The sequence below is a fragment of the Artibeus jamaicensis genome, unplaced genomic scaffold (genome assembly GCF_021234435.1).
Source record: "Artibeus jamaicensis isolate MK-2021 breed Jamaican fruit bat unplaced genomic scaffold, CSHL_Jam_final scaffold_461, whole genome shotgun sequence".
Lineage (NCBI taxonomy): Eukaryota > Metazoa > Chordata > Mammalia > Chiroptera > Phyllostomidae > Artibeus > Artibeus jamaicensis.
Window position 1 is genome coordinate 14,630,103 of NW_026522045.1, and position 288,358 is coordinate 14,918,460.

General features: G+C 37.5%; 1 protein-coding gene, 1 non-coding gene and 1 pseudogene across 5 annotated transcripts; all 3 read right to left on the reverse strand.

Annotated features, from left to right (window-relative positions):
* Window positions 1-17,612: 17,612 nt before the first annotated feature.
* Window positions 17,613-166,129, reverse strand: LRCH2 (leucine rich repeats and calponin homology domain containing 2). Of its 4 annotated transcripts, XM_053657500.1 has the most exons (20): window positions 165,753-166,129; window positions 124,406-124,550; window positions 120,532-120,658; window positions 110,421-110,526; window positions 110,201-110,337; window positions 93,643-93,776; window positions 89,222-89,309; window positions 88,358-88,469; window positions 87,645-87,742; window positions 87,491-87,549; window positions 83,818-83,925; window positions 41,647-41,695; window positions 41,452-41,568; window positions 30,391-30,435; window positions 27,907-27,957; window positions 25,542-25,599; window positions 24,667-24,779; window positions 24,129-24,266; window positions 23,936-24,013; window positions 17,613-17,802 (listed from the first exon to the last, which is right to left on the reverse strand). In XM_053657500.1, exons 1-20 carry the CDS (start codon window positions 166,096-166,098, stop codon window positions 17,683-17,685), a joined length of 2,229 nt encoding a protein of 742 aa, XP_053513475.1. In that variant the 5' UTR covers window positions 166,099-166,129; the 3' UTR covers window positions 17,613-17,682. The 4 variants fall into 4 exon arrangements, with proteins under 4 accessions (XP_053513475.1, XP_053513477.1, XP_053513476.1 ...); XM_053657502.1 differs by lacking the exon at window positions 83,818-83,925; XM_053657501.1 differs by lacking the exon at window positions 27,907-27,957.
* On the reverse strand, window positions 27,449-27,577 carry LOC119034565 (small nucleolar RNA SNORA35). Its single transcript, XR_005079584.1, has one exon. It is a non-coding gene; the product is annotated as a small nucleolar RNA SNORA35 (small nucleolar RNA).
* Window positions 118,411-118,748, reverse strand: LOC119034705 (protein S100-A10-like; annotated as a pseudogene).
* Window positions 166,130-288,358: the final 122,229 nt, after the last annotated feature.

Below are 288,358 nucleotides of genomic sequence, written 5' to 3' on the forward strand. Positions count from 1 at the left end.
GAGAACCCCAAAGATTCCACCAAGATACTACTACAACTAATTAATCAATTCAGCAAAGTAGTAGGATAAAAAATTAATATCCAGCAATAAGTTGCATTTTTATTATGCCAATAATGAACTAACAGAAATGAAAATTAAGAAAGCAACCCTATTCACAATTTCTTCTAAAAAAATAACATACCTTGGAATAAACCTAACCAAGGACATAAAAGACATGTACTCAAAAAACTGTAAGACACTGAAGAAAGAAAGTGAAGAAAAGACAAATAAGTGGAAGCTCATAGGAAGAATTAACATCATTAAAATGGTCATTCTACCCAAAGCAATCTATACATTCAACACAATTCCTATCAAGATTCTAATGATATATTTCACAGAACTGGAACAAATATTTCAAAAATTTATATGGAACCACAAAATGCCCCACATAGCAACAGCATCCTGACAAAAAACAAAGTTGGAGGAATCATGCTACCTAATATCAAACTAATATAAGGTCATAGTAATCAAAACAACATGGTACTGACATAAAAACAGATATGTAGATCAGTGGAACAGAATAGAGAGCCCAGAAATAAGCCCACACCTTTGCACATAAACTCTTAGATATCACCTTTGCTCCACAGCTTTCCCTTCATTTCCTCCACAACCACCAAACCCAGTTAAGGCACACAGAAGTAATTGTTCCTTCATGTATATTCCTACAAGCACTTCTTATAGCTCTTATCAATTTGTCATACATGGATTATATGTGTATACTGGTAATGGTGCATTGCTTTTTTCTCACAACCTGATGAGTATGTATCACCATGGTCTATACCAAATGACCCTGTTCACCATTGAGATGTGACTGATTGCACCAAAAGAAAAATAGTGGCTTGCAATGGATAGCTCTGGTAGTCACCACATTAACCAGGTGGTTGAGTTTAACCCCAACAATAGTGAAAGAGCTTGACATCACGTGCCTCCTGATATGATGCTGTGGAATTTTACCCACAACTCATATGATCCTACTAGAAATGCTTCACCTTAAGCTAATCATTTGAAAACATTCAAATAAGTCCAATATATGGGTAATTCTGCAAAATTTCATGGCTGGACACTTTAAGACTCAATGAAATGAAAAAGAGGGAGGTAATGGGAACTTCGCATCTATTCTGTGTATCTTTAGAGCTATCAGCCAGACACCTTAGAATTCAAGCCAGATAGTAACTCCCTCCCTTGAATATAGCAAAGAGTCAAATCCCTTCAGAACTGTACTGGACCTACATGTTCACTGCCACCTACTAGGAGAAAGCCAGGATTTCTTGTAAGCGTCAAGCAGCTAAATCCATATAGCACTGCCATCATTGAACACCTCCTTGTAAATTCATTAACCTATATATGCTCTCCCTATTATTTCTTTTCCACTGACTGAATCTACCACTTAACAATTTTATTTCTTATCTCTCCACTATACCTTTCAAACTTCAATTACAGTTTTTGGATTTTATGCTTAATTTTTATTACATTTTAATAAACTGTGCTATAATTTAAGATCCTCACCACCTATAACTTTCTCCTCTGACCTTAAACAGGTTTATATCTGGATAACACTTCTCTTACCATGCCATCAGGTAGAAGTTGCTATTTCTTTCACATTCAGTTTAACTCTAGGTCAAGTGACAGGATCAGAGTCCTTCTCATTTTATAATACTTTTATTTTTATTATATTTGTTAAAATTTATTTATTTTTCTATTTCTCCAATCCCAGACAACCCCGACCCCTGCTCCCCACTTCCCTCCCATTTCCACCCCCCTTAGTTATTGTCCTTGTGTCCTTTTTACTTGTTCCTCTAAATCCCTCCCCTTTCTCCCCTTAAATTGTCTCCCCTCTGGGCACTGTCCCTGTTCTCTATTTCAGTGTCTTTGTTTTTATTTTGCTTGCTTGTTTGTTTTGTTGTTTAGCTTCCTGTTAAACGTGAGATCATATGGTATTTGTCTTTCAAAACTTGGCATATTTCACTCAGCATAATGCTTTCCAGTTCCATCCAGGTTCTTGCAAAGGGTAGTAGCTCCTTTTTTCTCTCTGCAGCATAGAATTCCATTGTGTATATGTACCACAATTTTTTGATCCATTCATTTACTGATAGGCACCTAGGTTGCTTCCAACTCTTGGCTATTGTAAATTGTGCTGCTATGAACATTGTGGTGCATAGGTTCTTTGATATTGATGTTTTAGGATTCTTAGGATATAATCCTAGCAGTGGAATTGCTGGGTCAAAACACAGATTTATTTTTAGTTTTCTTATAAAATTCCATACTGTTTTCCATAATGGTTGTACCAGTCTAAAATCCCACCAACAGTGAACCAGCGTTCCCTTTTCCCCATGACCTCTCCAACATTTGTTGTCTGTTGCTTTGTTTATGATGGCCATCCTGACTGGTGTAAAGTGGTATCTCATTGTGGTTTTAATTTGCATCTCTCTGATAGCTAACGATATTAAGCATCTTTTCATGTGTCTCTGGATATTCTGTATGTCCTCCTTGGAGAAATGTTTGTTCAAGTCCTTTTCCCATTTTTTAATTGGGTTGGTTGTCTTCTTAGAGTGGAGTTGTGTAAGTTCTTTGTATATTTTGGAGATTAAACCCTTGCCTGAGGTATCATTGGCAAATATGTTTTCCCATAGAGTTGGTTGTCTTGCTAATTTAATACTGTTTTCTTTAGCCATGCAGAAGCTTTTTATTTTGATGAGATCCCATTTGTTTATTCTTTCCTTTATATCCCTTGCTCTAGGGGACATATCAGTAAAAATGTTGCTGCGTGAAATATCTGAGATTTTCCTGCCAATGTTCTCCTCTAGGACTTTAATAGTTTCATGGCTTATATTTATGTCTTTTATCCACCTTGAATTTATTTTGTTGTACAGTGAAAGTCTGTGCTCAGGTTTCATTTTTTTTGCACGTAGCTGTCCAGTTCTCCCAACACCATTTGTTGAAGAGGCTATCTTTACTCCATTTTATGTTACTGCCCCCTTTGTCAAATATTAATTGACTGTAGAGTTGGGTTGACGTCTGGGCTCTCTGTTCTGCTCCATTGGTCTATGTGCCTGTTTTTATGCCAGTACCAGGCTGTTTTGATTACAGTGGCCTTGTAATATACTTTGATATCAGGTATTGTGATCCCTCCTACTTTGTTCTTCTTTCTCAAAAGTGCAGCTGCTATTCCGGGTTGTTTATGATTCCACATAAATTTTTGAAGTGCTTGTTCTATGTCTGTGAAATATGCCATTAGTACTATAATAGGTATTGCATTGAATCTGTAAATTGCTTTGGGTAGTATGGACATTTTGATGATGTTAATTCTTCCAATCCATGAACACGGTATATGTTTCCATTTGTTTGTGTCTTCCTTGATTCCTTTCCTCAGTGTTGTGTAATTTTCTACATACAGGTCTTTTACCTCCTTGGTTAAGTTTATTCCCAGATATTTTATTTTTCTTTTTGCTATATCAAATGGGATTTTTTTCCTTGATTTCTGCTTCTGCTGATTCATTGTTGGTATACAAAAATGCCTTTGATTTCTGGATATTGACTATGTATCCTGCTGTTTTGCCAAATTCGTTAATTAGTTCGAGTTTTGGGGTAGAGTCTATAGGATTTTCCATGTACACTATTATGTCATCTGCAAACAGTCACAGTTTTGTTTCCTCTTTTCCGATTTGGATGCCTTTTGTTTCTTTTTCTTGCCTGATTGCTGTGGCTAAAACTTCCAAAACTATATTGAATAGAAGTGGTGAAAATGGACATCCTTGTCTTGTTCCTGATCTTAGTGGAAAAGCTTTTAGTTTTTGCCCATTGAGTATGATATTGGCTGTAGGTCTCTCATATATGGCCTTTATTATATTGAGGAATGCTCCCTCTATTCCCACTTTGCTGAGTGTTTTTATCATAAATGGGTGTTGTACCTTATCAAAAGCTTTTCCCACGTCTATTGATATGATCACGTGGATTTTATCTTTCCTTTTGTTTATGTGATGAATTACATTTACTGATTTGCGAATGTTGAACCATCCTTGCATCCCTGGGATGAATCCCACTTGGTCATGGTGTATGATCTTTTTGATATATTGTTGGATGCGATCTGCCAATATTTTGTTGAGGATTTTAGCGTCTATGTTCATCAGTGATATTGGCCTGAAGTTTTCTTTCTTTGTTGTATCTCTATCTGGTTTTTAAATTATGATGATGATGGCTTCATAAAAGGAGTTTGGGAGTTTTCCATCCTTTTGGATTTTTTGGAATAGTCTGTGAAGAATAGGGGTTAGCTCTTCCTTAAATGCTTTGTAGAATTCTCCTGTGAAACCATCTGGTCCAGGGCTTTTGTATGATGGGAGATTTTTGATTACTGCTTCAGTTTCTTTTGCTGTTGTTGGTCTATTCAGGTTTTCTATTTCTTTTTCATTGAGTTTTGGGAGATTATATTTTACTAGGTTTTCAAATTTCTTGGCATACAGTTCTTCATAGTAATTTCTTACAATCCTTTCTATTTCTGTGGTATCAGTTGTAATCTCTCCTCTTTCATTTCTGATTGTGTTTATTTCTGTCCATTCCCTTCTTTTCTTGATGAGCCTCCTTAAAGGCTTGTCTATTTTGTTTATCTCTTCAAAGAATCAACTCCTGGATTCATTGATCCTTAGAATTGTGCTTCTGTCATTTACTTCTGCTCTGATCTTGGTTATTTCCTTCCTTCTACTTGCTTTGGGCTGTCTTTGTTGTTGTTCCTTGAGTTCTTGCGGGCATAGAGTAAGGTTGTTTGTTTGAAATGTTTCTTTCTTTTTTAGGTAGGCCTGTATTGCTATAAACTTCCCTCTCAGGACTGCCTTTGCTGTGTCCCATACGTTTTGGGTTGTTGTGAGATCGTTTTCATTTGGTTCCAGTAACTTTTTGATTTCTTCCCTAATTTCATTCTTGATCCATTTGTTGTTTAATAGCATAACATTCAGTCTCCATGACTTTGGGTGTTTTGGGTTTTTTCTTTGGTGTTGGTTTCCAGTTTCAGTCCCTTGTGGTCAGAGAAAATGTTTAGTATGATTTCAATATTCTTGAATTTTTTGAGGCTCGTTTTGTGTCCTATCATGTGGTCTATCTTTGAGAATGTTCCATGTGCATTTGAAAAGAACGTGTATTTAGCTTCTTTGGGATGAAGGGCTCTGTATATATCAGTTAGGTCCATTTCATCAAGGGTGTTGTTTAATGCCACAATATCTTTGTTGATATTTTGTTTGGAATATCTGTCCATTTTTGATAGCGGGGTGTTAAAATCCCCTACTGTAATTGTGTTGCTGTCTATATCTTTCTTGAATTCCTCTAAGATTTTCTTGATATATTTGGGTGCTTCTATGTTGGGTTCATATATATTTACGATGTTAATGTCTTCTTAGTGGATTCTTCCCTTGAGTATTATGAAGTGACTTTCTCGGTCTCTCTTTATGGACCTTTTTTTGAAGTTTATTTTGTCTGATATGAGAATTGCTATCCCAGCTTTTTTTCCTTGTCCATTTGCTTGGAAAATTTGTTTCCAGCCTTTCACTTTTAGTCTGTGGTGGTCTTTTGTCCTGAGATGGGTCTCTTGTAGGCAGCATATGTGTGGGTCATGATTTCTTATCCATGCAGCTATTCTGTGTCATTTGATTGGAGCATTTAATCCATTTACGTTTAAGGTTATTATTGATAGGTACTTATTCATTGCCATTTTTGTACCTGTGTTCCTCTCTGTCTCTCACTTTTCCTTCCTTTCCTTAAAGCAGTCCTTTTAGTATTTCTTGTAGAGCTCTCTTGGTGTTACCATATTGTTTTAGGCTTCTTTTGTCTTGGAAGCTCTTTATTTGACCTTCTAGCTTTATTGAGAGCCTTGCTGGGTAAAGTAGTCTTGGTTGTAGGCCTCTAGTTCTCATTACTTGGAATATTTCTTGCCATTCTCTTCTTCCTTGGAGTGTTTCCACTGAGATGTCAGTAGCTAAACTTATTGGGGCTCCCTTGTATGTTACTTCTTTTTTCTCCCTTGCTGCCTTTAAGATTCTCTCTTTGTCTTGGAATTTTGCTATTTTGATGATGATGTGTCTTGAAGCGGGCCTCCTTGGGTTCCTCTTGATTGGGACTCTCTGTGATTCCTGGATTTGTGTGACTTTTTCTCTCATCAAATTATTGAAATTTTCTCTCATTACTCGTTCAAATACATTTTCTATCCCTTGTTCTTCTTCTTCTCCTTCTGGTATTCCTATTATTCGGATATTATTACGTTTCATATTGTCTTGCATTTCTCTTAATCTCTCTTCATTCTTTCTGAGCCTCTTTTCCCTTTCCTGTTCTTTCTGGGAGATGCTTTCTACCTTGTCCTCCAACTCACTAATCCAATCTTCTGTCTCATCTACCCCATTTTTAATACTTTCTACTGTGTTTTTCAATTCAGAAATTATATTCTTCATTTCCTCTTGGCCCTTGCTGATAGTTTCCATTTCCTTTTTCATGTTGATATAGTTTGTAGTGAGATAATTATAGCTCCCCTGTAGTTTCTGGTAGCTCATTGTGAGCTCTTTAAACTTCCTGATAACCAGTTCTTTGAATTCAATATCTGATAGTTGAGTTGCCTCTATTTCATCTAATATTCTTTCTGAGGGTTCCTCCTTTTATTTTTGGGGGGGATTGTTTCTTTGTCTTCCTGTGGTTTGTGAGACTCTTCTTGTTAGCCTCAGCTTCTTAGATTGATCTGTTCTGACTCCCTGGGTTTATGTTGTGAACTTCTGTGGTGGAATGCCTGTGAACTTCAGTGGTGCAGTCTCTTTTGGTTATCCTGTGGTTCTCTGTTTCCACCTACTCAAATATGCAGCAACTTTTGGCTTCTCTCCTACTGCAAAATGCAATTTGTCTTTCTGACTCTACTATTGGGAGGCCTCTTCTATGGGTCCAGCTCTGGTCTTTTCATATTTTCAAATTGATTGTGACTCTTGTGGATAAAAGAAAAAAAGACAAGGAAAGAAATAAAAGGAAGATGAAAAAAAGGGTAGGGGAATAGAAGAAAGAGGAATGAGTTTAGAAAGAAAAGAAGGAATAAAACAGGAAACCTGAGAAAAGAGGACAAAAGTATCAAAAGATGAAACAGTAATAAAATTTAAAAGAAATAACAGATTACTTTAAAAAAGGAAAAAAGATTAAAAAAGAATGGAAAAAGAAAGAAAAGGGAAAAAAAGAATAAAAATAAAATAAAATAAAGAGAAAGAAAGAAAAAAAAAACCCCAAAACAACAAAAAAGGAAACGTCTCACTTGTTGGTTTCAAACTAGCGGAACCAGTTTTTCTGGCTGCAGTTGGCTGAGAGTCGATTGTTGTGATTTTTCTGCCAGCCCTCACTCAGGAGCCAGACCATTGGTGCCTCTCTCCAGCTCCCTACAATGGGGAAGTAGGACTTCCTCACAGCACTCCCCTCCCAGGGGTTACCTCCATGGGCTGGTTTGCAGTGCTTGCGGGCACCTGCGCGGGCCTAGTTGCCTGGTTCCCTCGGGATTGAGCACAGACCTGCCCCTGTTCTGTGGGGAAGCTCTAGGCCCTCTGCCCAATCTTGGGTTTGCTGCCAAGCTGGGTGTGGAGCAGACCAGGCTGTTGTGTCTATTAGATTCAGAGCCCCAGGCTGTACCTATCAGTTCTCCTGGGCTGGCAACCACAGAGTCCTTGGTTGGGGCCCTTTGTCCTCAGCACCCTCTCCACAAACTATCAAACAAGTCTCTCCTGGCATCCCACCTTGCTTGGCCAGAAAGGGAGGTGTTGGGTGGGTCTCAGCTCTTTCCCCAGGACCCCTCGGCGCCCAGGGCTTCCAGATAGTCCGAGGGGGATGGACTGGAAGCCGGGAGCCGATCTGAGGACTGGGCGCCAACCTAGAAACTCTGCGTGCATGTCATGGTACACTGCGTGGTGTGTACTGATCCCCCAAACTGTGGGCTGGCTGAAATCCCTTCTGCTCCTGTGTTTGTCTGGGCCCCCTGGCCAACCTCGGCTGAAAAATCCTAGGGATGTAGTAGCTCGGGGAACCCGTCTGGGCGCTGAACGCTGTCCCAGGCGCCGTGGGGCACTCACCCAGACACACTGCGCATTGGGCGCTTTGTCCCCCGAACTGTGCACAGGCTGAAATCCCTTCCACTCTTCTTTGCCTGGGCCACTTGGCTGGTCCCGGCTGAAAAATCCCAGGGAGGGAGCTGTCCGGGCACTGAACGTTGGCCCAGGCACTGTTGGGCACTCGCCGCCAGGCGCTAGTCCCCCAACCATGCACCAGCAGACATCCCTGCTGTTCCTCTTTGATCCATCCCCAAGACTACTATACCACTGCTGTCTCCTTACCGTCTGGTTCCTCTGTGACCGTTGTGGTTTCTGGTCCCTTATTTTCATATATGCTTGGCAACTGCTGGCTTGCTGGCTTCTCCTCCTCTGATCTGACAGGTTTCTCTCCCGTTTGTACTAGGAACTGGTATCTGCTGCGTCCTCCTCCATCGCCATCTTGAAAGGCCTCCGTCTTTGCTTTTCTTCCCTATCAAATTTAGATTTCATGGTCCATTACTTCAACCCTCTGTTGCCAGTATTCTATAATCCTATGTTTTGTGGCCAAACATTTGCTTGGTACCCTGTTCTATTAAAAAAAGTGTATTTAATCAGATCAATTAACTGTGCCATTAAAATCTTCTTTATCCTTATTTTTTTGTTTCTTGATAAATAAAACACTAAAAGAAATATGCTAAAATTGATATGATAAATTTATTATTTATTCCCTATCTATAGATTTTGCTTTATTTTTATTGAGATTAAGATATTAGGTACAAACAAGTTTAGACTTACTATCTTCACGATGAGTTGAAAATTTTATTAAATGGAAACTGTTTAGGGAAACATTTCATACTTATCATTTATTTTGCTTCATAATAATACATAAGTTCTTTTTTAATCCTCCTCTAAGGACATTTTATTTTTTTCATTGCTTTTAGAGAGAGAAGGAGGGAAAAGGGGGGGAGACAGGGAGAGAAAGAGAGATCAGTGTGACAGAGAAACATTAGTTGGTTGTCTTCTCCTATGGTCCTTGACTAGGGATCAAACCTGCAACCAGGGTATATGCCATGACCAAAAATTGAACCTGTGACCTTTTGGTCTACAGAACAACATTCCAACTGAGCCACATGAGCCAGGGCAACATATAATCTCTCTATTGTTAAAATTTGCCCAATACCTTTACAATAATTTTATGTCAGCTATTCAGTGAATTTGATAAGCAGCATATACTTATATATTTTTTGGTCTATTTTGATTCATACTGACAATTTTTGGCTCTAACTGGAAGTTTAGGTCTGTCTACATTTACTGTCTAAATTTATTTAACGTATTTTGCCTTGTCTTCTCTATATTTCTATTATCTTTTTAAATAACAACTTTATTGGGATAGAGTTCACATATAAAATTCAACATTTAGTTATATATATATTTAGGTCTTGCTTTTTTAAATTAAAAAAATTACAGACAGTATTACTTTCAGGTGTGCAATGTTGTGGTTACATACACATAAATTTTACAAAGTGTTCCCCTCAATATTTCCAATTGGCACCATACCCACTTATTACAATATTATTCACTATGTTTCATATGCTAGACTTTGTAACTCCATGATTATTTTGTAAGTACCACTCTGTACTTCTCAATCCGTTCACCTTTCTTACCTAGTTCCCCAACTCTTCACCTGTGGCAACCAACAGTCTATTCTTTGTGTTTATGAATCTGTTTCTCTTTTGTTTCTTCAATTATATTATTCTTCAGATTCCATTTATAGGTGAAATTATATGGTATTTGTCTTTCTCTGACTGACTTATTTCACTTAGCATAATACCCTCTAACTTCATCCATGTTGCAAATGGTAAAAATTTGTGCTTTATTATGGCTGAGTAACATTCCATTGTATACATGCACCAAGTTTTATCCACTCATCTACTGATGGGCACTTGGGTTGATTCCATAGCTTGGCTACTGTAAATAATGCTGCACTGAAAATAAGAATGCATATATTCTTTAGAATTAGTGTTTTGAGTTTCTTCAGATATATACCCAGAAGTGAAAAATCACTGGAAAAAATGGATAAATTCCTAGAAACATGAAATCTTGCAAAACCGAACCAAGAAGAAACAGAAAATCTGACCGGATTGATTCCAACTAGTGAAACTGAAGCAGTTATTAAATAATGTCAAGCAAAGAAAAGCTTTGGACTGCATAATTTCACAGGTGAGTTTTACCAAACATTAAAAGAAGAACTAACACTTCTCTCTCTCAAACTATTCCACAAATTTCAAGAGGAGGGAAGACTTCCAATTCATTTTATGAGACCAACTTCATCCTAATTCTAATACCAGTTAAAGACACTACAAAGAAAGAAAATTATAAGGCCAACATTCTGATGAACACAGATACTAAAATCCTCAACAAAATATTAGCAAAACAAATTCAGAAATACATTTAAAATATCACACACCAGTATCCAGTGGAATTTATTCCTGGAATGCAAAGTTGGTACACTATCTACAAATCAACTAATGTGATGTACCACATAAACAAAATGAAACATAAAAAAATATCATATCAGTAGATGTAGAAAAAACATTTGAAAATATCCAGCACTCATTTATCATTAAAAAACTCTCAGCAAAGTGGAAAGAGAAAATATATCTCAGCATTATAAAGGCCATATATGACAAAACAACAGATAGCATCATACTCAATAAAGAAAAACTAAAAGTGTTCTGGTTGGTGCAGCTCAGTAGACTGAGTGGTGGCCTGTGAACCAGAATGTCACCAATTCCATTCCCTGTCAGGGCACATGCCTGGATTGTGGGCTGGGTCCCCAGTTGGGGGTGTGCAAGAGGCAACCAGTTGATGTGTCTCTCAAACACTGATGTTTCTCTCCATCACTTTCTGCTTCCCTTCCCCTCTCTCTAAAAATAAATAAATAAAATCTTTAAAAAAGGAAAAACTTAAAGTGTTTCCTTTAAAAGTCAGGAATGAAACATGGCTATCCACTTTCAGCACTGTTATTCAACATAGCACTGGAGATCCTAGCCACAGCTATCAGACAAGAAGAAATAAAAAGTATCCAAATTGCTAAGGAAGAAGTAAAACTATCACTATTTGTAAATGACATGATATTGTATGTAGAGAATAATAAAGATTCCAGCAGAAACTATTAATTGAACTGTTGAATGAATTTAATAAAGTAGCAGGATATAACATAAATATTCCAAAATAAATTGCATTTTCAAATACTAATAATAATCTATCAGAAAGAAAAACCAAGAAAACAATCCCATTTACAATTGCATCAAAAACAAATAAAATAAGTAGGAAAAATGTAACAAAGGGGGTAAAATCCCTATACTTGGAAAATTATAAGACACTGATGAACAAATTTGAGGAAGATACAAATAAATGGAAGCATATACCATGTTCGTGGGTAGGAAGAATTAACATTGTTAAAATCTCCATACTACAAAAAGTAATCTGTATTTTCAGCACAATTCCTACCAACATATCAATGGCATATTTCACAGGACTAGAACAAATAATCCAAAAATTTACATGGAACCACAAAAGATCCTGAATAGCCTCAGCAATCTTGACAAAAAACAAACAAAGCTGGAGGTCTCATGCTACCTGATATCAAACATCATGATAGTAATAAAAACAGCATGGTACCTGCATATAAATAGACACATAGATCAATGACATAGAAAGTGAGCCCAGAAATAAACCCATGCCTATATGGTCAATTAATATTAGACAAAGGAGGCAACAACATACAATGGTGTAAAGACAGTCTAATCAATAAATGGTGTTGGGAAAATTGGACAGATACATGCAAAAAATGAAACTAGAAGCTTTCTTATACCAAATACAAGAATAAACTAAAATAATAGATTAAATAAATCTAACATTAAATCTTACATTAAATAAATATAAGACTCAAAACGGTAAAATTCCTAGAAGAAACCATGGGCAGTAAAATCACAATTATTTCTCTTAGCAATATTTTTTGATTTATTTCCTTGAACATAGAAAACAAACGAAAAAATGGGCAAAGGAAACAAGAGAAAAAATACACAAATGTGAATAAAGATACACACAAAAAATATATCAAACTAAAAATTTTTTTACGTAGCAAAGGAAACCATAAATAAAATGAAAAGACCACCTACTGAATGGGAGAATTCCTAAGTAAAATAAGTCAAAAAAAGACAAATACCAAATTATTTCACTTATTTGTGGAATCTAAAGAATAATATAAACGAACAAGTTGAACAGAATCAGGCTCATAAATATAAGAGAACAGGTTGGTGGTTGCCAGAGGGGAGGGAGGTTGGGGGGACTGGTGAAAAGGTTGAAGGGACTGAGAAGTGCAGTTTGGTAGTTACAGAATAGTCGTGGGGATGTAAAGTATACAGTATTGGGAATATAGTCAATAATATTATGATAGCTTTGTATGATGCTGGGGGGGTACTGGAAATATTGGGTAGTCCATTTTGTAAAATACATGATTCTCTAACCATTATACTATATATCTGAAATAAAAATAATAAAAATAATACTAAGTGCAAACTGTAATTGAAAAAAAGGTTTTAACAGTTAGCTGGTAAAATATGAGCATGATAATAAATTTCAGGTTAACTTGGATCTTAATTGTCTTGTTCATTTGTTTTACCTTACTAGATTTCAAATTTCTTATAAAAACAGATAACTCAGAAACTGCCAAATGGAAGAGATGCACAGGACAAGGTATGGGATAAGGGTAAGGAGCACCTCTATCCCAGCACCAACCGCAAAGTTCTTAATTTGCTTTTTAACTAAAAACTTACATGCTTTGGAAAACATCAAAATTAGTACAAATATTCAAATATTTTAAGTCAATACAATTTACTAAAACAAATAAAATGAAATACCTTTTCTTGTTTGTTGGGGGAATAATGTGTACTTGAAAGTTTGAGCTCAGATTAGAAATCATAAATACTTAGAATTAAATAAATATACTTGTTTTTAACTTAACTTTTATTGTTGACACTATTACAGATGTCCCCGTGCCCCCTTTGTCCACCTCCTTCCCCACCCATTCATATATATATAATCTCCCCATCTCTGGCTGCCCATCTCTGCCCCTCCTACCTGTCTGGACGAATGTTTCTTCTTTAATTTCTTGGTTGTTGGTCTTTCATGCAGTTTGATTTTCTGGCAGTTGTGGTTGTTTCATTTTTAAATTGGTTGCTAATCTTCTTTCAGTTGAGTGAGGAGGCAATATATATCTACTTACACCTCCATTTTGGCCAGAGTCCACATTGGTTCTGTATCCAACATACATTTTTATCCCTAGCATTTACTTTTGAACATATTATGGTACAAGAAATTTTACATAACAAATAATTACAAAACACAAGAACAGATACAAGGTTTTTCAGGTACTACCCATGTATAATGCATATCCTTGTTTTTCCCTAAAATATTTGGGTAAAATGTGCCATGGCAAAATATGGCATTTGCATATATAAATACTTAATACATATCTTACCTATATACGTAGGTACTTAATGCATATTAATGGAATAAAGTAAAAAATGTATTGTTCCTAATCTTAAATGGCCATGTAATCAAAATTATGTATTTTATAATCTAAGAATATAAAAAATTTAAATTTTAAAGAACCGTTTTACAAATTTTCATAACGTTTAAAGGACTCAATGTACAACTTTTCATCCTAAACTACTGAAGCCATTCTCATAACTCCTAAACTCTGGTTTTCCAATGCAGTAAGACTTACCTTAGCCAAAACAGCTGGAACCTTGTATTAAACACGTGCATGCACACACACCTATTTATGGAAAATCTAACCTATTTAGATACCATAAGCACATGAATTTTTTCATGTTTTAAAATTCAGAAATAGAAAAAAATCACATCTTAAGGAACAAAAGACATCTGGGCATTTTCAGATTAATCTAATATACAGTAATATATCGAAGGGAACCTAGTCCTGTGGATTGCTCTGCACACTAAGATAGGTTCCTGAGATTCTTAGGACCATTCCATGTAGAACATCAAAATTTATTAAAGCAAATCAAACAGAATACTTTTCAGAATAGAGACCTATTAAAAATATTAAATACCTGTTATAAAGGAGTTGAGACATCCATTATTTAAAATATCAAACTATTTTGTACAGTAAACTGATATTAATAAGAAGCTTGAAATACCACAGATCCTTATTACACAAACTGGTCACTGGGCCAGCAGGATCAGGATCTGAAGACAATTAAAAAATTTTGTGATAAAATTAGGATAGTTTTCAAACAACTTAATGCCAAATATTTGCTTACATAAAAAAATCATTTAAATCTGAGGTTTTAGGGTAAATATAAAACAGGGCAAAATTATTTTTGATAATATTTACCTGAATAACTGTCTTCTTTTAGGATGAGTAACCATTGTAAATAAATAATTTTAATAAAATATGTGGTTTTAAAAAATTAGAATAACTTGAAAATAGAAGATTATTTTTTTAATCAAAACCTTAAGGGTAATTCAATCATATACCTTGTACTAAAATCTATCAGGAACAATTATAAAGGACACATGGACAATACCAAAGGGGGTAGAATCGAGGGTGGGAGGTGGGGATGGCTGGGGTGGGGGGAGTATCGGGGAGAAAATGGAGACAACTATACTTGAACAACAATAAAAATGATCACAATTTGACCTATCTTATCTTTTGTTAAACTATGTTACATGAAGAGTCTATTTTATATAAAGGTGACATTATTTTATAAAGATATACTGGGGACTTACTTCTTTTTAAAGAAAACATTAGCAACTGAAAATGGTATAATATAAAAGAATCAAGACTCTAAAATGAATTACTTTGAATATCCTTTTGAAGCCTATTTTTCCATATTAGAGAACACAGATACAAACTATCAAACACCTATAAAAAAATGGATGCTGTGATGTTAAGAGAAGAGGTAAAGTGAGAAAGAGAAATTTCAGACTAATTTTTTTGTTCAACTTTATTTATCCACAGTTTGCATCCGTAATATACATTTAGGGTGCCATTCATTTTTAAATACATCAGAAAAATCAGTCATGATAGATCTGTGACCAATACAAACATTTCTGAATTCTTCAAAAAATTCCTTTAGAAAAGTCAATAAACTAGTATTCTGTAAAGATAATTATTAAACAAATGGCAATGCATTCATTCTTTACTTCAACTCTAACTTATCCAACATCACTTCTTTCTTGTGCCTTACAGTAATAAATTTAGCAGACAGATATATACTGCATTTTTAGGGCCTAATAAAATATTTCAGTTTGATTATTTAACCCTCTTCAAATCACATAGCTAAGTCAAATAATGATAATCATTCTTAATTCAATAACTGGTAAAGTAAATATATAATAACCATAAAATGTTTTATAGTTATTTAAAAACTACTAAAAGAAATACATCAGAGCCTTGATATAATGTGTCCTTGGGCACTATGCTGTGAAACTTCTCAGAAGTGGTATTGCCTTTTGGCACTATGGTAAATAAACTGCCAGGGTATGGCCTTCAGACGGACCCATGCTAAAAGGAATTTTGCTTTGTAGTAAAAAAATGCTACAGTGAGGTTCTGGTGCATTTTCTCTTGAAAGTAATAATTAGTTGACAAGTAAAATACAATAAGAAAATGACCTATAATTTCACTAATATTTCAATGGTACAAAACAAAGATACTTAGAAAATAATTAACACCTAGATTGATGAGTAAGAGAAATCCTATAGCATGTTATATAACAGCAGTATGAACGATTGCTTTAGCTTTTAACGATTACTTTATTTGTAACATTATCAAATTTCTACAATAAAAACTGATAGCTGAAGAATTTATTTGCCTTTTTTTTTTACCTTTACTACCTAAGTTTTTACTAGGGAGATTATGTCAGTGAAGCTTTTTTTTTTTTTTTTGATCCAACTGAAAAATAGTTACTAATTAGCTCAAATATTTAAAGTAATACATTACTAAAAATGTTTAGACTATATAGTCTTAAGAGCCTTTAATTCTTTATAAGCTCCAATTTGACCCTTGGGGAATGTAAAAAACACGTCTGTATTCTAAAGCTAAAATTTAATTATATGGCTTCATGCCAACTGATCCAAAAAAGTAGAGTTGTTTCTAAATCAGCCCTTATTAAACTATTTGGCACAATAGTTTTTGTCTTTTATATATACCCTTTGATACACCCAGGCCAACGTCTTTAATAAGTTGCATCCATTTTAAGAGGTAACAAGTGCAAATAATCACATATTTAAGATATGATACTTGATTGGCTACTACAAAAGTAATTATACTAAGGTTCTTCTATAGGAAACAATTATTCATTACAGTAATGTTTTTGAAACATACCTGTACTACTACCAATGTAAATTCCTCCACCTCTAAATTAAACGAGGACTTTTTGTAACATTATATTTATGAAAACATTTATATAACGGTCTGTGTTTAATTCAACATCATGTTAGTCAAGTATCATAAGATTTACAGGATCTACAAATGACCACATTTTGAATAAAAGCCTATTCCTCAATTGTTACTCTATGAATCTAACTAAAGGGAGCACATGGATGCAATGTTCCTGAAAATAAAAACATAAAGCAAACTTTGGCAGCTTTTTCAAAATATCCTTGATAATTAGTACTTTGCTAGTTCTCAAAAACCTTACTGCTTTGTGTAACATTTTCAATACAGAAATAAAATACTCTTCAAACAATACATTTTAAAAGATGATTAAGTTTTGCAAAATTAAATAGCATAAATTAAGCATATTAATATTGTTTTTTGACAACATGAAATAACCAATTTAAGGAAAATTGCAATGGACTAAGTAAAAAAACCACAAATATCACAATGTGAGTCACATTTAAATCCTCACATATTACTGACATAACATAACCTACTAAAATATTTTAAAGTTTCACTGATTCCATAACACATTAAAACAAATTGCAAAAATGTTTAAGACTAAATTAGTCATCAATTACACAGGCACTTCACATGTAAACAATCTACAGTACAACTGAAAATATTTTGGCAACAACCTATAATACTAAAACAATTCAATATAAAGTCATACTCCTATATTTTCTACTCATTTTTTTCTAGAAACTAAGACCAAAGATTAAAGAAATTCTGTATAAACTAGAAGAGAACTGAATAACTCAAATATAGAATTGTTTAAATAGGTAAACAAAGATTATCTTATCTAGATATTACTGGTATGCTATATTAAAAATTAAACCTAAAGTAATTATTAAATTGAAATCGTATTTTAAATTTAGTATCAATTTGAATTTCAAAAATAAGGTTACCAACTGACTAAGTAAAAAAAGAATTTGAATTCTCTTTTTTAGTTTTAGTCCAGTTTTCTCTCAAAGTAGGTTTGGGCTATTTATATAACACAAAATTTAATATAACACAAATTTTTTTAAAACTAAAACTTAATCTAATAAAATTATTTTTATCAGATAATCTTATTCATGAATTTGAGTAACTTGAAATCACTTCAAATAAATGAAACTATACACTTATGATTTTTAAATGTTATATTAAGCTGTAGAAAGCTGAGATGCCTTGGCCATAGGTAATTCAAGAAGAGCCTGAACTGTGACACCGACTTTCACAAGACCTCTTTCTTCCAAAATATGATGAGGCAAACAGAGTCTTTCCTGGAAAAAAAAAAAAAAGATATCTGAACATTTGTTTTTCAATAATGCAGTAAAGCCTAAATTAGTCAAAACTGGATTTTTTAAACATGCTTTTTATAAAATTTCATGTGAAGAACACACAAATACTAATTGATTTTAATCTAAAATGTCTGTTGTTTAAAGTAGACTTTTATGTTATAAGATTATTATTTATGAGCTGTGTTTGATCTGATGTTGATCTGCTTGCTCTACCTAAACAAATATTTCTAAGTGAACAGTCATGCTAAATGTTTCCTAAGCTCTTGTGCTGGAACAGACAAAGCACTACAATTCCAGCCAGGAGATCTAAGGGCTATGTAATATGAAGTATTCAACTTTCCTGAGACTCAGTTTCTTCATCCTGAAGATGGAACTATGTGAAAAACAAACAAAACAGCCTGTACATGGAAGCACTTTGTACTGTGCTTCTTTCTATAAGTTCCAAGGTTCCATGATCTCTGATATATATGTACCACTTCAGTAATTTTCTTATCTTAAGGGTGCTTCCCTCCAGCTTCTAGTACTGTTGTGTTGCTTCTTATTTCGAATAATCTAGAATTTGAACAATAGCAACTGTCTCCTCTTCTAAGCACATCACATGTGTCATTTGATCTTCACAACTCCATGAGAAAGAAGTTTAGAGACAACTTTGCATTAGGTTTCATTAGCTTTCATCATTCTCTTCTAACATCCTAAGGTTTTCAAAGGGTTCTATCTTCACTCTCTCCTCACTTTACACCAGGGGTGTGAAACTCATTTTCACTGGGGGCTACATCAGCTTCACAGTTGCCTTCAAAGGTCTGAATGTAATTTCTACTCCTTAACAGTTAAGGAGTAGTTACATTTATAAAGTCCTAAAATTATTTTGGCTCTTTGAAGGCAACCATGAGGTTGATGTGGCCCTCTGTGAAAATGAGTTTGAGATCCCTGCTTTATACTATATCCTCTCCTTGTTATTCCCAAAGCTTTATCAAAACAGCAAGGGTTAACTGAAGTTTTGCATGCATGCATACAACATCAAATAAAGCTATTTGATAGCTATTTTTAAAGAAACAATGCAGTCCATTGCTTCAGTTGGGACACTGTTCACCTCAGGAAAATAAGCTAGTAGTGGATACAGGAATGGCAAACAGACCACTTACAGGCCCCGTATGGCTGATAACTGTATTTTAGTTGGTTAGCACAGTGTTTAAAAACCTATAAACATTATTTGTTTTAAATCTACTGTTTCTTGAAGCACTGGGAGCGTTGGCAAGACTGGACCCCTATTTCTGAATTATAACAACTATTTCCTCCATCTGATGACTTTCAAAAATATATTTCCTGCCCAGATTTCGCTATTAGGCTCCGGATACAAATGTCAACTTCATACAGCCAAATGGAGGTCCAACAGACATATCAAAATCAATGTGTCCACAACAGAACTACTTCCTCACTTAATTAACTGGTCCTTCTTTATTCTATACCTAAGCAAGTAGTACACAGTTTAATCTCTCTCAACAAAAACCTGAGAATCATAATACCCTTTTCTTTCTTCCTCACCCCAATAACCCATTCGCCAAATACTACTGTAATATCACATTTATTAAGAGTTCTCAAAAACCATCTTTTTATATCTATTTTCAATGCAACATTAGTTGCCCTCCTAATATTTTGCTTATGTATTCAAATAACCACTGAGGTACATATCAGAATAGAAAAAGGTTTCAAATCAATGACTTAGTTCCCACCTCACAAAGTAGAAAAGAGCACATTAAACTAATGACAAGCAGAAAGAAGAAAATAATGAAGATGAAAGAGGAAAACAATACAATAAAACAAAATGATAGGGGAAAAGCAATGAAACCACATTAGTTCATTGAGAAGATTTAAAAAATTAATAAACCTCTAGCTACATTAATCAAGAAAAAGAAAAAATGCATAAATTACCAATATCAGAAATAAGAGAAGTAACATCAGAAGAGATTCTTCAAATGTTAAAAAGATAAATAACTTTATAACAATAAGTCTGGTTAAGTAGATAAAATAGACAAATCCTTTGAAAGACAGAATACCAAAGCTCACACAAGAAGAAATTTTAAAAAAACAGAATAGCTTTAACATTTGTTGAAGAAATTTAAATTTTATAATAGACCTAAATGTAAAACCTAAGATTATAAAACTTCTAAAAATAAACATAGAAAATTTTTCTGACCTGGATTTATGCAAAAATATTTTTGGTCTGACACCATGATCAATTTTACCTCAAACAACTGTGGGAATAGGGTGGGGGATGGGGCATGGGAGAGCAATGGGGGGAAGGCGGGACAACTATAACTGAACATAATTTAAAAAATAAAATAAAACAAAATTGCAGGCAAAAACAAAAATAAATCAAAACTGCTCTAAGAAAGATACTACAATAAGAATGAAAGGACAAATCAAAGACTGGGAGACAATGTTTGTAAATCATACATCTGATAAAAGACTTTCTACATATTTTATAAAGAAATCTCAAACTCAATGATAAGAAAACAACCCAATTAGAAATTGACAAAAGATTCAAATGGACACTTCATAACAGAATTCATATAAATGGCAAATAAACCTTGAAAAGTTGATCGACATCATTAGTCTTTAGGCAAATGCAAAGTAAAACCATATTGGCAAACCAGTACATAACTATTATAATGGCTAAAACTGAAAAAAGAACAAAACAACAAAAAAACCCACTGACCATATTACATGTTGTTGAGGAAATGAAGGAGATGTTTTCTTATACACCGCTGATAGAAGTGTTTAATGGTGTGGCCACTTTAGAAAACAGTCTAGTACTTTCTTTTTTTGTTTATTTTTATTTTAATTTTTAAATTAAATTTATCAAGGTGACATTGGTTAATAAAATTATACAGGTTTCAAGTGCGCAATTCTATGTACATAATCTGTATACTGCATTGTGTGTCCACCTTCCAAAGTCAAATCTTCTTCCATCACCATATATTTGGCCCCCACACCCTTTACCCCCACTTCTGCCCCTTCCCTCTGGTAACCACCATACCATTGTCTGCATCTATAAATTTTTTATTGTTTTTCTTCTTAACTAGTTGCATTCAGTTTTATAACCCACATGTGAGTAAATTTATGAGATTGTTGAATTTTTCTGTCTGACTTATTTCACTTAGCATGACATTCTCAAGATCCATTCATGTTATCCCAAATGGCAGTATATCATCTTTTCTTATGCTTGAGTAGTATTTGATTTCAGGAGTGTCCAATCTTTTGGCATCTCTGGGCCACACTTAAAACAAGAGTTGTCTTGGGCCACATTAAATATATTGTGACATGTAATCATTAAAAAACCTCATAATGTTTTAAGTAAACTTATGATTTTGTGTTGGGTTGCATTCATAGCCATCCTGGGCCACAGGTTGGACACCCCTGGATATGTATCACATCTTTATCCAATCATCTATTGAAGGACACGTTGGTTGTTTTCATGTCTTGGCCACCATGAATAATGTTGCAATGAACACAGGGGTGCATATATCTTTGCAAATAAATGTTTTCAAATATTTCAGGTAGATACCCAGAATAGGAGTTGCTGGGTCATATGGCAATTCTATCCTTAATTTTTTGAGGAAGTGCCATATTGTTTTCCATAGTGGCTGTACCAGTTTACATTCCCACCAACAGTGAATGAGGGTTCCTTCTTCTCCAAAACTTTTCCAATGCCTGTTATTGCCTATCTTGTTGATAATAGCCTTTCTAAGAGCTGTGAGATAATATGTCATTGTAGTTTTGATTTGCATTTCCCTAATAGCTAGTGAAGTTGAGCAGTTTTTCATGTATCTGTTGGCCACTGGCTGGCAATTGGTACTTGGGGGAAGTATCTGTTCAGATATTCTGCCCATTTTTAACTGGATTGTTTGTTTGGTGTAAAATTGTATGAGTTTTTTATATATATTGTACTTTGTTATAAGCATATACCTACCATATATTCCAGTCATTTCAATCCTAAGCTCTTAGATATTTACCCAAAAGTAAAGAATTCATACAGCCAAAGAACATAAATGCTCATAGATGCCTTATTTGTAGTAATCCCTAAAGTTGGGAATAACTGAAATGGCCATCAACAAGTCAACAGACCAACAAACTGTGGTATATTCATACTACTCAGCAATAAAAAGAACGACCTATTTACACACGCAACAACATGGAGTCTTAATATAATTATACTGAGTGGAAAAAGCCAGAAAAATTCATATATATTGTATCATTCCATTTATGGACAACATTGGATAGAAAATGCCAACTACACGATTTTAATAGCAGATAAATGGTTTCCTGGTAGAAGGATGGATTGCAAAGGGCCACAAGGAAACTTTTGAGGATAATGTACATGTTCACTACTTTGACTTTGATGAAGTTTTCATGGTGTATATACTTGTCAAAACTTATCAAATTGTACATGTTATTTATATGTACTTTATTTTATGTCAATTGTAGCTAATAAAACTGTTAAAAACACAAAATATCCTAAAATACAAAAAAACAAATGAAAAAAGTGACTAAAGATTACCATTTCTAAGTCATGAAATAACAACTTGAAGCTAAAAATAAAACTTTTCCTTCACTGCCAGTAGCTATAAAGTTTAGAAAATGGGAGTTGTTGACTGTTTCCTCCATAGCACCCCCTCTTATGTTGAGGAAAGGTGGGGCACAAACACTGCCCTACAACAAGTCAGAGAAGACAAGAGTATGCTAAGGAGAATAGTTTTTGTAAGAACTTCCCATTTACCCTCCTTGCTTAATGTATCATGAAGGTGTTTGTAGTATGTTGGACTGTCTTTTTTTCACATAAGAAGATAGAGTATCCAAGTTAAGAGGGTGGGTTCTGGAGTTAGATCACTGGAGCTCATGGCATGGTTCCATTATTTACTAAAAGTGTGACCTTGGATAAGTTTCCTAACCTCTCTCTGTGCCTCAGTGTCCTCATCTATAAAAACATGATTCATTAAAAAATATGTTTACTGAGAACTCTCCTTAAAACATTCTGAAAACAAAAATGGGAAAAATGTATATAATGCATTATTAGGAAAAAACTTTCCTAATTTTTCTATTTTCTCAGTAAAAGATTAAGAGTACAAAAAAGAAAGAACATAAAATGGTTAAGAATTGAAATTTTAAAACATCATGTCAAGCATAGAGAAAATTAGAAGAGAACAGCAAATAGTTTCCATATACACAGCAATTCAACTGGTTCTCTCTGTATAAATTATATTTACTCACTTGAGAAAAGAAGTTAAAGCGGAATCTACAGACTAAATTATTATGACACTTGAAAAGAGAGCTTAACCACCCAACTCATTATATAAGTGTATCAAATCAACACATCATACACCTTAAACTTATGCAATGTTATATGTCAATTACGTCTCAATAAAAATAATTTTTAAAAATTAAACTAAAATTTAAAAAGCACAACTAGATTGCAACCTGCTAACAGTGTCACATCTGCTCAAAAGTGAGTCACATTGACATTAAGCTTACCATGTTTTAAAAAAAACCACATTTTGGTTATTTTCATTACAAATTTATAATATAACTTTAATTGTTAATTTTATAATTGCAACTATTACATAAAATATAAGCTAATTCCTACAAATTTCAGAGTTTTTCCAGTGAGAAATTATCAGAATATGTTACTAAGATTTCCAATTAGACATTTTAAATAAAGTTTAAAACACTGTTCACCTTGAATGTAAATCTTCTAAGAATCTGTCCATGGAGTTATTTTACAAAGGAGTCCAAATGTCCTCCAGCAGAAAAAAGATAGCAGCAATGATCAAAACCAAGTTGTAATATGATTGCTTATTTATGTTTATTCAATGATGTGTACAATGAGTACAATTTTACATATATGTAGCTGTTTCCTAAATGACTTTCAAAATAGCTTAAAAACATTCATTACAGTGCTACCATAGTAAAAGTTGGAACTCTGTACAAGGTATCCATGGAAGGTAATCATTTTCATGTTCAAAAAGCATTATTCATTCCAATTGTAAAGAATAAAAGAAATGCAGTACATATGTAATAAATATTTAAATTATTATTATGTTAGAGAAATTACAATTACCTGTGAGACACCCAACTTTTTACAAGCATCAAGAAAGTTTTCTACATTTCTTCGACATTTTGCCATGCTCAGTTTAGGCTATAAAGTAAGAAGAAAGGGTATATTTACAGGTATATTTATACAGAAATTAATCAAAATTGATATTCTTTAAAAACAGTTTCAATAGAACTTACAATTTGTTGACAAAACTTACCACCGCTGGTGATGGCACATGAATACTAGCTACAGAGCGTGGCCTTATATGATTGGCTAAATGACAAAGAACAACCCCATCCATGAGTGCAGCTCCAATGTCATCAGGCAAAATTACTTTTAACTTGGATTCAAGATTCTATAAAAAACAAGTATAAATCACAGATATTCTACCTAAATATGTTATATATTTATATTACAAAGTATTATATAACCCAAAATTTTAAAGAGTATTGAAAATAAAATCCATATACATTTTTTAAAGATTTTGCTTATTTACTTTTAGACAGAGGGGAAGAGAGGGAGAAAGAGAGGGACAGAAACATCAATGTGTGGCTGCCTGCCATGCACCCCCCTACTGGGGACTTTGCCTGCAACCCAGGCATGTGCCCTGACTGGGAATCAAACCAGCGACCCTTTGGTTTGCAGGCCAGTGCTCAATACACTGAGCCACACCAGCTAGGGCTCCATATATATTGTTAATTTTCCAAGTTAAACCCATTCATACAAAGCAGATCTGAAAGGTCAATCAGACTTACATTGCGAAGTTGTCGTATTTGCTCTCGTTCTTCCCGTAAATGTTCCATCTTTCTTCTCATTGTAAATCCAGGATCCGCTGCCCCATATTCCTGGCGAGATGAGCGGCTAAAAGCTATAAAAACAGAAATTTCCTAATTTATAACAAAGCTAATAAGAAGGATCAACCATCGGTAGGGAAAGAGGCATGATAAAAAGAATCAATACAAAATTTCACTGAACACTATTACTTTATAATACATTCTAAATATTTTTATAGAATATAATCGAAATCTACTTATCTGCATAATTGAAAGCAACAGGGAAGACAAGTGTAACCATTTCTACCACCTATATATGTTCTTATATAAATATACATTTTTAGAAATTTATGATCCAGCTTAAAAATTATTAAACATAAATCAGCCTTTATTATTATCTTTAAAGAAAAATGAAATTATTCTTGAAGGTCAATAGTTATTCAGGAATAAAAACTGTAATTCAATACCTTGCCAAGTAACATGGATCCATTTTCTTTTGGGCTTGCCAAATGCGAAAAGATCCCTTTTTAAAACCACAATATAATGGAGTGCTATAATTTCAAACAGTGTTTGGTTTGCTGGCAGAGTGGTCATTCTAATAGCAGTCACAGTAGTGTAGAAATAAGACTGCAGTATATCTAAGGCAAAAAGCTGAGGTTTCAGGAGCTTGAAGGTAAAGAGGAAGAAAGAAATGGGGAATGGGAATTGGAAAGACAAATAAGGTTAAGAGAAAATTACTTTTGGAGAGGGGAAAGAATCTGCGTGTACTTAAAACTATGGAATCAAATCCCACTTAAGCTTGGAAACTCTAGTTTCATATATAACCAATAAATTTTATTTGCAGAATATATATTTACCTGATCTAGGCTTCAAGCCAAAAGGACCATGTGAAAAACCATCAGTTTTATCATATTCCTAAAAACAGAAAATAAAACCTGTTTTCTTTCAAAATAATTACGGTAGTTATTCATATCCATTCCAATTTTGAGAAGTATTTATTTTTTCTATTAGTGAAGTAAAAAAAGCCAAACTGCATTTCCATTTAAATTGATAATTTCACTTTTAAAAGGTATATAAATATTTGCTAATTGACCTGATTATATAAGCCTTTAAATATTTTTCTCCCATAGTATAAGTAAAATCAAAAGTCAAATTATTGAAGTATATAAATTTAATAGATATTATTTTTAAGTAAACAACAAAGTCTGAAATGAAGTAAACTTCAGTGAAAAGATAAGTGAAATTAACAACATTTACTTAGCATATACCATGGAGCTGACACTTAGGGGACACTATGAGGCAAAAATATACATGCATACTAACAGGAACTCCAGAATGAGAGACAATAAATTATTATGTCTTCTTTTTGAATGCACATTGCTTCAAAGTGCTTTCACACAGTTACATGCTGTGGAAAGAACTGTGGCATATTTTAAAAATCTGAACTTCAAAAAAGGCAAATGAACTCATCATAAAGCTTAGGTTAAGTCTTAGGCAGAACATTTAATTTCTCTGTGATTTTCTTCATCTTTAAAATGGGATATTGTGAAGATTAACTGAGATAACTACAACACTTTGTAAAGTGGTAAGATAATGTAATGTTAGCAGCATCTTATTTAATCTGTGCAACAATTGTGAAGTATATACAGTCTGGGTTTCAGTCACTTCTCCACCACTTATTCACTGGGGTCTTTCGGCAAAGTTTATCAGTCTCTTCAGCTGTAAAATAATGAGGCTAATACCCAGTTCATAGGACTTCTCTTAGATTCAAATTTACAGGCAAGCCTTTGTTAGTAGTAAAGTTCTATACCATTTTTTAAAGATTTTATTTACTTATCTTTAGAGGGGAAGGGAAGGAGAGAAAGAGAGAAATATCAGTGTATGGTTGCCTCTCACGCGTCCCCTTCTGGGAACTGACCTGCAACCCAGGCATGTGCCCTGACTGGGAATCGAACCTTGATCCTCTGGTTCGCAGGCCCTTGCTCTAGCCACTGAGCTACACCAGCCAGGGCTATACCATTTTTTTCATCCTTTTCCTTTCACAGATGAAATGGAAGCAATCAGAATTTTGTTGATTCTCCGAATTTTCTGATTAACATGTGATATATAGTTCAAGTTGAATGTTAATTGAGCTACCAAAACACACGCTCACCAATCTAAGCATCCGCAAGCCTCACAGTTTGTCTTCATTATTTTGCTAAAATGTTATGAATTCACAGACAAAATTTTTACTTATCCAAATGCAAGCAAAATGTATTATATAAGCAATGTAATTTACTTGAGAAAACTGGCACCAATACTTTCCCCATGACCAATGATCATAAAAATCACAAAGCAATTAGGCAAATAAGTAGTCACTTATATGCTTACATTTGTTATAATTGAAAGTAAAAGACTTACAAAAGCATATGACAAAGACTAATTTTAAGATATCCTAATTTAAACTATTTTCCAAAAGAATGTAAACCATTTTACCTGCCATACAAGTAATTTAGAAACATGTTTATAAAACTAACATCCAATTTTATTTAAAAGTTTTAATCACTTACTAATGTCAACACTTTTGTAGAATACTAAATAAGGTAATTTTAAATAGAAAAAGATACTGTTTAAAAATTTAAAAATTTATCTCTTGTTGTAAAGCAATAGGTTTAATCAAATTAGAATAATCAATTATTCAAAACACTGGAGTATTTGACTGAGATCTCACAAACTTTCATCTAGCCCTTCTCCCTTCCCCCACTCCAGTGTAAGATGCTAAGAAATGTGTACCCTCCTGTCGATAGGAACAACCCACAGCAGGGATGTTTCCCGTGGAAAAAGGAAGTTTCTCTTGCATTGCTTTCAGACCTAATTGGTTATGAGAAAAACCAAAGGCCACTGCACAATGCTGAAGTAGTTTGTTTTTAAAATTAAAATTTTAAAGCTGTTTCTATCACTTATTTCAAAATATGGATTATACAACATAAAAATCATATAAATTGAATGCTTTTCTGTGATCTAGATGCATCTGTCAATGAGTGAATATGTTATATTTATTATGAATATGTGTACAAAAAGATGGTAGTGTTCTTAAGATTCTTTATAGGCTATGTATGTACAAATTAACCTATGTGGCTTTCTAAATATGGGTGAATAAATTACATTGGAAAAAAAAAGATGAGGTTAGAGAAAAGAGACAAGAAAGAAACTTATACAAACATATAAAAACAGAATTTGTACCTCAGATGATATTGAAGATTGTGGTAAGACATTAGCATTATCACTGTCTTGCTAAAACATAAAAATAAAAAGATGAAAGATGAAATTAAAACATGAATGATGATATAGACATATAAATAGAAACTGAAAATTGTTTTGATCAACTGCTAAAGAAAGAATCTAGAAAATACCATCTACCACCTTGTTGCTTAAAGTGTTGTCTGTGAATCAGCAGCATCAGCATCCTCTGGGAACTTGTTAGAAAGGCAAAGTCTCAGGCCTCACCCAAGACCTAATCTGTATTTTAATAGGATCTCCAGGTGACTAATAAGCCCTTAAAAGTTTTAGAAGTACTATCTACTCACACAAAGTATTTTCCTATAAATGTATTTCCTTTAAATATCACAAAGGAAAAACTCTTATTTCTTAGAAAAGATCCATGTGTTAAGGTTCATTTCTGGTGGGAAATGGCAATAACACATTACAATCTGGGCATGGAAAAATTCTATCACTCCAAATAAAAACATTTATCTAGAAAATTATGTACAGCACAGGTGGCAAACACAAGGCCCAAGGGCGGAATCTAGCCCTCCACCTTGTTTTATCTGCCCCGGCACCTTGTTTCTACCCGGTGGCAGTGCAGAGCTCCTTGCCCCTACTTAAGAAGCAGTTACATTTATACAGTCCTAAAATTATATTTGGCCCTTTGAAGGCAACCATGAGGCTGATGTGTCCCCCAGTGAAAATGAGTTTGACACCCCTGAGAGCTTAGAAATAATTCCAAATAATTTAATTGCATAAAATAATATTAAGCAGTCTATGTTTTTTGAATGACTACTACCAACCAAATACAAAAATCTAAACATTTAATCTTGAATCTGCATACCACACAGGACATTTACTCACCATTCAACAAATGATTACCAACTACCCAGTATATGTTAGACACTGCACTAAGTATTGGGAATACTGAAATTTAGTAAAATGTTATCCACTGAAGGATCTCCAATCTGAGGGAAAAAAGATTAATTGATAGAGGTAATACAACCTTCTTAAGTAAAAGGACAGAGCTTTGAATGTCATATCATGAGGCACAGATAATGGCGCTTGGAAAGATGGTGCTGGAGATTGAGAAGGGCAAGTTTCCTGAGAAACAAAAAACAAAACAAAACAAAACAAAAAACTGAGTGGGTGTTTACCAGAAAAAGAAGGGAACAGCATTGCAAGATGAGAGGACAAAAACAAAGGCACAGAAGCAATGAAAGAAGAGTGCGGAAAACCTTGGAGCAGTTCCCTGTTGCTGGAGACTTCAGTGAAAGGAGAGCAAATTGGGAGTTGAGGCTAATATGGTAAGCAGAGAATTGACTAAGGAATTAGAATTTATCCTCTAGGTGATGAGGAGACATTGTGAAGCTTTCTAAGCAAGGGAATAGCCTGGTCATATCTGTGTTCTTTAAAACAGTCATTGTGGTTGCAGAGAGAATGGACTAGACAAAGGAAGACATGAGTAAGGTTGCTACTACAGTCAAGAAATGGTGAGGGCCTGTGACGGGGCAAAAAGAGCAGATATGCAGGTATGGAATATATTGAAAATGTTTCAGTATCAAATAAAAATAGGCCCTGCCGTGGCTGGTGTAGCTCAGTGGATTGAGCATGGGCCTGTGAAGCAAAGGGTCGCCAGTTCAATTCCTAGTCAGGGCACATGAGAGGTAACCATACAGATGTTTCTCTCCCACTCTTTCTCCTCCCCTTCCATCTCTCGATAAGCAAACAAACAAACAAACAAATAAATAAATAGGCCTTGGTAACTGATTGGATATAGAGGCAGGTAGGACCAAAGTAGGTATAAAATAAAAAGGGCCAGGAAGAACAGCCAAGATGAATCACGACACTAGCTCTGTTTTCAGCAAATGTTTTCTGTGTGATTCTATTTCATAAAATTAGAGTTCTCAGAAGCCCTGCCAAGAGCCAACATCAAATTAACTATGAACACCTCCAAACAAAATACACAAAGCTGAAGTATTCATGGTAATGAGACTATCATTTCAAAAATTCTAGGCTGCTGCAGTTTAAAATGGTGAGGTAAAAAAATGTACAGTAATGCAAAAACTGTAGTAATCTAATTTTAAACATTAAAATAGTACAAAGAATTTGTGAAAATATATTAATAAATCCCAAACAAATCTCAATAGACCGCCAGATTGATTTAGGAAGAAGATGGTAAAAATGTAAAAAATTTAAATTTATGAGTTAAAGTTTCATGATGAATGTTAAAATTCTAAAATTGAACTATCAGAAATTCCATTATAAACAAAGAGCACATAGCAATTACATGATTAAATTAATAATTATATGATAACACTTACTTTTTATTATTGCAGAAAACCCAGGCATTAAATCAATAATGAAGACACTGAAACATGGATTACAATTTACTCTAATTTAGTCAACTACATATGAGAAGTAAATATTTTAAGTAATTGATAATATTACCCTCTTTCTCACCTCATCATTTTCATTGCCACTTGAACTCTTCCTTGATGATTTATACTGAAAAATATTTCAAACACATATTTTTCCTTGAACATATGAGTTCTCTACTAGTAACTTATATATGAGGTTTATTCATATTTCAGTATTTTGTTAAATTATCTAATACTAAGTTTAATTACATAAGCAGTTTAAAGAGTCCTACCACTTACTAATAGCTAATACATACAGGGTCCAGTACAACTAATGCCCATTTTTTACTACAAAAAATCTTTTACTACAAAATCATAAGCATGTAACTCTGTAACATAACAATATCACATTCAAGCACACCATACGACATTTTAGGTGAAATGTTCAAATTAAAACTATAAATTACCACCGTATATTGTTACCCTACCAATGACACTCACTCAAGCAGGCCTTACTTTTGCTGGACTGTGTACAGTATGTGCAAGGCACTGTTTTACATACTTTACATATATCAAGTAACAATTCTTCCTTAAACAAATCCATTTTCCATTCATTCCATTTTGCAATCTGAAGGTTGTCTTAAATGTTCCTTTTTCTTAATCCAGTACATCGCATGTGTCATCAAGTTACTTTTTTTGTTATCTCAAACTTACGTCTGAATTCTCGTAACTATCACCTTATCCTGGGCCCTATCTCATACTTAGTCTATAATCTCATCATTCAAAATGTCATTATGAAGAAACCTACTTATTTTAAGTTAAAAAAACCCACTACATTAAATGTATATATTGACTATACAATAATAGTAATAGTGATAATAGCTAACACTATGCTAGCACTTTATACCAGGTACTGATTGAAATGTCTTACATGTATTAACCCACATAATCATCATAACACCTCTGAAGTAAATACTATTATCTTCATTTTATACTTAGGCACAGAGGCAATATAGTCAATATAAAAAATGCTACTATATGAAAATGTGCTTCTTACAATGAAGAAAATACAGTATGACAACCACTAGAGTTCTCACTTTTGATTCTTCTTTACCACAAATAATCTTGCAAATCAGTGGCAGATTAATCTTCTCCAAATACTACTTGCAACTCAGGACTCTCCTGTTAAAAAAAAACTATTAACTTCTAGATTATGTCTAAATTACTTTGCCTGGCATTCAAGGTGCTCTTTAATAGCCCCATTTACTTTTGTAGCTTTATCTTCCATAAGTCTTGGAAAAAGAGATAACCTATTTCCTCGCTCAACCACAAACTGGGGGCTGAGCAGAATTAGGGATTACAAATACAAAGCCTAAATTCCTCCACTGTCTCTCCTGTGACTTAAGACAATTCTCATTAATCTATCAGGGTGCTCTTTTCAGCTGATCCCAGATATAGTTTCAATGTTTTCAATCCAGTGTTCCAGACTGCCAAAGAATCAAGTTTGCTTGTGTAAATAAAACTATTTGCTATTGATCCTTGCTTATGTCATTCTTGGTTCTCTATTCTACTTCAACAAAGTATGTCATTAAGACAGCAGACAACCGGACTCCAAGATGCCATCAGTCATACCAGCAAAGAAGAAACTCATGGATATCAAAATAAGGGAGCTGCCAAGCTGGAAACTGATGCGGGATTCTACCCCTAAAGGCACTGTTGAAACATTTCTAAGACATTACTATATGTTGGTATTACCAGAAGTATGTCAGCCCTGGCTCAGTGGTTTGAGTGCTGGCCTGCAACCAAAGGGTCACCAGTTCAATTACCAGTCAGGGCACAGGCCAGGGTTACAGGCCAGGTGCCCAGTAGGGGGTATACAAGAGGCAACCACACATTGATGTTTCTCTCCCTCTCTCTCTTCCCCTCCCCTCCCTTCCCTAAAAATAAATAAATAAAACCTTTAAAACAAAGAGGTACGTCAATGTGAAGAAAGAAAGTATTGTTGGGGTTTCTATCCTGCTGGCAGGTTAAGTACTTTTCCACTACTGCCAAAGAACTCAACAGTGAGCATCTAGGCAAGTACCACTGAAAAGAGCCCAGAATAAAGGGAACAGTCTGCATTCCTGACCATGACCTTCTTTGTCAGGCATCTCAATCTTTGCTAAATGCTTTCATATTCTAATTGAGAATTAACACCCAATAACAGATGACTGTCACAAAAACATACACCCAAAACAAAACAAAATGACATTTGAGTGAATAATAAGCTAGTATTTATAAAGTGCATACTCTGTGGCAAGTGCTATTCTAAGAAATTTACATTACATTATTCAATAGTTATAATAATCTTTTTTTAAAGATACTATTAGGGCCATTTGATCTTTAAAAATTGAGTTCAGCAAGGTTAGGTAATTCACCAATGACAAACGATAAGTAGATATTTCAAGTAATGACTGGAACCCAAGTAATTTGATTCTAGATGCTCAGGTTCTTAATCACTATAATATACTCCCATCTCTAAATCCTGAATAATTAGTAGGAATGTACCAGGAATAAAAGGGCTAATGGGGATTCCCAGAAAAAGAAAGCACAACAGAATAAAAAAGCTCAGCCTCTGCAAAAACAAACAAACAAACAAAAGCAAAAACCAGTCATGTGGCTAGTGAGAGGAGTGAATTGAGGCAGGAAATAAAACTTAAGAGAAGTATGGTCCATGAAGTTTTGAATATGTCCAAACTTTATGTTATTAATAATGGGGAGTTAGTACAGAAATTTAAGTCAAGGATCTCTCCCAAAGTTGTGAAAGTAGAGAAAGGGGACCATTAAGAAGTTATTACAGCCCACTACACTTTAATTCTTTTTTAACAAAAAAAGTTACTGCAATTGCCCAGACAAGAAAAATGAAGATTACAAGGAAAGCCAAATAGCTGAGATGGAAAGTATGTGATAAATTGAAAAAAGGATGTTTAATTAACATCCTGGTGACCAATTAGGTGAGGGGAATGAGAGGTGAAAACACAAGAAGGATATGAGTTATAAAGCTTAGACAATAGACCAGATACCAGAACTACCATTAACAAAAATAAAGAATAAAAAGAAGCCCTGGCTGGTGTAGCTCAGTGGATTAAGCATGGGCTGGGAACCAAAAGATCGCAGTTTGATTCCCAGTCAGAGCATATGCCTGGGTTGCAGGCCAGATTCCCAGTAGGGGATGCATGAGAGGCAACCACACATTGATATTTCTCTCCCTTTCTCCCTCCCTTCCCTTCTCTCTAAAAATAAATAAATAAAATGGTTTTAAAATTTTTAAAAAAAGAATAAAAAGGAGAAGCAAATTCTATGGTGGGGGGGCCAAGAAGGGAAGAAATTGAATGTGACATAAATGTAGGGCATCCTGACAATTAGAAATATAGGTCTGGAGACTAGAAAAAGTTTATGGAATATAAATTCAGATCCAGATGAATATAAAAGACATATGAAGTCATAAAAGTTTCAGAGACAGTTTTTAGACTAATAAAAAGATGAATCCCTAAAGATCAAGCAGAAGAAAAGTTAGAAAAAAAATTAGACAAAAACATCAAAAAGAAAACAAACATTTAGAAGAAAAATGAGTTTCGAGAAGTACGTGGCCCTGGCTGATGTGGTTCAGTGGACTGAGTGCCGACCTGTAAACCAAAGGGTAACTGGTTCAATTCTCAGTCAGGGCACATGCCTGGGTTGTGGGCCAGGTCCCCAGTGGGGGGGGGGGGGGGTGATAGGCAACTACACACTGATGTTTCCCTGTCTTTCTCCCTCTCTTCCCCTCTCTCTAAAAATAAAGGAGGATGTGGTCATCATTGTCAAATGCTACAGTACATTTTACCTTTTGTAGGTTTATGTGAAGCTCTAGTGAGGGGCTATTTCAATGGAGGAATAGAGGTGAAAGCCAGACTGCAGTGGGTTAGGAGTGATCAGAAAATGGAGACTGAAAAATGGCAAGTGTTGTTCTAAAAAAAAACAAAGAGAGAAGGCAGCAGCTGAAAGGGGAATCTGGAATAACAGTAGAGATCTGAGCTTATTTATAAGATGGAAAGTATAGAGATTTTAAAAAGGATATAGAAAAGTAAGTGAATAATTGATAAAGGAAAGAAGTAGAGGATGATGTAGTCAAGAACTTACATAATAAGACTAGTATTACTGTTACTCAATTACTATTCTAATTAAAAGTATTCATTATATATGAAAACTTAGAAAACCATTATTTAGTTTGCATTACTGCACATTGCAATATGTATATATTAAGGTTTTACTAAATAAATATTAAATCTTAATATATACATAGATTTTAAAATACTGGGTAAATCCAAATTTTTTACTAACTCAACTGAGCTGTCCTCAGTTAATATTATTCTGAATAACTGAAGTTTTATCATATCTAAATTTAAATACCACAATAAAGGCCTGTTCTGAAACAGGTCAGTTCATCTCTGAAGCCTAGATTAAGTTTACAGGCAAGACAGTTAACTACGAACAAATTCTGACTCAGAACAAATCAGGTTATTTCAGAAGCCCAGCTGGTTTCCTTTTTCTAGTATAAAATTAAGCATGATCATATATATATATATATATATATATATATATATATATATATATATATATATTTATCTTGGAGGTTAGCTTTTAAATTAAAATATTGTACTGTACTCACAGATATGTATTTTGTGAGTCGTTATGTTGTATCACAGTAGTAATGAGATACATTTGAAGACATATATGTATGACATTTCAGTAAATCAAATAATCCTTAAAAGTAACTAGGTACAGTAATTCTAATGTTTCCTAACATTTTAGTTTAAAAATCAATCATCAAATGCATTCAGAAATTCATGTGTTACTGTGCTTACAAGAAACTAAAGCTACTAAATTACATTAAAATAATTTATCAACAAGAGGTTAGATTTTCATATTTTATTGTGTATCTTAGTAAAATAATATTAATACATTTTTATAAAAGATTTTAATAAGGTAATCTATTTCCTACGATAGCTTTACTTTGAGAAATGCAGTGATTTTATTTTGGCAACAAGGACATTCAATTTTATTTACCAGAGTAGTATGTGATAATGGCCAAGGAGTCTGAAAGAGTTAATGTACCTCCCCTAAAGTAATTTATTTACTCATATAATCTGACCCAATTTATATTCTTGCTCATATAACCTGGGCAATATGTTGAAACATTTTTTTACTTAGTTTCAGGGTCTTTCCTGAAAAACATACCACCCAAAATTAGTTTGACAACTAAGAAGCAATACTATAGTAACATACACAACAAACACACAGAATAACACACATACACAAATACACATACACTTTCAATAAATACACTGAATAACAGCACCAGAAATAATTTACCATGTAACATAAAGAAAATCTATAGCTCAGTCCTTTCATGTGTTAGGATAAAGTTTCACAAAAGCTCTCTATGTTTCAGAACACAGCAAAGCAAAAGAAGCTGTTGTTGAGCGAACTCGGATAATTTGATAGAAATCTCTAGGGCAGTATATTTTAATATTTAATGAACTATAAATTCATATTTAGTTCACTAATTTATCTTATGAAAAACCCTTTTGATTCTCAGGAGATAGGTAATTAAGAGAAATTTTTCTTTTGAAAGAAAGACACTTCACAAAATTGATGTTTTAATCATAAACATACTGGAAATTGTAAGTAATGGTTTGTATTTGTACTTAATTTACAGAGCAGTATCTCAACTATATATATATATACACACACATATATATACATATATATGTATATATATGTATATGTGTATATATATGTGTATATGTATATATACATATATATGTGTGTATATATATATTTTACATTTTAGGAGAAAATTGCTGACATTTTATTTTTGTTAACTGTCCTAACACTGACATCTTCTGACAGCTGAGGAGAACTACATTATCTTCTTAAAATATTACCCAGTGACTGAAACTTATCTTTGCACCTATTTAAGTATGGATGAAATTAACATTTGTTGAATAATGATTATGCAATGGACACTTCAAAGATTATTTCATTTGATGTCTTAGCAACTTATAAAAGAACAATATTATAGAAGGTACGTTTGTGCGACAAAAATAAAATATTTATCAACAAAAGATACTATTAAATCAAACTCTTTATTTATTTAGGATTTTTTTTGCATTTCTTATTTTATTTTATTTTATTGATTATGCCATTACAGTTGTTCTATTTCCCCCATTCATTCCCCTCCACCCTGCACACCCCTCCCCCACCATTCCCTCCCTTTACTTTATGACCATGTGTCCCAAGTTCTTTAGATTCGGTATTTCCCATACTATTCTTGCCCTCCCCCTATCTATTTTCTACCTACTGTCTATGCTACTTATTTTCTGTACCTTCTTCCCCCTTCTCCCCCTCCCACTCCCCAGTTGCTAACCTTCTATGTTATCTCCATTTCTATGGTTCCTCTGCTGATATCGCTGTCTGCTTAGTTTGCTTTTGTTTTAGATGTGGTTGTTAATAACTGTGAGTTTGCTGTCCTTTCCCTGTTCATATTTTTTATCTTCTCCCTCCTAGATAAATCCCTTTAATATTTCACATAATAAGGGCTTGGTGATGATGAACTCTTTGAATTTGATCTTATCTGAGAAGCACTTTATCTGCCCTTCCATTTTAAATGAAAGCTTTGCTGGATAGATCAACCTTGGATGTAGGTCCTTGCCTTTCATGACTTGAAATACTTCTTTCCAGAACCTTCTTGCCTGTAAGGTCTCTTTTGAGAAATCAGCTGACAATCTGATGGGAACTCCTTTGTAGGTGACTGTCCTCTTATCTCTTGCTGCTTCTAGGATTCTCTCTTTCATTTTAATCTTGGCTAATGTAATTATGATGTCTTTGGGACAATGAGAGTCTTTGGGACTCTCTGAGCTTCCTGGATTTCCTGGAAGTCTATTTCCTTTGCCAGAATGGGGAAGTTCTCTTTTATTATTTGTTCAAATAAGGTTTCCACTTGTGACTGTTCCTTTTCCCCTTCTGGTACCCCTATAATTTGGATGTTGGAACGTTTAAAGATGTCCTGGAGTTTCCTAAGCCTCTCCTCATTTTTTTGAATTCTTGTTTCTTCATATTTTCCTGTTTGACCATTTTTTTTCTTCCTTCTGGTTCACTCCCTTGATTTGAGTCCAGTTTCCTTTTCATCACTATTGGTTTCCTGTGCCTTTCCCTTCATTTCAATTAGTTTAGCCTTCATATTTTCCTCTAATTTGTGACCAACATCGACCAGTTCTGTGAGCATCCTGATCACCAGTGTTTTGAACTGTGCATCTTAAAGTTTGGCTACTTCTTGGTCGCTTAGAGTTATGGGTTCTGGGGCTTTGAGTTCTTCTTGAGCCATGTTTTGGTCTGTTTGTGCCTGTTATGTATGAGGAGCAGAACCTTAGGTGTTTACCAGGTTGGGGCCGCCCAGGTCGCTGGTTTGTGATGCTGTATGTGGGGGCAGGGTCCGAGCGGGGCAATAACGATCCCCTCTGCTGCTTCCCGCCACTGGGGCCTTCGTGGTCTGTCTCAATGCTCGCCCCTTTGCTGGTTTACCTGCACGCGAATGTGTGACCTCGGTCAGCCTGCCGCCTTGTGCCCTCACTGGGTCCACCCGTCACAACCCCACACCTGGGATCCGCCAACCACCAACTGGGCGCCTGGGTTGGTCTGACTGAGTCTTCCTTCGCAACCTCACTCAGAGTCACTGGCTCCACCCCGCTTACTGGTCTGGCTGAAGGGTTCATTGTTGCTGGAAGTTATAGTTCAATTTTCTATGTTTTGGTTGCGTTTTTTGGTACTAAAATTTTGTTGTCTTTAAACTTGGTTGTGTGAGAAAGCACGGTATTTCCACTTTTGCCTCCATCTTGGCAGAAGTCCTATTTTTAGGAAATTTTTATTTTATTTTTTCCATTACCATTTATCCCCCTCATACCCTCTTCCACCTCTATCCACCCCTCCCCACACCTGAGGTCACGGAAGCCTCTATTAAGACTTTATTGAGAAGTTTACCTAAGTTACTGTAAAATATTTAGAAAACAACAAAACTGTATTGATTTGAAACTGTTCATTTGACAGTAGGCTATCCACGGTAAGTAAACAGGCAGCGTAGTATACGCTCTTGGTTCAAATCATGCTTAAATGCTTCTTAGCTACGTGACCTCAAGCATATTACTTCGCCTCTCTGTGCCTTAATTTCCCCATCTATAAAATAAAAATGGTAATTATTGTAGTTACTTCATAAGGTTGTTACAAAGATTACATGTGTTGATATTTTTAAAGTATTTAGAACACTTCCTGGCACTTACTAGGAGCTATGTGTTTTGATAAATAGATTTTGTATTCTTTTACTATACCAATAGATTAAATAAATATTAAAAAGTGGGAAGTTTTCAGGAACTACTATAAGGGACACATGGACAAAACCAAAGGGGGGTAGGATCAAGGGTGTGAGGTGGGGATGGCTGGGCTGGGAGGCATGGTAGGGGGAAAATGGAAACAACTGTACTTGAACAACAGTAAAAAAAAGTTTAAAAAATTTCTTTTATTGGTTTGAAATACTAAAATTTCTCCATGTCATTAGTCATTCATTAACTTTTACCTATTAACAAATTTTATGGAGCACCTTTGTTCAAGCCTCCATAAACTAAAAGAAGAGGCTCTAAAATAAGTACCAGAATGTTAATCTAACTACAGATCTGTAAAAAGTTGGGATAAATAGACTTTCATCATTACTGACCAGGGTTCTGCTTAGAATGCCCTTCTCTTTTTCCCTATGTGTTTTATTTCTTCATTATCTCTCCCATTGAACAGGTAACATGAAGCTCATTAAAAAGATTCAGTAATTATTTGTTGAAGGATGAAACTTATCACATACTTCTCACATTTAAATATTTTTGTTTTGGTAATATGATGCTATTTCCAAATGTATGTTAATAATCCCATATAAGGAACAGATCAATGTGCATGAAGACCCACTGCTAGCAAACAGAGAAAAACATGAAATGTTCTCCTATTTATTAGTGATATAAACTTCAAATTACTACCTATAATTTAGCTTAGAACTACGCATTCTGACAAAATTATTATATTATTAAATGAAAATTAGGCTTTGGTAAACAACAAAGGTACAGTAAGACAAGAGAATTTGCTACTCATGGACAAGGAGCTTGTTTGTACTATTCATTTGAATTGGAAATTCCAATAGTGGATTCTGACTAGTACTAAAGATTATTCCAATTCCAATAACTGGCATCTGAAAATCAGCAGACCTAAACTGATACAGGGTGCAGCCAAGGGGGAGCCCCCCAAAAAGATTTGAAATGTTGTCCAGAACTCAAAGTGTATAGGAATATTGGAGAGACATATAAGATGTCTTCACCCCTTCCCCCGACAGATGTGAGTTGGAGGAAGGGACACATGGAGCAGGAACATGCAGGGCTGTTTTGTACAGTCACAGCCTTGCAGCTAATCCATGGCATGGTCATTTAACATATCTATAGCCTTTGGCGGGTCACTTGGATATGTTAAATGGCTGTGGCCAGGCTTAGAGCTAGGGGGATGAAGTCACTTCCCCCAAGATGTAACTGGGGGCAGGTCCCCCAAGTTACAACACTTGCATGGGAGCTTGGAGAAGATTGGCTCTAGGACATGGGACCATACCTGCCCAGACTAACAATGGCAGCCCAGTAAACTTGTAATAATAAAGAAATACTGGCAGGTGTAACTGTTGGTGGGAGGAGTCAGAAATAGGGGTACAGAGGAAGATTGGTGCAGGGATTTAAACCCAGACATGGCAGCCATTCAGAAAAAGCCATGCGGTTTGGGCCAGAGTGAGGACCCCCTCTTGGCGACATGAAAGAAGGAGCTACGTGGTTTTGGCAGAGTGCAGACCCCCTCTTTCCCAGGTGAAAGGGAAAACCATGCAGCTTTGCCAGAATGGAGATCCCTGGCAGCCAGGTGAAGAAGAAAGCCACATGCTTTTGGTGGAGTGCAGACCCCTGCAGCTTTGGTAGAAGAGACGCATGCAGCTTTGGGGTGCCCCCTTTGGCCACATGGCGTGGAAAGCAGGAGAGACTTTGCCTGGAAAAATGGGTACAAAGAACTCTTGCCAGTGGACCGTGAAAGGGTGCCACATGACTTTGGATTAACTGGAGATCCTGCCTGGACAGTCAACACACCAGACGATACCAGCAGCCTGGAAAAACGGACGTGTGCTCTTTTCCTGATTTACGGTACTGAGATGGGACAGTGGGAGAAGGGACCTCTGTGTGTGTGTGTGTGTGTGTGTGTGTGCAGGCGTATACCCTAAAGGACTTTGATATTTTAATGGAGGCGTTAGGCCTGAATAGCATTAAATAAACATTTTATTTCCTTTTCACAAAGGAAAAGGCATCTCTGGCATTGAGAGATGTCTTTCCAATTGGCAGCGGACAGATGAGCCCAGTAGGTATTAGTATACCGTCCTTAAGAGGGGCCCCTGTTGTTCTGTAGCAGTTTTTTTGGCATCCCTGGGTGAGCCAAATATTGCCCCCCCGGACCTCTGTTCGGTAACAAGACCACAAATAAATAATATTTACAAAGGTCTGCACAGTAAAATTTCATTAAAACTATGCTAACTAGAAATGTGGGATAATTCAGATGCTTTCAGTTTTTAATTTAGTTAAAAGACCACCTTATGAAATCTACTAATAAGAAGATAATAAAATGGCAGGGAAAACACTTTTAATCTTTTGTAAAACTATATAAATAACATTTATTTACATAAAAACAATTATATGCTAATTGTCAACTATTTATTGAAATCCAATGAAGACCTTTTGGGGGTAATTCTTTTAAAACATTACCACATATTGTTACAACTAGCAGTGTAGAAAACATTACATCTTTCTTGTAAAGAATTTGGTAAACCACAATTCAGACTGACCTACTCATTATTAATTATTCTGCATTAGTGAAATATAGATATAACTGGGTCACATTATCTGTACCACATACATGTAGGAAATAAAGATAACACATTTACTATATGTAATGAGTTATACTCTACCTTATTAACATAAAATAAAACTGATAAAATGAAAACTCATTTCAAAGTAAATTTTATGATTTAAAGTACCTTGAAATATTCTTTTCTAATCTGTTTGCTCCGCCTCCTTTCTTCACTATGCCAAATTATAGGTTGAGATTCTGGCCACCGTTGTTCATCTGTTTGATCCTTCTGATTTTCTAAGGGCTGTAATAGGACAATTTCTTTTAAGTAAATAAATGAAGACAAAATATTAGGTATAATAGTAATTTAATACCCTCTTACCTTCCATGAGAAAGGTGATAATGGTGAATTAACTTCATCTGCTAAGACACTAAAAAAAAAAAATCAAAGATGCCTTAATATATTAAAATATTTAGAGTTACCCTTAGATATATATTATAAATATAATAAAATATTATAAAATTTTTAAACCAAAATCTAAAGAATGTATTCATGCCTATGTTTTGAACTAATAGCATAAAACTTAAAGTTTACAAAAGCATATTGAAGTCTCCAATCAATTATAATCATTACAAAAACAAAATGGGCTTATTTAATATCACCTTATGCATAGGACTACTTTAAGGATTTTTTAGAGGCCAAAAGAAATACATAGAGACATAAAAAGAACACACAGGATATTTATTATATCAAAATCATCATTCAAATGAAAACAATTCCTTTTGCCTATTGAATTACTGATTATGAGCCTGTAACCTTTCATTCCAACATACAGGGGCTATAGTAGAAATTCTTTTTATCCAGTTTTTTTGGGAGTGAGGTAAACTGCATGCCATTGTTATACAGCAGATTTGAACAAGTTCCTTTACAAAAAACATACAAAATGCCCACTAGAGATGGTATTATTCAACACTGTTATAAAACTTCTGTTCTTTTGAATAAAAGAACATTCAAAAATTAGAAAGGAACAAATTTCCAAAATTTATAGAGAACATAATTGCCCAAGAGAAAAACATTTTAAATGTCTATTCTTATTAAGAAAAGGTTAGCAGTTATAGAAAATATGTTAATATCTTATATATATATATATATATCGATTATAACAAGTTATAAAATATATTAGAAAAATATCTCATAAAAGAAAGGAAAAGTTACACCTAAGGAAAAAAGAGTTGACTGGACATGCATAATACCTATATGAAAAAACTACATACAACTGTCTAGTAAGGAACTTAAATGACTAGAAAGTTCTTTAAAAAACTAAATATTATAGGTAGCTGATCACTGAAATAAATTCCAATAATTTAAAAAACTGTAGACCATTCTGCATGATGTGAGCCCAGCCCCCAGTGGCAAACATTTACTGCAAAATAACTTCCTAAGATCCATGCTAAACCTTCCAAGGACAAGTGAAACCAGTTCAACTACTTTTGCCCTTTTCATTTGCAAATATCCCTCTTCTGTGATGTGATTAGCAGCATTGGCTCCTTTGTTTTCTGTAAAAGGTAATCACCTAAAGCAACCTGTGCATAGTAAATAAGAACCATCAGGTAATGTGCCAAGAAACCCAGTAAAGGCCAGTCACCACAAGGGCTGCATGCAGCTTTTGCTCCCCTTGAGAGAAAAAACCATGCTTGCCCTTTTCCTCCATAGGACTCGGTAGTCCCTGTAAATGTCTCATTTCATCCATAATGACGTGGACACCGCAGGCTGGTGTCCAAGTCAAAAAACCAAGTATTTTTAGGCTTGTTTTGGAAATTTAATAAGAGTTAGAAAGTTAATTTGGAAGAATAGATAACCAAGAAAAGTTAAGTTATATAATAAAGAGGACTTATCTACTAGGAAATTACATATTTACATTCTATTAAATTACAGAAATAAATTAGTACTAGTTCCAGAATCTATAGGTTTTTCAGTGGAAGAGGTGTACAGGACTGCAAGTTGAATAACTTACGATAAAAATGCAAGCAAAATGTAACCAAAGACACTGAAATAGATAACAGGCTGACAGGGACCAGAGGAGAGAGAGGAGGGAATTTCAGGGGAAAAGGGGAAGAAGGGTTTACAAGAACAAGAATAAAGGACACATGGACAACAACTAAGAGGGGTGAGAATGGGAGGTAGCTGGGGAGCACTGGGGGGTGGGCTGGGATGGGAGTAAAAGACAGAAAACTCTACTTGAACAACAATTAAAATAAATACATTTAAAAAAATGAAATGTAACATCATTGTGGAAATGATGGATTATGTAACAAATATTGTTCAGACAACTAGTTAAGCAATCATAAAATACACACAAAAAAGAAAAGGGAAGAGGAGAGGAAGTGAGACAAAGGAGAAGAAGGGAGAGAGGGAGAAAGGGAAAAAAACTAGATTTCTTACTCTATATCAAATATCAACATTAATGGACTGAAAGGTTTGAATATAAATAAAGATGAAATTACATAAATATCTGAAAATATGGACAGTAAAAATTTAAATGTTTGGGTGAAGAGGGCATGTGTGGAAAACAATCAAAATTAAATATTGACAAATTACAAAAAATGTAAAAATTAGTCTTTGCATCTGGCTAAGATAAGAATTAACAGTAACCAGGTCTATACTCTAACTGAAAACAATAAAATAGAAAAAATATATGAAATTATAATTTCCAAGACATTAAATATCAGGGAAAAAAGACAGTTATCCCTTAGACATTGGTAACAAACAAGGCAAGCCTCACAATTGAGTCAGATTGCTATAGAAAGAGAATTTCCAGGCCAGAGGCCAGAGAGGGGGAACCAAAGTGGGGCCTGTGGAGCTTCCTAAATTGAGGAAAGAAAGCTGGGAACCAGGGGAAAAAAAGGTGGATGGACTTAACAGCATAAAGCAACAGAAAAAAGAGTAATGCACAGAGAAAGAACTTAAGAGCTCTACAGAAGCATCCTTCAAATGTCAGCTGAGTAATGACTGATTACTGATCATACAAGTGAAGAAACTACCCTAGGCAAAAGAATCAGCAGAAAAATTAAAGCATTTCTCAGACTCGCAGAGGGCTAGAAGTAGTACCAATTTCCATCAGCCAGAGTGGAAAACCTTATAGTTAACGGGATATCAGGTAGAGTATTATGCAAGGTCTTACCTCATTAATGGGGCAAATTTGATCCTAGATGAAATGTCTCACTGTAATCACTTGTTATGTCATCACACAAATGTTAATTCTCTCTACACATCTGTACCCACCACCCCAACACCAGCCTTGGACCTTTGCACTCCCAGAGGAATGACTCAGGATTTGAGTGTAATGCCAATTTTCAAAGCGCCAAAATGAACAAATAGAAACTTTCAAGGTGTTCTAGTTCTCTGGAATTAATACGTGTGGCTTAGACCACGTATTCACATAAACGAACTTAGTAAAACCCAATTGAGCCCTGGCTGGCATAGCTCAGTGGATTGAGCACGGTCCTCAGAAAAATTCCCAGTTCAATTCCCAGGGCACATGCCTGGGATGCGAGCCAAGTCCCCAGTAGGAGGCATGCAAGAGGCAACCACATATTGATGTTTCTTTCCCTCTCTTTCTCCTTCCCTTCCCCTCTCTAAAACTAAATAAATAAAATCTTTCTTAAAACCCAATTGAAAAGGAAATGAAAAAGTAAACAATAACAGAGAATAAACATAATCAATGATAAAGAAACACATTATTCCTGGCAGTAATAGTAATACAATAAATGTTTACTGAATTAATAAATGAATAAATGATTCCATCAAGATGAATTGCAGGTATGAGTGCAAAAAGAGATCAAAACACCATTTTTAAAATTATTTTATTGTTGTTCAAGTATAGTTGTCTACATTTGCCCACCACCACTTCCCCCAACCCCAGCCATCCTTACCTCCCTCTCCTGATTCCACCCCTGCTTGGTTTTGTCCGTGTATCCTTTACAGTTGTTCCTGAAAACCCTTTCCCCCTTTCCCCTCACTCCCTCCCCCACCCCTCTGATTACTGTTAGTTTGTCCTTAATTTCAATGTTTCTGATTATCAATTTTTTGAAGTAACTCCATACTGCTTCCCACAGTGGCTGCACCAATCTGCTACCCATCAAAATGCCTAACGAAGTAAATATAAATTTGTAATTACAGAAAAATGCTTAACATAAAGAAACCAATTTCCATTATCCCAGTGTCCTCAATAGCCTGAGTCTAGTAAAGCCTCACTAGGAAGGAGTCACAGTAAGGAGCAAAGGACATGCATCATAGGCAAAGCAGTACAGTTTTATACCAAACAATTTTCAGATTTAATGACAACTTTATTCTTCCTCTTTGTAATGAGCATACACTAAATTGTTCTGGATCCCCAAATGCAGAAGAATTGAGCTAATAAAATATCTAAGACTACTAGGAAAAAGTACATCTTTAGCGTGACTTTTAAAAAGGAGATGTAGCAATGTGTACTGTGTCAGGTGGGGATGTCAGAATTATTCCGGGGGGGGGGGAGTAGTCATGAATTACAATGCCCTTCACAACAGTAAATTCTGAATTCTGCCCCAACACACTCACTAGTATTGTGATTACTGATGCATATGGATCATATAGGAGCAGAAAAGAAAAACAAGTTAAAATCCATTTACCTGTAAAACATATTTTATGTACTTGAGAATGTTCCTATGTAAATAAAATTTTGCTGTGTATGTTGATATTTAATATTTTAATCTGTGATACACAAAATAAAAACAAGCATCATTCTACCTATTCTAAATTAACACACTTCCCTAATCCAGTTACTGATACTGTGTTTTAAGTATGACTCTATAATTCAGTTGCATTAACTTGGTAGTTTAGTACTTAAGGCTTCCACAAACTCTATATACCCTGATGCATAGCCTGCTATTCTCCACTGGAAGATGCTCTACAACATAAATGTCTCCATCTGTATTCACATTTTATGTACACTGACCAAACCAAAAGATGTTTTGGGAAAGTACAGGAAAGTCATTCACAAAGCAAACAGAAAAGAACGAATGGCTAGATTTCAAGGACTGAGAAAACTACTTAATTAGTTATAACAAACTAAAGGTTAACATGATGTTCCTCAAACTGGAATATACATGAAACAGACAATGTACATATTTTTTGTAATTCTAAACCAAAGTAATAAACTCCTCAAAATCTGATTTTGCTTTCCATGATTGTTAATTATACTTTAATATAACTTCTCATAATTACTTTTTTATTTATCCATAGTACATAGTACTAAAAAGTGCCTCTTTCCAAAACAATAAAAAATTATCAGGATACACCCAAAAGCAAATAAAATAATTACTAAAAACAAAGACAAGTAGAAAATACCATAGAAAAAGTTACCAAAAATGAGCATGCAAAGGGAACCAGTCAACTCAAGCCATTCATTGCAAAAGGTCACATATATTAGAATACTTTCTTTAAGGATATAACCAAATAACTTTTTTAAAATTTTCATATGTTTTATAATTTTTATTGTTGTTCTAATACAATTATCTCCATTTTCCTACCACCACTTTTCCCCTCCCCACTCACCCCCAACTCGCACCTTCAATCCTAACCCCCTTTGACTCTGTTCCTGGATCCTTTAAAACACGTTCCTTGATGACTCCTTCCCTTCTCTCCTATTATCTCCTTCCCCCTTCCCCTCTGGTTACTGTCAGTTTGTTATTTCATTGTTTCTGGTTATATTTTGTTTCCTTGTTTGTTTGGTTGATTAGGTTTCACTTGTAGGTGAGATCATGATCACCATACCTGACATCAAACCATATTACAAGGTCATAGCCTCGTACTGGCATAGGAACAGACACATAGACCAATGGGACAGAATAGAGACCCCCAAAATAAACCCAAATCTCTATGGTCAATTAATATTCAACAAAGGAAACAAGAACATAAAATGGAGTAAAAAGAGCCTTTCCAACAAATGGTGTTGGGAGAGCTGGTAAGCTACATGCAAAAAAATGAATCTCTGCCACCAGTTTACACCATACACAAAAATAAACTCAAGATGGATGAAAGATTAAAATATAAATTGTGACACCATAAAATTCCTAGAGAAGGACATAGGCAGGATAATTTCTGATATTCCATGCAACAATATTTTTACTGATATGTTCCCTAGGGCAAGGGATATAAAAAAAGAATAAACAAGTGGGACTTCATCAAATTAAAAAGCTTCTGCACCACTAAAGAAATCATCAGCAAAGTGAGAAGGGAACTAACTGTATGGGAAAACATATTTGTCAGTGATACCTCAGACAAGGGTTTGATCTCTAAAATATATAAAGAACTCACACAACACCACACTAGGAAGACAAAAAAATCCAATTAAAAATGGGCAAAAGACCTGAACAGACACTTCTCCAAGGATGACACATAGAGGGCCCAGAGACATATGCAAATGATGGTCAGCATCACTAGCCTTTAGAGTGATGCAAATTAAAACCACAATGAGATACTAGTTCACAGTAGTGAGAATGGCCATCGAAAACAAATCAACAAACAACAAGTGCTGGTGAGGTTGAGGTGAAAAGGGAACCCTAGTACACTGTCAGTGGAAATGCAGACTGGTGTAGTCACTATGGAAAACAGTAGGGAATTTCCTCAGAAAACAACAAATGGAACTGCCTTTTGACCCAGTAATTCCACTGCTGGGATTACACCCTAAGAAACCTGAATCACTAATTCAAAGGAACCTGTGCACCCCAAGGTTCATAGCAGCACAATTTACAATAGCCAAGTGCTGGAAGCAATCTAAGTGCTCATCAATAAATGAGTGGATCAAAAACTGTGGTACATTTACACAATGGAATACTATACAGTAGAAAGAAAGGAGCTCCTATCTTTCATGACAGCATGGATGGAACTGGAGAGCATTATGCTAAGTGAAATAAGCCAGGCAGTGAAAGTCAAATACCACATAATTTCACCTTTAAGTGGAATCTAATAAAAAACAAACAAACAAGGAAGCAAAATATAACCAGAGGCATGGAAACAAAGAACAAACTGACAGTGACCAGTGGGAAGGGGGAAGAGGATAATAGGGAAAAGAAGGGGAAGGGGAAAGTCAAGGAATATGAACAGAACACTCATGGGCATGGACAATGGGGTGGGGAGTGACTTTGGGAGCAGGGGTTGGGGGGAAGTGTGAGGGCAACAGGGCAGGGAGAAGCAACAGGGAAAAGGTGGGACAACTGTAACTGAACAATAAGAAATTAAACAAAACTCGATATAAAAGAGGAAAGTTATAAATTATATCAAATCCTCTATGTAATACAACTTCTTACAAGATTACTTTTCATTTTGGGGGCTCACTAAATATCAAGTATTATAATGGTATACAAAAGTTTATAATTATCTACATTTAAGAGAGGTAAGCAATAGCAATATGTTTTAAGGGGGAGAATTCATTTAATGGTGAAAATATGGAATTTGGCCTAAAAATATTCTGAGATCGGTTTAAGTTCAGCCATTAACAGAACTGGGTAGGGATATAATTTAAATTGTCTATAGATTATAAAATTTTAAATTAAAATGTGTTTCATGCATTATGACTTCATATCAGAAATATTTTAATGCCTGCAAAAAGTAGACATAATTATTACATTAATGTCACTGCATATTAATCTTTAATATAAAGTTATCTTGTATCCATATGTCCTAACATGTAAAAAGGAGGATGAAGAACAGAATTACCAGAGAAACACTGAAATTACTCATATATCTCAAGAAATAATACAAGTTATCGAGAGAGAACATATTACCTAAATTAATGGCTCCTATTAGCTTTTTTAAATTTGTTGATCTCCCTGCCAGGTAATCAATTAACCAGTAACAATATCCCTCAATACCTACTAGGTATAAGGCACACTATTAGGTACTGTTTTGAATTAATTACCAAAATATCACTAAAGCAAGACCTATGAAACATTATTTGATGTTGTATTTCTAATACAAAAAATAATTCAAGGCACAAGGATACATAAAAAACTAATGCAACAATAACAGAAAAATGAAAATATAGAAATATTATATATCACAATGTTAAAATCTAAAATTATATATCCAAATGCTCTTCTTAACACAATGAAAGAAATGGATATTGTTGCATTCTTATAAAATCAGTATTCTCTGCTCATAATGATAAATATAATTCTTTCAATTGCCAAGTAGAAGAGACAGAAACACAACTATTTTTTAAAGGTTCACAGATTGGGTGGTGCCTTGCTTCATCAAACCTGTTAAATCATGAGAGTTATCAATACTTCAATTATATTAGATAGGGGAGAAATACACATCTCATAAGTAGCCAATTTTTAAAAATGACTTATTAGAAATGAATCATAGAAAATTAGAAAAATAAACTTCACAGAAAAGGGTGTAACTTCCAGTCAAGATGGAGGTATAGGTGTAAACACTGTACCTCCTTACACAACCAAATTTAAGGACAACAAAGATTTAGAAACAAAAACACAACCAAAACAGATAGAAAACTGAACTGTACCAAAGTCTGACAACAATGAACCATTCAGCCAGACCAGTAAGAGGGGCGAGGTAGGCAGATGGCAGAGAGGGCTCACAGTAGGAAAAAGAGGTGGCTGCCAGACCAACCCAGGTGTGCAGGTGGCCGTTGGGAGATTCCAGGTGTGGGGTGGGAACAGGCAGACCCAGTAAGGGTGCAAGACGGCTGGCTGCTGACAGTTACACATTCACATGCAGATAAACCAGGTGAAAAAATAGACAGTGAGACAGACCGCACCAAGCAGGGACCCAGCACTGGGAAATAAAGCCTAAAAGCACCGAGTGAAAAAACTTTCAGGGGTTGAGGTGCTGGGAGAGGCTCCCAGACTCACAGGAGAGTTCACTGGAGAAACCCACAGGGTCCAAGAATGTACACAAGCCCACGACCTAGGAACCAGCACTAGAAGGGCCCCATTTGCTTGGGGGAAGCAGCAGAGGGACTGAAACCTGAGAGAGAGCAGAACAAACACCATTGCTCCCTCTCTGATCCCACCCCTAGTCACAACCAAGCAACTGGGTTGACCCGCCCTGGTGAACAGTAAGCCTCAGCCCCTCATAGGTAATAGGTTTGACCAGACCAAAACATTATGGCTCAAACAAAAGAACAACTCCAAGCACCAGGGCCAATACTTCTAAGTGACAAAGAGATAGCCAACCTATTGGATGCAGAGTTCAAAACACTGGTGTCAGGATGCTCACAGAACTGGTGGATTTTAGTCACAAATTAGAGGAACATATGAAGGCTAAACTAATCAAAATGAATGGTTATGCACAGGAAACCAGTAGTAATGGAAAGGAGACTGGGCCTCAAATCAAGGGAGTAGACCAGAAGTAAGGAAAAAATAACCAAACAGAAAAGAATGAAGAAACAAGAATTAAAAAAAAAGACGAGAGGCTTAGGAACCTCCAGGACATCTTTAAATGTTTCAGCATCTGAATTATAGAAGTACCAGAAGGGGAAGAGGAAGAGCCACAAGTGGAAAACTTATTTCAACAAATAATAAAGGAGAACTTCCCCAATCTGGCAAAGGCAATAGACTTCCAGGAAGTCCGGGAAGCTCAGAGAGTCCCAAAGAAGATGGACCCAAGGAGGAACACACCAAGACACATCATAATTACACTAGTCAAGATTAAAATGAAGAAAAGAATCCTAGAAGCAGCAAGAGATAAGGGGACAGTTACCTACAAAGGAGTTCCCATCAGACTGTCAACTGATTTCTCTAAAGAGACCTTGCAGACAAGAAGGTACTGGAAAGTATTCCAAGTCATGAAAGGCAAAAACCTACATTCAAGATTGCCCTATCCAGCTTTCATTTAGAATGGAAGGGCAGATAAAGTGCTTCTCAGATAAGGTCAAGTTCAAGGAGTTCATCATCACCAATCCCTTATTATATGAAATGTTAAAGGGACTTATCTAGGAGGGAGAAGATAAAAATATGAACAGTGAAAGGATAGCAAACTCACAATTATTAACAACCACACCTAAAGCAAAAGCAAACTAAATAGACAGCTAGATCAGGAGAGGAACCATAGAAATGGAGATCACATGGAGGGTTAGCAATGGGGGAGTGGAAGGAGGAGAATGGGGAGAAGGTACAGAGAATAAGTAGCATAGACGGTAGGTAGGAAATATACAGGGGGAGGGCAAAAATAGTATGGGAAATATAGAAGCTAAAGAGCTTGTGACATATGGACATGAACTAAAGGAGGAGAATGGGGGCAGGGGTGTGCAGGGTAGACGGGAATGAAGGGGGGAATGGGACAACTGTAATGGCATAATCAATAAAATATATTTAAAAGAAAAGAAAAGGGTTAAAGTTGAAGAAAAATGTGAACTGGGAATAAGGATACATAAGATTAAGAACAGATAAAGGTGAGCAATATTTTCCAGTATAGATTTTAGTTCTATAAACACAGTAGCTGTGCCAAAATACAATTTAAAAAAAGATACTAGTGACTATTAAATAAAATAGTAGCCCCTAAAACTACATATTTGTCTTTTGATAACTTCTAATAGTAATTATTTTTCAAAGCATATTTAAGCAAATGTCAGTATAGATTTTAAACATACCAAAACATGGTCATGTGGTTCATCAAAATTTACTGTTTTGAACAAGTGAGGTAAAGTACTTATTAGTTATCAATGTTAAATGTATCAAAATCATTCTTTTAATTTTCTCAAAACACAAAACATATATATATATATATATATATATATATATATATATATATATTTATTTATTTATTTTAGGTTGGACTGAGCATCAACATTCACATCAAAAACAAGTTTTTATCATAAGGTTTATACTCCTTTGTTAGCTATTCCTATTAGGTCTTTCCTATAATGTTCCTTTAAAAATATTTATTCAATTTGTTTAAAGTAAAAAACGTAATTCAGTCATTTCCCCACCCACAACCCCACCCATACCTCAAATAATCTTATTTTTTCAAAATTATAAATGTAGTACTCTCAGTACATAAAGATGGGAATAACAATTGATTCTCAACAGCATTTAGAATGTTTCTTTCTAGACTTGCCCACCACAGACATAGAGGCCGCTAGAAACCCAAATGCCCTCCTAAAAGTCCAGCACACGAAATCTCATACACAGACACTCACCCTGGGCTCCAGTGGAGGGAGCATGGCTCAGAGTTTACAAGAGGCATGTGAGGAGAGACTAGATTGTGTGGCACCAGAGAGAGAGTTGAGGGACAACTGCCAGGGTCCTGTGCTAAGTTCCTCTCCCAGACAACCCACAGATGCCATCTTTCTGGGGTGGTGCACTCCCTTCCTTATGGCATCAATCTGATGGAATTCAATAAATACAACAGCTCCATCCTCCCACCTCCCTGTGCCTGCCCTCCAACAGAGCAGGCACCCTTTGGAGAAATCAACTGCATGAGCCCTAGTGTTGATGTCCCCAGGAACTCTGGGTGTTTCAGAAACTGAGTTGTGTGGCTCTGGGGTAGGGACCACTCACCTCCTTCCTGCAACCCTGACCAACACACAATGCCGCACCCAACAAGATACCCACTAGCCACACTCTTCAAATTCCAGGCTCTACTGAGCTCCAGCTCCTGAGGAGTTCTGGGAAGAATCCAAGGCAGATTGAGTTCTGTGGCCCTAGGGTGATGGCAATTTTTCCCTTCACACACCAGACCTGTACCACCATTCCTATTTAGGGTCCTCCCTTCATAGGGCCAAATCTTGGTCTGTTTTGGTCATGATAAACTTTGCTGTCCTCCACCTAGTGAATTCCTGAGACTCCACCTCAGAACAAAGGTTTGTGAGCACCTGGGAGTAGCACCTGGCCTTGGAGTAGTTTGGCACTTTTGCTGATTGGCTTCAGACTAAGCACTGACACCAGGTTTTAATCTTTATTAATCTAGTGAACACAATTCTCCACTACCTGGTGACTCACTGAGAATGTACCTCATGCACCTTGCATACTACCAGAGGCACTTTCAGTGACTGAGCCTAATAGGCAGAGGAAGAGAAAAGTGGGTCTCTAGTGCCTTGAGACTTTTGCTCACCTGCCCTCAGGCTCAGTGCTGGTGGAAGCTGTCCTTGGTGCACAGTTTGCTCCTTCCCATGCACACCCAAGCCAACCAAAGACACACACAAACCATGGATCCCTTTGAGGTGCAAACAGGTTGCCCAGGGACAGTCACATATAGTGTCTGATATTTTTTTAAATTTTATTTCATTTTTGGTTTTATATAGAGAAGAAGGGAGGGAGAAAAGGAGGAAGTGAAACATCAATGAGAGAGAAATATTGAATGGTTGCCTTCCATGTGTACTCTGACCAGGGACCAAACCCATAATATAGGTATGTGCCCTGACCAAGAACTGAACGAGAAGCTTTTTGGTTTATGTGATGACACCCAATCAACTAAGCCACTGGCCATGGCAATACCATCTGATATTGACCTGCTCCAGAGTCCGTTTTAAAAGGCCCCAGAACCAACACACCTAGTCATGAGCTTCTGACATCACAGCAGATCCAATCAATTCTCCAAATGGCACATCCAAAAGCAGATGTTGGCAGGCACCATAATATGCTGGGGTGTACTATGCTTTGTGTGGTTAGCACCTTTACAGCAGTTCATACACTATGATCAGGGCCAATGCTTACAGTCAGCTAGCCTAAGGACTGCTAGCAGCAATCCAGATTCAATGATAACAACAGGGCTCACATAACTCACACAAAGGAAATTCCTGAAGCACCCTGCTTGAGTGACAAGTGAAACTGGGCTACTGAGCCCCACATATACATACCAAATATGGTCACTATATAAAGATTGGAGGACACAGCAGATCTATCTATTATACAGAAACAAATACAAAGAAGTAGCCGAAATGCAGACACAAAAAAGCATACTCCAAATGAAAGAACAGTAGAAATCCCTAAAAAGAATGGAATGAAATGGAGACAAGCAAGCTCCCAGATAGAGTCAAAAACAATGCTTATAAGGATTTTCCAGGAACTTAGAACATCACCAACATAAAAAGGAACATAAAAACAAAAAGAACCCGGCAGAAATAAAGAATACAATATCAGAAAATGAAAATATGTACTAGAGGAATCAAAAGACTCCTAGATAAACCAGAGGACTGTATCAGCAATTTGGAAGACAAAGTGCCAGAAAACACCCAACGAGTGAGAAAATTTTTTTTTTTTACTGAGAATAGTTTAAGGGACCTCTGTTGTCACCTTATGAAGCAACAACATCCACATAATAGGGTTCTAGAAGGAGAAGAGAGAGAACAAGAGATTGAACCTATTTGAAGAAATAATGACTAAAAATTTTCCTAACTTGGTAAAGGGAAAGGTTACACAAGCCCAGGAAACACAGAAAGTCCCAAACAAGATAAACTCAAAGAGGCAAGCACTAATACACAGCATAACTAAAATGCAAAAGGTTAAACATGAAGAGAGAATCTTAAAAGCAAGAGAAAAAAAGATAGTACTTACAAGGGAGAACCCATAAAATTATTAGCTGATTTATCAACAAAAACATTTCAGGCCAGAAAAGATTGGCACAAAATATTCAAAGTGAGGAAAAGTAAGGAACTATAACAAAGGTTATTCCACACAGCAAGATTATCAGTCAAAATGGAAGGTGAGGTAAAGAGCCTCCTGGAAAAGAAAAAGCTAAAAAAGTTCATTACTACCAAAGCAGTACTACAAGAAATAGTAAAGGGACCTCCTTAAGAGGAGGAAGAAAAAGCAACATGGTTATAAAGAATAAAATACCGATAAATGCATACCTATCAGTAGTCAATCACCTTAAATGTAAGTGGATTAAATGCTCCAATCAAAAGACATAGGGTAGCTGAACAGATAAGAAAACAAAGCTTACATATATGGAGTCTACAAGAGACTCAACTCAGAACAAAAGATACACAAAGACTAAAATTAAAGTGATGGGAAAAGATATACCATACAAAGGGAAATGAAGGAAAAAGCCAGGGTAGAAGTACTTATATCAGACAAAATAGACTTTAAACAAAGGCTATAACAAGAAACAAAGAAAGACATTACATATAATGAAGGGATCAATCCAACAAAAGAATGTAACCCTTGTAAACACTTACGCACCCAATGTAGGAGCCCCTAAATATGTAAAACAAATCTTGATGGACATAAAAGGAGAGACTGACAGTAATGCAGTCATAGCTGGGGATTTTAACACCCCACTGACTTGAATGGATAGATCTTCCAGACTTCTGCCAACAAGGAAACAGCAGCCTTTAAAAGATACACTAGACCAGATATATTTAATTGATACCTTCAAAGCAATTCACCTTAAAGGAGCAGAATATACATTCTTTTCAGGTGCACCTGGAACATTTTCTAGGATAGACCACATGATAGGACACAAAACAAGACTTTATAAAGAAGATTGGAATCATATTAATCATTTTTTCAACCACCACAATATGAAACTAAACATCAATTATAAGAAAAAAACTGAAAAACACAAAGACATGGAAACTAAATAACATGTTATTAAACAATGAACAGGCTAACAATGAGATAAAAAAAGAAATCAAAAGCTGCCTTTACACAAATGAAAATGAAGACAAAACCTACATTAATCAGGAAAAGCAGTCCTAAGTATAAATTACATAGCATTACCAAGAAAAATATCAACTAATCAATCTAATCTTACACTTCAAAGAACTATAAAAAGAACAACAAACACCCAAAGCTGAGTAGACAGAAAGCATATTAAAGATTAAAATGGAAATAAATAACATACAGAGTGAAAAAGCAATACAAAAGATCAATGAAACCAAAAGCTGGTTCTTTGAAAAGTTCAACAAGATGGCAAAACTTTAACAGGATTCATAAACAAAAAAAAGGACACAAACCCAAATAAATAAGAGATGAAAGGGAAGTGACAACTGACATGACAGAAATAAAGGAATGTAAGGAGAGACTTCTAGCCAACATGGAGGCATAGGTAGATACAAAAACAAATTTAAAAACAAAAAATAACCAGAACTGCCAGAAAATCGAACCATATAGAAGTCTGACAACCAAGGAGTTAATGAAGAAACATTCATGCAGACTGGTAGAAGGGGTGGAGACAGGAACCTAGGTGGAGAAGATGTACAGCAAGACGGTGCCTAGAGGACCAGGTGGGCAAGGCAGTAGCTAGCAGACCAAGTGGTCCATATTAGCATGCAGATAACCCAGGAGGAACAACTGGGGTGCAAAACAGACCACAAAACCCAAGTTTCCAGTGTGGAGAAATAAAGCCTCAAAACCTCTGACTGAAAAGACCTGTCGAGGTTGCAACAGCAGGAGAAACTCCCAGCCTCACAGGAGAGCTCACAGAGAGAATCATACGGTCCTAGAACATACACAAACCCAACCACTCGGGAATCAGCACCAGAAGGGCCTGATGTGCTTGTGGGTAGCAGGAGAAGTGACTGAAAGCCAGCCGAGAGTCCATCAAGTAGCATTGTTCCCTCTCTGACCCCTCCCCCATATACAGTGCCACAAGGCAGTGAGGTGGGTTGCCCTGCCCTGGTGAATACCTAAGGATGCACTCCTTATTACCTACCAGGCATGCCAAGACAAAAAAAAATATATATATATATATATATATATATATATATATATATATATATATATGGTGCAAATGAAAGAACAGATCAAAGCTACAATAAAAAAAAAAAAACCTAAGCAATGAAGACAGTGCCATCCTATCAGATGCGCAGTTCAAAACACAGGTAATTGGGATGCTCACAAAAATGGTTGACTATGGTGGCAAAACAGAGAAAAAAGTGAAGGTAATGCAAAGTGAAATAAAGGAAAATGTACAAGGAACCAACAGTGAAGGGAAGGAAACTGGAACTCAAGTCAACAGTTTGGAGCAGAAGGAAAAAATAAACATTCCACCAGAACAGAAATAACAAACAAGAATTCAAAAAAAAAAATGAGGAGAGGCTAAGGAACCTCCAGAAGAACTTTAAACATTCCAAAACCCTAATCATAGGGGTGCCAGAAGGAAAAGAGGAAGAGCAAGAAATCAAAAACTTATTTTAAATCATAATGAAGAAGCACTTCCCTAATCCGGCAAGGGAAATAGACTTACAGGAAGTCCAAGAAGCTCAGAGAGTCCCAAACAAGCTGGACACAAGGAAACAAACACCAAAGCACACCATAATTACATTACCCAAGATTAAAGATAAAGAGAGAATCTTAAAAGCAGCAAGAGGAAAGGCGACAGTTACCTACAAAAGAGTTCCCATAGTCTGTAAGCTGATTTCTCAAAAGAAAGGTTACAGGAAAGAAAGGGCTAGAAAGAAGTATTCAAAGTCATAAAAGTCAAGGACCTATATAAAATATTTTTCTAACAAAACTATTATTTAGAATGGAAGGGCAAATGAAGTACTTCCCAGATGAGGTCAAGTTAAAGGAGTTCATCATCACCAAACCCTTGTTATATGAAATGTTAAAAAGACTTATCTAAGAAAAAGAAGATAAAAAATACAAACAGTAAAACGACAACAAAGTTACAACTATCAACAACTGAACCTAAAAAACATGAACTAAGAAAACAACTAGAATAGGGACAAATTCAAAGAAACAGAGATCACATGGAAGGTTACCAATGGGGAGTGGGCAGGAGAAGGAAGAGGGAAAAGGTACAGGGAATAAGAAGCATAAATGGTAGGTACAAAATAGACAGGGGGAAATTAAGAATAGTATGGGAAATGGAGAAGCCAAGAAACATATTTGTGACTCATGGACACGAACTAAGGTGGGGAAATGATGGTGGGGGGCGGTACAGAACACAGGGGAATAAAGCGGAAAAAAATGTAACAAGTATAATAGCATAATCAATAAAATATATTAAATTAAAACAGTATTAAAACAGCACTGAAAACAGTATTAAATTAAAAAGACAACCAACTGTATGGGAAAACGTATTTGCCAATGATACCTCAGACAAAAGTTTAATCTCCAAAATATACAAAGAACTTACATGACTCCACTCTAGGAAGACATCTAACCCAATTAAAAAATGGGAAAAGGACTTGAACAGACACTTCTCCAAGGAGGACATACAGAATATCCAGAGACACATGAAGAGATGCTCAATATCGTTAGCTATCACAGAGATGGAAATTAAAACCACAATGAGATACCACTTTACACCAGTCAGGATGGCTATCATAAACAAAGCAACAAACAACAAATGTTGCAGAGGGTGTGGGGAAAAGGGGTCCTTAGTTCACTGTTGGTGGGATTGCAGACTGGTACAACCATTATGGAAAACAGTATGGAATTTTCTCAGAAAAATAAAAATCGACCTGCCTTTTGACCTGGCAATTTCACTGCTAGGATTATATCCTAAGAATCCTAAAACATCAATTTCAAAGAACCTATGCACCACAATGTTCATAGCAGCACAATTTACAATAGCCAAGAGTTGGAAACAACCTAGGTGCTCATCAGTAAATGAATGGATCCAAAAATTGTGGTACATATACACAATGGAATTCTATGCAGCAGAGAGAAAGAAGGAGCTACTACCCTTTGCAACAACATGGATGGAACTGGAAAGCATTATGCTGAGTGAAATAGGCCAGGCATTGAAAGACAAATACCATATGATCTCACCTTTAACAGGAAACTAAACAAAACAAACAAGCAAACAGAATAAAAACAAAGACACTGAAATAGAGAACAAGTGGGCAGCGACCAGAGGGGAGAGGGAAGGGAATTTAAAAGGAAAAATGGGGAGGGATTTTGAGGAACAAGTATGAAAGACACAGGGATGAGGACTGGGCGGGGGGAAATGGGAGGGAGGTGGGGAGACGGGGCAGGGGGGGCTGGGATGGGAGAAATAGACAAAAAACTGTACTTGAAAAATAACTAAATAAAATTTTAAAAAAGAAAAATAACTAAATAAAATTTAAAAAATAAAATAAAATATAAATAGACAAAAAAAAATTAACACGCAAAAAATGATTGCGAGGAAATCCTACAAACAACTATATGCCATAAAATTGAGCCACCTGTAAAAAAATTAATAAATCCATAGAAACATAAAATCTTCCAAAACTAAATCAGGAAAAATAAAAAATATTTGAACAGATTATAACAAATGAAATTTAAGCAGGAATCAAAAACTTGCAGCAAACAAAAGCCCTGGACAAGATGGCTGCACAGGTAAATTTTACCAAACATTCCAAGAACTAACACCTATTCTCCTCATACTATTCCAAATTACTCAAGAGGAGAGCAGACTCCCAAGTTCATTTTATGAATACAACATTTTCCTAATTCCAAAACCAGATGAAGACACTACAGAGAGAAAATTATAGGTATATCCCTGATGAACACAGATGCAAAAATCATCAACAAAATATTAGCAAACCAGATCCAGCAATACATTAAAAAGATCATACATCATGATCAAGTCAAATTTATCCTATGGATGAATAGTTGCTATACTATTCACAAATCAATAAACATGATACACAATGTAAACAAAATAAAGTATAATTATCATATCATCATATCAGTAGATGTAGAAAGAGCATCTGAGAAATCTGTCACCCATTTATGATAAAAACTCTCTGGAAAGTGGGAATAGAGGGAACTTATCTCAACATAATAAAGGCCATGTAAGGTAAACCTATAGCTGACATCATACTCAAAGAGGAAAAGTTAGAAGTATCTCACTTAAGACCAGGAACAGAACAAGGATGTCCGCTTTCACTCCTATTCAATAAAGGAGTAATAGTAATGGGTGTACTACTAGCCACAACAATCAAACAAGAAGAAGAAATTAAAGGCATCCAAATTGGAAAGGAAGAAATAAAACTGTCATTATTTGTCATTATCAGATGACATGATACTGAATAGAGAGGATCCTAAAGAGACCACAAAAAATTACTAGAGTTGATAAATAAATTCAGTAAATTAGTAGCATACAAATATTCAGAAATCACTTGCATTTTCATGCACCAATAATAAATTATCAGAAAAAGAAAACAACCTCATTTCTAATTATCTCAATAAAAATAAAACCTAGGAATAAAGTTAACCAAGGAGGTAAAAGAACTCTACTCAGAAAAGTATATAATACTGAACAAAGAAATTGAAGATACCAAAAAATGGAAATATGTAACATGCTCATAGACAGGAAGAATGAACGTCATTAAAATGTCCATACTACCCAAAGCAATCTATACATTCAGCACAATTCATATTAATATACAAATGCCATATTTCACAGAACTAGAACTAATAATGCAAAAATCTATATGGAAACAAAAAATATACCAAATAGACACAGAAATGTTGATAAAAAGTGAAGTTAGAGGGGAGGAAGATGGCAGCGAGGTAGGAGGGAGGTGATTCCACTTCCCCCTACACACAGAGAAAAACCTAGCCAATCTGAAGAAACAGAGCAAACAGTCAATAGTACCACAGCATATATGAAAACAGGAGATCAAAAATTGTAATGGACATTGAAAAACCAGATGGTAAGGAGAGTGCTTCAGGACAATAAAGGCCCAGGGGTAAGCACGGGGGCCAAGGAAGCTGCAGCCCTGGGCCTGGTGCCCACTGGGTCTGCTACAGGGCTCTTGGGAGAGAGCTGGGTCGGCCACTCCCTCCCTGGCCAAACAGGTTTTGAGCAGGACTGGGAGAGACCTGGTTGCTTCAAGTCACAGAGAGGGGAGTAAGGACTAAGTGGCAAACACATGGGGGTTGTGAGCACCCATGCTTAGTCCTGGGAAGAGTGTCTGCCAGAACCCATGTGACCAGAGGCAGCCTGGCCAGGTGCCCACGCCCGAAACCAGGGGAGGGTGTGCTTTGTGGAAACCCTGAAGCCCACACCTGTGGACCCGGAGACAGCACACCCTCTGCAGGAGGGTTAGAGCCAAAGAGGGGTAAATTTGGGGAGAGAGCACTCTTAGAAAGGGATCCTGCACCCAGGGCCCTGCAGAGGGGCACCCTGCTATCTCTGGAGAGACTCTCAACTAGCCCTGGGGAGAGTGGGAGTGAGGCTGACTGACCACTGAACAAGAAGGAAGAAAAGCAATACCAGTCACCCCTCAGCCTGCTGCAGCCAGCAAGACCAGAAAAACTGGTTTGGCCAGTTTGAAACCAGCAAGAGGTTTCTTTTATTTTGTTTTTTCAATTTTTTAAAGTAATTTTTTATTTTTATTATTATTTTTTTATCCTTGAATCCCTTTTTCCTCTCTCTCCTTCTTTCTTCTTTTATTCTTTCTTCCTTTCTTTACAAACTTATCTCTTCTTCCTTCCTTCTTCTACTTCTTTTTTTAAAAAAATACCCACAAGTGAGACAAAAAACCTGGAACTATGATAAGACCAGAGTTGGACCCAAAGAGGGGGCATCACAACATCTGAGACAGAGACATAAATTTCACTTTGCTGTTACAGAGAACCTGGAATTTATTGCATATTTGTATTATTATTTTTACATTAATCTTACATATTTTATTTGAATAGTATTTTTGTATTCCTCTTCTTTCTGTTTACTCTTCTTTGCTTGGCTGGTTATATTGTATTGTTTGACAGGTTTCCCCTGTTCTCTCATTCATAGTGTATTGCTAATTTTCTGTCTTTCACTTCACTTGTGTTCCATTAACATACTACTCAAGGTACTAAAACTCCCTGTTATTGTTATCTAGGTCTCATAGATTTTGTCATATGATTGGTGCTCTAATATTATTGTAAATAATAGCTGTTCCATATGATTGTAAATATTACACAACACCCCTCCCCTATCTCAGCCCACTGCACAGTTTCCTGAACTCTATTACTGTAGTGGTTAACTCTATTCTCTCACACTCTACACTTATTTACTATCCTTTACTCTCACCTTACCTCAGAATCTGACCTCCCACAACCTCATTGCTTTCTAGATCCAACTAACAATCCTTCCCTCCTGAACAAGTCTTATCTTCTTTCCACCCTTTCTAAAAAGTGGCTAGTTGGGTGAAAGATCACGGTTAACACTATACATAAACAAAGGATCTCCTATCTCTTTTCTACTGGCTCCTACTGTAAATATCTAGCATACTCTCTTGCTGTCTCAAACCATTTTCCCTTACCCTTCCAAATGATGACAAAAAAAAAAGTAGGTGGAAGCTGTGAACACCAGGATAACCAAAGGAGACTGTACCACTGAATCTCACAGGTATTCTACCACAGACGTTCACACCATAAACCTAGGGAGTCAGAACAGATCACTTTAAAAAGCTGAGGCTAACAAAAAGAGCCTCACAAACAATGGGAAGACAAAGAAACAATCCCCAAATGAAAGAAAAGGAGAAAGCCTCAGAAAGAATGCTAAATTGAATAGAGGCAAGTCAACTATCAGATACTGAGTTCAAAGCACTGGTTATCAGGAAGCTCAATGAGCTCGCAATGAGCTACCAGAAACTACAGGGGAGCTACAATGAACTCACTACAAACTATATCAACATAAAAAAGGAAACAGAATCGATCAACAAGGGCCAAGAGGAAATGAAGAATACAATTTCTGAACTGAAGAACACAGTAGAAGGAGTGAAAAACAGGATCAATAAAGTAGAAGATTAGATCAGTGACCTGGAGGACAAAGTAGAAAAAAAAACACCCAGGAAGACTAAGAAAAGGAAAGCAGGATAAAAAAGAATGAAGAGGGATTAAGAGAAATGTAAGACCATATGAAACATAATAATATCCATATAATAGGGAAATCAGAAGCAGAATAAGAACAAGTGATAGAAAACCCATTTAAAAAAGTAATGATGAAAAACTTCCCTAATTTGATGAGAGAAAAAGTCACACATATCCAGGAAATAGAGTCCCAATCAAGAGGAATCCAAAGAGGCCCACTTCAAGACACATCATCATCAAAATGGCAAAATTCCAAGACAAAGAGAGAATCTTAAAGGCAGCAAGGGAGAAAAAGGAAGTAACATACAAGGGAGATCTGATAAGGATAGTAGCTGACTTCTCAATAAAAACGCTCCAAGTCAGAAGAGAATAGCAACAAATATTCCAAGTAATGAGAACCAGAGGCCTGAAACCAAGGCTACTTTACAACAGAAGGCCAAATTCTGGCCAAGATGGAAGCATAGGTAGACACCCTATGCGTTCTCCCACAACCAAAATAAGGACAACAACAATTTAGAGACAAAATAACAGCAAGAACTGACAGAAAATTGAAATGTATTGAACTCAGAAAATGAAGGAGATAAAATAGACACATTCATCCAGACCAGGGTAGAGCCAGACAGCAGGGCAGAGAGGGTTTGCGGCACAAAAAGTGATGGCACAAAGCCTGCAAAGCACCCTGGGGTCACAGTACGGTAGTGGGCGGACCCCGGGCATGTAGGCAGTGGCTGGCAGACGCCGGGTGTGAGGTGGCAACAGGCAGACCCAGCAAGGTGGCGATTGTCAAGCAAGGCACTGCACACAAGGCAGCTAGTTGACCAGGTGGTCACACATTCACACTCAGATAAACCAGGCCAAACTGGGGAGGCAGAAAGACCACAACCCAGACTCCTGTTGCCAGGAAATAAAGCCTCAAAACACTGATTAAAACCACATGAGGGGCTGAGGTGCAAAGAGAGACTCCCAGCCTCACAGGAGTTCTTGGAAAGACTCACAGGAACCTAGACTGTATAAAAGCTCACCCACACGGGAATCAGCACCAGCAAGGCCCAGTTTGCTTGGGGGAAGCAGCAGTAGGGACTGAAATCCAATAGAGAGCAGAGCAAGTGCCATCGTTCCCACTTGATCCCTGCTCCCACATATAGCGTCACAACCCTGTGACTGGGTTGCCATACCCTGGTGAACACCTAAGGCTCCGCCCCTCATTACCCCACAGGCACAACAAGAAAAAAAATGTCCCAAAAGAAAGAACAGACCAAAGCTCCACAGCAAATACAACTAAGCAACCAAGAAATAGCCACACCTATCACATGCACAGTTCAAAGCACTGGTAATCAGGATGCTCACAGAATTCATTGAATTTGTTCGCAAATTATATGAAAAAATAAAGGCTACGCTAAGTGAAATAAAGGAAAATGCACAGGTAACCAACAGTAATAGGAAGGAAACTGGAACTCAAATTAGTGAAGCGAAACAAAAAAGAAAGAAACAACCAACGAAACAAACAGAAAAGAATGAAGAAACAAGAATTCAAAAAAATGAGAGGCTTAGGAACCTCCAATACATCTTTAAACATGTTAATATCTGAATTACACGGGTTCCAGAAAGGGAAGAGGAAGAGCAACAAGTGGGAAACTTATTTCAACAAATAATAAAGGAGAACTTCCCCAACCTGGCAAAGGCAACAGACTTCCAGGAAGTCCGGGAAGCTCAGAGAGTCCCAAAGAAGGTGGACCTAAGGAGGAACGCACCAAGGCACATCATAATTACACTAGTCAAGATTAAAATGAAGAAAAGAATCCTAGAAGCAGCAAGAGATAAGGGGACAGTCACCTACAAAGGAGTTCCCATCAGACTGTCAGCTGATTTCTCTAAAGAGACCTTGCAGACAAGAAGATACTGGAAAATATTCCAAGTCATGAAAGGCAAAAACCTACATTCAAGATTGCTCTATCCAGCTTTCATTTAGAATGGAAGGGCAGATAAAGTGCTTCTTAGATAAGGTCAAGTTCAAGGAGTTAATCATCACCAAGCCCTTATTATATGAAATGTTAAAGGGACTTACCTAAGAAAAAGAAGATAAGAAATATGTATAGTAAAATGACAGCAAACTCACAATTATTAACAACCACACCTAAAGCAAAAGCAAACTAAACAGACAGCTAGATCAGGAGAGGAACCATAGAAATGGAGATCACATGGAGGGTTAGCAACGGGAGTGGGAGGAAGAAAGAGGAGGAAAATTACAGAGAAAAAGTAGCATAGATGGTATGTAGAAATAGACAGCTGGAGGGCAAGAAGAGTATGGGAACTGTAGAAGCTAAAGAACTTACGACACATGGACATGAACTAAAATAAAGAGGAGGATGTAGGTGAGAGAGGGTGTTCAGAGTGGAGGAGAATGAAGGGGGGAATGGAACAGATGTAACAACATAATCAATAAAATATATTAAAAAAATTTTAAGATAGAAGACCAAATAAGGAGCTTCCCAGACAAAAGAAGTCTAAAAGAATACACTTCCACCAAACCAGCTCTGCAAGAAATTGTAAAGAGACTGCTTTAAGGAAAGGAAAGGAAAAGAAAGAGAGAGAGAGAGAAATACAGGTACGAAAATGGCAGTGATCATGTACCTATCAATAATAACCTTAAATGTAAATGAATTAAATGCTCCGATCAAAAGACACAGAACAGCGGAATGGATAAAAAAGCATGACCCACACATATGCTGCCTACAAGAAATCCACCTCAGGACAAAAGACCTACACAGACTAAAAGTGAAGGGCTAGAAACAAATTTTCCAAGCAAACAAACAGGAAAAAATAAGCCAGGGTAGCAATACTCATATCAGACAAAATGGACTTCAAAAAAAGGACCATAAAGAGAGACCCAGAAGGTCACTTCATAATACTCAAGGGAAGAATCCACCAAGAAGACATTAACACCATAAATATATATGCACCCAACATAGGAGCACCCAAATATATCAAGAAAATCTTAGAGGACTTCAAGAAAGATATTGACAGCAACACAATTATAGTAGGCAATTTTAACACTCCACTGTCAAAAATGGACAGATCTTCCAAACAAAATATCAACAAAGATATTGTGGCATTAAACAACACCCTAGATGAAATGGACTTCACTGATATATATAGAGCTCTTCATCCCAAAGAAGCTAAATACACATTCTTTTCAAATGCAAATGGAACATTTTCAAAGATAGACCACATGATAGGACACAAAACAAGCCTCAACAAATTCAAGAAAATTTAAATCATACTTAGCATTTTCTCTGACCACAAGGGACTGAAACTGGAAACTGTCAGGATGGGTGGGGTAGGACAAAATGGCAGCTGAACTAAAACCTGGAAAAGACAGCTGATGTCAAACCAGGGAGCCGAAATGGTGGGCTTTGCCCAAACAGATATCTGCATAGCAACCTGAGCCCGAGGAAAGCCACCAATGATATATTGCAACTTCGTTCAAAGGGGACCAATCCCCAGCTCCCAAAAAGAGAGTCAACCAAGATAAAACCCTGCCACATTCCCTGCTTGGGTGCAACTTCCCCAGACCCACTCTGCAGACTGGAGAACCTCACCCAGATGCGCAAACCCCAATAAAGCTATATACTGCCTAACTGTTTTCCTGATTAGCATTTCTTCCTCAGCAGAGCGTAAGAAAACCTTTCATTTGGTGCCGAAACCCGGGAGGAGTTGTTGTCTGCTGAAAACCGTTCCTCTCCCAACTTCCTGAGGAGGCCTCGCGGCCACCCCACCACTCCAGACTAAGAACCAGGGTAAGTGCTGTTGCCCCTAAGTTTCTGGTCCCTCAGCACTAATTCTGGGCTCCTGTCTGCTGGGAGAGACTTCTCTCACACCAAAACCACAGCACTGCGTCAGGGTGACCCTTCTGGGAGAGGCTGCTCTCCCCTGGTGAGAGGCTCTAGGCACTGGAGGAGACGTCCCTGGACCCAGACCCCCATTTTTACCAGGCTAGATCAGCAAATTGGGTTGAGGGATACCAATTCCCATTTACTGATCCTTGTGGGACCAGGAATGGGGGGGCAGGAGTCCAAGCCAGACCCTAAGTCACCTCTAGGGTGCCTTATAAAAAATTTTCCAGCAATTGACCTTGGCCTCAAGTGAAAACGGCTGATTTTTCTATCCACTACGTCTTGGCCGTTATATCAGCTTAATAATCATGAAACCTGGCCCCCTGAAGGCACTTTCCATTTCGTTACCCTTACTGACCTAGATAATTTTTGCAGATGGACTGGCAAATGGTCTGAGGTCCCCTATATTCAGGGCTTTTGGGCCTTGCGCTCCTGCCCGGATCTGTGCGCCCAACGCTCCACAGCCCAAGTTCTCCTTGCCCCAGGGAACTCTGAAGTCATCCAGCTTCCTAAGCCTACTGCTTCAGAACCTCCCTCCTCCTTTTCTGATTTCCCTGAAGATCTTGCTTTCCCTCCTTATCAGCTCCCGCCAACGGCTACTGCAGCCCCAGCCCTCCCCTCTCAACTGGATTCTCCCCCTCCCTCTGAAGACCTTTCTTCCCGGTTAGCTCACAGACTCGCTCCTGCCTGAATCTAGAGTCCCTAGACTCCCATATTTGCCCTCTCCAGGAAGTGGCAGGAGCAGAAGGTGTCGTTCAGATCCATGTCCCTTTCTCACTAACTGACCTCTCTTCAACTGAAAAACGCCTAAGCTCGTTCTCCACTAACCCTACCAATTTTATCAGAGAATTCCAGTACCTAGTCCAGGTTTGTGACCTCACATGGCATGACCTGCACATCATTTTAACTTCCACCATGATCCCAGACAAGCGTGACCAGTCCGGACTGCAGCTAGGGCTCATGCAGACCAAACCCATGCCACCAATCCCCTCAAGCCAATAGGGGCTAAAGCCGTGCCAGAGGCAGAACCAGACTGGGACTACCAGGTAGGACAGGCAGGTTGGAGGTGCTGCAACCAAATGGTTGAGTGCCTGATAGCAGGTATATACCAATCTGCCCAGAAAGTAGTCAATTACAATAAGCTCGAAGAGGTCACCCAAGGCCCTGGAGAAAATCCAGCGCTGTTTCTCAACAGACTAACCTAGGCAATGGTGCTCCATACCCACTGTGACCCGGCTTCTAACGCTGGGGCCACTGTCTTAGCTACTCACTTTATCTCCCAGTCGGCCCCAGATATTAGAAGGAAACTGAAAAAGGCTGAAAATGGCCCCCAAACCCCCATCCGAGATCTGGTAAATATGGCATTTAAGGTTTTCAATAACTGGGAAGCAGAGGCTGAGGCTGCCTGCCAGGCTCGCCTACAGCAAAAGGTAGCCCTGCAAACCCAAGCCATGCTAGTGGCCCTGTGGCCCACAGCAAACACTGGCACAGGGGCAAAGCCTAGGTCCAGGCCAAAGAACACCCCACTGGGGGTCTGTTTCAAGTGCGGCAAAGAAGGGCACTGGGACCACCAGTGTCCTCAACCTCGGCACCAATGAAGCCTTGCCCCGATTGCCGACAGCTTGGCCACTGGATGGTTGCCTGTCCTCTTAGAGGCTCTACCCGGCACCTCCACGTGGGAAACCAGCCCATCAAGGTGTGGACTCTTCCCTGGCCTTGCTGGAACTTCTCAGACTCCTAGATGACTGAAGTGGCCCGGACTCGAAGACCCCCATCACCCTCGCCAAGCCCAGGGTAACACTGCAGGTAGCAGGTAAGTCCATCTCTTTCCTAGTGGACACGGAGGCTACCTGTTCTGTTTTACCATCTTTTTCAGGACCTCTTACTCTGTCCCAGATCTCTGTCATGAGGGTTGATGGGACCCCATCTCACCCGTGGTGAACCCCCCTGCTTAGCTGCAGTCTGGACAGCTTTCCCTTTTCCCATTCATTCCTTGTCATACCCTCCTGCCCTATTCTGCTTCTAGGACAAGATGTTCTCCAATTATTAGGTGCCACTCTTCAGATCAATCATGCAAAACCCGACCCCTTACTCCTCCCTTATCCTCCTGCTGTTGGAAAACCCAACTCCTCCTCCAGCTCCGCCCATTTCTCCTTCCCTTGTCAACCCACAAGTATGGGACACTTCTATACCAACCGTGGCTTCTTATCACCCCCTTGTCATCATCCGTCTGAAACGGCCCGACATTTTCCCATCCTGACCCCAATTTCCTATCTCCCATGCAAACTTAAAAGGATTACAGCCTATCATCACCTGCCTCCTAGACCAGAAAGTTCTTGTCCCTGTTAATTCTCTGTGTAATAATCCCCATTATCCCAGTCAAAAAACCCTCCAGAGCCTACTGCCTGGTCCAGGACCTTAGACTCATCAACAAAGTGGTCATCCCTATCTACCCAGTAGTCCCTAACCCCTCTACTATTCTCTCTCACATTCCTAATACAACCCACTTCTCAGTCATAGACTTCAAAGACACCTTCTTCACTATCCTCTTACACCCAGAGTCCCAGTTTCTTTTCACCTTCACATGGACAGACCCTGACACTGCTCTGTCACAACAGCTCACGTGGACAGTCTTGCCACAAGGGTCTAGAGATAGCCCCCATTTATTTGGTCAGGCTTTAGCTCGGGACCTAGCTTTCTGTGACCTAGGCTCCAGCAAGGTCCTCCAATACGTAGATGACCTCCTTCTCTGCAGCCCCACTTTACGGGACTCCAGATGATATACTGCAAATCTCTTTACCTTCCTTGCCCAAAAAGGATACCGAGTCTCTCCTGAAAAGGCTCAGTTGTCAAGCCAGCAAGTCACTTACTTAGGTCTCTCTCTCTCTCTCTCTCTCTCCTACCTCATGCAGCCTTACAGCGGACCACACTCAACTCCTCCGCAATCTCCAACCACCTATGACAGGAGATCAAATTCTATCTTACTTGGGGCTAGTTGGATTTTTCAGACATTGGGTCCCAACTTTGCCCTACTCGCCAAGCCGCTGTATGAAGCGTCCAAAGACACTCCTACTGGCCCCCTCACATCCCCCAAGCTAGTGCAAAAAGCCTTTACTGTCCTGCAGGGCACTTTGTTACAGGTTTCCTCCCTTAGTCTTCCCAATCCCTCTCACCCTTTCCATCTATTCACAGATGAGAGGCAGGGAATTGCGGTTGGAGTCTTGGCTCAGCCGGTAGGCCCAACATACCACCCAGTAGCCTACTTATCAAAACAGCTTGATCCTACCCTATGTGGATGGCAGCCATGCCTCCGGGTATTAGTGAGCATGGCAGAACTTGGGAAGGAAGCCCTCAAACTCACTCTCTGCCAACCTGTTACCATATTTTCCTCTCATCGCCTTACGGACCTGCTATCCCACCGAGCTCTCTCTCTGTTGAGCCCTTCCTGTCTACAGGAATTTCACCTTCTCTTTGTTGAGGGGACGGCCCTGTCTCTTATGTTCTCACTGCACTTCAACCCAGCTACCCTCCTTCTGACCCCCACCACAGACATAGAGCCTGCTCACTCTTGCCCAGAAGTACCAGACCTCCTGGGTCAACCTCTAGACCATATATCTGACAAGCCTCTCCCTGAGGCAGATCTCACTCTGTTTGTAGATGGAAGTTCAGTGCTCAGAGCTGATGGCCGAAGACAAGCAGCCTATGCGGTAGTAACTTTGACTGAAACCCTTGAAGCCAATAAGCTCCCTGAAGGTACCACCTCTTAGAAGGCTGAACTCAGTAGCCCTTACACAGGCACTTACCCTGGCCCGGGGTAAGAAGGTTACCATCTACACAGACTCCAAGTATGCTTTGATTGTTTACAGCCACTTGGCTTTGTGGAAGGAAAGGGGCTTCCTCACTACTAAAGGTTCACCCATTGTTAATGCCTCCCTCATTGCCAAACTCCTCCAGGCCACAGACCTACCCACTGCCATAGCCGTGGTCCACTATAAGGGTCACAAGGCCTTACAGGACCCTGTTTCCCGTGGCAATGCTGGGGTGGATACTGCAGCTCAAGAACTCACTGCAGATGCCCTGCCACACCCTATCCTCTTTCTGACCACTGATATTTGCCCTGACTATTCCCCCCAAGAGTACTCTGCCCTCCTCTGGCAGGGCAGGCACCCAGGAAATGAGGGGTGGATCTTCCTCAAAGGAAAAATAGCCCTACCCCAAGAACAGGCCACTGCACTTCTCTGAAATTCACCAATCTTTGCACATTGGTCCAAAAGCTCTGATGGGATTTCTAGACCCCCTGTTTATTCATCTCACTCTTTTCCAAGGCATCAAGGAAGCTTACTCTAAATGTGCCATTTGCTCCAAGACATCCACCCAGGGAAGAATAAAGCCTCAAGTCCCAGGCCATCAACTATGTGGATACCTCCCGGGACAGGATTGGAAGGTCGACTTTACACACATGGCTCCCCACAAGAAATTCCGCGACCTTTTAACTTTTGTTGACATGTTTTCAGGTTGGATTGAGGCCCATCCCATGACAAGAGAAACAGCGGATATGATAGCCAACTCCCTCCTCAACCACATTATCCCATGATTTGGACTGCTCTCCTCTATCCAGTCGGACAACAGCCCAGGCTTCATCTCCCAAATAGTTCAGCAGGTCTCCACCTCCCTTGGCATCAACTGGAAGCTGCACATTCCTTATCACCCCCAGTCTTCTGGTAAAGTAGAATGGGCTAACGGCATCCTGAAAACCCACCTAACCAAACTTACCATAGAAACCAGAAATTCCTGGCTCTCTCTGCTCCCTCCAGCCCTCACTCAAATACAGGCAGCCCCATAGGAACCAACAGGACTTAGCCTTTTCGAACTACCGTATGGCCGCCCTTTCCTTATTAACCATAACCTGCCAGCATATATTCCCCCTGCAGCTTCCTATCTGCCCTCTCTCTCTCCTCTGGCATCTTCTCCATGAACACACTGACAGAGTTCTTTCTCTGGGGGGGGGGTGTCCGGAGACAGGCCCAGCCACACTCCTACAGCCTGGAGACCAGGCATTACTCAAAGAGCTCTGACCTGGACCGCTCCAGCCCAAGTGGACAGGACCCCATACTGTTATTCTAACCACCCCCACAGCAGCAAAACTGGTGGGTCAGCCAGTATGGGTCCACCACTCCTGCGTTAAGCTGGCCTCTGCCTCAAGAAAGTGGTCAGCGCAGCTCATAGGAAATACCCGAGTCTGCTTTACTCTGACACCAGGTTTTCCCGATTAAGTCCCTATAAATCCTCCTTCTCCTCCTCCTTGCTTACCCATCCCTGTCAAAAACCCCTCCTAAACTACAAAGCAAATACATTTGGAGGTTCTTTGTATATGAAATATATGACAAAGACGCACAGGTAAATTTTCACCCTGTCACTTCTGTGGATGCCCTCCCTCCAGTTGCTGTACATCCATTCTTCTCTCTGCTCCTAAAAGTAGCTTTAGAGGGCTAGATGGCTGGACTGCCCAGTACGGATGGCACGCTCTCTGCTTCCTCTATGATCGGACGAATTGTAAGTGCAAACTCTGGCCAGACATATATGGAGATTTCCCATACTACTATTGCAAATACCATGAATGGAGTACTCTCCAGCCGTGGTGCTTTACCATTGATGACCCATGGGACTCCAAATGGGAGCAGGGAGTGAAGGGAAAACTATACCAAAGCCTCTTATATTCGCATCCCCAGAGTTCCATTGAAATATACCAAACTCTTGTTCCAGGGCCATGGAATAAAACCCTATTGACTAATACCATATTAACACATGGACAATCCTTGCAAACACTGATCCGACAAGGAAAACAGGAGAGTGCCCCTTTCTCTTAGCTAAGCCTCATAGGCCAAGGAATTCAACTCTTCAATATCACTGACATAGGATACATCACCGACTGTTTCCTATGTGCTTTTCTTGACCGCCCCCCTATTACGGCAGTCCCCATACTCACTCTTCTCAAGGTCACAAACTCCACAACACCTTTTTTCCTAAAATATGTATCTTTCTTTCAAAACATAATGAACAGTCCCAAAGTATGTTATATTACTGTGGGTACTTCCTCCTGCAACCGGATCGTGCAGATATCGAAAACCACTACCAGTCCCCCAGGTACATTTTTCTGGTGCAATGGAATGCTGCTGCAGACCATTAACTCCTCCTCAGCCTTTCCCTGCTTCATGACCGTGCTGACCCCACAGCTTATGCATTATGGAGAAGGAGAACTCAGGGACAAACTAACCAGGCATAAAAAAAAATAAGCAGTCTTTCCTGCCCATACTAGTAGGTCCAACCTTCACCACAACTCTGGCAACAGCTGGGATAGGCAGCGCTGGGTTAACACACAGCCTCCAAGCCACTTGCCAGTTACCAGCTGAGTTGGAGCAGGCCCTTGATGCCTCAGCCACCTCTCTAGCATCTTTGCAGAGACAGATAACCTAGGTAGCCCAGGTTGCCCTCCAGAACCGCAGAGCTCTAAACTTACTAACAGCAGAAAAAGAGGGAACATGTCTCTTCCTGCAAGAACAGTGCTGCTTCTATGTGAATGAGAGCGGGATAGTAGAAGAGAATATTAATACCCTATAGAACCTCAGGGAGAAATTCATAATAATCTGCATACTAATAAGGCTTAGCCCGTTTCCTGAGATTCCTCCAGGAAAGAATTCACAAAGTCTCCCGGGTTACCTTTAACCAGATGCTGCTTCAGGCCCAAACCTACTCGCCCCTCCTTGACAAACCAGAAACGGCTGACCTCTAACCCCTCACCTCTATGCCCCCCTGACAGCAGGAAGTAGCTAGATCAAACATGGTGCCACTTATCAAAGAGGTTGGAATATCAGGATGGGTGTCGTGGGACAAAATGGCAGCTGAACTACAACCTGGAAAAGACAGCTGACATCAAACCAGGTAGCCAAAATGGCGGACTTTCCCAAAACAAATATCACATAGCAACAAAACACATAGCAACCTGAGCCTGAGGAGAACCACCAGATATATTGCCACTTTGTTCAAAGGGGACCAATCCCCAGCTCCCACAAAGAGAGCCAAACAAAATAAAACCCCGCCACATTCCCTGCTTGGGTGCAACTTCTTCGGACCCACGTTGTGGACCACAGAACCTCCTCTGGGAGCACAAACCCCAATAAAGCTCTAGACTGCCTAACTTTATGGCTGATTGGCATTTCTTCCTCAGCAGAGCCTAAGGAAAACTTTTAGAAACCAATACCAGAAGAAAAAACCCCAAACACTCAAAATCATGGAAATTGAAAACATGCTATTAAACAACAACGAGGTCGAGAATGAAATTAGGGAAGAAATCAAAAAGTTTCTGGAAACAAATGAAAATGAACTCACAACAACCCAAAACTTATGGGACACAGTGAAAGCTGCCCTGAGAGGGAAGTTCATAGTGATACAGGCTTACCTGAAAAAGACAGAAACATTTGAGGATCTCTGCCAAGATGGAGGCATAGGTGGAAACACTTTGCTTCCTCCCACAACCAAATGTAAAAACAACAAAGTTTTAACAAAAATAAATGCAAACAAACCACAGAAAATCGAACAATACAGAGTCCGAAAACAACAAACCACGCAGCGAAACCAGTGAGAAGGGCGAAGCCAGCAGTGGAGCGGGTCGGGTAAAAAAGATCCCCAACCCGTGCAGTGAGCAGGCAGCTGAGGGCGAGGATCCCAGGTGCGGTGTACCTACAGGCAGACCCAGGGAAGGCGTGGTGCGGCTGGCTGACTTTGGTCGTGCATTTGCGCGCAGATAAACCAGTGAAGAGAAGTGCATTGAGACAGACCGTGCAGGCCCCCGGCGGAGGCTGGTGGGCTCGCACATTTGCGCTCAGATAAACAGGTGGGGGCAAGCAGTGAGGCAAACGGGGTGAGCGGAGAGGACCACCATTGCTCCCTCTATGACCCTGACCCCACATACACCCTCACAAACCAGCAACCTGGGTGGCCCCACCCTGATGAACACCTAAGGCTCCTCTCCTCATATGTAACAGGCACAAACAGATCAAAACATGGCTCAAGAACAATTCAGAGCCCCAGGGCCAATAAATCTAAGCAATGAAAAAATAGCCAAACTTTCAGATGCACAGTTCAAAACACTGGTGATCAGGATGCTCACAGAACTGGTTGATTGTAGCCACAAATTAGAGGAACATATGAAGGCTAAACTAATTGAAATGAATGGAAATACACAGGAAACCAATAGTAATGGAAAGGAAACTGGGACTCAAATCAAGGGAGCGGACCAGAAGGAAGGAAAAAATTACCAAACAGAAAAATATGAAGAAACAAGAATTCAAAAAAATGAGGAGAGGCTTAGGAAACTCCAGGACATCTTTAAATGCTCCAATAACCGAATTATAGGAGTAGCAGAAGGGGAAGAGAAACAGCCACAAGTAGAAACCCTATTTGAACAAATAATAAAGGAGAACTTCCCCGTTCTGGCAAAGGAAATAGACTTCCAGGAAATCCAGGAAGCTCAGAGAGTCCCAAAGAAGTTGGACCCAAGAAGGAACACACCAAGGCACATCATAATTACATTAGCCAAGATTAAAATGAAGGAGAGAATCCTAGAAGCAGTAAGAGCTAAGGGAACAGTCACCTACAAAAGAGTTCCCATCAGACTGTCAGCTGATTTCTCTAAAGAGACCTTACAGGCAAGAAGGGGTTGGAAAGAAGTATTCCAAATCATGAAAACCAAAGACCTACAACTTCTATCCAGAAAAGCTTTCATTTAGAATGGAAGGACAGATAAAGTGCTTCTCAGATAAGATCAAATTCAAGGAGTTCATCATCACCAAGCCCTTATTACATGAAATGTTAAAGGGACTTACCTAGGAAAAGGAAGATAAAAATGTGAACAGTGAAAGGACAGCAAACTCACAATTATTAACAACCACACCTAAAATAAAAGCAAATTAAGAGGACAGCTAGATCAGGAGTGAACCATAGAAATGAAGATCACATTGAAGGTTAGCAAGAGGGGAGTGGGAGAAGGAGAAGGGAGGGAGAAGGCACAGAAAATAAGTAGCATAGACAGTAGATAGAAAATAGATAGGGGGAGGGCAAGAATAGTATGGGAAATATAGAATCTAAAGAACTTGAGACGTGTTCATAAACTAAAGAGGGGGAATGGTGGGGAAGGGGTGTGCAGGGTGGAGGGGAATGAAGGAGGAAATAGAACAAATGTAATGACATAATCAATAAAATTAAAAAATATATAAATTTTAAAAAATATTTTATTTATCTTTAGAGGGGAAGGGAAGGAGGGAGGGAGAGAAACGTCAATGTATCGTGGCCTTTGGTGCATCCCCTGCTGGGAACTGGCCTGCAGGGAACTGGTCTGCAACCCAGGCATATGCCCTGACTGGGAATCGAACTGCAATTGTCTGGTTCGCAGGCCCACGCTCAATCCACTTAGCTACGCCAGCCAGGGCCTAAAAAATATATAATTTTTTTTTAAAAAGATAGAAACATTTCAAACAAACAAACTAACCCTACGACCACAACAACTGGAGAAACAACAACAAAGACAGCCCACAGCAAGTACAAAGAAAGAATTAATGAAGATCAGAGCAGAATTCAATGACATAGAGATTAAAAGCACAATTCTGAGGATGAATGAATCCAGGAGCTGGTTTTTTGAAAAGATAAACAAAATTGACAAACCTTTAATCATCAAGAAAAAAGGGAGATGATCCAAATAAACACAATAAAAAATGGAAGAGGAGAGATTGCAACTGACACCACAGAAATACAACAGATTTTAAGAAATTACTATGAAGAACTGTATGCTAAGAAATTTGAAAACCTAGCGGAAATGGACACATTTCTAGAAAAATATAATCTTCAAAAACTCAATGAAGAAGCAGAAAGCCTGAACAGACCCATAACAGCAGATGAAATTGAAGAAATAATAAAAAAAACTCAGGACACACAAAAACCCTGGACAAGATGATTTCATAGGAGAATTCTACAAAGCATTTAAGGAAGAGCTAACTCCTATGTTTCACAGACAATTCCAAAAATTCTAAAATGAAGAAAGGCCCCAAATTCTTTTTATGAACCCAGCATTATCCTAATCCCAAAGCCAGATAAAGATACAACAAAGACAGAAAACTTCAGGCCAATATTGCTGATGAACATAGATGCTGAAATCTTCAACAAAACACTGGCAAACCTTATCCAGCAATACATTAAAAAGATCATGCACCATGGCCAAGTGGGATTCATTCCAGGGATGCCAGGATGGTTCAACATTTTTAAATCACTAAATGTAATACAGCAAAGACAAACAATACATGATCTCATCAATAGATGCAGAAAAATAATTTGATAAGGTACTGCACCCATTTATGATAAAAAACACTCAGCAAAATGGGAAATGAGGGAGCATTCCTCAACATAATAAAGGTCATGTATGAGAGTCCTACAGCCATCATCATACTCAATGGGCAAAAACTAAAATATTTTCCATAAGAGACTTCCGCCAAGATGGAGGCATAGGTGGAGACGCGTGCTTCCTCACACAACCAAGTTTAGAAACGACTAAAGAATAGCAACAGAAAACACAGCCAGAACACAGAACATTGAACTTTTCGGAAGTCTGTTAACAACAAATTCTTCAGCCTGACCGGTAAGAGGGGTGAAACCAGCAGCTGGCAGAGCGGGGTAGCACAGGAAAACTCGGTCAGACGGACTCAGGCGTGCGGAATCCAGGCGCAGGGTTGGACCTGGTGGGCAACTAAGCAAGCAATAGTGGGGAAACAGCGAGGAAGCAGGGCTGCGGGTTGACTGTGGTCTCGGGTTGACTGTGGTCACGCGTTCGCGCATTCGTGTGTCGATAGACAAGTGAGGGAGTGGGCGATTTGACAAGAGCCAGCAGCCCCAGCAGCAAGCAGCGGCGGACGGTGTCGCCATTTCCTGGCTCTAACCCCGCCTCTACGTACAGCGTCATAATCCAGCGACCTAAGTGGCCCTGCCCCAGTGAACAACCTAAGACTCTGCTCTTCACCCAGTGGGGCGAAACAGCAGAGGGGGCTGCCATTTCCCCGCTCTGACCCCGCCTCCACATACAGAGTCACAACCCAGTGACCTGGGAGTCTAAGGCTCTGCTCCTCATACTTAATGGACGCAAACAGACCAAAAATGGCTCAAGAAGATCTCAAAGCCCCAGAGTCTATAAATCTAAGCGATGAAGAAATAGCAAAACTCTCAGATGCACAGTTTAAAACACTGGTCATCAAGATCCTCACAGAACTGGTTGATTAAAGCTACAAATTAGACAAACATATGAAGGCAAAACTAATTGAAATGAATGGAAATACACAGGAAACCAATAGCGATGAAAAGGAAACTGGGACTCAAAACAATGGAGTGGACCAGAAGAAAGCAAATAATGGCCAAACAGAAAAGAGTGAAGAAGCAAGAATTCAAAAAAATGAGGAGAGTCTTAGGAACCTCCAGGACATTTTTAAACGCTCCAACATCCGAATGATAGGGGTACCAGAAGGGGGAAAGGAACAGCCACCAGTGGAAAACTTATTTGAACAAATAATAAAGGAGAATTTCCCCAATCTGGCAAAAGCAATAGACTTTCAGGAAATTCAGGAAGCTCAGAGAGTCCCAAAGAAGGTGGACCCAAGAAGGAACACACCAAGGCACATCATAATTACATTAGCCAAGATTAAAATGAAAGACAGAATCCTAGAAGCAGCAAGAGATAAGGGGACAGTCACCTACAAAGGAGTTCCCATCAGACTGTCAGCAGATTTCTCAAAAGAGACCTTACAGGCAAGAAGGGGCTGGAAAGAGGTATTCCAAGTCATGAAATCCAAAGACCTACAACCAAGATTGCTCTATCCAGAAAAGCTTTCATTTAGAATGGAAGGACAGATAAAGTGCTTCTCAGATAAGATCAAATTCAAGGAGTTCATCATCACCAAGCCCTTATTATATGAAATGTTAAAGGGACTTACCTAAGAAAAAGAAGTTAAAAAAAACATGAACAGTGAAAGGACAGCAAACTCACAGTTATTAACAACCACACCTAAAACAAAAGCAAACTAAAAGGACATCTAGATCAGGAGTGGAAACATAGAAATGAAGATCTCAAGGAGGGTTAGCAACAGGAGAGTGGGAGGAGGAGAAGGGGGGAGAAGGTACAGGGAATAAGTCGCATAGACAGTAGATAGAAAATAGATGGAGGGGCAAGAATAGTATGGGAAATATAGAATCTAAAGAACTTGAGACACATGGTCATAAACTAAAGGGGGGTAATGTTGGGGACAGGGGGTAGGGTGGAGGGGAATGAAGGGGGGGAATAGAACAACTGTAACAGCATAATCAATAAAAAAAATTAAAAAAAAAAAATAAAAATATTTTCCATAAGATCAAGAACAAGTCAAGGCTGTCCACTTTCACTACTTCTATTCAATATAGTATTGGAAGTTTTAGCCACAGCAATCAGACAAGAATAGGAAATAAAAAGCATCCAATTTAGAAAGGAAGAAACAAAACTGTCATTGTTTGCAGATAACATGACAGTGTCATAGAAAATCTTATAGATTGCACCCAAAAACTGGTCTACCTAATAAGTGAATTCACCAAAACAGTGGGATACAAACTCATATCCAGAAATCTAAGGCATTTTTGTATACCAACAATGAAATAGCAGAAGCAGAAATCAAGAAAAAAATCCCATTTGATCTAGCAACAAGAAAAATAAAATACCTAAGAAGAAATCTAACCAAGGAGGTAAAATACATTTATGCAGAAAAACTATACAACACTAAAAAAAGAAATCAAGGAAGGCACAAACAAACGGAAACATATACCCTGTTCATGGAAGAATTAACATCATCAAAATGTCCATACTATCCAAAGCAATTTATAGATTAAATGCAATGCCACTTAAAAGTCCAGTGACATATTTCACAGATATCGAACAAATATGTCAGATATTTATACAGAACCATAAATGACCCCAAAGAGCTGCAGCAATTTGACAAAAAAGAACAAAGCAGCCCTGGCTGGTGTAGCTCAGTGGATTGAGCACGAGCCTGCAAACCAGACAATCACGGTTTGATTCCCAGTCAGGGCACACGCCTGGGTTGCAGGCCAGTTCCCTGCAGGCCTGTTCCGAGCAGGGGATGCATGAAAGGCAACCATACATTGATGTTTCTCTCCCTCTCTCCTTCTCTTCCTCTCTAAAGATAAATAAACTTAAAAAAATCTTTAAAAAAAAAGAACAAAGCAGGAGGGATCAAAATATGTGATATCAAACTGTATAAAAAGGCCAGTGTAATTAAAGAAGCCTTGTACCGGCATTAAAACAGGCACATAGACCAATGGAACAGAACAGAGAGCCCAGACATAAACCCTAGTCTCTATGGTCAATTAATATTTGACAAAGTGGGTAGCAGCATAAAATGGGGTAAAAATATCCTCTTCAACAAATGGTGTTGGGAAATCTGGACAGCTTACATGCAAAAGAATGAAATTTGACCACCAAATTACACAGTACACAAAAATAAATTCAAGGTGGATAAAAGACTTAAATATATGTCGTGACACCATTAAAGTCCTAGAAGAAAACATTGGCAGGAAAATCTCAGAATTTCCACACAGCAATATATCCATGGATATGTCCCCTAAAGCAAGGGGCATAAAGGAAAGAATGAAGAAATGGGACTATTTAAAATTAAAGAGCTTCTGCATGGCTAAAGAAAACAGCATTAAAATGAAAAGAGAACCAACTGTATGGGAAAACATATTTGCCAATGATACCTAAGACAAGGGTTTGATTGCCAAAACATATAAAGAACTCACATGACTCCACTCCAGGAAGACAAAAATTCCAATTAAAAAATGGGCAAAAGACTTGAATAGGCACTTCTCCAAGGAGGACATACAGAGGGCCCAGAGACATATGAAAAGATGCCTAGCATCATTAGCCATCACAGAGATGCAAATTAAAACCACAATGAGATCCCACTTCACATTAGTAAGAATGGCCATCAAAAACAAGAAACAAACCCTACTGAGGTTGTGGAGAAAAGGGAACTCTAGTGCACTGTTGGTGGGTATGTAGACTGGTGTAGCCACTGTGGAAAACAGTATGGAATTTCCTCAGAAAACTACGAATGAACCTGCCTTTTGATCCAGCAATTCCACTGCTGGGATTATACCCTAAGAACCCTAAAACACCAATCCAAATGAACCTAGCACCCCAATGTTCATAGCAGCACAATTTACAATAGCGAAGTGCTGGAAGCAACCTAAGTGACCATCTGTAAATTAGTGGATCAAAAAACTATGGTGCATTTACACAATGGAATACTACGCAGCAGAGAGAAATAAGGATCTCCTACCCTTTGCAACAGTATGGATGGATCTGGTGAACATTATGGTAAATGAAATAAGCCAGGTAGTGAAAGACAAATACCATATGATCTCACCTTTAGGTGGAACCTAATCAACAAAACAAGCAAGCAAGCAAAATATAATCAGAGATATTGAAATGAAGAACCATCTTACGGTAACCAGATGGAAAGTGGGAGGAGATAATGGGTAGAATGGTTTTCAGGAACAACTACAAGGGACACATGGAACAAGTATAAGGGACACATGGACAAAATCCAGGGGGTAGGCATCAAAGCAAGGGAGGGAGGTGGTTTTGGTTATGGTCAGGGGTAAATGCAGACAACTGTAACTGAACAACAATAAAATATTTTTTAAAAAAGAAAGTACAAAACCCCCCGAGATTTAGAGAAATGAAGAGCATTGTCTAAGTTCCTCTACTCAAAGGGAAATATCTGGTCCATATATGTGATTTTTTCTAACAAGATGTAAAACAGATAAACATATGAATAAATACATACATAAACAAAAAATACGTGACAAATAAAGCAAGAACATATAAGGGGTAGAGACATTTATTTCAATAAACAGTATCCGGAAAACTGTACAGATACATGCAAAAAATAAAACTAGACCACTTTCTTTCACATACAAGAATAAACTCAAAATGGATTAAAGACTTAAAAAGTAAGTCTCAAAACCATAAAAATCTCAGGAAAAACATAGGCAGTAAAATCTAGGACCTTTCCTTTGGCAATATTTTTTTCTGATGTATTTCGTTGGTCTAGGGAAACAAAAGAAGAAATGAACAAATGGGACTACATTAAAATAAAAATGTTTTGCATAGCAAAGGAAACCATCAACAAATAAAAAGACAACCTATTGAATGGGAAAACATATCTGACAATGATACATCTGATAAGGGATTAATATCTAGAATTTACAATGAACTCAGACAAGTGTACAGCAAAACAAACAAAGAAACAAACAATCCAATTAAAAAATGGACAGCGATCCTGAAGACACTTCTCCAAAGAGGACATACAGATGCTCAACAGACATATGAGAATATGCTCAACATCACTAATTACCAGAGAAATGCAAATTAAAACTACAATGACATCAACACACACCTGTCAGAATAGCTACCATCAACAAGCAATAAATGTTGGTGAGGATATGGAGAAAAGGGAACCCTGATGTACTTTTGGTGGGAATGCAGTGTATTCAGTATGGAAAACAGTATGGAGATAACCTGAAAAAAAATAAAAATGGAACTGCTTATGACCCCAAGATCCACTTATGGGAACATATCCAAAGAAAACCAGAGCAGGAATTTGAAATGACAGAAGCACCCCTATGTTCAATGGAGCATTTTTTGCAATAGTTAAGATATGGAAACAACCCCAGATGATGGGATTAAGAAAAATTGGTACATATATACTGTGGAATATTACTTGGTCATAAAAAATAACAAAATCATAATACTTGCAACAACATGGATGGACCAGAATATTTATGTTAAGTGAAATATGTCAGTCATACAAAGCCAAATATCACATAATTTCACTTATATCTGGAATCTATACAAAAAGTATAAATGAACAAGCAAAACAGAAACAGACCCATACATACAGAGAATACACTGATGTTTGCCAGAGGACAACCTGGTTGGGGTACTGGGTGGAAACGGTAAAGGTATAGAAAAGTATAGATTGGGAGTTATAAAATAGTCATGAGCATATGAAGTACAGTATAGGAAATAAGTCAGTAATATTGTATTAACTGCGTATGGTGCCAGGTATGTACTGATAATACCGAGGGTGGCAAGAACACTTTGTAAAGTATACAATTGTCTAACCACTATGCTGTACACTTGAAATAAAAAATAATATTTAATATAAAGTGTAATTGAAAAAAGGAGCTTCCTCTGATTTTATTTCATTCACACAATGTCTTCGTCACTGACAAAGACAAGAATTTGGGCACAGCTTAGCTAAAGGGAGAAATGTTAGCTGACCAACAAACAGACCAAAGTGAATCTGTAACCTTCAAATTCTCAAGCTGATTTAATCACCCATTACATAATTCAATTCATTTCTAAAAAGTTTACATATATCCCAAGTAATTAGGAATCTGATAAAAAGCACACTATATACTTATGATGTATTCATAAAATACTTACAACATATCTAATGCTATTCTGAGCTAAAATCAGTATCAACAAATGATCAATTGTTATTTAGCATACAGGAATAAAAAAGAGATACTTAAGCAATAATTAAATATAATGACAATGTGAGTATATTCTCTTAATTGTATATGTAACTTTACATTTTTCCCCTAAGTATTTCCTAATGTCTTTTAGCAATTAGTCCCTTCAAATAAAACTTAAAATAGCCCTATTTTTTTACTGGAAACATCATATACTTTATTGGATAATCTTTAAATAATCAGATTTGGTGAATATTAAATTTGCCTATTTAAATCTCATTACAAAAAAATACCTGTTCTTTTGTTCTTGCTGCAATAACTGAGCGGCTACTTTCTTCAAATCAGTTACTTCCTTCAAATCATCATCCTCTTCCTCAGCAAGTAACTGTTCTTTTCCAAGTCTGAGTGGTGATACAAACATGGTTATTCAAAAAGTAAGGCAGAAGATTTTTTCATTTATTTTATTTTTAGTTGCCATTTATTGAATTTATTGGGGTAACACTGGTTAATAACATTATATAAGTCTCAGGTGTAAAATTCTATTATACACCCTCCGTGTACTGCATTCTGTGTTCATCACCCCAAGTCAAGTCTCTATTTTATGCCACCTTCCAGAATTAGCAGCCATTTTTTGTCTTTACCAAGTGAAAGCTAAAATCTTAATTTCCTTGTATTTAAAACAGTAAAATAAGAAATAAGGAATATTTAAAGAATACAAAAACAGAGTTCGGGCTAAGATGGCCCAGAAACCTATCGGTTCCTTGCACAACTAAAAGGAGGATAACAACCAATCTAAAACCAATAAACGACCAGAAGCACCAGAAAATCAAACTGCATGGAACTCTGACAACCACTAAATTAAAGAAAAAAATCAACCAGAACAACCAGACCGGTAGGGGCTAGCAGACCCAGTGGGGCTGGCGACTCATAAAATAACTGAGAAAAACGTTGACAAGGTGGCTGAGGGGGTGGGCCAACTGCAGCTCAGGCTTGGCGGAGCTGCATGGGACAGACTGACTTAGGGGAAAACTGAGACTCCAGGCTGACTGTGGGCTATGGCTGGGGTTGCCACATTGGGAGATACTTCCAGTCTGACTCAAGAGTCTGTTGGAAAGTGCACTACAGACGAGCAGGTGAGCTGCACTGCTCCCTCTCTGGCCCATCCCCCACAGGCAGTGCAGCAAGGAGTATTGCCCTGCTTGGGTGAATATCTAAGGCCCCACCCCTTACAACTTATCAGGTGTGCCAAGACAAAGAAATATGGCCCAAATGAGAGAACACGGCAAAAACTCAGAACTAAGCGATGAGAACATTGCCAACCTAACTGATGGAGAATTTAAAGCCCTGGTAATCAAAATGCTCACAGAACTGATTAAGCTTGGTTGAAAAATGAAAGAACAAATGAAAGATATCCAAAATGAAGTAAAACAAAATATTCAGGGAACCAACAGTGACAAGAAGGAAAACAAGATTCAAAGCAATGATATGGAACAAAAGGAAGAAATAAATATCCTAATGGATCATAATGAAGAAACAAGAATCCCAAACAAATCAGAGAGGCTGAAGACTTTCTGGGACAACCTAAAATGTTCCAGTATCTGAATTATAGTGGTGCCAGAAGGAGAAGACCAACAGCAAGAAATTGAAAACTTATTTGAACAAATTATGAAGGAAAACTTCCACAATCTGGCAAAGGAAATAGACTTCCAGGAAGTCCAGGAAGCCCTGTGAGTCGCAAAGAAGTTGGACCCAAAGAGGAACACATCAAGGCACACCATCAAGTTACCCAAGATTAAAGACAAAGAGAAAATCCTAAGAGCAGCAAGAGAAAAGGAGACAGTTACCTACAAAAGAGTTCTCATAAGGCTATCAGCTGATTTCTCAAAAGAAACCTTACAGGCAAGAAGGGGCTGGAAAGAAGTATTTGAAGTCATGAAAGGCAAGGACCTACATCCAAGATTACTCTATCCAGCAAAGCTATAATTTCGAATAGAAGGGCAGATAAAGTGCTTCCCAGATAAGGTCCAGTTAAAGGAGTTCATCATCACCAAGCCCTTATTACATGAATTGTTACAGGGACTTATCTAAGAAAAAGAAGATAAAAAATACAAACAGTAAAATGACAGTAAACTCACAACCATCAACAAATGAACCTAAAAAAAATGAAAGAAAGAAAAACAATGAAAACAAAAACTAAGCAATCAACTAGAATAGGAACAGAATCAAAGTGATGGACATCACACAGAGGGAGTTCAATGGGGAAGGACAAGGGAGGAATAGGGGGAAAAGGTACAGGGAAGAAGAAGCATAATTAGTAGGCATAAAACAGACAGGGAAAGATAAAAAATGGTATAGGAAACAGAGGACTCAAAGAACTTATATGTACAACCCGTGGACATGAACTAAGGGGGGTAGGGAATGCTGGAGGGTTGGGCAAACAGGGTGAAGGCGGGGTAAAGGAGGAAAAATAGGGAAAACTGTAATAGCATAATCAATAAAAATACTCACAAAAGTAAGTAAATATTAAGTTGTGAAACTTAAAAAAGAATATAAAAACATATCTATTCCCTCTACTAAACAGAAAATGTGATATAGTTATTATATTAATATAATTAAATGGCTAACAAAGTAAACTGCAGTATTACTTTTCATTTCTGAAATGAGTAATGCCCATAATAATTTAATAGTGTATACTACCCAGCTTTGAGTGTCATAAGAGCTGCAGAAGTCTATATGCCCAGTCTGAAAATTTTATTTTATTAAACCACCTTCTTTATATAAATTTATTTACAGCAACCTTTAAAATCTCTGTGCAAAATGTTTAAGTAGAAGAAATACAAAATAGGTTCAAATAAGATTGGCAAATTTTCCAAAAATACTCATTAAAATACATAATTTTTATCATTCAAAGAGAAATTTTTAAAAATAAATTGCCCTTCAAATTCTAGTAATTTTATTTCAAAGGTATTAATTTTTAAAAAAAGTATGAAATTCTAAGACTTTGTATCTTTACCATAATTCATATGCCACCAGTAACTCTCAAGTTTAGGCAACTGTCCTTGTGAGATAAGGTGAGAAAGTAAAAGAATTAAACAGAGTATAAGACAAAACAATGCACCTCCTTATGATGTCCCAGAAATGATTAATTAATGACTACTTAAAAATATACAAGTGAGGTCATTTAGAGGGAGCACAATGTAGAGAAAAGAGAAAATCGTAGGGATCAGAGGGCTCAGTTTATACCCTAGGTTCTACTGGACACTAGCTAAGTGGTTCTAGGCAAGAAACTTCCATCTCCAAGTTTCATCTTCCTCAGCTGTAAACATGGGAACAATATCTACTCAGCAGAATTTAGTGAAGATTATATAAGAACCATGGGAAAGCAAATGCTCCTCCTTTCATTCCTGCAGCTATGAAGGAACTTAAAGGAGTGACTAAAAAAAATTTAGTAGGTCATATTCCATCATTTCATAAGATAAATGATCCAGAGCACAATTATTTTAATAAAATATCAAATACTCCTAACATTACTATAACCACTCTGATGGAAAGTATATTTTCTAAATAAAAGATTTAGACTAAGAGTCAGAACAACTGAGTTGCAGACATTTCAAATGCTGGGTCTTGGTTTCCTTATTTGTCATATGATGCTAATACCATCTATTTTAAAGTCTTGATAAATAGCTCAGATGAAGCAATGTGTGTGAAAATATAGTTCTCCTCAGTAACAATCACGGGCAACATTATTATTACATTTCTGGGGGAAAACATGTATATACTACACTAAACCTAAATGCTTATGATAATTTTCAGTTTAATTGAGGAACACAAAGTATTTGCAAATTAATTATCTGAATACAATAGGCAAACCAACAAAAGTTATATTCTTTTAAGTAGGAATATCTTTAAAATATATCAAGTATTTATAAGTAGCATTTCAATTTGAGAATTTATGTATGTGCTTACCTTTTTTCATCTCCTAATTCTTCATTTTTCTGAGGTTTTTCAGTGCCTTTTTCTTTTCCCTTATATAAAAGAAAGTTACCATTTAAATTGTATGGTCCATTTTTGTTAGATCAAGGAAAACATGTTCTTAATATTTGTTCAAAGTTTTCTTTACCTTATGGAAAGAAACAAAGGATCCAACATGTGTATCTCCTTGTTCAGAAACTGCTACATCTTCTGTGTTGGGGTCAATAAAGTCATACACCTCCTGGTCTAAGTATAAAATAATATGTATTAAAAAATTTTGTCCTGACCAGTGTGGCTCAGTTGGTTGGGCATCGTTCCACAAAGCAAAAGGCTGTGGGTTCAATTCCCAGTCAGGACACATGCCTGGATTGCGGATTTGGTCCCCAGTTGGGGGCACATTGTAAAGGCAACCGATAGATGTTTTCTCTTTCTCCATCTCTTCCCTTGTCTCTAAAAATAAATAAATAAAATCTTAAAAAATATATGAATAGTGCCCTGCCAGTGTGGCTCGGTTGAGCATCATCTCATAAACCAAAAGGTTGCGGGTTCAATTCTTGGTCAGGGCCCATGCCTGTGCTGTGGGTTCAGTCCAGGTCAGCATGTGTGTGAGACGTAACTGATAGATGTTTCTCTCTAACATCAATGTTTCTCTCCTTCTCCTTCCCTTTCCCTCTGTCTAAAATCACTAATAAAAATTTCAAAAATATATGAATAGTATGCTCTGACACTGCAGTGCTCAAAAGAAAAGTGTATTTTCTCAATGAGTTAGCCAAAGATAGTATTTTTCAAAGCCCACCTTTAATAAAACTTTTACTAAAGGTTATATACATAAAATAAATATAGCAAAAATATATGGATCACCTTTCTGAGAATCAGGTTTGCTTCCAGTTGAGTGACTGTCGTTTCTTGATGTCTGTTCTCTATTTGATTCTGAGACTTGAGAGTGAAGGCTGATTGTGTCATCATCTGATGGCTGAAAGAAATAAGCCCAAGCACCAACAAGGCATTTTAAACATATGATTAAGAATTTAGTTGCTTGTAGTTCATATATAAAGTGTAGAATATTTGATTTACATCTCCAGTTTTCAAACCAAAAAGTAGTATGTTAAGGTTTACTGTTTTGCTTTTATTTTTTAATTATTATTTTAAAAAATCTTTTTAAAAAGATTTTTTTAATTTATCTTTAGAGAGGAAGGGAAGGAGAGAAGGAGAGAAATATCAATGTATGGTTGCCTCTCGTGAGTCCCCTGCTGGGAACTGGCCTGCAACCCAGGCATCTGCCCTGATTGGGAATCAAACCACGATCGTGTGGTTTGCAGGCCCACGCTCAATCCACTGAGCTACACCAGCCAGGGCTTACTGTTTCAATTTTAAAAATGTGCCTGTATGTTTACATTTAAAGTCATAAAATGTAATGATGTGCCTTGGCTGGATAGTTCAGTTGGTTAGAGTGCTGTACCAATATGCCAAGGTTGCAAGTTTGGTCCCCAGTCAGAATACATACAAGAATCAACCCATGAATGTATAAGTGGAAAAATAAACTGTGGTTTCTCTCCCTCCCTCTCTTTTCCTTCTTCCCTCTCTCTCTAAAATCAATAAATAAAAAAGTTTTAATGTAATGATGATTATACTTCTAAACAAAATAAATTAAATATGTGCAAGTATCTATTTTAAAGCTCTAATAAAAGTTTAAAATAAAATAGATTAGCAATAAAAAATACTCACTTCTGTTGCAGATAATCGTTTCTCTCCATTATCACTTCCAATTCCAGAGTCAGGACCAGGATTTTTATTTGGATAAAAATCCTCCATACTATGGAAACAAAAATTCTAAGCACAGTTACAATTTTCTTCTTAAAATAGATAATATACATTTGACCTAAATTTTTGCTATATAATACAGAATATGCACTTTTGATGTCTAAGATCCTTAAGGACAAGAGAGGAAAAATGTTAAATTTTTTTCTACAAAACACTTTATTCATGTCCTTCATGAAATATTTTTCCTCCATGTGCTCTGTTATAAAGTGTCAATTGTTAATAATAGGCTATTATTATTTCTTTTAAGAAATTCAGAAAAGCAGATAGTCTTGCTACAAATAATCTTGATAAAAAAAAACTTTGTTTTTGGTCATTGGTTTGACAAATTCACTATAGAATGATGAAGTTTTTTCAGTTTATTCTTCATTAGCCCTACAAATATGCTATAGCTTTATAAATAATGTCCATTTAGTAATTAAGAAAACAGAAAATGCAAAACAAAGTCTGCAAAGCATTGAATAAATAATTGTTTTGGTGTGAGGTCAGAGCTGTCTTTACAAATTTCTGAATTCCACAGTATGCCAACAAGGTTACAAAGTATTTTTCACTTTACTTTGCAAATTTACCGAACACTCTACACTGACCACTTATCATGTGCCAAAAATTGGACTAAGTGCTTTAAAGATGATACCTTGAATATTCCTTGTGAAAACTCTAGTAGATTGTTGGTGTTTTCTCATTTTACAGATGAGGAAACCGAGGCCAAGAGGGGCTGAACAATTTACCCAATGACAGGCAACTTGCAAATGGCAGTCTAAATTTGATCCCAAGATTATCTAATACTAAACTCCCTAATCTTAATCACTATGCTGTAGTTCCTCCCCAAATAATGATTTTTATACTTTTCTGGAGTATATTAAGAAATGTAGGGAAGCAGTTACCAACTGTTAGGCACTATGTTGAAAGCCTGAGATAAGATGAGATGAATTTAAAAGTGTTTGACCACAAAGGGGTCTCAGACCAGAAGAGAAATAATGTTTATATGTTTTGAAGACTGTGTCAAGGGTAAAGATAAAGTGCTGTAAGTAAAAAGAAATGAACTAATTTTCCTTGCTAAGGTTTAGGAAAGGTCTTACCCAAGAAAATCGCATTTGAGCTTAGTCTTGAAGGATAAAAAGATGCAAAAATTGCTAATATTTGTTAAGTGTTAGGTACTAAGCCAAGTGCACTTCATATTTTACTAATAATCTTTACATTACACAATGTATACATTATCTCTTTTTACAAATGAGGACAATAAAACTTATAAAAGTTAACTGTCCAAGAGAAAAAATTGTAACATTTACCAAATATCATTTACTGAACTAGTTGCCAAGCACACACACATATATATTTTTGTATTACTATTAACATTGTTATTTTTATTATCATTAAATACTTCAGCTTTATGTTGAATTGAGCCCTACATTGTACTTTCGAGTATGGGCTCCAAAACTATTTTTAAAATCTTACTTATTATTTTTATTCTTTTTTTATTTAAATTTTATCTTTCATTTATAGTTTACATTCAATATTATTTTGTATCAGTTTCAGGTATACAACATAGTGGTTATACAATTATATATTTCACCAATTGTTCTCCCATGATATTTCCAGTACCACCCTGGCACCACATAGCTATTACAATATTACTGACTACATTCCCCATGCTGTACTTCACATCCCTGTGACTATTTTGTAACCACCAATTGCCAAGTACACATTTAATTCTCACAACAAGCTTATAAAGTGGGTATTGTTAACATTTTAAATTAAAAAATATCTGAGAGATTACATAACTTAGGCCACAGGGGAATTAAGAGGTTAAACAGTGATTAAGACCTGAAATGCATCCACTCCACTGCAGAAGAATATTATGAACTATAGTAAAATACATTTGTGTGTTTCTAAAAGATGACAATGTTAATAACAAGCTACTTGTTGAGGAATTATTTTGGGTAGGACAATGTGTTAAATATTGCATAGACATTAGTTCATTTAATCCTGACATCATCCATATGATTGTTTACATATAAGAAAACCGAGGAAGAAAAGAAATAAACTGAGGACGAGAGATATTATAACACAAGAACATAGTTTTTAAGACTTGAAGAAGGGCTTTACAGCCACATTATCTCTGAGTCCAAAATCTGGTATACATAACTACTATAATGCTTATTTTTGTAGAATAAAATGTTTACAAGATTGTCAAGGTACTAGAGGGTGTTATAAATAGTAAGAACAATATAGGCAAGGGCATGAGCCTGAAAGTGAAATGAACGTACAAGAATTGTCTAGGTACTTCAATATGGGTTGTGAGCAGGAGATGAGCACTCCCAAGAGTCAACTTGTAAGTAAACTCTATTGACCTGCAGTGTCCAATTCAGCAGCCACTAGGAGTATATATAGCTATTGAGCACTTTTAGTACAGTTAGTCTAAGTTGAGACATGCTGTAAATGTGAATAATATACACACAAGATTTCAAAGAATTAATAGGGAAAAAATAATGTGAATTGACTCACTAATTTTTTATATTTAAATCACATATTAAAATATTTTGGATATACTAAGTTAAATCATGTATATTGGTAAAATTAATTTCAACTGTTGTTTTTTTTTACTTTTTAAAAAATGGGTTACAAAAAATGTAAAATTCCATATGTGGCTCACATTATATTTGAATTGGGTGACACTGCTAGAGACCATCTCCAAAATATATCTCAATTCTGTCCACTTTTTTTCATCCCTACTGCAATCACCCTATTCAAGATTCCTTGATCTCGTGGAAGTACTGCAACAACCTAACAAGTCCCTGTGCTTCTATATTTGTTTACTTCTGATCTATTCTCCCGGTAAGAGTCAAGATCATTTTTTCAACAGAAATTTGATTCATGTTAATTCCCATACTGTCCAGTGAGTTCCCACTGTACTCTAAGTACAATTTAAAGTCCTTATCACAGTCTCCAAAACCCCTGCATGACTTGAGTCCTGACTAACCAAAGTCAACTCGTACACTCTACCCTTTAGCCACTCTGCTCCAACCATGTGCTGGTCTCCATTCAGCCTTTTAACATACCAAGTCTCTTCTTAACTTAAGGCCTTTGCACGTGTCTCTTCCTCTCTCTCTTTACACAGCTACCTTTTCTCCTTTTAGGTGTTACCTTGAAACCTCATCTTACCAAAGATACATTTTTTACCTTTACTCCTGAAACATCTTTCCTTTATAGCAAGGAAATTTAAAATTATTTTTATTGCATTTCCTTGTTTTATTTATTAACTGACTCTTACTGTGGGCTACATGAACGCTGAGACCGATGTGTATGTCATTCAATAAAACATACCCAGAATGCACCAACATGCATGCTACTGTATTTGTAAAATAAATAAAGGACTAATATAAGGAATGCTGTTACTAAAGTAACACCATTTATAAATAAATATAAAGCAGACTAGTAGAGATTATAACAGGAATTAATTCTAATTTTTATAGAATTGTTTGATTTACTATCATTCATAATGTTAAACAAAAGGATCTTTAGGAACTAAATTTAATGTTTGGATATTTAATTCTACTTAAGCAACAGAAAAATTCATTAAAAAGTCCTATTTGGGAATTCCAGAACTTGCACTGGTAACAACAGTACTTACTATACTAACTTTCCAAGTACTCTAAACTTTGTCATAAATACAATGTCAAACCTTTAAACATTTTAGACAGAGTCGTAGGCTACCCTTTTATAGTCTCATCCCATTCCAATTATTTTCCATACTAATGAATGAAATTATATTTTCATAAAACCAGACCAACATACATCTTGAAAAGATGAATTAAAAATGGAATATGAAATCTACCATTTCAAAATCTCATGAGGATAAAAACACCAATATCATACAGAAGAACACCAATGACAAATCATCTTTGATCTAGATATAAAATACATAAAAAATGTGAAGCAATAAAGTACCCCAAAATGTCTTGTTTTTCCACCAAATTCAGATCAAATTCAAATTTTACTTATTATTACAATTGTGCAATAGTGTGACAACAGGAGTGAGTTAATAGGTATCAAGTGGTAAGAAATTAGTATTTCTGCACTATAATATCAAAAGTTTATATTTTACTATTAAAGATTTAATAATAATGAATTTTTAAGAAAATTCCAAATTGATTCTAGTATCTCAGAAGTTCATTCTATGATGGTGATATTTTACTTCAGCCAATTACTGAATTTTATACTGAGCCAATCAGCTTAAACATATTCAGTACACTCAAGATTAATAAATACTTTTTTACATACAGAGAAGATACCAATAATGAAACAAGACTGTAAGAATATTACATTACCTGTCTGTGAGAGGCTGGGAGGGCATTCTTTTACTCAGTGATGGAAGATCCAGAGAATCTGGTTTTTTATCCATTCTGCAACATGCTTGGATATTTAAGTATTTAAATATGTGTACTTTACCCTTTAAACATATCTGTCAATAAATAATAGAGAAAGGTTTAATTATAAAAGTCCAAATATAAATATTATCTGCCAATTTATTTATACTTTTAATCTCAAATTAATCTAAGCCATTATAATCATGATAGATACTTTGCATATTTAATTAACTTGTACTTCTGACATGAAGTGAAAATATCTGACAATACTGACACTAACCAAAATTCTATTTCTCTTTTCTTATTAGAAAAATTAAGCTAATTTTTCTGTATTTCACTAAAGTTTTCTTATTAACAGTACAATGTACAACCACTAAACAATATAAAATTAACAATTCATGAAAGTTGCCTTTATCAGAAAAAAAGCAAAAACAAATATATTTATTGTACTGGTGAAAACAGAAAATTAAATGAACCATGTAATTCCTTAGAGTTATCTCATCAGAACCACTAGGTTGGTTGGTCTAAACACTGGTAGAAAACTAATAAAAAATTTAAATATACAAAAAATTAATTTGTTTTAAGGTGTGATGGTTGACTAATTATAATAAAATAATTTTAAATGGTCAATTCAGCTAAGGTAACACCCTAAAAAGTTATTTTCCTTTTTTAAATTTTAATGGATGTCCAAGAATAGTTTTCTGCCTTTTACCCCCATCCCAGCCCACCCATCCTAACCCTAACCCTAACCCTAACCCTAACCCTAACCCTAACCCTAAAAAGTTATTTTCATTGGTGATACAGAGAATAGGAATAATTAAGGGTAAAATAGTATGTGAAAAAAAGTAGACTGTATAAAAAAAGAGAGATAATGAGTGGTAAGGAAGTGAAAAGTCAGATTTACAAAGGTTAACTGCAATCACCATAAGTTATATTAAACAAGTATCTTGCAAAAATTATAATAAAAATATTGTTTTATGAGCTCATATAACCTACCAACACATGGAAAAATAATCTACAAAGAAAACAGTAAGAAACATACATTCAGAAGTAATTATCATACCAGGTATAAAGCAGAAACATTTCTTAGATAATTCTAACTGATACTAGATCTAACTTGACCACTGAAAAATTTCATTTAAAAAAATTAAAACATTTGAGCTATTAGACTATAAGTACATTATCAATTAAAATGTATCTTATGTCTCAAACTACAAATGTAAATTTCTTTCATCACCAAATTAAATGCTGATGAATTATTTTTGTAAATCAATTTTTAATCATAGTAATTCACATATGTAGTTTTAAAAGTCATAGAGACTTATAAAATTGATAACAAAAATTTAATTTTCCATTCTATCCCTTTCAATGTCCAAGACCCAGTTCCTCATTCGACTCTTCTATTTGGTTTCCTGCTATTTTCCTGCATATTTATAAAGAGCATGGTTTTACTGGGATTTTTTTTTTATTTTTTCAAGTGTAGACCCCTATTTCCTTCCCAAGGAAAAAGAGGATTTAGACTTCTAATATTATCACTACTACAACTTTCACATATCATTAATACAACTACCATCCTCCCATCTCCAACCACCATGAAGTCACGTAAACATACTTCCTCTATCTTTAGAAGCATAGCACAGGTTAGAGCATAAACTATGGATTTAGACAGCCTTGATTTGAATCTGGGTTTCACCACTTGCTAGCCAAGTGAACTTAAACCAGTCATTTAATTTCTTCTTTTTGGTTAGTTTTAATAATTTATTTTAAGTATAATTTATTGACTATGCTATTAGTTTCCCCAATTTTCCACCTTCATTTCCCCTCCACCTTGAACCTCCTTATCCTCCAGCATTCCCCACCCTTAGTTCATGTCCATGGGTTGTACATGTAAGTTCTTTGAATCCTTTGTATCCTATACCATTTTTCTTTCCCTGTCTATTTTATGCCTACCAATTATGCTTTATTGCCTGTACCTTTTCCCCCCATTACTCCCTTCCCCCTCCCCACTGAACTCCCTCTGTGTGATATCCATTTCTCTGATTGTTCCTGTTCTAGTTGTTTGCTTTGTTTCTGTTTCCATTATTTTTCTTTTTCATTTTTTTAGGTTCATTTGTTGACGGTTAGGAATTTACTGTCATTTTACTGTTTCTATTTTTTATCTTCTTTTTCTTAGATAAGTCCCTTTACCATTACATATAATAAAGGCTTGGGGATGATGAACTCCTTTAAATTGACCTTATCTTGGAAGAATTTTATCTGCCCTTTCATTCTTAACGAAAGCTTTGCTGGATAGAGCAATCTTGGTTGTAGGTCTTCGGATTTCACAACTTGGAATACTTCTTTCCAGCCCTTTCTTGCCTGTAAGGTCTCTTGAGAAATCAGCTGACAGTCTTATGGGCACTCCTTTGTAGGTAACTGTCTCCTTTTCCCTTGCTGCTTTTAAGATTGTCTCCTTGGGTAACATAATGATGATGTGCCTTGGTGTGTCGCCCTTTGGGTCCAATTTCTTTGGGGCTCTCTGGATTTCCTCAAAATCTATTTCCTTTGCCAGATTGTGGAAGTTTTCCTCCATTATTTGTTCAAATAAGTTTTCGATTTCTTGCTGTTGTTCTTCTTCTTCTGGCACCCCTATAATTCAGATACTGGGACATTTAAAGTTGTCCCAGAGGTTCCTAAGCCTCTCTTCATGTTTTTGAATTCTTGTTTCTTCTTTCTGTTTCGGTTGGGTGTTTCTTTCTTTCTTTTGTTCTAAATTGTTGATTTGAGTACTGGTTTCCTTCCAGTCACTGTTGGTTCCCTGAATATTTTGCTTTATTTCACGTTGGGTATCTTTCATTTGTTCTTTCATTTTTCAACCAAGCTCAATTAGTTCTATGAGCACTTTGATTAACAGGGCTTTAAATTCTCCATCAGATAGGTCAGTTATCTCCTTATCACTTAGCTCTCTTTCTGAGATTTTGCTCTGTTCTTCCATTTTGGCTCTATTTCTTTGTTTGGGGCCCCTGTTAAGTTGTAATGGTGTGGGGTCTTAGGTATTCACCCAGGCAGGGCAAACCTGCATGCTGTGCTACAATGCTGCCTGTGGGGGATGGGCCAGAGGGGGAACAATGCAGTTCGCCTGCTCATCTCTAGCACTTTTCAACAAACTCCCCTGTGAGACTGGGTGTTTCTCCCACCATGGCAACCTCTATAATTCACAGCCACCTCTGAGTCTGTTTATTTAAGTCAGCCCCTCTGGTGCACCCTGCCTTCTCACCACAGCCAGACTCACCCCCATGGTTCAATGCCTCACCAGGGTTCCTCTCCATGCACTGCCATACAGGACTAATTGTTCTGTTTGACTGTTTCCTTAATTCTGTGGTTGTTGGAGTTCCATGCTGGTTGATTTTCTTCTACTTCTGGTTGTTTGTTCATTTCAGATTAGTTGTTATCCTCCTTTTGGTTGTGCAAGGAAGTGAAGGGTTTCTACCTATGCCTCCATCTTGGGTAGAACTCAGGCCAGTCACTTAACTTCTATGTCCTTGTTTCCTCATATATAAAAATAGGTATAATGACAGTACTTGTTTTATAGAGTTGCCATAGGAAATGAATTAATGCACATAGAGCATTTTCAACAGTGTGTGGACCACAATAAGTGCTATTTAAATTATCTTTACTGTTATTTACTATTACTATTACTATTCACTATTACTTCAGCATAATTTTTCTTTAAATCAAAATCTAATATTTATATTATTAGGGCTAAGAAAATGTCACAGATGGACCTCCTAAGTTACATTTCCTTTTTACTATAAGTATTTCCTTTTTTTAATTCAACATTATATTTATTGTAATTTTTCCTAAATTTACTACACAAACCATGTGATCATTTTTTTGTTTCCTTTTTTGAAAATTCTATTTAATTATTTTTCAAGTACAGTTTTTTTGTCTATTTCTCCCATACCAGCCTCCCCCGCCGCTTGCTCCTCACCACCCTCCATTTTCCGCCCCCATTAGTTCTCGTCCCTGTGTCCTTCCTACCTATTCCTCCAAATCCCTAACCATTTTTCCTCTTAATTTCCCTTCCTTATCCCCTCTGGTCACGGTCCCCTTGTTCTCTATTTCAATGTCCTTTTTTTCTGCTTGATTGTTTGTTTTGTTGTTTAGCTTCCTGTTAAAGGTGAGATCATATGGTATTTGTCTTTCAGCACCTGGCCTATTTCACTCAGCATAATGCTTTCCAGTTCCATCCATGTTGTTGCAAAAGATAGTAGCTCCTTCTTTCTCTCTGCTGCATAGAATTCCATTGTGTATATGTACCACAATTTTTGGATCCATTCATTTACTGATGGGCACCTAGGTTGCTTCCAACTCTTGGCTATTGTAAATTGTGCTGCTATGAACATTGTGGTGCATAGGTTCTTTGATATTGATGTTTTAGGATTTTTAGGATATAATCCCAGCAATGGAATTGCTGGGTCAAAAGGCAGGTCGATTTTTATTTTTCTGAGAAAATTCCATACAGTTTTCCATAATGGTTGTACCAGTCTGAAATGCCACCAACAGTGGACTAAGGACCCTTTTTCCCCACAACCTCTGCAACATTTGTTGTTTGTTGCTTTGTTTATGATAGCCATCCTGACTGGTGTAAAGTGGTATCTCATTGTGGTTTTAATTTGCATCTCTCTGATAGCTAACAATATTGAGCATCTCTTCATGTATCTCTGGATGTTCTATATGTCTACCTTGGAGAAGTGTCTGTTCAAATCCTTTTCCCATTTTATAATTGGGTTGGGTGTCTTCTTAGAGTGGAGTCGTATAAGTTCTGTGTATATTTTGGAGATTAAACCTTTGTCTGAGGTATCATTGGCAAGTATGTTTTCCCATACAGTTGGATGTCTTGCTAATTTAATACTGTTTTCTTTAAACATGAAGAAGCTTTTTATTTTGATGAGATCCCATGTTTTTAAATTTATTTTTATTTTTTAATTAATTTTATTTAGTTATTTTTCAAGTATAGTTTTTTGTCTATTTTCCCATCCCAAATTCCCCCACCCCTTGCTCCCCACCTCCCTCCCATTTCCAACCCCCTTAGTTCTCATCCCTGTGTCCTTCCTATTTGTTCCTCCAAATCCCTCCCCCTTTTTGCCCTTGACTTCCCTTCCTTCTCCGCTCTGGTTATTGTCCCCTTGTTCTCTATTTCAGTGTCTTTTTCTTTTCCTGCTTGCTTGTTTCTTTTGTTGTTTAGCTTTCTGTTAAAGGTGTGATCATATGGTATTTGTCTTTCAGCACCTGGCCTGTTTCACTCAGCATAATGCTTTCCAGTTCCATCCATGTTGTTGCAAAAGGTAGTAGCTCCTTCTTTCTCTCTGTTGCATAGAATTCCCTTGTGTATATGTACCACAATTTTTGGATCCATTCATTTACTGATGGGCACCTAGGTTGCTTCCAACTCTTGGCTACTGTAAATTGTGCTGCTATGAACATTGTGGTGCATAGGTTCTTTGATATTGATGTTTTAGGATTCTTAGGATATAATCCCAGCAGTGGAATTGCTGGGTCAAAAGGCAGGTCGATTTTTATTTTTCTGAGAAAATTCCATACTGTTTTCCATAATGGTTGTACCAGTCTGAAATGCCACCAACAGTGCACTAAGGACCCCTTTTCCCCACAACCTCTGCAACATTTGTTGTTTGTTGCTTTGTTTATGATAGCCATCCTGACTGGTGTAAAGTGGTATCTCATTGTGGTTTTAATTTGCATCTCTCTGATAGCTAATGATATTGAGCATCTCTTCATGTGTCTCTGGATGTTCTGTATGTCCACCTTGGAAAAGTGTCTGTTCAAGTCCTTTTCCCATTTTTTAATTGGGTTCGATGTCTTCCTAGAGTGGAGTCGTGTAAGTTCTTTGTATATTTTGGAGATTAAACCTTTGTCTGAGGTATCATTGGCAAATATGTTTTCCCATACAGTTGGTTGTCTTGCTAATTTAATACTGATTTCTTTAGCCACGCAGAAGCTTTTTATTTTGATGAGATCCCATTTGTTTATTCTTTCTTTTACATTCCTTGCTCTAGGGGACATATCATTAAAAAAGTTGCTGCATGAAATATCGGAGATTTTCTTGCCGATGTTCTCCTCTAGGAAATTAATGGTGTCACGGCTTATATTTGTCTTTTATCCATCTTGAATTTATTTTGGTGTATGGTGTAAGTTGGTGCTCAAGTTTCATTTTTTTGCACGTAGCTTTCCAGTTCTCCCAGCACCATTTGTTGAAGACGCTATCTTTACTCCATTTTATGTTACTGCCCCCTTTGTCAAATATTAATTGACTGTAGAGAGTTGGGTTGATTTCTGGGCTCTCTGTTCTGTTCCACTGGTCTATATGCCTGTTTTTATGCCAGTACCAGGCTGTTTTGATTACAGTGGCCTTATAATACAGTTTGATATCAGGTATTGTGATCCCTCCTACTTTGTTCTTCTTTCTCAAAAGTGCAGCTGCTATTCTGGATCGTTTATGGTTCCATATAAATTTCTGAAGTGTTTGCCCTATCTCTGTGAAATATGCCATTAGTACTTTAATAGGTATTGCATTGAATGTGTAAATCGCTTTGGGTAATATGGACATTTTGATGATGTTAATTCTTCCAATCCATGAACAAGGTACATGTTTCCATTTCTTTGTGTCTTCCTTGATTTCTTTCTTCAGGGCTGTGTAGTTTTCTGCATACAGGTTTTTTACCTCCTTAGTTAGGTTTATTCCCAGATATTTTATTTTTCTTTTTCCTATATCAAATGGGATTTTTTTCCTTGATTTCTGCTTCTGCTGATTCATTGCTGGTATACAAAAATGCCTTGATTTCTGAATATTGACTTTGTAACCGGCTGTTTTGCCAAATTCATTAATTAGTTCGAGCAGTTTTTGGTTAAAGTCTATAGGATTTTCCATGTACACTATTATGTCATCTGCAAACAGTGACAGTTTTGCTTCCTCCTTTCCTATTTGGATGCCTTTTATTTCCTTTTCTTGCCTGATCGCTGTGGCTAAAACTTCCAACACTATATTGAATAGAAGCGGTGAAAGTGGCCATCCTTGTCTTGTTCCTGATCTTAGTGGAAAAGCTTTTAGTTTTTTCCCATTGAGTATGATATTGGCTGTAGGTCTCTCATATGTGGCCTTTACTATATTGAGAAATGCTCCCTGTGTTCGCACTTTGCTGAGTGTTTTTATCATAAATGGGTTTTGTACCTTATCAAAACCTTTTTCCACATCTATTGATATGATCATGTGACTTTTGTCTTTCATTTCGTTTATGTGATGTATTACATTTACTGATTTGCGAATATTGAACCATCCTTGCATATCTGGGATGAATCCCATTTGGTCTTGGTGTATGAACTTTTTGATATATTGTTGGATGCGATTTGCCAATATTTTGTTGAGGATTTTAGCATCTATGTTCATCTGCGATATTGGCCTAAAGTTTTCTTTCTTTGTTGTGTCTCTATCTGGTTTTGGAATTAAGATGATGCTGGCTTCATAAAAAGAATTTGGGAGTTTTCCATCCTTCTGGATTTTTTTGAATAGTCTGTGGAAAATAGGGGTTACCTCTTCCTTAAATGCTTTGTAGAATTCTCCTGTGAAATCATCTGGTCCAGGGCTTTTGTGTGATGGGAGTTTTTTGATTCCTGCTTCAATTTCTTTTGCTGTTATTGGTGTGTTTAGATTTTCTGCTTCTTTTTCATTGAGGTTTGGAAGATTGTATTTTTCTAGAAATGTGTCCATTTCCCCTAGGTTTTCAAATTTCTTGGCATACAGTTCTTCATAGCAATTTCTTACAATCCCTTCTATTTCTGTGATATTAGTTGTAATCTCTCCTCTTTCATTTCTGATTGTGTTTATTTGTGTCCTCTCTCTTTTCTTGATGAGCCTATTTAAAGGCTTGTCTATTTTGTTTATCTTCTCAAAGAACCAACTCCTGGATTCATTGATACTCAAAATTGTGCTTTTAGTTTCTATGTCATTTAATTCTGCTCTAATCTTGGTTATTTCCTTCCTTCTGGTTGCTCTAGGCTGTCTTTGTTGTTGTTCCTCGAGTTCTTGCAGGCGTAGGGTTAGGTTTTTTGTTTGAAACATTTCTATCTTCTTTAGGTAGGCCTGTATTGCTATAAACTTCCCTCTCAGGACTGCCTTTGCTGTGTCCCAGAAGTTTTGGGTTGTTGTGAGAGCATTTTCATTTATTTCCAGAAACGTTTTGATTTTTTCCCTAATTTCATTCTTGACCCATTCATTGTTTAATAGCATACCATTCAGTCTCTATGATTTTGGGTGCTTTGGTTTTTTTCCTTTGGGGTTGGTTTCCAATTTCAGTCCCTTGTGGTCAGAGAAGATGCTTGGTATGATTTCAATATTCTTGAATTTGGTGAGGCTCATTTTGTGCCCTTCATGTGGTCTATCTTTCACAATGTTCCATGTGCATTTGAAAAGAATGTGTATTTAGCTTCTTTGGGATGAAGGGCTCTATATTGTCAGTTAAGTCCATTTCATCTAGGGTGTTGTTTAATGCCCCAATATCTTTGTTGATATTTTGTTTGGAAGATCTGTCCATTGTTGATAGTGGGGTGTTAAAGTCCCCTACTATAATTGTGTTGCCTTCAATATCTTTCTTGAAGTTCTCTTAAGATTTTCTTAATATATTTGGGTGCCCCTATGTTTGGTGCATATATGTTTACAATGTTAATGTCTTCTTGGTGGATTCTTCCCTTGAGTATAATGAAATGACCTTCTGGGTCTCTCTTTGTGGCCCTTTTTTTGAAGTCTATTTTGTCCAATATGATAATTGCTACCCCAGCTTTTTTTCTTGTCCGTTTGCTTGGAAAACTTGTTTCCAGCCTTTCACTTTTAGTCTGTGATGGTCTTTTGTCCTGAGGTGGGTCTCTTGTAGGCAGCATATGTGTGGGTCATGCTTTCTTATCCATTGAGCTATTCTGTGTCTTCTGATTGGAGCATTTAATCTATTTACGTTTAAGGTTATTACTGACAGGCACTTATTCATTGCCATTTGTGTACCTGTGTTCCTCTCTGTCTCCCTCTTATCCTTCCTTCCCTTAAAGCAGTCCTTTTAGTATTTCTTGTACAGCTGGTTTGGTGGAGGAGTATTCTTTTAGGCTTCTTTTGTCTTGGAAGCTCTTTATTTGGCCATCTATCTTGATTGAGAGCCTTGCTGGGTAAAGTAGCCTTGGCTGTAGGCCTCTGGTTCTCATTACTTGAAATATTTCTTGCCATTTTCTTCTTGCTTGGAGTGTTTCCATTTAGAAGCAGTAGCTAACCTTATTGGGGCTCCCTTGTATGTTACTTCTTTTTTCTCCCTTGCTGCCTTTAAGATTCTCTCTTTGTCTTGGAATTTTGTCATTTTGATGATGATGATGTGTCTTGAAGTGGGCCTCCTTAGGTTCCTCTTGATTGGGACTCTCTGTGATTCCTGGATTTGTGTGACTTTTTCTCTCATCAAATTAGGGAAATTTTCTCTCATTACTCGTTCAAATATGTTTTCTATCCCTTGTTCTTCTGGTATTCCTATTATTTGGATATCATTACGTTTCATATTGTCTTGCATTTCTCTTAATCCCTCTTCATTCTTTCTGAGCCTCTTTTCATTTTCTTGCTCTTTCTGTGAGATGCTTTCTACCTTGTCCTCCAACTCACTAATCCTATCCTCTGCTTCATCTATCCTACTTTGCAAACTTTCTACTGTGTTCTTCAATTCGGAAATTGTATTCCTCATTTCCTCTTGTCCCTTGCTCATAATTTCTATTTTCTTTTTCATGTTGATGTAGTTTGCAGAGATCATTGTAGTTCCCCTGTAGTTTCTGAAAGCTCATTGTGAGCTCTTTGAACTTCGTAATAACCGGTGCTTTGAATTCACTATCTGATAGTTAATTAGCCTCTATTTCATCTAACATTCTTTCTGAAGTTTCTGTTTTTTCTTTCATCTGGGCATTGTTTCTTTGTCTTCCCAATGTTTGAGACTTCTTGTTAGTCTCAACTTCTAAAATTGATCTGTTCTGACACCCTAGGTTTATGGTGTGAACTTCTGTGGTATGATACCTGTGAAGTTCAGTGGTGCAGAGTCCTTGAAGTTTCTTGATGTTCTCCGTCTCCACCTACTCTCACGCTGGTCCTCGCGTTGGTCCCCGGGCTCGTGCCTACCACTGCTGAATGTCCCGGCTCTAGTAGTCACCTCCTCAAGCTCCCAGGCCCGTTACTATGGCAGCGGCACAGGGGCCAAGAATGTCCCGGCTCCCGTAGCTAACTCCTCTGGCACCCAGGCCTGTCACAGTGGTTTCAAGTGTCTGGCTCCGGCAGCTCACTCCTTGGCGCCGAGGCCCCTCTCTATGGCACCAGCACAGGGGCCTCTAGTGTCCCAGCTCCCATAGCTGACTCCCCCGCGCCCAGGCCTGTTGCTATGGTGGCAGCACAGGGGCCGTGTGTGTCCTAGCCCAGTAGCTGACTCTGCAGCTTTCTGGTGTTTCAGCGTCGGTCACAATCTCTGGTCTTTTAATTTCATAAATGCTGGGTAACCGATGGTTTATTGTGCTGTTTCTCTATAGATCTGCCAAAATTTTCACCCATGAGTACAGGAGCTAGAATCAGCTCTGTGCTACTCCGTCGCCATCTTCCCAGCTGCCTAAGTTTTTGTTTTTTCTAAAGTGACTAATTACCCCATTTTTTTCCTTGGCATAATTTCCTTGGCATAAGTAGTAGTATGCCTTACTACTTAGTTCCTGACTCTAACAAATATAAAACTCCATACTGACAAACACATCAAGTCACTTATCAATTTATTTATTTATTTATTTTAGAAGACAACCGCCTTTCTTCAAACTGACTGGTTGCTCTCTAGGCCTACTGTATACCAGTCAATCCCCAACATGAAGGATTCCTGTTTCTTTTTTTAAAGATTTTATTTATTTTTAGAGAGAGGGAAAGGAAAGGAGAAAGAGAGAGAGACAAACATCAATGTGTGGTTGCCTGTCATGCACCCTGCAGTGGGGACCCGGCCCACAACACAGGCATGTTCCCTAACTGGGAATTGAACTGGTGACCTTTTGGTTCACAGGCTGGCACTCACTCTACTGAGCCACACCAGCTAGGCCAGGATTCCTCTTTCTTAATTTCCTCCCACATTTTGATATAACACAAACTCTGCTAACTTTCTAATAAGGGGCACTTGGGAATTAAACTTTCTGAGATTTTGCATGTTTGAAACTTTCTTTTTTCTTACCTCACACTTGACTGACAGCTTGAGCACAGAAAGATACAAATTTTCTCTTAGTTGTTTAAGGTGTGTTCTAACAACATCTTCTAGTTTCCTATGCTGCTGCTGAGAAGTCATTCTGACAATCACTTCCATGAATGTAACCCATTTTGTTTCAATAGAAGCCTTTCAATGTTTTTGTCTCTTGTCTTTCATGTTAGAAATTATTACTGCAACTGTCCACTTAATCCATGGCCATTCATTTTCAAGAGTGAAGCAACTACGAAGCCAACTAGAAAATCTATGTATGAAAGGGAAGTTTATCAATGGTAAGTTTCACTGACTAGTGATCAGACAGAGACTGCCCATATCACCAGGAGACACCCCCAAAGATCAGTGTGTATGTGTATGTATATGTATGTATACATATATGTGTATTTTATTTTTTCAAGTATAGACTTTATATATATATTATATTTATATAGAAACTGTATGTATATATAAATACATACATATTTTTCCCCTCCTAGTTGAATCAGTCTTCTAAGGGAGAAACCCACCAATCCTGCCTGAGATAAATAAGACAAGCTAAATGCATCCTGGGAGACTAGTAATAAAAGTCTACTGGAGGGTATCAACACTCACTATGAAAGCATTCGTTCTCAGTATGGAGTCTCACTCCTATCCATACCTGTACTCACAGCCCCTAACTCTGGTTTCTCCCTAGAGTTGTGCTGTCCAATACAGTACCCACTAGCCGCATGTAGCTATTTGAATTAATTTCATCTAAATTACATCTTGAATAAAAAAAAATTCACATACCAGCCATATTATAAAGTGCCCAACAGCCATTTGGTGGCTAGCACATTGGACAGTGAAGATATAGAACATTTCCATCACCACAAAAGTTTCTAATGGACAACACTGCTCTATGGAGTAAATTCCAGGCTTCTGGTAAGGCAAGAAGCAATAGTTATTTGGCTTCTGATCTGAGAGAAAGAATCTGAGAAAAACTACCTACTCCTCAGAGTAAACCCCAGGCTTTTGTGAGTGCAAGAGAGGGACTGTCATATGGCTGCAGAGCTAAAGACAAGAATATGAGGATGTAAATCTTAGATCTGTAGTGCCCAATGGTAGCCACTAATTACATGAAACTGTTTAAATTTGAATTAATCAAAATAAAATTCAATTAAAAATGTGGTTCCTGTTCTGGCCAAGATGGAGGCATAGGTAAAAACCCTTGGCTTCCTTGTACAGCCAAAAGGAGGATAATAACCAAGCTAAAATCAATAAACAACCAGAAGTGGGAGAAAATCAAACTGCATGGAACTTCAACAAACACAGAGTTAAAGAAACAGTCAACCAGACCAACCAGACTGGTAGGAGGGAGTAGAGGGAGTAGAGGGAGTAGAGGGAGACAGGCAGAAACCACAGCAAGGCAGTGGACTACGTGGGCAGGGCTGGCTGATAGGACCTCCTGTGAGGTGGTGAACTGTGTGGGCAGGGCTGGCTAAATGGTAAACTGAGACTCAGAGCTGACTGTGGACTATAGCGGGGTTTGCCACAGTGGGAGAAATTCCCAGTCTCATGAGAGTTCATTGGAAAGTGAGGCTAAGAGTAAGTGAGCTGCATTGTTCCCTCTCTGACCCTGGACCCACAGACAGTGGCACAAATGCAGCAAAGACAGTTGCCCTGCCCTGGTGAATACTTAAGACTCCACCCCCTTACAACTTAACAGGTGTGCCAAGACAAAGAAAGATGGCCTAAATGAAAGAACAGAGCAAAACTCCACAAAGAGAGCTAAGCAATGAGGAGATAGCTGACCTATTTGATGGAGAGTTCAAAACACTAGTAATAAAAATACAGAACTGACTGACCTTGGTTGAAAAATGAAAGAGCAAATGAAGGATACCCAAAGTGAAATAAAGCACAATAATCTGGGAACCAACAGTGACAGAAAGGAAACCAGGATTCAAATCAACAACTTAGAACAAAAGAAAGAAAGAAACACCCAACCGGAACAGAATGAAGAAACAAGAATTCAAAAACGTGAAGAGAGGCTTAGAAACATTGCGGGACAACTTTAAATGTTCCAATATCCGAAATATAGGAGTGCCAGAAGGAGAACAACAGCAAGAAATTGAAAACTTATCTGAACAAATAATGAAGGAAAACTTCCACAATCTGGCAAAGAAAATATGCTTTCAAGAAATCCAGAGAGTCGCAAAGAAGTTGCACCCAAAGAGGGACACACCGAGGCACATCATCATTAAGTTATGCAAGATTAAAGACAAAGAGAACATCTTAAAAGGAGCAAGAGGAAGGGACACAGTTACCTACAAAGGAGTTCCCATGAGGCAATCAGCCGGTTTCTCAAAAGAAACTGCACACAAGAAGGGGCTTGAAAGAAGTATACCAAGTGATGAAAAGCAAGGACCTACATCCAAGATTACTCTATCCAGCAAAGCTTTCATTTAGAATGGAAGGGCATATAAAATGCTTCCAAGATAAGGTCAAGTTAAAGGAGTTCATCATCACCCAGCCCTTATTATATGAAATGTCAAAGGGATTTATCTAAGAGAGTGAAGAAGATAAAAAATTATAAAAAGTAAAATGATAACAAACTCACAACTATCAACAACTGAACTTTAAAAAAAGCAACAAAAACAAAAACTAAACAAACAACTAGAACAGGAACAGAATCAGAAAAATGGACATCACACAGAGGGAGTTCAGTGGGGAGGGGGAAGGGAGTAATGGGGGGAAAAGGTACAGGCAATAAGAAGCATAATTGGTAGGCATAAAATAGACAGGGAGAGGTGAAGAATAGTATAGGAAACAGAGATTTCAAAGATCTTATATGTACAACCCATGGACATGAACTAAGTGGGGAGAAATGCTGGAGGGTTGTGGGGTACAGGGAAGAGGGGCAATAAAAAGGAAAAAAATTGGGAGAAGTGTAATAGCATAATCAATAAAATATACTTAAAAATTTGGTTTTTTGATAATGTATATATTTTGAGTTCTCAGTAGCCACATGTGCCAAGTGGCTATGGTATTTGACAGCACAGTTTATAAAACATTCCCATTGAGGGGAAGCAGAGTTTGCCGCCTCAAAATATGCCTTTTGGGGATATTGATTATTTTTAGCTAGTTATTTTTAAGAAACAAAAGACTCAAAATATGCCTTTTACCTCCTCACCTGTTGAAAAAATTTAGATAGAAAAAACTGCTCCAGGAAGGGATATCACCTTAGCATGTTATGAACTAAATGTGGTAAACAGGAACCCGCAATGTCTGTTCATTAGAATCCCCTCTGTGTCTAGATACCATGGCAAGAATTTGTTTACCACACATTTGCTCCTTCTTATCTAGCTGTGAATTGCCTACTTTCCCTTTGCGTTCCAAACCACCACCCCTCTTTCTGAGAACACTGGATATAAATTTCAGCTCCCAAATTTGTCCTGGGGTCCGATATTCTTAGAGAACCCCCATATATATGAGGTCTGTCCAAAAAAAATCCAACTTTGTTAATATAACAAGAATGGTTTGTGCAACATCAATGTAACCTGGCAGCTAAAGAGAGTGGACTGGAATGTGCATCTGTGAACAATGATGACTTCAATGTACTAGTCAGTGGGGGTGGTAGACACCACTGAAAGCATGTGTACTATGTGGCCACTGTATTCAAAATGACTGAGCGAGTAGAGCAGTGAAACTGTATCAAATGCTGCATTAAGGTAGAACACCCGTCTGCAGAAATTATCCAGATGATTCAGAAGGCTGCAGCTATGGGCAACTGGTGATTGGCAGCTTCATCACAACAACGTGCCTGCTCATGCATCACGTCTTGTGCAGTTTTTTGGTGAAACATCAAATCACCCAGGTCATTCAACCCTGTATAGCCCAGATTTGGCACCCTGTAACTTCTGACTTTTCCTAAAACTAAAATCACCTTTGAAAGGAAAGAGGTTTCAAGGTATGGATGAGATTCAGGAAAATATGATGGGGCAGCTGATGGAGATTGGGAGAACTGTGTGAGGTCCCAAGGTGCCTACTTTGAAGGGAACTGAGGCATCAGTGCCCTGTGTACAATATTTCTTGTATCTTGTATCTTCTTCAATAAATGTCTCTATTTTTCATAGTACATGACTGGATACTGTCTGGATAGACTTTGTACATACATATGATAAATTTGACCATTTTCTCCTGTTAACCTGTCTCATGTCAATTTGATTATTAGACCAGACAGGGTAAATGAAAAGTTATTTTTCCTCCCCATATTGTCATTCAGAAACTTTTACTAGACAGCAGTGCCTTAGACATTGTACAGACTTTCATCTCTATATTCAGAGCTACGTTTCCTCCAATAATCAACAACAAGAAAACCTAGTCATTCCCAGGTTTAACACAGTAAATCAATTTGTTTCTTGTTGCCTTTTCCCACAGCAGACACAAATTTCAGCTTTCCTCATCCTTCTAAGGTAGCTACTACCAGGACTCTTGCCAGCCTTTATCAGAATTAGAAAAGGCACCTCCTCTGGAATGAGTAGAATGTATCTCTGCAGGAGGAAAAAGGCAACCCTTTCTCTAGATGGATGCAAACCTTGTGTTAGGGCTACACATGGCTTAAAAGTAGAAAGGAGGCTGGAGTTGCCTGCCATATGCCTTCTACAGCAGATAATCTTGTGTATGTAATATAAGTAGAGAACCTAGTTGACACTATTTCATATATTTTCCATTTTCCAAAATACTGTTGCCATGTCTCCCTTGTCCTCTCTCTTTGATTCTTTGTCCTTGTGGGCTTATATTTTTGTGTATTCCTTCACTCTCATTTTAGTGGATCCCACATGGATTTAATCCTCAAACTAAAAGTCTAAATTAATACTTTTATACTTGTGTACTTTTCTTTCTAGCATGATTCCATCTATTAGTGCTAAGAAAGTACCTCAATCACTCACACAAGTGTCAAGCAGATATATACCTGAATGGAACAGAGGTAGAGAGACTGCATAGTCTATCCTTTAAAATAACACTGACAACCAGAAGTATCAGTTCACAAGCGAAATGTTCATAGCTGGGTTTTCCAAATCCTATTCTCCAGAAACTAAGATAAAACTCCTACCAATGTTAAAAAGCTACTTCTCAGAAAAAAAAAAACTCCTTTAGACAATAATACATCAACAAAAAATTAACTTACTTTTGATTTTTTTTTTACTTACCAGTAACAGACATAATTCTGAATAAAAAAAGGAGAAACAAGTATCATTTTTATTACAAACCTGCGCTGGTGGTACTTGCAATGGATTGTTATCCAAAATTATTACTTGTAAATGATGTAGCTTTCTGTAACAAACTGGAATTTCGGTCACTTTATTACAAGAGAAATCCAGCTTGACTAAGGGAAGATCTCCTAATTCTGTTCAGAAATAAAAAATAATTAAATTAAATTTTACGTAGTTACTCTTTCATTCATGTCAGTAAAAACAGTAAGCATCTTACCATCTGGCAATGCATGAAGATTATTTCTTCTTATATTGAGCTCTCTCAGTGAATGTAATTGCCCCATTTGTTGGGGAAGAACCTGAATCTCATTGCAGCTAATATCCTATAAAAAACAAGAAAATAAAATTATAACAAACTGACCAATACAGATCTATTTCAATTCTTAAAGTACATGGCTAACAGCTAGTGAAAGTTACCTTTCTGAATTTTTTTACTTTTAATTTACACAGTTGATATACAGTATTACATTAGTTTCATATGTACAACCTTGTGATTAGACATTTATATAACTTGTAATCACCCCAATAAATCTAGTATCCATGTGACACCACATATAGTTATTACAATATTATTGACTATATTCCCTATGCTGTACTTTATATCCCCATGACCATTTTGTTACTACCAATCTGTATTTCTCAGTGCCTTCACCTTGTACCCACTTCCCAAAGCCCCCTCCCATCTTGAACTGTCAAAATGTTCTCTGTATCTGAGTCCACTTTGATTCTGTTTGTTTGATTTCAGATTCCACATATAAGTGAAATCATTTTGTGCATTTAATTTTTCCTGCATGACTTATTTCACTCAGCACAACACCCTCTAGGACCATCCACAATATTGCAGATAGCAAGATTTTATTCTTTTTTTATGGTTGAGTTATACTGCATTGTATATATGTACCATGTTTTCTTTATCCATTTATTCGTTTATTGATGGATACTTAGGTTGCATTCATATCCTGGCTATGATAAATAATGCTGCAATAAACATGTGGATATATATGTCTTTCAACTTAGTATTTTTGGTTTCTTCAGATAAATACTCAGAAGTGGAATCATTGGGTCTTTTCTTGTCTATTATAGCCTTTGTTTTAAAGTCTATTTTGTCTGGTTTAAGTATTGGTACCTTAGCACACTTTTTAAAAAATATATTGCATTGATTATGCTATTATAGTTTTCACAATTTTTCCTCCCTTTTATTTCCCTCCACCCTGAACCTACCTCGCACCAGCATCCCTACCCCCCTCAGTTCATGTCCATGGGTTGTACATATATGTTTTGGGGGTTCTATATTTCCTATACTATTCTTAACCTCCACCTGTCTATTTTCTACATACCACTTATGATTCTTATTCCCTGTACCCTTTAGCCGCTTCCCTCCGTCCCTTCCCTGCTAATAACCCTCCATGTGATCTCCATTTCTGTGTTATGTTCCTGTTCTAGTTGTTTGCTTAGTTTGTTTTTGTTGTTTTGTTTTTAGGTTCAGTTGTTGATAGTTGTTTGTTGTCATTTTATTGTTCCTAGTTTTTATCATCTTCTTTTTCTTAGATAAGTCCCTTTAACATTTCATATAATAAGGGCTTGGTGATGATGAACTCCTTTCACTTGACCTTAAATGGGAAGTACTGTATCTGCCCTTCCATTCTCAATGACAGCTTTGCTGGATAGAGTGATCTTAGATGTAGGTCCTTGCCTTTCATCCTTTGGAATACTTCTTTCCAGCCCCTTCTTGCCTGCAAGGTTTCTTTTGAGAAATCAGCTGATTGCCACATGGGCACTCCTCTGTAGGTAACTGTCCCCTTTCCTCTTACTGCTTTTAAGATTTTCTCTTTGTCTTTAATCTTGAGTAACTTAATGATGATGTGCCTCGGTATGTTCTTCTTTGTGTCTAACTTCTTTGGGACTCTCTGAGCTTCCTGGGCTTCCTGGAAGTCTATTTACTTTGCCAGATTAGGGAAGTTTTTTTCATTATTTATTCAAATAAATGTTCAATTTCTTGCTCTTCCTCTTCTGGCACCCCTATGATTCATATGGTGGTACATTTAAAGATGTCCTAGAGTTTTCTAAGCCTCTCCTCATTTTTTGGAATTCTTATTTCTTCATTCTATTCTGATTGAATGTTTATTTCTTCCTTCTGCTCCAAATTCTTGACTTGAGTTCCAGTTTCCTTCCCTTCATTGTTGGTTCCCTGTATATTTTTTTCTTTATTTCACTTTGCATAGCCTTCACTTTTTCCTCTATTTTGTGACCATACTCAACCATTTCTATGAGCATCCTGATTACCAGTGTTTTGAACTCTGCATCTGATAAATTGGCTATCTCTTCATTTCTTACTTCTATTTTACCCTGGCATGTTTTTGTTGTTTTCATTTTCATGAAATATCTTTTCCCATCCCTTTCCTTTCAATCTGTGTGTGTCTTTTCGTTTGAAGTAAGTCTCTTGTATACAGCATATGTAAGGCTCTTGTTTTATGATCCATTCAGCTACCATGTCTTTTTTAAAAATCCTCACCTGAGCATATGTTTATTGGTATAAGAGAGGAAAGAGAGTGAGAGTGATAGAGAGATAGAGAGATAGAGAGAGAGAGTGCAACATCAATGTGAGAAACACTGATCTGTTGCCTCCTGCAAAAGCCCTGACTGAGGATGGAACTGCAACCTAGTATGTGCCCTAATCAGAAATCAAATCCACAACATTTTGGTGTATGGGACAATGTTCCAACCAACTGAGCCACCCAGCCAGGGCCCATGTCTTTCAATTAGAGTATTTAATACATTTGGATTTAAAATAATTATTAAAAGGTATTTATTTGTTGCCATTTTATTATTCATACTTTTATCACTTTTTCTTCTTCTTAAAGAAGACCCTTTGACATTTCTTGTAAAACTGGTGTAGTAGTGAAGAACTCCTTTAGCTTTTTCTTGTCTAACCTTTGCTGGATAGAGTGATCTGGGCTGTAGTCTTTGCTTTTCATCACTTTGAATATTTCTTCCTAATCCCTTCTGGCCTGCAAAATTTCTTGAGAAATCAGCTGACAGTCTTATGGGTGCTTCCTTTTAGGTAACTAACTGCTTTTCTCTTTCTGCTTTTAATAATCTCTCTTAAAGAATCTTTATATTTAACCTTTGCCATTTTAATTATGATGTGTCTTACTGTGGGCCTATTTGGGTTCATCATGTTTAGGACTCTCTGTACTTCTTGGACTTATAGGTCTATTTCCTTTATAAAGTTAGGGAAATTTACCATCATTATTTTTTTCCAAATAGGTTTTCAATTCCTTGCTCTCTCTCTTCTCCTTCCAGGACCCCTTTGATGCTAATGATGTTACACTTGAAGTTTTCCCAGAGGCTCCTTACCCTATCTTCATTTTTTACGGGTTCTTGTTCCTTCTTGTTGATCTGATTGGGTGTCTTCTTTTTCATTATCTTCCAAATTGCTTACTTGATCCTCTGCATCATGTACTCTACTGCTACAAAAGTTACCTTTAATGTTGTTTTTCTAAAGACGGATTATCTGACTGACTTCTATTTATATTACATCATAAAATCAACCTAGTACAGGTAACATAAAATTTTCTGTGCAAAAATATGAGGTTATAATTTAGTACTACATAAGTCTACCATTGGAAAATCTCAACTGAAGACTACGTTCATCAACTCAAATCAAAAAAGCAAGGGTGATCCAAGTGCTCTTTTTTCAGAGGTAAAATAAAAGACAACTATCAACTATGTGATAATCTATCAATTTTAGTAGTTGTTTTCAGATGCTTGATTGGGTAGAAACCAAGCAAGTCAGTATTTTACACAGGTAAGCTGAAGAACTAAAGAAATGGCCAGAATTGATTTAACTAAGCCTCTTTCTCAAAAGGATACAAAATATGCAATATCACAAATAAACAATTTTATGGCTCACAACCCAAAGACAATTCAGAAAATATGAATAATAAATGTCTCGGGCTTAAATTAAAATGCAAGCCCTGATTTAAAATAAAAAATACCACATTTCCATAAAAATAGGATAAAGAACAGTTTAAGTTAATTATCCTCTCCTCTCCCTCCCCTTTATTACCACATCAACAAAAAGGGGAAAAACATCTGCAATAAGATCTTAGCACTCATTCCAGACATACTGCAAATGAAATTCATATTCTATCACAACTGCCTCCAATTTCCAACTTTCACTGGAAATTATATTGGCTTGGAGGGAGAAAAGGGACACATATTAAGTCTTATCAAAAGTAAAAAATGCAGGAAGGTAAATTCAAAAGAATATTAAATAGCTAATAATCTAATTTATAGATTATTAGAAAATGTATTTTATATACTTCTTTCAAACTATATTTAAGGCATCTTTATTCAACACAAATATTTATCAAGTACCAACTATTTGCCAGGCACTGTTCTAATTGCCAGCAACTGTGGGAATTCAGAAGGAGCCACCCTAAGATGTGACTCAGTGGTATGTGCATTATTTTGAATTAAAGGCAACCAAGACCTGATGGCCTCAAAAGAAACTTATGCTCCTTGCCACCCTCCTTAAATATCTGGAAGAAATAAAATTAGAAGCCTGGCCCACAGTAAGAGTTCTCATCAGAAATGTCTTTTTATCTATCTATGTGGCAAGGCAAACTACTAATTACTGAACATGTGCCCTCCCTGGAGTGACCTTCTGAAGCCCCAAGGTATATTACCTCATCCCTAGCTAAAAATGTCATATATAGCCATATTCCCTTTCTGTCTCCGAACCTTTCCTACATGCTGGTCCCTGTCAGGGTTGTCCAAACTCTTGGCATCTCTGGGCCACACTAGAAGAAGAGTTGTGTTGGGCCACACACTGAATACACAGACACTAATGAAAACTGATGAGCCAAAAAAAAGTTTAAGTAAATTTATGATTTTGTGTTGGACTACATTCATAGCCATCCTGGGCCACATGTGACCCACAGGCTGCAGGTTGGATACCCGAGTCTAATATATATGAAATCCCCATACATTTCTATTACATGTGGTTGTTTTCTCTTGGTAATCTGTCTCATGTCTGTTTGCTTATTAGACCAGCCTAAAGAACCTTGTAGGTAGAAGAAAGTTTCTTCCTCTCCCACAGGAGACATCAAGGAATAACAAAAAAAATCTGCCTTTATTGTTTTTTATAGAGCTTATATTCTAGCAAGGGGAAGACTATATAATATACTAGAAGATGTTAAGTGCTATTTAAAAGAAAACACTGCAGGTTAAAAGAAAATGGCAGTGCCAGTAGTTAGTAGGGAGGGACATTAGCAATTTATTTTTTTAACAATTTATGAATTTTTTTAGAGAGGAAGGGAGGGAGAAAGAGGAGAGAAAAATTGATGTGTGAGAGAAACATTGATTGGTTGCCTCTTCCACATGCCCCAACTACGGAATGGGCCTACAGCCCAGGCATGTGTTCTGACTAGCAACTGAACCAGTGACCTTTTGGCTTTGTGGAATAATGTTCAACCAACTAAGCCATGTTGGTCTGGGTGGATATTAGCAATTTAGATGGTCTCATGCAGAAGCTGTTATTTGAGCAATGTTGTCAGAGCTGAGAATGTAATCCATACAAATATATAAGAAAAGGCTATTCCTAGTAAGTAATATTGTGGTAACTATGTATACTGTCAGTGGGGTACTAAAAATACCAAGGGGAATTCTACGTAAAGTATATGATTGTATAACCACCAATCTGTACACCTGAAACAATACAAAATAAAAGAAAATACAGTCCATAGAGAAGGAACAGTAAATGGAAAGGCTCCTAGGCAAAGTGTGTTTGACAGGTACTAAGAACAGCAAGGAATCCAGTGTAACTAAAGGGAAGTGTCCGAGGGAAAGACTAGAATGGAGGAAGGAGTATAACTTTGGCTTTTAGCAGGAAACAGGAACTTTTAAACAGAGATATGACTTACCCTGACTTATGTTTTGATAGGATCAACTTAGCAACTGTGTTAAGAATAGGCTAGTATACAAATTATAGATAAGAAAACTTTGGGAAATGTCTTTTAAAATAAATACTACTGCATAAACAAATCAACAAACAGCAAGTGCTAGCAAGGTTGTAGAGAAAAAGGAACCCTAGTACATTGTTGGGGGGGGATGCAGACTGGTGCAGCCACTGTGGAAAACAGTATGGAATTTCCTCAAAAAACCAAGAATGGAACTGCCTTTTGACCCAGCAATTCCACTGCTAGGATCGTAACCTAAGAATCCTGAAATAACAATTCAAAAGAACCTATGCATCCTCATATTTATAGCAGCAAAATTTACAATAGCCAAGTGTTGGAAGCAACCTAAGTGCCATCAGTAAATGAGTGGACCAAAAAAACTGTACACTTACACAATGGAATACTATGCAGCAGAAAGAACAACTACCATTCATGACAACATGGATGGATCTGGAGAGCATTGTGCTAAGTGAAATAAGTCAGGAGGTGAAAGAAAAATACTTTCTCCCCTATAAGTGGTACCTAATAGGTACCTATAGGGGAGAAAAATATAATCTCCCCTATAAGTGGTACCTAATCAATAAAACAAACAAGTGAGCAAAATAGAACACATGGAAATAAAGAACAAACTGACAGTATCCAGGAGGGGAAGGGGAAGGGGAAAATGGGGAAAAGAAGCAGAAGGGGCATCAAGGAACATAAATAAAGGACCCATGGACAAAGACAATAGGGCAGGAGGAGGACTGAAAGTGGGAAGTGGGGGGGGGTAGGACAGGGAAGAGTAAAGGGGGGGGTGGAAATGGGGACAACTGTAACTGAGCAACAGTAAAAATAAATAAATAAGTAAATAAATAAATAAATAAATAAATACTATTGCTTCCACAAAGGTGTCTAATACTGAAGATTTCCTTATAGAAAATGTATAGCAATTTGATAGAGAGCTAACACTTTCCAGAAGAAATAAACCCAGGCACAGAAACTGACCCACTTAACCAGTGGATATGCTACAAAATACTCTGCTGAGGACTGGAGGTCTGAAAGCATTTCTGGCTTCTAATGACAGAATTTCACTGTAGTTGCTACCAATTTCTTGTGTATTAATGTCATAGGAAAACATTCCATTGACAGGTAATACCCATAAATTCACTATGCGATTTACAATGGTAAGTTAGTCATCCTAACACTATATATCCATTGTTACTGATTTAAAGAGTTTAAAGCACAATAATTTTACAGTGCCTAGTAAAATAATGATATTTAATATTTTAAAATATGAAACTGAGGCTCCTTATGACTTTGATTAAATTTAGCTTTAAATCCTAGCTCTAGAAATCATAACGTTCTCTCTCTATATATATGCCCATCAAAGACCTAACCTTTCTCCCAGATAATCAGTAACCCTCAAGGCAGAAGAGACGGTAGTCTGGACCTGACTAATGGTTAAAAAGTCTGGACCTCTGAGAGGATAAAGATGACATCTTGACCTAAGTCATGTTTCACTTTCTGAGCCCTGAGGTAGATGAAACCCAGCTGCTTTTCTATGAGACCAGACAGAGGGGATGCCACAAAAGACCTCAAAGCTGTCCTCAAGCTCTAAAGAAATGATTACCCTTACCTCCTCTGACCAGTCAGCTCCCAGTATGACTCCAAACCCCTACCCCACAGTGTTTTGTGATTTTTGTCCTATATGATATATAACCTACATTCCATCAGGGAGTTGTTTTATTTATATAAAAAGCTCATTACCATATTGGCCTATTCAATATTAAACTATTTTCTCTTTCTGTAGTGCGAACTCCTGCTCGTGCATTTCTTTGGGCCAGTGCACACAGGCAGGTGGACGCAAAGGAAAACGTTAGGGTTGTGGTAACAAACATTCTATTTAAAGAAAAATACTAGAATACATCTAAAAATACTCAATATTTTTAAGACTTCACTTATCCAAAAACTACCTCATGTAATATAATTTAGAACATAGGTCTAAAAACTAAATGAAAAGAAGATATTACAGAGCCATGGCATCTAAAAGTGTAACATCTATAAAATCTTTTTTTTTATGAACTAACAAATTTGTTTATGGAGGGAAAGAGGATGCAAGCAATATAAAAATAAAAACTTATCTGGCTTTAATTGGCTTTTCTTTCTCTTGTCAAATGGGGGTGGGATTTTATCTGTAGGTTTTCTAAGGGTCTTGATCTGCTCATGAAATCCTCATACAGGGGGAGGCTATGGGGCAGAGATTCCTTAAACAACACACTGGGAGAACTCTTGATCAGGGAGGAAGTAGCTGTTCAACTGCTTCTTTCCCTTCTGCTTTAGGTGTACTATACAAGTTATTGCATGTGACAGTGAGCCTGTCAATTAGCAAAAAGAAGCTCTGGAATACCACTTGGCCATCTCAGCACTGGTCCAGATCCTTTATTATTTTGTTTGGCTAGAGTGCCTTTTTAATTTTCCAAAAATCCGGGAAACTTCTTTTCCATGAATACCCTCAGGGCCTCTGTTGTGTGGCGTTTATCCCCAGCGAATTTGTGAAACATGAACATCATGGTTTCCATGGTGTGTTCCATTTGAGTTGGCATCTTGGTGAGGTCTTAGCCCAAGGTGTGGTAGGATTGCTAGGCTGGCCGGGATGTGTGGCCAGTATAAAATATTTTAAAATATTAAGTGTCTACCCCTGACTAGCGTGGCTCAGTTGGCTGGGTGTCATTCCACAAAGAGAAGGGTCACTGGTTCAATTTCTGGTTGGGGCACATGTCTTATGTTGCAGGTTCCTAGCTAAGGCACATACAAGAGGCAACCAATGATGTTTCTCTCTCCAATCAATATCTCTCTCTCTCTCTCCTTCTACCTCCCACACCCTTTCTCTCTAAAAATTAATAAAATCTTTTTTAAAAAATATTAAGTGTTCAGGTGAAAAAAAGTAATGGCTCTTTTACTATAAGTTTGTTAGATCAACATCTGAAGTCTTCCATTCACTGGTGAGTATAACATTAAAAGAGACCTAATTAAAAAAAGAACATTTTTGGAATAGAAATAGTTAAAAATAAAAACTAATAAAGAACAGAAATACAGAAAGAAATAAAAGTGATAAGGATTTTATATCACAGAAAACAGGTCTTACAGTTTGAAAAAATGGAAAGTAGACACACACCAGATTACAAATATCTGAAGGGAAGTGAAGTTGTCATTATCTATTGTTTACATGGTAGTCCCAAGACCAGTAGATAACAGTGACAGAGGTTATGTATTTTAGTTAAAAATAAAATGGATAACAAATAAGAGTTGCAAAAGAGAATTAGGGCTGCCTCAGCGCGCACACACACACACATGCACACACACACACAAATTTATCTACCACTGAAAATATCCAGCTAGATGTGTCAGAGATTTCTGCATTAGGGAGAGCTCATATCCAATTACTTATAAGATTTCATACAAACTTAAAATTCTGTGGTTCTAAAATATAACAACACTAAGTTTAAATAAGTTTCCTTGTGTGATATTTGCACATGCAGGTATTCCTTAATGAATAAAAGGAAGACATTCCTGAAATTTTTGTTCACTATATTCTATTAACATATTAATTTTTCATTATAAAATTATAAATAAATTTCTCAAGAAAACTTTTGGATTTTCACACATAATAAAGTCATACTTAAGAACAGTTTTAAATATCTATTTATTATGAAAGCATTACTCAAGATAAAACAAAATAAAAATGAACAGCATGGTATACTATGTGAAGTGGAAGTAACAGCAACATGTGAAAATAGCTCAGTGCCAGAAGATCTATGTTTCTCTCAGAGTTCAATGTCCTTTAATATCTAAATTATTATGCACAAAGTAATTACTTTAAATTATTCCTATATTTCTATAATCAATTGTATATAATGGCCTCTTTCCATTTATCTTAGTCCCAAAAATGTTATAAAAATCACATGAGTATATAGGACAGGAGGGATTATTTTGTTCATTCTACTGTTTTGTTTGTATCCATTTTCTCTGAGGCTCTCACAGCAGGCTTAGTAACACCTTAAAAAAACTTGTTTTTTTACTGGTAAGAACTTTACTTTCCACAAAATGAATAGACAAATGCTTATTCGTTTGAAAAACATTTCTTAAGACTTGTAAGCAAGCCTCTGAGTAGGATTGAGGAACAAGTAGGCTTTTACTGGCGGTGAGCTAAAATCAGACAAGCAATGGTATCTTGAAATTTTCCTAAAGTGAACTTAGGCCAAGGGTATACCAAGTTTTTCTTTTCTTAAAAAATTACAGTGAAATTATATAAAGAAATGAGTAATATTCCAAAATAAAGGTATGAATTGTGTGCATTACATACAATCAATACAACTGTTTACTCACCAATTCCATTAAGTCTTTTAACTTCCCAATTTCTTCTGGAATGGATACCAATTTATTATTACTGATAACCAAGACTTTAAGAGGAAGATCAAATAAGTATTTTGGCAATGCTGATAAAAGATTTCGACTGAAAGGAATAAGAAAGTCTCATTATAAGAAATACGTCTAAAACCTGACAGGTTATGTTGAAAAAGAACAAATCGCCTCAAAAGTAAATAAGAAACTTTGGTAAAATAATAAGTATTATTTAATGAATGCTTACTTTGTATCAGGCCAAAATCTTTACATACACTATTACATTTAGTCCTCACATTAATCCCACAAGATATGTAATACTATTAGTGCCATTATACAAATAAGGAAACAAAGGTAAAAACTTATTAAGTGACTTGCCCAGGCACAGCAGACTGCAAAACCTGTGCTGTTACCTATGATACTGTCCTACACACCACCAGTTCTCAAAACCAACAATCATTCTTCTGAGCTAGAGAATATCAGAACCTTGCTCTTTGCTATAATTTCACTATATTCAATAGCTCCATGCCTCTAACTAGAGAAAGACTCCAAGGATGAATTTGCATTTAGTTTAAATTTATGAAAGAATGAACAGGATTATATGTTCAAAAACATGTAAACCCTAACTCGTCTCCTTTTATGGGTTTATGGTAGAAAAGCCTACTAGCACCTTTATCTCAGCTACAACATTCTTACCTCCATGAGTGCGTTTAAATATAACAACAACAAACACTTATTGTTTACTGTGTGCTAGGCCATGTTCAGAGCACCTCACATGAATTAACTCGACTAACCCTCACAACAACCTACTTTAAGAAGATTGCTACTATCATGATGCCCATTTTACAGATGAGGAAACAGTCATAAATACATTAAGTAAACTCCTTAAGTCACACAACTGGTAAATGGGAGAACCAGCATTTAAATCCAGACAATCTGGCTCTGGGTCCCATACCCTCAAACTACTGAGGTCAAATTTATACACCAATGCTGACTGACACCCAAATGATCCCCACTATAGAATGAATGTTTGTGCCACCCCCAACAACTTAATCCGCAAGGTGATGATATTAGGTGGGGCATTTGGGGGTGATTAGGTCATGAGGGCCCTCATGAATGGGATTAGTGCCTTTACATAAGAGACCTCAGAGAGATCCCTCACCTCTTCTACCATGTGAGGACACAGCTAGAACATGTCCATATATGAACCAGGCACTAAATTTGCCAGTGCCTTGATTTTGGACTTCTCAGCCCCCCGGAACTGTAAAAATTTTCTGTTGTCTTATAAACCACCCAGTCTATAGTATTCTGTTATAGCAGCCCAAATGAACTAAGAAAATCCTATCCCAAACTATATAAAGTATACCATTACATTTACATACTATACTAAGCATTCATAAGCAATGAGCAGTTATTTTTTTGTTTTTCAAAGTTACATTTATAGATGTACATACTTACACTTTTGTGTAACGTGTACAACAAAAGCTCAGTGTTAACCCAAGACAGGATTTCAAAAACTTTCACCCCATTTTATGCAGGGAGAGACATCCAGAAACACTAGAATGGCTTTAGACCTGGCACAAACTTAAAAAAAAAAAAGACAATGTCCCTAGAACAGGAATCCTGGCCATGCTGCCTGAAAGTCAAATATGCTAGGGGCCTGTCATAACTCTTGACACTTTTAGGATCAAGCAGAATGAAGCAAACAAGAATCTTCCTGCAGGATTCTACTTTAAAGGGGATAGTATACAGGAAGAGAAAAAGAACTAAAAAATCATCTTACAAGTTTCTCAAGATACTTTCACCAAAATAAAAATAAAATAAATGGAAAAATAAGGGCACAAACAAAAAACATTCTAATCCCCCTCAGACCAAAAATGTTTAAAAATTGATTTATTTGCTCCCCTTAAGAATCAGGTTCATTAAACTAGCACAGTAAGCTTTCTCTAAAATTTAATTTCTTTCTTTTTAATTTTTTTAAAGATTTTATTTATTTATCTCTAGGGGGGAAGGGAAGGAGAGAGGGAGAGAAATATCAATGTATAGTTGCCTCTTCTACGTCCTCTGCTGGGAACTGGCCTGCAACCCAGGCATATGCCCTGACTGGGAATCAAACCGTGATCCTCTGGTTCGCAGGCCCATGCTCAATCCACTGAGCTACACCAGCCATATAGTTTCTTTATACACAGCTAATAAGTCATTAATCTTTACTTTTTTTGCCACATGTTTTAGAGATAGTCAAAGGAAGTCAGTCATCAGAACAAATGTTGTTTCAAGAGTTTTTTCAAAATTTTTGTGACAGTAAACAAGAATCAGAAGTTAACTTTTAAAGATCAAAGCAAAAAGGAATAAGAGAAAGTTTTAATAAAACTACAGGCGCACCTCGTTTGATCGTGCTTTGCTTTATCGCACTTTACAGGTATTGTGTTTTCTACAAATGAAGGCAAGACCCTTCACTGGCAAAAAAAAATTATGACTCTATTTATTGTGATACCTACTTTATTGTGGTGGTCTAGAACTGAACTCACAATATCTCTGCAGTATGCCTGCATGCTAAGATATACTATATATTAACATAGAAATGTAATTCAATATTGGACAAATCAATTTTTTTCCATTAAGGAACAAAATGAAACAAAACAAACTTAAAAATAGCTCGCTTTCCTCAAACCTCTCCCAAGCTAGGCCAAGGAGATTATAACCAATTAAAGGAAGGAGCAACCCAAATGACTAATATCTATAGAAGGAAATTCCTCTCACATATTTTAAGGTGTAAAGTGGTTTCAGTTTAAACAGCATGTACTGCCAGGTGACACCACTGTGGGGGGACACACATAATAATTAATATATCACGGTGAGAAAGGAACATTATTATTTATGTATATTAACTATATTTCCTGCTTCCCTATATGAGAATTTAAACAAGTAACTTCATTAGAGAGAGGGGAAAGAAATTATCCCTTACAAATCAAAAAAAAAAGGAGAAAGAAAAACAAGCAAATGATTGTAAAATTGTCATAATATAGAAGTTTCCATTCAATGTCACTCATTTGACAGGGAATTTTTTTCTTATTCTTATTAAATATTCACTTAAACTGTTATATAGTTTAAGAATGAGATTTCTACAGCCATACTATTTTGATTATAACGTTGACCCTACCAAGATAGCCATAGATATAGACAGAGATATATAAAACATAATTAACTTCTCTGTGTTTCAGTTTCCTCATCTGCAATTTGGGGATAATAAAAGTACGTATCTCAAAATGTCGTGAAGATGAAATATTATGTGTAAAGTATTTGTAACACTACCTGGTACACAGTAAGCACTTATTTATTTGGTGTTAACATCAGCTGTCATTGACATTCTAATGTTCTGACATTCCCATCCCAATATATCCATGTTTGAAGTAGCAACAGAAAGTTCTAACAGTATGAAAAATATCACAAGGACTGTTTCTTTATAATGTCTCACTTTAACTGAGCATGCATATAAATAAATTGGTATTGTGGTGCTATGATTTCAGTAAAAATATTTCTGATGAAAAGCACTGTTATTCAAAGTGACTGGAGGACCAGCGGGCATGGGCATTACCAAGGGTCTTGTTAGAAATGTAAGCCCCACTGCACACCTAGGGAATTAGAATCCCCAGGTGAGTTCTTGCACAATAATTTGAGAAGCACTGCTCTCAAGAACAAGATAATAGGCCTATAAAGTAGTGTGGACATACAAAAAATACAATTAAGACACTACTGAGATAAATATAGGATACACAGCCAAACCAAACACATTCTTTTGCTACTAAAAGGATTAGAAGTATAATAAAAAACAAAATTTACCCCCAAATTACTTCCTTACCTGATGTTAAGGTATGTTAGCATCTGCAGGTTTTTAATGGGTTCAGGAATGGTTTTTATGCAATTATGATATAAATTTAATGTTTCAAGGGGTGCAAATAACCAGACATCAGAAGGAATTTCTGCAAAACGATTTCTTGAAAGATCTGAAAAAGAAAAGGTAATATTTGAGTGTCAAACATGCACCTTTATCAGTGGTAATAAGCAGGAACTATTTTAATACTTGCTGAATCACTTACAATCCAAGCAACTATTTAATATATTGTAAAATGTTACTCACCATGGTCTTGAAGGCCTTCAGAGCCAAATTTATATAAATTTACAATACAACTATAATTTCTTACTTACCACGGACTTCTCAACCCACTTTCATTTGGTTTCTAGCCACTTGTACACACCAAAGTCAGTAGCAGCCTCCATATCAATAACCACTTATCCACCTGAAAACATTTCTCTTCCCTTGGCTTGAAGATTACACTTCTGGATCACTTGCTATTGTATCCCTGACTATTTCTTAGTCTCTTGATAGATTCTCCTCTACCTATATTGTGAATGTTAGTGTTCCTAAGACTGTGCTATAAGATGGACACTAGTGTGGGTGATTTCATCCAATCCCAGAGCTAATTTAAATTTATATTCGTATACTGACAAATTTCAATTTAAAGATGTGTCTGAACACCTAAGTTCTGATCTTCAGGATTTTCTCTTAACATATCTCAAGTACTTCAAATTCTACAAGTATAAAATCTGAACTGAAGGTTTTATTCCACACATCTGTTACATCTCAAATAATGTCACCAACATCCTCCTGGTGACTTGCTCAAGCCAGAAACTTGCCCTTCATCCTTGATTCTTTCCTCTCATAAATTACTCCAAGTACACACAAATATACTTCTATTCACTGAAGTTTTTCACTAAAATAAAATCATGAAGTTATTATAACCATGACACCTCTATTAAAAGTTTATTTGTTAAATGAAATTGTGGAAAGTATTTGGGATATCATGTGGCAGGTCAAAAAAATATCCTAAAAGAGTTTCTCACTAAAGCACTGTTGACCTTTTGGGCTGTATCACAATTCATGGAGTGGGGCTGTCCTGTGCATTTTATAATACTAAGAAGCATCCCTGGCACCTCCCTACTAGATGCCAGTAACATCCTCTACTCCCAGCAGCCAAAAAATGTCCCCTGGGGTGGACACCCCTGGTCAGAAACACTCCCTATACAAATTCAAACTAGTTCCTTTATTATAGAAATATACTTTGATTATACTAGTTCATTATACTTATTTGGTTAAAAGCATAATATTATTCTTTACCTCTGTCATGAAGAACATCTACATTGTATTGTAGTTTAGGCCACTATACCTCATTTAGTATGTGGTCTGCCTTCATAAAAATAGTCTCCACCAATGCTCAACTGCTTCACTCTGAAGGATGTAGTCCTATTTACTTGGCAATATAGTAAATTCCATCCTCAGAACATTAATATACATGTGCTAATATATTTTATATATGTTATACACACATATTCACCTAATGCTAAATTGTATAATTGACAAAAGAAAATATTAGTTATGATTATGTAATAAGAAATTTAATTTGGATTCTTCTTCCTTCTACTATATGAGTCTAAAAAACTATATAAAAGAATAGTCGTAATTATGAGAAACCAAAATCTGAACTTGAAATAGAAGTTTCTCAATATCCTGCTTGCCTCCTCTAGACACCCAAGCATCATGCAGGTGTATTAAGAAAGAAAAATTGTCTCTTTTTTATAGTTTATAATGTTTCTTTAACATGTAGGGTTGTGCCTCTTATTCTTGTAACTTCAGAATCCTGGGAGTTAAAAATTACTGCTTACTATTGTCCTGGCTGATGTAGCTCAGTAGATTGGGCGCTGGCTTGTGAACCAAAGGGTCACTGGTTCAATTCCCAGTCAGGGCACATGCCTGGGATGTAGGCCAGGTCTCCAGCAGGGGGCATGCAAGAGGGAACCACACATAGATGTTTTTCTATCTACCTTTCTCCCTCCCATTCCCTCTGTCTAAAAAAAAAAATTTAAAAATTAAAAATGAGGACTTCTGCCAAGATGGAGGCAGAGGTGGAGTTGCAGTGCCTCCTCGCACAACCAAGTTTAGAGACAACTAAATATTAGCAACAGAAAACACAGCCAGAACACAGAAAATTGAACTTTTCGAAAGTCTGTTAACAACAAATTCTTCAGCCTGACCAGTAAGGGGCGAAACCAGCAGCTGGTGGAGCGGGGTTGCACAGGAAAACTCCGTCAGACAGACTCAGGCACACGGAATCCAGGCGCAGGGTTGGACCCAGTGAGAGACCTAGCAAGCGACCGAGGAGCGACCGCGGGGAAAGAGCGAGGGAGCAGGGCTGCTGGTTGACTGTGGTCGCGCATTTGTGCGCGGATAGACAAGCGAGGGAGTGGGTGATTGGGCTAGGACCCAGCGGGTCCCCGCAGCAAGCCGCAGCAGAGGGCGCCGCCGTTTCCCGCTCTGACCCCACCCCCACATACAGCGTCACAACCCGGCAACCTCGGAGTCCAAGGCTCCACTCCTCACACTTAAAGGGCATGAACGGACCAAAAATGGCTCAAGAAGATCTCAAAGCCCCAGAGCCTATAAATCTAAGTGATGAAGAAATAGCAAAACTCTCAGACGCACAGTTTAAAACACTGGTCATCAGGATCCTCACAGAACTGGCTGATTATAGCCACAAATTAAACAAACATACGAAGGCGAAACTAACTGAAATGAATGGAATTGCACAGGAAACCAATAGCGATGAAAAGGAAACTGGGACTCATATCAATGGAGTGGACCAGAAGAAAGCAAATAATGGCCAAACAGAAAAGAGTCAAGAAGCAAGAATTCAAAAAAAATGAGGAGAGGCTTAGGAACCTCCAGGACATTTTTAAACGCTCCAACATCCGAATGATAGGGGTACCAGAAGGGGGAAAGGAACAGCCACCAGTGGAAAACTTATTTGAACAAATAATAAAGGAGAATTTCCCCAATCTGGCAAAGGAAATAGACTTCCAGGAAATCCAGGAAGCTCAGAGAGTCCCAAAGAAGTTGGACCCACGAAGAAACACACCAAGGCACATCATCATTACATTAGCCAAGATTAAAATGAAGGAGAGAATCCTAGAAGCAGCAAGAGCTAAGGGGACAGTCACCTACAAAGGAGTTCCCATCAGACTGTCAGCAGATTTCTCAAAAGAGACCTTACAGGCAAGAAGGGGCTGGAAAGAGGTATTCCAAGTCATGAAATCTAAAGACCTACAACCGAGATTGCTCTATCCAGCAAAACTTTCATTTAGAATGGAGGGACAGATAAAGTGCTTCTCAGATAAGATCAAATTCAAGGAGTTCATCATCACCAGGCCCTTATTATATGAAATGTTAAAGCGACTTATCTAAGAAAAAGAAGTTAAAAAAACATGAACAGTGAAAGGACAGCAAACTCACAGTTATTAACAACCACACCTAAAACAAAAGCAAACTAAAAGGACAGCTAGATCAGGAGCAGAAACATAGAAATGAAGATCTCAAGGAGGGTTAGCAACAGGAGAGTGGGAGGAGGAGAAGGGGGAGAAGGTATAGAAAATAAGTAGCATAGACAGTAGATAGAAAATAGATTGGGGGGCAAGAATAGTATGGGAAATATAGAATCTAAAGAACTTGAGATACATGGTCATAAACTAAAGGGGGGGTAATGGGGACAGGGAGGTAGGGTGGAGGGTAATGAAGGGGGGAATAGAACAACTGTAATGGCATAATCAATAAAAATAAATAAATTAAAAAAAAGAATTGCCTAAAAAAATAAAAATGACTGCTTACTATTAATCTGAAATCCTAAAACAAAATTATGCTCAGTTTATTATTCTAGATATCTTGTATTAAGTATCCAGAAATAATACAGTGGTCCTAGAGAGATGATTATGGTAGCAAAAATTGGGATAAGAAAAGTAGACAAAATTTGTCTATATTTTGATATTGGTACTTAGAAGAATAGAGCAAGTGATTGTCTATGTGGGAGAAACAAGAGGTAAGAATCAAGGATGACCCCCAACATTCTGGCCGAGGCACCTAAATGATAATATTTCATATAAGAGTAGAAGGTGGAACAAGATTTTTGTTGATGTTATTGCTGTTGGGGGATTTGTTTTGTTTTTTGAAGTACAGGTAAGAATCAAGGGTTCAATTTCATATTTGTATAAACTGAGATTATCTGAAAGAGACCCAGTGGAGGGTTATGAAGTGATCAGTTAGTCAGATGATTCTGGATATCAGAAGTGAGGTTTAAGATGGATATGTAAAATCCAAAGTTGTGGGAATATGGTTAGTACTATAAAATCATAAAAACTAAAGACATCACCTAACATTAGAGTAATTGTGTTAGAAAAGGAGTTCAACATTAGGCCATTAGGAAAACCAACATTTATAAGCTGAGTAGAGAAAAACACAGCAAGCAGAAAAGACTAAAAATAGTCAAGAGAAAACACAAAAGTATTCAAAGAAGTAATAGGTGAAAAAAGCTAAAATATCAGTATAATAATGAGTGACTTTAATAAAATAACTTAAATAATATCAAGGTATTATTTTAATAATTTACACATTATTGTGTGATGCTTTCTGTTATTTCTCCTCCAAAAATAGAATAGTTAAATTACAAAAAAAGTATTATGAGTTCCTTTATGGAATTTAATTGATGCTATATTAATAAGGTATTTTCTATACGACTAATATATTTAGTAAATATTAGTTAAATTATACTTACTATTCTAATTTAATTGAGTCAAATCAAATAAAGTAGAATAAAGTCAAAATTAAAACTCAAGCTATTATAAAGCCTCTAATTAAGGAAATCTTGTTCTAGGTTTTTTCAGATTTTGAATCTGTATAAACATCCTTTCTAAGAACTGAGTAAACAGAATAACAGAGCCAAAAGAAAAATACAACCATGGAAAAAACATGAAAATACCACAAAACACTTTCTACATTAATTTCTTCAACTATCTCTCACTAACAGCATCTCAAATTTACCTTAAAAAAAAAAGAAAAAGAAAGCACAAATACCATCCTGACTACCGCAAATTATGCAGTCAAGTGTACCACATTTGAAGAGATTGCAGGGGTCAGCACAATGGACTGCAATGGGAAAAATCACCCTCATGATTATGGTACCTCCTATTCCAGGTAAGTATCACCATATTTTCCTTTAAAAAGTGAAAATTAACTTTTATATAAATATAATGGATAAAATTTAAACTCTAAATTTTTTTATCTTGTGTTGTACAATTAAGGGAGTTTTTATAACATTAAAAAGCATCTAATTAAAATGTACACTAGAGCAACTAGAATAATATGACTAATAATGAACATACTATACTCAATAAATACATGGAAAATTAGTATTTTATTTAATATGGTTCCATATAAAGATGGGAAGACAAACTGTTAATTTATTCCTTATGGGGAGACCCATTTCACATCTTTAGAGCTTACCTTTTTAGCTTTGCTTCACCTTTTAAAAACACAAGCATCCTGTCTCCTTAGCAGGACCTATGAAATTATTCTTCAAGGGAGCAGTATCTGATACTAATTACCAGCATATATAACAAATTTTACTGATTATAAGAAACATTAAATATATTACTGCTCCTTCAAAACATTACGGTGACAAGTTCATGTCCAGGGGGAATCAAGAGTTCTTACTGCCGAAGCAGAACTGTTTGCCAAGCTGTTTGGAGGGAGCTTGCACAACAAAATATCTGCCCTTTGACTGATGCAAGCCTGTGTGGGCATTCTATTTACCTAATATATAAGAAAATGTGTAAAGGAAAACCTGTGCAAATTGAATTGGAGTTCAAACCAAGATGTAGTTGTCAGTTATAATAAGACTATGAGTGTTATGTAACCATAGCTTTAAGCAATGAGCAGATTTAACAGTGATTCTAGATGAGAGATGAGGAAAACAAATCATTATCTTTCACAAATATCAGCTTATAATGCTAGTGCAGATAAAAACCTTTGAATACATAGGGAAAATATGCATTTTAATAAACATTTCTCTGAGATAATTTTGTTGGCATGGCTATTGATTGGCAACTAAGTAGCAAGTACATTATGCAGTACTCTGCCTTATTTCACCATATCTGTAAAGGCAAAATATATGGCATTAAATTTGTTCAAACACAACATAAAAAAATAAAACCTGCCTCCTAAGGGGAGAAGTAGAACTTGCAAAAAAGACAGTTATAAAGATGCTTCATCTTTCCCATGAAAAAAAGGAAATTAAAATGTGTTATCTTCCTTTAGTGAGCAGAATGGCAGCCCCTACAGATACCAGGTTCTAATTCTTGAAATCTGTGAAAGTTGGTTGATAAGATAACATTTTTGCACAAGTAATTAAGACTCCTGCAGTGAGGTTATCCTGGATCATCCAGATGGACCCCAAATACCATCACATGTGCCATTATAGAGGAAGGCAGAGAGGGAGATTAGACCAATACATTGAGGAGAAGGCCCTGTGTAGACGAAGGCAGACACTGCAGCCAAGAAATGCCAGCAGTCACCAGAAGCTGGAAGAGGCAAGTAATGAAGGGCATACGCCTCTGCTGAAATCTTCACTTTTTAGCCCCATAAGATTCACTACAGACTGCTGTTCTATAGAACTGTAAGAGAATAAATTTCTGTTGTTTTAAACCATCAAGTTTGTGATAATTTGTTGCAGCACCCACAGGAAACTAACACACTTCTCAAAAATGGTTTAACAGAATTAATGAGAGCATGTCTACAAAATTTTTAAAAATTAAATAGCTGTTTATTTTTCTCAAGCATTAAGGGGCAATCTTATTTAATTAGTATCCTTGGGAATAAGCACCTTTATAAACACTGAACAATTTTTCTTTTGTCTTGATTTTAATCATAAATCTTATCAAGCAGTATTGGGTGTAACTCAACTGTAGACAGACTACTGGGTCCTGTTTCCTGCCTTCCTTCAAAAGGCTCCTTGTAAAACTGCTAGAAGCCTGTTAGAAAAATTAGTAGATCATTTTAAGTAAGCTGATCTAAATTATGTTCTGTAACACTCTTGAGCTTCAGAGGTCAGAGAAGCTAGGAAAAGGAGAAGAGTCAGATGGAATTGAAATCTGTTTGCTGCCTCCCAAGCTGTAGCCACATGAGCCACAGATGGGTCCATCTGCCACACAGGGAAATTCCTGGTCTGTTGGCTAGCATTTCTCCTGGCAAATATAAACTAATAACTAAAATTCTGCGGCACACCAAAATATACAATTTTTACCAATCTGACAAAAATAAGTACAATTTTCATTCACTCACACTGGATGCTCTTGTTGTATTACATATTCTCATCATTAACAAACCTATCATCGTTGAATTTTCCGCTTCAACAAACATGAGTATTAAGTGAAGAAACAATTTGAAATCACAACTCTAAATTCATACTAACAATAACCTAAGTGGAACTAGAGCAATTATTACACACACATACTCACCCACCCCACATGTTAGATCAAAATACTATAGGTTTTGCACAATTATTTCTAATCCTCATAACAACCCTGTGAGGTAGCTACTATTCCTCATTAACATGCAAAGCAAAAGACACATTAAATGGCATGCCCAATGTTTAAAAAAACTGGTAATAATTGACAGCACTGGGGTTCCAAACTCAGATTTGACTTCAAAACCCATGTTCTAGGTGCACTTTTCCACTCTTCCAACACACTATTGTGACTTCCTGTCCTAGATTTAAAATATCCTGTTCCATTGGAACCACAAAGCAGGGTCAGAGAAATTCTAAATCACCTAACCACATTCATATCCTAGGTTATTTCTTGCAATAGGAAGCAGAACATAAATCTTACTTAGAGTCCCATTTTTTAGTTAAAAAAATAATGAACACTATTTATTATAAAGCTCTCACCTGTTCTCAATTTACCAAGTCAAAACTGTTTAGTCTGAGCCAACGCACAGTTTTCTTGGCTCCTTAAAGAGTGGACCCTTATTATTTTTTTCAATATTTTCAACCAATTCAATAAATAAAGATTAAAGAAAATTCCTTTCGTTTTAGGTGTGGTTGTTAATAACTGTGAGTTTGTTGTCCTTTCACTGTTCATGTTTCTTTAACTTCTTTTTCTTAGATAAGTCCCTTTAACATTTCATATAATAAGGGCTTGGTGATGATGAACTCCTTGAATTTGATCTTATCTGAGAAGCACCTTATCTGTCCTTCCATTTTAAATGAAAGTTTTGCTGGATAGAGCAATCTTGGTTGTAGGTCTTTAGATTTCATGACTTGGAATACCTCTTTCCAGCCCCTTCTTGCCTGTAAGGTCTCTTTTGAGAAATCCGCTGACAGTCTGATGGGGACTCCTTTGTAGGTGACTGTCCCCTTAGAGCAAACTAAAAGGACAGCTAGATCAGGAGTGGAAACATAGAAATGAAGATCTCAAGGAGGGTTAGCAACAGGGGAGTGGGAGGAGGAGATGGGGGGGAGAAGGTACAGAAAATAAGTAGCATAGACAGTAGATAGAAAATAGATGGGGGGGCAAGAATAGCATGGGAAATACAGAATCTAAAGGACTTGAGACACATGGTCATAAACTAAAGGGGGGGTGATGGTGGGGATGGGGGTAGGGTGGAGGGGAATAAAGGGGGGAATAGAACAACTGTAACAGCATAATCAATAAAAAATTAAAAAAAAAAAGAAAATTCCTTACACAACTTTCTTCCAAAGGGTGGGCATCTTATCAGCAAAACTATTTGCTAAGTACCCATCAAGAATTCTGAAGGATCTGAGACTTTACCCTACTTATAAGCTGTCAAGTTAGTCTAACAAGTTGTATGGGTGCTAGCAGAAGGCATGAGACTCCAAAGGACTTTATCACTGATAGCGGAGCAAGTGGCGTGAGCAACACATTCATATCAGTTCCCCTTCCTTCGCAAATCTCACAGGAGTACATTGATAGGTACCTACCAATGTATGCCTGCACATACAGCACATCACATTCTGCAACAGAAACTCTGAGCTGAGGGAACACAAATCTTTTATAATACATAGTAAGCATGTCTGCACTTTGTTCAAAGGGAGACATTTTCTTTATTTTGTTGGACAGTAAGCATGTTTCCCTTTGCTCTGGAGAGAGAATCAATCTATCTCATTCTTCCAAAACAGCCCTGAACAAAGGTTACTTAGTAACTCACTCAGAAGATGTGCAGAAACATAAAACCCATGCAAAATTACCTCCCAATAATACCATGTACACTCCTTACTGTGCAGAGATTAGAAGCTGAAGCCTCAGAAACTGGGTAAGGTAAAACAATTAAAATATCTTAAGTATCAAACTCTCTGTGGTCCTGCACTTAAGAGTCTGGGATAAAGGCAGGCAAATCCTGATCCTCACCTTCCAAACCTCATTATCCTTATTTCCCATGCAGCATCCTGGCTTGACTCTATGTATTAACAATTCATTCAAACAAAATTCCATCAAGCCCTATGAATTTGGCACTAAGTGTTAGGACAGTCAAAAAGCCCAATCGGACACCAACCCTAAGCAATCCCAATCACTGTTCCATTCTAGTGCCAAATACTATGTTTAGATAGTAACACTTCAGTGAAAGGAACTATGCAAAAACAATCACTCTCAGTTCTACTGAAACTACTTTTAACACAGCTGTTGTGGTGCGACCAGTGCTACATCATTTTGGGGTATATCTCAGAGTTTACAAAACTTTTACACACTGAAAAAGGATGGGAAACTGTTCATTAGCAGCTTAACACTAGACTGGATGTGAGCTGTATTCAGATTCTACCAATTATTGCCTATAAAATATTGTCAAAGTCAAATACTGCCCTGGCTGGTGTGGCTCAGTGGATTGAGTACTGGCCTGTGAACCAAAGGGTCTCTGGTTTGATTCCCAGTGAAAGCACTTGCCTGGGCTTCAGGCCAGGTTCCCCAGTGCGGGGAGCACAAGAGGCAACCCACACACTGAGGTTTCTCTCCCCTTCTTTTTCCTTCCCTTCCCCTCTCTCTAAAAACAAATAAATAAAATCTTTAAAAATTCACTCAAATACTACTTCACTATCTCAGGGCTGTTGAAAATGAGTAAATACTGTGCGATAATCTAAAATACTTAGAAGAAGCAACAGAAATGAGGGGAAAATTATCAATTTGTACATAACAATATATAATATTCATAAAGATATAAAATAAAGTGATGGAAACTATTATGTTCAGTTATTATGACATGGAAAATATATACCAGAATTATATGTCTTTAGAAAAGTATATAAAATCAACTTAGTTATTTCCTAACATGAAAATAAAAATTATTTTCTGTGCTCTTCAGTAGCTGATATTACTCAAATGTGAGCTAAAATCTGATTAACATGGTCTTAAATTTTACAACCTTATCTATTTTTCCATCTAAAAGAAATATCAAGACTAGAAACAAAAGTAACAAGGAAACAGAAGGCACCACAGCTGTCTGCCAATGAAAAAATGGAGAGTGTCTTTGAAATATTAGAGACTCTGATGTTGGAGTCTGATGGGAAATGACAACCCCATGGCTCTGGCATGTGGTCTGAACAGATGCTCCCTGCAAAAACAGGTGATTCCCTGATTTGGTGTTCTGTCATTCAGGACTAAATAATGAAGTCAGTCTATAACACTGATACCTTGTTGAATGAGTAAGACATACAGGTCACAGATTTTCTACGCTACTCTCCATCATATTTATTAACCACAAGTATGATAGAAAATAGTGTAAAGTAGACATTAGAAAAAATGCTTTAAAACCAACAATTTAAGAAAGAGCAAGCAGATCTCACTTATCCGCAGCAACCAATCATGAGAGGCTCTATTTGAGCACAGGCACTTTAAAAAGGAAGAGTACAAAAAACAGATGCTGCAAGGACAAACCACAGCTGCTAACCAGAGGGCAGGTTAAATGCATGCTCAGTGAGAAAAGGACTGTTAGTCATACAATTACTAAGCCACGTGAAAGACAAGACTTCATTAAAAAAAAAGGATGGCAGCTCTATGCATTTATCTGTAAGAAATTTTACAATGTGTTTCAGTTTCACCAAGAAATATTGACTAATAAACAGTATAATATTTAAACATTAGAGCAATGTTTAAAAATGGCACTATACTTCAACCTTATAAAATTTATTAATATACTGTAAATTTGGCATATTGAATCAATGTAAGATTATTTATTAAACAATTCTTGAAAATTTCTTATTTTCAAAAGACAAATGTTATAACCTCATCACATAACTTCTACTAAAATAATTCCAGATGAGGGAAAAACATAAACATGAAAATGAACCATAAAAAAACTATAACCACATTCTAGTGAATAGTCATTTAATATTATAATAGGGGATGACTTTTAAAGCATCAAATAAAGGAATAATTCACAAATGAAAAGACTTCTAGATTTAGCTACATAGAAAGAAAGGAAAACTGCAATTTATCAAAAGCAAAATAAACCAACAACTCATGGATAAAACCTGAGCCGAGGACATAAACATTAAAAAATAAAAATTGTCAAAGACACACATGAAAATGTTTAACCTCACTGATAATAAAAAATATATATAATAAATAAGGTACCATAATTCACCCACCAGATTTAAAGGTATTACTCTCTGCTGGCAAGGCTACTTTTTATTGAGTACTTTCATACGTCACTGATGGGAATTCAAAACGAGGTAACCTGTCTTGAAAGCAATTTTGGCAATACAAATAAGGGTCCTTTAGCCCTGGCTGGTGTAGCTCAGTGGACTGCGAACCAAAGGATCGTGGTTTAATTCCCAGCCAGGGCACATGCCTGGGTTGCGGGCCAGTTCCCAACAGGGGACGCATGAGAGGCAACCATACATTGATAGTTCTCTCCCTCTCTCCTTCCCTTCCCCTCTAAAGATAAATAAATAAAATCCTAAAAACAAAACCCAGAAAAACACAATTAATATTATACTATTTTAAAGGTATTTTGTTTCACAGGGTACTGAATTCTAACCATACATATTCCATTCATAAGAATGACATATGCAGACAATTACAAGTTAATTATAAGTTCGTGTTATACATAATCATTTATTTTTTATGGGTCACAACTTGTTATGCTACCAAACATCACTTATGTTCAGTACCGTTATATTGACATTCTACTATGTCATAATTTTTTAAATGGAAATTATTTTGAAAGTATGCAATTTTAATGTCAAAATAATGCTTTAATGTAAATTATTTTTAAAGCCAAAAACAATAAAACTTGAATTGTTATAGTCTGATTAATGAAGCAAGCAATGGCAAAACATGTCATCTTGACCATCTCTAAAGACATCTCCATTTACACATGAGTAATCTGATACTGAGGTTCTTTTGCCTAGGTCAAGATCAACTAGCCACTGAAAATCAAATGGATCTGTTTATACAGTAAACTTTTTATTTGCTTTAATTGAAACACTGTTCTACTGCATGAGAAAGTAAAGTCTAACATAATACAAGACCACTTTTCATCAAACTGACTCCCCAAAATAACTCTAGCAGGCTTTAGATTCCAAAACAAAAGTAATCCTTGAAGAGAGAAAAGAAAGTAAGGAAGGGAGAAAGGAAACCAAGAGCAATCTATCATGCTAAATAAAATTAAGTGCTTCATCTTTGATGTGTCCAGATTAACACAAATTTTACAGCCAATATACTGTACTGAGCTCCTTAATGAAAATACTGTATTTACACAGCAAGGATCATCATTACTGGAGCTATTTAACAAAGCACAAATATTGGAGGTTGAAATTCAAAGTCAAAGTAAACTGACTAATTACAAAGTAATGACAAATTCCACAAACCATGCTAAAGAAAATCCCATTAGTTTATGTTAAGTGGTCAAGTGGCTCCTGCACAATGGCAGGTAACCACAGTAAAACCAAATGGATTCAGTTTATTACTAACACAGGAGAAGATATGATCAGTATGGTGTCAGTTCCCCATGTCCCAGCGCCACAAAATAAAACTAAACTGGAGAGAGGGACCAAGTGGCAGACAACATGCACAGTTAGTTACTCTGTTACTGAGCAGTCAACTCTGATTGCAGCTTTGCAATTTTATACTTACAGCTGGACAAAAATATCCCATGCCTTGCCAGAATGAGGGAAGGTGACAAACTGTCTTGGGGAAGACTCCCACAAATTAGGAGAACAATTAAGAAATGACCTTATGCCATCTGTCTATCTTGCCATGTACCTCAGAGGATCACAGACCCTTCTCCCAAAATTTGAGTCTGACTGTGGTTGAGCCTTGCCTCTGTGGACTTTGTGGATATGTGCAAGATCACCAAGGTACCATGCAAGAGCCATTCCACTAGTGTGTTATGCCCATAGAACAATAAGTCAGCATACAAAATTGCCATGTTACTTTCCATAATTTTAAGTTTAGAAATTTGACAAGCATTTAGTATTAACTGTTGCAGTGAGGCATAGTACTGAACCAAACACTATATGGAATTTTTCTTTTTTTAAAGATTTTATTTATTTATTTTTAGAGAGAGGAGAAGGGAAGGAGAGAGAGAGAAACATCAACGCGTGGTTGCCTCTCACATGCCTCCTACTGAGGACCTGGCCCACAACCCAGGCATGTGCCCTGACAGGGAATTGAACCAGCAACTCTTTGGTTCTTAGGCCCACACTCAATCCACTGAGCTACACCAGCCAGGGCTGGAATTTTTTTATAGAAGGCATTACCTGCCCTCAAGTTTAAATTCCTCTTGGGGAAAGCAATGTAAAGCTATTATGATAGTGTTTATTTTTTCCAGAAAAGTTATTAAATTGGTAATGAATATTACAATAGAGGAAATATATTAAGTGCAACTGCACTTGGCTATATGCTCATATTAAATAGTAACTTAAATATCTCACAATAGAAGAATGTTTAAATTAAACATGGCACATTCATTCAAGAGACTGTTAGGCAGTTCCTAAAAATCATGATATAAGATATTTTTCTTCAATGGAACAGTGATATAACAAAAATGCTAAAAGAAAAATTTGGAAAAAGAGTATACGATAGATTATAATGGGAAGACTTTTAAGGCAACAACATTCCATAGATAAATATTGAGAAAATCAGTCACGAGGTGATGAGGCTTTCTACAAAACAGGAAGCAGTGAACATACAGAGCAATTGTTTGTGAGGGCCTTTGAGCTCTGATCCTACTGAAGATGAGAAACTTTGTAACTCAAAGGCAGCAGATTCATGACCTTAGCTTTGCCAATGGCAAATGCAAGACAACAGACCAATTTAGAAGATAAAATTATAACAAAACAGGCAAAAACACAATTTTAAACAATTCACAGAAACACTACTTGGAAAACTGCTGAACCTAAGCACAAAATATGCATTTATCTCCCAATTTTTCCTAAACTTCATCTATAATTATGATGTTTAAAGCTAGGATGTTCAAAACAACATATTTCTCCTCAAAGCATTTTATAATTTCATATTTTAATGCCAAACATATTAAATATCATAAACATTACTTAAAATCAATTTTATTATTTAACCTAAGTATCTAAAAACTACCAACTATTCTAAAATAAAACATATCCAATGATGTAATATGACAATAATCAAAAACACAGCTAATTTGCAACAGTTAAAGTTCAATAACCATATCTCTCCTTATAAAGCAATAACAATCTGTTATCCTTTCCATTTTTTTGTTTCTATTAGTTTTTCATTTTTAAAATAATATAACAAAGCAGTAAAAACAAAAGTCAGGGAGACAATGAGGAATCCAATTTGACTGGAGAACAGGGTACATACATGAGTTGTGGGAAACATGGAGGAAAAGAAAAGATATAAACTCTGCAGGGACCTGAAAAGGCACCCAGGCTTAATTAACAAATTTGTTAAATTTGTTAATTCACCTACTATGCACCATACCCTGTACTAACTGCTGGAGTGGCAACAAAGTAACTGCATTCAAGGAACTTCAAAATCAGTAAGAAGAGAAATATAAATAAATACCATATTTCTTCTACAATGAAGATTTTCTTCTAATGTTAACATTTCTGAAGTCCATGTATGTGCTTATTGTGGTAGTGTTTGTTTTTTTCTGGAGACATTACTAAATTGATGGTGAATGCCACAGTACAGGGACTATATTAATTGCAACAAAGGATCACGTTTGTTCTGATGGAGGTATAGAATAATCACTATACATAGATGAAAAGAAAGGGAAAAAATAAAGGATTCATGTGGGATACAAAAGACTAATAGGTGTTCACAAAGTAGAAAACAGAGAGGACATTAAAAATGGAGCAGGAGGTTGAGGCATGGAGACATCGAACACAGCATGTAGTTTGGTAGGGTGGAATGCAGAGTTTGGGGCAGTATGCAACTAAACCTGAAGAGCATGTAGGCAAGGAATGCAAGATGGTTATAATATCCAAAAATCACTTGATATAATCCCTGGCTAGGTGGCTCAGTTGGAGCCTTGTGTCATACATCAAAAGGATGAGAGTTCGATCCCCAGTCAGGGTATATAACTTAGGTTGTGGGTTTGATCCCCAGTGGAAGCATGTACAAGGAGACAACCAACTGATGTTTTTCTCTCTCTCTCTTTCTCTCTCTCTCTCATTTCTTCCCCCCTTCCTCTCTCTCTGAAATCAATAGACATAACCTTGGGTAAAGATTAAAAAATTCAATATAATTACAATGTATTAATGTAATAAAGAACAAAACCCATGTATTATCTCGATAGACAAAGAAGCATTTGAGAAAATCCAACACCCCTTTATAATCAAAACATTAAAAATGAAGAATAAAAGGGAATATATTCAACTTGTTAAAAGGCATCTATAAAAAAACCAAAGCTAACACCACAATTAATGAGAAAAGATTGAATGCAGTTTACTATTTGCAACAACAGGTATGGACCTAGAGGGTATTACACTAAGTGAAAAAGTCAGTCAGAGAAAGACAAGTACCATACAATTTCATTTATATGTGGAATCTAAAGAAAATAAGTGAACAAATAAAAAAATAGACCAATGGTTGCCAGAGGAAAGGGGACTTGGGGGACTGGGTGAAAAAAGGTTAAGGGATTGAGAAGTATAGATTGGTAGTTAGAAAACAGTCATGGGGCTATAAAGTAGAACATAGAAAATATAGTTGATACTGAAATAAAAAAACTATATATGTTGCCAGATCAGTACTGGAAATATCAGGGGGATCACTTTGTAAAATAGAAGATTACCTAACCACAATGTCATACTCCTGAAACTAATACAAAATACAGTAAATGGAAACTGTAATTGAAAAATAAAACTAAAAAAAATAAAAATTACCAGTTATATAAAACATAAGAGTATGTATTAGCTTGTTTTCACATTTTTTAAATATTGAAAACAAGGAATAAGCAGTATATTGTTAAGAAGAAGCTGGCTTACTGACTGCAGGTGTTTTAGTAGCTATACAAGTGACAACCAGATTTGCATATCAGAAAAAGTACTCTGGCTACAATGTGAAGGACTAAGTAGACTTGAAGCATGAGGCAAAGAGATAGTGCAGGTTAACTGTTGATGGGTCCTGTTAAAGGTGAGGAGAGAAAGACCTAAACGACAAAGGCAGTGAGAATAGACAGGAAGGAAACAGATCTGAAAGTTATTCAAAGAGCTATGACCAACAGGCCTTAGATCCTAGAACTAGATGTAGAGTAATAAAGGGGAAGAGTCCAAAATCATTCCCAAGTTTCTGGTTTGGATGACCAGGGAGCCTAGGCTCAATAACAAGAGTTGTTTTATTTGGTTTGGTTTGATATTTTGAGTTTGAAGAGACTCTGGGATGTCAATATTCATTTAGTCTTCTCCCTCTAAGAATAACTATAAAATCTGATTCTCCTTCAAGGTCCATCCTCCATTTCTTCTTATAAAGCCCTCTCTGTTGTTCTACCAATAAAATCAGACATCATCTCTTCCTCTTTGAACTTGCATTGCACTTTGTTTTCACTTGTGACATTTACCTTACCCTAGCACAGCATTTCTCAGTCTTGGAATCATTGATATTTTGGACCAGAAAAATCTTTGTGGTACACGGCAGTCCTGCGCACTGTAGGAGGCTTAGCAGCATCCCTGGTCTCCACCCACTAGATATGAGAAACAACCCCAAGCTGTAGCAATCAAAAGTGTCTCCAGATAATACCAAATATCATCCCTCGGGGGCAAGTCTTCCTGATTGTGAACCAACTAGTTAGCTTATATAATAGATAAGAGCTTATTTTATATCATTATGAAATCATAAATCCCTTATAGGCAGCAGTTTTACAACATTGTCCATATACATAAAATAGATATGACAAATCCATTCTTACAAACTTATTAAACTAGTTTAAGGAGACAATTATCTATGTTAAATTAACTATTTTATTTTATAAATATCTTCAAAAGTGATTGATTTCCTGCTGACACAGACATCCCCAACCAATTAGCTCAAAGTATTAAGGATTTTCATTTTTTAATTACTTTTTTAAGACTGAAAATTTCTATGCTGCACATTATAGTCTCTTAAGTGCATAATCATTGAAAGAAGCCATTTTTTAGTAAAATCGAAATTTACAAATGTTCCAGAATTGGTTGGTCTCCATAGAGCTCAAAAAAAATTATGTCACAGTTATTTTATTTCTCTCTCTTATCACTTTGACTCCTTAACATTATACGTAATACTCTACTGAAACAGACTGAAGTAATTAATTTAAAGTGAAAACAATCTTTGTCACAAATTATAAAAGACTACACAGAAGTAACAATTTCTGCAAACAGGAAAAAACTTGCTTCCCTATTTAAGAAAAAACTTTTTAAAATTAATTTTATTTAGTTATTTTTCAAGTACAGATTTTTTGTCTATTTCTCCCATTTCAGCCTCCCCCGCCCCTTGCTCCCCACCTCCCTCCCATTTCCACCCCCCCTTAGTTATCGTCCCTGTGTCCTTCCTATTTGTTCCTCCAAATCCCTCCCCCATTTTCCCCTTAACTTCCCTTCCTTATCACCTCTGGTCACTGTCCCCTTCTTCTCTATTTCAGTGTCTTTGTTTTTTTTTTCTGCTTGCTTGTTTGTTTTGTTGTTTAGCTTCCTGTTAAAGGTGAGATCATATGGTATTTGTCTTTCAACACCTGCCCTATTTCACTCAGCATAATGCTTTCCAGTTCCATCCATGTTGTTGCAAAGGGTAGTAGCTCCTTCTTTCTCTCTGCAGCATAGAATTCCATTGTGTATATGTACCACAATTTTGGATCCATTCATTTATTGATGGGCACCTAGGTTGCTTCCAACTCTTGGCTATTGTAAATTGTGCTGATATGAACATTGTGGTGCATAGGTTCTTTGATATTGATGTTTTAGGATTCTTAGGATATAATCCCAGCAGTGGAATTGCTGGGTCAAAAGGCAGGTCGATTTTTATTTTTCTGAGAAAATTCCATACTGTGTTCCATAATGGTTGTACCAGTCTGCAATCCCACCAACAGTGAACTAAGGACCCCTTTTCCCCACACCCTCTCCAACATTTGTTGTTTGTTGCTTTGTTTATGATAGCCATCCTGACTGGTGTAAAGTGGTATCTCATTGTGGTTTTAATTTGCATCTCTCTGATAGCTAACGATATTGAGCATCTCTTCATGTGTCTCTGGATGTTCTGTATGTCCTCCGTGGAGAAGTGTCTGTTCAAGTCATTTTCCCATTTTTTAATTGGGTTGGGTGTCTTCTTAGAGTGGAGTCGTGTAAGTTCTGTGTATATTTTGGAGATTAAACCTTTGTCTGAGGTATCATTGGCAAATATGTTTTCCCATACAGTTGGTTGTCTTGCTAACTTAATACTGTTTTCTTTAGCCACGCAGAAGCTTTTTATTTTGATGAGATCCCATTTGTTTATTCTTTCCTTTATATTCCTTGACTTAGGGGACATATCTGTAAAAAAGTTGCTGTGTGACATATCTGAAATTTTCTTGCCGATACTCTCCTCTAGGACTTCAATGGTGTCACGGCTTATACTTAAGTCTTTTATCCATCTTGAATTTATTTTGGTATATGGTGTAAGTCTGTGCTCAAGTTTCATTTTTTTGCACGTAGCTGTCCAGTTCTCCCAACACCATTTGTTGAAGAGGCTATCTTTACTCCAGTTTATGTTACTGCCCCTTTTGTCAAATATTAATTGACTGTAGAGAGTTGGGTTGATTTCTGGGCTCTCTGTTCTGTTCCATTGGTCTATGTGCCTGTTTTTATGCCAGTACCAGGCTGTTTTAATTACGGTGGCCTTGTAATACAGTTTGATATCAGGTATTGTAATCCCTCCTACTTTCTTCTTCTTTCTCAAAAGTGCAGCTGCTATTCGGGCTCGTTTATGGTTCCATATAAATTTTTGAAGTATTTGTTCTATGTCTGTGAAATACGCCATTGGTACTTTAATAGGTATTGCATTGAATCTGTATATTGCTTTGGGTAGTATGGACATTTTGATGATGTTAATTCTTCCAATCCATGAACAAGGTATATGTTTCCATTTGTTTGTGTCTTCCTTGATTTCTTTCTTCAGAGCTGTGTAGTTTTCTGCATACAGGTTTTTTACCTCCTTAGTTAGGTTTATTCCCAGATATTTTATTTTTCTTTTTGCTATACTGAATGGGATTTTTTCCTTGATTTCTGCTTCTGCTGATTCATTGTTGGTATACAAAAATGCCTTTGATTTCTGAATATTGACTTTGTAACCAGCTGTTTTGCCAAATTCATTAATTAGTTTGAGCAGTTTTGGGGTAAAGTCTATAGGATTTTCCATGTACACTATTATGTCATCTGCAAACAGTGACAGTTTTGCTTCCTCCTTTCCTATTTGGATGCCTTTTATTTCCTTTTCTTGCCTGATCGCTGTGGCTAAAACTTCCAATACTATATTGAATAGAAGTGGTGAAAGTGTCCATCCTTGTCTTGTTCCTGATCTTAGTGGAAAAGCTTTTAGTTTTTGCCCATTGAGTATGATATTGGCTGTATGTCTCTCATATGTGGCCTTCATTATATTGAGAAATGGTCCCTGTGTTCCCACTTTGCTGAGTGTTTTTATCATAAATGGGTGTTGTGCCTTATCAAAACCTTTTTCTGCATCTATTGATATGATCATGTGATTTTTGTCTTTCATTTCATTTATGTGATGTATTACATTTACTGATTTGCGAATATTGAACCATCCTTGCATCCCTGGGATGAATCCCACTTGGTCTTGGTGTATGATCTTTTTGATATATTGTTGAATGCGATTTGCCAATATTTTGTTGAGGATTTTACCATCTATGTTCATCAGCGATATTGGCCTGAAGTTTTCTTTCTTTGTTGTGTCTCTATCTGGTTTTGGAATTAAGATGATGCTGGCTTCATAAAAAGAATTTGGGAGTTTTCCATCCTTCTCGATTTTTTTGAATAGTCTGTGGAGAATAGGGGTTACCTCTTCCTTAAATGCTTTGTAGAATTCTCCTGTGAAACCATCTGGTCCAGGGCTTTTGTGTGATGAGAGTTTTTTGATTACTGCTTCAATTTCTTTTGCTGTTATTGGTGTATTTAGATTTTCTGCCTCTTTTTCATTGAGGTTTGGAAGATTGTATTTTTCTAGAAATGTGTCCATTTCCCCTAGGTTTTCAAATTTCTTGGCATACAGTTCTTCATAGCAATTTCTTACAATCCCTTCTATTTCTGTGATATTAGTTGTAATCTCTCCTCTTTCATTTCTGATTGTGTTTATTTGTGTCCTCTCTCTTCTTTTCTTGATGAGCCTACTTAAAGGCTTGTCTATTTTGTTTATCTTTCAAAGAACCAACTCCTGGATTCATTGATCCTTAGAATTGTGCTTTTAGTTTCTATGTCATTTAATTCTGCTCAATCTTGGTTATTTCCTTCCTTCTGCTTGCTCTGGGCTGTCTTTGTTGTTGTTCCTCGAGTTCTTGCAGGCGTAGTGTTAGGTTATTTGTTTGAAACGTTTCTATCTTCTTTAGGTACGCCTGTATTGCTATAAACTTCCCTCTCAGGACTGCCTTTGCTGTGTCCCATAAGTTTTGGGTTGTTGTGAGATCATTTTCATTTGTTTCCAGAAACTTTTTGATTTCTTCCCTAATTTCATTCTTGACCCATTTGTTGTTTAATAGCATACCATTCAGTCTCCATGATTTTGGGTGCTTTGGTTTTTTTCTTTGGGGTTGGTTTCCAATTTCAGTCCCTTGTGGTCAGAGAAGATGCTTGGTATGATTTCAATTTTCCTGAATTTTTTGAGGCTCGTTTTGTGTCCTATCATGTGGTCTATCTTTGAAAATGTTTCATGTGCATTTGAAAAGAATGTGTATTTAGCTTCTTTGGGATGAAGGGCTCTGTATATATCAGTTAAGTTCATTTCATCTAGGGTGTTGTTAATGCCACAATATCTTTGTTGATAATTTGTTTGGAAGATCTGTCCAGTTTTGATAGTGGGGTGTTAAAATCCCCTACTATAATTGTGTTGCTCTCGATATCTTTCTTGAAGTCCTCTAAGAATTTTCTTGATATATTTGGGTGTCCGTATGTTTGGTGCATATATGTTTACAATGTTAATGTCTTCTTGGTGGATTCTTCCCTTGAGTATAATGAAGTGACCTTCTGGGTCTCTCTTTGTGGCCCTCTTTCTGAGGTGTATTTTGTCTGATATGAGAATTGCTACCCAAGCTTTTTTTCTTGTCCATTTGCTTGGAAAACTTGTTTCCAGCCTTTCACTTTTAGTCTGTGATGGTCTTTTGTCCTGAGATGGGTCTCTTGTAGGCAGCATATGTGTGGGTCATGCTTTCTTATCCATTGAGCTATTCTGTGTCTTTTGATTGGAGCATTTAATCCATTTACATTTAAGGTTATTATTGATAGGTACTTATTCATTGCCATTTGTGTACCTGTGTTCCTCTCTGTCTCCCTCTTATCCTTCCTTCCCTTAAAGCAGTCCTTTTAGCATTTCTTGTAGAGCTGGTTTGGTGAAGGCATATTCATTTAGGTTTCTTTTGTCTTGGAAGCTCTTTATTTGGCCTTCTGTCTTGATTGAGAGCCTTGCTGGGTAAAGTAGCCTTGGCTGTAGGCCTCTGGTTCTCATTACTTGGTATATTTCTTGCCATTCTCTTCTTGCTTGGAGTGTTTCCATTGAGAAGTCAGTAGGTTACCTTATTGGGGCTCCCTTGTATATTACTTCTTTTTTCTCCCTTGCTGCCTTTAAGATTCTCTCTTTGTCTTGGAATTTTGCCATTTTGATGATGATGTGTCTTGAAGTGGGCCTCCTTGGGTTCCTCTTGATTGGGTCTCTCTGTGATTCCTGGACTTGTGTGACTTTTTCTCTTATCAAATTAGGGAAATTTTCTCTCATTACTCTTTCAAATACGTTTTCTATTCCTTGTTCTTCTTCTTCTGCTTCTGGTGTTCCTATTATTCGGATATCATTACGTTTCATATTGTCTTGCATTTCTCTTAATCCCTCTTCATTCTTTCTGAGCCTCTTTTCATTTTCTTGCTCTTTCTGTGAGATGCTTTCTACCTTGTCCTCCAACTCACTAATCCTATCCTCTGCTTCATCTATCCTACTTTTGAAACTTTCTACTGTGTTGTTCAGTTCGGAAATTGTATTCTTCATTTCCTCTTGTCCCTTGCTGATAGTTTTCATTTCCTTTTTCATGTTGATGTAGTTTGCAGAGAGATCATTGTAGTTCCCCTGTAGTTTCTGGTAGTTCACTGTGAGCTCTTTGAACTTCGTAATAACCAGTGCTTTGAATTCACTATTTGATAGTTAATTAGCCTCTATTTCATCTAACATTCTTTCTGAAGTTTCTGCTTTTTCTTTCATTTGCGGATTGTTTCTTTCTCTTCCCATTGTTTGAGACTCTTCTTGTTAGTCTCTGCTTCTAAAATTGATCTGTTCTGAAACCTTGGTTTTATGGTGTGAACTTCTGTTGTATGATCCTTGTGAAGTTTCAGTGGTGCAGACTCCTTGAAGTTTCTGGATGTTCTTCGTCTCCACCTACTCTCACGCTGGTCCTCGAGTTGGTCCCCGCGCTCGACGCCTACCTCTGCTGAATGTTCTGGCTCTAGTAGCTGCCTCCTCAAGTGCCCAGGCCCATTACTACAGCAGTGGTACAGTGGCTGAGAATGTCCCGGCTCCTGTAGCTGGCTCCCCGGCACCCAGGCTAGTCTCTATGCCGGCATCACAGGGGCCTCCTGTGTCCCAGCTCCTGCAACTGACTCTTCTGTTGCCCAGGCTGGTAGCTATGGCATCGACACAGGGGCCGAGAATGTCCCAGCTCCGGTTCCTGACTCCTCTGTCGCCCAGGACCGTCACGGGGGCTTGGAGTGTCTGGCTCCCGTACCTGACTCCTCAGAGCCCATGCCTGTTTCTCTGGCTGCAGCACAGGACCCGCGTGTGTCCCAGCTCCAGTAGCTGACTCTGCCGTTGTCTGGTGTTTCAGTGTCGGTCACAATCTCTGTTCTTTTAATTTCATAAATGCTGGGTAACCGATGGTTTATTGTGCTGTTTCTCTATAGATCTGCCAGGATTTTCACCCATGAGTATAGGAGCTAGCATCAGCTCCGTCCTACTCTGTCGCCATCTTCCCAGCATCCCCCCTGAAAAAAACTTTTTTTCAAAAAAATTCAATATCAAAAATACATTAGAAAATATCCATTGTTTAATTATCCATTACACTCCATTGACTGGTATTCTGTAAGTGAAATGTTATCACTTTATATTTATTTAAAACAGAAGAAATATAAAGATTAAAAGATAAAAAACTGACGTTTAGCAGACTGAGTAAACTCATTTAAGGCAAAATTGTCTTGTATAGTTTTCTTTAATTACCTAAAGTAGTTCCTTGGAATGTATTTTCTTCTATAAAAGGGAAGCAGACAAAACTTCTCTGAAATTTTTCAAGCATTGATTGAGTCTATTACAATGTTTCAAGAAGTATCCAAATATACCCAATGTGTAGAGAAAAAGAGAAAACTAAAAGATTTCCTCTTCTAGGTCATGATGATAAACAGCCTCTGCAGAATGAGCCTGAACATTACACAGTTTAAGTATCGCTTAGATTGGGCTACTAGGATGGCCTTGGAGAAGTATATGCCTTTCTACAAAGTTTCACCGTGTTCCTTGAAACTTAAACAAATACTACCTCCCAGAAAATTGATATTCTGTAAGTTCTCAATTACTTGTATTTGTGAAAAGTGCCCCTAACATCATCTCTTATATTGTCTATAAGGTTCTGGATTTTGCCTGCCTTTATGCTTCTGATGGCAAATGTGCAAATCATTCAGTTTACATTACAAATAATCTAAATGAAAATTTTAAACTTTACACAGAATGTCTTTATAACTCCAATTCTGAAATATCCCAATCAACCACTTAGGTTCTTTGGCATGTAATACAGTATATATAATTTTCTTCAGAAAACACAATAAGCTCATCTATTCCAAAGGCAACTAATTCAACTGCATACCACACAGTCTTTTTTTCTGGGAAATAAAAGCCAAGTTTATTTGTTCATTTCTTGCATTTGAAGTACTCCTTGATGACATCCTTTGCCTGACACTCTTTGCCATAGTCCTTGACCACCACGCTACTGCAACCAACCATGTTATGGGGTTTTCTCTCTGTTGATCTTGCAGAGGCCTACCCATTCCCCTTGTTTATTATTGCCATCAACCTTAATTAGGTTGATTTGGTGTTCAGCACAAAGGGCTTCCACCAACTTGACATACATAGGCTCATCACAGTTGGATGCAAACACACAAAGATGGACCTGGCACTTATCTGAAAGTCCAAAGGCTCCTGCAACAAATTTGAAATTCCATCAAGCTAACTTGATGGCTTAATTTTGCAAACTACTACATGAGAGTTCTTATGTTCCTATCTATCTTATAGATAATATGAACAACCTACAGATTTATCAGACTTGTTACGTTCCACACAGTCTTAATTCTAAACTGTGAATTATTCTCCATGCTGATTCCAAAAGCATTTTATACCACTGAATACCTTTCCTATGCTCAACAAGGTTGTTTTCCTTGATGCACTGCCTCACTGTATTAAGATTTAAACTTAAGACACTAGTGTCTCCTGACATCTATATTCACCTTCACCTTAGCAAAAGTCAGGTTACTCTTCTCTTCCACTGCTAACACCTCCTCATCCTGACATTGTTTAGCCATCCTCAAATGAAGGCCCTCCTCCTTCTCCTGCAGTCGAACACTAAACTCTCCCACCAGTTCCCTCCTCTTAGCCTCTAAGTGTGTTTGAGAAAACACAGAGCAAACCTTACTTAACATCTTCCCTTAATATGCAATGTCATTCTCAACTCTGTATCCATGAGATTTCTCTTCTGAAATTCTACAACTGCCTCTCTTTCCAAATCAAAACTTGATCCTACACTGATTGTTTACCTCAAGAATCAGGAAATACCTAACTTTACAGAGAACTTTTTCCAAGTAACTTAATCCATAATAAAATTAAGCCTTATGCCACAGTTACATATCTCTTATTGTATACTTTATAAAACTGTACAATTATAAATATTGTTATGTAATCCTTTTCTAATTGTTACACAGATAACTAAACACATGCAACTATTTTATGAACCCAAAGACAAGCACGTTTTCTCTGTTTGGCCATAATCATGTTCCCAAAGTTGGAGTTCAATAAATGCTTGCTTAATGAATCTATTCTAAAATCATCAGAAAGACATGAAGACAAACTATACAAATGTAACACACAAAACAAAGCATACTGCACACAAACAAAGAACATATATGCATAGCCCATGGACAGGACAATAGTGTGGGGATGGTAAGAGGGAGAGGGTGGGGGCTGTGCAAACATAAGCAAAGAGGCAGGGAAATGGGGGACATCTGTAATAATAAAAATAATAGTAAAAACACTATATAACCTAAGAAGTTAAATAAGCATTTTCAGCACAAATAACATATTTAGTAGCATTTATTTTAATAATAAATGCTAATTTGTTAGTGGTTATCTTAATAATAGCTTTGTTATAAGGGGAGAATGTGTTACAATGGAAATAACACTGGAAGAGTGAGGGCTACAGTTGGAAAATCTAGCCTCTGACCCACACTCTGCCATACACTCTAGCCATTTAACTTTGGGCAAATCATTTAACCTCTCTCATAAAGATGTAATTATTATAGATTCTACCAAGCTCACCAGGTTTTATTAGGATGAAAGTGCTTCAAAATTTACAAAGAGCTGTGTAAATGGTATTATTTTCATGAAGAACATATCCTCCAATTTTAGATAACATTTTACTTTAAAATGTTAACATACAAGAGAAATTAAAAGGCAAACTTTTTCCACTATAGAAGAATTCATCACTGGGGAAAGAAGATGGCAGTGAGGTAGGTGAGAGTGGAGCCCAGTTCTCCCTGTGCCTACCTGGAATGCCTGGCCAATCTTCTGAGGAACAGAGTGAACAGTCAACAGAATCCCAGCTTATATAAAGTTTGGAGGCAAAAAATTGCAGAGGACATTGAAAAACAGATAGTGAGGAGATTGTGCTAGGACAGTAAGGTCCCTGGGATCTGTGTGGGAACCAGGGCTGCTGTGGCCCCCAGCCAGGCACCTGCTACTGGATATAGGGAGGAGAGTTAGATCACCAGCTCACTCCCCTACTACAGGAGGGAGGGCAGCTGGCCCCAGAAGGGACCAGGGTGCTGGAAGTCACTGTGGGGGTGGGGAATAGAGATGAAGTGAGAGACACACAGAGGCAGTACACATCCACTGGGACTGTGGACACCAGCACCAGAGACACTGAGGTGCTAGGCAACACCTGGAGAAGGAAGGAGTTGAGCCATGTCAGACCCTGACTTGGATAGTCTCTGGACTAGCTGGAAAGCTGGGCTATGTGAAAACTGGGGCACTTGTTCAGAATGATGGGCAGCTGCTTTGTAAGGAACTCTCAGGAGCAGCTGGGGTGCCCCAAGAGAGATTTCAGTTGTGCCTGGCCAGTGACTAAGTAGCTGAGTGGAACTGCACACCCTGCTTGTCTCACACTGCACGCATGAGACTGAGAGGCTGAGCAGAACTGTGTACCCAGCTTGTCTTGCACTGCACTCCCAGACACTACAGCTGAGCAGAACCTCATGCCCCACTTGTCTCGTACTGTGCATTCAGTGACTGAATAACTGAGCAGAACCATGCCCACCCAGCTTTCCTCAGGCTTTGTCCGAGATTGATTCCTACTATGCATCTAGAGACTGGGTGGCTGATTTGAGACTGGCAGCTCACAGAGGACCTGGGCAGGCAGAGGTTAGGAAATTGCGACCCAGACCTGGTCCCCATCCTCTCAAAACCACAGGAAGAGAGAAAAGTAAAACCCAGCCCCCTCTTCCTGTGGCATCTAGGAAGAACGGCAGAAATCACTGAACAAACTTAAAGTCAGCAGAAGTGTTATTATTTTTGTTTCTTTTTGGATCCACTCTCTTTTTGTTCTCCTTCTTCTTCTCTTCCCCGAAATGAGCCAATAAGACATGGAGTTACAAAGGATCCAGAGACAGATCAAAAGGGGGAGCACAAGGTTAACCCCAAACAACTGAGAAACTGAGACATATGTCACTTTGCTATCCCATAGAGATGGCATTTTATTGTTTATGTGTATTATTACTATTACCTTTTCATTATTTTTACCATTTCCTTACTAGTATTCTTTTATTTATCTTCCTTATGTTAGTTTTCCTTGTTTTATTTCTCTGTTTAATTTCATTGTTTGATTGGTTTTCCTTATTCTATCTTTATTGTATTTTAATTTTCCTTCTTTCACTTCCTCCATGTTCCAATCACACACAACTCTTGATGAGGTACTTTCTATTCTGGTTATCCAAATCATATATTTCTTGTACTATTATTGTTGTTCCAGTATTATTGTAAATAACTGCCATTCAATACAATTGTACATACTACACAGCAAGCATCCCTGATCTTAGCCCACTTCACTTGAATCCTGAGCATTATTATTATTGTAGTTAACTCTACTCTTTCTCACACTACACCTGCTTTCTCTCCTTTACTCTCACTATATCTCATCATCTAACCTTGCATAAGTGCTATGTTTTCTGGATTCAGCTCAAAATCCTCCTCCCCTCTAACAAGAGTCTTACTTCTCTTTCACCTTTCATAAAAAGTGGGTAGCTGGGTGAATATCACAGTTAATGCTATACTTATTCAAAGAATCTCCTATCTCTTCTCTACTTACTGGTATATTAAATCCCATAAAATACTCTCCTGCTGTCTTAATCCAGTTTGCCTACCCTCTGCCACTGATCACATACAAGAATAGGTGAAAGCTACAAACATCAGAATACCTGTTACAGGAGAAAAACCACCAACAAAGTAATCACCAAAAGGTAAAAACCCAAGTACAATGAGACAGCCCACATAAACAGAAGAAAGTGCAAACCTAGAGCATCCAGGCAAGAAGATGAAAGAGACCACACCACTGAACCCTGTAGAACTCTTACCATAGAAGTTCACCCTACAAAGACAGCTAGCAAAGTGAAGCATCAGGAAGCACAGAAACAAGCAACATGAGTCATCTAAAATGGGGAGACAAAAAAAGAACTTGCAATCAGAAGGAATGGAAGACTCCCCACTAAAAGAGCTAAACAAAATGGAGGTAACCAAACTATCAGATACAGAATTCAAATTAATGGTTATAAAGATGCTCAAGGAACTCACAGACAACTACAAAGAACAGAGTGAGAACTATATAAGCATGAAAAAGGAAATAAAAAAATAAACAAAAAATCAGAAAGCAATGAACAATAAAACCTCAGAAATAAAAAACATATTGGAAGGAATTACAAGCAAGATGGATGAAGAAGAGGATCAAATCAGCAAACTGGAGAACAAAGTAGGAAAAACTCCCAGAAGAAGCAAGAAAAGGAAAAGTGACTCAGAAAGAATAAAGAGGTGGTAAGGAAGTTACAAGGCAACATGAAACAGAATACTATCCGTATAATAGAGATACCACAAGGAGAAGAAGAGCAAGGGATAGAAAACCTGTTTGAAAGGTAATAATGGAAAACTTTTCCAACTGGATGAAAGAAAATCTCACACAAAGCCAGGAAAAACTGAGTCCCAATCAAGAGAAAGCCAAAGAAGCCCACTTCAAGACACATTGTAATAAAATGGTAAAATTTCAAGACAAAGAGAAAATCTTGAAGACAGCAAGGGAGAAAAAGGAAGTAACATACAAGGGAGCCCCAATAAGGCTAGCAGCTCACTAGCTGCTCACTAGTGTTTCTCAATGGAAACACTCCTAGCCAGAACAGAATGGCAAGAAATATTCCAACTAATGAGAACTAGAGGCCTGAACCAAGGCTACTTTGCCCAGCAAAGCTCTCAATCAAGATAGAGGGTCAAATAAGGAGCTTCCAACACAAAACAAATCTAAAAGAATACACCTCCACCAAACCAGTTCTGCAAGAGATGCTAAAGGGACTGCTGTAAGAAAAGGAAGGAAAAGACAGAAAGAAAGAGGAACATACGCACAAAAAATGGTAATGGATAAGTACCTATCCATAATAACCTTAAACGTAAATGGATTAAATGCTCCAATGAAGAGATATAGAATAGCTGAATGGATAAGAAAGCATGACCCACATATATGCTGCCTACAAGAAACCCACCTATGAACAAAAGACCCACAGAGACTGAAACTAAAGGAATGGAAACAAATTTTCCAAGCAAATGAACAGGGGGAAAAAAGACAGGGTAGGAATACTCAGATCAGACAAAATAGACTTCAAAACAAAGGGCCATAAAAAGAGACACAGAAGGTCACTTCATATTACTCAAGGGAAGAATCCATCAAGAAGACATAAACATTATAAATATATATACACCCAACAAAGGAACACACAAATACATAAAGAAAATCTTGGATGACTTCAAGGAAGATACTGAAAGCAAAACAATTATAGTAGGATATTTTAACACCTCACTGTCAAAAATTGACAGATCTTCTTAACAAAATATCAACAAAGATATTGCAGCATTGAACAATGTCCTAGATAAAAATGATCTTAATTGATATATATAGAGCCTTTCACCCCAAACAAGAAAATACACATTCTTTTCAAATGCACATGGAATATTTTCAAAGACAGACCATATGATATGACACAAAACAAGCCATAACAAATGCAAGAAAACTGAAATAAAATCAAGTATTTTCTCCAACCACAAGGGACTGAAACTAGAAACCAACCTGAAGGAACAAAATGCAAAACAAACTCATACAGATTGAATAACATGCTATTAAACACTGAATGGATCAAGAATGAGATCAAGGAAGAAATAAAAAAGTTTCTGGAAACAAATGGAAATCAACTCAACAATCCAAAACTTATAGGACACAGCAAAGGCAGTCCTGAGAAGGAAGTTCATAGTGATACAGGCCTACTTAAAAGAAGATAGAAACATTTCAAGTAACCAACCTAACCCTACAACTACAAGAACTCGAACGACAACAACAAAGACAGCCCAGAGCATGCAGAAGGAAGGAAATAACCAGGATCAGAGCAGAATTAAACAACATAGAGACTATAAGCACAATTATAAGGATCAATAAATCCAGAAGCTGGTTCTTTGAAGAGATAAACAAAATCAACAGCCCTTTAAGCAGACTCATTAAGAAGAAAAGAGAGAGGACCCATGTAAACACAATCAAAAGGGAAATAGGAGAGATTACAACTGATACCACAGAAATACAAAGAATTATAAGAAATCACTACGAAGAACTATATGCCAAGAAATTAAAAAACCTAGGAGAGATGGACAAATTTCTAGAAAAACATAATCTTCCAAAACCCAATGGAGAAGAAGCAGAAAGCCTGAAAAGACCCATAACAGCTGATGAATTTGAAGCAGTAATCAAAAAACACCCAACACACAAAAGGACTGGACCAGATGGTTTCACAGGAGAATTCTACAAAGATGTTAAGGAAGAGCTGACCACTATCCCTCACAGACCACTCCAAAAAATGCAAGACAGAATACTCCCAAACTCTTTTTGAAGCCAGCATTGTCCTAATTCCAAAACCAGATAGAGACACAACAAAGAAAGAAAACTTCAGGTCAATATCGCTGATGAACATAGATGCTGAATTCCTCAACAAAATATTAGCAAATCACATCCAACAATACATTAAAAAGATCATACATCATGACCAAGTGGGATTCATCCCAGGGATGCAAGGATGGTACAATATTCTCAAATCAATAAACATAATACATTACATGAACAAAAGCAAAGACAAAAATCACATGATCATATCAATAGATGCTATAAAAGCATTTGACAAGGTACAGCACCCATTTGTGACAAAAACAGTCAGCAAAGTAGAAATAGAGGGAGCATTCCTCAACATAATAAAGGCCATATATAAGAGACCTACAGCGAACAGCATACTCAATGGGCAAAAAGTTAGAGATGTCCCACTAACATCAGGAACAAGACAAGTTTGTCCACTTTCACCACTTCTATTCGACGCAGTATTGGAAGTCCTAGCCACAGCTATCAGGAAAGAAAAAGAAATAAAAGGGATTCAAACTTGAAAGGAGGAAGCAAAACTGTCACTGTTTGCAGATGACATGGTAGTGTACATACAAAATCCAATAGACCCCACCAAGAAACTGCCTGACCTAATACATGAATTTGGCAAAACAGCAGGATTCAAACTCAATATTCAGAAATCAAAGGTATTTTTGTATGCAACAATGAAACATCAAAAGTAGAAATCAGGAAAAAACCCATCTGATATAGCAACAAGAAAAATAAAGTACTCAGAAATAAACCTAACCAAGGAGGTAAAAGACCTGTACTCAGAAAACTATACAATGCTGAAGACAGAAATGAAGACACAAAGAAATTGAAGCATGTACCATGGTCATGGATTGAAAGAATTAACATCATCAAAATGTCCATACTGCCCAAAGAAACTTATAGATTCAGTGCAATCACTATTAAAGTACCAATGGCATATTTCACAGATACAGAACAAACACTTCAAAAATTTATATGAACCATAAATGATCCTGAACAGCTATAGAAATGTTGAGAAAGAAGAACAAAGTAGGAAGGATCACAATATCTGATATCAAACTGTATTACAATGCCACTGTAATCAAAACAGCCTGGTTCTTGCATAAGAACAGACAGATAGACCAATGGAATAGAGCAGAGAGCCCAGAAATAAACCCAAGTCTCTACAGTCAGTTAATATTCAACAAAGGGGGCAGCAGCATAAAACAGAATAAAAATAGCCTCTTCAACAAATGGTGTTGGGAGAGCTAGAGAGCTACATGCAAAAAATGAAACTCTATCACCAACTTATACCATATACAAAAATAAATTCAAGGTGGATCTAAATACAAGTGTGACACCATTAAAGTACTAGAGGGAAACATTGGCAGTAAAATCTCAGATATTCAACTCAGCAATATTTTCACTGATCTCTCCCCTAGAGCAAGGGACATAAAGCAAAGAATAAACAAATGGGATCTTATCAAAATAAAAAGCTTCTAAACAGCTAAAGAAAGCATCATTTAAATGAAAAGAAAACCAACTGTAAGGGCAAACATATGTGTCAATGATACCTCAGGCAAGGGTTTGATCTCCAAAATATATAAAGAACTCACACAACTCCACTCTAAGCAGACAAGCAGCCCAATTAAAAAATGGGAAAAGAACTTGAACAGACACTTCTCCAAGGAGGACATACAGAGGGTCCAGAGACATATGAAAAAACACTCACTATCGCTAGCTATCAGAGAGATGCAAATTAAAACCACAGTGAGATACCACTTCACATCTTTGAAAAAGGCCATCGTAAACAAAGCAATAATAATAAGTGTTGGAGAAGTTGTGGATAAAACGGAACCCTAGTGCATTGTTGGTGGGATTGCGGACTGGAGGGAGCAACCACTGTGGAACACATTATGAAATTTCCTCAGAAAACTAAAAATGGAACTGCCTTTAACCCAGAAATTCCACTGCTATTATTATATCCTAAGAACCCCTAAAACACCAATCCAAAAAAACTTATGCACCCCAATGTTCATAGCACAACTTACAACAGCCAAGTGCTGAAAGCAATCTAGGTGCCAATCACTAAATGAATGGGTCAAAAAACTATGGTACATTTACACAATGGAGTACTACACAGCAGAGAGAAAGAAGGAGCTCCTACCCTTCCTTACAGTGTGGATGGGCCTGGAGAGTATTATGCTAAGTAAAATAAGCCAGGCAGTGAAAGGCAATTACCATATGATCTCACCTTTAACAGGAACCTAATCAACAAAACAAACAAGGAAGCAAAATATAACCCAAGACACTGAAACTGAGAATAGGCTGACAGTGACCAGAGCCAGACAGAGGAGGAGATTATAGGGTAAAAGGGGGAATGGTTTGCAAAAACAATTAGAAAGGACACACGGACAATAACAAGGGGGAATGGAAACAGCAGAGGGAGGTAGGGAGGACTGGGATGGTGGGGAGGGGTAGGAGGAAAGGGTAGAAAACTGTACTTAAACAACAATAAAATAATGCTGAAAAAAGAATTCATCACTGAATAAAATAAATCACTAAAGATCCACCAAGTCAAATTCAATCTAGATCAATTAAAATGTGAACAAACTATAAAAAAGCTTCACATCTGATTTTTCAGGAAGACATTCATCATATAAAACAAGGCAGGTACTTGAATCATGACAGAAAATCAGAATCACAAACTCATTCTACTGAATGCACTGAGAGGGCCTTCACCTGTGTAACAGAATTCAATGTTTCCAAAAATAAAAAGATGAGATGAGTGTTGCCAAGAATTGGGGGGCCAGGGAGTAGAGGCAGGTGGAGAAGGATGAACAGGAGGAACACAAAGGATTTTGAGGTCAGCAAAGCTCTTCCATACAACACTTAAAGATGAATATATGGTACTATATATTTGTTCAAACTCACAAAATATACAACACCAAGAGTGAACCCTAATGCAAATCAGGTACTTGGGGTGATAATGACATGTCAATGTAGGTTCGTAAATTGTAACAAATGTATCACTGTGGTGTGGGATGTTGATAATGGGGAACACTATACAATGTATAGAAACTCATTGTAGTTTCTGGTCGGTCAATCTTGCTGTGAACCTAAAACTGCTTTTAAAAAATAAGTCAATGTTGTTTTAAAAACTGGGTGCTGCAGAATTTTTCTGGCTCCATCGTACAACCTGATACAATATACCATGCCCCACAGTTGAAGAGGTGAACCTGCACATGTAGGAAATACTAGAGTTGACTCTTGGTTTACAGGAAAACACATGACGAGTCAGGACACAGCACAATCAGATGTATGTAAGATTCAGAAATCTGTTCCACAGATGTATTGTTTATGGACATAAAGAGGCATGCAAAAGCAGAGGGAGCAACCGCAAGTAGGCTCAGACTTATTTGTAGCACTGGTGACAAAGTTAGTTACACTGGTAACTAACAGAATTAGTTAAGGCAGCCATTAAAATCATTTTCAAGTTTTGTTAATGTCAACAAATTATCACAGTATCCAGAAAGACTAAAAGTTCTAAGCAATTTCCCTTTGTCTTGCCAAGCCTACCTATACACCATAAAAGATAAAAAATTACAAGAGTCAGCTACTTTCAACTTCTGATCCCTGTTTTTATGTATTTATATAGGTGATGATATTTATCAAAAAGTATCTGTCAGGTAGATCTATTCGAAAAGGTCACAAGCACAAACCACCAATTGGAAACTGCAGTAAATTAGCAAACTATCCCTTTTACATGTTAATCTTCTGGAAAGGCAGCCATGGATTAGTTAGCTTTGAGCTCCATCCCAGGAAGGGAAGAATGAGGCTGAAGTGGGAATAAGAAACAAGAACAGCAGCAGAAGGGAGAGGGCAGATGAAGCAAGCAGGCACCAGAAATGCAAAGAGAGGTAAGACATCAAAGAAAGCTTTTGCCAACTGCTACCTATATCCATTTTCCCTCATAAAAAGACTATTAATAGAGAAAACAAGATTTTGCTGCACTATATTTTGGGGGCACTATTTTCTTAATAAAAATTTATCAAACAGTATTAAATGTGGACTTCCGGCCAAGATGGAAGCATAGGTAGACACACTGTGCCTCCTCACACAATCAAAAGAAGGAAAACAATTTAGAAACAAAAACAACCAGTACTGACAGAAAATTGAACTGTATGGAAGTCTGACAAACAAGGAGTTAAAGTGGGCACATTCACCCAGACTAGTAGGAGGGGCAGAGTCGGGTGGTGGGGTGGAGAGGAGTCACTACAAAAGAGCAGCTGGTGGACCCCAGTGGTAAGGCGGCAGCAGGCGGACCTAGCGAGGTGGTGGAATGTGGAGGTGTGTGGCACACAAGGCGGCTAACGGACTGGGCGGTCCCACATTCACGCTCAGGTAAACCAGGAGAAACTGCGGAGCAAGACAAACTGCACAATTCAGTGTACCAGTGCAGGAAACTAATGTCTCAAAACACCAATTAAAAACACCTGTGGGGGGTTGAGGTGCCAGGGGAAACACCCAGCCTCACAGGAGAGTTCACTGGAGAGACCCACAGTTTCCTAAAACATACACAAACCTACCCACACGGGAATCAGCACCAAAAGGGCCCAATTTGCTTGGGGGAAGCTGGGGAAGTGACTGAAACCCATCAGAGAGCAGAAAAAGCACCATTGTTCCCTCTCGGACTCCTGCCCCACATATAGGGTCACAATCCAGCGACTGGGTTGCCACACCCTGGTGAACACCTAAGGCTCCACTTCTCACTACATAACAAGCACATCAAGACAAAAAAAAAAAAAAACAGGCCCAAACAAAAGAACAGATCAAAGATCCAGAAAAAAATCCAATCAAGTGACGAAGCGGTAGCCAACCTATCAGATGCACACTTCAAAACACTGGTAATCGGGATGCTCACAGAACTGGTTGAATTTGGTTGCAAATTAGATGAAAAAATGAAGGCTATAGTAAGGGAAATAAAGGAAAAATGTACAGGGAACCAATAGTGATGAGAAGGAAACTGGGACTCAAATCAAGGGAGTGAACCAGAAGGAAGAAAATAACCATTCAGAAAAGAATGAAGAAACAAGAATTGAAAAAAATGAGGAGAGGCTTAGGAACCTCCAGGACATCTTTAAATGTTCCTACATCTGAATTGTAGATGTACCAGAAGGAGAAGAGGAAGAGCAACAAGTGGACAAGTTATTTGAACAAATAATAAAGGAGAACTTCCCCATTCTGGCAAAGGAAATAGACTTACAGGAAGTCCAAGAAGCTAGGAGAGTCCCAAAGAAGTTGGACCCAAGAAGGAACACACCAAGGCACATCATCATTACATTAGCCAAGATTAAAATGAAGGAGAGAATTCTAGAAGCAGCAAGAGATAAGGGGACAGTCACCTACAAAGGAATTCCCATCAGACTGTCAGCTGATTTCTCAAAAGAGACCTTGCGGGCAAGAAGGGGCTGGAAAGAAGTATTCCAAGTCATGAAAGGCAAGGACCTACAATCCAAGATTGTTCTATCCAGCAAAGCTTTCATTTAGAATAGAAGGGCAGAAAAAGTGCTTCTCAGATAAAGTCAAGTTAAAGGAGTTCATCATCACCCAGCCCTTATTATATGAAATGTTAAAGGGACTTATCTAAGAAAATGAAGGTAAAAGAGAGGTACAGTAAAATGACAGCAAACTCACAATTATTAACAACCACACCTAAAACAACAACAAAGTAAACAACTAGAACAGGAACAGAATCACAGAAATAGAGATCACATGGAGGGTTATCAGCGGGGGAGTGGCAGGAGGAGAAAGGGGAAAAGGTACAGAGAATAAGTAGCATAGATGGTAGGTAGAAAATAGACATGGGGAGGGCAAGGATAGTAGGGGAAATGTAGAAGCTAAAGAACTTATAAGTATGATACATGGACATGAACTAAAGGGGGAATGTGGATGGGAGTGAGTGTGCAGGGTAGAGGGGAGTGAAAAGGGAATGGGACAACTGTAATAGTATAATCAATAAAATATATTTTTTAAAAAACAGTATTAAATGTAAACCAATCCTGGTTGGTGTAGCTCAGTGGATTGAGTGTGGGCCTGTGAATCAAAGGGTTGCTGGTTCAATTCCCAGTCAGGGCACATGCCTGGGTTGCAGGCCAGGTCCCTAGTGGGGGACACATGAGAGGCACCCACACATGGATGTTTCTCTCCCACTCTTTCTCCTTCTTGTCCCCTCTCTCTAAAATAAATAAATAAATAAATAAATAAATAAATAAATAAATAAATAAATAAATAAAATATTTAAAAAATAAATGTAAACCAGAGTAATATATGGGAACTGAAGAAACTATAGCTTCCTGCTAAGTTTCTATTCATTATAGATGTAATGTGATGAGAAAATAAGAGTCTCTACCTGACGCAAGTCTATTAAAAAGAACATTCAACTAAAACTTAAATTCTTAGTTCCTAGTTTGGGATTTGACCCTCTTAACAAGTCACTTTAGGTTTGTCAGTAAACTTTTGTCAGTTTTTATTCACTCAAACAATAAACATTTTTTAATTTTTTAACTTTTTTATTGTTGCTCAAGTACAGTTGTCTGCATTTTTCCCCCTCCACTCTCCCTGGCCCTAGCTATCCCCACCTCCCTCCCCTAATTCCACCCCCCTTGGCTTTGTCCTTATGTCCTTTATAGTTGTTCCTGAAAACCCTTCCCCTTTTCCCTTTATTATCCCCTCCCACCTCCCCTCTGGTTACTTTCAGTTTGTTCTTAATTTCAATGTCTCGAGTTATATTTTGCTTGCTTTTTTTAAAATTAGGTTTCACTTAAAGGTGAGATCATATGGCATTTGTCTTTCGCTGCCTAGCTTATTTCACTTAGCATAATGCTTTCCAGGTCCATCCATTCAGGAAGGATAGGAGCTCCTTATTTCTCTCTGCTGTGTAGTATTCCATTATGTAAATGTACCATATTTTTCTAATCCATGTATTTATTGATGGGCACTTAGGTTGCTTCCAGTACTTCGCTTTTATAAACTGTGCTGCTATGAACACTGGGGTGCATAAGTTCTCAACCAATAAATATTTCCTGAGTACCTTCAAAAAATTAGCTATTCAGAGTTCCACAAGCCTAACTGCACATTAGAAGCACCTGGGAAGACTTTTTAAATAAGTCTCTAGGCCCCTGAGAATCTGATTTAATTGGTCTAGAGTGGGGCCCAGGGAGAGTTTAAAAAAAACACTCCTTTTGTGATTTTAATATGGAGCCATAGTGGAGAACCACTGGCCTATTTCATCTTGCATGTATGTAAGGAACAGAAAAATAATGTATAAAGCCCCCACCACTTCTTTTGAAATATATCCATTTCCCCTTCTCATCCAATTCTGTTTTAACCAAAATTCTCACCACCTCACACCTAGATTAACATAATAGCTTTCTTAACTATTGTTTGTTCCTCCAATCTCTTCCGAATCCAATAAACCATTACATGGTAATCTGATCAGTTTGGATCTGGAACATCATCCCACTGAGGGTTACTTTAAATATAGCAATATCAACAAACAACTGTGCTCATCAAACAAATGATATATAGTGTATGTATGTATGTGTATGTTTGTGTGTATATATGTATATACCATATGTATATACAATCTCAACACATGCAGCCCTGACCTGTGTGGCTCAGTCCTGAGGAGTGAAAGGTAGCTGGTTCAATTCCCCATCAAGGCACAAGCCTGGGTTGTAGGTTTTGTGCCAGTTGGTCCCCAGTCAGGAAGCACAGGAGAGGCAACCAGTCAATGTTTCTCTCCCTCTCTTTCTCCCTCCCTACCCATCTCTCTAAAAATAAACAAATAAAATCTTTTAAAAAAATCTCAAACATGCTCTATTTTTCTTCAGTTCTAGTGTACCTACTTTCATTTATGCATAATGTCAATCTCCTTACACATAATAATACTACCCCTAAATGTTCATGGCTGAATTTTGTTTAAACAAATAGCAAATGAGTTACAGATTTCTCATCTAAATTCTAAAATGTTCCCACAAAGAACATACATTCAAGTGAAAAAGTAAAAGTAAAATGAAGTGGAATTATCTAAAAAAATTCCTGTGTTACTGTAGACCCTGATCAAGTTTATATTGAAAGAATGTTTTACCAAAAACAATTATGGTTCTGGTTTCTGTTAATGCCTGCCCCAGAAAACCAACTGAAGGCTTAAAAGCCAACAACTATAACCACATAATATTTATATTTATGAAAAGTATTATAAAGTACAACATAAACAATATATAACGAGACTAATGAAATATATAATTTACTCCCTGGCTTTTAGGAGCTCTCTATCTATCCTCAGAGACACCAAGACACAAACATAAAAAGAAAATAAAGCCAGCACTAGCACATAAATGGTAAAGACAATCAGTACCATGGGAGTTCAAAGAAACAGGAGACTGCTATGGACTAAGGTAGTTGGAGACAGTTTCTTGGAAAAGCTGGGTCTTGAACAAAATTTAAAAGGTGGAGAAAAGAAGTAAATCCCAAGCACATGGATGACCTTCTACAAGGATGAGGCAGAAATTCATAAAATATATTTGAGGGACAGGGAGTTAACCTAGTTAGAACAGAAACTTCTGTATAGGAGCTTTGGGGGAGGTAAAGTTACAATGGTAAATTAGAGCCAGACAGTAAAAGCCTTACATGCCAAGCTAAGATGCTTAAACTCTGTCCTGCAGATAGACAGACCCTTTATAGGTTATAAAGAACAATAAACAAATCAATATGTCCCTATAATGACACAGTCTCAAACCATTTCTATTGAAGCCTTTGAAGAACATACCAAGTATATTCATGAATATGTGAACATTAGAAAATCTGTTCAGAGTGAAGGAGTAAATATTCAAAACATGCTTTCTAAAATACAAAAATCAGTAATCAATCACACATTCATAGTTCTTAAGATAATTCCTAAAAGAGTAATTGGGTGGAAGGCTTCAATTTTAGGCTGTCTTCCTCTCCCCACCCTTTCCAAACACATATCTTGATTCAACAGCTAGAATCTGAGTACACTGAAATCATATTATTATGAAAATAAGAAGCCATTTATTACTTCTCATTATGGGTAAATTTACTTACTATATTTTTCAAAATTAGTACATTTATTAAAATAATTTTGTCCGTGATTTCTTTCAGCAAAGCAAATGAAAAGACAAATATAAATAACAAATATAAAAATTATGAAAAGTCAAACATGCCTTTTATTAAACCAAAACACACCTAAAATATTCAGCATTGGTTTACAAGGAAGAGAGGAAAGAGAATGTGTTCATAATAAAAAATACCATCCACAACAAAGAGTACCAGCGAGTATATGAAGAACATTACAATAGCCCATTTCTCACCCAAAATGATAACCCATTAACCCACAACTCCATAAAGGAGTTGATTATGTTTCTCAAAAATACCCTTAAAAATGTTGGCAATTTCTTCTATGAACATTAAGACTTACATAATTCAAAACAAGGATTCGTGCCCCTGGTAACCATACATTTAAGTGATTGATAATTTAATTTGCAGCAAATACTAATTTAAGCACCACTACCTTCTCAACACCAGGAAAATGAAAAATCTCGGTCTTTATGGCGTACAGAATAAGAAGGCAAGAATATTCTAAGATGACTGAAACAGAAAATAAGAACACAAATACCGTGGCAATACTGCTGCTGAACTATGAAAGGGGATACAGCATTCTTGCAAGCACGTATGCCTTTAAGGAATATGTATAGATTACGATTTTACGTATTGTTTCCACCCCCAACCCCTGCCTCCGGAAAAGATGAGAACATCCAGGAGAGTTGGAAGCAGTGCATTAAGGAAGATGTCAATACCTCCCTCCCCACCCCTTACAGGGGAAGTTCGTTTTAACAATATTGTTCTTTCAGCCCTCACATCCCACCCGATTTCCATTCATCTTCCAATCAGCATTCCTTCCCCCCTCCCCTACTCCCTTCTCTGACCCCCACATTCACAACCAGCGACTCCGACTTTGTCAGTTCGCCGGCCCGGTTGCACCCGCCCATACCAGCAGTCCAACAACGCAGCCACGCAGCCACCCACTCTCCCCACCTCCTCGTTCTTAGCTTTCCCTCACCACCCCATAACCGAGTCCTGTCACCTGCTTGAGTGGTGTCCGTCAGGTCGTAGCAATTGCCCGGGAACTCTCGGAGTTTCCTACCACTGAGGCTAAGGATGCCGGAGTTGCCAGCCTCCTCGAGGGCCCGGTCCAGGCTCCTCGCAGTGTGTTGAGGCTGCAAGCTCCCGGGGTTCCACTGCGGCCCGTTGGAGACAGGCTGACCGAAAAGAGTCGGTACCGGGATGGGCAGCACTAGGGTCCCACTGCCGCCTCCCACTCCAGCTCCACTACCTCCTCCCGCCGTGCCACCACCACCGCTACCGCTACTTCCACCTCCACCACAACCGCTGCCCCCACTGTTACCACCAACTCCCTGACTCGCCGCCATGTTCCTGGGAGAGAGAATAGCCCCCGACTATACTCCCAGCTTCTGCCTTGAGTGTAGGGATTCTTAGAACGCATGCGCAGCCTGGGGGCGGAGGGGGGGGTGCGAGGTAGAGTGGGAAGGAAGCTGGCGGCGGGCTTGGAGGAGGTGTTGGGTGGAGAACAGATGGCTTTGAAACTTGCAGAACGTTTGCTTTAAGAAATGTGTGATCAGAGAAAGGATGCTAAATCCCGGTTCCGTTGTTTTGGGTACCAAAATCTTATGAAGTGTAAGCATATTGGTCATTTGGCGATATGTCCCCAAATATGTAAATCACTTCACCTTTTTCGTTCTGCTAGACAAAGGCAAATATATTAGGTGGGATGAAAGAGATTCGTTTCAGAATATATTGAAACAGCATTCAGAACTATCAGTCACCTTATTGAAACGCTTAGCCGTAACTGCTTCAGAACTCGTTTACCAGTGTTAATACGGAGAGAAACGTTAGGGATCATATCTGGAGGAATATTGGTGCAGAAGAAATGCTTTGAGTTTTAAGTACATATGAATTTTGCCATAATTTACAGTTCCAAAATAAGAAAAGACTTTTCAAATGTTTTCAAGGAAGCATCTCGTTTCGTGTGTGTGTGGGGGGGGGGGGGGGGTCTGAGCCAAACTGCTGCCTTCCAAACCTTGGAAAAGTCTGCATTCTGTTCTATCATTCTTTGAAGTTGTGCCAAGATCGCCAAAATATCTTGAATTTCTTCTCATCATGATGGAAAACTCTTTGATCATGAAACAAACTTAAAGTTTATTTTTGAAATAAAGGTTTTGGTTTTAGGTGGAGTTCTGAAGGTTTAACACTGAGCATATGAAGCTAAAGAACCTTGGATTTTAGCAGTTATTTCTTAGAACCTGAATGCAATTATTTAGGCCACTGCCACCCCACCATCCCTAATCACAGTTATTGAAATCTTTTTCACTAATAGCCAGTAAAGTTACCCATTAAAACTATCAGAATGCTTGGGCATATTCAGTTATTAATTTTAATGCTCTATACATCTATTTCACACTCATTTAAATTTGAAAAATCTTTCAACAATCTAATTGTCTTCGTGAAATCTCCACAAAAGTTTATCTGCCATAGATTCTACTTCAGAAAAAAAAGGACAGGAAAGAATTACAACTTGTCTAAATTGCTTCATGGTCATACAGGTTGATTAAAATGATTATGTTGCAAGAAATTACATTTGCTATATGCATGATCCACAGAAGGAACAAAAACCCTAAGAATCAGACTCTAAAATGAATTAGCAAGTAAAATCAAATTATTTAAACCCACTGGTGTCAGAGAGAAATGTTATACCTTACCTCATCTTTCTTATATCAAAAATCAAATAGAGTATCAATTCAGAAATTCCAGAATCAAGAGGGATGAGAAGAGAAACTAAATTCATTAGATGAATTAAGAGCATATTTTAATAATTAGCTTTTAATACTTTTTGCAATTAGTTAAAACAGTATATTAGACTCCAGAAAAAAATATGCTCTTGAAATCAGGATGCCTGACAAGTGAAAAAGGTCATGTACAACCAAATTTAAAAAGGAAAATAACCTTTGAAAGAATTAAAAGATAATCTAAAAAGGCAAGAAACCTACGAAATATACTAGGTATACATGAAAATCGGGTAAAATAATACATTTCATAAGAACCCCAAGGACATAAGGGGTGTTAAAAGATAAATAGAAGTTTCCTTCGTTGGACAGTGTGGCTCAGTTGGTTGGAGCTTCACCCTGCACACCAAAAGGCTGGGTGTCCCACAGGCTTATCAGGACCCATACATACCTGGTGGGTTCCATTCCCCACCCCTCCCCCATGCTGTGCTGTGTATGGGAGGCAACCAATGATGTTTCTCTCACACATCAATCTTTCTCTTTCCCTTCCTCTCTCTGTAAATTCAATAAACATAGTTTTTAAAAGATAAACTGGGAAATATTACAATTTGTTTAGAGTTTGTTGAGTGTTTATTTATTGGAATTGAGCACTGCTAAACCAGGAGTAGTTATAACCATTCTGATGGCAGAAACAAGAGGAAAGACTTGAAGAGAAAGTAAGAAAGCAAAGAAAGGAAATTATTGGATTGGATATAGCTTACAGCCTAGTTGGCCGTTGATGATTGGTTGACCTTAGCATTTTGATTTCATAGCCTTGAGGTCTTTAAAATGGACTTAGATTTTGGTTTGCTTATGTAGGTCATCATGGCATTAGAGCTACTTCAGTCTAATGGTCTCCTTGTTTAATCAATTTAACAGGAGGTAAAATATTTAGAAGAAAGAGCATGAAATTTAGTAATTTGTTCCAACCTTTTAATTGCCTTTGTGATACTCAGAAAAATGACTTTAACTCTCAGTTTATTCATAGGTAACACTGGAAAGTAACAATGATAATTAACAACAACAACAATATGTACATTTTGCTCACTCTTACCAGGAACTATTCTAATTGCGTTACATACAGGGTGATCAAAAGTTAGGTTTATAGCTGTTCATACAGAAAAATACATGCAAGTTATGATTATTACAATAGCTTTATTAACTCAAAAGAATGTCACAATGTACTTAGGTACAATCTCATAAGTGCTCAGATTGCCGGCCTTCATTATTTGCACATTTTTGTAGTCTATTTGCTATACTCAAGCACACTTTGGCACAGAGTTCTTGCCTACTTTTGCCCACTCCTGTATATTAAGTCATTCAATTTTTATAAAAATCATGTAAAATAAGTACTATTATTCTTCCATTTTATGGATGAGAAAAAGTAGTAATTAGCTCACACATGATTATTGAAAGAATAAATAAGATCACAAATATAAAGTGCCACCACAATACTCGGCATTCATTTATTCATTTAATAAATATTTATTGAGTGATTACGCTGTACCAGGAACCATTTTCTGTGCAAGTAATAGTATAGCATTACATGCTTAATACCTGTTCATCTCTTTACTACATTTCTGTCCCCCTCAAGAAAGAAAATAATGTAATAAAGAATATACAGCCCTGGCTGGTGTAGCTCAGTGGATTGAGCACGGGCCTGCGAAACAGAGTATCGCGGTTCGATTCCCAGTCAGGGCACATGCCTGGGTTGCAGGCCAGTTCCCAGCAGGGGACGCATGAGAGGCAACCATACATTGATATTTCTTTCCCTCTCTACTTCCCTTTCCCTCTAAAGATAGATAAATAAAATCTTTAAAAAAAGAATATACATAGATGAAGAGCAAGTTGACAGCTAGTGGGGTTGGGGGTAAGGGGATGGAGGGATTGAGCAAAAAAAATAAAAGACTCATGGACATGGACAACAGTGTGGTGATTGCTGGGGGAAGGGGATGTAAGGGGACTAAGTGGTAATGTAAAATAATACAATAAAGATTAAGTAAAAAATAAAATTAGGAGAAAATTAAAATAAAGAATATAAAAAGTGGAGGAAGCCAAGGGAGAAATTAGTTAATTCCTCAATAATCGCAGGCAAAGAGATATCTCCTATATTGCATACAATTTTTGTTTTAGATTATACTAGAGGATATTTTACAATGATTACCATTTCGTTATTCTTGACATGGACACATTGGTAATTGGTTAAATTACAATCAATACTCAGAATTACAAGCCAAAGTTACAAAATGAATGTTGATAAATTACCAGGACTAGATGACATACATTAAAGATTATAGATGGAAAATAAGGGGTTTTAAACAAAACATGCAGCCCCTATTAAATAAAGCACTGACAGGCTACAAATGTAATTTGTATTCAAAAGAACTATAAAGGGGACTTCTGAAATTCCAGGCCAATTTATATTCACTGTGATTTCAAATAATTTGGTAGTTACCCAAAATTTATAAATAATATAGAGAAAGAAGAGCACAGTTCAAAGATTCAATTTCTTTTATTAGAGATCAAGATTATTGGGACAGACTATGAAGCCAGAGAAAATATGTGGGTGGTGATAACTTCATGTTTCACACTTCCAGGCTCCAACAAGTGTAGTTAGTGTAAGAAAATAACATACTTTCCCACTCTTTTGTATATTTAAAAGTTTGTTTATTAAATAATCATTTGTTTATTAAATAGTCATTGAATAATAGAATAAATAATTCTAAGGTACTAATTAGTAAATAACTAGGTTATCCTTGGTGACTTCATCATTTCTATTTTGTATTTCTTAAATATTCCTTCATTTTATTTTTAATAAAATCTTCGTTTTATTTTTTTCATTAAAAATTCTTCACTTTAACAAGATATTCATTTTTTTTTCAAGCCAAATAATTACATTTTATTGTTGTACCCAGTGTGAACACAGGAGTAATCATAGTTCAGAGTAGAGGCTGAATCTTATTGGGGTTTGGAGGTCCATGAATGCCAGAGAACAAGTTTGAATTTAATTTAATAAGCAAGGGGGGAATCTCTAGAGGTTTCTAAGAAGGGAAATAACATAACTGAAGCACATTAAGGAGACTTTATTTGTAGGAATATAAAGTATACAGTTAAAGAGGGTCCAGAGCTTTCTATAAACCATCCCAACTAATTCACTCTACCATTTGATAAATCAGAAATGACCTTCATTAAGAACTTAATTTTAATACCTCGCTTAGATTAAAACTTTTTTTAGTACACATACATAAAGTTCTAGAGGACTTTGAAATTTTCTTCACTGGTGATGGCTTCTCCTACTGGTCATAAGCAATAGCCTTTTAGTAGATTGACAAAACTAAAGACATACCATACTCTTTGACTACTCCCCACTGCCAAGTCACTATTTTCTCTGAACTACTACAATAGCTTCCTAACTAGCCTTTCTGCTTCTACTCTTCTAACACTTAATAATTATATGGCCTTTGGCAAGTACCAATACTTCAGCTTCTTTATGCCTCCCTTATAGTGATAGTGTGAACATGTACCAATACTTCAGCTTCTTTATGCCTCCCTTATAGTGATAGTGTGAACATTAAAATTACATAATATATGTAGAGCACCTAGAAGAGTATATATAGCACATGGTAAGTACTCAAAGAACATTAGGTAGTATCATTGTCATTATCATTACCATTAACTTACTCTGCTTGCTAGTAATATCTACCACTGAAAGATAAATTGTCTCTTAATTGCACAAGAGACCTGTGAGGGAGGCATTATTATTATCCCTATTTTATAAGTTAAGAAACCATGGTTCAGAGAATTAAGTAACTTTTCCAAGGTCTCATCTATGATCATCTGTGCAGAATATACAATAGAGCAAAAAAAAGTTACAACAACAAATGCGTTTGACAAAGTTGAAGAACAGAAAATCTGACAGATGTAAAAGAACTGTACACTGAAAACTAAAAACTATTGGTATGAGAAATTTAAAAAGACATAAATAAATGGAGAGGTATATCATCTTCATGAGTTGGAAGGCAATATAGTAATGATGTCAATTCTCTCCAGAGTCTTATCAGGCATTTTTGTGGAAACTAACAAGCAAATCTTCAAATTCATATGAAAATGCAAAGGACCTACAATAGCGAAAATAATTTGAAAAAAAAAACAATATTTGAAGACCAGGACCACCAAAATTCAAGGCTTACCACAGAGCTAGACCAGCCAAGATAAATAGAGGAATTGCACAGAAGAGCAAGTCCAGAAATAAACCTCTACACATGGAGAAATGACTTTGACAAAGGTGTAAAAACAAGTCAATGGAAAAAGATTTCAACAAATACTGCTAGCACAATTGAATATCTGTAAGAAAAAAGGCAAACTTGGACCCACACATGAAAATTAACCAGTAAAGTTGCCCTGGCTGGTGTGGCTCAGTGGATTGAGTGATGGCCTTCAAACCAAATGGTCATAGCTCCATTCCCAGTCAGGGCACATGCCTGGGCTGCAGGCCAGGTCCCCAGTAGGGAGCATGCAAAAGGCAACCACACATTGATGTTTTCCTCCCTCTCTTCCTTCCACTCCCTCCTTTTCCCTCTTTCTAAAAATAAATAAATAAAAGCTTTAAACAAGCTTCATGTTAAAAAAAATTAACCAGTAATGTATCATAGATTTCAATGCAAACCTAAAACTTAAAGTAGAACATAAGAGGAAGTATTTGTGGCCTCGATTTAGGCAAAGATTTCTGAAATATGACACTAATAGCATAATCCATAAAAGAAAAAATTGATAAATTGAACTTCATCAAAATTATAAACTTCTGCTTCCTTGAAAGGCACTGATAAGGAAATGACAAGACAAACCACAAAATGAGAGAAAATGTTTGTAAATCAGATATATGATAAAGGCTTCTATCTATACTATATATATAGCTTTCCAGAGTTATGAGTCATGAGTAATAGAAAACAAATAACCCAATAAGAATGAGCAAAATATTCAAACACTTCAACAAAGAAAACATATGGATGGCACATAAGCAAATAAAAAGATGCTCAACGTATTCTGGTGGGTGTGGGTCAGTTGGTTGGGCATCATCCTGCAAATCAAAAGGCCACAGGTTCAATTCTAGTCAGGGCACTTTGAGCTGGTTGTGGGTTCCCAGTTGGGGCACATGCAGTAGGCAACTGAATGATGTTTCTCCCTCACATTAATGTTTCCCTCTCTTTCCTTTTCCCTTCCCCTCTCTCTGAAATCAATGTAAGACAAAACTTTATCCAAAAAATGCTCAATGTCATTAATTATTAAGAAATAAAAAATAAAACTGTTAATATGATATTAGCACATATGTATTAGAATGGCTAATATTAAAAATATTACCCATACCAAGAGTTGATGAGGATGTGGAAAAACTGGACCCTTCACAAACTGCTATTGAAAATGTAAAGTAGTTAAACTACTTTGGAAACAATATGTCAGTTTCTTAAAATATTCAACATACACTCAACAAATGATCCAGCTATTTCACTTCTAAGCACAGCAGGTGCTCAAATAACGTTTTGTTCAATGTCATTTGGTTGATGAGGAAAAAAATATCGATCCCTGCCAGGGCCACTGTGCATTAATAATTTGCATGTCTCCCTGTGTCTGCATGGGTTTTCTCCATGTACTCCAGTTTCCTCCCACATCCCAAAGATACACACATTAGGAAAATTGGTGTGTCTAAATTGTCCTGGTCTGAGTAAACGTGGGTGTGTATGTGATGTGTTCTATGATAGAAGGGCATCCTGTTCAAGGTGGGTCCTACCTGAGTTGCTGGAAGAAGCTCCAGTCATCTACCACTTTGTACCAGAATCAGAGGGTTGGAAAATAAATATCTTACTTGTTTTTATTCATTTTTCTTTTTTAAAATATATTTTATTTATTATAGCATTACAGTTGTCTCATTTCTCCCCTTCGTCCACCTCCCCTCATTCCCCCCTTTAGTTCATGTCCATGTGTCACAAGTTCTTTAGCTTCTATATTTCCCATACTATTCTTGCCCTCCTCTGTCTATTTTCTACCTACTGTCTATGCTGCTTACTCTCTGTACGTTCTCCCCCTTCTCCTCCCACTCCCCTGGTGCTAACCCTCCATGTGATCTCCATTTCTATGGTTCCTCTCCTGATCTAGCTGTCTGCTTAGTTTGCTTTTGTTTTAGGTGTGGTTCTTAATAACTGTGAGTTTGCTGTCCTTTCACTGTTCATCTTTTTTATCTTCTTTTTCTTATAAAAGTCCCTTTAACATTTCACATAATAAGGGCTTGGTGATGATGAACTTCTTGAATCTGATCTTATCTGAGAAGCACTTTATCTGCCCTTCCATTTTAAATGAAAGCTCTGCTGGATAGAGCAATCTTGGATGTGGGTCTTTGGATTTCATGACTTGCAATACTTCTTTCCAGCCCCTTCTTGCCCACAAGGTCTCTTTTGAGAAATCAGCTGACAGTCTGATGGGAACTCCTTTGTAGATGACTGTCTCCTTGCCTATTGCTGCTTCTCAGATTCTCTCCTTTATTATAATCTTTGCTAATGTAATTATGATGTGCCCTGGTGTGTTCCTCCTTGGGTCCACCTTCTGTGGGACTCTCTGAGCTTCCCGGACTTCCTGGAAGTGTATTTCCTTTGCCAGATTGGGGAAGTTCTCCTTTATTATTTATTGAAATAAGTTTTCCACTTGTTGCTCTTCCTCTTCCCCTTCTGGTACTTCTATAATTCAGATGCTGAAACATTTAAAGATGTCCTGGAGGTTCCTAAACCTGTCGTCATTTATTTCAATTCTTGCTTCTTCATTCTTTTCTGGTTGGTTGTTTCTTCCTTCTGGTCCACTCCCTTGATTTGAGTCCCAGTTTTTTTTTTCCTATCACTATTGGTTCCCTGTGCATTTGGCTTCATTTCACTTAGTGTAGGCTTCATTTTTTTCATCTAATTTGTGACTAAAATCCACCAGTTCTGTGAGCATCCTGATCACCAGTGTTTTGAACTGTGCATCCAATAGGTTGGCTATCTCTTTGTCATTTAGAAGTATTGGCTCTGGGGCTTTGAGCTGTTCTTCTGCTCGAGCCATAATGTTTTGGTCTAGTTGTACCTGTTACCTATGAGGGGCTGAGGCTTAGGTGTTGACCAGGGCGGATCAACCAGTCACTAATTTGTAACTGGGGGTGGGGTCAGAGAGGGAGCAATGACATTTGTTGGGCTCTCTCTTGGATTTTGGTCTCCTCCGCCACTTCCCGCAAGCAAATTGGGCCCTTCTGGTGCTGGTTCCCAGGTGGGTGGGTTTGTGTATGTTCTAGGACCCTATGGGTCTCTCCAATGAACTTTCCTGTTAGGCTGGGAGCCTCTCCTAGCACCTCAAACCCCCCAAATTTTTCCAATTGGTACTTTTAGGCTTTATTTTCTGTTTCTGGGGCCCTGGGTTGTGCAGTCTGTCTCAGTGACCGTTTTTAAACCTGCCTGGTTTATCTGCTCATGAATGTGTGTCCTTGGTCAGCTAGCCACCTTGTGCCCTCACTGCATCTGCCCATTGACACCCCACACCTGGGATATGCCAACCACCACCTGCGCGCCTGGTTTGGTTTGGCAGCCACCACTTTTCCCTCCCACGACCCCTCTTACTGGTTTGCATAACTGGTTCTTTGTTGATGGACTTAGGTACAGTTCAATTTTCTGTCTGTTTTGTTGTGCAAGGAGGTACAGTATTTTCACCTACAACTCCATCTTGGCAGGAAATCTCATTTTTCTTAAATGTATGCATAACTCATATTTACTTCAACATTTAATATTAGGAGTGGTTTATTTTTTTCAATATGTGATTATATAATTTTTCACAAAACAGGTATTTTGTGAGTTAAAGGGAATACTAAATTTAAATCATAAAACATCTTAAAGTATTTACTTATTAAATTACAAGTTGATTTTATTGCATTGGTGGACTAATATATAGTCTTATTTACAAATCTATTTCTTTAAAGATGTTATTTATTAATTTTTAAATCAATTTATTCATTTTTAAAATATTTTTCTTTTTTTATATTTTATTTAGTTATTTTTCAAGTAGAGTTTTCTATTTCTCCCATCCTGCCCACCCCTCCCCCCGTGCACCCCACCTCCCTCCCATTTCCACCCCCCTTAGTTCTTGTCGTTGTGTCCTTCATACTTGTTCCTTCAAATCCCTCCCCTTTTTTCCCCTTAAATTCACTCCCCTCTCCCCTCTGGTCACTGTCCCCTTGTTCTCTATTTCAGTGTCTTGGTTTTTTTCTGCTTGCTTGTTTGTTTTGTTATTTAGCTTCCTGTTAAAGGTGAGATCATATGCTATTTGTCTTTACAAAACCTGGGCTATTTCACTCAGCATAATGCTTTCCAGTTCTATCCATGTTGTTGCAAAGGGTAGTATCTCCTTTATCTCTGCTTCATAGAATTCCATTGTGTAAATGTACCGCTATTTTTTGATCCATTCATTTACTGATGGGCATCTAGGTTGCTACCAGCTCTTGGCTATTGTAAATTGTGCTGCTATGAACATTGTGGTGCATAGGTTCTTTGATACTGATGTTTTAGGATTCTTGGTATATAATCCTAGCAGTGGAACTGCTGGGTCAAAAGACAGGTCGATTTTTATTTTTCTGAGAAAATTCCATACCGTTTTCCATAATGGTTGTACCAGTCTGCAACCCCACCAACAGTGAACTAGGGTCCCTTTTCCGCACAACCTCTCCAACATTTGTTTTTTGTTGTTTTGTTTATGATAGCCATCCTGACTGGTGTAAAGTGGTATCTCATCGTAGTTTTAATTTGCATCTCTCTGATGGCTAGCGATATTAAGCATCTTTTCATGTGTCTCTGGATCCTCTGTATGTTCTCCTTGGAGAAGTGTCTGTTCAAGTCCTTTTCCCATTTTTTAATTGGGTTGGTTGTCTTCTTAGAGTGGAGTCATGTAAGTTCTTTGTATATTTTGGAAATTAAACCTTTGTCTGTGGTATCATTTACAAATATATTTTCCCAAACAGTTGGTTGTCTTTTTAATTTAAAACTGTTTTCTTTAGGCACGCAGAGGCTTTAAATTTTGATGAGATCCCATTTGTTTATTCTTTCCTTTATATTCCTTGCTCTAGGAAATATATCAGTAAATATGTTGCTGCGTGAAATATCTGAGATTTTCCTGCCTATGTTCTACTCTAGGACTTTAATGGCTCCATGGCTCTATATTTAAGTCTTTTATCCATCTTGAATTTATTTTGGTGCATGGTGTAAGTTGGTGCTCAAGTTTCATTTTTTTGCATGTAGCTGTTCAGTTCTCCCAACACCATTTGTTGAAGAGGCTATCTTTACTCCAGTTTATGTTACTGCCCCCTTTGTAGAATATTAATCAACTGTAGAGAGTTGGGTTGATTTCTGGGCTCTCTGTTCTGTTCCATTGGTCTATGTGCCTGTTTTTATGCCAGTACCAGGCTGTTTTGATTACAGTGGCCTTGTAATACAATTTGATATGACGTATTGTGATCCCTCATACTTTTTTCTTCTTTCTCGAAAGTGCAGCTGCTATTCGGGGTTTTTTATGGTTCCATATAAATTTTTGAAGTGTTTGTTCTATGTCTGTGAAATATGCCCTTGGTACTTTAATAGGTATTGCATTGAGTCTGTAAATTGCTTTGGGTAGTATGGACATTTTGATGATGTTAATTTTCCCAATCCATGAACAAGGTATGTGTTTTCATTTGTTTGTGTCTTCCTTGATTTCTTTCTTCAGGGCTGTGTAGTTTTCTGCATACAGGTCTTTTACCTCCTTGGTTACATTTATTCCCAGATATTTTATTTTTGTTTTTGCTATATCGAATGGGATTTTTTCCTTGATTTCTGCTTCTGCTGCTTCATTGTTGGTATACAAAAATGCCTTTGATTTCTGAATATTGATTTTATAACCCACTCTTTTGCCAAATTCATTAATTAGTTCAAGCAGATTTTTGGTAGAGTCTATAGGATTTTCCATGTACACTATCATGTCATCTGCAAACAATGACAGTTTTGTTTCCTCCTTTCCAATTTGCATGCCATTTATTTCTTTCTCTTGCCTGATCGCTGTAGCTAAACATTCCAATACTATATGGAATAGGAGTGGTGAGAGTGGACATCCTTCTCTTGTTCCTGATCTTAATGGAAAATATGTTAGTTTTTGCCCACTAAGTATGATGTTGGCTGTAGGTCTTTCATATATGGCCTTTATTATATTGAGGAATGCTCCCTCTATTCCCACTTTGCTGAGTAATTTTATCATAAATGGGTGTTGTACCTCATCAAAAGCTTTTTCCACGTCTACTGATTTGATCATGTGGTTTTTGTCTTTACATTTGTTTATGTGATGTATTACTTTTCCTGATTTGCTAGTATTGAACCATCCTTGCATCCCTGGGATGAATCCCACTTAGTCATGGTGTATGATCTTTTTAATATATTGTTTGATGCAGTTTGCCAATATTTTGTTGAGGATTGTAGCATCTATGTTCAACAGTGATATTGGCCTGAAGTTTCCTTTCTTTGTTTTTTCTTTATGTGAGTTTGGGATTAGGATGATGCTGGACTCATAAAAAGAGTTTGGAGGTCTTCCATAATTTTAAATTTTTTCAAATAGTCTGTGAAGAATAGGGGTTAGCTCTTCCTTAAACTTCTTGTAGAATTCTCATGTGAAACCATCATATCCAAGGCTTGTGTGTGTCAGTTTTTTTGATTACTGCTTGAATTTCATCTGCTGTTATTGGTCTGTTCAGGCTTTCTGCTTCTTCTTCATTAACTTCTGGAAGATTATATTTTTCTAGACATTTGTCCATTTCACCTAAATTTTCAAATTTCTTGGCATACAGTTCTTCATAGTAATTTCTTACAATCCCTTCTATTTCTGTGGTATCAGTTATAATCTCTCCTTTTTCATTTCTGATTGTGTTTATTTGGGTCCTCTCTCTTCTTTTCTTGATGAGCCTACTTAAAGGCTTGTCTATTTTGTTTATCTTTTCAGAGAACCAACTCCTGGATTCATTGATCCTTAGAATTGTGCTTTTAGTCTCTATGTCATTTAGTTCTGCTCTGATCTTGGTTGTTTCCTTCCTTCTACTTGCTCTGGGCTGTTTTTGTTGTTGTTCCTCGAGTTCTTGCAGGCATAGGGTAACGTTGTTTGTTTGAAATGTTTCTGTCTTCTTTAGGTAGGCCTGTATTGCTATAAACTTCCCTTTCAGGACTGCCTTCCCTGTGCCCCATAAGTTTTGGGTTGTCGTGAGATCATTTTCATTTGTTTCTCGAAGCGTTTTGATTTCTTCCCTAATTTCATTCTTGACCCATTCATTGTTTAACAGTATACCATTCAGTCTCCATGATTTTGGGTGTTTTGGGTTTTTTTTCCTTTGGGGTTGGTTTCAGTTTCAGTCCCTTGTGGTCAGAGAAAATGCTTAGTATGATTTCAAAATTCTTGAATTTGGTGAGGCTCATTTTGTCTCCTATCATGTGGTCTGTCTTTGGGAATGTTCCATGTGCATTTGACAAGAATGTGTATTTAGCTTCTGTGGGACGAATGGCTCTGTATATATCAGTTAAGTCCATTTCATCTAGGGTGTTGTTTAATGCCCCAATATCTTTGTTGATATTTTGTTTGGAAGATCTGTCCATTTTTGATAGTGGGGTGTTCAAATCCCCTACTATAATTGTGTTGCTGTCAATATCCTTCTTGAATTCCTCTAAGATTTTCTTTATATATTTGGGTGCTCCTATGTTTGGTGCATATATATTTATGATGTTAATGTCTTCTTGGTGGATTCTTCCCTTGAGTATTATAAATGACTTTCTGGATCTTTCCTTATGGCCCTCTTTCTGAGGTGCATTTTGTCTGATATGAGAATTGCTACCCAAGCTTTTTTTTTTCTTGTCTATTTGCTTGGAAAATTTGTTTCCAGCCTTTCACTTTTATTCTGTGATGGTCTTTTGTCCTGAGGTGGGTCTCTTGTAGGCAGGATATGTGTGGGTCATGCTTTCTTATCCATTGAGCTATTCTGTGTTTTTTTATTGGAACATTTAATCCATTTACATTTAATGTTATTATTGATAGGTACTTATTCATTGCCATTTTTGTACCTGTGTTCCTCTCTGTCTCCCTCTTTTCCTTCCTTTCCTTAAAGCATTCCTTTTAGTATTTCTTGTAGAGCTGGTTTGGTGGAGGCGTATTCTTTTAGACTTTTTTTGTCTTGGAAGTTCTTTATTTGGCCATCTATCTTGATTGAGAGCCTTGCTGGGTAAAGTAGCTTTCATTATAGGCCTTTGGTTCTCATTGCTTGAAATATTTCTTGCCATTCTCTTCTTGCTTGGAGTGTTTCCAATGAGAAGCCAGTCGGTAACCTTATTGGGGATCTTTTGTATGTTACTTCTTTTTTCTCCCTTGCTCTCTTTAAGATTCTCTCTTTGTCTTGGAATGTTGCCATTTTGATGATGATGTTTCTTGAAGTGGGCCTCTTTGGGTTCCTCTTGATTGGGACTCTCTGTGATTCCTGGATTTGTGTGACTTTTTCTCTCATCAAATTAGGGAAATTTTCTCTCATTACTCTTTCGAATACGTTTTCTATCCCTTGTTCTTCTTCTTCTCCTTCTGGTATTCCTATTATTTGGATATTATTATGTTTCATATTGTTTTGTATTTCTCTTAATCCCTCTTCATTCTTTCTGAGCCTCTTTTCCCTTTCCTGTTCTTTCCGTGAGATGCTTTCTACTTTGTCTTCCAACTCACTAATCTGACCTTCTGTCTTATCAACTCTACTTTTAATACTTTCTACTTTGTTCTTCAATTCAGAAATTGTATTCTTCATTTCCTCTTATCCGTTGCTAATAGTTTTCATTTCCTTTTTCATATTGATATAGTTTGCGGTGAGATCTTTTTAACTCCCCTGTAGTTTCTGGTAGCTCATTGTGAGCTCTTTAAACTTCCTGATAACCAGTGCTTTGAATTCAATATCTGATAATTGACTTGCCTGTATTTCATCTAACATTCTTTCTGAGGCTTCTTCCTTTCCTTTAATTTGGGAATTATTTCTTTGTCTTCCCATTGTTTGTGAGACTCTTCTTGTTAGCCTCAGCTTCTTAGATTGATCTGTTCTGACTCCCTGGGTTTATGGTGTGAACTTCTGTGGTGGAATGCCTGTGAAATTCAGTGGTTCAATCTTTTTCAGTTATCCTCTCGTTCTCTGCTTCCACCTACTCAAATATGCAGCAACTTGTAGCTTCTATCCTACAGCAAAGTGAAATTTGTCTCTCTGACTCTACTATTGGGAGGCCTCTTCTATGGGTCCAGGTGTGGTCTTTTCATATTTTCAAGTTGTTTGTGTCTCTTGTGGGTAAAAGTAAGAAAAGACAAGGAAAAAAATAAAAGGAAGAAAAAAAAAGGTAGGGGAATGGAGGAAAGAGTGATAAGTTTGGAAAGGAAGGAAGAAGGAATAAAACAGAAGATCTGAAAAAAGAGAACAAAGTTATCGAAAGATAGAACAATAATAAAATTTAAAAGAAATAACAGATTATTACAAAAAGCAAAAAGATAAAGAAAAGGAAAGGAAAAGAAAGTAAAAAATGAATAAAAAGAAATAAATAAATTAAAATAAGATAAAGCAAAAACAAAAAACAAACAAACAAAGAAGTAATGTCGCTTGTTGATTTCAAACTAGCCAAACTGGTTTTTCTGGCTGCAGTTGGCTGAGGGTCGATTATTGTGATTTTTCTGCCAACTCTCTCTCAGGAGCCAGACCATTGGCACCTCTCCCCAGCTCCATACAATGGGGAACTAGGACTTCCTCACGGTACTCTTTTCCCAGGAGTTACCACCATGGGTTGGGTTGCAGGGCGCAAACTGGCCAAGTTGCCTGGTTCCCACTGGATTGAGCACAGACCTGGCTCCATTCTGTTGGGGAACTCCAGGCCCTCTGCCCACTCTCGGGTTTGCTCCCAGGCTGGGTGTGGAGCAGACCAGGCAGTTGTGTCTATTGGAGTCAGAGCCCCACACTGTGCCTATCAGATCTCCGGGGCTGGCGACCACAGAGTCCTCGGTGGGGGCCCTTTGTCCTCAGCACCCTCTCTGTAAACTCTAGCAAACAAGTCTCTCCTGGCACCCAACCTTTCTTGGCCAGAAAGGGAGGGAGTTGAGGATCTCAGCTCTTTCCCAAGGATCCCTTGGCAGGCCCAGGGCTTCCAAATAGTCCAAGGGAGATGAACCAGAAGCCAGGAGCCAATCTGAGGGCTGGGTGCCAACCTACAAACTTTGGGCACAGGTCAAGGAGCAGTGCGGTGTGCACTGATCCCCCCGACTGTGCGCCAGCTGAAACCCCTTCTGCTCCTGTCTTTGTTTGGGTCACTTGGCAGGCCCCAGCTGAAAAATCCTAGGGAGGGTGCATAATGGGGTACCAGTCCAGGCCCTGAACGCTGGCCCAGGCTCGCCAGGCGTTCGCCCAGATACACTGTGTGCCGGGAGCTGGCCCCCCAAACCGTGTACCTGCGAAAATCCCTTCAGCTCCTGTCTTTGTTTCGGCAGGTCCCAGCCTCCGGATGAATCTAAAATAGGGAGTTGCACGGGGAACTGTTCCAGAATGCTGGATGCTCGTCAAGGGGCACTGCGCTCAGAGCACTGGTCCCCGGACTGTGCACCCCCTGAAATCCCCACTGTTCCTCTCTTTGCTCCATCCCTGAGACTACTGTACTGCTGCTGTCTCCCTACTTTCTGGTTCCTCCGGGACCGTCAAGATTTCTGGTCCCTTATTTTCATATATGCTGGGCAACTGCTGGCTTCTCCTCCGCCAATTGGACAGGTTTCTCTCCCTTGTGTACAAGGAACTGGAATCTGCTCCGTCCTAATCCGTAGCCATCTTGAAACTCCATTAGTGTTTTAGATCTTTATTTAGAAATTTGAGGATTTTTTTGTGATCAGAAATATGCTGTAGGAATCTAACTCTTGTTTCTGTCAATTAGTCTATGATAAAATTGGTTTCTCTATACTCCATTTTGCTTAAAGTGGCAATTTCCAAGAAACTGTTGACAACATTAAGTGAAGACTTAATTTATTTACTCAAGAGAAATGAAAGATCATGTATGTAAAATGACTTAACCATGAATATTTAAAACCTGAAAACAACCTAAGTGTCCATCAATAGGTAAATGGACATATTGGATTATGTCCATACAATGAAATACCTTCAAGTAATAAAAGCAGTGAACTATTGATACAACATAATAATGTGAATGAATTGCAAAATATACACATTGAGTGAAAAAGCCAGAAAAAAGGATATAATATGTACTTTTTTCCATTTATGTAAAACTCAAAAATGCAGACTAATATACAGACAGAAAACAGATTAGTGGTTTTCTGGGGAGCATGTAGCAGTGTGAGTGTTGGGAGAGAAATCACAAAGAGGCACAAGAAAACTTTTGAGGTTGATGGGTAGATTCACTATCTTAATTGAGGTGATGGTTGCATGGATGTAAAACATATGGTATTAGACTAAAACGTGGTATTAGAAATGTTCTGGAGACAAATTTAAGAAAGATTTTATAGGAGGACTCAACTGGAGACAGATCAGACATTTATTTCCTTCACATTGCTAGTTTTATTCTTTGTTTCCTTGACATTTGATTGACATCTAGTGCTAATTTAAGTCTCTTTTCACATCTCTATGTAAGAATAATTGCATAGTTACATTTGCGTAACCTAAACCTCAGATCTCTTTTATTCTTACTCAAGCCTAATATATAACTTGATTCTTCCTGATTAATTTATTCAGTATTAAGAATTACAAGTTCAGTTTCATTAATGTATTCTGTATAATTGGGATCTATCATAACCTTATTTCATAATCTGATATACTATTTATTCTGGTTTTCTTTTTATAAGACTCATTTTTAAATGGATGTATCAATGTAATTTTTATAACTTTTTTCACTATTTTAAACTTAATTCTCTGTATTATTCCCCGATAATTTTACATTTAGTCTAGTTATTTATTTTTACTGTTCTTATACATATTGAAGTGAATATCATCATAAATTATTTTCTATATGATCTTTTGGAATCTTCCTTTGCAAAATAAAGAGATTTCTAGCACAGAAAGCTTTTACTTTTTGGTGTGATTGCTTAGAGGTATTTGTGCTTTTAGAGAGAGGAAAAACAGACAGCTGGCAGACCTTTTCTCCCTTATTCTAACCCTAACTTGCTATATTACCACTGCACAATTGCCTAAAGCATGCTAAACCACATAAATTAACTCTCAGCAAGCTGAGCAACCAATCTCCAGCAAATGGTTACACTTGCAAGCTGAGCAGAATATTTTTTAAAATGTGATTTTCAACAAATGTCTTATCTGAAATAAGCTTTATAATGTTTCATCACACCATCCCATTACCCTCTTTCTACTGCCAACCACTTTGACCTCGAGAACAAACTCAGTCTTGGATTAAAACAAGACAAGAATGATAACAAAACTCTTCTTCAAATGTCTCAGACTCAAACTCATCCCCTTCCTGCCATCCATAGTCATGTCTCTCTTAGACTACTACAACAACCTCCTGACTGGTCTTTCTGCTTCTGGAATTGCGTCTGGTCCTTTCTCTTTTCTATGCCACTGCCAGAGTGACATCAAAACACGGTCACTTACCAACTTGCCTATTGCCTACAGAAGAAAGTCCAGCAGCCTTAGCATGGTATACAGGACCTTACATGATTTGGCTCCTCCCTATCTCTCCAATCTCATCTCTCACCACTCACTTGCTTTGTACTTCATGCTCTAGTGTACCATACTGAATTACTTATATTTTCTACCAAATAAGATGCTGTTCCTCTAGACAGAATTGACCTCCTCAAAATTTTTCTTCTAAGTAACACCTATTCATTTTAGGTATCCCTTTTCCAAAAAGCCTTCCTTTAACTTCTCTTCATTGGCTTCCCTCCAGTTCACTGTGTTGTCAAAACTGTCTGCTCATCACTATCATACCAGCTATTGCAGTATTATCACCTTTTTGTCTTGTTTCCTCTCACTCAGATGTCAACTCCTAAAAGGCAGTTACTGTGTAAAATTTATACCAGTGTCTTGGTACACAGTAGATACTCACTCATATTTTGTTTCTCAGCCATTTCTGTGGCCATGACTCACGATAATTGTCATGACAATTGGCATAATAAATGTCACCCACCAGAAGAACATGGAAAAGCAGAGCAACTCGGTTAAGGGAAGCAGTGAAGTGGCAGGCTCTCTGCTGCTACCCTTAAGCAGAGGGACTCAGAGATCATGCAGCAGAAGCAGAAAAAGGCAGACAAGAAGAAATAAGAACCCAAGTACCTTTGTGGCTTTGAGTCCAACCCACTTGCCCTTCACATGTATGCCCAGGTGTGCCCAGAGCCAGTCCCACCGCACTGTGTTTCCTCCTGTAGTGCTCAAAGCTCCCAGCACTGACAGTCTCACCTTTGTCTTGAGTCTGCAGTGGGTCCCTTTTGTGCTTCTACCTCAGGTAGCCTCTCTCACCCTGGGCCACTCCTGAGGGTAAGGGGGTTACCCTCTCCCAACTTTTTTTCCTGTATTAAAAGTGTGTGTGTAATTCCTTGAAAAAAATATTGTGTTCCACAAATAGAGGAATACAAAGCTCACTACCATATAAGCCTCAGGATCATCACTTTATATTTGGCTCCCAGGTACTACTTAATAGAGTCTGGTCTCAAACCTTTTTGAAGCACATGTATACATGTATGTGAGAATTGAAATTATTTAATCCTTACATCTGCAATGTAAAGATCCTTTCTTCCCAGAATCACATTTTAAACTCAGTTCTCTCCACATTATATTTGGGGTTGTCTTTTCACCTTTGCATTTAGCACGAAACTGCCATGTTCTGAATTTTTGTTATTTGCAACGCTGGATCCCTTCTCAGACTTACAGTTCCATCTGAAGACACTAACAACTAATATCATTCAATGTGACTGCCCCCGCACTCCTTTTATTTCTGGGAGCCCCATACCCCAGGCTTGTGAGCAACTAAATTTCACTGCTTACTGCTCTAAGGCCAAATCCAAAAAAGATTTTCTGGCTCATAAATTTTCCTGCTGTTCAGAGTAGAGGGCACAGAGCTTGGGTGTCATAACAGAAAGTGTTAATCTGTACACCGGGTGTATTGAAGCATGTAAAGCCAATTCATAACACTCTATGACACTTTTATGAGCTTAAGAGCATCTTGCCAAATCTATTCAAATTGTATGCATGTGGGAGAATTATGCTCACAGCTATTTTTAGAGTTTTAGGTCATCTTCCACAAATATGCCAAGGTAGTCTGTTTAAGATCAAATATGTTTCTAAAGAAGTGGACCAGTGTTCCAGCTCTAGTTGATATTTACTGTGGATTAAGAGGATAGAGAGCAGATAAAGAGCACATCTACCAGCTTTCTAATAAGGAGTAAAACAGATTGTTAATCTGCTGACTTTGGAGAGAAGATCAGTACGTTACAGCGAGCATTAGCTCCAGCAAATGGCTGGCAGTGGGAAATCGCATGAGCTGTGGAAGAGGGAAACTGGAATTATTGAGAAGCCTGTGCACCATTTTTTGTGGGAATGCTATATACTGTTATCCCTCTTTAGGATATGCCTTCATCTTCTGTCATCTCATCCCATTCCCTCTTTCTTTGTTTCTTAGCTGGGACCTTTGGCTCATTTATTCTCTGTAATTCATTCCTGTCCTAACAGGTTTTAGTTAACAACAAAATCACCCTCAATAATGTAACACACCTACTAAAATTTGGTGGCACAAATATGTACAATTTCAATAGAAGTACATAAATCATATTAAAGAAGATAATATCTTCACTCTACATTTTAAAAGCAAATTTTATTAATTATGCCATTACAGTTGTTCTATTCCCCCTTCATTCCCCTCCACCCTGCACCCCCCCTCCCCCACCAATCCCCCCTTTAGTTTATGACCACCTGTCTCAAGTTCTTTAGATTCTATATTTCCCGTACTATTTTTGCCCTCCCCCATCTATTTTCTACCTACTGTCTATGCTATTTATTTCCTGTACCTTCTCCCCCCTTCTCCTTCTCCCCCCTTCTCCTCCCACTCCCCTGTTGCTAACCCTCCCTGTGATATTCATTTCCATGGTTCTGCTCCTGATCTAGCTGTCCTTATAGTTTGCTTTTGTTTTAGGTGTGCTTCTTGATAATTGTGAGTTTGCTGTCCTTTCACTGTACATCTTTTTTATCTTCTTTTTCTTAGATAAGTCCCCTTAACATTTCATATAATAAGGGCTTCGTGATGAAGAACTCCTTGAATTTGATCTTATCTGAGAAGCACTTTATCTGCCCTTCCATTCTAAATGAAAGCTTTGCGGGATAGAACAATCTTGGATGTAGGTCCTTGCCTTTCATGACTTCAAATACTTCTTTCCAGCCCCTTCTTGCCTGTAAGGTCTCTTTTAAGAAATCAGCTGACAGTCTGACGGGAAGTCCTTTGTAGGTGACTGTCCCCTTATCTTATACTGCTTCTAGGATTCTCTCCTTTATTTTAATCTTGGCTAATGTAATGATGATGTGCCTTGGTATGTTCCTTCTTGGGTCCAACTTCTTTGGGACTCTCTGAGTTTCCTGGATCTCCTGGAAGTGTACTTCCTTTGCCAGATTGGGGAAGTTCTCCTTTATCATTTGTTCAAATAAGTTTTCCTCTCGTGGCTGTTCCTTTCCCCCTTCTGGTACCCCTATAATTCAGATGTTGGAGCGTTTAAAGACGTCCTGAAGGTTCCTAAGCCTCTCCTCATTTTTTTCAATTCTTGTTTCTTCATCCTTTTCTGTTTGGTTATTTTTTTCCTCTTTCTGGTCCACTCCTTTGATTTGAGTCCCAGTTTCCTTTCCATTACTATTGGTTTCCTGTGCAATTCCATTTATTTCAATTAGTTTAGCCTTCATATGTTCCTCTAATTTGTGACTACAATCAACCAGTTCTGTGAGCATCCTGATCACCAGTGTTTTGAACTGTGCATCTGAAAGTTTGGCTATTTCTTCATTTCTTCATTGCTTAGATTTATTGGCTGTGGGGCTCTGAGTTGTTCTTGAACCATGATTTGATCTGTTTGTGCCTGTTACATATGAGGAGAGGCGCCGTAGGTGTTCACTAGGGTGGGGCTCCCCAGGTTGCTGGTTTGTGAGGCTGTATGTGGGGACGGGGTCAGAGAGGGAACAATGGCGGTCCTCTCTGCTCACCCCATCCGCCTCAGTGCTTGCCCCTGCCGGTTTATCTGAGCGCAAATGTGCGAGACAGCCACCCTGTGCTGGGGCCTGCATGGTCTGTCTAAAAGCATGTCTCTTCACTGGTTTATTTGCATGCAAATGCGCGACCATAGCCAGCTGGCCGCACCGCGCCTTCCCTGGGTTCACCTGTAGCTACCCTGCACCTGGGATCCGTGCCCTTGGCTGCCTGCATGTGCCCAGGTCAGGGGGTCTTTTTTGCCCAACCCTCTCTGCTGCTGGCTTCACCCCCCTCACTGGTTTAGCTGAGCGGTTCATTGTTTTTGGACTCCGTATTGTTTGATTTTCTGTGCTTTGGTTACGTTTATCGTTGTTAAAATTTTGTTGTTTTTAGATTTGGTTGTGCGAGGAAGCAAAGTGTTGCCACCTACGCCTCCATCTTGGCGGAAGTCCTTTGATCTCATTCTTGACCCTTTCATTGTTTAATAGCCTGCTATTCAATCTGCATAATTTTTTCCCCTTCAGGTTGGTTTCTAGTTTCACCCCCTTGTGGTCAGAGAAAATGCCTGATTTGATTTCAGTTTTCTCTAATTTGTTGAGGCTTGTTTTGTGTCCTATCATGTGGTCTGTCTTTGAGAATGTTCCATATGCATTTGAAAGGAATGTGAATTTTGCTTCTTTGGGATGAAGGGCTCTATATATATCAGTTAAGTCCATTTGATCTAGAACATTGTTCAATGATGCAATATCTGTGTTGATATTTTGTTTGGAAAATCTGTCCATTTTTGACAGTGGGCTCTTAAAATCCCCTACTACAATTGCGTTGCTGTCAATATCTTTCTTGAAATCCTCCAAGATTTTGTTAATGTATTTATGTGCTCCCATGTTGTATGTATATTTATTTATATCTTCTTGATTGTTTCTTCTCTTGAGTATTATGAAGTGACCTAATGGGTCTCTTTTTATGGCTCTTTTTTTTGAAGTCTATTTTGTGTGGTATCAGTATTGCTACCCTGGCTTATTTTTCCTGTCCATTTGCTTGGAATATTTGTTTCCAGCCCTTCACTTTCTGTCTGTGTAGGTCTTTTTTTTCTGAGGTGGGTCTTCTGTAGGCAGCATATGTGTGGGTCATGATTTCTTACCCATTCAGCTATTCTATGTTTTTTCATTGGGGCATCTAATGCATTTACATTTAAGGTTATTACTGATAGGTACTTATTTGTTGCCATTTTTTCTTACTGGTGTTCCTCTCTCATTCACTGTTTTTCTTCCTGTTCTTAAAGCAAACCCTTTAGCATTTCTTGCACAGCTGATTTAGAGGGGGTATATTCTTTGAGGCTTCTTTTGTCCAGGAAGCTCTTTATTTGGCTTTCCATCTTAATTGAGAGTCTTACTGGGTAAAGTAGCCTTGTTTGCAGACCTCTGGTTGTCATTACTTGGAATATTTCTTGCCATTCTCTTCCGACTGGGAGTGTTTCCATTGAGAAGTCAGCTGCTAGCCTTATTGGGGCTCCCTTGTGTGTTACTTCCTGTTTCTCCCTTGCTGTCTTCAATATTTTCTCTTTGTCTTGGAATTTTGCCAGTTTTATTACGTTGTGTCTTGCAGTGAGCCTGTTGGGATTCCTCTTGATTGGGACTCTCTGTGTTTCCTGGATTTGTGTGAGATTTTTCTTTCATCCAATTAGGGAAGTTTTCCATCATTACTTTTTCAAACAGGTTTTCTATTCCTTGCTCTTCTTCTCCTCCTTTCTGGTGTCCCTACTATACAGATATTATTATGTTTCATATTGTCATTCATTTCCCTTAACTCCTCTCCTTTCTTTCTGAGTCTCTTTTCCTTTTTTTTCTCTTTCTGGATGTTTTTTTCTACCTTCTCCTCCAACTTGCTAATCCAATCCTCTGCTTCATCTAGCCTGGTTTTGATTCCTTCTAGTGTGTTATTCAGTTCAGAAATTATATTATTAATTTCCTCTTGGCCTTTGTGATAGTTTCTATTTTTTTAATGTTGATATAGTTTGCAATGAGTTCATTGTAGTTTCCCTGTAGTTTTTGGTAATTCATTGTGAGCTCATTGAGCTTCCTGATAACCATGGCTTTGAACTCAGTATCTGAAAGTTGTCTTGCCTCTATTTCATTTAGCATTATTTCTGAGTCTTCATCCTTTCCTTTCATTTGGGGATTGTTTCTTTGTCTTCTCATTGTTTTTGAGACACTTCTTGTTAGCTTCTGCTTCTTAGATTGATCTGTTCTGACTCTCTGGGTTTATGATGTGAACTTCTATGGTAGAAGACCTATGAGATTCAGTGGTGCAGTTTCCTTAATCTCCTGAGCTTTCTGATCTTAGGCTGTCATTTATATTGACTCTCTGCATGTCTTTGGGTTTTGATTGTTTGATCTTCTTTAGTAGTTCCTTACCTCCAGATGTTTAACTGAGGGTCACTCCATCTACCACATTTTGTATTCTGTTGTGCAGATGTGGACAGATTGTGTTGAAGGTGGTTCTTTTGTCTGAATGTGGTTTTGAGGCTTTTTTCTCCTTCTGGTTCATTTGTTTATTCTGGATTATTTCTCCACCATTTAGATGTATTTCCAGATCTGTTCTGAGTTGAGGTTAGTGTGACTTACACTCCCTCCTTCACCTTCTTCTGCTACTATCTGTTGGTGGTTCCTTTGTTGGTGGATTTCCTCTTTGAGCAGGTATACTGGTGTTCATAGCTCCCACATACTCATCTGATTTTTCAAGGTCCTCTACACTTTTTGGTCTCCAATCTTCATATATGCTGGGATACCATTGGCTGTTCACTCTATTCCTCAGAGGATCAGCTAGGTTTTTCACCCATGTGCAGAGGGAAGTGGACGCTGTGCCCACCTCTGATCTCACCTGTAACTAGAACATAATCAACAAAAGAAAAAGCAAATAAAATATAACCAGAGACATTGAAATTGGGAACAATCTAACAATAGTAGAGGGTGTAAGGGGACATTGTGGGGAAAGGGTTTTCAGGAACTACTATAAGGGACACATGGACAAAACCAAGGGGGAGGGTGAAAGCAAGGGAGGGAGATGGGTTTGGCTGGGGTAGGGGGAAGTGGGGGGGGAATATTCAGACAACTGTAATTGAACAACAATGACATATTTGAAAAAAAGAATGGATGTTTAAGATTATATGGGTGAAGCATGTTTATTTTCTCCCTTTTGAATCTGCAGCATCTTCAAGATTAAAATTTCCCACTCACTTGATTTTCATCACAGTTGGTATTTTAAATGCTGATATGTGGACCATGCATTAGTTTATACGAATACTATACCATACAAGCTTGTCCCGAGGTGACACCATATCAGTGTTATAAGTGCAAAGAGAAATGGGATAGTTGGTGTTTGGCAAGAGGTCAGGTATAAGATATGTGTTATGTAAAGCTTTTCTTCTTTATTGGTAACCATGCATAACTTGACTTGGAAAAAATAAACATTTGCTTTTAAAGATTGAATGTTGTATTAAATGTGCCCATCATTCACTTTTTCTTTGGCTATCCTCCTTTTTTAGTCTAAGGAACTTTATAGTTTTTGCACAAATGCATTCCCTTTCAAATGTGGACTTAATTTCTGAAAACAGTGTAATGAAATAGTGTAATGAAATATTATTAGATACAGAAAAGATGGTGGTTTCCTTTCATATAGCTATGCATAATATAAATGTTTCTCTATATAAAAATCATTGATCAATTTTCTGATTTCTTCATAAGCTGTATAAATGTCTGACCACTATGACGTACACCTGAAACTAATATAACACTGAATGTCAACTATAATTGAAAATTTTTTTAACTTTAATTTCCTGATTTCATGTGATACCTAGCATACTGCCAAACACATAGAATGCTTTCAGTAAGTGCTTGTTATTTGGTAGATTGACCTGGCACTGTGCTAGAGGTTGTATGGGATTCTCCCCCCCAACCCTCCCACCCCATTCATAACCATCACTACTTGTGCCTTAACACCTATGCCTGGCTATATATCAAGGTACTGACACTCACAGCTTTTAATCACCTACCTTATCTAACCTTTCTTCCCAGAACTCCCCAGTGCTAATCTTCCATCCTAGCCAAGCTGAAGCTCTCTATCAGCTTACTTTATTAATTCCTGGCTCCAAATCTTTTCATGTGTTGTTGCTCTGTCTTGGAGCACCCAGATCTTTCCCCTCATTCAAATCCTATCCATCTCACGCACCTGGCCACAAGATGTTACAATTGTTCCTGTGCACAGTTGTTTGTCTTTTCTCTTTAGTCCCGTGGAATTTAGTTCCTATGTTATTCAGTTGATACTTAATCATATACAGGCAATTCTCAGCTGGCAAATGTGTTCCTACATTCTGATACTTCATTTGTATGCCAGCTGTTGGATGCATAAAGAATTCCCCTCATAGAAGCAATATTATAAAGGGTGAGTAGTTTTCTAGAACAATGCACAAATAATTTGGTGCACTGATAATTTGGATTGTAGCAATCATTACAATAGTATTTTATGCAATAATGTAGTACAGGGTAAAACTGAGAATTCTAGGAAGGCATTTCTCATGCTCTACTTCTAACATCTTTCTGTGGGTTCCTTCCCCTTATCAATTCAGCTTAATTTCCTTGGTGACCTGTGGAGGTCTTTGATAACAGGTAGTGCAGTGAGAATGCTGTGAGTTCTGGAGTGTCAATAAAAAGAAGACGTAAACCTCTGTAAATTTAAGAAAAGAATTTTTTCCATTTGTTACAAACTGAAGACAAGCCCAAGAGCAGAGCTCCAAAGAAGCCTCGAAACAGTGCTCTGATTTGGAAGAGTGAGAGCTCTTATGTAGGTAAAAGAGTGAGAGACAAATATGTATCAGGTATTTTAGAAGTTTCAGTTAGGGTACATACGTTTCAATAATTAAGAGTTTTATATTAAGTGGAGAGAATGTACAGCTAAGGCTGGGTCATTGTACTCCCTTGGCATCAAGGAGTCTGAGAATAGAGTTTGGAAATACACATTCTGAAAGAATAGGCACTGCTTTGTATGTTCATTTATCTTTAATGTTGAAACTGCTGAAGAGTATACGTGATTTTTCCCATGGAATGCATCTGGTAAGGAATTTGAAATGCTCTATATTTTCTTTTGGTTATTCATTTTTAGTTAAAGCAGTTAAAACACCCTTGCTTTCCCAGGGGAGAGCTTTGTGCTTGCACAGGAATGGGTAGAAGAGAATGAGGCTGTGTAGACCCCTGTAGTCAATATTCCCATTGGATCTGAAGTAAAAAGGGAGAGGAAGTCTTGTTTTACTTTTTCTTTTTTCCCCCATACAGCCTTAGTATAAACTATTATCTCTTCATGCTTGGACTATTCCAACTCCTACCCCAAAATAACTACTCTTCTTTTTTGTAGTCTTACTCTATTCAGTAATTTACTACCAATTACAAATTGATATTCTCCAAACCATCAATTTCATAATCTCACTTCTGTACTCTTTGAGGGTTCTCCATTGCTCACAGCAGTTGTTTGCAGTCTTAGCTTAAACATCAAAGTTACTTGAAGGACTTTAAAAAAAATACAAACACTCGAGTTCTACTAAGTCACAATCTTGAATAAGGGCTCTGTATTTTACAATAAATTTCTCCAGGTGATTTTGGTGCACAGTTAGGGCAGAGGACCACTGACCTACAGGATAACATTTATAAATCTTAGCATGACTTTCATAACCCTCTGTCAAGAGATTTATGTTCTAATCCTAGTTCGGCCATTAACTAATCTTTGGTCTATTACTTACCCTCTCTAGTTCTCCATTTTCTTATTTGTAAAATGGAGGATAGGTGCTTTCCTGCTTAATATTTCTTTTCCAGATTCAGAGTGATTATAGGCCTCTTTCTGCCTTTATGTTTTAGTTTGTTATATTTTAGTTTTATTTCAGAAAAGCTGATTTAAGGAGGCAGTGTAATGAAACAAATGTGTGGGTGATGATTTTCAACTCAAAAGTATACCCATGACATCCTTTTCATCTTTTAAACAGAGTCTCATTTACCTGTGTCACGGACTGTCAGGACACATTCCTGCTGTCCATTGTGTAGGCTGCATTTCTGTACTCTTCTTTGGTGTGCTTATCTTTCCTTACACAAGTGACCCAACCCCCTTTGGTGTGAAATTCAATAATGGAATAAATATAACAAAAAATGGGGAAATACCAAAGAGAAAACTGACTTTCCTATTAGTTGAATGAATTTTATATAACAGCTATGGGCGTGTAGTCATTAAACCTGAACCCGTATTACAGGGCTGCTTCTGTTTATCACTTATGAATCTAAATTAGGTAAAAACATGACCATTTTTTTAAAAAGTTAAAAGTCAACACCATAACAAAATTCTTTAGTGTCTAAAAGAGTGACTAGCCTTAGAGTAAAGCTGAATAAGTAGGAAAATAATGTATTATTGACCCAGAAATTCTTATTGTTGTAGATTTGGATGGATACCAGAGTATATTTCTACCTTTTCTATTCTAGAACAATTACTATGAGTCAGAATATTTTGGTGCTGTTGGCCAAGCAGCAGATATGAAAATTATACTTATTTGTTGAATGTGAACTATCTCAGTCAATCTCTGCAAAGCCTGTTTGGGAATAATTTTTTATTAAAAAAAAAACCATCTTGTATGAAATGTTCAACATTTTGCTTTCTGTAATACAAATTGCTATTCACTACCCTTCCTGTGATGTTTGTTCATTCATAGTACTAGGAAGTTATATGATATTTGGACTGGGTCAGACTGACATAGAAAAATACTTCCATACAGTAACATACTCAAGAGGAAAATATTTTAAAAATCCTGTGGGATTAATGTGGTACTGTCAGGATGACACTAAGATTAGAATCTTTATAATGTTATGGGTAAACTAAAAAGCACCCCAACAAGGATTAGATTATGGGGAAAGAAGACTCTAGGTATTTCTGGAGCCATTTCACATATTTTACTCATGAGTTTAAAAGGATTATGTGAGTTACAGGGTGGTTTGATTGGAAATTCAAATGACTTAAGTCCTTTTGGGCAGATGATGTTACCAACAGGATTTAAAGCCATGCCATAGCTTCCCTGAGTATGATATCCTGATAATGATTGCATAACAAATCCTAGGCTGAAGAAATCAAGGGGACAGGGCAGAGTAGGTGCTTGAATGCTGCAGTAGTAGACGCAGTTGTTATATATTACTTGAATGTTAAAAATGACTTTGTGCATTTAATTCCAAATGATTGAAAAAATGCTATTTTAATAGGGGTACCACATTCAAATTAATGGTTGGGAACCTGGGTGCTGCAGTCCTAATTTGTGAGATAACTATACCTTTGAAGGGGAAAGTGTAATGTGGTGAAAATAATCTGGGATTTAGAATCTGTCCTAGTTTGGTAACATATTGATTTTGTGCCATTGAGTAAGTCATGTAATTTTCCTGAGTCTGTTTCCTTCTTTAGACAATGAGGATAATAATCCCTGCTGACTTTGAAGCCTAGGGCCACAGTACTTAGAGTATATGAGTCACTCAATAAATGTTTGTTCATTTATTTTCTCGGTTATTGAGTATCTCATGTATATTAGGTATTGTGCCAAGGGCTTTTATGTGGAAGTGCTTTGTAAACTTTAAAGCTATCATTTAAAACTGGGGGAGGGGAAATTGGAGGGAGGAGGGAGACAGCGTGGGGGGGTGGGATGGGAGAAATAGATAAAAAAATGTACTTGAAAAGTAACTAAATAAAATTTAAAAAACAAAAACAAAAACAAAAAACTGTTTTATTAATCCACAGTTCATCCATTCAGCCATCCCTCTCCTAAGACATTAGGAAAATGTTTTCCAACTGTAGCTGTAAATCTACATGCAAAATTTTCTGTTTTCTTTAATCCTTATAAGATTCTAAAACAGAGCTTTCCATTATTTTTGGTGACTTTGAGGACAGGAAAAAATTTAAATCACTGCAAATTGTGTATGAGTGCCATGAGACAAAATGATCCCAGAGCCCTCCCTCATGCCATTGTGAAAGGTACCCCACCTAGGAACAAGCTTGCTCTTCACTTTCTCCTCTCCGAAGTTTTGCACTTCTATCAGGAAACCACCCATCTCACTGAGTCCCTGTAAACTGGGTAGAGGTTGTTGCAGGGCTGATGGGGGCAGATTTGGAAATTTAAAAATCTTCCTGTAATGTCTTCTAAGATGTTCTGTTAGTACAATCAATTATACTGTAACAAGAAAAAAAGCTGTATAGAGAATACAGGGAAAACAACAGAGGAAAAAATCAGAAGAAAATGGGAATGTTATAAGGAATACAAGAAACAGAACATTAAAAACTTTGTAGGAGATGTTACAACCAATGATTGCTGAGAGGCATACAGAACAAAGGCTTAAAATGGAATTGCCAAGGAATGATACTCAGTTCTTTGTTGAATTTTACACAGACATTTACCTTGGAGTTGACAGCTTTTCAAGGATAATCAGAATCAGAGTTTTGGAGACTTGAGGCAGAACTAGTGCTAAGCAAAATAATAAATGAGTGATTAATCATTGGTATCCATCTGCCTTCTCTTTTGCACCCTTCTCAGCTTTCCTTCTTATTTCTAGTGTCTCTAACTCTTTCTAAATGCCTATTTTGTGCTTAATTCTAAAGACAACTTGACCCAAGTAAATTTTCATCTATTATTAAAACATCCTACTTTAGAGTTTTTAATCCCAGATGTGAGGAGCGCTCTTCTAGAGAAGGTTGTACCGGTCTGTCTCTCATTCTTTAAATCATCTCATGTAAGTGCTCTTTCTGTGTGAGTGTATAAGAACATATCTGACCACTAAGTAAAATCTGATTGTTTCTTGCTAGTACACTAACCTTGCTATTTCACCTCTTTGGTATCTCCTGTGAATGTATATCACTGTTGTTCCTTTCTTACTTTTCAAGAAAATAAATGCAACTAATTTTCTAGCACTTTTTTTGCATTTGTTATTGTTGACACTATTACAGATGTCCCTCATTTCTCCCCTTTATCCCTACTCTCCTCCCCACCTTCCCCATCTTCACCACATTGTTGTTTGTGTCCATTTATACATATATTTGTATATATGTTCTAACCTCTTCTAGTCCTTACAACACCCTCCCCTCTGAGATCTGTTTAATCAGTGATGATACTATTGCTCAGTTCCTCTGAAACTAAAATAATGTTTAGTGAAATCATTTTTAAGTGATTTACTCCTTAAGCTACCCTGAAAGTATTATATTTTTGCATAAATGAAATTACTATGAATCTATTAACAGAATTTTTTTTCTTGTTCCAGGAAACTAATCCTAAAATGTCTGCATTGTTGGATCTTTGTTATGGTTTTACAAGTTCATTATTATTATAGTGATATCATCTTTATTTTATTAAAGCTACTAATTTGTTGAGAGAATATGATGACATAGAATATAGATCATTCACTTCAGACACATCATTGTAATTTGGAGTTTTCAACTGTCATCATTTTTATGTGTTTTCTAACATAGATGACATTATAATCCTTAGAAAGATAGAACATCCAAGCTTTGAAGAAAATATGAATGAGACACAGGATGAAGGAGAAAAGAACTCAGTTTCAAAACAGCAATCAATGCTGGTAAGCATCACCAGCAGAGAGGTAAAGTATACTAGAAGTCACGTGTAGTAAAAATAGTTTGAAATATTTGTGAATAACTATGTAAACAAATTTACAAATTGGATCTGTAATTTGTAAATTACAGATCTGATTCTGTGTTCTAAGGTTGCATTATGTTGTTAGTTTTATTTTTGTTGTAAATGTAGGCATATGGTGTTGGTAAGAATTTATGCCATGACAAATGAAAAAAAAATCCAACAAGTTACTTCCTTAAGGGAGACCTGGATAAGAATGAAAAATGTTTTATACTTGTTTGCATGTCTGGCTGGTTGGTCCAATTCTACTTTTAGGAGGCAATACAAGAAAAGCATAGTTAATAGTATCGGAACCATGGCATCTACATTTTGAAAAAACTGAGTACTGTAGGGCAAAGAAGAGTACAGAAGAATGTGAAGAAAGTTGGTTGTGTCCCTAATTACATTAGTCAGTGTGTGTGCATGTTTTAATATGAATGCACTATAAATTGCTATGATAGAGAAGTATTTTCAATAATTAAGGATCTCCATGGTCTAATCAGAAGGTTGGAACCATCTCGATATTGTACATATTTTTACCCCAGCCAGTTGCTTACTCATTTTCATTAGAGTGTTTATTTCAATCTTTCAGTGGCTTAGTGGGTTCTGAGAAAAGGATGGGATGGTGGTTATTGTAGTGGCAAAGCCACTGAGAATGGTGAGGTGGCCCATTCTCATGTTTCTAACTAGACATAAAATTGATCTTTATGAGCCTTTTGGAGATCCATATTCTTTGATCATGTCTTAAGTTTTCTTTACACCCAAAGCAAAGTGGATAAGGCAAATATGCACATGTTTAATACAAAACAGACAGTTTCTCCCCATCTTTCTATTTTTCAATTAATTTTAGATAACATGCACCAACTTCGATGGCATATGAAACCAAATTTGAGGTGTTATATACAGAGAATACTACCATATTAAGGTATGCAAGTAGAAATAGTATGGAAAGACTGTTCTAGAATTTAGTGAGACTCTCAGATGATATCAAACTAATGAAATATCAAAGTTTTATAAAACCCCGTGCATAACTTTAAAACAATGAGGTCACAGGTAAAACTTCTAAAATATATGTTGAATTTACTGACTGAAAATACAGAAAATAATTATTTTTCAAAGGGTCCTCAATATCCAGGAAACACATTAAAGGAAGAAATAATAAAAAACCACACTGAGGATGTTGTAGATTCAAGTCTCAACAAAATCTTTCAAATAGGCACTCTTTAACTAAGAAGGTAAATAAATACCAAGAATTAACCAATATAAAAGGTTCTATATTTAATATATTTCTTAATTTTTTAGATTATTTAAAAGTTTATTGAGAACAGATATTGTTTCTTAGTATTTTCTTATGGTGTCTAGAACATAATCTAAATTCAATATTTGTTCATTGATTTTTCTTGTGACTGTTTTAATAAACATTCCATTTTTGCTATTTTCAATTATCATTAGAAAATTTGAATTTATAAAGTGCCAAAATATATTATTGGTTTCATGATTTATCTTGTGTAATCATTTTTATTTTTGTCCTCATATAGACTCATTGATCTTCAGTTAGAGCATAAAAGCAGTTTTAGTAGCCTTGTGAATGAATTATAAAAACTAGAAATCAGATGATATAGGATGTGAAATATACTCTGGAACCAACAGGTGGGACATACTATAGTTGTACAAATCTGTCATCTCTAACCTTATATAGGTGACATATCAGTCAGTGGGCAGGGATTTGAGAATTGCTCATATCTAGATTCATAAACTAACATTGATGCTACTGTTTCAGCTTGGCCTATAATGTGATTCTTCTTAAGATGTTATGTGGTCATTTAGTAAAAATAGTGGTTCCGGAAGCTTACACCATTTTTGCCAAATTATGTAAGTGCAATTTTTTTGGAGAGGAACCTATTGCATTTTCAAATAGTTAGAGAATTAATTCAAATTGATTTAGTATGTATTGATTAAATGTCTTCTCTGCAGGCACCATGCAAGGTATCAGAACAGCCCTGCCTCAAATATATATGCTGGTAGGAGAGAAAGAAAAGAAATTTAGTGCCAGGCAGATCTCAATACATGTTCTAATAGGGTATGAGTTATATGTTATAAAGAAACAGCAATTCATTCTGATTCGGTGGCTTGAGAAAGTTTCATGGAGCAGATAACATTTAATCTGTCATGTGAGGAGATATTTGATAAAATTTGGAAAGGAGGTCATGAGCTTATGTCTGCTACAGTTGCAATGAATAAATGAATGAAAAATACTGTAGCACAGTATTTTCAAATTAAAAACATCTTTTTATCTCTCATATTTTTGAGACTGTCCTTATAGCAGAAATCACCAGGAAAAAGTACTCTGCAGTAAAGAAATATAATAAAATTTAAGTATAATTACTTCAGTAATAAATTGAATAATGATCATAGTTTTCAATCACTCTTTGCAAATTCTAATAAGCTAGTTTTATGCTTCACAAGATTTAATTCTTGCTTCAGTAGAATACAGTTTTATTTATTCACAATTTTATAGAGAATTTTATAAGGAAAGAAAACTGATGCGCATTTTGTTTTGTGAAGGTAGAAATCAGTAATACCCAATTTGATGAAAATATTTCTTTTTTTTAAAGATTTTATTTATTTATCTTTAGAGGGGAAGGGAAGGAGAGAGGGAGAGAAACATCAATGTACGGTTGCCTTTCGTGCATCCCCTGCTGGGAACTGGCCTGCAGGGAACCGGCCTGCAACCCCAGTATGTGCCCTGACTGGGAATCGAACAGCAATTGTCTGGTTCGCAGGCCCACGCTCAATCCACTGAGCTAGACCAGCCAGGGCTGATGAAAATATTTCTTATTTAAACATTTGTAAAAAGACTACAAGCCCTTTGGAAAGGTACTTGGGTGCATATTGGTCTTTAGGAGATGGGTCTTACTTTTTCCTGCAGATTCACTGTGCTCCCAACAACTAGTCACTTTAAAAAGAGAAGAGGTGCAACTGTATCTTACCCAATTTTCTTATTTGTGTTTTACAGTAGAAAAGGTAAAGAAGATCTATCAACAAATTAGTCATTTTTTTTTATTTTACCACAGTTTTATATGGATGATATTCTTTATGTCTTTTAACAATTCCTCCCAGCTTCTGGTAGTGTTATACTAGAAAGTCACAAGGCCAGATCTAAGACATGTTTTGTTTGCCAGGGAATATTTACTAATGGAAAGCTTGATTTCTCTACATGGTCCATATGACACTATTCTCTTACATTTAGGTAGAATCACAGAACTTTGCCAAAGCTTTCACTATTCCTATTTGGCTGATTCACCCCACTGCCATTTTGGTTTAAAAACGGAAAAAGTGGAAAGGCTGAGTTCTAGCCAGATCAATTTACTTCAACAGTATTAAGCCAACTTTTACTTTCTTTATAGCCACCTTTCTCCTTACTCATTTGTCTTTCTGTCTAGAATTAAATATTAATTTATACTGAAGAGATATATAACTTTTTAAATAATCCTGAATAGGTGAACAATAAATAGTATGATTTTGAATACTTTCTATCGGCTCTAAGGGTTTGTGCTACAAAATATTATTAAATATTCTGTCTCTCCTTAACTATAAAGTCAGAAAATATATTTTTTCCTTAGGTAAAAAAGTAGATCTAGAAAATAGTAAGTAGAACATGACCTTATAATGTATTCAGATTTGTAAAGCAACTACTTTTCCATATATAAACATTTCATTAAAGTTTTATATGCATAATATTCTTTGTTCTAATGACATGAGACAGCAGAGCTTTCTGTAAATTAGCTCTGAACACTATGTAGTCTATAAAAATGAGGACAGTGGAATTCTAAAAACAAGGGGAGATTGCCCATAGAAATTGTCTTGACAAAATACCATTGTGGCTAAATCATTGGGTACATGTTTCATCCATTTTGTCAAATTATGGTTCATTGCAGAAGACGTGAGTGATAATTCTAAGGCCCAAGCAGAAAAGAATCAAAGCCAATCAAAAGAGAGACAGCATCAGTTGAAAGGATCTCAAGGCCAATCAGAAGAAAATCAACACTCTTCAGTGAGATCTAGAGGCCGTTCAGAGAAATCTCATTGTAACCAAAAGAAACCTTTACACCAATCAAAGGAATCTTATAGCACCCCCCAAAAATCTGATGGCCATTCAGAGAAATCTCATGGCCACTCTGAAAAATCTCATGGTCACTCAGAGAGATCTTGTGGCCAATCGGGGAAATGTCATGACCAGCCTAGGAAATCTGACCAATCAGAGAGATATCAAAGATACTCATTGGCAGGAAGATTCAAAACTTCACCCAAAATTGAGTATAAATTTGACAGGTAAAAACATAATGACTAGTTAATAATTAGTACAATGGGTTAAGTGAGTAGAAATGTAAAGGCATACTTTATATATTTTTATTTATTTTCTCAATCAGGTAACTGAAATTATGTACTTTCAAAGTTTCAAATAATTTACTCTTTTTAACTATAGAGTTACTGTACACCTGGAACTAATATAAAATAATATTGACTATCAACTGTAATGGAAAAATAGAAAAAAAACTGTAATTAAAAAATAAAAAAACATCAAAAATAAATGTAACATTACTGAAATATTTATGTATATAAAATGACCTCACAACAAGCCTTTTTTCCAGAACCAAGTTTATTTAGCTATATATAATGACTAAATGTGTAATTTTTGTAACAGACATTATACTGGGACAAAGATATTAATAGAATAGTGGTGGTATATACATGGGATCAATATTCTTTCAACTTGCTGATGTTCTCTAGCTATCATCCATTTAATGCACCCTAATTAAGTTGTTCCATCTAGGCTAGCTTTCCCAGGCACAACCTTATGTACCCAGACTTTCCTACTGAGCCTTCTCCACAATCAAAATATATTCTCCAAGTCCCATTCCCTTTGAAATTTCCATCCTGCTAGGCTATCTAATCTAAAAACCTACTATGATAGGTTGATAATATATGATCTGTAATGATTAATTTCTGTATTTTCCTCCTAAAGAGTCTTCAGAGAACCTTAATTAGACAAATAATAGGTGTATCTTTGGGCAGAGAACTTCCCTGCTTTCCTCAAATCAGGCCACAGGGGAGGATGCTATTTTATGCATACATGCAACCCTAACCTTCTAAATATATCTTGAATATGAAGAGTTCCAGCCAAGAAGGAGGTAGACATCCTTTGCTTCCTCACACAACCAAAAGGAGGATAACAGCCAATCTAAAATCAATAAACAACCAGAAGTGCCAGAAAATCAAACTGCATGGAACTCCGACAAGGTATTAAAGAAATAGTCAATCAGAACAATCACACTGGTGCAACCAGAAAAAGAAATAGGGCCCAAATAAAAAAAAAAAAAAACAGAGCAAAACCTCAGACAGAGAGCTAAGTGATAAGGAGATAATCAACCTATTTGATGGAGACTTCAAAGCCCTGGTAATCAAAATGCTCACAGAACTGATTGAGCTTGGTCAAAAAATTAAAGAGCAAATGAAACATACCCAAAATGAAATAAAGCAAAATATTCAGGGAGCCAACATTGAGAGGAAGGAAACCAGGACTCAAATCAATGATTTGGAGCAATGAAAAATAAACATCCAACTGGAACAGAATGAAGAAACAAGAATTCAAAAAAGTCAAGAGAGACTTACGAATCTCTGGGACAACTTCAAAACATTCCAGTATGCAAATTTTAGGGGTGCCAGAAAGAGAAGAACAAGAGCAAGAAATTAAAAACTTATTTGAATGAATAATGACGGAAAACTTCCACCATCTGGTGAAGGAAATAAACTTCTAGGAAGTCCAGAGAGTCGCAAAGAAGTTGAACCCAAAGAGGAATATACCAAGGTACTTCATCATAAAGTTACCCAAGATTACGCTGTGCCGCTGCCATAGAGAAGGGCCTGGGCGCTTGAGAGTAAGCTACGGGAGCCGGGAGTCTCAACAGTGGTAGGCGACCAGCTCCAGACCAGCAAAAGGGCATTGCGGGAGTAGGTGGAGATGGAGAACATCGAAATACATGAAGGAGTCTGCACCACTGCAATTCACAGGTATTATACCACAGAAGTTCACACCGTAAACCCAGGGTTTCAGAACAGATCAATTTTACAAGCTGAGACTAACAAGAAGAGTCTCAAACAATGGGAAGACAAGGAAACAATCCCCAAAAATGAAAGAAAAAGCAGAAATTTCAGAAAGAATGTTAGATGAAATAGAGGCTAATCAACTATCAGATAGTGAATTCAAAGCACTGGTTATTACTAAGTTCAAAGAGCTCACAATGAGCTACCAGGAACTACAGGGGAGCTACAATGATCTCTCTAAAAACTACATCAAAATGAAAAAGAAAATAGAAATTATCAGCAAGGGACAAGAGGAAATGAAGAATACAATTTCCGAATTGAAGAACACAGTAGAAAGTTTCAAAAGTAGGATAGATGAGGCGGCGGATCGGATTGGCAAGTTGGAGGACAAAGTAGAAAGCATCTCACATAAAGAGCAAGAAAATGAAAAGAGGCCCAGAAAGAATGAAGAAGGATTAAGAGAAATGCAAAACAATATGAAACGTAATAATATCCGAATAATAGGGATATCAGAAGGAGAAGAAGAAGAAGAACAAGGGACAGAAAACATATTTGAACGAGTAATGACAGTAAATTTCCCTGATTTGATGAGAAAAAAAGTCACACAAAACCAGGAATCACACCGAGTCCCAATCAAGAGGATCCAAAGAGACCCACTTCAAGACACATCATCATTAAAATAGCAAAATTCCAACACAAAGAGAGAATCTTAAAGGCAGCAAGGGAGAAAAAAGAAGTAATATACAAGGGAGCCCCAATAAGGTTAGCTACTGACTTCTCAATGGAAACACTCCAAGCAAGAAGAGAATGGCAAGAAATATTCAAAGTAATGAGAGCCAGAGGCCTACAACCAAGGCTACTTTACCCAGCAAGGCTCTCAATCAAGATAGAAGGCCAAATAAAGAGCTTCCAAGACAAAAGAAGTCTAAAAGAGTTTGCTGCCACCAAGCAATCTCTACAAGAAATACTAAAAGGAATGCTTTAAGGAAAGGAAGGAAAAGAGGGAGACAGAGAGGAACACAGGTACAAAAATGGCAATGAATAAGTACCTATCAATAATAACATTAAATGTAAATGGATTAAATGTTCCAATAAAAAAACACAGAATAGCTCAATGGATAAGAAAGCATGACCCACACATATGCTGCCTACAAGAGACCCACCTCAGGACAAAAGACCATCACAGACTAAAAGTGAAAGGCTGGAAACAAATTTTCCAAGCAAATAGACAAGAAAAAAAAAAGCTTGGGTAGCAATTCTCATATCAGACAAAATACACCTCAGAAAGAGGGCCATAAGGAAAGATCCAGAAAGTCATTCATAATACTCAAGGGAAGAGTCCACCAAGAAGACATTAATATCATAAATATATGTGCACCAAACATAGGGGCACCCAAATATATCAAGAAAATTTTAGAGGAATTCAAGAAAGATATTGACAGCAACACAATTATAGTAGGAAATTTTAACACCCCACTGTCAAAAATGAACAGATCTTCCAAACAAAATATCAACAAAAAAATTGTGGTATTGAATAACGCCCTAGATGAAATGGACTTAACTGATATATATATACAGCCCTTCATCCCAATGAAGCTAAGTTCAGATTCTTTTCAAAAGCACATTGAACATTTTCAAAGATAGACCACATGATAGGACACAAAACAAGCTTCAACAAATTTAAGAAAATTGAAATCATACCAAGCATTTTCTCTGACCATAAGGGACTGAAACTGGAAACCAACCCCAAAGAAAAAAACTGCAAACACCCAAAAATGCAGAGAGTGAACAGCATGTTATTAAACAATGAATGGGTCAAGAATGAAATTAGGGAAGAAAACAAAAAGTTTCTGGAAACCAATGAAAACCAACTCAACAACCATAAACTTATGGGACACAGTGAAAGCCATCTACAGAGGGAAGTTCATAGTCATAAAGGCCTACTTAAAAAAGATAGAAACATTTCAAACAAACAACCTAACCCTACACCTACAAGAACTGGAGGAACAACAGCAAAGACAGCCAAGAGAAAGTAGAAGGAAAGAATTAACCAAGATCAGAGCATAATTAAATAACATAGAGACTAAAAGCACAATTCTAAGGATCAATGAAACCAGGAGTCGGTTCTTTGAGAAGATAAACAAAATAGACAAGCCTTTAAGTAGGCTCATCAAGAAAAGACAAGAGAGGACCCAAATAAACACAATCACAAATGAAAGGGGAAAGATTACAACTGATACCACAGAAGTAGAAGGGATTGTAAGAAATTACTATGAAGAACTGTATGCCAAGAAATTTGAGAACCTAGGGGAAATGGACACATTTCTAGAAAAATCAAATCTTCCAAAACTCAATGAAAAAGAAACAGAAAATCTGAACACACCAATAACAGCAAAAGAAATTGAAGCAGTAATCAAAAAACTCCCATCACACAAAAGCCCTGGACCAGATGGTTTCACAGGAGAATTCTACAAAGCATTTAAGGAAGAGCTAACCTCTATTTTCCACAGACAATTCCAGAAGGATAGAAAACTCCCCATTTTTTTTTTTTATGAAGCCAGCATCATCTTAATTCCAAAACCAGATAGAGATACAACAAAGAAATAAAACTTCAGGCCAATATCACTGATGAACATAGACGCTAAAATCCTCAACAAAATATTGGCAAACTGCATCCAACAATATATGAATAAGATCGTACACCAATACCAATTGGGATTCATCCCAGGGATGCAAGGGTGGTTCAATATTCGCAAATCAGTAAATGTAATTCATCACATAAACAAAAGCAAAGACAAAAACCACATGATCATATCAAGAGACGTGAAAAAAGCTTTTGATAAGGTACAACACCCATTTATGATAAAAAACACTCAGCAAAGTGGGAATAGAGGGAACATTCCTCAATATAATAAAGGCCATTTATGAGAAACCTACAGCCAATATCATACTCAATGGGCAAAAACTAAAAGCTTTTCCACTAAGATCAGGAACAAGACAAGGATGTCCACTTTCACCACTTCTATTCAATATAGTATTAGAAGTTTTGGCCACAGCGATCAGGCAGGAAAAGGAAATAAAAGGCATCCAAATAGGAAAGGAGGAAACAAAACTGTCACTGTTTGCAGATGACATGATAGTGTACATGGAAAATCCTATAGACTCTACCCGAAAACTGCTCAAACTAATTAATGAATTTGGCAAAACAGCTGGTTACAAAGTCAATATCCAGAAATCAAAGGCATTTTTGTATACCAACAATGAATCAGCAGAAGCAGAAATCAAGGAAAAAATCCCATTTGATATAGCAAAAAGAAAAATAAAATATCTGGGAATAAACCTAACCAAAGAGGTAAAAGACCTGTATGCAGAAAACTACAGAGCCCTGAAGAAAGAAATCAGGGAAGACACAAACAAATGGAAACATATACCTTGTTCATGGATTGGAAGAATTAACATCATCAAAATGTCCATACTACCCAAAGCAATTTACAGATTTAATGCAATACCTATTAAAGTACCAATGGCATATTTCACATAGAACAAACACTTCAAAAATTTATATGGAACCATAAACGACCCAGAATAGCAGCTGCACTTTTGAGAAAGAAGAACAAAGTAGTAGGGATCACAATAACTGATATCAAACTCTATTACAAGGCCACTGTAATCAAAACAGCCTGGTACTGGCATAAAAACAGGCACATAGAGCAATGCAGCAGAATAGAGAGCCCAGATGTCAACCCAACTCTCTACAGTCAATTAATATTTGACAAAGGGGGCAGTAACATAAAATAGAGTAAACAAATGGTGTTGGGAGAACTGGACAGCTACGTGCAAAACAATGAAACTTGAGCACCAACTTACACCATACACCAAAATAAATTCAAGATGGATAAAAGACTTAAATATAAGCCGTGACACCATTAAAGTCCTAGAGGAGAACATCGGCAAGAAAATCTCAGATATTTCACACAGCAACATTTTTACTGATATGTCCCCTAGATCAAGGGATATAAAGGAAAGAATAAACAAATGGGATCTCATCAAAATAAAAAGCTTCTGCGTGGCTAAGGAAAACAGTATTAAATTAAAAAGACAACCAACTGTATGGGAAAATATATTTGCCAATGATACCTCAGACAAAGGTTTAATCTCCAAAATATATAAAGAACTTACACGGCTCCACTCTAAAAAGACATCTAACCCAATTAAAAACTGGGAAAAGGACTTGAACAGACACTTCTCCAAGGAGGACATACAGAATATTCAGAGACACATGAAGAGATGCTCATATCGTTAGCTATTAGAGAGATGCAAATTAAAACCAAGATGAGATACCACTTTACACCAGTCAGGATGGCTATCATAAACAAAGCAAACAACAACAAATGTTGGAGAGGTTGTGGAGAAAAGGGGTCCTTAGTCCACTGTTGGTGGGATTGTAGACTGGTACAGCCATTATGGAAAACAGTATTGATTTTTCTCAGAAAAATAAAAATCGACCTGCCTTTTGACCCAGCAATTCCACTGCTAGGATTATATCCTAAGAATCATAAAACATCAATTTCAAAGAACCTCTGCACCACAATGTTCATAGCAGCACAATTTACAATAACCAAGAGCTGGAAGCAACCTAAGTGCCCATCAGTAAATGAATGGATCCAAAAATTGTGGTACATATACACAATGGAATTCTATGCTGCAGAGAGAAAGAAGGAGCTACTACCCTTTGCAACAACATGGATGGAACTGGAAAGCATTATGCTGAGTGAAATAGGGCAGGTGTTGAAAGACAAATACCATATGATCTCACCTTTAACAGGAAGCTAAACAACAAAATGAACAAGCAAGCAAAATAAAAACAAAGACACTGAAATAGAGAACAAGTGGACAGTGACCAGAGGGGAGAGGGAAGGAAATTTAAGGGGGAAGGGGGGAGGGATTTGGGGGAACAAATGAGAGGGATGCAGGTAGGAGGGCTGGGGGGTTGGGGAGGGTGGATGGAGGAGCGCGGGACAGGGAGGTGGGGTTGGGTGGGAGAAGTAGACAAAAAACTGTACTTGAAAAAAAACAAATAAAAAAATGTGAAAAAAAACAAACTTCGCAAACAACTAGAACAGGAACAGAACCACAGAAATAGAGATCACATGGAGGGTTATCAACAGGGGAGTGGGAGGAGGAGAGAGGGGGAAAAGGTACAAAAAAAAAGAATAAACAAATGGAATCTCATCAAAGTAAAAAGCTTCTGCATGGCTAAGGAAAACAGTATTAAATTAAAAAGACAACCAACTTATGGGAAAATATATTTGCCAATGATACCTCAGACAAAGGTTTAATCTCCAAAATATACACAGAACTTACATAACTCCACTCTAATAAGACAACCAACCCAATTAAAAAATGGGAAAAGGACTTGAACAGACATTTCCCCAAGGAGGACATACAGAAGATCCAGAGACACATGAAGACATGCTCAATATCGCTAGTTATCAGAGAGATGCAAATTAAAACCACAATGAGATACCACTTTACACCAGTCAGAATGGCTATAATAAACAAAGCAACAAACAACAAATGTTGGAGAGGTTGTTGGGAAAAGGGGACCTTAGTTCACTGTTAATGGGATTGGAGACTGGTACAACCATTATGAAAAACAGTATGGAATTTTCTCAGAAAAATAAAAATTGGCCTGCCTTTTGATCCAGCAATTTCAGTGCTAGGATTGTATCCTAAGAACCCCAAAACATCATTTTCAAATAACCTATGCACAACAATGTTCATAGCAGCACAATTTACAATAGCCAAGAGCTGGAAGCAACCTAGGTGCCCGTCAGTAAATGAATGTGTTGTAGACGATCGGTGGGTAAATACACACTCTCGGAGTCCGGAACCGAATTGATAAAAATTTTAATGGCCAAAGATTTTTCCTGCGCAGGGGCGAACTTCCCCAACTGTGACCAGAGTCACGTAGCTACTCAGAGCTACAAAATGGAAGTCATGCCTGGCTTACAGACTACTGGGTATTTATATTTTCTAGCAAGCAAGCAAAGGCATACAGAAGCAGAGGTGGCGGTTAGCTATTGGCTTATTTAAAAATGGCGAGGGTCCCTGATTGGTGGGTGCTGATGCTAGCGGGCACTTTTTGGCGGGCCCGGGTTAGTTACCTTATTTGGCTAGAATTTTAAACCCAATTGTTCCCGGATGTTTGTTCATTACCCTGTTCCAGGAACTGAAGATTTAGGGTTGGGTAATGCCCTAGCTGTAATTTTCCTAGCTGGGTATAACAAATGGATCAAAAAATTGTGGTACATATACACAATGGGATTCTATGCTGCAGAGAGAAAGAAGGAGCTACTACCTTTTGCAACAACATGGATGGAACTGGAAAGCATTATTCTGAGTGAAATAGGCCAGGTATTGAAAGACAAATACCATATGATCTCACCTTTAGCAGGAAGCTAAACAACAAAACAAACAAGCAAGCAGAAAAAAAAAAAAAAACAAAGACACCGAAATAGAGAACAAGGGGACAACGACCAGAGGGGAGAGGGGAGGGAATTTAAGGGGAAAATATGGGAGGGATTAGAGGAACAAATATAAAGGATACAAGGAGAAGAACTAAGGGGGGTGGAAATGGGAGGGAGGTGGGGTTCATGGGGGAGGGGTGGGCTGGGATGGGAAAAATAAACAGAAAACTGTACTTGAAAAATAACTAAATAAAAATTTAAAAAAAGAATTTATAAAAACATAGCTTTAGACCTATGATAAATGATAACTATGGTAAATGATAAAAGGTTTCATAAGATCTTGATGTAACTTCTAAATCAAACAAAATTCCAAAATAAATTTTTATAATTGAATGAAAATTATATTTTACTCTTTTTGGATGTGTTAAGATTTGGTATTGCTTTCTTCATTTAGGGTATTTTCTAATATTCAGATGTGACTTAATAAGAATCCCCCAGCAAATAACATCATGAGATTTATTTTTTTATAAAAGTTACCCAAGATTGAAGATCAAGAGAGAATCTTAAGAGCAGCAAGAGGAAAGGATACAGTTACCTACAAAGGAATGCCCATAAGGCAATCAGCTGATTTCTCAAAAGAAAGCTTGCAGGCAAGAAGGGGCTGGAAAGAAGTATTTGAAGTCATGAAAGGCAAGGACCTACATCTAAGAATACTCTATCCAGCAAAGCTATCAATTAGAATGGAAGGTCAGATAAAGTGCTTTGCAGATAAGATCAAGTTAAGATCAAGTTCATCATCACCAAGCCCTTATTATATGAAATGTTAAAGGGACTTAGATATAAGAAGAAGAAGATCAAAAATGAACAGTAAAATGACAATAAACTCACAAGTATTAACAAGTGAACTTAAAAAATGAAAAAGAAAATCAACAAAAACAAAAACTAAGCAAACAACTAGAACAGGAAGAGAATCAGAGAAATGGACATCCCTTGGAGGGCTTTCAGTGGGGAGGGGGGAAGAGAGGAATAGGAGGGAAAGGTACAGGGAAGAAGAAGCATAGTAGGTAGGCATAAAATAGATGGAGAGAGGTAAAAAATGGTATAGGAAACAGAGAACTCAAAGAACTGACATATATAACCCATGGACATGAATGAAGAAAGGGGGAATGCTGGAGGGTTGGGGGTGCAGGGCAGAGGGGAGATAAAAGGGGAAAATTGGGAAAACTGTAATAGTATAATCAATAAAATATACTTAAAAATAAAGGAAAAATACAAATATATCTTGAATATCTTCTGTCTATATATTACTGCCTTATAAAACTGTTAGACTGGCCCTGGCTGGTGTAGCTCAGTGGACTGAGTGCGGGCCTGGGAACCAGACAATCGCGGTTCAATTCCCAGTCAGGGCACATGCCAGGGTTGCAGGCAGGTTCCCTGCAGGCCAGTTCCCAGCAGGGGACACACGAAAGGCAACCATACATTGATGTTTCTCTCCCTCTCTCCTTCCCTTCCCCTCTAAAGATAAGTAAATAAAAAAATAAAAAAAATGCCTCTTGAGTTGCAGAAATATTCTTTAAAAAAATAAAATAAAATAAAACTGTTAGACTGGGTCTGTCTGCCCTACCAAAAGAACCAGAGAAATTTAACAATGTTTCAGATTATTTGAGTTTTAAAAACCAAAGAACACATTTATTTGTTTGTTTCTGATATCTGACATGCCTTTATTTAAGGGTGGGTGATCCACACAAGCTGCAAGCTGTGTGTCCCCCTGCAAGTCACCTGTCCCCTTTGTATTGCACCCATGTATGGATCCACCTTGGCCCACTGCATGTCTCTCGTCATCCAGCATGGCAGCCAGTAGGATCCCCTATATCCTTAAATGCTAGAATATAGACAAAGCCAGCAAGGTGCCATCAGAATTATGCAACAAAGCTTCATACTGTGCATGTGAACCCACTCAAGGCTATGGGAACCGTTTTTTAAACCCACTCTCAAGGCTATGAGAACAATACTTGCCAGGCCCATTCCCAAGAACACTTTCATTGTTGTGGGTTAGGTAACTGATTAAAAATTTACTTTTAATTTGAAAATTTCAGTGATTGTCTTCAGTTTGCATTGCTTTTAAATGTCTAGTGAAGTATTGTAGCTGCTATTAACAACTTCACTGAATTGCTAATTTCAGCCAAAAAAAAATATTTCCAAAATGTGTGTGTGGGTTATTGTGTATATAGACAGTGACTGATATAGGGAAAATTTTAATGCTAAAGGCCTCACACTATTTATATCAACAGTATAGAAATAATTTGCTATAAAAATTTAAAATATGTTTGACATTAATGACAGAAGTTCATATTTCTGTGTTTATCAGGGACTTTCACATTTTACACCTGATTTTTATTTGCAAAGTGGTATAATATTTCCACTAAAGCACTTGCAAATGAGAAAGGTCTCACTGCCTGGTGTGCGGAGAAGCTAATACTATCACATTGGATATTCAGAAAAGAAAAGGCATTTATTATGAAGTTGACTGTCTAAGAAACAGAAGGCAAGACTGAAATCTCTCTCTCCCATCCAGAGTTCAGAGTGAGGTTTTTGTTTTTGTTTTTGTTTTTCAATTACAGTTGACATTCAGTATTATTTTGTGTTAGTTTCAGGTGAAAAGCATAGTGGTTAGACATTTATATAATTTATGAAGTGATCCCCCTGATAAGTCTAGTACCCATATGGCCCCATACATAGTTATTACAATATTATTGACTGTGTTCCCCATGTAGTACATCCTTGTGAATATTTTCTGATTACCAATTTGTAGTTCTTTACCCTGTCACCTTTTTCACCCAGTCCCCCAACTCCCCTACTGTCTGGAAGTCATCTGTTTGCTTTCTGTATCTATGAGTCAGTCTGTTTTATTCTTTAGGTTCCGCATATAAGTAAAATCATACGGTATTTGTCTTTCTCTGTCTGACTTAGTTCACTTCACATAATACCCTCTAGGTCCATCAGTGATGTTGCAGATGGTAAGATTTCATTCTTTTTTATGGCCAAATAATATTTCATCATATATATGTACTACCACTTTTTTATCCACTCATCTATTGATGGGCACTGGGGTTGCTTTCGTAGCTTGGCTATTATAAATAGTGCTGCAATGAACACAGGAGTGCATATGTTCTTCAAATTAGTGTTTTAGTTTTCTTAAGATAAATCTCCAGAAGTGCAATTGGTGGGTCATAAGGCAGTTCCATTTTTATTTATTTATATTTTTCTTTTTTATTATTATTTTATTTTAATTGTTGTTCAAGTACAGTTTTCTGCCTTTTATTTCTATCCCAGCCCTCCCTACCTCCCTCCCGTTTCCACCCACCTCTTGTTTTTGACCATGTATCCTTCATACTTGTTCCTGCAAACCCTTCCCCTTTTCCCCTGAAATTCCCTCCCCTCTCCCCTTTGGTCACTATCAGCCTATTCTCTATTTCAGTGTCTGATTATATTTTGCTTGTTTGTTTTGTTGATTAGGGAAGTTCCTTTTTTTTTTTTTTTACGGAAATTCCAGTTTTCCTTAGTGGTTGCTCCAGTCTGCTTTCCCACCAGCAGTACACGAGGGTTTTCTTTTTTTCCACATCCTCTCCAGCACTTGTCATTTGTGGATTTACTGATGATAGCCAATCTTAGAGGTGTGAGCTGATATCTCATTGTGGTTTTAATTTGCATTTCTATGACAATTAGAGATGTTGAGCATATTTTAATATGTCTACTGGCCTTGTGTATGTCCCCTTTGGATACGTGTTTATTCAGGTCTTCTGCCCATTTTTAATTGGATTGTTTGTGGGGGTTTTTTTTGCTGGTGAGTAATATGAGCTCTTTATAAATTTTGGATATTGACTCCTTAACAGATGTATCATTTGCTAATATGCTCTCTTGTTTAGTAGGTTGTCTCTTCATCTTCATGGTTTCCTTTGCTGTGCAAAAAAAAAATTTAGTTTTATGTAGTCTCATTTTTTATTTTGTCTTTTGTTTCCCTTGCCAGAGGAGATATATCAGAAAAAGTATTACTAAGAAAGAAATGTCAGATTTTACTCCCTATGTTTTCTTGTAAGATTTTTATGATATCAAGTATTTGTCTTGAATCCATTTTGAGTTTATTTTTCTCTCTTTTTTTGAAGACTGACCTCTACAGTTTTTTTTTTTAATTTTTGAGAGTTGTTGATTTTATTCTTGTATATGACATAAGAAGGTGGTCTGGTTTCATTTTTTGCATGTATCTATACAGTTTCTCCAGCATCTTTACACCATTGTATGTTCCAATGACATGTTTCTGTCATTTATGAGTACATTTAGGACATAATGAATAATTCTATTCAATTTTTTCTCCTTTATCTTCATATATAATGAAGATAAATGAATAAGTGGTATTTGCTTGGTTAAATTTAAAGTTATCAAACATAGAAGGTATCCATCAGAACCTGGCCATGCTGGCACCTTGAACTTGGACTTACCAGCCTCCAGCACCCTGAGAAATAAATTTCTGTTGTTTATAATCCACCCAGTTGATGGTATTTTCTTATAGTTTCTATCTCTTTGCTGATATTCTTATTTTTGTCACTCATTATTTTTCTGGTTTCATTTAGTTGTGTATCTGTGCTCTTTTAGCTCCTTGAGCATCTGTGTAACTATTATTTTAAATTCTTTGTCAGGCAACTCTGTGTTTTTTTCTGGGTGGTTTCTGTGGTTTTATTTTGGTCCTTTGGACCAAGTTTCTTTTTCTTTGTATACCTTCTAAATTTTTGCCGAGATTTAGACATTTGAAAAAACAAATACCTTTCCAATCTCTGCATAGTGGTTTCATGAAGGGAGAAATGACCAAAACCTTCTATCTAGAATTTCTAGGGCCTCTCAAACTTTTTATGAACTCTTGCTCCCCTTGGTATATGCCTGCATAATTGCAGCTCTAATGGGCTGCTTGGCTCTGTTTTCAGGTTCTTCCAAACTCTGGCACCAGTCTCACCAATGCCTACAGTGTGAGAGACAGAAAACGGCCGTTCAGGCAGCCCCCAGAAAAACCAAAACATTCAATGCATGGTCCACTCTTTACTTTCCATCCCAAGGGAGGAGCCCCAGTATAAGGGTTTCCTTCTGGATACTCCATGTTGTGATGGTTAAAGGGAGATACACAAATGGGTGCACTAAATGCCATGAATATTCCTATTCCCACTCACTGGAATTCCTTCTTGGTTTTACAATGGCCTGGGTGCTGTGGCATCAGCTGGTCTCTAGGATTCTCACAGGGGAATTGTAGTCTTCACAGGGTGGGGCAAAAGTAGATTTACAGTTTTTCACATGGAAAATAATACAATAATTAATAAATAATAAAACAAGAATAAACTCTGTTTCACATACTCACAAGTATAAACCTACTTTTTCTTCACCTTGTATATTGCTGTTAATTCTTTATCTCTGTCAGGGAAGGAGGGCCTGTAGTTTCCTGTTTGTTATCGTCTTGACTTAAGTCTTCTTGGGTATCCATAAAAAATATCACAGACTAGGTGGTTTAAACAACAGGCATTTATTTCTCACAGTTCTGTAGGCTGCAAGTCTCAGATCAGGGTGTCAGCATGGTTCAATTCTGGTGAGAACTTTTCTGCCTGGCTTGTAGACAGCTACCTACCTTCTGTCTGTGTTTTCACATGGAAGAGAGAAAGAACAAATTCTAGTTTCCTTCTCTTCTTGTAAGGACACTAGTCTCATCAAGGGGCACCACTCCTATAACCTTCTGAGGCTTCACCTTCAGATATCATCACATTGGGGGTTAGGTTTCAACGTAAGAATTTGGGGAAAAGAAAAACATTCAGTCTATTACAACTATCTTGTTGACATCACTCCTGAAACAAAATTTGAAACAAAAATATTCAAGCATATGCCTGATTAAGTTCTGGTCTTTTTTATGCATGTAGAAAGTAATAATTCACACCTAAGCTGAAATACTGAAACTTGCTTATCAAATACTATTCTAGATTTTAATTGCATCAATGTCCAGTCTCAAAGTACATGTTTAAATATGTATAATAAAATAATAGTTTGTAGTATTTTATTTTTAAATATGCATAATATGTATAATAAAATAATATTGCTTGAAGACATATATTCTAAATAATAATTTCCTTCAAAATAAAAGATAACCTTTTAAAGTATCACTGTTTGTGATTTATGTCAGGTCTTTTATAATGAAAAATAAGAATGGCTACCTCCAAGAACAGCTGCAGCAAAAAAATGACCTAATGAACATGAGCCAAAGAGTAAGTATTAGAACTTTCAACTTTATATTGCAGAATCCATATGGTTTTATATATTATTTCATTTTAGTAGACTTTATTTTTGCAGCCTTTGTTTCTTCTAGTTTTGGCACCTACTTGTATTGATAATTACTTTAATACATTTTAAAACCTATTTACCAGCATCAGTGTAGGAAGAAGTCACATATATCCTGTATGCCTTCATAAGTCAAGTGGTTTCAGCCTCACAGTATAATTGCTTGCAAAAGGTTCTCACTTCTCTTCCATTACTTCCATCCTACCTTTTATTATTTAGTTTCTAAGTGGGCATTAGATAGCAATGAGAAAAAATGATACAAATAAAAGTAATTAACAGCATGTATTATTTTAAATCATCTTTTACAACTATCGAATCTCCAGGATATTGTCTTTATTGTATGTATTACTTATTTACTGATGATCTATGAATAGCAATTACAGGAAATGAAGTCAATAGTGTATTGATTAAACCAGTTAAATCTATTGTGTTAGAAACTTCCATCTTTAATACAGAACACATGAGTTTGATGTAATTATTTAAACAAAATGTGTTATTGAGTAGATATAGCTCCTAATACTTATTTACTTATTTCTAATATTTAATTGTTTCCTTTTATTGATTCTAGAGAGGGGGAAGAGAGGAAAGAGAGGGAGAGAAACATCAGTGTGAGAAAAAAACATTGGTCAGTTGCCTCTTGCATGTGCCCTGACTGGGGACTGAACCTGCAACCCAGGCATGGGCCCTGACTGGGAATCAAACCTGTGACCTTTCAGTTTGCAGGAGGATGCCCAGGCAACTGAGCCACACCAGCCAGGGCATCTAATACTTTTATTTCTGCATATCTAATACTTACTGTTATACATAACACTCTGGTATTTTTCTAATACCTCTTTACATACAGGAAAAGATAGGCTATTATAAATGGCAATGTGATGTAGTGTAAAAAGGTCTAGTCTAAGTCTCAAGGAGTTGGCATCCTTTCCTGGCTAATCAGTCCATTTACTATATGTGTGTATGAGCTTCAGCAAGTCATCTCCCCTGCTCTCAATCTTAGTTTTATTCCCTTGTAAATGAGATGAGAATGAAAGACATCTATGAGATGTCGAAAGCAATCTAAGCAGTATGGTGGAGTGGTTAATTATAGGAGCTTTGGATTTATACTTGGGTGGAAACATTTCTATCATTTAATACCTTGTGTGATCAATTCTAAGACATACATGCTTTTTTGCAGGTTTCAATATCTCTGAAATCAAAAAGTATCTTACATTCAAGAGTCTTATCATAGTTAAACTGAAAACTTTTTAATAAAAATTAGAATTTATTTATCTTTAGAGGGGAAGGGAAGGAGAGAAGTATCAATGTATGGTTGCCTCTCGTGCATCCCCTGCTGGGAACTGGCCTGCAACCCAGGCATGTGCCATGACTGGGAACTGAACTGTGATCCTTTGGTCAGCAGGCCTGCACTCAATCCACTGAGCTACACCAGCCAGGGCTGAAAACTTTTGTTTTTTACATCAAATAACAGCACATTTGACAATCATGGTGTCTTAGATTTGATGAAACACAGTAGCTGAAAAACCTTGGAGAAGTCACTTTGAACCCATAAGTGCGACTATCAGCTATAAAATTGGAATAATATTGATCTCATAGGTTGTTATGATGATTAATTGAATTATATATAAACATTTTAGGATAGAGAGTGGATTGCAGTAAGTATTCTATAAATTGGAGCTTTTATTATCTTATATTTCTATGATGATGATTATATAAAATTATTCATTATAATCACCAAATGTTCATTATGGCCATGGCAATGTAATTATTTTGACATGTAGCCTTTATAAAAGTTCTTAAATTCTAATTAATTTTATGTCATTCAGATTATGAGTATATATATTATATATACATATATATGTATACATATACATGTCATTAATTATCCAACGGATTTTCAAAGTCAAGTAAGAAATCCCCATGGGACTATAGGGGCAAATATGAATATCCTTTAAATAGGAACAAAATCTCTAATAGCTTCCAGATACAGTTAAAATGTCAATGATATTTGTATTTGCCCATTCATTTCTTGACTCTGACTTTAGTTCCTACCATTTTACCAAATTCTTTTTGAAAAGTTTTTTTAATAATTTTCTTATTGTCAAATTCAATGGCCTTTTTTAGTCTCCTTCTTCCTCGACTTCTTTGTAGTATTTCATTTATTCATTAAACAGGAAGCTCTTACTGTATGCCATGTGCTATGGACTTGAGAAAGAATCTTTACTCCAAAAAAGGAAGGAAAGGAAATGGAAGAGAAAGAAAGAAAAGGGAAGGGGAGGGAGGGGAATAATGAGGAGGGAAAGAAGTGAAGGCGTAAAGAAGCATAGCATAAATACTTTGATAGAGGTATGCCTATGGTAAGCATGGCAGCATAGGGACGGAAAGGGAGGTCAGGGAAGGCATTTTAGAGGAGATAGTCTTTGAGTTGAGCACCAGAGGCTGAGAAGGAACGAGCAAAGCAGAAAAGGTGAAGAAAGCTGTCCAGTCACAGGAAAATATGTGTAAAGGTATAGAAGTTAAAGCATGGCATATTTGGAAAACTTCAATTAGCTTAGTTTGGTCAGACCGCAGTGATTTTCCAGCTCTGTGCTGCAGAGTTCTAGGGGTTGTGAAGAGGTGTCTCAGGGGCCAATGAAGGCAGTTTTGCTTTTCAGTATTTTGCATATTGGAATACTAAGTAAGATTTTATTAGAACTAAGGACTATTCCACTTTAAAAAATAATTTGAAAATCACTGAACTCAAGTGTAAAGTGTGTTGGCAAAATTGTTGATAGGTGACTGTGGAGAGTAGAAAGTCAGGAGCCAAATCATGAATGGCCTATGTGCCCTGCTAGAGTATGGGTTCTATATTGAGGGCAGTGCAGAATATTGACTTTAAGGAAGGAAATGACATTGACCAATTTATTTTAGAAATAATCACACTGTGACCAGAGGGGAGAGGGAAGGGAATTTAAGGCTGAAAAAGGGGAGGAATTTGGAGGAACAAGTATGAAGGACACAGGGATGAGGACTGGGGGGGAGGAAATGGGAGGGAGGTGGGGAGCATGGGGTGGGGGGGCTGGGATGGGAGAAATAGACAAAAAACTGTACTTGAAAAATAACTAAATAAAATTTTAAAAAACTTAAAAAAATAAATAACCACACTAGCTCAAATTCCTTTGTTTCAATGTCTCCAGTTCAAATTAGTGCCCTTGTTTCCTTATTTCCACACCTCCTATTGTCATTTATCCTATTTTGCTTCTGTACCACCTCATTAAATTTCTGGAATATCTGCTACGATTGCTACTGATTTCCATATAAACTATACCTCCATTCTTGTGGTGTTCATATTTTTCTTCAGTTCTTGGTGGGGACTCTGTTAACTAGTGTTGCCAATAGACTATGAGGTGAGAAAGGTACATGAGGTTCTGTTCAATTTATGAAATCATTGCTATTAGACACACATTCATCTTGAATTCAAGGCTACCTTCAGTAGAATCTATTTGTAAACACTAATATGTACTTCCAATGTAAACATGAGCTTTCCAATAAGAGAATATTTGATAGGTAAACATTAACTTTGAAGAATACCTCCATCTGTTATTTTACTTTATAGTCTACTGACACTACAGACTTCTTGGTTATTATACTATTAGTAAGGTTCTTAATACCAAATCCACCTGCAAACTGTAACTGTGGTTAGGACTTTATATAAAAACAGCTGAACCAGCAAAAACCAGCTACTTATAATTGCATGCACTGAAACCAGTTCAGTTATGGAGTGCTCTAAGCCAATTAACATTTGAATGGAATGTTTTGGTTATGCTTTTGTTTGTTTCATTGACTACATGTAGGTGTAACCTATGTTGTCACTTACAAAATAATTACAGGAATAAGAGATTTAAAGTAATTATTGTAAAATATCCTAACTTTCACCCAAACGTCTGATGGGAATAGAAGAGAGACATTGTTTTATTTTCAAATTTGTACATGTTTATTTTCAATAATTAGGCATAGTGTTAATAAAAAAATCCACTTGAAGCAAAGGCTGCTTATTTTCACAAGCAGTGAAAATATGTGGTACTGTAGTTTTACTATGAAGACTAGAAAATTAAGCAAGAAACACAAGGTAAATTCAAGAACATTTTTTTAAAGATTTTATTTATTTATCTTTAGAGAGGAAGGGAAGGAGAAAGGGGAAGAAACACAATGTGTGGTTGCCTCTCATGCGTTCCCTGCTGGGAACTGGCTTGCAACCCAGGCATGTGCCCTGACTGGGAATCGAACCGTGATCATGTGGTTTGCAGGCCTGCGCTCAATCCACTGAGCTACACCAGCCAGGGCTCAAGAACATGTTTTTAAAGAGAATTAGAAAATAAAACTTGGTGACTGAACTGCAGAAGACTTACTATATTTTATTTCAGGACAATGACCTTAGAATAAGTATTTCTATTTTCTTCTTTTTTTATTTTTTAATTGTTGTTCAATAACAGTTGTCCCCATTTCCCCCCATTACTCTCCCCTGCCCTGACCAATCCCCTCTCCCACATTCAATCCTCCCCCCCAGAAGTGAGACTTTCTAAAATTAAGTTATCAGGATAATACAGCTCTTTATCTCAGCTATCTTGAATACATCCAAGGTCACAAGCCTGTTATATAAAGATTATAAGGACACCATTTATGGATTTTATCTATAATTACTATCTTTTCCCTTAATTCAGGCAAGTTGTGCATGGATCCAGGCCACATCTAGATCTTGAGAGTTATCTTCTGGGTCATTACTAGCCACAAGGTTTTGGGGAAGTGATTTGAGTTTCCTGAATCCCCATTACCTTATTTGTTATGTGAAGAGAGTAGACTACTTGATCTCTAAGGGTCCACTGGCATTGACATTCTTGCATTTATGAAAAGGGGAGAATGATCTGAAATTGAATGTTAGGCTGAGGATCAAGCAAACAGAATACTGTCACTGAAAATGTTAATTAATTTAAAATACAGAAAATAGCCCTGGCTGGTAAAGTTCAGTGGATTGAGAGCCAGCCTGTAATCTAAAGGGTCACCAGTTTGATTCCCAGTCAGGGCACAGACCTGGGGTGCAGGCCGGGTCTCAAGTAGGGAGCACACCAGAGGCAGCCACACATTGATGTTTCTATCCCCCTTTTTCTCCCTCCCTTCCCTCCCTCTAAAAATAAATAAAATCTTTAAAAAATAAAATACAGAAAATAAGCAGCTTGCACTGAGTCAGAAAAACTTTTTCATGATTTTTTCAACATTTCCCATCTAGGTATCACTGGAAGGATATCATAGCGCATATGAAAACTATAAAGAAAGTGAGAATTACATGCATACAGATGTCAGTACAAGTAAATTTTATTGCTATTAGTAGGTACAACTAAGTGTTACTGTTATTAGTTGGTACGACTAAATTCTATTGTTATTAGTCAGTATAACTAAATTTTATTATTAGTAAGTAGAACTCAATTTTATTATTAGTTGGTAGAACTAAATTATATTGTTATTAGTAGATAGAACTAAACTTTATTGCTATTATGGAGGAAATGAAACAAAAATGAATAGATGTTACTTTCAGCAGGGGGCTGTGGAGGCAACTTTGACCACAAGTCCCCCCGTCTACCACGGATGAAAGTGAAACTACCAAGACACAATTTGCTTGGAGAGGAGAGGTGGTCAATCTGTCAGAAGAGAAAGACCAAGAACCCCTTCCTCAACAGCTTTTAATGGGTTGTAATACACAGGAATACAGATAAAACTCATCAATCAATGTCAGGCGGCAGGGATCAAATAGTATATAACATTTCAAAGAAATCTGAGGGCTTAGTCTGAGTCAGTGTCTGTCAGGTAAGGGGGTTGAAAAAACATTGGGAGACATATTCATTTCCTGCTTGGATCCTTATCATATGAATGAAAACACTCTTAGCAAAGCAGGCTTCACAGGACTTTGTGAGTCCTTTCTTATACTCGACCACCTTGTATCCCACTCTAGCCAGAAAGGGGCTGCATTGCCTTCCCCAACATAGGTTTTTAGGCTTACATCGATTAGAGCCAGGAAACGCTTCTCCCAGACAGAAATGGGGACTCAGGCTATGTCAAAATAGTTGGGGGGTGAGGGTCCATCACTCCCTCTTTGTTGCAGCCCCCCGAGTCCTTTCTTGATGGCCTCCCAAGTGATCATGTCTGGCTTAGGTTGCTCCACCTCTGAGGGGTCTTACTCATCTCTGACTAACCAACCAAGCATTGGGGGCAGGGGATAAAGCAGAAGCAGCGTTGCTGCCAGAGACAAGTTTTGTCTCCTTAGTGGCTAGCATTCTGGAGGTCGCTCACCCAGCCTTAGCCATGGGGGGCAGTTACAACTCCTGAAACCAGGCAGAGCAATTCCCAACAGGGGGCCTCTGGAATCTGATTCTGAAAAATCCATAACAATTTCTGTAAACAATCCTAATATAGAACTAGAAAATAAAACTGCTTGGCTGGATGTTATGTCTGAGATTTCTGTGTGTCATTTTCTTATAGTGAATATAAATGTCTCGGCAAACATAAGGCATGCAGGCTGACTCTGGCCCTCTACCTTGTTTTATCTGGCCCAACACCTTGTTTCTACCTGGAGGCAGCACTGAGCTCGTGCCCCTAGTTAAGGGGTAGTTTCATTTATACAGTCCTAAAATTACATTGGGCCCTTTTAAGGCAACTTCAAGGCTGATGTGGCTTCCAGAGAAAATGAGTTTGACACCCATGACTTAAAGCATGATAGAATTGTCACTCCAAAGAATTCCATGCCATTGAGATTTTTTTCTCATATTCAATCTTAAGATTAAAACCCTGAGCTCTTTAATAATAATATATACTAGAAATACTAAGTAAATTTCAGTGTTTTATTTATTTATTTTTAAAGATTTTGTTTATTTTTAGAGATGGGAAGGGAGGGAGAAAGAGAGAAACGTCAGTGTGTGGTTGCCTCTTGTGTGGCCCCCAGTGGGGACCTGGCCCGAAACCCTGGCATGTGCCCTGACTGGGAATCGAACCTGCAGCTCTTTAGTTTGCAGCCCATCCACTAAGCTATGCCAGCCAGGGCTATATTTCAGTGTTTTATATAACTTTAGCTTCAGTGATGGAGGACTTGGGCCAGTGATGACTATCAGGAGCATCTATCTGTACATTCTTTCAGAACTATAGCCAGAAGGGGACGGGTGCTGTTACACTCCCATTAAAATGGACTTAAACAAAGGCATCTGTGGAAGGGTTAAAAAAGCTGTGAACACAGAAGTGGATTAATAATAACAGCATTTACTGAGTGCCTACTATGCTGGGCCCTGGGCTAAGCACTTTGACATTTGTGATTTAATTTAATCCCCAGCAATCCTGTGAAGTAGGTATGAACATTTCTATATTACAAATGAATAATTTGAGCTCAATAGAGTACATATTAACTTCCTTGAAGTCGAACAACTAATAATACAGGATGGAACAAAAGTGGTAAGCACATGAAACACATAGTTTATTCTCATATTATTACTTATTAATTATTGTATTATTTTCCATATCAACAGCGATAAACTTACTTTTGCTCCACCCTGTGTAATTCAAATTTTGAATAATACATTCAGATTTGATTGGTGTGGCAAAAAAAAAAAACTGTGGTGATTTTACTTTACTATATTGTCTCTCCACAAATACAAGTAAAGCCAAGGTTAAATTCTTTTATTTTCAAGGTTAAATTCTTGAAAAACCTGCTGTATTAGTTTTCTATTGCTGCTTAAACAAATTACCTCAAACAGCAGCTAAAAAAGCACTCACTTATTATTGAAATCAAATTTATTTTTAATTTAAGTATAGTTGATGTGAAGTAAAATTTTGAAACCCAGTATTTCCCTAAGATTTTAAGTTTAACCTATAAATTTTATTATTCCGTTTATAAATCCAGTATATTTAAATGATTGTGTTTAACGATGGAAGTTTTATAGCTTCTTTAACTATATTTCTTTAAATATGCTAGTGATTTTTACAAATTTAATGTATTCTGTTTTCTTAAGTTTATAAATAGCCATCCTAAAATTTCAAGTTCCTAAACAGATCTTAAAATGTAACAAATAAAGTGTATAAATAGGGTGAATATTAAGTTCTCTTAAATATTTCAAAACTGTCACAAATTCAGCCAAGTCCTTTTTCAACATTCTGCTTAAAATCACAAGCCTGAGGTCAATTACTCAATCACCTGGTTTAAATGGGAATTTCAAGACTAATCTGTAGGCAGTCTAATATATCTGTTGAATGTTAGAAAGTGTGAAATACTAGATTTATACATTCCTAAATTTATCTGAGCTTCATTTATTTCAGTATCTCCTGATTAAATTAAACCCTTTCTTTTTATTAAATATATTTTATTGATTATGCCATTACAGTTGTTCTATTCCCCCTTCATTCCCCTCCACCCTGCACACCCCCTCCCACACCATTCACCCCCTTTAGTTTATGACCATGTGTCTCAAGTTCCTTAGATTCTATATTTCCCCTACTAGTCTTGCCCTCCCCCTATCTATTTTCTATTTACTGTCTATGCTACTTATTTTCTGTACCTTCTCCCCTCCTTCTCCTTCTCCCACTCCCCTGTTGCTAACCCTCCATGTGATCTTCATTTCTATGGTTTGCTCTTGATCTAGCTGTCCTTTTAGTTTGCTCTTGTTTTAGGTGTGGTTCTTAATAACTGTAAGTTTGCTGTCCTTTCACTGTTCATATTTTTTATCTTCTTTTTCTTAGATAAGTCCCTTTAACATTACACATAATAAGGGTTTGGTGATGATGAACTCCTTGAATTTGATCTTATCTGAGAAGCACTTTATCTGCCCTTCCATTCTAAATGAAAGCTTTGCTGGATAGAGCAATCTTGGATGTAGGTCCTTGCCTTTCATGACTTGAAATACTTCTTTCCAGACCCTTCTTGCCTGTAAGGTCTCTTTTGAGAAATCAGCTGACAGTCTGATGGGAACTCCTTTGTAGGTGACTGTTCCCTTGTCTCTCGCTGCTTCTAGGATTCTCTCCTTCATTTGAATCTTGGCTAATGTAATGATGATGTGCCTTGGTGTGTTCCTTCTTGGGTCCAACTTCTTTGGGACTCTCTGAGCTTCCTGGATTTCCTGGAAGTCTATTTCCTTTGCCAGATTGGAGAAGTTCTCCTTTATTATTTGTTCAAATAAGTTTTCCACTTGTGGCTGTTCCTCTTCCCCTTCTGGTACCCCTATAATTCGGATGTTGGAATGTTTAAAGATGTCCTGAAGGTTCCTAAGCCTCTCCTCATTTTTTTGAATTCTTGTTTCTTCATCCTTTTCTGTTTGGTTATTTTTTTTTCTTCCTTCTGGTCCACTCCTTTGATTTGAGTCCCAGTTTCCTTTCCATTACTATTGGTTTCCTGTGCCTTTCCCTTCATTTCAATTAGTTTAGCCTTCATATGTTCCTCTAATTTGTGACTAAAATCAACCAGTTCTGTGAGCATCCTGATCACCAGTGTTTTGAACTGTGCATCTGAAAGTTTGGCTATTTCTTGCTCACTTAGATTTATTGGCTCTGGGGCTCTGAGTTGTTCTTGAGCCATGTTTTGCTCTGTTTGTGCCTGTTACATATGAGGGGAGGAGTCTTAGGTTTTCACCAGGGTGGGGCCACCCAGGTTGCTGGTTTGTGAGGCTGTATATGGGGGCGGGGTCAGAGGGGGACAATAGTGGTCCCCTCTTCCCGCCACTGGGTCCTGCATGGTTTGTCTCACTGATTGCTCCTTCACCGGTTTATCGGTTTGGCTGAAGGGTTCATTGTTGTCAGACTTCCATATAGTTCAATTTTCTGTAGTTTGGTTGCTAAAACTTTGTTGTTTTTAAACCTGGGTGTGTGAGAAGGCACAGTAGGTCCATCTACTCCTCCATCTTGGCAAAAGTCTATAATTAAACCCTTTCTGAGTTAAGAACACTTTGTCAACAAAGAGGTGGTTTTACTCTTTAGAGCCAATGAACCCAAGGATATAATTCTTTGGGCCCTTGAACTCCAAGTGCCACCTCCAGTGGGTGGTTTGCAGCCGACATCCTCTGGTGCAGTTTATATTTCCTCTTCTCCAGTCTCAATTCTCCCTTACCTGCAAACTCCTCCTCCTCCCCCATTGAGGTAGCTTCATTACTGGATCGGATTCTATTTATTGTTTTGTGCTTTCAGAATTCTTTCCCTATTCTCCCATCCTTAGGGCCCTACCTCTTGCTGCTATATTGCAGCATCCTTTTGGATGGTGTACATATTCATACTTTGGCTCTGAGTTGTTACATCCAAGGATATGCTAATGACAAGAATCACAGGGAGTCAGAAGGAAGATTCCTTAGTGGCTACCTTCTCTACTCTTGGTACAGAAATCCCCTGCTACAGCAGTGCTGAGTGCTAGTATCTCTCTGCTACTTACATCCTTCCAAGGACTGTGAGCTCACCACTTGCTTTTTCTTAAATTGTGGTAAATATACATAATATAAATTTTACCATTTTAACCACTTAGGTGTGCCATTCAGTCACATTAACTACATTCACATTATTGTGCAACCATTGCCACTATCTATCTCCAGCACTGCTTTCATTTCCCCAAACTCAAACTCTGTACTCATTAAACAACACCCCACTCCCCTAGCCCTCTCCCTCTGAAAACCACCATTTTATTGTCTGCCTCTATGAATTTGATTTTTCTAGATACCTTTTATAAATGGAATCACAGTCTTTGTCCTTTTGTGTCTGGCTTATTGCCCTCAGCAAGATGTCCTCAGGACTCATCCTTCTTGTTGCGTTTATCAGAATTCCCTTTACCATTTGTTTTTAAGTGTTCTTTGTTTTTATTAAGCAGGGAACCATGTTAGGGCAGGTGGTCACAGAGGAAACATTTCTGACTATCTGCAGACCTGCCTCTGGGAGAAGAAAACAAAGGAGAGTGTGTTGAGGTTTATATGAACCCAGAGGACCAGGGCTAATGAAACAGTGTATAGATTTCTGAAAATAATAATCCTTAGTTGTCCATAGTTGTGGCTCTGGCTGAGGTCAGCACCCCCAGAGGGAGGGGTCCCAGCTCACTTGCCTTGATATTTTCTCCATGGCATATCCTCTGGGGAAAGTGCTACCTCTATTTTCATTTGGTGTATTAGTTCCCTAGGGCTGCCATCTGTAGTTCAAATGTCTAGGCTTGCTTGGCTGTTTTTTTTTTTAACCTAGGGTCTTATGGAGTTGAAATTAAGGTGTTGGCTCAGGGCCATGCTCTTATCTGGACACTCTGAGAAAGAAGCTTCCAAGTCAATTCTAGTTATTGGGAAAATTCAGTTCCTTGAATTTGTGGGAATAAGGTGCCTATTTCTTTGCTGACTGCTAGAGGCAGTCTGAATTCCCTTTCCTGAAGCCTCCTTCATCTGCGAATAGCAGCGTCATGTCCTGAGGAAACTCTTTTGGGGGCATTTTTTAGAATTCTGCCTACTACATCTACAGTGTTACACTTACCTTCTTTTAAATTCAAAATATATGTGCTCAATAAATAAAAAAAACTTGTACACATTCTGTGGTATGTTGTCAAAGAAAATAAAGAAAAGGAAAGAGAAAGTGTGACTTTAAGTTAATCTGGAAACCAATATTTACTTACTCAGAGCACTGTCTCTTATTTTCCAAATCAACAAGGAAAAAAAATACCCAACTTATTTAAAACAACTGACTACAGCAACATTACTGACAATATCAAGATAACCACTTGGCATTTGGGTTTTTGTTATTGTTTTTCTCTGAGTTGAAACTGGAGGGCAACTGTGTCCAGGGCTCATGCTACCTGTCACTTCTCAGCCAAAAAGCAGAGATAAGGATTAGATTAGAATTATGCTTTTATTAATATCAGAGGCTAGCAGTCTGAGAATGGGACAGGTAAAAACCCTGATATCCACCTCACTTTCAGCTTTCAGAAGCAAGTTTATATAAGGCAAACTTGGGAATTTGGAAGGAGAAAATTCTTTAAGGGGAGCACAGATGTGTTGTTTCTCTTGGGAGTCAGGGGTGGTGGAGCTGAAAGGGGAGTCTGCAGCGTCTTCCCAAGGTGGCTCCCTTTGTTCCCAGTGTTATCTCTGTTTGCATTAGCGTTCCTCTCTTCTCTAGACACCTGCAGTTTATAGCCAGTGAGGCTATGTATTCTCTGGTTAGGGAGGAGAGGTATAAACCATTTGCACTCAGGTATCCTTGGTTAAGGGAAATAAGGTCTTGCAATTCACCAGCTGCTTATAAGTTGCTTAAACTGTTCGGTCTTTTTTAATTTTCTTTTCTCAGTTTCCCTATTCCACTTGCCCAGGAATTTGTCTAGCTTCTTACTATACTGTTTCAGAGTGTCACTATATACTGTGTTCTGAATATTTGTGTGTCCCCCAAATTCATGATAAAATCCTAATGCTCAGTGTGATGGTGTTAGGAGATAGGACTTTGGGAGGTGACTAGGTATAAGGGTGGAGCCAATGGGACGAATGCTTTTATAAGAGACCTCGAAGAGCTCCCTTACTCCTCCCACCATGAGAGAACACAGCCATATGCTACCAGTCTGCAATTAGGAAGAGGGTGTTGTATAGTGCAAGATCAAAGCAGACATTTTGGACACCATTGACAATCCAAAATAGAATCACTGTCAGCCACAACAGTTAGGTCAAGTGCTATGTGAAGAGTGAGATAATGGGGTATAATGGGAATGCCCTTAGGAGGGGCCCAGAACAGCCAAAACCACAAGTCTGGACATTTGGGTAAGGACTCCATATGGACACTGGTATATATGAGTGGGACCTCTACCCCTTGTAGGCTATAACAACTCAGAGCTCTGATTACCCAATATTTCAGTTTGGCTGTACCCCGGGGCTTGTTTGGAGCCCTGCTAGACTCCTACTCCACTGGATGCATGCCACCACTGTGGCTGCCTGGCACAAGACACACTCACTTATGGATGCTGCCAGTGACCTGGGCTTTGCACCAAATGCTCACTTTCTCCATTTATCATGTAGGATCCCACTCTCTGAGGGTAATTTACATGTGACTCTCGGCTTATTATGGAGGTCTCCCTTGATAAACCTGACATTGTGAAAAGACAGTGTGTGAATGACTCTTTTCGGGTATGTTCCCTTGCTCATGGCCAATATCCGCCAGAACCTTACCATGCCGGTACCTTGATCTTGGATTTCCCAGCCTCCAGAACTGTGAGAAATAAGTTTCTGTTGCTTATAAACCACTCAGTATGTAGTATTTTATTATTGCACCCCAAATGGACTAAGACGCTGTATGTGGTAAACATTTTTCCTTCAACTATTTAGCCATCCATTTTTTAAAATTCTGTACTGTTTGTTTACATTAAGAGCTGTTATATTAAGACAAAACAAGAATCAGATCCACTAGTTGTTATACAGGAGGATCTCTATACAGATGATATCCTTGCAATGTAGCAGATGAAAATTTTGGTTACGTGCTGGTTTTTGTATTAATTCCTATGTATCCATGTGCTCTATCTACTTTTTTGGCAACAACTTTATTGAGATATAATTTTTATACTATAAAGTTCACCCATTTAAAATATGTAAGTCAATGGCTTTTAGTATATTGACAGAGTTGTGTCATTATCACCATAATTTATTTATTTATTTATTTTAAAAAAATATTAAATTTTATTTAGTTACTTTTCTTTTTTTTAAATTTTATTTAGTTACTTTTCAAGTATATATATATTTTTATCTATTTCTCCCATCCCACCCCACCCGCCCGCCCGGTCTCCCCTCTCCCTGCCATTCCCCCCCCCCCAGTCCTCATCTCTGTGTCTTTCATACTTGTTCCTCAAAATCCCTCCCCATTTTTCTCCTTAAGTTCCCTTCCCTCTCCCGTCTGGTCGCTGCCCACTTGTTCTCTATTTCAGTGTCTTTGTTTTTATTCTGTTTGCTTGTTTGTTTTATTCTTTAGCTTCCTGTCAAAGGTGAGATCATATGGTATTTGTCCTTCAATGCCTGGCCTATTTCACTCAGCATAATGCTTTCCAGTTCCATCCATGTTGTTGCAAAAGGTAGTAGCTCCTTCTTTCTCTCTGCTGCATAAAATTCCATTGTGTATATGTACCACAATTTTTGGATCCATTCGTTTACTGATGGGCACCTAGGTTGCTTCCAACTCTTGGCTACTGTAAATTGTGCTGCTATGAACATTGTGGTGCATAGGTTCTTTGAAATTGATGTTTTAGGATTCTTGGGGTATAATCCTAGCAGTGGAATTGCTGGGTCAAAAGGCAGGTCAATTTTTTATTTTTCTGAGAAAATTCCATACTGTTTTCCATAATGGTTGTACCAGTCTGCAATCCCACCAACAGTGAACTAAAGTCCCCTTTTCCCCACACCCTCTCCAACATTTGTTGTTTGTTGCTTTGTCTATTATAGCCATCCTGACTGGTGTAAAGTGGTACCTCATTGTGGTTTTAATTTGCATCTCTCTGATAGCTAACGATATTGAGCATCTCTTCATGTGTCTCTGGATATTCTGTATGTCCTCTTTAGAGAAGTGTCTGTTCAAGTCCTTTTCCCATTTTTTAATTGGGTTCGATGTCTTCCTAGAGTGGAGTCGTGTAAGTTCTTTGTATATTTTGGAGATTAAACCTTTGTCTGAGGTATCATTGGCAAATATGTTTTCCCATACAGTTGGTTGTCTTTTTAATTTAATACTGTTTTCTTTAGCCACGCAGAAGCTTTTTATTTTGATGAGATCCCATTTGTTTATTCTTTCCTTTATATTCCTTGCTCTAGGGGACATATCCGTAAAAAAGTTGCTGCGTGGAATATCTGAGATTTTCTTGCCAATGTTCTCCTCTAGGACTTTAATGGTGTCATGGCTTATATTTAAGTCTTTTATGCACCTTGAATTTATTTTGGTGTATGGTGTAAGTTGGTGCTCAAGTTTCATTTTTTTTGCACGTAGCTGTCCAGTTCTCCCAACACCATTTGCTGAAGAGGCTATCTTTACTCCATTTTATGTTACTGCCCCCTTTGTCGAATATTAATTGACTGTAGAGGGTTGGGTTGATTTCTGGGCTCTCTGTTCTGTTCCATTGGTCTATGTGCCTGTTTTTATGCCAGTACCAGGCTGTTTTCATTACAGTGTCTTTGTAATACAGTTTGATATCAGGTATTGTGATCCCTCCTACTTTGTTCTTCTTTCTCAAAAGAGCAGCTGCTATTCGGGCTCGTTTATGATTCCATATAAATTTTTGAAGTGTTTGTTCTATGTCTGTGAAATACGCCATTGGTACTTTAATAGGTATTGCATTGAATCTGTATATTGCTTTGGGTAGTATGGACATTTTGATGATGTTAATTCTTCCAATCCATGAACACGGTATATGTTTCCATTTGTTTGTGTCTTCCCTGATTTCTTTCTTCAGGGCTCTGTAGTTTTCTGCATACAAGTCTTTTACCTCTTTGGTTAGGTTTATTCCCAGATATTTTATTTTTCTTTTTGCTATATCAAATGGGATTTTTTCCTTGATTTCTGCTTCTGCTGATTCATTGTTTGTATACAAAAATGCCTTTGATTTCTGGATATTGACTTTGTATCCTGCTGTTTTGCCAAATTCATTAATTAGTTTGAGCAGTTGTTGGGTAGAGTCTATAGGATTTTCCATGTACACTATCATGTCATCTGCAAACAGTGACAGTTTTGCTTCCTCCTTTCCTATTTGGATGCCTTTTATTTCCTTTTCTTGCCTGATCACTGTGGCCAAAACTTCTAATACTATATTGAATAGAAGTGGTGAAAGTGGACATCCTTGTCTTGTTCCTGATCTTAGTGGAAAAGCTTTTAGTTTTTGCCCATTGAGTATGATATTGGCTGTAGGTCTCTCATAAATGGCCTTTATTATATTGAGGAATGTTCCCTCTATTCCCATTTTGCTGAGTGTTTTTATCATAAATGGGTGTTGTACCTTATCAAAAGCTTTTTCTGCGTCTATTGATATGATCATGTGGTTTTTGTCTTTGCTTTTGTTTATGTGATGAATTACATTTACTGTTTTGCGAATGTTGAACCATCCTTGCATCCCTGGGATGAATCCCACTTGGTCATGGTGTATAATCTTTTGGATATATTGTTGGATGTGATTTGCCAATATTTTGTTGAGGATTTTAGCATCTAAGTTCATCAGTGATACTGGCCTGAAGTTTTCTTTCTTTGTTGTGTCTCTATCTGGTTTTGGAATTAAGATGATGCTGGCTTCATAAAAGGAGTTTGGGAGTTTTCCATCCTTTTGGATTTTTTGGAATAGTCTGTGAAGAATGGGGGTTAGCTCTTCCTTAAATGCTTTGTAGAATTCTCCTGTGAATCCATCTGGTCCCGGGCTTTTGTGTGATGGGAGTTTTTTTGATTACTGCTTCAATTTCTTTTGCTGTTATTGGTCTATTCAGGTGTTCTACTTCTTTTTTATTGAGTTTTGGGAGATTATATTTTTCTAGAAATGTGTCCATTTCCCCTAGGTTCTCAAATTTCTTGGCATACAGTTCTTCATAGTAATTTCTTACAATACTTTCTATTTCTGTGGTATCAGTTGTAATCTCTCCTCTTTCATTTCTGATTGTGTTTATTTCTGTCCGTTTCCTTCTTTTCTTGATGAGCCTACTTAAAGGCTTGTCTATTTTGTTTATTTTTTCAAAGAACCAACTCCTGGATTCATTGATCTTTAGAATTGTACTTTTGTCTCTATGTCATTTAGTTCTGCTCTGATCTTAGTTATTTTCTTCCTTCTACTTGCTTTGGGTTGTTTTTGTTGTTGTTCATCGAGTTCTTGCAGGCATAGAGTAAGGTCATTTGTTTGAAATGTTTCTGTTTTCTTTAGGTAGGCCTGTATTGCTATAAACTTCCCTCTCAGGACTGCCTTGGCTGTGTCCCATAAGTTTTGGGTTGTTGTGAGATCATTTTCATTTGTTTCCAGAAACTTTTTGATTTCTTCCCTAATGTCATTCTTGACCCATTCATTGTTTAATAGCATTCCATTCAGTCTCCATGATTTTGGGTGTTTTGGGTTTTTTCCTTTGGGGTTGGTTTCCAGTTTCAGTCCCTTATGGTCTGAGAAAATGCTTGGTATGATTTCAAATTTCTTGAATTTTTTGAGGCTCGTTTTGTGTCCTATCATGTGGTCTATCTTTGAAAATGTTCCATGTGCATTTGAAAAGAATGTGTATTTAGCTTCTTTGGGGTGAAGAGCTCTGTATATATCAGTTAGGTCCATTTCATCAAGGGTGTTGTTTAATGCCGCAATGTCTTTGTTGATATTTTGTTTGGAAGATCTGTCCATTTTTGATAGTGGGGTGTTAAAATCCCCCACTATAATTGTATTGCTGTCTATGTCTTTCTTGAATTCCTCTAAGATTTTCCTTATATATTTTGGTGCTCCTATGTTGGGTGCATATATATTTATGATGTTAATGTCTTCTTGGTAGATTCTTCCCTTGAGCATTATGAAGTGACCTTCTGGGTCATTCTTTATGGCTCTTTTTTTGAAGTATATTTTGTCTGATATGAGAATTGCTACCCCAGCTTTTTTTCTTGTCCATTTGCTTGGAAAATTTGTTTCCAGCCTTTCACTTTTAGTCTGTGATGGTCTTTTGTCCTGAGGTGGGTCTCTTGTAGGCAGCATATGTGTGGGTCATACTTTCTTATCCATGATGCTATTCTGTGTCTTTTGATTGGAGCATTTAATCCATTTACATTTAAGGTTATTATTGATAGGTACTTATTCATTGCCATTTTTGTACCTGTGTTCCTCTCTGTCTGTCTCTTTTCCTTCCTTTCCTTAAAGCAGACCTTTTAGTATTTCTTGTAGAGCTGGCTTGGTGGCAGCAAATTCTTTTTAGACTTCTTTTGTCTTGGAAGCTCTTTATTTGGCCTTCTATCTTGATTGAGAGCTTTGCTGGGTAAAGTAGCCTTGGTTGTAGGCCTCTGGTTCTCATTACTTGGAATATTTCTTGCCATTGTCTTCTTGCTTGGAGTGTTTCCATTTTGAAGTCAGTAGCTGACCTTATTGGGGCTCCCTTGTATGTTACTTCTTTTTTCTCCCTTGCTGCCTTTAAAATTCTCTCTTTGTCTTGGAATTTTGCCATTTTGATGATGATGTGTCTTGAAGTGGGCCTCCTTGGGTTCCTCTTGATTGGGACTCTCTGTGATTCCTGGATTTGTGTGACTTTTTCTCTCATCAAATTAGGGAAATTTTCTCTCAATACTCGTTCAAATATGTTTTCTATTCCTTGTTCTTCTCCTTCTGGTATTCCTTTTGTTCGGATATTATTACGTTTCATATTGTTTTGCATTTCTCTTAATCCCCCTTCATTCTTTCTGAGCCTCTTTTCATTTTCTTGCTCTTTCTGTGAGATGCTTTCTACCTTGTCTTCCAACTCACTAATCCTATCCTCTGCTTCATCTATCCTACTTTTGAAATTTTCTACTGTGTTCTTCAATTTGGAATTTGTATTCTTCATTTCCTCTTGTCCCTTGCTGATGGTTTCCATTTCCTTTTTCATGTTGATGTAGTTTGCAGGGAGATCATTATAGCTCCCCTTTAGTTTCTGATAGCTCATTGTGAGCTCTTTGAACTCTGTAATAACCAGTGCTTTGAATTCACTATCTGATAGTTGATCAGCCTCTATTTCATCTAACATTCTTTCTGAAGTTTCTGCTTTTTCTTTCACTTGGGGATTGTTTCTTTGTCTTCCCATTGTTTGAGACTCTTCTTGTCAGTCTCAGCTTCTAAAATCGATCTGTTCTGACTCTTGGGTTTATGGTATGAACTTCTGTGGTACGATACCTGTGAATTTCAGTGGTGCAGACTCCATCAAGTTTTTTTCTATTCTCCATCTCCACCTACTCTCAGGCTGGTCCTTGCGCTGGTGCCTGCGCTGGTCGCCTACCACTGCTGAATGTTCCGGCTCAAGTAGCGGACTCTTCCAGCGCCCAGGCTTGTTACTACGGCAGTGGCACAGGGGCCAAGAATGTCCCGGCTCCTGTAACTAACTCCTCTGGCGCCCAGGCCTGTCACAGTTGTTTGGAGTGTCTGGCTCCCATAGCTGACTCCTAGGCGTCCAGGCCCCTCTCTGTGGCAGCGGCACAGGGGCTAAGTATGTCCCGGCTCCCGTAGCTGGCTCCCCGGTGCCCAGGCCTGTCTCTATGGTGGCGTCACAGGGGCCTCCATTGTCCCAGCTCCTGCAACTGACTCTTCTGTTGACCAGGCCCGTAGCTATGGCAGTGGCACAGGGGCCGAGAATGTCCCAGCTCCGATACCTGACTCCTCTGGTGCCCAGGTCCGTCATAGGGGCTTGGAGTGTCCGGCTCCCGTACCTGACTCCCTGGCTCCCAGGCCTGTTGCTATGGCGGCAGCACAGGGGCCGAGTGTGTTCCAGCTCCAGTAGCTGACTCTGCCGCTGTCTGGTGTTTCAGCATCGGTCACAATCTCTGGTCTTTTAATTTCATAAATCCTGGGTAACCGATAGTTTATTGTGCTGTTTCTCTATAGATCTGCCAGGATTTTCACCCATGAGTACAGGAGCTAGAATCAGCACTGTCCTACTCCGTTGCCATCTTCCCAACATCCTCTGCAGTTTTATTTTAGATAAGGTGGTGATTGCAGGCCTGTCAGAGGTGATGGTAAAAGTAATATTTCAGCAGAAACCTAAAAGAACAGAGGGAGAAAGCCATGCAAATGTCTGAGGGAAGAGTCTTCTAGGGAGACATGTTCTAGGCTTATAGAAAAACAAGTGCAAGTGCTCTGAAGCAGGAGCATATCTCCTGTTTTGGAGAGGTATACCATAGAAGCTAGTGTGGCTGGAAATATTGATGGGAAAAAATGGAAGGGAATAAGAGAACATAGTCAAGGATCATATCACAAAGAGGCTAATTTATATGCAGATAAACTTTGTAGTGTTTTCTCTCTTTTAAACCCATGTAACATAACAGAGCTGCAGTTTAAAGGATGGGCAGTATCTATAGTCAGTAAAAGAACAAAAGAACATCCCAGAAAGAGACAATATTGAAGCAAAAGCATTAATGCTATAGAAACTGAGAATATGGGTTCTGTGGCTTGAGAAATCTGGGCTCAAAATCCAGCTCTGCAATTTCTATGATCCCCTCATCCCCGACCAATCACTAACATGTAATCAGTTGGTCCATCCTAGGCCCTATCTCTAGGAAACTTAATATCACATAAGGGTGCTTATACTGATAGAGTACTGCAGATACAATCCAGTAGAAGGTCCTCCAACATTCACTATTACATACTGGATAGAGTATGAGAGTGGCAATGTAGTAGAGGGGAGAGAGGGTGGGCGTTTGACATATGCAAAAAGTAATAAGCAGAAAGACTGAAACAGATAGAGAGAGACAGGAAGTAGGTTTTATGTTTTCTCCTGGTCTTAGGTAGAATTTTAGTTATTGGGTTGGCCAGAAAGTTTAATTTTTTCTTCATGAGGGCTCTGGTAATGCTTAGTTGTCTTTAACTTCATTTGAAACAATTTTGTTAAATTGTATTGTGACAGCTGTCATGTCATTGTGCATTTGGAAAAACCTATCAAAATTGGTGAATTTTTATGTAGCCATTTTAATACTGAAGATGGAAGAAAATACACATTTTTAGCATATTATCCTTTATTTTCTCAAGAAAGGTAAACATGCAACTGAAATGCAAAAAAAAAAGAGATTTGTACAGTGTATGAAGGTGCTGTGAGTGATTGAATGTGTCAAAAGTGGTTTGCAAAGTTTCCTGATACTATTGACACTTTATCCAAATAATTCCTTGCTGTAGCTGTCTTGTGCACTGGAAGATATTTAGCAGTACCCCTTGCCTCTTTCCACTAGAAGCCAGTAGTGGGAGATAGCCGATATACTCAAAAAATCTAAATCAATAAAGTTATTGGTGACAATGAAAAGTGTATCTTATTTTGTGGAACAAAGTAGATGGACTTTTTGGCCAACCCAGTATATCTAGTGCTTTTGGTTGTGTGGGTGGTTTTGCGTATTTTTGCTGTGGGTCTGGCAGAACAATTTCCTTGCTCCAGCTCAGTACTGCTCCTCAACCAGCAGATGGCAACATTCAATTTCTTAAAAAAAAAAAAAAAAAAAAAAAAAAAAAAAAGCCTTTAGCTGTTCTGGAGTTTACAACCCCAAGGGGGAGGGGGCGGGGGAGGAGAGGAGATGGAGGGAGGGAGATAGGAAAGGAGGGAAGAAAGGGGAAGAAAGGGAGGAAGTGAGAAAGGGAGGAAGAAACCCTTATGGTTAAACAAGTTGTGGAGTGTTTGGATACTTCAGCAAATGGACATTTGTTTGAAGCTGGAAAACATTTTATCCTTACAGCACAGTTTCACAGTTTAATTTAGACAGATGGATCTTCAGGCCATTTAAACAACTAAACCTTAAAATCCAATAGTAAAGAAGAATGATGGCATGATTTTGTGTTTCTCAGTGCCAAACTTAGTACTCGTAGTCAAGACCAGTCTTCTGTGGCAACTGCCTTGAAAGTGTAACTTGCACAGCTCTGAACAATTACTCTCCTCTCCCCACAACTCTAATTTAATGCTCCCTCATACCACTTTTCTTTGCAAGATCACTTGTCCCCTTTTAAATTTCAGTTCTTCCTAGAAGAATTTTAATAGTCACAGAATTTTAATGTTATAAAGTTATAAAATCTAATTTTCCTTTCTAAAAGAAAGGAATTTGAGACTAATGCTCCCATGATCAGAGCTAAGGAAATAAGGCCTAGTTCCCCAACCTTCTGCCCAGTGTAGGTTTTATGTCTGTTTGTATTTTGCTATATCATCGTGCATTTCTTTAAGAATATATACCCTAATAATAGTAGAAACTAGGTACAGGGTTATGGAAACTCTGCACTATTTGCTCTGTTTTTTTTTTCTGTAAATTTACAAATGTCGTTAAAAATAAAGCTTATTAAAAAATAAAAAGAACACATGCTTACTATCTAAGATTTGCTTTAAAGTGATCCAGCTATAAATAAATAAGTAAAATATGATTATAATAAATGTATAAATAAGTAATATACATGAAAATTCTATAATAAAGGGTTATTTTAAGTATACCTTATTATACTTTCGAATAAGCACATTAGACTCTCTTTTATTAAACCATATCCAGATTAGAGAACTGAGGAAGAAACATAAAAGGAAGAATGGAAAATGGTGGATGAGGACAAACTTCTAGTTACTTTCTTGTCTAGTCTTGGTTCTTGGCTGAACCAGTTGTGTGATCTCAGGGGAGTCATTTTTCTCCAGTAAGCTTCAATTTCTTCATCTGATGAGGTCTTTAGAAAAGATAGTCTTTTTAGAATAGATAGCATTGCTTGGTCCCTGCAAGCAATACATATTTCAGTTACTAGCAATACCCCAAAATATTTAAATTCCTCTTTGAATTTTCTAAAAAAATGCCAGAGGAAGCCTTGGAAAAAGTCTGTGGTCCTAACCATATCATTTCTTATAGTTAAGTAGCCCTACAGCCTCATAGTTCCTGAGAAAGCCCCAAGGGCCTGAAGTATTTGGCAAGTAGGTCTGGGAATACCCAAAGAACATGGCTATGTGCTACTGCCATGGCTACCCTAGGCTTTCAATGGGATATCAGAGCATAGACTATGGTAGACACAGTTCAATCCCATCTCTGATTACTTCTTGGCTGTGTGTGAGCTTGGTGAGGTTATTTATAGTCCTTGCTTTTCCCGTATATAAAATTGTTGGGAGAATTAAGATAATAAATGTGAGTAGGAAGATAGACGTAGAGGTGGCAGAATAATACATTTGAGATGTTATTGAATTTTTGCCCTCCAGGTATTTGCCCCATTCCCATTAAAGTTGCTAGTCATTTCTGTACTCAGTGCCTCAAGTGGTGGCATGTGACTACCATAAGGCATAAACAGTAGGGTCTTCTTAACTTTGAAGAGACAAAGATTTTAGGCACTGGTATGCTGGCCTTCCTTTTTATAGCTGAATGATAGTTCATTGTATAAATATACCACATATAATATTTTGTTTATCCATTCATCAGATAATGGAAATTTGAGTGGTTTCTTTTTACATCTTTTGGTTAGTTTGAATTAAGCTACCATTAACATTCCTGTATATTTTTTCTGTGTGAACAGGTTTTCAATTTTTTTTTTAAAAATCGGGACGACTGTAATTGCATAATAAAATATACTTAAAACAAAAAAAATAGATTTTATTGATTATGCTATTACAGTTGTCCTATTCCCCCACCTTTATTCTCCTCTGTCCTGCACACCCCCTCCCACCCACATTCCCCCCTTTATTTCATGTCCATGCTCATATAAGTTCTTTGGCTTCTACATTTCCTATACTATTCTTAACTTCCCCCTGTCTATCTTCTACCTACCATTTATGCTACTTACTCTCTGTACCTTTTTCCCCTCTACCCCTCCCACTCCCCTGCTGATAACCCTCCATGTGATTTCCATTTCTATGACTCTATTCCTGTTCTAGTTGTTTGCTTTGTTTTTGGTTTTGTTTTAGGTGTGATTGTTAATAACTGTGAATGTGCTGTCATTTTACTGTTCATATTTTTAATCTTCTTTTCCTTACATAAATCACTTTAACATTTCATATAATAAGATGATGAACTCCATTAACTTATCCTTATCTGAGAAGCACTTTATCTGTCCTTCCTCCCTAATGAAAGCTTTTCTGGATAGAGTAATCTTGGATCTAGGTCCTTGCCTTTCATGACTTGGAATACTTCTTTCCAGCCCATTCTTGCCTGCAAGATTTCTTTTGAGAAATCAGTTGACAGTCTTATGGAAACTCCTATGTAGGTAACCGTTTCCTTTCTTCTTGCTGCTTTTAAGATTCTCTCATCTTTAATCTTGGCTAATATAATTATGATGTGCCTTGATGTGTGCTTCCTTGGGTCCAACTTCTTTGGGACTCTCTGAGCTTCCTGTACTTCCTGGAAGTCTATTTCCTTTGCCAGATTGGGGAAATTCTCCTCTATTATGTTTTTCAAATAAGTTTTCAATTTGTTGCTCTTCCTCTTCTCCTTCTGGTACCCCTATAATTTGGATGTTGGAGCATTTAGAGATGTCCTGGAGGTTCCTAAGCCTTTCCTCATTTTTTTGAATTCTTGTTTGTTCATTCTTTTCTGGTTGAAAGTCTCTTTCTTCCTCCTGGTCCACACCATTGATTTGAGTCCCAGGTTCTTTCCTGTCACTGTTGGTTCCCTGTACATTTTTCTTTATTTCACTTAGCATAGCCTTCATTTTTCCATCTAATTTGTAACCACATTCAACCAACTGTATCAGCATCCTGATTACCAGTGTTTTTTAAACTGTGCATCTGATAGGTTGGCTACCTCTTCATCACTTAGTTGTGTTTTTTTCTGGAGCTTTGACCTGTTCTTTCAGTTTTGATTTTTTTTAAATTTTTTTTCATTTTTTTGTCTCCGCATGGATGTTATGTAGTGAGAGGTAGAGCCTTAGGTGTTCACCAGGGTAAGGCAACGCACGTGGTTGCATTTTGGCACTCTATGTGGGGAGGGGTCCAAGAGGGAATAATGGTGCTCGCTCTGCTGGTTTTCAGTCACTTCCCCTGTTACCCAAAAGCAAATTGGGCCCTTCTGGTGCTCCCCTGCTTTTGAATGTACAAAAGCCAGGTGGATGGGCTTTTGTACATTCTAGGACCCTGTAGGTCTCTCCAATGAACTTTCCTGTGAGGCTGGTGATTTCTCCCACTGCCACCTCAACCTCTACCAGTGTTTTCAATCAGAGGTTTGAGGCTTTATTTCCCCGTGCTGGAGCCCTGGGTTGCGTAGTCTGTCTCGCTTCCTATATATTCCTCCCGGTTTGTCTGCACTCGAATGTGGGACTGCCTGCTCCACCAGCTGCTGCCTTACCAGCCAGCTGCAGCCTTGCCTGCCCTGCTTAACAATCTGCCGCCTCACTGGGTCTGCCAGCCAGTCATGCTTCAAGTCCTCTCTGCCTGGCTGCCCATCTCCACCACTTATACTGGTCTGGATGAATTTTTCTTTTTTAACTCCTTGGTTGTTGGACTTCCATACAGTTTGATTTTCTGTCAGTTCTGGTTGTTTTTTGTTTTTAAATTGTTGTTGTCCTTCTTTTGGTTGTGCAAGGAGGCCCGGTGTGTCTATCTATGCCTCCATCTTGGCCAGAAGCCAGGTTTTCAATTCTTTTGTTTATGCAAGAGTAGAATTGCTGGGCTGGACGGCATTGAGAAGAGATGCCTATGATTAGCTCTCCAGGTGCAAATAAGCACATTAGAAGATCTTCAACACCAGTAGCCATCAGGGAAATGCAAATTTTGGGTCCTAAGCTCACACATGGAGCTTCCTAGGAGTGATGAAAAACTGACCTCCATAGCTAAAGGCAAGGAGACACTGAAGAAAAAGGCAGACCACTCCAGATTGGTAGGTGGCAATTGTAATAAGCAAGGGAATTTATGAAGCTTATTTAGGGCTGCTGCAAGCCAAGCAGAGTTTTACACATCTACTGATAAAATCTTAAAAGTTTATAGAAAGGTCATAAGTGGTGTCAGTCATGTACACAGGGGGTTTAATGTGATTTAATAAGACACACAGCCCAGATAGTCTGCACACCAAATTTATGTCTCAAGGCTGTGTCTTTGGAGCAGCTTCTGGGAAGAGAAAAAGCAAGCACAGTGCACATTCCAAGCACAGGGGTGGAGTGGGGAGCCTCCAATTGCCCAGGTGCATTCTTGAGGGTCAAGCCCACAATTATGAGCTTTCCCAAAAGCGAATGCAAACCACAGTGAGACAATACTTCACACCCATTGGGATGGGTGTAATAAAAAAGACAATAATAAGTGTTGGTCAATATGTGGAGAAATGGGAACCCTCATACACTGGTGGTAGAATTGTAAAATGGTGTAGATGCTTTGGAAAATAGTCTGGTAACTCCTCAAATGGTTAAACTTAGAAGCCCTATATTTGTTAATGTTTCCTAGGCATGGGGTAGGGAGTGGTCAAGGCTGAGCAGAATGGCTAGAATGCCATCCTCCTCTCCCAGGGGTGAGCTAGTCATTTATTGAACAGATGCCCATTTGAAGAAACAGGTGAATAGATGAATATGCTATTCATCTCTTTGGTGTCACTTCATATCCTGTGTCCAACCCTATCTTCACCTCTCACCTCCCCAAATAGTAGACATTCTATTGCAATAGAAATTCTTCACTCCCAAACAACTAGTGCAGAAAACGCCACCTGTGACCCCTTTTTGTAATAACTGATATTTTTGGGAGAGTGAGCAAAGACTTACCGTGCAAATCATATGTGCAGTTCACAGTATGTATTTTCCTGCCTCTGTATCTTACTCCCACCATTCTACCTCTGCAAATGCATTCCTTTCATCTTGTTTAGATCTTTCCCATCTTGTGGGATTTAGGTCAAATCTCACCCCATCTGTAAAGTCTTCCCTCAATCAAACTCAAGATAGAAGTGCTCTGTGACTCAGTAATGTAACTCATAGTATCACAGAGCATCATAATACTCTTAACTAAACACCATACAATGCTTCTGTATTTAACTTAATATAATTAAACATATCATTTAAGGAAAGATAAATTTAAGATGGAAGAAATGTGAACTAAATTTTGTCTGTAATGCAAGGGTAAAAGATTTTTATTGATTGATTTTACTTGGAACACTAATGCTTTGTAGCTGTGTGTGTGACTTCCTTTGAGTGGCCAGTAAGTGGGATGAGTAATTGGTAGGTTTTCGTTCTGGTCATAGATTTAATTGCTACCTAGATATATAATTTTGTGAGCTATCTTAACTCTCCCTATGAGTCAAATAAAAAATGGAAATGATTTACCTGTTGATAAACAATTTCTATAGATCCTACCTTCTTTTTTCCTGCCATCCTTTTTTTCCAGTACCATTTCTTTAGTTCAGGCTCTCATCCTTAGCCTAGGCCCTTGCTAATCAAAATATGATCTACAGCCAAGCAGCAGCTTGCTAGAAGTTCAGAATTTTGCACCCTACCTGAGATCTACCAAAGCAGAATCTACATTTTAACAAGATCTTTAGGTGACTCATATGAACATTAAAATTTGAGAAGCAGTGGCTTAGACTAATTAGCCTCTTAGCTGATTTCTTTGTCTCAACTGTGACCCTTTTCAATCTACTTTCTATATTGTGACTAGGAAGATCTTTTCAGTTGGCCAAGTTGGTTACATTATTTCCCTATCTAAAATCCCTCAGAGGTGTCCTATTATGAAATAGTGAAACAGAAAGGGCATAGGCCCTAGAATCGAACATATTAGGTTCAAGTATTTCCTGAATCACCTACTAATTTTGTGATTTTTGATAAGTGATTCGAACTTCTTTTGGTTTCAGTTTGTTTATCCATAAAATGGCAATAAAAATTTCCACCTTCGTAGGGGCAGGGTGAGGATTAAATGAGTGCTTATATGCAGACATTATTGGCAAATGTGACATCTGGAATTTACTTCCCAGAAGTTTATGGCAGTGGGGAGGATGAGAAGGGGAGTTTAGGTGCAGTAAGATTGGTGTGATAGATTGCATTTTACAAATATGACTGCAAAAGTATCTACCATCCTGTGTGCTCTTCTATAGTGATGAAGCTGGGTAATGGGTACATGGAAGTTTGTTATATTATTTTCTCTTTTTTTTATATATGTGTAAAATTTTCTATAATGGTTTTCTAAAAATAGTCAATAAATAGTAGCTATTGTTACTGTGAATGGAATAAAGTTCAAATCGAGTAGTATGCATTCAAGGTCCATTTGCTAACCTAGCTCCTGTGTACTTCTTCAAGCTCATCTCTCACCAGCTCACACCCTTTACTTCATTCTTTCATGGTCTAGAAATGATCAATATCATAACAGTCCCTAGAATGTGGCATCCTGTTTTATGCCTCCAAACTATTGTCTCTATTGCATTCTTTTTTTGGTGAGTATTTACCATATCTGTTCCCTTATAATCTTTCATCATTCAGCCGAAGGGTAGCCCCCATCAGGGAAGCTTTTACTGACACATAGAAATAGAATTTGTTCCTTGTGTTCTTGAGCCCCTACTGTAAACAGACATTTTCTGATGCATTAGCACTTATTTATTATGTTTTTATGTTTATGTATGTACTTGTCTGTTTCTCTTTATCAGACTGTGAACTCTTGTCCATTGTGCTATGTGTGGGGATGTGGTGGGGAACTGGATGGTCTCAACCTTCTTGAAGCTTATAGTGCAAGTGGGGAAACCAGGCAATAAACACATAAATCTATATTTAAATTGTGATAAGTCCTATGATAGATACAACCAGGATATGATGAGAGTAGGGGGCAGGCAGGGAAGAAAAATTCTCTGAAACAAATGGCATTTGTGTTGAGACTGGAAAGATGACTAGGAGTTAATTTTGTTTATATGCTTAAGCCAAGGCCCAGCACAAGGTCTGGAACATAGGAGGACATAAAATACTTAATGAATGTTTTGCCTAGCTCACAGGTGTCTTGTGACTATCATCTGAGATAACATCTGCACAAGTTCTTTGAAAAGTATAAAATGCAACAAAATGCAGTTCTATTACAGACTATATCCTGAGAGGCTAGGAAGCAGGATTTACTCTTTTATTATAGAGAGCCACAGAAAACTTCTGCAGACAAGTTCTGCCTTAACCAACTGTATCCGGCATGTCAACCACTTTCCAAACATAATTTTCCCATTCTCTTTAGATCATCACCATAGCCTTTAATAAAATACAGGAGGGAGTAGACACTTGGCTTGTGTGGGAGTACATTTGGATGAAGTCCTAAGGCAGGAAGACAGCCAGCTTTAGTACATTGACTTGGAGATCAAACTGGATGATTTTCAAGAGTGAAAGGGGGATGCTAAGGAGAGTGGGAAGTAGGAAAGGTGATTTAAAATAGTACTATTAACTTTGTGTTTGCCCCTCAGTATGATTTGATTTGTGTTTAAGCATTTGAGTTTTCTTTTCTATACCTCCCTGACTTATGGTTGTCAAAATATTTCCTGTTTACAAAGACTGGAAGAGAATTAACATATACTACATCTATTGTGTGAAAGACACTATGGTATGTGCTTTTAAAACATGTATGTTCTTTACCCTAGCTGGTGTGGCTCAGTGGCTTCATGGCTGGCCTGTGAACCTAAAGGTTGCTGGTTTGATTCTGGGTCAGGACACAAGCTGGGGTTTCAGGCCAGTTCCCCAGTGAGGGGTGTGTGAGAAGCAATTGATTGATGTTTCTCTCCCCAACTTTCCCACTCTCTAAGAAATAAAATATTTTTTAAAACATGTATGTTCCTTAAAAATATAAAAAAATAGACTTTTGAGTGAGACTGTCTAGAATTTAAGCAGCCCCTTAGCCTCCATTACTTTGTACTAACTGTATTACCTTGGTCAGGATGTGTTTCCTCACTGCATCTAGTTTCCTTATCAATGAAGGAGATAATAATAGTGCCTATTTCATAGAGCTGTGTATAAAACTCAATAACACGTTATTCCGGATCCTATACGAGCTAAAGTAGATATTCAATAAATGAGTGTTGTTACAATAGTTATTCCTTGTTTAATTTTTATTGAATTTATTGGGGTGACATTGGTTAATAAAATTATACAGGTTTTAGGTATACAATTTCATAATACATTATCTGTATATTTTATTGTATATTCACCACTCAAAGTTAGGTCTCCTTCCATTAACATTTATCACCCCTTTACCCCCTTCTACCTCCCCCACCCACTTTTCCTTTAGTATTCACTATACTGTTGTCTGTATCTATGACCTTCTTTTTTTGAATACCTTCACATTTTCACCCAGCCCCCAAAATCTCCTCCCTTCTAACAGCTGTAAGTTTCTGCTCTGTACTATGATTCTGTCTCTGTTTGGTTTGTTAGTTCAGTTTGTTTATTAGATTCCACATGTAAGTGAAATCGTATGGTATTTGTCTTTCTCTGACTGGCTTATTTTACTTAGCATAATAATCTCCATGCCCACCGTGCTGTAACAAATGATATTTTCTTCTCCTTCTTTTTTTACGGCTGAGTAATATTCCATCGTATATATACCACCACATTTTTCACATTCATCTACTGAGGGGAATTGGGATGATTCAAAATATTGGCTATTGTAAATAATGCTGCAATCAACAGAAGGGTGCATATATTTTTTCAAAGTAATGTTTCAGGTTTCTTTGGATATATTCCCAGAAGTGGAATCACTGGGTCAAAAGACAGTTTCACTTTTAAATTTTTAGGATAACTTCATACTGCTTTCCACAGTGGCTGTACCAGGCTGTATTCCCACCAACAGTACAAAAGGGTTCTCCAGTCTCTACATCCTCGACAACACTTGTTGTTTGTTGACTTATTGATGATAGCCAATCTGACCGGTGTGAGGTAATATCTCACTGTAGTTTTAATTTGCATTTCTCTGATGATTAGTGATGTTGAGTATCTTTTCATATGCCTGTTGTTTGACCATTTGTATGTCCTTTTTGCAGAAGTGTCTATTCAGGTCCTCTGCCCATATTTTATTGGATTTTTTTGTTATTGAGTTCTACAAGTTCTTTACAAATTTTGGATATTAACTCCTGTGCAAAAACTTGTTAGTTTGATATACTCCCTTCTGTTAATTGTTTTATATTGTTTCCCTTGCCCTAGGTAATATATCAGAAAAAAAAACTGCTATAAAAAATGTCAAAGATTTTACCGCCTATGCTTTCATCTAGAATTATTATGGTTTCGAGTCTAACATTTAGCTGTATAATACAATTCAAATTTATTCTTTTGTATGGTGTAACAAGATGGTCTAGTTCCTTTTTTATTTTTTCCAAATATCTGACAAATAATCCCAACATCATTTTTTAGTCTTTTTTAAAATTTTAATTGTTCAAGTACATTCTTCTGTCTTATAATCCCATCCCAACCCACCCACTTCAATGCCCCCCACGTCCCTCCCATTTTCACCACCTTAGTTTTTGTCCATGAGTCTTTTTTAAAATTTTATTTAGTTATTTTTCAAGTACAGTTTTTTGTCTATTTTTCCCATCCCAGCCTCCCCCGCCCCTTGTCCCCTACCTCCCTCCTATTTCCACCCCCTTTAGTTCTCGTCCCTGTGTCCTTCCTATTTGTTCCTCCAAATCCCTCTCCCTTTTTCCCCTTAACTTCCCTTCCTTGTCCCCTCTGGTCATTATCCCCTTGTTCTCTATTTCAGTGCCTTTGTTTTTTTTTTTCTGCTTGCTTGTTTGTTTTGTTGTTTAGCTTCCTGTTAAAGGTGAGATCATATGGTATTTGTCTTTCAGCACCTGGCTTATTTCACTCAGCATAATGCTTTCCAGTTCCATCCATGTTGTTGCAAAAGGTAGTAGCTCCTTCTTTCTCTCTGCAGCACAGAATTCCATTGTGTATATGTACCACAATTTTTGGATCCATTCATTTACTGATGGGCACCTAGGTTTCTCCCAACTCTTGGCTATTGTAAATTGTGCTGATATGAACATTGTGGTGCATAGGTTCTTTGATATTGATGTTTTAGGATTCTTAGGATATAATCCCAGCAGTGGAATTGCTGGGTCAAAAGGCAGGTCGATTTTTATTTTTCTGAGAAAATTCCATACTGTTTTCCATAATGGTTGTACCAGTCTGCAATCCCACCAACAGTGCACTAAGGACCCCTTTTCCCCACAACCTCTCCAACATTTGTTTTTTGTTGCTTTGTTTATGATAGCCATCCTGACTGGTGTAAAGTGGTATCTCATTGTGGTTTTAATTTGCATCTCTCTGATAGCTAACGATATTGAGCATCTCTTCATGTGTCTCTGAATGTTCTGTATGTCCTCCTTGGAGAAGTGTTTGTTCAAGTCCTTTTCCCATTTTTTAATTGGGTTGGGTGTCTTCTTAGAGTGGAGTCGTGTAAGTTCTTTGTATATTTTGGAGATTAAACCTTTGTCTGAGGTATCAGTGGCAAATATGTTTTCCCATACAGTTGGTTGTCTTTTTAATTTAATACTGTTTTCTTTAGCCCTGCAGAAGCTTTTTATTTTGATGAGATCCCATTTGTTTATTATTTCCTTTACATTCCTTGCTCTAGGGGACATATCAGTAAAGAAGTTGCTGCATGAAATATCTGAGATTTTCTTGCCGATGTTCTCCTCTAGGACTTTAATGGTGTCACAACTTACATTTAAGTCTTATATCCACCTTGAATTTTGTCCATGAGTCTTTATACTTGTTCTTGTAAACCCTCCTCTTTTTACCCCTGAAATTCCCTTCCCCCTCCTCTCTGGTCACTGTCAGGTTGCTCTCTATTTCAGTGTCTTTGGTTACATTTTGCTTCCTTGTTTGTTTTGTTGTTTAGGTTTCTGTTAAAGGTGAAATCATATGGTATTTGTCTTTCACCACCTGCCTTATTTCACTCAGCATAATGCTTTCCAGTTCCATCCATGCTGTTGCAAAGGGCAGGAGCTCATTCTTTCTTTCTGCTGCATAGAATTCCACTGTGTATATGTACCATAATCTTCTGATCCACTCATTTACTGATGGGCACCTAGGTTGCTTCCAACACTTGGCTATTGTAAATTGTGCTATGAACATTGGGGTGCATAGGTTCCTTTGGATTGATGTTTTAGGGTTCTTAGGATATAATCCTAGCAGTGGAATTGCTGTCAAAAGGCAGATCTATTTTTAGTTTTCTAAGAAAATTCCATAGTGTTTTCCATAGTGGTTGCACCACTCTGCAATCCCACCAACAGTGAACTAGGGTCCATTTTTCCCTACAACCTCTCCAACATTTGTTGTTTGTTACTTTGTTTATGATGGCCATTCTGACCAGTTAAAATGGTATCTCATTGTAGTTTTAATTTGCATCTCTCTGATAGCTATTGATATTGAGCATCTTTTCATGTGTCCCTGGATCTTCTGTATGTCCTCCTTGGAGAAATGTCTGTTCAAGTCCTTTGCCCACTTTTTAATTGGGTTGCTTGTCTGCTTGGAGTGGAGTCATGTAAGTTCTTTGTATATTTTGGAGATTAAACCCTTGTCTGAGGTATCACTGGCAAATATGTTTTCCCATACAGTTGGTTCTCTTTTTATTTTAATTCTGTTTTCTTCAGCCATGCAGAAGCTTTTTATTTTGATGAGATCCCACTTGTTTATTCTTTCCTTTATGTCCCTTGATCTAGGGAACATATCAGTAAAAAAGTTGCTGCGTGAAATATATGAGATTTTCCTTCCAAAGTTCTACTGTAGGACTTTAATGGTGTCACGGCTTATATTTAAATCTTTTATCCACCTTGAGTTTATTTTGGTGTATGGTGTAAGTTGGTGCTCGAGTTTCATGTTTTTGCACGTAGCTGTCCAGCTCTCACAACACCATTTGTTGAAGAGGTTATTTTTGCTCCATTTTATGTTGCTGTCCCCTTTGTTGAATATTAATTGACTGTAGAAAGTTGGGTTTATTTCTGGGCTCTCTGTTCTGTTCCATTGGTCTATGTGCCTGTTTTTATGCCAGTACCAGGCTGTTTTGATTACAGTGGCTTTGTAATACAGTTTGATATCAGGTATTGTGATCCCTCCTACTTTGCTCTTTCTCAAAAGTGCAGCTGCTATTCAGGATCATTTATGGTTCCATATAAATTTTTGAAGTGTTTGTTCTATGTCTGTGAAATATGCCATTGGTACTTTAATAGGTATTGCATTGAATCTGTAAATTGGTTTGGGTCGTATGAACATTTTGATGATGTTAATTCTTCCTGTCCTGAACACGGTATATGTTTCCATTTATTTGTGTCTTCCTTGATTTCTTTCTTCAGTGTTGTGTAGTTTTCTGCATACAGGTCTTTTACCTCCTTAGTTAGGTTTATTCCTAAGAACTTTGTTTTTCTTTCTGCTATATCCAATTGGGTTTATTTCTTGATTTCTGCTTCTGCTGTTTCATTGTTGGTATACAAAAATGCCTGTGATTTCTAGATATGGACTTTTTATCCTGCTGTTTTTTCAAATTTATTTATTAACTCGAGCAGTTTTTTAGTGTAGTCTATAGGATTTTCCATGTACACTATTATGTCATCTGCAAACAGTGTCAGTTTTGCTTCCTCCTTTCCTATTTGGATGCCTTTTATTTCCTTTTCTTGTCTAATCACTGCGGCCAAAACTTCCAAAACTATATTGAATAGAAGTGGTGAAAATGGACATCCTTGTCTTGTTCCTGATCTTAGTGGAAAAGCTTTTAGTTTTTTCCCATTGAGTATGATATTGGCTGTAGGTCTCTCATATATGGCCTTTATGATATTGAGGAATACTCCTTCTATTACCACTTTGCTGAGTGTTTTTATCATAAATGGGTGTTGTACCTTATCAAAAGGTTTTTCCACATCTATTGAGAAGATCATGTGATTTTCTTTTGTTTATGTGATGTATTACATTAACTGATTTTCAAATATTGAACCATCCTTGCATTCATGGGATGAATCCCACTTGGTCATGATCTTTTAGTGTATTGTTGGATGCGGTTTGCCAATATTTTGTTGAGAATTTTAGTATCTGTGTTCATCAGCGATATTGGTGTGAAATTTTCTTTCTTTGTTGTGTCTTTATCTGGTTTGGGGATTAGGATGATGCTGCTTTATAAAAATGGTTTTGGAGTCTTCCATCATTTTGGATTTTTTGTAATTGTGAAGGATAGGGGTAGCTCTTTTTTAAATACTTTTTAGAATTCTCCTGTGAAACCCATCTGGTCCAGGGCTTTTGTGTTTTAGGAGTTTTTTGATTACTGCTTCAATTTCATCTACTGTTATTGTTCTGTTCATGCTTTCTGCTGCTTCTTCATTCAGTTTTGGAACATAATATTTTTGTAGAAATTTGTTCATTTCACCTAGGTTTTCAAATTTCTTGGTATACAGTTCTTCATAGTAATTTCGTACAATCCTTTCTATTTCTGTGGTGTCAGTTGTAATCTTTCCTCTTTTATTTCTGATTGTGTTTAATTGGGTCCTCTCTCTTCTTTTCTTGATGAGTCTGCTTAAAGGCTTGTCAATTTTGTTTATCTTTTCAAAAAACCAGCTCCTGGATTCATTGATCCTTAGAATTGTGCTTTTAGTCTCTATGCCATTTAATTCTGCTCTGATTTTGGTTATTCCTTCCTTTTACTTGCTCTAGGCTGTCTTTGTTGTTGTTCCTCGAGTTCTTGTAGGCATAGGGTAAGGTTGTTTGTTTGAAATGTTTCTATCTTTTTTAGGTAGGCCTATATTGCTATGAACTTCCCTCTCAGGGCTGTCTTAGCTGTGTCCCATAAGTTTATGGTTGTTGAGTTGGTTTTCATTGGTTTCCAGAAACTTCTTGTTTTCTTCCCTAATTTCATTCTTGACCCTTTCGTTGTTTAATAGCATGCTATTCACTCTCTGCATTTTTGGGTGTTTGCGGTTTTTTCCTTTGTGGTTGGTTTCCAGTTTCAGTCCCTTGTGGTCAGAGAAAATGCTTGGTATGATTTCAATTTTCTTAAATTTGTTGAAGCTTGTTTTGTGTCCTATCATGTGGTCTATCTTTGAAAATGTTCCATATGCATTTGAAAAGAATGTGCATTTAGGTTCATTGGGATGAAGGGCTCTCTATATATCAGTTAAGCCCATATCATCTAGGGCGTTGTTCAATGCCACAATTTTTTTTGTTGATATTTTGTTTGGAAGATCTGTCTATTTTTGACAGTGGGGTGTTAAAATCCCCTACTATAATTGTGTTGCTGTCAATATCCTTCTTGAGGTCCTCTAAGATTTTCTTTATATATTTGGGTGCTGCTGTTGGGTGCATATATATTTACAATGTTTATGTCCTCTTGGTGGACTCTTCCTTTGAGTATTATGAATGACTTTCTGAATCTTTCTTTATGGCCCTTTTTCTGAAGTCTCTTTGATCTGATATTGGTATTGCTGCCCTGGCTTTTTTGTTGTTGTTGTTGTTGTTGTTGTTGTTGTTGTTATTGTTGCTCATTTGCTTGGAAAATTTGTTTCTAGCCCTTCCCTTTTAGTCTGTGTAAATCTTTTGTCCTGAACTGGGTCTCCTGTAGGCAGCATATGTATGGGTCATGCTTTCTTATCCATTCAGCTATTTTATGTCTTTTTATTGGAGTATTTAATTCATTTACGTTTCAGGTTATTATTGATAGGTACTTATTCATTGTCATTCTTGTACCTGTGTTCCTTTTTGTCTCTCTCTTTACCTTTCTTTTCTTAAAGCCATCTTTTGCAGAGCTATTTTGATGGAGGTGTGTTATTTTAGACTTCTTTTGTCTTGGAAGCTCTTTATTTGGCCTTTTATCTTGATTGAGATCCTTCCTGGGTAAAGTAGCATTGGTTCAGGCCTCTCGTTCTCATTGCTTGGAATTTCTTGCCATTATCTTCTTGCTTGAAGTGTTTCCAATGAGAAGTCTGCAGCTAACCTTATAGGGGTTCCCTTTTATGTTACTTCCTGTTTTTTCCCTCACTGCCTTTAAGATTCTCTCTTTGTCTTGGAATTTTGCCATCTTAATTATGATGTGTATTGAAGTGGGCCTCTTTGGGTTCCTCTTGATTGGAACTCTCTCTGTTTCCTGGATTTGTGTGACTTTTTCTCTCATCAGAATAGGGAAGTTTTCCATCATTACTTTTTCAAATAGGTTTTCTATCCTTTGCTCTTCTTCTTCTGGTATCCCTATTATATGGGTATTATTACTTTTCATGTTGTCTTGCATTTCTCTTAATCCCTCTTTATTCTTTCTGAGCCTTTTTTCCTTTTCTTGGTCTTTCTGGGTTTTTTTTCTACTTTGTCCTCCAATTCACTGATCCAATCTTTTCCTTCATTGATCCTGCTTTTGATTCCTTCCACTGTGTTCTTCAGTTCAGAAATTGTATCCTTCATTTTTCTTGCCCCTGTTGATAGTTTGTATTTCCTTTTTCATGTTGATATTTTTTTCAGTGAGTTCATTGTAGTTCCCCTGTAGTTTCTGGTAGCTCATTGTGAGCTCTTTGATCTTCCTGATAACCAATGCTTTGAATTCAATATTTGATTGTTGACTTGCCTCTGTTTCATCTACCATTCTTTCTGAGGCTTCCTCCCTTCCTTTCATTTGGGGAATTGATTCTCTGTCTTCCCATCGGTTGTGAGAGTCTTCTTGTTAGCTTCAGATTCTTAAATTGATTTGTTCTTGCTCTCGGGGTTTATGGTGTGAACTTCTGTGGTAAAATATCTGTGAGATTTAATGGTGTGGTGTCCTTGATCTCCCAAGCTCACTTGTCTTGGGTTGTCCTTTAAGTTGGATCTGAGTTTATCTTTGGGTTTTGATTGCTTTTGGGTCTTTCTTTGGTCGGCCCTTCCCACCAGCTGGTTAACTAATGGTCACTATGTCCACCACCTCTTGTAATTTGTTGTGCTTGTGAGGACAGGTTGTGTTGAAGGTAGTTTTTCTGTGTGTACAAATTTTTTAGGATTCTCTTTTGGTTTTGTTTAGTTGTTTGTACCTGGTAGTTTCTCCACTATTTAATTGTATTTGCAGATAGGTCCTGGATTGAGGTTTGTGTGGTTTCCACTCCCTCCTTCACCTTCTTCTGTTTTTTCTGTTGGTGGTTTCTTTGTTGTTGGGTTTCTTCTTCCAGTGGGTATCCTGGTGTTCACTGCTTCCACCTACTCTTTTATTGTGATTAGTTGGAACGGAAGGCAAAATGGTTTATGACAGCAGGAGAGTATTCTATGATATTTGCAGTAGCAACCTGTAGGGAAGATATAGGAGATCCTTTAGCTATGTCTAGTGTTAACTGTGATCTTTAACCCAACTAGCTACTTTTAAGAAAGGACGGAAAGAAGTTAAGAATCTCGTTGGGGAGGGAAGGATTATGAATTGGATCTAGAAAGCAGTGAAATAGTAGGAGGTCAGATTCTGAGGTAAGGTGATAGTAAAGGATGGTAAATAAGTGTAGTGTGTGAGAGAATAGAGTTAACCACTACAGTAATAGAGTTCAGGAAACTGTGAAGTGGGCTAAGATCTGGGAGGGGTGATTTGAAGTATTTAGAAGTGTATGAAACAGCTATCGTTTACAATAATATTGGAGCAGCAATCATATGACAGAATCTATTTGATCTGGATAACATAAATAGGGGGTATGGAACTTTGAGTAATGTGTTAAAAGAGCACAAGTGACATGAAAGATAGTAAATTAGCAGTACACTGTAGAAGAGAGAACAGGGGAAAGGTGTCAAATGATACAATATAACTAGCCAAGCAAAAGAGACTATACAGAAAGAAGAGGAATACAAAACTACTATTAAAATTAAAGATTTAAGAATAATGAGAAAATAATAATACAAATATGCAGTAGCTTGTATTTTCTCTGCAATAGTAAAGTGAAATTTGTCTCACTGTCTCAGCTGTTGGGATGCCCCCTCTTTGGTTCTAACTCTGCTCCTTTCACAGTTCCAAGTTTTTTGTCTTACTTTTATTTAAAAAAAAAAGGCAGTAGAAGGGAGGAAGAAGCAATAAGATTGGAAAGAAAGGAAGAAGGAATAAAACAAAAAGAAGGAAATAGAGAAAAAGGTATTGGAAAATAATAATACAAATTTAAAAAGTAAAGGATCACTTAAAAAAAAACACCTTTTGTTGTTTTCAAACTGGTGAAGCTGGTATTTCTGGTCTTGCAGGCTGCAGCACACTGAGGGGCAATTGGTGTGGCCCTTCTCCCTTTCTGATGTGTACTGTGCTAGTCTTGGGAGCACTTCCCCACGAGCTAGTCTGGCACCTCTCCCCAGTGCCCCAGGAGGGGCATCCAGGTCTTCCTTAGAGCACTCTTTCCCCGGGGCATCATTGCTGTGGTCTGAGGTGCAGGCACACATACCCAGCCAGTTTGTCTGAGTCCTGTGGGTCTGAACTCAAACTCTTCCCTGTACTATGGGGGAATACAGGGACTTCTGCACAACCTTAGGATTGCTGCCTGACTGGGTGGGGAGTAGGTATTGGAACAGCTGTCTCAGGATAATCCCCCAAACAATTCTACTTTTTTGAGAAATTCCTCCTACTGAAGCGTGATGCTCAGTACATCCCAATTCTCCAGACAGATCCGTGACTATCAGGGTCAGTGCTCATCACTGCAGGGCTCTCAACTTTCCCATCCTGTGACCACAGGCTCCACAGGTCATCACAGCCCCTGTATGTTTTCCTCTTTGTCCTTATTCCCCTCTCTGCAACTTCAGGTAACAAGGTCTCTCCTGGTGCTGCTCAAACCCTGCTTGGCTGGGGAAGGAGGGAGCAGTTGACCCAGCTCTCTCCCAAGGACACTGTGGCAGGCCCATGGCTCCCAAATAGTCTGTGGTAGACCCAGTGCCAGGTGCTGGGCCTGGGGCTACAGCCTTGTCCCCATGCTGGTCCCTGGGACCTTATTGTCCTGCAGCTGTCTCCTTACTTTCTGGTTTTTCAGTGTCTGCTACAATTTTTGGTCTGCCATTTTCATATATGCTGGGGCACTGTTGGCTGTTTGCTCTGTTTCTCCATAGATCAGCCAGGTTTTTCTCCTGTTTTTAGGGGGAAGTGGAATCTCCTCCCTCCTACTCTGTCGCCATCTTCCGGACTTCAACACCATTTATTGAATAGACTATTTTTACCACATTGTATGTTTTTGCCTCTTTCATCAAATATTAATTGACCACATAGATGTTGGTTTATTTCTGTCTCTCTATTCTGTTCTATTAATGTATATGTCTCTTTTTATGTCAGTACCAAGCTGTGTCGATTACCATGCTCTTGTAGTATAGTTTGATATCACATAGCATGATCCCCCCAACTTTGTTATTTCTCAGGATTGCTGAGAAATAACAGCAATAGGCTATTCAAGGTCTATTGTTTTCCCATATACATTTTGGAATATTTGTTCTAATTCTGTGAAATACAGTGTTGGCATCTTGATGGGAATTTTGTTGAATCTATAAATTCATTTGGGTAATATAGACATTTTAATGATGTTAATTCTTCCTATCCATGAACATGATATAATATGTTTCCACTTATTTGTATCTTCTTCAGTTTCTTTATTCAGTATCTTATAATTTTCTGAATATAGGTCTCTTACAACATTGGTTAAATTTGTTCTTGTTGTATTTTATTCAGTGTTGTATTATATTTTTATACAACTGTAAATGGGATTGTTTACTTAGTTTCCCTTTCTGATATTTTATTATTGGGGTATACAGATGCAAGGGATTTCTGGATATTTATTTTGTATCCTGCTAGTTTATTGAATTCATTTATCAGTTCTAGGGTTTGTTTTTTTTTTGGTAGAATCTTTAGGGATCTCTATATATAGTATCAAGTCATCTGCAAATAATGAGTTTCACTTTTTCCTCTCCAATTTGAATGCTTTTTATTTTTTTCTTCCTTTTTGTTGTTATTACAGTTGTCCCAATTTTTCTCCCTTTAGCCCAGCTCATTTCCCCCCTCCCATAGTTCATCCCCACACTGTTGTCCATGCCCATGGGTCATTCATACATGTTCTTTGACTAGTCTTTCCCCCTCTTTCCACCATTATTCTCCCCCTCCTCCCCTCTGGCCACTGTCAGTCTGTTTCATGTTTCCATGTCTTTGGTTGTATGTGCTCATTAGTTTATTTTGTTCATTAGATCACCTATGAGATCATATGGTATTTGTCTTTCACCCTCTGGCTCATTTCATTTAGCATAATACTCTCCAGTTCCATCCATGCTTTTGCAAAAAGTAGGAGCTCCTCCTTTCTTTCTGCTATGTAGTATTCCATTGTGAAAATGTACCACAGATTTTGATTCAATCATCTACTGATGGGCATATAGGTTGTTTCTAGCACTTAACTACTGTGAATAATGCTGCTATGAACATTAGGGTGCATAGGTTCTTCTGAATTGGTGTTTCAGGATTTTTAGCCTATATTCCCAGCAGTGGAATCACTAGGTCAAAAAGCAGTTCCATTTTTAATTTTTTGAGGAAATTCCTCAGTGATTGCATAAGCGTGCATTCCCACCAGCAGTGCACTAGGATTCCACTTTCTACACATCCTTTGCCAGAACTTGTTTTTTGTTGATTTATTAATGATTGCCATTCTGACAGGAATAAGGTGATATCTCATTGTGCTTTCAAAGGGCTTCCCTCCCGTTGCTAACAGTGATGAACATCTATTCTTATGTCTATGGGCCCCCTGTATGTCATCGTTGGAGAAGTGTCTATTCAGGTCCTTTGCCCATTTTTTAATTGGATTTTTTGTCTTCCTGGAGTTTACTCATATGAATTCTTTATATATTTTGGAGATTAAACCTTTGTCCAATGTATCATTGACAGATATGGTCTCCCATATGGTTAGTTCCTTTTCCATTTTGATAATGGTTTCTTTAGCCATACAGAAGCTTTTTAATTTGATGTAGTCCCATTTATTTATTTATGTATTTCTTTATTTTTTGTATTTCCCTTGCCCTAGGGCTGGGGTATCAAACTCATTTTCACCATGGGCCAAGTCAGCCTTGTGGTTGCCTTCAAAGGGCCGACTGTAATTTTAGGACTGTATAAATGTAACTACTCCTTAACTAGGGGTAAGGAGCTTGGCACTGCCTCTGGGTAGAAACAAGGTGTTGGGTCAGATAAAAAAAGGTGGAGAGCCAGATTTGGCCCAGGGGCCTTGTGTTTGCCACCTGTGCCCTAGAAGATATAGCAGCAAAAATATTTCTATGTAGGATATCTGCAATTTTACTGCTTATGTTTTCTGCTTGGACTTCTATACTATTACAACCTATCAGAGGTGTCCACTGTTTTGGCATCTCTGGGCCACACTGGAAGAAGAAGAGTTGTCTTGGGCCATACATTAAATACAGAAACACTAATGAAAACTGATGAGCAAAAGTTTTACCTAAATTTACAATTTTGTATTGGGCTTCATTCATAACCTTCCTGGACTGCATGCAGCCTGCAGGCCATGAATTGAACACTCCTATGTAAGATTTTTATCCATTTTGAGTTTATTCTGGTGTATGGTGTAAGTTGGTGATTTAGTTTAATTTTTTTTGCATTTTCTAGTCCAGTTCTCCCAATACCATTTACTGAAGAGACTATTTTTACTCCATTGTATGCTTGTTCTTGCTTTATCATATATTAATTGACCATAGAGATATGGTTTATTTGGGGGCTCTCTATTCTGTTCTATTGGTCTGTGTGTCTGTTCTTATGCCACTACCAGACTGTTTTGATTACAGTGGCATTGTACTACAGTTTTATATCACACATTGTGATCTCTCCCACTTTATTTTTCTTTCTCAAGATTGCTGAGGCTATTCAGGTTTATTTTTGGTTGTATACAAATATTTTAAGTATTTGTTCTAGATCTGTGAAATATGCCATTGGTATTTTAAAAGGGGTTACATTGAATATATAGATTGCTTTGGGCAGTATGGACATTTTAATTCTTCCAATCCATGAACATAGTATATGCTTCCATTTCTTTGTGTCTTCCTTAATTGCTTTCTTCAGTGTTCTATACTTTTCTGAGTATAGATCTTTTATCTGCTTGGTTAAATTTATTCCTAGGTACTTTATTTTTCTTGTTGCTATAGTAAATGGGATTTTTTTTGTCTAGTTTGTGATAGTTCATTGTTGGTGTACAAAAATGTCATTGATTTCCGAATGACTTTGTATCCCATTACTTTGCTGAATTCACTTATTAGGTTGAGTATTTTTTTGGTGGAGGCTACAGAGTTTTCTATGTACACTATCATGTCATCTGCAGGTAATGACAGCTTTACTTTTTTTTCCAATTAGCATATTTTTATATCTTTTTTTTTTTTGGTCTGATCACTGTGGCAAAAACTTCTGGTACTGTGCTAAAAAAGAGTGGTGAGAGCAGACACCCGTATCTTGTTCCTGATCTTAAGGGGAAAGCTTTTAGATTTTAGATAGATCATACTTTTAGAGTATGATGTTGGCATTAGGTTTGTCGTATATGGCCTGCATTATGTTGAGGTATGCTCCCTCTATCATCCCCTTGCTGAGTGTTTTTAACATAAATGAGTGCTGGATGTTATCAAATGCTTTTTTTGGCATCTATTTATATGATCACATGATTTTTGTTTTTTATTTTGTTTATGTGATGTATTACATTTATTGATTTGTGAATATTATACCTTCCTTGCATCCTGGGGTAATCCCACTTGATCATGATGTATGATCTTTTTAGTGTATTCCTGACTCCAGATTGCCAATATTTTGTTAAGTATTTTTACATTTGTGTTCATCAGACATACTGGCCTATAGTTTTCTTTGTTGTATCTCTACCTGGTTTTGGAATTAGGGTGCTATTGTCCTTGTAAAAAGGGCTTGGGAGTCTCCCCACTTCACGCATTTCTTGGAATATATTGAGAAGTATAGTTGTTAGTTTCTCTTTAAATGGTTGGTAAAATTCACCAGTGAAACCATACAGTCCAGGGCTTTTATGTGCTGAGAGTTTTTGATTACTGCTTCAATTACAAGAGTCCTTGCCTCAATTTCATTTAGCTCTTTAGGGGGAGAGTCCTACTTTCTTTTTGATTGGGGTTTATTTCTTTGTTTCCTCATTTTAGGTGACTATTTTTATTTGTTTCTGCATCTCAGATTATGCTGCTTTAACTGCCTTCATGGAGTGGCCTCCTGTGGTAGGAGTTCTTTGGCACTCAGCGATCACCTTATATGGGTGTTCTAGTTCTGCCCTTTATTCAGTATGTGTGGGCTATCTTGTTGACCTTGGGCTTTGATTAATGATGGCTCGTTCTCTGTTGGTTTCTCCCTTCACAACTCCCACTGACTGGCTGACTGGGAGTCACAACTCCTGCCACATCTTTTATGCTGTTGTACAGGTGCTGATAAGCAAAGCAATACTACCCAGATAACCAAACCCACACCAGCAAAAATACCCCTCTACACATCAGTAATATTAACAGCAAGTGAGCAAATATTAGTAAAGTTGGAATGAGATTAAGAATATTATAAGATAGGAAAAAAGAATATGAGATGACTAAAGGAGAGAGAAATGATTTTGAGAGGGTAGAGCGAGGAGAAATAATGAGTAAGGAATAGAAACAAGGAGAAGAGAGAAAGAAAATAAAATTTAAAACATAAGTTAAAAAGGGAAGGGCAGTGGCACAATGGAGTAAGAAAAGGGAAGTCTACTATGAGGTTTGAAATAAATTTTTAAAAAATAGTCAACCAATAGGAACAAATTTTAAAAAAAACACAACAGGGTCAATGACAATGACAGATAAGCAAAGATTAATAAAGGTGGAAAGAGAATATTATAAGAAAGATAAAAGAGAATACGACATGTCTACAGTAAAGAAAAAATATTTTGAGAGGATAGAAGGAGGAAAAATAATAGGAGTAAGGAATAGAATCCAAGCTAAGAAAGGGAAAAAATAAAATTCCAAACTCAAGTAAGCAAGGACAAGAAGAAGACAAAGTAAAGTAATATAGGAGGAGAGTAACTGATGAGATTTGAAATAAAAAAAAATAGTGAACAGCCCTGGCTGGTGTGGCTCGGAGGATTGGGTGCCAACCTGCAAGCCAAAGGGTTGCTGGTTCAATTTCCAGTCAGGGCACATGCCTGGGTTGTGGCCAGGTCCCTGGTGGGGGATGTGCGAGGGGCAACCATACATTGATGTTTCTCTACCTCTTTCTTCCTTCCCTCCCCTCTCTCTTAAAATAAATAAATAAAATCTTAAAAAAAATAGTGAACAAATAGGAATACAATTGAAGAAAATCAGCAATAACTGCAATATCCATGCCAAACAACCCACAATTAATAAAGATGGAAAGAAAATAATATTATAAGAAAGAGAAAAAGACTGTGAGCTGACTAAAGGAAGGAAGAGTGATTTTGAGAGGAAAGAGGGAGGAAAAATAGTAAGAGTAAGGAATAGGAACAAGGCAAAGAGAGGGGAAAATAAAATTTACAATGAAAATTTAAAAAGGCAGGAAGAAGGGAAGGGTACTATGTGAAATTTGAAATAAAAATGCATATATAAATCTAAATAAAAAGTGAAAATAAAACAAAGAAATGTTACAGGGGTATGTGAGAGGGAAAAAATAACCAAAATCCTGAAGAAGAAAAATGAGGTGTTGTTATTCATCTCAGCAGAGTTTGATGTTTGCCTTCTGTCTTCTCCTTCTGGATCCACCTCTAGCTTTTTATCAGCCCAAGGTCCAGGGGTAGGTCATCCAACTTCTGTCAGCACCACATGTACCAACTACACCTGCCTCTAGAGGGAGTTTCTACTTGTGACTGCGAGGGTAGGACTGTTGCATTTCCCCTGGGAGGCTCTGTTTAGGCTTCTGGAAAAACTGTGGTTGTGTCCCCCACCCCTGTGCCACCCATCTTAGTCTGTCCCATGTTATTTACAATAATGTATAGTTTCTGATGAGTTAGCTGTTCATTTCAAGGGAGGGGCCAATATGTATAAGAGGATCGACTCTTTCCTGCTTGGTGAGGATGGCAGTTCTGTGTCAGAGCCAAGGTTGCGCAGGGCCCTGATTGCCCATTGCTGCACCAATTTCTTTTTTTTTTAATGTTACTAAAATAATTTTATGGGCTTCACTGAGAAAAATAATTTCTAATATATTTTATATTTCAATAAATTTAAATGAGAAAATAAGTATGTATTTTAAAATATATATAATGAATGTTTTTAGCCATAGATTATAAATTTAGAAATTTTCGGTCATCAAATAACATGTGGTATCCTGGTGAATTTCTTCAAGATTACAATTATACTGAATTTAATTTGGGGATATGCAATTTTATTTATTATTTACACCTATTTGTTAATGTATTCTTTAAATGTTGGAATATCTGTTTCCAGTTATTTACCTTAACAACAGTACTATATTTCTCATGGTTAAATTTTGATGTTTAGAATTAGTAGAAACTATATTTTCAGTTGAAGGTTCCTCTTGGATTCAACTAAATACTTAAATAATATTTGTGTTCATAATTACATTTAATAATTTAATTAATTTTTCCACATTTTTATTGTTGTTCAAATACAATTGTCTCCATTTTTCCCTCACTATCTCTCCCTATCCCAGCCATCCCCACTCCCCGCCCTTGATCCTAACCCCGTTGGCTTTGTACGTGTGTCCTTTATACATGTTCCCGACAACCCTTCCCCTTTTTCCCTCATTATCCCCTCCCACCTCCCTTCTGGTTACTGTCAGTTTGTTCTTAATTTCAATGTCTCCAGTTATACATTGCTTGTTTTGACTCCTCTTCAGGAAGACAAGCAACCCAATTAAAAAATGGTCAAAGGACTTCAACAGACATTTCTCTAAGGAGGACACACAGAGGGACCAGAGACATATGAAAGGATTCTCAGCATCACTAGCCATTACAGAGATGCAAATTAAAACCACAATGAGATAACACTTCATACCAATCAGAATGGTCATCATAACCAAATCAACAAACAAGTACTGGCAAGGTTGTGGAGAGAAGGAAACCCTAGTACACTGTTGGTGGAAAGTCAGACTGATGTAGCCACTGTGGAAAACAGTATGGAATTTCCTCAGAAAAGTAAAAATTGAACTGCCCTTTGACCTGGCAATGCTACTGCTGGGACTATATCCTAAGAATCCTGAAACACTAATTCAAAAGAACCTATGCACCCCAATTTTCATAGCAGCACAATTTACAATAGTCAAGTGCTGGAAACAACCTAAGTGTTCATCAGTAAATGAATGGATAAAAAAAACTGGTATATTTACACAATGGAATCATACACAGCAGAAAGAAAGAAGGAGCTCCTACCTTTTGAAACAGCATGGATGGATCTGGAGAGCATTATGCTAGGTAAAATGAGCCAGAGAGTGAAAGACAAATACCATACACTGCACCAATTTCTGATCTCCCTGCCTTGCTGGCTCAGTAGAATAGGGCTCCAGGAACTAGTGTATTTTGTCTCCCTGAGGGAAGTTCAAAAGTGTCCTTTCAGAGATACTCTTCCTGCCTTTCTCCTGTGGATATGCACTCTTCAGGGGGTTCTTGAGCCTGTCTTGCCTGTTCTGTTAAATCTGCAGGAGGCGGGGGCTGGGTAGTTCTTCTTTTTCCAGAGGTCTGATTTCTGCTGGGGAAGAGGCTTATGCCTGGCTGTAAATAATCTCAGGTGCTCAACATTTTCCTGTCTAATTCCCAGCCCCTGCTTCTTAGTAGACATAGTCATAAACTGTCTGTTTTGCATAGCCCCTGTCTTGCTAGCTGTGAAGAGCTTGGACCAGAAATCTCTTTGCTGTGCAATTTTCTGACCTCCCTGCCCAGCTGTATTCAGTAGGAGCAAACTGCACTTTCAGTCTTGTTCCTTTGTTGGCAAGGCAACTGAACACAGGGTTCTTGTGCAGCACACTTCAGCTCTCCTTTTAAAAAGTCTTTCAAGTCACTGTCCAGCTTTGTACTTACACAACCTCTCCAAAAAGCCAGAAGTCTCTCATGGGTACTGCTGGCTGCAGCCTACCTCTGCCCGACCGACCCAGGTGCAGATAGAATCCCTCTCTCTCTCTCTGACACTCTCCCAGTTGGCATTTGGTACTGCAGCTATGGATGATGTGCTGCTTGCTGTGTGCATTGTATTTTGGTTCTCCCCAACATCACACATCCTCCCAAGCCATTCCTGGCCTGGGTCTGTGAGCTCCCTGCTCAGGACTGAGAACCCTGCCTGGGAGGTTAGGGATGACAAAGCTGCAATTTCTGATCCATCCACATGTATAGGCACCACGCACAGGATAGTTCCCCCTCAACTTATAAAATCTCCTTACCACCCATTGTGAAACATCTTCTGTTCTGCTTGGCTCAAAACTTCATATCAGCTAAGATTCCATTGATTGTTCAGGTTTTTTGTTGGAAGATTAGCTGAGTGTCCAAGTTGCAGGCTAAAGCAAGTAGACTCAACTTTGACCTACTTGGCCAGCATCTTCTTCCCTCAACCATCCTTAAATAAGTTGACTCTCAAGGTTTTGGACCCACATGTTTGAGAGAGTAGACCTTTGATTTCTAAGAACCAATCCCTCCTCTTCCATCCCATGTGGGCAAGTGTGACCATCCTTAAAGCATCTGTCCAGATATGCCTTGCTCTTCTTCAAACTAGTACCAACAGGGCCTGCTTTCACTACTTCCACCACAGCCCAGCAAGCTTTACTTTGTACCCCAGGTCAGTTTTGGAAATTTACTCATAGAAATCTCTCTACCAGAATAGTCTATTCTGTATTCTATTGAGCCCTATATATAACTATTAAGAATTATAGTCAATTAATTTACAGTGACAAAGTATCATTCACTGATTTTTATTGTTAAAATGCTGAGAACCCACTTTTTAATATTTTACTGTTCTCATGTAGTAATAGAAAATGGATTCTGCATATATTTTTATTTGTTCCATTCTTGAAAATTAAAAATACTGGTTGTTAATGACTATGTCTGTGGGAAATAAGGCATGGCTTCCAAAAGGGGTTAACTGTGTCTCTGTCTCCTCAGACCTGGTGAAAATGCTAAAGATGAAGTGTGTGCAGGCAAGAGAGTTGAGAAGGGCCCAAGGAGGCAAAGTTAATGAAACATTAGGAATGATTTTGAAGTTGCTTTGAAACCACAGTAAAAATTAAGAGAAAGGAGAGAATTAGTTTGGATTTTGAAAAAGCAGTCACATAAAAGGTTGTTTCTTCCCAGGATTTATTTTTGTTATTCTGTAGATTTGACCAGAAAGGTCACAATACTGTGGAGACAAGTTCTCCAGTGTCACATTAAATCATTCTTTGAAAATATGTCCATTTGGATCTAGTTTCTTTTCATGCCCAAAGATGGAGCTAAAGCAATGTCATCCTCCTAAAAATCAGTGTATTTATTATTTGAAGGAAAAGGGAGAATCTGGTTTCCTCTGTATGTTCACACAGCAAGTATAAGGAAAAGAAGAAGGCATTGTGTTTTCTTCTTCTAAAGCAGGGGTGTCAAACTCATTTTCACTGGGGTCCACATCAGCCTCATGGTTGCCTTCAAAGGGCCAACTGTAATTGTAGAACTGTATGAATGTAACTATTCCTTAACTAGGGTCAAGGACCTTGGCACTGCTGTGGGGTAGAAACATGGTGCTGGGCCAGATAAAACAAGGGGGAGGGCCAGATTCAGCCCACAGGCCTTGTGAAAATGTTAAATGTTTACCACCTGTGTTCTAAAGCGTGATGTTTCCCAGCTGAGGAACATACTGGAACATGAGAGAAGTAAAGCATCATTACAACTGTTTGGACTGGCTTCATTTTTCAGCAAGTCACATAATCTTCTCTGAAAAGAAAGTCCATTGTCCATGCCTGGCCCCAGGTGAGGTTTTGGGGGTCAGGGATTTGTTTTTCTCCCTCATTGTTCTTCCCTCTCAGGTTTTCACCACTCTAGAGGGATAAAGGAAAATTGAGAGATATTGGGTGGGCCAAAAATCTGACAAATAACCAGGCATTTCCATAAAATGAAGGAATTTGGTAATTGTCAATTTACTCTGGTTTTGCTGCCAGCTAGTATCTTTTTCAGCTGAATGGTCCAAGTGACTATTGAGATCATTAAACCATCTAAGGGTTAAGGAGAGAAAAGTTCCATTTTCCATTTCTTGCTATACTTTATTTTCTCCATTTTACAGATGGAGAAACTGAGGATTGTGTAGGTTAGATAACTTACCCAAGACCAAGACCAAGAGCAAGCAAGTGGTGGAAGTAAGATTCAAATCCAAGACTGTCTTACTAAAATAGTTGTGTTCTCCTATGCCACACTGTACGATGTTCTTAAGGCTAATACCTTCAGGGTGTTAATAACATTATTAATTAACATGATTATTATGGCTTATTCTATGCTAGGCCTTATTCTAACCATTCTTCATGAAATTTTCTATGTTCACAACACTAATAAGCAGTGTAGCTGAGCCACACATTCAGGCAGCCTGACTCCAAAGATCATCCTCTGAACTGCTTGACTATATTGGAAGTAATATGCTCATTTCTGCACAAAGCAGCCTGGTCCGCTTTGAGGATCCGCTTTCTTTGTTAGAAAGTTGGGCCTGCAGCTCTAAAAGACTTCTCAGAAGCAAGCAGTAGAGTTCAAAAGTCCAACCTATGTTTGAGGCTCTTGCTCAATTCCTTCCCCAAATGCATACTTCCATTACCCTTTAACCTGCATCTTTAAACAAACTGATATATGGGGAGCTCAGCAATGGCAGATCTCAGCTGTGCCTTTAACATCTGATGAGTCTGCTAGTACACTGTTTTTCACTTGATTTAAAGGAGATCTAATGAGAGATCATTTCCCAATAATGCATTGTCTATTTTCAACATCTCTAGGTCATACCACTTTGTTGAAAACAATCCTATTTTTGGTATAATTGCCTTTGAAAAGGGGCACAAGAGGCAGCTTAAACTTCTCAGAGTTTGGGTCTGATTTCCTGAGGTGTGGCGTTTCAGGAGAGGCCCCTAACAACAGGCAGAGAATAAAAACAAGTGTGGTCTGGGGCTGACAGTGTTTTTCAAACAGTTGGCCAAATTTCTCCTGGCAGCTGGAAAGCAGCTGAGTCATCAAATGTTAGGCCTGTAATGAGATGGAGGCTGGGCTGTATTGAAGTGCATTCCAGACTGACTGTGAAACTCAGAGCTGCTGCTGCTGCTTTACCAATGTTTCTTCCATAGCCCAATTTCATCTCTTCTTTCTCTTTTTCCTCCTCTTTGCAATTTCCTACAGCATTTGCCTGCCAGTGGATGGAATATTTGAATGAATTTTGGGGCCACCTCAGGTACAGCCTCTGCTCTGTAAGCTAAAACTAATGAAATCCATTTCCTGGTCAGAAAGTCAAAATAGAAGAAAGTCACTGAGATGGAACACTCAAGGAGTGGACAAGAATGGGCAGGTATTCTTTTCTGAGAGGCAGAAATGATGTAGGCATTCAGAAGTTGAAAGTCAGATGTTTGGACAAAACCCTAGTCTCAATTTGTATCTTGTGTTAAAATACTCTATGGAACACTTTAACTAAAACTTTGGATAGTCTAGCATAAGGAAAAGGGAGGGCCTAAGTAGGCTAATGCATCTTGAAAATGATGAGATCCTACATTTATATCTAAAACAAATGTTTGGACTCATTAAGCATAAAGAATGAATAATATTTTCTGTGTCTTTTTTTTAGAAATTTTTGACATATTTATCAGATTTTTGTCCATATCAAATTTTCTTTTTTTTAAATTTATTGATCTTTAGAAGGGAAGGGAAGGAGAGAGGGAAAGAAATATCAATGTATGGTTGCTTCTCATGCTTCCCCTGCTGGGAATTGGCCCCTGCTGGGAACTGCCTGCAACCCAGGCATGTGCCCTGATGGGGAGTCGAACCATGATCTTTTGGTTTGCAGGCCTGTGCTCAATACACTGTTCTGTGCCTTTTAAGATGATTGCCTGTAATAGGCACATTCCTAAGCCTAACTATGAATGTGAACAAAAATGCCTGTTTTGTTTCTACATTCTGCTAATGTGCAGATAACAATTGTTTACATACATTTGCCTCTAATAAGTAAGGGGAAAGATGAAGTGTCTTACAGACTGACAGTGCCATTCTGGGCACCAATCAGAACCTGAAGCCAACCTCAACCTGTGCAGATAGATGTTTCAACTAAAGAAATATTGTGGAAGAGAGGAGCCTTCTTTCACTGTTAACAGTAAACTGTGAATGCATGAAGAAGGGGGGACAATGTGACTTGGAAAGAGCCTTGAGATTCCACAATACTATAATCCATTGTCTGGACTCTGATAGGAAAATCAAAGAAACTGGATTCTCCTCATTTCAGTCCTTGCCAACAGCATTCCTCCAGTCTGTTCTCCCTGACTCTACCCATAATAATAATAATGTGAGTTATTTTTGTAAAACTCTAAAGAACCTCCACACAGGGATAAGAACACTGAGGTCCAGAGATACTAATTGATTTGCCCAAAGTCACACAGGAAGTTAGTTGTAGAGCTAGGTCCTCTAGGTCATCAGTTTCTGATGCCATTACTCCTTTTATACAACAAATCATGCTGATTTGGATTGCTGGTTCTCAAATTTTCAGGTTCATCAGAATTATCTGGAAAACATTTCACAAATGTAAATTTATAGACTGTCTTCACAAATAAAGTAGGTCTAGAATAGATGTGCAGAATCTGCATTTTTTAACAAAGGCTTCTAGATGCAAGAGGTCTTTAGGCCATAAATCAAATGAGAGAGAATCCATAAGCTCAGAGCTGTCCAGAGATTTTGTTTAAATCCCTATAGATAATATTTTAAATTAAAAGTTTACACAGGAACAGGAGAAAACTAAGAGGGCTATTTATTCTCAAAAGAACCAGGAGTTGAGGGAGAAGAGAAGAATAGATGCTGTCTTTGACAAAGTACATTTGCTCCTCCAACTCCTTCCCTTCAAAATCTATTTTCCACAAGAAGATGGGTTCAAATGAACATCAGTGGAAGTCTTGAAGATAAAGCTATAATGCATATGGCTCCCAAACACATGGCCAATAGCCAGAGAAAGGAATTTTGCAAACATAGCATGGGGACGTCTCTAGGTATTTAAGATAAATGTACTTGAACCTCAGGTCTTTTTTTATAATGATTGGTAGGTCTTTTTCTCTGGAGCCAAAGTGCCTGGGTTTGAATCCTCCCCTTGCCATTTATTAGCTGTGTAAAAAGTTAGGCAAGTCACTTAACATTTCCATGTCTCAGTTTACTCATCTGAACATGGAGATAAAATTGTTATATATTTCAAAGGTTTATTGTAAGGATTAAACGAAAGAATGCATATACACCATTTAGAACAATCCTGGCATCTAGTAAACAGTAATGGTGTTCTGGTTAATTACAATTCACTGAGTTGTGGCTGAACTTCAATCGATAAAGGATGGCTTGCACCCAGAATTAGTTATTTTGATGGTTTTCATACCTGTTCCTCAGTAAGCTATAAAACAAAGGTGCTCTGAAGCCACTATTGTGGCACTCTGGTAAGTCCCTTTTCTAGACTGAAAGATGACTCCCAATGAGATATGGGGTTTCAAGTGTTTTCTGTGGCAACACTGCAGGGCAAAGAGACAACTGACCACCAAACACAATGCTATTTCTCTCCTCTTAAAAATTATTCAGTGGAACCATGTGGTGATTATGAGGAAGTGGGTGGGTGGAGGTGGAAGAGGGTATAAGGGGGATAAGTGGTAAAGGAAAAAATACAGTAGAAGTAAATTTTTTAAAAATTATTCAGTGGAATTTTAAAAAATCTGGCCAGTGTTGCTAGATAGCAAAGTACACATTCAAAACACTGTGGCACAATGCTATTATTATTCTTCTTTTAACTTTTCCAGCTCCATACATGACAAAGGATGATGATGATGATGATGATGATGATGATGATGATAATGATTAAATACCAGGGCATTAGGGCTCCTCTAAAAGTACTGGAGGGCATATGAACAGTATGACATATGACTTTGTGGAAAGTTACAAAAATTACATCCAGGGATGGTCTTCTCAAAATTTGCTGATAGGTAGTATTTTGGGATTTTGGGAGGGTTTTGTTGGAAGATTTATGGGAAATGTATTAGGTACCCACAGAATCTAATGTGTAGGTGTGAGTGTGTGAGAGGGGGAGGGAGGTGGAGGAATGGAGAGAGAGAGAAGTTGGGAGAGAGAGAAAGGGAAAGAGAAATTGACAGAGACAGAGAACAATTATGTGAATACATATTGGCTGACAGTGAGGACAAGAGGTGAAAAACAAGAGAAAAGAACTTTTGCAAAGGGGTGGTAGGAGAAACAAGGTGTCTAGAACTGTGTCCAGAATCTCCTAGAAGGTTCTGGAGCACATCATGTGTCACAGGGAAAGCAGAGTTTTATTCCAGCCTGAGTGAGCCCACCTACCAGCATCTTCGCTCCCTGCAGGCTATACTATCACTCATGCTTGCAGGCACATCTGCTTCAGTGCTCCCAAGCCATTTTATGGTATTTTCATCTGAACATTGGCTGTTCATGTGACCACCAGCCAGCCAGTGAAGCATCAGAGTAACAGAAAGTAGCCTAGGTTGAAATGCAAAGGAAACACTGGGAAATATAAAATACTTATATTCATGAGTACTTGGTACCAATTATAGCCAGTTAGCACTTAAAAAATTCAAGAGGCTAGGAGGAGGTACCTATAAAATATAGAGGTATAAAGGATTGTGTCTTTGATTATGTGCATGTGTTCATCTAAAAAACACACTTGCACATAGAAATCTTTCAGTAACTGGTGATTTTCATGAAAATGACATAAAAAGGATAAGTCTGCTCCTGGCTTTCTCTTTCAACAGGTTCAGTTATACAGTGCAACTGTTCACAGATCAGGCTGTTTATTTTCTCATGAGTGTCTATTTGGCTTGGACCCAAGGCCTGCTGGGCTACAGGGTGATGGTAGCAGCAGGAGCAGGTTGGCTACTGCATTTTTGTGCACATATAACTCCCACGTTTTGCCCTTGGAATTGCATAGTCCCTTGCAAAGTATATTGAACTTGGAAGATTTTTTTCTATGAATTTTGCAGCCTCTAAAAACACTGTGGCTTTTCTTGTAATCACAATTCAGTTGAAATTTGACAAGCTTTTATATGAAGTTCATTTTAACCACTTAAACACGACATCATGAAATATGTTTTCACTCTAATTACTTTGCACCTAACAACCACCAAATAAAAATGACTTCAGGATTTTTTCTGCTACACTATAAAGTCTCTTTAATTCTTTGATGGATGCACAGTTTGGGTGAACTAAAGCCAGGGTTTATAGAAGGTAGGAAAGAAAGCTAGAAATAATGGAAAGTAATGGTTTTGCTTTTTGGAGACAAAGTGAATAAGATGGAACTATTCATCCAGAGCTGGGTTCTTAAAAATACCCAGCAAAATAGAGAATAAAGGCACATCCTTTCATACTTATTGTTAAGAACAACTAAGTATCTGGCTTTTGTGATATACACCTTTTTAAGATAATCTTCAGCAATTGACAGGTACCAGAATGGTTTGGAATAGTAAATTTTCCATGCTTTGTGTCCAGGGTATATATTTCAGAAATCCTGATTGCTACTCTGAGCCAGTTATGAAGATACACACTGGCCCTGGTTTACAGAGTTTTAAAAAAGTTAGCAAGGCTTGAGCTATAGACAGCCTTCCCTGAACATCCCAAGTTGGATGAAATGTTGGCTGATATATTTCTAAGTACTTATGTGTTTATTTATTTATTTTCTAAGTATTTATTTGTTTACATGTATGTTATTCATAATTCACATTAAGTCACTTGAGAGCAGAGACCATATTTGACCCATATTAAAAACAACCCTAGCAACATGCCTTATGATACAGAGTAGGTGCTAAATAAATATTTGTTAAATAGTTGATGTAAGTCAGGGAGTCAGACAAATGTAGACTAGGTGGGGGGTAGCCTACAATTAACATTAAAAATATGGTCTATTTTCTACTCTGCTTTCCATGATTTAAGAAATGTTGCCCTGGCTGGTATGGCTCAGTGGATTATGTGCTTGACTGTGAAACAAAGGGTCGCTGGTTCGATTCCCAGTCAGGGCACATGCCTGGGTTGGGGGCCAGGTTTCCAGTAGGGGTCATGTGAGGGGCAACCACACATTGATGTTTCTCTCCCTCTCTTTGTCCCTTTCTTCCCCTCTCTCTAAAAATAAATAAATACATTTTTTTAAAAGAAATGTTGCCATTTGTAACAATATGCATGGATTATGGCATGAGGGTATTATGCCAAGTGAAATAAATCAGATGGAAAAGGACAAAAACTATATGATTTCATTAATGTGTAGAATATAAAACAAAAAAGAAGCAAACAAACAAACCCAGCTGCCTCTCATTGATACAGACAGCAAATTGGTGGTTCCTAGAAGGGAAGGAAGTAGAAAAAGTGTGAAATGGTAAAAGGTGTCAATTACCTGGTAATGGATTGAAATCTAGACTTTTGGTGGTGAGCATGTTATAATGCGTACAGATATTGAATTATAATGTACACCTGAAACTTATATGTTATTAACTTATGTTACCTCAATTAAAGAAATGGTAAAGGGGAGCCATGACCAGTGGTTCAGTTGGTTGATCACCCTGCAAAGTGAAAGGTCTTCAGTTCAATTCCCAATCAGGGCACACACATGGGTCTCAGGTTCAGTCCCTGTTTGGAGTGTGCAAGATGCAACCAACTGATGTTTCTCTTTCACATCAATGGTTCTCTTCCTCTCTTTTTCTACCCCTACCTCTGAAAATAAAATGAAATAAAATAAATGAACTGGGGGGGTCTGTACTCCTGAATCTGAGCCCATCTGTAAGGCAGGGACAGGTTTATATAATGTGATCAAAGGCTTGTCTTGTTAAATCACTGTCTTCTAAGCTTCATTATTTTATTCTGTCACTTTGCCTGAATTTCCAGGATAATACAATCCATTTTGTAAAGTTTGAGAATCCTTGAGAAACTTCCAGATGATCATACTTTCATATCTTAGTATGGAATTGTTGGATAAAGTTGCTCTGCTTTTAACACCTAACAGATCAGTCCTGGAAAAAAAAAAGAGTTTTACCTAAAGATGTGGAAGGATAAGAGATGATGCAAAATTAAGAGAGAACACAGTGTTTTTGGAGCATGGAGAAATAGAGGGGATATCCAGTCTGAATAGATAAGTGCAGATCCAGGTCCTGGGTGGTATAGGGGCTACAGTGAAGCATGGGTGCAGAAAAGGATTTGGTAAGTGAGACAATCAAATTTAGAATACAGTAATAAATTGTGAGAGATAGAAGGATTATAATACTTCTTTAATGCCAACAGGATGTGAAAATACAGAAAAGTTAAATGATTTTTCTGAGGTCACATGACTGTTTCTTGGTTGAGCTAGGAATAAAACTAACAGAATGTTCATCTTTTTCCCAAACCAATTATTAAACTCAGTTTAAGTGCTTGTTAAGGATCTACACTATATTCAGTAAAGTAGTCTACAGTGCTCAGAGTTCAAGTCTCATTTATGATCTTTTGTCATCATGAAGTCTCCCATTTTCCTTTCTATGTAATAAAGATGTCCTATTGTTCAGGAGAAAATACATGAGCAATACAGCCAAATTTATGCTGGGATATTGGAACTTAAAGATAACAAGTGAAAGTCTCTGCCTTAAAGCATATTCAAGCCAATCAGGGTAACAAATATAATAAAAGAAATCACAAAAATGAATTTCTCACTTTAGAGACAACTTTAACATCTCTCTAGATCAGTTTGTCACCCAGGTATGAAGATTCTCTCTCCCAGGTCTGTCCTTCCCCTCTACTTATATAGCCCTTCATTCTCATTTTAGTCAACATTCTCACCACCTCTCATATAGATTATTACAATAGTCTTTAAATCATCTTAGGTGACCCGAGGTGGTGGCAGAATAACTGAGTTACATTTAAATCCTTCCAGGGCAAAACTGGAATTACAACTAAAATATAGAACAATCATCCTCAACGACAACTGAAGACTAGCTGAACAGATGTCTTATAACCAAATATTTACAAAAGGAGTCACATCAATACTAGTAGGAAGGATGGAGATGTGAAAAGGACTAGGCTGCCAGCCACATGTGGTGGCTGAGAATCCAAAGGGATATCTCAGTGGCAAATGTTTCTCCTGAGGAGTGAGGGGTCTCAACACCATGCTGAAATCCCCAGCCAAGAGCACCAGAGCCAGGAAGATGCACTCACGTAACATCTGTGTTGTGAGCGAGGGAGTGTCCATGAAAAGAGACTCATGCACATTTGTGTGTTTCCACAATGCTAGGTTTATTAGGGGAGACCTCTCCAATAAGCCAACAGAGTCATACACAGGTTATACACACAGCGGGGAGCTTATGCAATAGTAATGAGCAGAGTGAGCATCCAACACAGTCTCAGTCACTACTGTTGTTCATAAGTAGACAGCTGGGTGTCAGTTTCAAGCCAGGAAGCTGCAGTGGTGGCACCTATTCAGTGGAGTACAAGTCCAGCAGAGTTTCTAGCATTCCCTGTGGTACACTCAGGTTCGAGCTCTGAGTGTTTTTAGCTCACCAAGGATGGAGGTCCCATTCATATAGGTGTCCAGATAGAGACTTTTTAAGTATATTTTATTGATTATGCTGTTATGGTTGTCCCAATTTTTCCTCCCCTTTTGCCCGCCCCCACTCTCCAGCATCCCCCCCCACACTTAGTACATGTCTGTGGGTTGTACATATAAGTTATTTGGCCTCTCTGTCTCCTATACTATTCTTAACCTCCCCTTCTCTATTTTGTACCTACCAATTATGCTTTTTATTCCATGTAACTTCCCCCCATTCTTCCCCTCCCCACCCACTGATAATCCACCATGTGATCTCCATTTCTCTGATTCTGTTCTTGTTCTAGTTCCTTAGTTTTTATTTTTTAGGTCCAGTTGTTGAAAGTTGTGAGTTTATTTTCATTTTACTGTTCATAGCTTTTTATCTTCTAGTTCTTAAGTCCTTTTAACATTTTATATAATAAGGGTTTGGTGATGATGAACTCCTTGAACTTGACCTTATCTAGGAAGCACTTTTTCTGCCATTCCATTCTAAATAATAGCTTTGCTGGATAGACTAATCTTGGATGTAGGTTCTTGCCTTTCATGACTTCAAATACTTCTTTCCAGCCCCTTCTTGCCTGTAAGGTTTCTTTTGAAAAATCAGCTGATTCCCCTATGGGTACTCCTTTGTAGGCAACTTTTTCCTTTCCTCTTGCAGCTTTTAAGATTCTCTCCTTATCTTTAATCTTAGGTAACTTAATTATGATGTACCTTGGTGTGTTCCTCCTTGGGTTCAACTTCTTTGGGACTCTCTGGGCTTCCTGAACTTCTTGGAAGTCTATTTCTTTCACCAGATTGGAGAAGTTTCCTTTTGTTATTTGTTCAAATAAGTTTTTAATTTCTTGCTTTTGTTCTCCTTCTGGCACCCCTATGATTCAGATGTTGGAATGTTTAAAGTTATCAGGAGGTTCCTAAGCCTCTCCTCATTTTTTTGAATTCTTGTTTCTTCATTCTCTTCCAGTCGGATGTTTATTTCTTCCTTTTGTTCCAAATCATTGATTTGAGTCCCAGTTTCCTTCCCTTCACTGTTGATTCCCTATACATTTTATTTTATTTTATTATTTTATTTTGTGTAGCTTTTATTTCTTCCTTCATTTTGCGACCAAGCTCAATCGGTTCTGTGAGCATCCTGATTATCAGTGTTTTGAACTCTTTATTAGATAGGTTGTCTGTCTTCCCATTGCTTAGCTCTTTTTCTGGAGTGCTGATCTTTTCTTTCATTTGGGTCCTATTTCTTTGTCTTGGAGCACCTGTTATGTGGTAAGGAGTGGAGCCTGGCAGGGTAACCATCTTTACTGCATTATGGTGCTGTCTGTGGGGGAGGGGTCAGAGAGGGAACAATGCTGCTTGCTTGCTTGGCTCTAACCCAACTTTCCAAGGAACTTTCCTGTGGGATTGGGAGTTTATCCTGCCATGGAAACCCCACAGTATTTTAGAGCTAGAGTTTTCTAAGTCTTTAGTTTCCCTTTCTGCCAGCTCTGTCTCAGACACACAGTCTGCCACCTTGCAATGTGTCCTCTCCATTTGGCTGCCCATCTCTTGCCCTCCTACCAGTCTAGATGATTTTTTTTAACTCCTTGGTTGTTGGAGTTCCATGCAGTTTGGTTTTCTAGCACTTCTGTTTGCTTATTGTTTTTAAATTGGATTGGTTATCTTTTGGTTGTGAGAGGAAGTGTTTCTTCCTATGCCTCCATCTTGGCCAGAACTCTCTGGTGTCTAGATAGAGTCTTATCCAAGTGTCCAGACTTGTGGTTTTGGGCATTCTGAGCCCCTGCTATGGGAATTTTTGTTATACCCAATTACTTCAGTCTTGACATAGTACTTCACATAACTGTCATGGCTGACAGTGACTTCATATTAGAATGCCAAAGGTACCCAAAATGTCCACTCTGATGTTGCTCTATACAATCTGGCTGTGAAAATGAGCAGGGATTTTGATCACCAGGGAGAGATGAGAGTCTGCTGGAAAACCAGGCCCCCTCTTAAAGGGCTAGTGCACAAAATCTTGTTCACAGCCACTAGCCATAGGATCCAGCAGATGGAAGGCACAGTGGATTAGAGTAACTTGAAGAAAGACTGGGGTTTGTGGCTCTAGCAAGAGAGCTGAAGGAAAGGCAGCCAGAACCCCTGTGCATAGTTCCACTCCTAAACCACAGACACCACATTTCTTGGGCCAGTGCTCCCCTCTATGCAGCATCAACCTGGAGGAATGCAAGAACCCCACCATCCGAATTACCTGTCACATTGCCCTGAGGAGCTCATGACCTGCAGAAAAGTCAGCTGCCTGGGCCCAGTATTTAGAGATCCAGGCAAACTCAGAAAGTATCAGTAACTAAATTGTGTGGCTCTGGGAGAGCAGCTATCCTCCCCACCTTCCCATGAACCTGACCTGTGCCTCCCCATTATAGGAGATCCACTAGCTCCCCTCCTCCTGATTCTCAGAGGTCTCAACCTGCTGGTTTGATCTCTTCACAAGGTCCAGGCAGAGTCCTGGACAGACTAAGTTGTGTGTCTCTAGCATGAGAACTTTTTTCCCTCACACACCTGACCAGTGCAGAGCTCTCCCTTCAAATGGCCAAATGTTGGTCACTTCATATACAATGAATTCTGCTTGCATCCTCTTGTTGACTTCCTGAGACCCTGCCCCATCACAAAGGACTGCAGGCACTCCAGGTGGCAGCTAGCCTTGGTGAACCTTGAGAATGTTGCTGAGTGATTTCAACCCAGTACTGGCACTGAGTTTGAATCTGTATAAATCTGGTAAACTTTACTCACCCCTGACTGGTGATTCACTGAAATTTACTTCACACAACACCAGAGGCTCCTTCTGTGACTCAGCCTAACAGACAACCTGCAGGTGGAGACAGGAAAAGGTAGATCTCAGGTTGCCTTGAACATTTTGCTGACCTGTCCCTCAGGCTCAGTGCAAATGGAAGCTAACCTTGCTGCACAGCTTGCTTCTTCCTACACACACTGAGGCCCAGCAAAGGCAGCCACAAACTGTGGATCACTTTGTAGCTTAAAATAGGTTGTCCAGGGCAAGTAACAGGCTACATAGGACATTGGGCTGCACCAGATCCCTCACAAGAGGCCCCAGAACCAACACACCCAGCACAAGTTTCATACAACATCAGAATAGGAACATAGTGAGAACTTCAACAAACATAAAACATAAAAAAGGACATAGAAACCATAAAAAAGACCCAATCTGAAATGAAGAATTCACTAGAAAGAATCTAAGATGGTGGCAGAATAGGTAGAAATTATACCCACCTCCTCCCAGGACAAAACTAGAATCAGAACTAAAATATAGAACAATCACCCTGAATAACCAACTGAAGTCTAGCTGGATAGTAGTCTTGTAACCATGGATTTATAGAAGAAACCACACTGAGACTGGTAGGAGGGTTGGAGATGCGAAAAATGCTGGCCCCACAGCCACAGACAGCAACTGAGAATCTGGAGGGATATCTCAACTGCAAAGTTTTCCCCTGAGCAGTGAGGGGGGTCTCAACCCTATGCTGGGCTTCATAGCCCAGAGCCCCAGAGCCTGGAATAGGCACCCACATAACATCTGGCTGTGCAAATCAACAAGGTTTCTCTATGCCAGGGTAAGATGGAAGGCTGCTGGAAGCTCAGGTACCCTTTTAAAAAGGCAAATCACAAAATCTCATTCATAGGCACTCACCCTGGGTTCCACTTGAGGGAGGGAAGAGCAGACTATAATTGTGTAAGGAGTGACTGTGTTTTATGGCTCCAGGGAGAGGATTGAAAGGACAGCCACCAGGACCCCTGTGCTGACTCCTTCTCTTATTCTACAGATGTCATCTTTCTTGGGTTGAGCACCAGGAAAAGGTGGGGCCATTTCCCCCACCTTCCCTCAAGCATAACTGGGGTTTCACTCCACAGAGATCTAGTATTTCCACACTCATGACCCCTAGTGACACCCTCCCTGCTGAGCTTGGGTTCACCAGGAGGTCTGAGCAGGATCCCAAACAGACTAGGACAGGGGACATTTTTCCCTTGCATACCCAACCTGTGAAGAGACTTCTCTTCACACAGCCAAACTGCAGTTGGTTTCAGCCTGACGAACTCTGTTGGCCTCCCTGTGAAGACTCCCTGAGACACCACCACACCACAAAGGTCTATGGGATCCAGTAGGTGACAGATGGTGTTAGTAAACTGAGACTTTTGCTGCGTGGCCTCAGACCAAAGGCTGCCATTGAATTTCTTTTTCCCTTTTATAAATAGATTTATTGAGATACCATTCACATACTGTACAGTTCATCCATTTAACATATACACTTCACTGTTTTAAGTACATTCACAAGGTTATGAACCATTACTGCAATTTTTTTTTACTTTTTCATTTGACTTATTGGGGTAATATTGGTTAATAAAATTATATAGGTTTTATTTGTATCAATCTGATGAATATCACTTGCCCCCAACTTGTGACTCACTGGGAACATTCCACATGCAACCAGTGTACTGCCATAGGCAGCTGGTAGGCAGAAGCAGGTAGAGGAGGATCTCGGGGTGCCTTGGGCCTTTTGATGACCAGCTCCTGGGATCAGTGCTACTGGAAGCCAGCTTTGTGCAGAGCTTGGCCATTCTCATGTACACTCAGACAAAGCCACGAACTGTGGATCACTTTGTAGCTCCAAAGAGGATGGCCAGGGTCAGTCACAAGCAGAGTCTGAAACTGACCTGCACCAGAGTCCTTGTAAGAGGCCCCAAAACCAACACACCCAGAGGCAAGCTTCAGAAAACATTAGATCCACATACAATTAGCTCTACAAGTGGTACATGAAATGTTCTTGGCAGGTACTAGACCCTGCTGAGGTAAATTCTGCTTCATGTGATCAGCACACATATAACATCTGGTACACTGCGACCAGGGTCAGTCCTCATAGTCAGCCAGCCTAAGGCTCAACCCTCACACAGATGGGCCAATAGCAATCAAGACTCAAATACAACAGGAGGGCTCTCATAACCCACACAAGGGACATTTCTAGAACACCTAGTTCAGGTGATTAGAAAGACTATACCACTGGGTCCCACAGGACACATACTACGTAAGACCACCTTACCAAAATTAGGAGACATAAAAGATCATAATATACAGAAACAAACACAAAGAGACAGCCAAAATGGGGAGGAAAAGAAACATGCCCCAAATGAAAGAACAGGAGAAATCTCCAGAAAAAAAATTAAATGAAATGGAGGCAAGCAACCTACCAGATATAAAGTTCAAAATAATGGTTATAAGGATGCTCAAGGAGCATAGTGAGTTCAAGAACATGAAAAAGAACATAGAAACCACTAAAAATTAGTCATAAATGAAGAATATAATATCTGAAATTAAAAAAATCACTAGAAGAAATAAACAATAGTTTAGATATAGCAGAGGACTGAATCAGTAATTTGGAAGAAAAGTAGCAAAAAACAGCCAATCAAGGCAGCAAAAATAAAAACAATTAAATGAAAATAGCTAAGGGAACATTGGGACAGTACGAAGCAAAATAATATCCACATCATAGGAATACCACAAAGTAAAAAGAGAGAGCAAGGCATTGAGAAGCAATTTGAAGAAATAATGACAGAAAATTTCCTTAACCTGGTGAAGAAAAAAGATACACAACTCCAGAAATCACAAAGACTTCCAAAGAAGATGAATCCAAAAAGACCTACACCAAGATACACCATAATTGAAATGGCAAAGAGAGAATTTTAAAAGCAACAAAATACAGACAGTTAGTTACCTACCTGGGAGCTCCTATAAAACTGTCAGGTGATTTCTCAAAAGAAATTTTTCAGGTCAGAAAGGATTGGCATAATAATCAAAATGATGAAAAGCAAGGACCTACAACCAAGACTACTTTACCCAGCAAGGCTATCAATTCAAATTGAAGGAGAATTTGAGAGCTTTCCAGACAACAAAAAGCTTAAAAACGACCAAAAGCTTAATTACGACCAAAGTAGTACTATAAGAAATGTTACAGGGTCTTATTTAAGAAGAAGGAGGAGGAGAAGGAGAAGGAGGCAGAGGAAGAAACAGAGAAACATAGTTATAAAAAATAAAATGTGACTGGTATGGCTCAGTGGGTTGGGTGTGATCCTGTGAACTGAAAAATAAAATGGCAGCCCTGGCAGGTGTGAATTGAGTGCCAGTCTGTGAACCAAAGGGTCGCTGGTTCAATTTCCAGTCAGGGCACATGCCTGGGTTGTGGGCCAGGTCCCCAGCTTGGCATGTTCAAGAGGCAACTAAACAATGTTGTTTCTCTTCCTCTCTTTCTCCTTCCACTAAAAATAAATAAATTAAATATTAAAAAAAATAAAAATAGAGGACTTCCGCCAAGATGGAGACGTAGGTGGAGGAACCACCTTGCCTCTGTGCACAACCAAATCTAAAAACAACTATTTTTCACAACAATCACAACCAAGCCACACGGAAAATCGAAAATACAGAGTCCAAAGACAACTAAATACTCAGCTAAACCAGTAAGAGAAGCGAAACCAGCAGTGGAGCAGGTTGGCAAGAAAAAATCCCCGAACTGGTGGTGCCGGCGCTGATCGCGGGCTGGCTGCCGGAGCGCACAGGGAAGACGCTGGGGGGGGGGGCTGTCTCGGTCGGTCGCGCATCTGCGTGCGGAGAAACCAGTGAGAAGGGAAGCCTGCGCGGGGCAGCAGGCTCGCACAATTCCTATCGGATAAACAAGCCCAGGGCGAGTGGTGTGACTGGACGGGCTGGGCTAGCGGAGAGGACCGCCATTGCCCCCTCTCTGATCACGCCCCCACATGTAGCGTCACAAACCAGCGACCTGGGTCGCCCTGTCCTGGTAAACAACTAAGGCTTCGCTCCAATTACTTAACGGCACGAATAGACCAAAAATGGCTCTAGGACAACTCAGAGCCCCAGAACCCATAGATCTAAGTGATGAAGAAATAGCCAGTCTTTCAGATGCACAGTTCAAAACACTGGTTATGAGGATCCTTACAGAACTGGTTGATTTTAGTCACAAATTAGAGAAACATATGGAAGCTAAACTAATTGAAATGAATGGTAATACAAAGGAAACCAATAGTAATGGAAAGAAAATTGGGACTCAAATCAAGGGAGTGGACCACAAGGAAGGAAAAAATGATCAAACAGAAAAGAATGAAGAAATAAGAATTCAGAAAAATGAGGAAAAGCTTAGGAACCTCCAGGACATCTTTAAACGTTCCAACATCCGAATTATAGGGGTACCAGAAGGGGGAAAGGCACAGCCACCAGTGGAAAACTTATTTGAACAAATAATAAAGGAAAATTTCCCCAAACTGGCAAAGAAAATAGACTTCCAGGAAATCCAGGAAGCTCAGAGAGTCCCAAAGAAGTTGGACCCAAGAAGGAACACACCGAGGCACATCATCATTACATTAGCCAAGATTAAAATGAAGGAGAGAATCCTAGAAGCAGCAAGAGCTAAGGGAACAGTCACCTACAAAGGAGTTCCCATCAGACTGTCAGCTGATTTCTCAAAAGAGACCTTACAGGCAAGAAGGGGCTGGAAAGAGGTATTCCAAGTCATGAAAACCAAAGACCTACAACCGAGATTGCTCTACCCAGCAAAGTTTTCATTTAGAATGGAAGGACAGATAAAGTGCTTCTCAGATAAGACCAAATTTAAGGAGTTCATCATCACCAAGCCCTTATTATATGAAATGTTAAAGGGACTTACCTAAGAAAAAGAAGATAAAAAAGATGAACAGTGAAAGGACAGCAAACTCACAGTTACTAACAACCACACCTAAAACAAAAGCAAACTAAGAGGACAGCTAGATCAGGAGCAGAACCATAGAAATGAAGATCTCATGGAGGGTTAGCAACAGGGGAGTTGGAGGAGGAGAAGGGGGAGAAGGTACAGAAAATAAGTAGCATAGACAGTAGATAGAAAATAGATAGGGGGAGGGTAAGATTAGTAGGGGAAATACAGAATCTAAAGAATTTGAGACACATGTTCATGAACTAAAGGGGGAAATGGTGGGGGAGGGGCATGCAGGGTGGAGGGGAATGGAGGGAGGGAATAGAGCAAATGTAATGGCATAATCAATAAAAAAAAGAAAAAAAAGAAAAGAAATAAAATATACTTTAAAAAAGAAAAAAAATAAAAAGAAAAATAAAATTGAAATAAATACTCATCAATCAATAATCACTTTAAAAGTAAATGGATTAAATTCTCCAATCAAAAGACACATGGTAGCTGAATGAATATGAAAACAAAATCCATATGTTTACTCTGTCTTCAAGACACCAACCTCAGAATGAAAGATACACACAGACTAAAAGTGAAAGGATGGAAAAATATTTCATGCAAATGAAAAAAAAGCTGGGGTAGCAATACTTATATCTGGCAAAATAGGCTTTAAAACAAAGTCTATAATAAAAGACAAAATGACACTACCTAATGATAAAAGGATCAATCCAACAAGAAGATATAATGCTTGTAAACATTTATGCATCCAACATACTAAGGCTTGAATATGTAAAGCAAGTCTTAATGGCTGTAAAGAGAGAGATCCACACTTCTTGTAGCAATATTTTTGCCAATATATCTCCTCAGGTAAGGAAAACAAAGGAAAAAGTAAATGGGAGTACCTCAAGCTAAAAAGCCTTTGCACCGCAAAAGAAACCATTAGCAAAATGAAAACAAACCCACTGAATATAAGAACATATTTGCTAATCATATATCAGATAAGGAGTTACATATCAAAATATATAAAGAATGTATAAGATTCAACACCAGAAAGACAAACAACCCAATTAAAGAATGGGCAAAAGACCTATGTAGACACTTCTGCAAAGAGGACATACAGATGGCCCATAGACATGTGAAAAGATTTTCAATGTCACTACTCATCAGAGAGAAGCAAATTGAAACCACAATGAGGTATCACCTCACACCTGTCAGAAGAGCTATCCTCAATAAATCAACAAAAAACTGTTAGTGAAGATGTAAAGAAAAGGTAACCTTCATGCACTTATAGTAGGAATGCAGACTGGTGTTGTGACTGTGGAAAAAAAACTGATATGGATATTCTCAAATTAAATATGGAACTACCTTTTTACCCAGTATTTCCACTTCTGGGAGTATATCTTAAGAATTCTGACACCAGTTTGAAAGAATATATGCACCTATATGTCCAAAGCAACATTATTTACAGTAGCCAAAATCTGGAAACAGCCCAAGTGCCCATCATTAGATGGTAAGTACATTAGAAAAGCATGGCATATTTACACAATTGTAGGGGACTGGTTTGTTTTAGTCCGGCAAATGTGACTCAGCTCTGTATGGAAAACCTACAGAAGCAAAGTGATGGGCAGGAGACAGACCTTCAAACCGAGTTTTCCTGTGGGAATCAAGCCTGGAAAATGCATACAGACTGTTATGGCTTGCTCTTGCTAAAACTCCATCACCCTGGTCTAAAACAACAAATGTGTATTGTCTATCTTCAAGGTAATTTCCAAAGCCTGTGTGAATTTTCCCGAGGACAGAGCTAATCAGCTCGCCACCATTCCCCTCTGCATGTGATTTTCATTTCCTTGATTGTGCCTAAAATATAGAAAATAATATTCTATGTAATAGGTAATACATCTTTCTCTGATGTAATACCTGAGAAAAACAATAAAAGCTTGTCAAGGCAAGGGTCAAGGCTGTCTCCTCTTGAAGGAGTGGCTGAGGCATTCATAGGCACTCTCCCCCTGAGAGAGTAGCTGTGCAGTCCCCTTTTTCTCCACAGGATTGCTATCTCCTGTGCATTTATTCTTGTCGTCAGACACAACAGGCAGACTCTGCTGGCCAGAGTCCATCACACACAATAAAATACTATATAGCCGTAAGAAAGAAGGAAATCTTACCTTTTGTGACAGCATGGATAGACCTAAGGATTATTATGCTAAGTGAAACAAGCCAGTCAGAGTAAGAGAAATACCATATGATCTCATTTAATCACGGAATCTAAAGAACAAAATAGAAACAGCAGCACGGATACATGGAGCAGACTGACAGCTGTCAGAGGAGATGAGGTTAGGGAATTGGATAAAAGAAGATAAAGGGATTAACCAGAAAACTTGTATACATAACACATAAACACAGAATATAGTGTATTGACAGCCAGAGGAAAAGGGATTGGGGCCTGTAGAGGTGGGCAAAAGGGGGAAATTGCAATGAAAAGAGACTTTTCTTGGGGCAGTGGGCACACATTGTACAGACCATGATTTATTGAGTTATAGAGTTGAAACTGTATTGTTTTGTGAACCAATGTTCAGTAATGCAGCCTAAGTGTCCCTCAGAAAATGAGTAGATAAAAAAAAACACAGTATATTTATACAATGGAATACTACACAGCAGAAAGAAAGAAGAAACACCTACCGTTTGGGACAGCATGGATGGATCTGGAGAGCATTATGCTAAATGTAGTAGGCCAGGTGGTGAAAGACAAATACCATATGATCTCACCTAGAAGTGGAACTTAATGAACAAAACAAAAAAGTGAGAAAAGTAGAACCAGAGACATTGAAATAAAGAACAAACTGATAGAGTAAGATAACACCAAGGTAGGAGGGAGCAGATTCCACTTCCCCCTACACACAGGAGAAAAGCCAAGCTGATCTATGGAGGAACAGAGTAAACAGCCAACAGTACCCCAACATATATGAAAATAAGACAGCAAAAAATGTAGCAGACATAGAAAAACCAGACAAAAAGGAGAATGCTTCAGGACGATAAGGTCCCAGGTACTGAGCAGGGACCAGGGTGGCTGCAGCCCCAGGATCGGTGCCCGCTGGGTCTGCCACAGGGTTCTTGGGAGAGAGCTGGGTCAACTGCCCCCTTCCCTGGCCAAAAGATTTGAGAAGCACCAGTAGAGACCTGGTTGCTTGAAGTTCCACAGGGGAATAAGGACTAAGTGGCAAACACACAGGGACTGTGAGCACCCATGGAGTCTGTGGACACTGGTTGGGGAGAGTTGAGGGTCACACTGTGACAGGCCCTGACCCTGATAGTCCCTGGTCTGGCTGGAGAATTGGGCTATGTGAGGGGCCAGACAGCTGTATGGAGCAGCAGGCCTGAGTAGGAGGAATTTCTCAAAAAGAAAAAGTGAAAAAAGAGACACTGTTTGAGGAATTCTTCTGCAGCAATCACTCTAGCCTCGCCTGCACCTAGCTGGTGTACTTCTGAGGTGGTGCGGGAAGCCCTGCATGCCCCCATAGCACTGGAAAGGATGGGCACCCTAGCCCATGAAGCTAGAGGTAGCCTGGCTGAGCATGATTGCCTGAAAACCAAGGATAGTGTGCTCTGCTGAAGGCTCCAGTCAACAGTGGTAACCCCTAGGAGAGTGCACTCTGAGGAAGGCCTGGATCCCACACCCAAGGCCCCATGGAAAGGCACCAGGCTAGCCCTGGGGAGAGTGTGCTTGAGGCTGACTGTGGATCAGGAAGAGAGAAAAGTCCCTCAGTCTGCTGCAGCCAGCAAGACCAGAAAAACCCAGTGTGGCCAGTTTCAACTAGCAGGAAGCTTTTTTCTTAAGTAATTTTTAATTTTTTTATTTTTTATCTCTCAATTTCATTTTCCTCGCTCTCCTTCTTTCTTGTTTTATTCCCTCTTCCTTTCTTCCCAATTTTAAATCTTCTTCATTCCTTCTTCTTTTTCTTTTTTAATACCCACAAGTGAGACAAAAAACTCTGGAACTGTGAAAAGACCAGAGTTGGACCCAAACAGGAGGCATCCCTACAGCTGAGACAGTGAGAAAAATCTCACTTTGTTATTACAGAGAACATTCAAGTTATTGCATACTTGTATTATTATTTTTTTCATTATTCTTACATCTTTTATTTTAACAGTATTTTGGTATTCCTCTTGTTTCTGTTTAGTCTCCTTGGCTTGGCTGGTTATATTATATCATTTGACAGGTGTCCCCTGTTATCTCCTTCAGAGTATATTGCTAATATACTGCCCTTCACTTCATTTGTTTTCCATTAGCACAATACTCAAGGTCCTATACTACCTATTTTTGTTATCCAGATCACATAGATTCTGTCATATGATTGTTGCTCCAATATTATTGTAAATAATATCCATTCTATATGATTGTAAATACTACACAACACCATTCCCAGATCTTAGCCCACTTCACAGTTTCCTGAACTCTATTACTGCAGTGGTTAACTCTATTCTCTCACACACTACACCTATTTACTATCTTTCACTTTCACCTTACCTCAGAATCTGACCTCCCACAACCTCACTGCTTTCTAGATCCAACTCACAACCCTTCCTTCCCCAACAAGAGTCTCATCTTCTTTCCATCCTTTCTTAAAAGTGGCTAGTTGGATGAAATATTATGGTTAACACTATACGTAGCCAAAGGATTTCCTATCTCTTATCTACCAGCTGCTACTGTAAATATCATAGAATATTGTCTTGCTGTCCAAAATCATTTTGTCTTCCTCCTCCAACTGATCACAAAAAAGAGTAGGGGGAAGCTGTGAACACCAGGATATCCGCTGGAAGAGGAAACCCAACAGCCAAGGAACCACCAACAGATAACAACAGAAGGTGAAGGGGGAGTGGAAGCCACACTAACCTCAATCCAAGACCTATCTGGAAATACAACTAAATAGTAGAGAAATTACCCAGAACAAACAACTGAAAAAGAGCAAGAAAGAATCCTCAAAATATTGTACACATGGAAGAAACAGCTTCAACACAACCTGCCCTCACCAGCACAACAAAATACAAGAGGTGGTGGACAGAGTGACCTTTAGTTAACCAGCTGCTGGGAAGTACCCACCAAAGAAAGACCCCAAAACAATCAAAACCCAAAGACAAAAACAGAGCCAACTTATGACAGCATAAGTATAGTGAGCTCAGGAGATCAAAGAGACTGCACCACTGAATATCACAGGTAATCTACCAGAGAAGTTCACACCATAAACCCAGGAAGCCAAAACATATCAATTTAAGAAGCTGAGAATAACAAGAAGAGTCTCATGAACAATGGAAAGACAAAGAAACAATCCCCAAATGAAAGGAAAGGAGGAAGCCTCAAAAAGAATGCTAGATGAAAGAGAGGCAAGTCAGCTATCAGATATTGAATTCAAAGCACTAGGTATCAGGAAATTCAAAGAACTCATAATGAGCTACCAGAAACTACAGGGAACTACAATGAACTCACTGCAAACTATATGAACATGAAAAAGGAAACAGAATTGATCAACAAGGGCCAAGAGGAAATGAAGAATACAATTTCTGAATTGAAGAGAACAGCAGAAGAAATCAAAATCAGGATTGATGAATCAAAACATCAGATCAGTGAGCTGGAGGACAAAAAAAAAAAAAAAACACCCAGAAACAGCAAGAAAAGGAAAAGAAGCTCAGAAAGAATTAAGAGGGGTTAAGAGAAATGCAGGGCAATATAAAACACGGTAATATACATATAATAGAAATACCAGAAGGAGAAGGAGAACAAAGGATAGAAAACCTATTTGAAAAAGTAATGATGGAAAACTTCCCTTATTTGATGAGAAAAAAAAGTCACACAAATCTAGGAAACACAGAGTCCCAATCAAGAGGAACCCAAAGACGCCAACTGCAAGACATATCATCATTAAAATGGCAAAATTCCAAGACAAAGAGAGAATCTTAAAGGCAGCAAAGGAGAAAAAGGAAGTAACATACAAGGGAGCCCCAATGAGGTTAGCTGCTGACTTCTCAATGGAAACACTCCAAGCAAGAAGAGAATGGCA

Bases quoted from the DNA above. Each gene is read 5' to 3' on its own strand.
- LRCH2 (XM_053657500.1), bottom strand. From the start codon at position 166,098: ATGGCGGCGAGTCAGGGAGTTGGTGGTAACAGTGGGGGCAGCGGTTGT. The intron at 120,659-124,405 runs GTAAGGAAGTAA...TATTCCTTTCAG, and splicing joins CTAACATACCTTAACATCAG to TCGAAATCTTTTATCAGCAT. The intron at 24,014-24,128 runs GTAAGTTTTGTC...CTTACTTTATAG, and splicing joins ATGTGCCATCACCAGCGGTG to CCTAAACTGAGCATGGCAAA.